At 49.9% G+C, this 282,356-nt stretch overlaps 9 protein-coding genes and 1 long non-coding RNA gene across 31 annotated transcripts in view; 7 read left to right on the top strand and 3 right to left on the bottom strand.

The window, feature by feature from the left end:
- The window catches only part of SERPING1 (serpin family G member 1), a 12,816-nt gene extending 3,190 nt beyond the window's left edge, over positions 1-9,626 (top strand). Inside the window, exons 4-9 of the mRNA XM_048852299.2 lie at positions 2,792-3,316; positions 4,530-4,667; positions 5,396-5,599; positions 5,967-6,109; positions 7,729-7,948; positions 8,645-9,626. Coding sequence (XP_048708256.2) covers positions 2,792-3,316; positions 4,530-4,667; positions 5,396-5,599; positions 5,967-6,109; positions 7,729-7,948; positions 8,645-8,895 — 1,481 coding nt within the window. The 3' untranslated portion in view covers positions 8,896-9,626. The remainder of the gene's footprint in view (positions 1-2,791; positions 3,317-4,529; positions 4,668-5,395; positions 5,600-5,966; positions 6,110-7,728; positions 7,949-8,644) is intronic.
- Positions 9,627-64,302: 54,676 nt separating this feature from the next.
- Positions 64,303-85,339, top strand: LOC125637624 (uncharacterized). Its single transcript, XR_007357008.2, has 3 exons — positions 64,303-64,373; positions 67,264-67,399; positions 79,067-85,339. It is a non-coding gene; the product is annotated as an uncharacterized LOC125637624 (long non-coding RNA).
- Positions 85,340-87,585: 2,246 nt separating this feature from the next.
- Positions 87,586-98,941, bottom strand: YPEL4 (yippee like 4). 3 transcript variants are annotated; one of them, XM_048854746.2, is made up of 5 exons: positions 98,919-98,941; positions 95,851-96,175; positions 95,501-95,544; positions 89,420-89,528; positions 87,586-89,078 (listed from the first exon to the last, which is right to left on the bottom strand). In XM_048854746.2, the coding sequence occupies exons 2-5, from the start codon at positions 95,989-95,991 to the stop codon at positions 88,989-88,991; spliced, it is 384 nt and encodes a 127-aa protein (XP_048710703.1). In that variant the 5' UTR covers positions 95,992-96,175; positions 98,919-98,941; the 3' UTR covers positions 87,586-88,988. The 3 variants fall into 3 exon arrangements, with proteins under 3 accessions (XP_048710703.1, XP_048710702.1, XP_048710701.1); XM_048854745.2 differs by lacking the exon at positions 98,919-98,941 and adding an exon at positions 98,704-98,805; XM_048854744.2 differs by lacking the exon at positions 98,919-98,941 and adding an exon at positions 97,064-97,272.
- A 224-nt stretch (positions 98,942-99,165) lies between these two features.
- On the top strand, positions 99,166-104,107 carry CLP1 (cleavage factor polyribonucleotide kinase subunit 1). Of its 5 annotated transcripts, none has more exons than XM_048852882.1 (3): positions 99,166-99,242; positions 100,293-100,915; positions 103,006-104,107. In XM_048852882.1, exons 2-3 carry the CDS (start codon positions 100,310-100,312, stop codon positions 103,675-103,677), a joined length of 1,278 nt encoding a protein of 425 aa, XP_048708839.1. In that variant the 5' UTR covers positions 99,166-99,242; positions 100,293-100,309; the 3' UTR covers positions 103,678-104,107. The 5 variants fall into 5 exon arrangements, with proteins under 5 accessions (XP_048708839.1, XP_048708840.1, XP_048708841.1 ...); XM_048852883.1 differs by having other exon boundaries at positions 99,169-99,246; XM_048852884.2 differs by lacking the exon at positions 99,166-99,242 and adding an exon at positions 99,265-99,641.
- Positions 104,108-110,347: 6,240 nt separating this feature from the next.
- ZDHHC5 (zDHHC palmitoyltransferase 5) lies at positions 110,348-152,319 on the top strand. 2 transcript variants are annotated; one of them, XM_048852879.2, is made up of 12 exons: positions 110,348-110,514; positions 123,239-124,646; positions 140,295-140,416; positions 141,016-141,173; positions 142,038-142,210; positions 142,465-142,567; positions 142,680-142,771; positions 145,445-145,577; positions 145,983-146,106; positions 147,785-147,897; positions 148,588-149,459; positions 150,433-152,319. In XM_048852879.2, the coding sequence occupies exons 2-12, from the start codon at positions 124,543-124,545 to the stop codon at positions 150,596-150,598; spliced, it is 2,160 nt and encodes a 719-aa protein (XP_048708836.1). In that variant the 5' UTR covers positions 110,348-110,514; positions 123,239-124,542; the 3' UTR covers positions 150,599-152,319. The 2 variants fall into 2 exon arrangements, with proteins under 2 accessions (XP_048708836.1, XP_048708837.1); XM_048852880.2 differs by lacking the exons at positions 110,348-110,514; positions 140,295-140,416 and having other exon boundaries at positions 124,565-124,646.
- Positions 152,320-165,210: 12,891 nt separating this feature from the next.
- On the bottom strand, positions 165,211-168,605 carry MED19 (mediator complex subunit 19). Of its 2 annotated transcripts, none has more exons than XM_048852826.2 (5): positions 168,278-168,605; positions 167,079-167,335; positions 166,764-166,860; positions 166,515-166,609; positions 165,211-165,621 (listed from the first exon to the last, which is right to left on the bottom strand). In XM_048852826.2, the coding sequence occupies exons 1-5, from the start codon at positions 168,510-168,512 to the stop codon at positions 165,514-165,516; spliced, it is 792 nt and encodes a 263-aa protein (XP_048708783.1). In that variant the 5' UTR covers positions 168,513-168,605; the 3' UTR covers positions 165,211-165,513. The 2 variants fall into 2 exon arrangements, with proteins under 2 accessions (XP_048708783.1, XP_048708784.1); XM_048852827.2 differs by having other exon boundaries at positions 165,211-165,596.
- A 214-nt stretch (positions 168,606-168,819) lies between these two features.
- Positions 168,820-178,201, top strand: TMX2 (thioredoxin related transmembrane protein 2). 2 transcript variants are annotated; one of them, XM_048852823.2, is made up of 8 exons: positions 168,820-169,144; positions 169,447-169,507; positions 169,893-170,006; positions 174,975-175,051; positions 175,288-175,394; positions 175,605-175,670; positions 176,199-176,328; positions 176,851-178,201. In XM_048852823.2, the coding sequence occupies exons 1-8, from the start codon at positions 168,956-168,958 to the stop codon at positions 177,007-177,009; spliced, it is 903 nt and encodes a 300-aa protein (XP_048708780.1). In that variant the 5' UTR covers positions 168,820-168,955; the 3' UTR covers positions 177,010-178,201. The 2 variants fall into 2 exon arrangements, with proteins under 2 accessions (XP_048708780.1, XP_048708781.1); XM_048852824.2 differs by lacking the exon at positions 176,851-178,201 and having other exon boundaries at positions 175,605-175,659; positions 176,199-176,327.
- A 1,136-nt stretch (positions 178,202-179,337) lies between these two features.
- On the top strand, positions 179,338-182,811 carry SELENOH (selenoprotein H). The gene is made up of 5 exons (XM_048852828.2): positions 179,338-179,425; positions 180,095-180,258; positions 180,610-180,755; positions 181,327-181,444; positions 182,535-182,811. The coding sequence occupies exons 2-4, from the start codon at positions 180,101-180,103 to the stop codon at positions 181,425-181,427; spliced, it is 405 nt and encodes a 134-aa protein (XP_048708785.2). The 5' UTR covers positions 179,338-179,425; positions 180,095-180,100; the 3' UTR covers positions 181,428-181,444; positions 182,535-182,811.
- Positions 182,812-184,074: 1,263 nt separating this feature from the next.
- BTBD18 (BTB domain containing 18) lies at positions 184,075-193,223 on the bottom strand. Its single transcript, XM_048852829.2, has 3 exons — positions 193,095-193,223; positions 189,352-189,520; positions 184,075-186,675 (listed from the first exon to the last, which is right to left on the bottom strand). The coding sequence occupies exons 2-3, from the start codon at positions 189,476-189,478 to the stop codon at positions 184,607-184,609; spliced, it is 2,196 nt and encodes a 731-aa protein (XP_048708786.2). The 5' UTR covers positions 189,479-189,520; positions 193,095-193,223; the 3' UTR covers positions 184,075-184,606.
- A 27,010-nt stretch (positions 193,224-220,233) lies between these two features.
- CTNND1 (catenin delta 1) lies at positions 220,234-278,737 on the top strand. Of its 13 annotated transcripts, XM_048855062.2 has the most exons (22): positions 220,235-220,386; positions 220,718-220,776; positions 249,757-249,875; positions 250,938-251,248; positions 253,477-253,548; positions 254,598-254,756; positions 255,044-255,576; positions 262,913-263,376; positions 263,461-263,644; positions 264,055-264,172; positions 264,863-265,016; positions 265,359-265,376; positions 265,641-265,709; positions 267,391-267,518; positions 273,328-273,478; positions 273,905-274,097; positions 274,249-274,363; positions 275,181-275,268; positions 275,723-275,770; positions 276,001-276,101; positions 276,427-276,489; positions 276,737-278,737. In XM_048855062.2, exons 4-22 carry the CDS (start codon positions 251,054-251,056, stop codon positions 276,746-276,748), a joined length of 2,865 nt encoding a protein of 954 aa, XP_048711019.2. In that variant the 5' UTR covers positions 220,235-220,386; positions 220,718-220,776; positions 249,757-249,875; positions 250,938-251,053; the 3' UTR covers positions 276,749-278,737. The 13 variants fall into 13 exon arrangements, with proteins under 13 accessions (XP_048711024.2, XP_048711026.2, XP_048711028.2 ...); XM_048855064.2 differs by lacking the exon at positions 249,757-249,875; XM_048855065.2 differs by having other exon boundaries at positions 220,235-220,776; positions 276,740-278,737.
- Positions 278,738-282,356: the final 3,619 nt, after the last annotated feature.

Here is a 282,356-nt window from a genome sequence, read left to right as displayed (position 1 = left end):
AGCCTCACCCCAGAGCCCTCACATTTGTACATTATTTAAAAAAATGTACAGTAACTCCTCACTTAACATTATAGTTATATTCCTGAAAAATGCTACTTGAAGCTAAACAATGTTAAGCGAATCCAATTTCCCCATAAGAATTAATGTAAATACGGGGGTTCGGTTCCAGTGAATTTTTTTTTCCAGACAAAAGACTATATATATATATAGACACACAGCATAAGTTTTAAACAAACAAATATTGTACACAGCAATGATGATTGTGAAACTTGGTTGAGGTGGTGAAGTAAGGGAGTGGGATATTTCCCAGGGGATGCCTTACTGCTAAATGATGAATTAGCACTCAGCTGAGCCCTCAGGGGTTAACACATTGTTGTTAATGTAGCCTCACACTCTACAAGACAGCACGAATGGAGGGAGGGGAGACAGCATGGCAGAGAGAGACAGAGACACACAACCTGTGTGTGTGTGAGAGAGATAGAGACGTGCATTGCCCCTTTAAGTACGCTGACACCACTCTAAGTCCATTGCCATTTTAAGAAAAAAGAAAAGGAGTACTTGTGGCACCTTAGAGACTAACCAATTTATTTGAGCATGAGCTTTCGTGAGCTACAGCTCACTTCATCAGATGCATACCGTGGAAACTGCAGCAGACATTATATACACACAGAGATCATGAAACAATACCTCCTCCCACCCCACTGTCCTGCTGGTAATAGCTTATCTAAAGTGATCACTCTCCTTACAATGTGTATGATAATCAAGTTGGGCCATTTCCAGCACAAATCCAGGTTTTCTCACACACACACCCCACACACACACAAACCCACTGTCCTGCTGGTAATAGCTTAGATCTGCAAGTTGAGACCGCAGCTGCTGCCAGCATCCTGAGCCCTGTCGTGTCTGCCCTGACTCCCCCCCTGCCCGCCGCTCTGTGGATGGGGTAAAGGAACAGGGGGCAGGAGCGGGGGGGACACACCATGACATTAGCACCCCTCTTCCCACCCCATGCACAGCAAGCAGGAGGCTACTGGGAGCAGCTCCAAGGCAGAGGGCAGGAGCAGCACAGGGCAGTGGGGAGAGGGACAGCTGAACTTCCTAGCAATTGCTAGCCTGCTGCCGCACAGGAAACTCAGTGGAGCTGCCGGTCCACCCTGGTTCCAAGCCCCCTCCAGCTAGCACCAACGGGCTGCTCTTCCTGCAAGCAGTGGCTAAAGCAGGCGGCTGCCAAGCAACGTTATAAGGGAGCATTGCGCAACTTTAAATGAGCATGTTCCCGAATTCAGAGGTTCTCAAACTGTGGGCCGCGAGCTCCGTTCAGGTGGTCCGTGGATAGTTCCTTCTAAGGTGCACACCTGGGCGGCCGCACATGAAACAATGAAGGGCACCCACCTAATTAGTGGAGCTGTGCAGGCCTGGCTCCACTAATTAAGTGCCTGGACGCTGGAGAAAATGCACTTGTAAGGTCAGGTGGTGGTCTTGGGGGAACTAAGGGGTAGGTGGGAGAGGGCAGTCGTGTGAGAAAAGGGGGTGGGGGGAATTGGTGTCGTGAGGGGCTGCGGCGGCCAGAGAAAGAGGCGACTTTCCCCAGCTCCAGGGCTGCGTCTGCCGGGGAGAGACAGCCCTCCTTCCCAGCCCCAGCTCAGGGGCTGCTGCGGTAGGGGAGAGAGAGTACATCCATCTCATTAGAAAGGTTAAGACTACTGTGTGACAAAGCGGGACTGTTCTTAATGTTTCCTCTGAATATTGGGGGGGTGCCTCAGTTTCCCCTATGCAGTTCTTAAGTATCTAGGTGGTGGGATAAGTGTGTATGATTGTTGCAGAGCCCTAGAGAGCAGGTGTGTGCAGGGGTCTGGACACAGAGAATGGCCACCACCCTGTTTCCTGGCAACTGATGGCCTGGCCCTTCCCCCCTGCAAGGTGAGAGCTAAAGGTGTTGGAGAACAAAGGAATCAGGTGACCTCCTGGCCCGGGAAAGGGACAAAGCCCAGAGGAGGAGGGGTTGGAGAGAGTTTCAATTTGGGGCTGGCTGGGGACATAGAGTGAAGTGCAGACGGGGTTGTCTGGCTCACTGCCCCCCCAAAATGGACCCAGCTGAGGGGTCCTGTTCTCTGCACCTACAAGCTCTGTTTTAGACCATGTTCCTGTCGTCTAATAAACCTTCTGTTTTACTGGCTGGCTAAGAGTCATGTCTGACTGCAAAGTTGGGGTGCAGGACCCTCTGGCTTCCCCAGGAGCCCGCCTGGGCGGACTCGCTGTGGGAAGCGCATGGAGGGGCAGAGGATGCTGAATGCTCCCAGGTCAGACCCAGGAAGGTGGAAGTTGTGTGAGCTGTGTGTCCTGAAGACAGTCTGTTCACAGAAAGGAGACTTCCTCAGAATCCTGACTGGCTTCGTAGGGAGCAGTTCCAGAGCATCGCCTGGGGGCTCCGTGACATACTGATATTAAAATATGAGTTGGTGCTTTTATGTGTAGAACAAAAAAATGTTAAGGGTTTTTTATCCAAAGCGCTTTACAATAGTCAGCTAACGGTACAAACAACATTTGGAAAGATCATTAAGTGGTCCACCAAGACCCTCAACAATTTTCAAGTGGTCCGCGAAAAAAAAAGTTTGAGAACCACTGCTCTAATTGATGAGCAATGTAACAACAAAACAACGTTAACCAGGACGACTTTAAGTGAGGAGTTACTGTATATTGGCTTACAAGGCAGGTGTTGCGGGCAGTGGGGGGGTGGGACTGTTCTGGGCCCCACCAAAAATTATGCAAACCTGTCTCCCCTGTGTACCAGAGATCCAGAATACCACAGAGCTGGCCAAGGAGCTAGATGAGCCACACAACAAACCAGACAACGAGCCAGTCAAGGAGCTAGCCAAGGGGCTAGACAAGGAATCAGTGGAGAAGCTAGCCAAGGGGCTAGACAAGGAATCAGTGGAGGAGCTAGCCAAGGGGCTAGACAAGGAATCAGTGGAGGAGCTAGCCAAGGGGCTAGATAAGAAGCTGTCCGAGAAGCAGACCAACGGGCTAGACAAGGAGCCAGCCAAGGAGCTAGAAAAGGAGCCAGCCAAGGAGCCCACTGCTGCACCGACCACTGAAACCACTACAGCACCCATCACAACACCTCAGCGGTGCCCACCCAGTGACCCCTGGGGAACCTGTGGGGACGACTCCAAGGAGGAGAGCCCCAGGGTTGCAACGGCGCTGACTGATTTTGCACTTAAGTTCTATTCGAAATTGGCCGAGGTGGAAGGCACTGGTTCCAACGTGGTCTTCTCGCCCTTCAGCGTGGCCCTGGCGCTCTCGCACCTCTTGCTGGGTAAGGGCAGTTGCACACACAGTCAACGCACACGCAGATGCAGCTGTCTCACACACACACACCTGTCACACATACACCCATCACGCATATCCACAGCTGTCACACACACACACCTGTCACACATACACCCATCACATATACTCAGAGTTGTCACACACACACCTGTCACACATACACCTATCATTCATACCCACACCTGTTGCACACACACCAGCCACACATACACATACCACATGTACCCACAGCTGTCACACACACACACCTGTTACACATATACCCAGCCTTCACACACACACACATGTCACACATACACCCATAACACCCACAGCTGTCTCACACAAACACACACACACACACACGCATCATACATATACCTCTCATGCATATCTACAGGTATCTCACACACACCTGTCACACATACACCCATCGTGCATACCCACATCCATCACACACACGCACACACACACACACCCCTGTCACATATACACCCATCACACAGTCACCAGACATGTCCACACAAACATCACAGGACCAAACAGCCATCATGCATGCACACACTACCATCGCATGCACAACCATTGTGCACACAGCCATTGCATGCGCAGACACAACCATTTCACACATGCACAACCACTGTGTACGTGCACACACACACCCATTACACAAATCCAGTCAGCACACACAGAGCCATCTGACACATACACACACAATCATTGCACACACAAAACCACCACACACACAGAGCTGGTCACACAACTATTGTACACACATTCAAACTCACAAACACAGCCATTGCTCACACCCACCTCTCTCTCACAAACACCCATTACACATACCCCTTCACTCACCCCCCACAATCCCCCATACTCACTCCCATCTTGACAGGGCCATGCCCAGCTCTGCCTCCCTCAGGGATGGTGCACTGAGAGCCTTCTCCCATTGGCCATGGGCCAAAGCAACACTGCTGGGTGGCTGGGATGAGATGGTGTTACCAATGGTACTGGGAGCCCCTGCTGAGAAGGGGAGGCCCGGCCAACCAAGGAAACCCTAGAGACCAAGCTATCCCATGGGGATGAATCTCCAGCCCAGCTCCCAGTGCTACCCACACATGGAATTGTCTGAGGCCAGTCCCCCTGCAGGAGTGGTTTTTGCCCCTTTCCCCAGCCCTGTCAATCTTCATCCTCCCATCTGAGAACTTGTTCTTCTCATGCAGGGGCCCGGGGCGAAACCAAAGAACGGCTGGAGTCCATCCTCTCCTACCCCTCAGATCTCATCTGCGTCCACACTCCACTGCAGCGGCTCCTCAAATCCCAGGCCTTGATCTCGGCCTCAAAGTTCTTCCTCCGCCAAGGTGAGTGTGTGTGAGGGCTTCACATCGGCACTCAGGTCAGCAGAGAAATGCCAGTGCTTTGCTTTTCCCTCTGAGGATCTCAAAGCACTTTCCAACTCCCCCTCTCCAGCATGCCTTCAGGGAAGGAGGTATTGTCATGGCAGGGGTCCCAAGGCAGTACTGTTGCAGAGAGCCTCACAAGTTCTTTTTTTTTTTTTTTAGCATGCGAGCAAGTGTTCAGGCTTTGGAGACATGCTGTGTTGCTGTTAGTTTTGTGATGCAGTTTCTTTTTGGGAGGAGCTGTTACAAACAGCAGAAGGCTTTGCTCTCTGCCTTCATGTCTGTAACTAGAGTCAATTCTGGTGACAGACTTGCTTCCTGGGAAGTGGGCATTGGAGTCTGGACTGGGATCTATGAAAGAGGGGATTAGCCTGAATGCTCTTTGTGACCACCCCATTCCAGGACAGGTGGAGATGGTGTAAATAAACAAGTTATCCCCTTGCGATTTCCCCTACAGGGCCCCGACATCTAATGCTGCTCAGCAGAGAGGTGATCTTACAGATGGGGAAACTGAGGCACTGGAAGGGGCAAGGGGTTGTATAACTTCCTATGGTCAGGAAGAGGGTTTGCAATGTTGTTAGGGGAGTGAGGGGAGGTTGGTGTTGCCCAGGTGGCAGAGGGGAGTTTGAGGGCTTCACAGGGCAGCAATGGCATTCGGTTCCTCATCCCCTTGCCTTCCCGGCTTGCAGGCCTGCCCCTGAACGAAGCCTTCCTCAACCAGTCACTGCGCTTCTACAACAGCCGGCCCCAGGAGCTCAGTGGCAACAAGACCCAGGACTTGCAACTCATCAACAAGTGGGTGAGAGACGTGACCAAGAACAAGATCAAGAGGCTGCTGAAGGAGCTGGAGCCTGACGTCCAGCTGGTGCTGCTCAACGCTGTCTATTTCCAATGTAAGGGAGGGGGGCATTGCACCGTGCCATGCCCAGGACCTGCTCCCCTGCCCCCCTACATCCCCTCCAGAAACCCAGGTCCCTTGGACGCTTCCCCCCTCCCCCCTCAATATCCGAATCTCCAGGGACACGCTCCCTCTGCCACTCCTGATAGACCCACCCCTGCGATACTTGCACCCACTGAGACCTGTCCCCTGAGATATCCGAGCCCCCAGGGAGCCCACCTGGAGCTCCCTGCCACAAGGGACTCCTCCAGGCTGCTCATCCCCTCAAGCCCCCTGCCCTCGAGGGACTCCTCTGGGATACCCCTTGTGGCATGCACTGAGGGTGCTCCCCGGCTACATCTCCCTGTCCTTTTGCCCTCAAGCCAAATGGAAGACGACCTTTAAAGTGAAGAACACAGTGAATGAGACATTCTACCGCCCGGGCCAGGCCCCAATCAGGGTGCCCATGATGACCAGCAAGAAGTACCCACTGGCATTCTTCAATGACCCCAGCTTGCAGGCCAAGGTGAGCCCCCGCAGGTGATCTGTGCCACACCCCTCTCCTCTTGGCCCCTGCCTTGCCTACCTTCCAATGGCAACTCCATTTTCCCCTCCTTCTCCTCTCCACTTTCTCCTTCTTGTTTTCCACCCCATCACACCTCCTCCATAATGTCACTTAGTGATGTCCCCTGTGCCCCCTTCTCCACACTCCTCTCCCCTCCCCACCTCCCATCTCATCTGAGTGAAGCCAGCTTCTCAGAATAGCATGCTCAAGGTGCAGGTGGGGTGTGGGGATCTCAAGCTGAGGACTCTCAACTCATGGCATCCAATATCCATGGCTCCACAGAGCGTGGATCCAGTAATTGCCCGGGAAGCTTTTTCTCCAGCACAGCATTGGTTCTACATGAAAGACACCCAGATATTCTGGTGCTGGGTGCTGGGATAAGACCCTAAGAGAGATGGTCAGCATTGACAACTGCAAGTCCTTATTGTCCCACATTTCCAACTGACCCTAGCATTATTTGCTGAGCTGGTCACAAAACACCAAGATTTTTTGTGGGAAAAGTCCAAAAACGTTTGTTTCCTTCATGATTTCCAGGCAACACATATTTCAGAGATATTTTGGGTGGGGGGAGGGGTGGTTGGTTTGTTTGGCCTTGACTTTTTTAAACGAGAAACTAACACAGTTCAATTTGTCAGCAAATCAATTTTTTTGTTAGAAAGCAAATCAGTTGTTAGCAGGGAAAACACTGAGTTTAGTGCTCTAAAACCACTGTGTTTTGTTTCGAAAGAAAATTGATTTCTGGCAAGAATTTTTATTTTTAATTGGTTTTCTTTAAGAATTTTTTTTATCCTTTCTAGTTGTTTTTGGGTAGAAAGTAAACATGGGTTTGGTAAGAGCAACAATCTAATGCTTTTTGGTTAAAAAAAATCAGTTTTCTGTTAAAAAGGAAATCCGTTTTTTATGGGGTGAAAATTTTCAGTAAGAAACCAAATTGGTCTTTTGTTTGAACAAAACAGGATTTGGTTAAAAAAACAGGTTTACATAAAGAAGAAAAGTGTTCTTTGGTTTCAAACACATTTTTTAATTTGATTTTGGCAAAAAATATTTGTTTTCAGTTTTTTTTAAAAAGTCAGTGAGCAACATTTCTGGCTTTTGAAACCTGAAGCCATTTAATGGAAAATATTCATTTTCCACTGTTTTGTCCCAAAATATGTTTGGTGGGAAGTTTTGGAGGAAATGTGGTTGAAAAAAAATGGTTTGATGAAAAAGTGTCACTCAGCCCTAATTGCCCAGGCGTGGGAGTGGACAGGATGAAGAACGGGAAGGGGGCGGGACTTGGGGACACAAAAGCACGTGGGAGAAATGGATGCTGTCCCAGGGATGGGGAGTGGGGCAGCAGGGTAGGTGTAGGCCCAAATGGCCTGATCCCCAGCTGACCAAGACTGCAATCAGTGACATGCTGCTTGTTCACGCCCGCAGGTGTCTTGGAGGTCCCATTGAAAGGACTCCAGGAATAGGGGGATGGGGTGATGGGGGCCCAGCTGTGGCACAGGAAGGGATGGACGGGAGAAGGGGACGTTTGATCGGGGCTGAGGACAGGCCCTCAGCACAGAGAGGCCTTTGTGTCATCTTCCCCCAAGGTTGGCCGGCTGCAGCTGTCCCACAACATGAGCCTCATAGTCATCGTGCCCCAGCATGTGTCCCAGATGCTCGCTGAGGTGGAGCGGAAGCTGACCAAAGAGACCTTCACTGCGGTGATGAAGAAGCTGATGGACTCCCCCTTCAAGTCCACTGTGGTGAGCCTGCCCAAGTTGAAGCTGGACAGCTCCCACAACCTCATGGACATCTTGGGGGAGATGGGTAAGGATGGTGCTGAATGGGTGGTGGATGGCGGCAGCGGGGGCTGGGCTGGGGGGTACTAGGGGTGGGAGGGGAAGAGGCAAGAGAGCCCACTCCCCCGCTGGGCAGGAAGGGACATCAGAGCAGGGGTGTTGTGACATCACTTCCTGGAGGGGAATGGATGAGCAATTATGTCATTTCCTGAGGGGTGGAGTCAGACCACTGCTTCTGAGGGACCCATTCCCATGGCTAATCCACCACACCAGTGTCTACTGGGTCTGTGAGACCAGTGGACAGACCATGGACCGACCCTACAGCTCCCTGGTTCTGAGTGACCCATTTCCTTGATTGATCTATCCCATGTCTGATGGATATGTGACACTGCTGGATGGATCATGGACGCCTGGTTTCGAGTGATCCATCTCCATGGCCAATCCAACACACCAAAGTCTATTGGCTCCATTTGACTTTTGGACACATCACAGGCTCCCTTGGTTTTGAATGACCCATTCCCATAGCTGATCAGTCCCATGTCTCTTGGTCCCATGAGGCCACTGGATGTATCATGGGCTCCCCTGGTTCAGAGTGGTCCATCTCCATGGCTGATCTCTGGCACTGGTCTCTACCCGGGGTGAGGGTGGGGTCTCCAGGACTGGGACAGACTCCTGGGGACTGAGGTGTGGCTTCTACATCCTCCCATCTCTGCCTGTTCTCCAGACTACGGCATTTTCTATGACTCCAACCTGTGCGGCATCTCAGAGGCAGAGGATCTGTTGGTGACAAGCGCCCAGCAGCGGGCCATGCTGGAACTGAATGAGGAAGGGGTGGAGGCCGTGGCTGCCACGGCCTTTTCGGTGGCCCGCACCGCCTGGGTTTTCGATGTGCAGCAGCCCTTCTTCTTCGTGCTGTGGAATGACAACCACAGCTTCCCCATGTTCATGGGCCACGTCAACGACCCCAGAGTCTGACCCAGCCCCCTCCATGCCCAGTTCCACTTGCATGGTATGCCCTGGTGCCACAGGCACTGAACAGTGTTGCTTGGCTGTGACGCTTTGGTGTGGGGGGTATCTGTCTGTCTGTCTCTCTCTCTTTCTCCCTCCGTACATAACCATCCATGCATCCTCATGCACTCCGTTCTACCTCGCTATCAATCTCACACACAGCATCTATCAAGGGACTGACCTGGGAGACAGTGTAGCCTAGTGGTTAGCACAGTGGACTGGGACTCACAGAGACCTATGTTCTACTGCTGGGCGACCTTGGTCAAGGGACGGTCTAGCTCTATGCCTCAGTTTCCCCATCCACAAAATGGGGATAATGATCCTGACCTGCTTTGTAAAACACTTTGAGATCTGCTGATGGAAAGGACTGTAGATAAGCTAGGGATTATTATTATCTATCCATGCATCCCCAATACGTAGCCTCTATCTAGCTATCTCCCAATACACCCCATTCATCACCACAGTCTGTTCTCTCTGGATTTTCCTTCCATCTCCCTCTCTCTTCTCCCCTCATCCCCTTTGTTCCTCCCTCTCCCCACTTGACTGTCTGTAGCCTGTGACCATCCCAGGCTCGGACCTTCTGAAATGTACAGGGAAGAGCTGATCTGTGGGGGGTCCCTTTTCCCCACTCCCTTGACTCTGTCCCCCTCACAGCAGCCGCTGCCTCTTTCAGCAGTAAATAAAGTCTGAAAACTTTGGCTTCCTGGCGTCTCCTTCCCACCTCCCAGAGAGCCTGCAGCCAGAAGGGCTGCGTGAGGGCAAACGCTATGGAGTGGAGGGGGTGAGGCTAATTTCACTGGTCCGGTTAACTCCCTGGGTGGTAAATGTAGGGGCACAAGGGTAAATAACGCCTTGAGGGGTCATTATCCAGATCTACTTACTCCCCACGCAAGTTGTTGTCACATTGAATTCCCCTGGAAGGACCTGGCTCAAGGATTTCCTAGGCCAAGATCCTAATATGATCTACATACATGTACATGAGAGATCCCATAACACCAGCAGATGCCTCCCTCTGCCCCTCACTGCCCCCCACTCCATCTCTTTTCTTGCCCTAAGGAATCCCCATATTTAGCACCATATCCAATGGGGCAGCCCCACTCCACTCTCCAGGTGGTATAGTCCACTCAACAATAGCTTGACGGCTGGGGGCGGCACCCATTGGAGGCAAGCGGAAATTAGCATGCAGCGCTTGGATTGGCCGAGTTGAGGACTGAGCATATTCTGCTGCGGTATAGCCAGCCAGCCAGCATGTTGTATACAAATGAGCCAAAGAGCTGAGATGCGGTATACAGTGGTCACAGGACTAGAAAAGTTGTGTGTTTTATTTAAAAATATACTCGCCACCAAAGCCTCTGAGGGGGGCCACACCCCGGTGGGAAGGTGAGAGAGGCAATAGATATGAAATATAATTATTAGTAGCATGGATGAAGAGATGCACAGTCATGCGCCAAGGGGCGCAGGAAAGGGTATTCCTCTTGTTCTCGTGAGCTACATTCCTCACTACAAAGGTGCTTTTGGTTTCCAGCTGGGCTTGGAGCGCTGGGTGCATTTTCCAAAGCATCCAAGTGACCCAGGCTCCTAAATCCTATCTTCAAAAGTGATTCAGGCCCTCGGGAGCCAGAGTCTCAGTGGGACTGCGCGCCTGTGTCTGTCTCTTTCGGAGACGGGACTTAGGCCCAGAGCCACAAAGGGGGCGTCTCACTTCTGTTGAAATCAATGGAAGTCTGGAGCCAAAATGCTTTCGTCCCATAGGCATGTTGGAAAATTCGACCCACGGTCTTAACTGTTCCACCACACACATGCACACACATACACAGAGCAATGCACAAACACACCACCCTCTACACACTCACCCCTACGCCCACCTTTTGCATACACTCACACACACCAGCTGCACACAAGTGTGTCTTCAGCCACAGGGGAACTGCAGTTGCTTCAAATACTCAAGAAGCTCCTTAGAGAGCTGAGGCCCGGTGATGATCTCCCTCCACCCGGTGCCAGCAAAGGGCCAGGCCACTTCGCAGAAGGATGGGTACGGTGCTGCTGATGGCTGCTGGGCAGAACAAAGAGAGAGAGAGGGAGAATGAAATGTCAGAAAGTCGCCCCTCCAAAAGCTGCCAAACTACAGAACACCTGGATTTTGCTGCAGGTCACCCCCTATGCCTGAGAGATCACAACATTCCCCAGCCATCAAACCGCTTGGAAAGTCTGTGTCATGCAAATGAAATAAGCCAGGCTTATAAAGCAGGGAAAGAGCTAAACAGAAAAGCCTATGAAGGCTCCCAGCATGGAGGTTTGAACCTTTGGTCCTTAGGTCTTCACCACAGATCCCTTTCTCAGGTGTTAAAGCAATAACATTAAATCAGTGACTCTGGAGGCTTGACTAGAACTAGGTGATATTTTTCAGCCAAAACCTTCGTCTGGAGCAAGTTCAGTGAGCTGGAAATATTTCATGAATTTGTGTTGATTTCACCAAATTGTTCATTTAGGGAAAAAAAACTCAAAAAAGGCTCAAAAACTCAAAACATTTTGATTTTTTCAGTTTTAAAAGACTTTTAATTAAAAAATGCCCTTTCATTTTATTTTGTAAATATTCAAAAATGGTCAAAATCAAAACTGTTTCAACATTGTCATAACAAAACGTATGATTTGACCGAAAAGAAACCTTTTCTTTTTTATTTTTTCAGGCCACCACAAATTTTGGAAATGTTTAGCTTGGGGCCGACCTGACACGGATTTTTTCCCCAACTTTTCCGAGTGACCAATGAACCAAAAAAATCTATCATCTTCCCAGCTCTCGTCACAGCATAGCCTTCATGGTGGGTCACAGCAGAAGAATGTTAGGTGATCTCAACTCCTGGCTTCTGTTCTTGACTCTAGCAGAGGCGTGTGGTCTAGTGGTTAGAGCAGCACTTGCAAGGGGGCTGGACTTTGTGCCTGTGAAAATCCACCTAAATTTGACCTACTTATACATCTCGCATATGCTCAGTAGAGACTAAGAGTTAGGCAGCTAAAAGTTTCAGTGATTCTGTCTGCACTGAGCATGCTCCAACCAGCCCTGGGAAGCAGGTGCTCAGCAGCACTTTCCCTACAATTTCTGCTCTTGGCTGCCAGGAGCCACTGCCTTGCTGGAACTGAGAGCAGGGAACCCATTTCTCCTGCACTCCCTGTGCTCCCCTGTTGGTCCCCAGGCATCATGGAGGGGAAGATAGAAGCCATCTGAGAGTGGATAGGGTGAAGGAGTTGCAGTAGGCAGAGGGTGCAAAGCGGGGACAGGGCAGTAGGGTCTATAACCACTAGGGTCTATCCCCTCCAGAGCCTGCAATGGAACCCAGGCATCCTGAGTCTCACTATTCCTCTGCTGCCATCCAATAGCTGTAAAACCCACTGGCCAAATGTCCCAACCCCCTCTTCACACAACACACAGTCAAGCTGTGGAACTTGTTGCCAGGGGAGGTTGTGAAGGCCAGAAGTATAACGGGGTTCAGAAAATAATTATATAAGTTCATGGAGGTTAGGTCCATTGATGACTATTAGCCAAGGTGGTCAGATATACAACCCCATGCCCTGGGTGTCCCTAACCCTCTGATTGCCAGAAGCTGGGACTGGGCGACCGGGATGGATCAGTTGACAAGCGCCCTATTCTGTTCATTCCCTTTGAAGCATACTAGGCTAGATGGACCATTGGTCTGGCCAAGTATGGCTGTTCTTATGTTCTTAGTGTCTGATTCTCTTGGAAGATAACAGCCTATCACTGCGCCCACCTATTCCACTAGCTCCAGAGGCAGAGCTCTGTGTGGTGGATCTAAACGTTCCAACCCTGCTGATGACTGAGGCTAGAGTCGAAATGGTTCCACTGGGGGAGACCTGGTTTTCCCCCCAGTAATCTTTAAAGTTCCTAGGAAATTACATCTATAAAAGTTACATTAAAAGAATGTGAAGGTCACAAAGTCAATCATTCAACAGTTAGGACGTAGCAGAATTAAAGCTGCCCCTGCTACCTTAATTCATCTTCCTTAGCCATGTGCATCATGATACAGGCTTGGATGACACGATTACAGACTATTTTTACCCATGTTCCACATTTCCCAAGGAGAGTGACCCCACTGGCTAGGGGGGACTCCACCACCTCTCAAGAGAGGCTCTTATCACCACCACATCACAGGGAGGGGTGGCAGGGATAGCTCAGTGGTTTGAGCCCTGGCCTGCTAAACCCAGGGTTGTGAGTTCAGTCTTTGAGGGGGCCATTTAGGGATGTGGGGCAAAAATTGCGGATTGGTCCTGCTTTGAGCAGGGGGTTGGACTAGATGACCTCCTGAGGTCCCTTCCAATCCTGATATTCTAGGATTCAGGGCTGCATTAATCCAGCTCTGAGATCAAGGTCACACAGGGAGTCTGTGGTAGAGCCAAAAATTGAACCCCTGTCTCCTGGATCCCAGACTAGGGCTTTATCCACAAAGCATCAGTGCTCTGCATACCAATGCGCAGTAATAATTACATGCAGAATAAACTATCTGCAGAGACATGTCAGCTCTGCTTCCCCCCACAGCTAAAGGCAGCAATGGTTTCTCCCATGGTTTATCTGCAGGCTACAGCACTGTCCCAGGAAAGGGATATGGGCTCCTTTACCTTCATCTTGCTGATGGTGTTTCTGAGGTGGGAGAGCTGGCGCTGGCAGAGGCTCATTCTGCTGGTGATGCTGAGCGGCAGCTGGTTGGTTCCCCAGAAGCTGTTCTCCAGGTGCATCAAGCAGGCATTGTACTGGCACAGCTGGGTGCTGATCATGTCCTGTGACATGGGAGAGGAGCTGGGTCAGCACTCGCAGAGCTATCTCCCACCCTCGTACAGGAAGCTCCAGAAAGGACCTGATCCACAGTCCTGCTCTTTATTCTGTGTCTGTACAACCCCTGGAAAAGCAGAGCCCGGACTGGCCACCTTGGGGAGTCTTGCTCCTGCTTTGTGGTTAGTTATTGGCTGTCTAGTTATTGGGCCTATGAGCCAGGAATCCTGGGTTCCATTCCAAGCTCACCACATGGCCTGAGGAAAGTCCCTAGCCCTGTCCGTGCCTCAGTTTCCCCCTCCGCTAACCAGGGGTGATGATCCCACAAAGAGGCTTTGTTAGCTGTAATGAGGCTTGAGCCCTCCAGCACCTCCTCAGTTCCCACCTCGGGCCTCCCTGACCTCCCAGTGAAACAGGCGCTGAGGCAATCCGCCTTTCAAAACAGGAGGATGGCGAGGGCCAGGGCTCTGACGAATTCCCCCATGGCAGGAGCTGATATGAGGCAGCAGCAGCAGGAGAACCAAGCCCCAGGGTGTTTCGCCCCCGCTCCCTTTGGAGGGAGACGTGGGCTCGGAGGGCAGGAGTCCATCAGCCAACCAGACCCAGGGGAAAGAAAGTGTAACCCACCCCCACGCAGTGCAGGGCTCTGTCCCCTCTCATGAGGGCTGGGTTGCCAGTAGAGATTGGCTGCAGTTTCAGACAATGCAGCAGGGCCCCTTAGCTCAGGCAGGAGAAGTGCACGCTTGCAGGTCCCAAGTGTGACCCCTGAGATGCCAATGACTTGTCATTAGGCTGGAAGATCTCAATCCAGCCTTGCCCCCTCCAAGTCACCGGGCACCTGCTGCCCGCACTGGGAAGGTCCATGGGTGTCCTTACCAGCTGCGTGGCCCCGTCACCAGCCTTGCTCGTCGGGAGGCAGACACGGCTCCTCTTTTCTCCATCTTTGTAACCCTCTTCCTGCAAGCATGGAGATGCATGATGAGGGGCTGGGTGGGTGGGGGCCCTGGGAGGGTCTGAGCGAGGTGTGTGGGCCTGTGAGGGAGGACCTGAGCAGGGTGACCCCATGGGAATGAAGATGGTCAGGGCGAGCATCCCAAAGGGAAGATGAGCAGAGTGGGGGTCCCATGGGGGGGAATGGCCAGGATAGGGTTCCCATGAAGCAGGGGAGGGCCTGACCAGTGGGAGAGATGGCCAGGATGGGTGGTTCCCATAGGGGGCAGGTGTGGGGGGGCATGTGGGGCAGAGGGCCTGAGCAGGGTGGTTCCTGGTATTGCGATGGTCAAGGCAGGGATCACATGGAGGGGATCTGTGCAGGGTGGGTGGCCCATGGGGGGAAGATGGCCAGGGTAGGGGGTCCCATGGGGAGGGCCCAAGCGAGGATGGGTCCCATGGGGGAATGGCAAACCCCTCTCGTACCAGGAACAGCTTATGCAGGTGCTCCAGGCAGTTCTTCAGGTGCCCTGTGATGTCCTGAGCATTGGGCCACTCGACATTGCACGCGGGGCCAGGGCGTCCCTGGGCCAGGGACCAGAGCACAGCTAGCACAGAGGTCAGGGACAAGATGTCGCTCCATCCTGCCACGGGGGGGCAACACACTGGAGTCACCACCCTGTCCCACCAGAGGGGAACACACATGGTCCAAAGTCACATGCTGATTGGCTGACTGGACCTGATGGCATCACTCCCAAAGGGGCCCTGGGGACCTCTCCCCACTGAGCATACACATATTAAATCAGGCAGGGAGGGGGACGAAGAATAGTGGCTGGCAGGGGGATGATGGGAGGAGTCATTAACTGGCCCTTTAAGGGAGGCTAGCCTGTTCCCATGGAATTCTGGGAAGCGAAGCTGTAGGCTAGGCCATAATGAATGCTGGGAAAGCGGGCAGGGCTATAAAAGAGCTCCCTTCTATTTCCCCCCCCCCCACATTCAACCCTCCAGTCATCGAAGCACCCCCCCAGTCACCATGGTCCTGGCCCTGGCCCCAAAAGATCCCTCCAGCCACCTCCCACCCCAAGACCTCAGACACATGCTCCCTCCTCCCACTGCACACAGCTCCCTTCCATCAATATGTCCAAGGCTGTTTTAGAGAGGCTAGTGATCACTTGTTCCCCATATCCCAGAGAGTAGGGCAGGAAGCACTTGGCTTAGTTTGCAGCACAGGAAATTCAGGTTAGATACTAGGAATATCTCTGAGGCTAGTGAAGCTCTGGAACGGGTCATCAGGAGGGCCTGTGGTATCCCCGTAATGGTGGTTTTTGAGAACAGTTTAGACTGACATCTGTCAGGGATCTCTCTCAAGTCCCTTCCAGCCCTCCATTTGCCCCAGAGACCTCCCGCCCAAGACCTCGATAAAGCCCAGGAATACATGCTGACAGTGCAAGGGTGCACAGATTGAATAAGGGACCCGCAACTGCTTCCAGCTACAGACAGAGGCCTGTAATTTTGGGGCAGAAGGATGCAAATTCTAGCCCCAGCTCGCCACCTGTCATAAGCATCCATATTGATTTCCGTTGTAATAACTGGTGTCTATCTGCAGGGGTGGGTTTCTTCCACCTCCTTCCCTCTGATCCCTGATTAACATTCTGTTACCCCGGGCAGATGTGGATTCCTTCCGTCCCGAAGCCAGGCAATTTCCTTGTCTTCAGCCAGAGGAATCATAGAATATCAGGGTTGGAAGGGCCCTCAGGAGGTCATCTAGTCCAACCCCCTGCTCAAAGCAGGACCAATCCCCAACTAAATCATCCCAGCCAGGGCTTTGTCAAGCCTGACCTTAAAAACTTCTAAGGAAGGAGATTCCACCACCTCCCTAGGTAACACATTCCAGTGTTTCACCACCCTCCTAGTGAAAAAGTTTTTCCTAATATCCAACCTAAACCTCCCCCACTGTAACTTGAGACCAATACTCCTTGTTCTGTCATCTGCTACCACTGAGAACAGTCTAGATCCATCCTCTCTGGAACCCCCTTTCAGGTAGTTGAAAGCAGCTATCAAATCCCCCCTCATTCTTCTCTTCCGCACACTAAACAATCCCAGTTCCCTCTCCTCATAAGTCATGTGTTCCAGTCCCCTAATAATTTTTGTTGCTCTCCGCTGGACTCTTTCCAATTTTTCCACATCCTTCTTGTAGTGTGGGGCCCAAAACTGGACACAGTACTCCAGATAAGGCCTCACCAATGTTGAATAGAGGGGAACGGTCACGTCCCTCGATCTGCTGGCAATGCCCCTACTTATACATCCCAAAATGCCATTGGCCTTCTTGGCAACAAGGGCACACTGTTGACTCATATCCAGCTTCTCGTCCACTGTAACCCCTAGGTCATAGATTCATAGATATTTAGGCCAGAAGGGACCATTATGATCATCTAGTCTGACCTCCTGCACAATGCAGGCCACAGAATTTCACCCACCACTCCTAAAAAAGACCTCACATCTATATCTGTGCTATTGAAGTCCTCAAATTGTAGTTTGAAGACCTCAAGGAGCAGAGAATCCTCCAGCAAGTGACCCGTGCCCCATGCTACAGAGGAAGGCGAAAAACCTCCAGGGCCTTCCAATCTGCCCTGGAGGAAAATTCCTTCCCGACCCCAAATATGGCGATCAGCTAAACCCTGAGCATATGGGCAAGATTCATCAGCCAGATACTACAGAAAATTCTTTCCCGGGTAACTTGGATCTTACCCCATCTAAAAACCCATCACAGGCCATTGGGCCTATTTACCATGAATATTTAATTACCAAAACCATGTTATCCCATCATACCATCTCCTCCATAAACTTATCGAGTTTAATCTTAAAGCAAGATAGATCTTTTGCCCCCACTACTTCCCTCGGAAGGCTATTCCAAAACTTCACTCCTCTGATGGTTAGAAACCTTCGTCTAATTTCTAATCTAAATTTCCTAGTGGCCAGTTTATATCCATTTGTTCTTGTGTCCACATTGGTACTGAGTTTAAATAATTCCTCTCCCTCTCTGGTATTTATCCCTCTGATATATTTATAGAGAGCAATCATATCTCCCCTCAACCTTCTTTTAGTTAGGCTAAACAAGCCAAGCTCCCTGAGTCTCCTTTCATAAGACAAGTTTTCCGTTCCTCGGATCATCCTAGTAGCCCTTCTCTGTACCTGTTCCAGTTTGAATTCATCCTTCTTAAACATGGGAGACCAGAACTGCACACAGTATTCCAGGTGAGGTCTCACCAGTGCCTTATATAATGGTACTAAAACCTCCTTATCCCTACTGGAAATACCTCTCCTGATGCATCCCAAGATGACATTAGCTTTTTTCACAGCCATATCACATTGGCAGCTCATAGTCATCCTATGATCAACCAATACTCCAAGGTCCTTTTCCTCCTCCGTTACTTCTAGTTAATGCGTCCCTAGCTTATAACTAAAATTCTTGTTATTAATCCCTAAATGCATGACCTTACACTTCTCACTATTAAATTTCATCCTATTCCTATTACTCCAGTTTACAAGGTCATCCAGATCCTCCTGTAGGGTATCCCTGTCCTTCTCTAAATTAGCAATACCTCCCAGCTTTGTATCATCTGCAAACTTTATTAGCACATTCCCACTTTTTGTGCCCAGGTCAGTAATAAAAAGATTAAATAAGATTGGTCCCAAAACTGATCCTTGAGGAACTCCACTGGTAACCTCCCTCCAACTTGACAGTTCACCTTTCAGTAGGACCCGTTGTAGTCTCCCCTTTAACCAATTCCCTATCCACCTTTCAATTTTCCTATTGATGCCCATCTTATCCAATTTAACTAATAATTCCCCATGTGGCACAGTATCAAACGCCTTACTAAAATCTAAGTAAATTAGATCCACTGCGTTTCCTTTATCTAAAAAATCTGTTACTCTCTCAAAGAAGGAGATCAGGTTGGTTTGGCACGATTGAACCTCATCAGATTTCTTTTGGCCCAATCCTCCAATTTGTCTAGGGCCCTCTGTATCCTAACCCTACCCTCCAGCGTATCTACCTCTCCTCCCAGTTTAGTGTCATCTGCAAACTTGCTGAGGGTGCAATCCACACCATCCTCCAGATCATTTATGAAGATATTGAACAAAACCGGCCCCAGGACCGACCCCTGGGGCACTCCACTTGATACCGGCTGCCAACTAGACATGGAGCCATTGATCACTACCCGTTGAGCCCGACAATCTAGCCAACTTTCTACCCATCTTGTATTGCATCCATCCAGCCCATACTTCTTTAACTTGCTGACAAGAATACTGTGGGAGACCGTGTCAAAAGCTTTGCTAAAGTCAAGGAACAACACATCCACTGCTTTCCCCTCATCCACAGAGCCAGTTATCTCATCATAGAAGGCAATTAGATTAGTCAGGCATGACTTGCCCTTGGTGAATCCATGCTGACTGTTCCTCGTCACTTTTCTCTCCTCTCAGTGCTTCAGAATTGATTCCTTGAGGACCTGCTCCATGATTTTTCCAGGGACTGAGGTGAGGCTGACTGGCCTGTAGTTCCCAGGATCCTCCTTCTTCCCTTTTTTAAAGATGGGCACTACATTAGCCTTTTTCCAACAACAAATGCAAGTGAGGTTTCTACTGTGCAGTCTCTGGGGGAGGTTCTCTGGACTTGATGATCTTGCAGTCCTGTCTGGCCTTACAATCCATGAAAACATTTTTACTCAGGATATTTCATCTCGTTGATTTTAAGTGACATCTTGCTCACCCACCCACCCGCCCCCAAGAAAGCTCAGAGTGGCCATTGTGGAAAATTCACCAGTGAAGGGATTTCACGGAAGAGGATCATAAATATTCACAGCCAACCAAACACGGAAGCAGCTCTTCTATCTCCCCTAACTGCAAGAAGTGAAATTGACTCACAATGCAGGAGTGAAACTGAGTAGCATACATAAAGCCCCAAAAAATAGAAAGAAAAGAAGCGAGAAATCCCTTTTCCATTTCTTCCATCTCATTGAGTTTTAGCAATCTCAGGTGTTGCTATAACTTAGGTAATGATTCAACATCTAGCACATGGCTGGGAGTTGTCAGAATAAGAGTAGTGATCAATGATATTAACAGAGCCACATTTACTGACAAATGGGATGGAGCCATAGTTCGATAAGACAGATAAAGTAGATGAGATATTCATGCAGACAATTATCTTGGCTTTCTAAATGGCAAAAAGGGGAAAGATTTGGGTTTAAACCCTGTCTTTAACCTCATTAAAGTCAACATGAATGAGTTGAGAAAGATTTTAGCAGACTAAATCTAACCTACATTCTGGGATAACTTTTCTGAGCCATTTGGAATCACAGTGCTGCCATCTCTCCTGATCTGATATTAATTATCTGTATTGTGGTAGGGCCTGAAAGGCCCCAGTCTGGGACCAGGATCCCTTTGTGCCAGGCGTTCCACAGACACAGAACAAAAGAGAGCAGCGCCACCTTGGTTTGCTTGGCCTCTCCTCTCCCCTCTGAGGCTTCTAGATCTCCCTTGTATGTATTACACCAGCTCTTGCCATCTGACTACTGTGCTTCATTTCTGGATGGGTCACAGCCCTGACTTTCACACCACCCCCATCATAGTCTCATGCGAATCCAGCATCTTGGATTGTTAACGGTTATTCACAGCAGAGAGACAGACCCATGAAGCAGAGGTTTCAGAGAGAGAAGGAAGGAATCTCTCCGCATCTTAACTCCCTGGCCTGGGTAATTTTTATGTGCACGTCCCTCTAGATACTTTTACAACCTGCCTAGCTGTAGCATCAGAGCACGTCACAATCAGAAATAGATTTAGTCACTTGTGAGACAGATTCTCTCCGCTCTACAGCTTGAGGAGAAGGAAGATTCAGATCTTACCCAAGGTTGAAGCTGGGATCAGAACCCAGGTCTTCAGAGGCCCATAGCTCCATTGGAGTCAATGGGGCCAGATCCCCAGCTGGTGGGAATGGGCCATAGCTCCATTTGCACCAGCTATGAGGAATTCATCTGCCAGCCTTGCCCCCACTATCACAGAGCACCTCTCCCCCGCCCCCCCAGGAAGTCTGACCATGGGCCAAATGGGGAGGGAGCATTTCTGGGAGAGCCCCACAACATGGCATTTCATTAATTGGCCCAGGCAAATCCATAGACTTTCGGGGGCGAAGGAGGGGCTGAGAAAAGAATCTGGCCCTTATGGGACCGATACTGAGCTGCTGACACAGGATCAGGCCCTTCATCTATAAGATGGGGGGTGCAAGGAGGTACCTCTTGGTTATTCCATGACTCATTTATTGTCCTGGGCCGAGCCCCCACCACATCTGCCCTACCCCTCCCCACTGAGGGATGGCATGGGCTCACCACAGAAGGGATCTCTTGAGAGAGCAGATCCCAGCCCAATGGAATCCTGCAGGATCATAGCCCCTCGCCCCAGCCAAGGTGAGATCACAGCACCCACCCAGAGCGGGGCAACTGCTTTGCCTATGGATGCCTACAGAAGTGCCAGTCCTGGTTCCCCTGCACAGGACACTGCCTGCCCGTTGCATCGGGAAGGAAGGAAGGACAGAACACAGCCCTGGCATGATCCCAGAGCAGGGTCATGATGCCCCTCAGTCCCAACCCACAGTCCCCTGCTAACCCAGCCCTGGGATTCCCCCTTCACAGCTCTGCAGCCCTATGCCCTGTTCTATTGGTGGGTCAAATGCACTAAAGTCTAGGGGGAGAAACTTGCGTCCTGAAGGAAAAGCTGAGTCAGGTGCTTCTACGGTAGCTGAGCTCCTTCGACCACCCAGCCCAGAGTGAAAGCCCTGGAGCGACAGCCCCTTTCCTTAACGCCTGCTTCACTGGTGTGCCCAGCCTCTGTGTAATGCTGGGGTGAACCCTTCCCCTCCAGCTGAGCACAGACAAACTCCTCACACCAGCAGCCTGTGCAGCTGATGCTGGGAAGCAGCACAGCCACTGGCACAGTGGAACACGACCCTTCTTCCCCTGCAGCAGCCCCTACTCACGCAGCCTCATCCTGTGTCCTTCAGGGCAATTCTAGGAGGTGCCGCGATCCTCTATCTGGAGCTTGGCTAGGGCCTTTATATCCCACCTGTTGGCTCAGATCACACCCCCAGGCCTTGTGACTCACCAGCTTCCTAGGAAGACTGAGAAATCCCAGTTCCTCAGCATGGCAAGGAAAGTCCTGGGGAAGCTGAAGTGGAGGCAGAGAAGCTGGCTGCAGAAGCCGTTGGGGTATCGCCATTGAGGGATGCGGGGCATGGCGAGGATGAGCCAGGGGGCAGTGGAAGGGATGAGCTTGGACATCGGTTCAGAGCTGTACCCACCCGCAGACACACTGCTACTGTGTGTGAGCCCTGGTGCAGACAGCACTCAACAGAACAAGCCACCCAATCAGCAAAGCTAAAAACTGGGGGACCAGACAGGGGTACCTTGAGAGCCAAGGGGTGCAGACGGGGGCATCCCAAGGACCGGGGGGTGCAGGTGGAGGCATCCTGAGGACCAGGGGTGCAGACAGGGCATCCTGGGCACTGGGGAGGAAGCAGATGGGGGGTTATCCTGGGTGTTGGCAGCAGCAGACAGGGGTATCCTGAGCACTGAGAGGGTGCATATGGGGGGGTTCAGATGGGTCTCCTGGGCACCTGGGGGCACAAAAAGGGCATCTCAGGTGCTGAGGGGAGCAGACGGGAGTTGTCCCAAGGACCAGCAGGGGAGCAGAGGGGGGCATCCCAAGTGCTAGGGGGAGCAGACAGGGCATCCTGAGGACCTGGGGGAGCAGACATAGGCATCCTGAGGACTGGGTGGGGAGCAGACGGGGGTGTCCTAGGCATTGGGGGGGGGGAGATAGGCGCTAGTGAGGGAACAAATAAGAAGAATAAAGGGGATTCTGCAGCCTGTGCAGAGCTGGTGGGGGGCAGTACAGTTGTAGCCAGAGAGTTTCCATTGGCACTGCTGAAGTTCCTGCTGGTTACGTGGTCGGGAAATGACCCACCCCACAGCCCATCTCCTGGGGGCAAGAAAATCAGACAGGGTCAGGCTCCCAATCAGTCCTCCGTGATTGGCTCTCTGCTGGCAGGCAAGAGGAATGGGTGAATAGCATCCACTTTAGAGACATCAGGGAACGTAGCTGCTGGGCCATGGCAGGAGCTTTTAACGTCTAGGGGGCATCAGCTCCAATCCAGCCCCAGAGCAGAGCGCTAGCTGGTTCATGGGGGTGAAGAATGGGACATGCGGCCTTTCCCCTCTAGGGGGCACTGGCTCTGATCTGGGCCCAGGGCGGGGCACTGACTGGCTCAGGGGGGTGAAGAATGGGATGCTAGCCCTTTCCCCTCTAGGGGGTGCAGGCTCCAACCCAGCACCAAGGTGGGGGACTGCTTGCCTCAGGGGCCAGGAATGGGACATGGGGCCTTTCCCATTTAGGGAGCACTGACTCATCTGGGCCCAGGGCAGGGCACTAGCTGGCTCGGGGGGCAGGGTACGGGACTTGCTTCTCACTGGCCCTGGTGTGTCAGCTGCAGGAAAAAAAATGAGGACTTGTGGCACCTTAGAGACTAACACATTTATTTGGGCATAAGCTTTCGTGGGCATCATCGGATGCATGGAGTGGAAAATACAGTCGGAAGATCTAGACACACAGAGAACATGAAAAAACGGGAGTTGCCGTACCCACTGTAACAAGACCTATCAGTTAAGGTGAGCTATTGTCAGCAGGAGAAAAAAAACCATTTGTCCTGATAATCAGGATGGCCCATACTCACACCTTCTTGTCAACTGTTTGAAATGGGCCATCCTGATTATCAGGACAAATGGTTTTTTTTCTCCTGCTGACAATAGCTCACCTTAACTGATAGGTCTTGTTACAGTGGGTACGGCAACTCCCGTTTTTTCATGTTCTCTGTGTGTCTAGATCTTCCGACTGTATTTTCCACTCCATGCATCCGATGATGCCCACGAAAGCTTATGCCCAAATAAATGTGTTAGTCTCTAAGGTGCCACAAGTCCTCCTCATTTGTTTGTTTTTTGCTGATACAGACTAACACGGCTACCACTCTGAAACCAGTCTGAGCAGAAAGGCCAAGGGGTGTCTGGAGCAGTCGGGGGGAGCCCCAGAGCCATGCGTGCAGGGCTTGCAGTCAAGTGGGATCTCCAGGAGGATCCAGCCCTAGAGCACGATTCTCCCTTCTCCTCATTGAGCAACACTCCTCCTTCCTACCCCAGGTCCTTGGGTGCATGCCCCCAGCCAGCTGCCAACACATCCCTAATACGTAACTGAGAGTCAATGCTCGGAGCTCAGCACCAGCCCCGCCTATCCGGGAGCTGCCAGGGCCTGTTGCCTGCGTCACAGCAACAGGGGGCTCAGTAGGCCTGAAGGGATCGGCCTTCCCCTTCTCGGACCTGCTGTTCCAGGAGGGAAGGGAGGAGCTGAACTGCAAGGATCTACCTCACCCTGCACAGATCTGCCAGTGCTCCTCAATCCCAACCCACAGCCCCCTGCTATTCCAGCCCTGGGCTCCCCCTGCAGTTCTGCTGGTGCCCCTCTGTCCTGACCCACAGCTTCATATCATAGGCATAGTTTGACTTCTTTATTTGGGGGCGGGGGGAGGGGGAGCAAGGAGCTTAATACTATTAATAATAAGTAGAGGTCTAAATTCCAGGTTTACCGCTGGTTAGTGGTACTAAATTACAGTGTACTTAATGAGTACTCGGGGGCTGGAGATGGCGCTCCCCCCCCGAACCCCGCCGCATGGGGCTGGCTAGCTGGCCTGAGCAGCCTAGCATCACTGCTCACCCCAGCAAATGTTCCTCTGTGCCCCACTAGGGGGGCGCACCCCACAGTTTGAAATCTCTGGTATACAGTTTGTGGGGGCAACACACCTAAATGTGCCCCCTCAATCTCTGCCTATGCTCCCTGCTAAGACAGCTCTGGGCTCTCCCACCCCACAACTCTGCTAGTGCCCCATAATCCTGATCCACTGCCCCCCGCGATGCAGCCCTGAACTCCTCCCCCAGCCCCAGCTCTGCCAGTGCCCCATAATCTTTACCTGCAGCCTCCTGCTCTCCTAGTTCAGAATCAGGCCCTTTGCTGAGCCCGGGCTCGGGCTCTGAAACACTCCCGTGACCTCTCCCTTCCTTGCTAAGGGAAGTGGAGGTAGAGTCGTACCCCGGGGCTGGGGGTTGCTCATACATGCTCTCGCTGACGGTAAGTGTGGGGCAGGATCTGGAGCTGCCCTTCCGCTTTTGGCCCACTGGCAGGCCTGGGGAGGATGGGCTGTTCTGCCGCCTCCTTTTCCCAACTGATGTAATCAGGAAACTGGCACCTGCCACCCTGGCCCAAGTCCCCATAGGGTGGGGGAAGGGAGAAAGGGCCCTTCCCCCATACAGTTTCCCTTCCCTTTCCCCTCAGTCTGTCTCTACCTATGCCTCAAGTCGCACCCCAGCCTCCCCACGGCTCACACACTTGCTCTCCCTTGAAGGATTATGTGAGTGTTTGAGAGCGAGGCTGCAGTGAGCTGGGATAGCAGCAGGCTGGGGGTCAGAAGTCAGGGGCACCAGCAGATTTGGGTGTGGGGGAGCCCAGGTCTGGGATATCAGGGGACTGATGATTCGGGGCTTGGCTTGTTTTTATCGGGCAGAGCTAGGCAGCTCTGTCTGCTGCACCCCTCCCCCTCCTGGCCGGCCTGGCAGGCTCAGGGGTAAGAGCTCTGACTGGGATCCCTGGCCGGAGGAGCCTGCCTCTGGGAAGCTGGTATAGGGCACAGCGTCTGCATGTTGTGGCCCTAGCTGATTGCTGCCCTGTGCCCCCTTGGTGTTGGCTACCCTCCCCGAGCATTAGCCCCCCACCTGGTGAATGATCCAGAGCAGGGGGATGGTAGGGGGCTTATTCCTTCACCTGCTTACTTCCCTAGTCCTTCTCGCATGAACAGAGAGCAACAATGTCCAAAGGTGCAAACAATTCAATGTTTATTGGGGTGAACTTTCAGCAAGCATGAATCCAGTTTCCTTCCTTAGTGTCCCCCTTCCCAGCTCTGACACCATACAGCTTTATCTGTGTCCCTGTTCCCATTCCCCCCCCCCTTACTTCCTAATTGACTACAGACTATATAGTAAAACTTAAGTTCTGCTTAGCTATACCTTAACCAATCATTTTCCTGAAATTTAACTAACCAATCCTAAAATATTTTAACATGATTATTTAATCAATTATATCCCACCACCTTAATTAGTTTACACCCAGCAAAATTAATTATACAGCAGACAAAAAAAAATCACAGAACCAGACAGAGATTATGCAAATAAACAATAGCAAAGTGGGAACTATAATGACAAAACAATACAGAAGTGAGGATTTCACATCCCAGCTACTGATAAGTGAGTTCTTGCCAGAGAGGATGCTATCAAACTAAGTTTCCTTTTACATCTTCTAGGCACTACCCTTTCTCTGGAGGTGATAGGCATGATCAGGACAGGATTGTATTCCTAACAACCCAATAGCACCTTAGAATCATAGAATATCAGGGTTGGAAGAGACCTCAGGAGGACATCTAGTCCAACTCCCTGTTCAAAGCAGGACCAATCCCCAAATAAATCATCCCAGCCAGGGCTTTGTCAAGCCTGACCTTAAAAATATCTAAGGAAGGAGATTCCACCACCTCCCTAGGTAAAGCATTCCAGTGTTTCACCACCCTCCTAGTGAAAAAGTTTTTCCTAATATCCAACCTAAACCTCCCCCACTGCAACTTGAGACCATTACTCCTTGTTCTGTCATCAGCTACCACTGAGAACTGTCTAGATCCATCCTCTTTGGAACCCCCTTTCAGGTAGTTGAAAGCAGCTATCAAATCCCCCCTCACTCTTCTCTTCTGCAGACTAAACAATCCCAGTTCCCTCAGCCTCTCCTCCTAAATCATCCTATCCAGTCCCCTAATCATTTTGTTGCCCTCTGCTGGACGCTTTCCAATTTTTCCACATCCTTCTTGTAGTGTGGGGCCCAAAACTGGACACAGTACTCCAGATGAGGCCTCACCAATGTTGAATAGAGGGGAACGATCACGTCCCTCGATCTGCTGGCAATCCCCCTACATATACATCCCAAAATGCCATTGGCCTTCTTGGCAACAAGGACACACTGTTGACTCATATCCAGCTTCTCGTCCACCGTAACCCCTAGGTCCTTTTCTGCAGAACTGCTGCCTAGCCATTCAGTCCCTAGTCTGTAGCTGTGCATGGGATTCTTCCGTCCTAAGTGCAGGACTCTGCACTTGTCCTTGTTGAACCTCATCAGATTTCTTTTGGCCCAATCCTCCAATTTTTCTAGGGTCCTCTGTATCCTACCCCTACCCTCCAGCGTATCTACCTCTCCTCCCAGTTTAGTGTCATCTGCAAACTTGCTGAGGGTGCAATCCACACCATCCTCCAGATCATTTATGAAGATATTGAACAAAACCGGCCCCAGGACTGACCCTTGGGCCACTCCACTTGATACCAGCTGCCAACTAGACACGGAGCCATTGATCACCACCCATTGAGCCCGACAATCTAGCCAACTTTCTATCCACCTTATAGTCCATTCATCCTTATTTCAGTGTGAATAGTTTGGAATGTAAGGATGTGACCGTTGGCTTCCCAGTTTATGGCTGCCTCTGCTGCTCAGCCAAAGGCCTTAGCCCAAGAACAGGGCCTCAGACTGTCACCAGTGAGAGAAGGCCCTTACACCAGCAGACAGCGATTTTGATTCTTTTATACCTCTATAACTAGCTAAGTGATAAGAATACACCTAAATTCTTAGAGTATAGGCCTTTACAGACAGGTCTGAATATCGATATCCTAACACTTCACCCCCTTTTTTTCTTTTGGGATCCTCCTGCCCAGGTACCCCTGGAAAAGCATAGGACATATAGTGACAGATTTCCTGATAGGGCCGGGCATCAAGGTGGAAGGTGTCGACATTCCATTTGTCCCACTGCCCCTTGTGCAGTATAGAGCCCTGCACCTTCTCTCCTACGGGCATACCACACCTATTCCAATTACAGTGGGCCGGAGAAGGTTGGGTCCAGGTTGCCTAGTACACTGCATTGTGGGGAGGGCTTACTACATTACATAGGGAGATAACCTATAACACACATACAAAAAGAAAAAGGAGTACTTGTGGCACCTTAGAGACTAACAAATTTATTTGAGCATAAGCTTTCGTGAGCTACAGCTCACTTCATCGGACGCATTCATCGGATACATGCAGTGGGGGAGGTTTAGATTGGATATTAGGAAAAACTTTTTCACTAAGAGGGTGGTGAAACACTGGAATGCGTTACCTAGGGAGGTGGAAGAATCTCCTTCCTTAGAGGTTTTTAAGGTCAGGCTTGACAAAGCCCTGGCTGGGATGATTTAACTGGGAATTGGTCCTGCTTCGAGCAGGGGGTTGGACTAGATGACCTTCAGGGGTCCCTTCCAACCCTGATATTCTATGATTCAGGCAGTATGCCCTGGTTTGATTATTCACAGCAATAAGATTTACATATCCATTTGTGCACCAAAGTCCAGATAGCAGCGTATAGAGGGATGTAGTTTGGTTATAGGCTGGTGTAATTGTGCCCCCAGTAATATGTACATTCCCAGCAAAACACCTTATACACAGTACACCTAATTGTCCACCCCTTGCATAGGCCATTGATCCTGCTCCTCCATATAGTCATAGGAGAGGGGCACATCCAAACATCTTCTGTTGATTTACACTATTTTACACACCCCTCCATTGATTCCTAGTGAGCTCCTCCCCTTCTCATTATTTCTATAGGGCTTGTGGGGACCACCTTAGTTGCCATTCCATTTCCAGGTACACTATTACTGTAGCTATTACACAGGTGCTGGCCTCCTAACTGAGGATTTTGCATTCCCATGCTCATCTCCCCACCAAGGTCAGCCTTTTGAAGCCATCCCGCACCCACGTCATGAGGTCTTTTGTTTATTGAAACACAACAATGCTAGCAACAAGACAAACACCACAGACAAACAACATAAAACACAGATCCACTGTATTCTGGGTTATTCTTCTGCTGGCACCAGCTTGCTTGTAGAGTGTCTGAGAAACAAAAGAAAAAATTTCCACCACCCTGGTAGGGACAGATTATTGCTTAATAATTAATAAATAATAATAATAATACCACCACTTTCTTTTACAAATGTCCTTGCTAATTGCAGGAAAAACCAGAAGAATTACCTTTGTTCTATAGTCAGGCTAGTGAATTACCCCACTCACTGATCATTTATGAAATTCATGAGGTGGTGTACCTCAGTTTCCCCTCTTGTACAACAGGCCAAGTTTGCAATAGTTTCTCTGTCTCTCTCACACACACACACACACCCCTTATGGTTAACCTGTCCCCTTTATTTTCAGGCTTGACTTGTTTTTTCACCTCCTTTTCCTGGAGGTCAATAATCTGAGTCTTCTAGTAGCTTGTTTGCTGACCAGATGTATTCATTATTTGCAGCTCCTTTGTGCCCATCAGCTAGGTAATTTGCATTTACACAGAGGCTTTCTAGCTTTCTTTTGGATCCAAAGCTATTAGCAGCTCAGGGACCATCTTAAAAAGGGACACATTCCACTTCCACTAGAGTTCTGATTGCTTTCCACTTTCCTCTCCTGCTCCAAATCACACAAAGATCTGAAAAAGAAAGCACAACCTATTGTGGCTCCTTTTGGAGCCCTAATAGGATTTTAATTAAGTACCATGTTTTGTTTGCATTTCTTTTACCCCTCCTCCAATATACACTGCACACGTCTTGGGAAAATGCACATTCCTTCCATAGTTTAACAGCCATAACATTAGCTATATTAATTTTACACAAGGTGTAACTGCCTCCCCTGTGCTCACAGAGTTTTTATGCACACCCACCAAAGCGACAGTCCGATCCCCCAGAGCCACCCCAAGGCTTAGTGTTCCCATCATTGCTCCCCTTTTCCTTTTCTTTTACCTGTGCATACACACAAAATTCTCTTTTGCCTAACATCCCTTGCACTGTGATTACTCTTTTACATAACTGTACCCGATTACACTCCCATCTTATACAACTTGACACAACCAGGGGCAGCCAAGTTAAGCTCCAAGAGAAACCCCTTACATTCCTTTAGTGATTTTGATTACATTACCCAATAGTCAAATAATTTTGATCAGATTCTCTCTCTGCCTGCAGCAGTCCCTTATAGACAATTTCTGTGGGGAAAAGGGCCGATTTTCCCCTCAAATAGCTGTAAAGTCTTCTGGGGACTTTAGTGGTGGTAGAAGCGTAGTGGTGGTAGTAGCCACTCTACCTGACCCCCTTGGATAATTTAATCACCAAGCTTCCATCCAATGTGAGTGCACAAACAGTTACATTTATATAACTGGGTTTTATCATTAAACAAAAACCTTCCTTCTTGTAACACAACTGTTACTCTTTAACATCTTTACAACAGTTACCTTTTACCATTTCCACAACTTCCAAATGTTTATATTTTCCTCCAAACCCTGTATTATTAATTTCTGCAAAAGATATTTGTAACTTTTCACTCACTTCTTTAAATCACTTACTCCTACAGTTAGTTCTTTAAGGCGGTGCATTGGTCTGTAACAACTTAGCCACCAAGTACAATTATTGCCACACAGCTGCCTTCACCTGTGCTGTCTTTACCTTGAGACTGTTCAAAGAGGCAGTAAAACATTTGTCTCCATGGCTGCCGATGGATCTTTTCCTCCAAAAATTCCAGTGGAATACAGCAGACCTCCCTCATACTTTGTCCAAAATAACCAAAACCATTTCACATCGGTTTCCAAAGTACCCTCCATTAAAACTTCAGAAAAACAAAAGTGTGGAAAGGCCAGGGGAGAGGAGGGGGAAGAGGTGGAAAGAAACCAATTAAACCTGTTAGGTCAGTTTAAAGTATAGGCTACCAGCAGCAAATTAAGTAAATGGAGAAAAAGAAGAGGAGGATATAGTTAGCTCTGAACCAAGAGTAGGCTCCCTGGGTTGAAAGAGTTGGGAACCCTTATCCCCAGGTTCTCATTCTGGCTCTGGGAGAAGAGTAGGGGTTGTTACCTGCTCCTGCAAACCCTGCCATTTTGCACTTTGAAACTCCCCCTCCCCCCTTTCCTTTCTTTCTCTCCACTCCCCCAGGACCAAGTCCCAGCTCTAGTCTCCAAAGGTAGTCTGTTAATTCTGCTTTTGACTTTAAACCCTGCTGTGCCAAATCATCTTTAACCACCCCTAACTAATTTACAACCCTTCAGCAGCCCTTGCTGAAGCAGCACCAAACTTGAAAGATTCCTGGCAGTTTCCCATAATGCTGCCCTTACTTCAAACCTCTCACAAACGGACTGAAGTGCCTCCTTTCCCTAGGAGGCATTCAGTCCCCATGGGCAGGGACCTTCTTCCACTGCCCATATACCAAAGGAGGGTGGGCTCCTCAGCCACCCCCCATCCCTCTCGATTCCCCCTCCATTTCCTTTTTAATCTCATCCCAGGTTGACCCCTGTACCTGGTATGGGCCCTGGTTCTTCCTTAGTCATTGATCCAAAAAATCCTTTACCCTGGCTTGCCAGAACCCTCAACTACCATCACAAGAGTTCACCATACCCCCTCCAAGCAGCTGCGCAGACTGTTGGGGAGGGGGACTTACAGGCTACCACTCACCTATCCAATACAATGCATCCAAGTCACAGCACCAAGATGTTAGGGGGCTTATTCCTTCACCCACTTACTTCCCTGGTCCTTCTCGCATGAACAGAGAGCAAAAATACCCAAAGTCCAAAGGTGCAGACAATTCAATGTTTATCGGGGTGAACTTCCAGCAAGCATAAATCCAGTTTCCTTCCTTAGTGTCCCCCTTCCCAACTCAGACACCACAGAGCTTTACCTGTGTCCCTGTTCCCCTTAGCAAAACATGATTCCAATTTCCCCACCCCCATTCCCTGTTCCTATTCACTCCCCTTACTTCCTGATTGACTGAAGACTATATAGTAAAACTTGATTTCTGCTTAGCTATACCTTAACCAATCATTTTCCTGAAATTTAACTAACCAATCCTAACATATTGTAACATGATTATTTAACCAATTATATCCCACCACCTTAATTAGTTTACACCCAGCAAAATTAATTATGCAATAGACAGGAACAATCACAGAACCAGACAGAGATTATACAGACAAACAATAGCAAAGAGAAAAGGAGTACTTGTGGCACCTTAGAGACTAACCAATTTATTTGAGCATAAGCTTTCGTGAGCTACAGCTCACTTCGTCGGATGCATACTGCGGAAAATACAGAAGATGTTTGTTTTTATACACACAAATCATGAAAAAATGGGTGTTTATCACTACAAAAGGTTTTCTCTCCCTGTCATTATGCAAGGCACTGCATTTAGCTGTATGGAGTGGAAATCTATCAACTGCATGGTGGGGTGGGGGGAGAGAAAACCTTTTGTAGTGATAAACACCCATTTTTTCATGATTTGTGTGTATAAAAACAGAACATCTTCTGTATTTTCCGCAGTATGCATCAGATGAAGTGAGCTGTAGCTCACGAAAGCTTATGCTCAAATAAATTGGTTAGTCTCTAAGGTGCCTCAAGTACTCCTTTTCTTTTTGCAAATACAGACTAACATGGCTGCTACTCTGAAAATAGCAAAGAGGGAACTATAATGACAAAACAATACAGAAGTGAGGATTTCACATCCCAGTATTGATAAGTGAGTTCTTGCCAGAGAGGATGCTATCATACTAAGTTTCCTTTTACATCTTCTAGGCACTACCCTTTCTCTGGAGGTGATAGGCATGATCAGGACAGGATTGTATTCGTAACAGCCCAATAGCACCTTATTTCAATGTGACTGGTTTGGAATGTGAGGATGTGACCGGTTGCTTCCCAGCTCTGCTGCTTAGCCAATGGCCTTAGGCTAAGAACAGGGCCTCAGACTGTCACAGTGAGAGAAGGCTCTTACACCGGTAGACAGTCATTTTGATTCTTTCTTTTATACCTCTATAACTAGCTAAGTGATAAGAATACACCTAAATTCTTATAGGCCTTTACAGACAGGTCTGAATATCTATATCCTATCAGGACATGCCAGGCTGGGCTGGGGGTAGGCCAGGCCTGAGGACACCCCCATCCCCTGCCTGCTGCTGCAGTGCCAAGCAGGGTGATGGCACCAGGGGGCACAAGCCAGGGCTGCTCTAGGGTCAGTGGACCACTCTGCATATGTCTACGCTGCAAAAGATCCCCTGCAGCTGGCCTGGATCAGCAGACCTGGGCTAGAGCTGCTGGGCTATGAAATTGCAGTGGATACATTCACCCTCAGGCTGGACCCCGGGCTCTGGGGCCCAACAAAGGGGGAATGTTGCAGAACCCAGGCTCCAGCCCGAACATCTACACTGCAGCCCCAGCCCGAGTCAGCTGTCAGGGCCAGCCAGGGTGTTCTAGTGCAGTGTAGACTCATACTTTGTGGCTTAGGGACTCGCTGCACCTTAGAGTCCTAACTAGCCCCCGTTCTTGGAGCACCCTCTGCTTCTCAAAGCCTCCTTTGGCCGTCCCATCTCCAGGATGCAGCTGAGACTCTCTGAGGAGCTCCCCTGACTTGGGTTGCCAACCCTTCAGGATTGTCCTGGAGTCTCCAGGAATTAAAGATTAATCTTTAATTAAAGATTATGCCATATGACAAAACCTCCGGGAATACGGCCAACCAAAACTGGCAACCCTACCCCTTGCCGTGTCTCACAAGGGGGGAAAGTGGGTTTGGGTTAGCTACTGCTTGTTGAAGCCTCAGTCTTGCCATGTGATTGCAGTGTGAACAGGTGTTAGTGTAAACTGGGGAGCCAGTAAAAATAAAGAGGAGTCCTTGAGGCACCTTTGAGACTAACAGTGTTTACCTCAACCAGCGACCACCGGTTAAAACTCCTGTTGATCATGTCCACACCACGGTTTGAACATGGGTTGGATTTAGATTGTCAGCTCTCTGGGGCAGGAACCTTCTTTTTGCTCTTTGTCCATACAGCATCGAGCAAAATGGGGTCCTGGACCATCACTGAGGCCCCTAGGCACTACCGTAATACACCTAATAGGTACAGCACAGCACAGTGTCCTGGGCCATGACTGAGGTGCCTAGGTGCTACCATAATACACCTAATAAATAATATACAGTGCCCAGCACAATGGAAACCTGGGCCATCACTGGGGCTCCTAAACACTACTATAATACACCTAATACATAATGTACAACACCTAGCACAGTGTCCTGGGCCATGACTGGGGCACCTAGGCACTACCATAATACACCTGATAATAATGTCCAGCACCAAGCATAATGGGGTCCTGGGCCATGACTGGGACTCTTAGACACTACTGTAATATGCCTAATACATAATGTACAGTACCTATCACAGTGTCCTGGGCCATGACTGACACTCCTAGGTGTTATTGAAATATACCTATTAAATAATGTACAGCGCCCAGCACAATGGGGTCGTGGCCATAATACAAACAGCCAAGGATAATAACAGGCTAGCTAACACATCGCCAACACACCTTTTCTCCGAGCATAGATGTGGCCAATGAGCATTTGCCTAGACAGGAGTTTGTGGTTATGTTTTAACTAGGGCTGTCAAGCAATTAAAAAATTAATCACAATTAATCACACAATAAAAAAATTAATCACGATTAATCGCACTGTTCAACAATAATAGAATACCATTTATTTAAATATATTTGGATATTTTCTACATTTTCAAATATATTGATTTCAATTACAATACAGAATACAAAGGTTTCAGAGGAACAGCCGTGTTAGTCTGTATTCGCAAAAAGAAAAGGAGTACTTGTGGCACCTTAGAGACTAACCAATTTATTTGAGCATGAGCTTTCGTGAGCCACAGCTCACTTCATCAGATGTGTACCGTGGAAACTGCAGCAGACTTTATATACACACAGAAATCATGAAACAATACCTCCTCCCACCCCACTGTCCTGCTGGTAATAGCTTATCTAAAGTGATCAACAGGTGGGCCATTTCCAGCACAAATCCAGGTTTTCTCACCCTCCACCCCCCCACACAAATTCACTCTCCTGCTGGTGCTAGCCCATCCAAAGTGACAACTCTTTACATAATCAAGTCGGGCTATTTCCTGCATAGATCAAGGTTTTCTCACATCCCCCCCACCCCCATACACACACAAACTCACTCTCCTGCTGGTAATAGCTCATCTAAACTGACCACTCTCCAGGTTTAAATCCAAGTTAAACCAGAACATCTGGGGGGGGGGGGGGGTAGGAAAAAACAAGAGGAAACAGGCTACCTTGCATAATGACTTAGCCACTCCCAGTCTCTATTTAAGCCTAAATTAATAGTATCCAATTTGCAAATGAATTCCAATTCAGCAGTTTCTCGCTGGAGTCTGGATTTGAAGTTTTTTTGTTTTAAGATAGCGACCTTCATGTCTGTGATTGCGTGACCAGAGAGATTGAAGTGTTCTCCGACTGGTTTATGAATGTTATAATTCTTGACATCTGATTTGTGTCCATTTATTCTTTTACGTAGAGACTGTCCAGTTTGACCAATGTACATGGCAGAGGGGCATTGCTGGCACATGATGGCATATATCACATTGGTGGATGTGCAGGTGAACGAGCCTCTGATAGTGTGGCTGATGTTATTAGGCCCTGTGATGGTGTCCCCTGAATAGATATGTGGGCACAATTGGCAACGGGCTTTGTTGCAAGGATAAGTTCCTGGGTTAGTGGTTCTGTTGTGTGGTATGTGGTTGTTGGTGAGTATTTGCTTCAGGTTGCGGGGCTGTCTGTAGGCAAGGACTGGCCTGTCTCCCAAGACTGTTTGGGAGACAGGCCAGTCCTTGCCTACAGACAGCCCCGCAACCTGAAGCAAATACTCACCAACAACCACATACCACACAACAGAACCACTAACCCAGGAACTTATCCTTGCAACAAAGCCCGTTGCCAATTGTGCCCACATATCTATTCAGGGGACACCATCACAGGGCCTAATAACATCAGCCACACTATCAGAGGCTCGTTCACCTGCACATCCACCAATGTGATATATGCCATCATGTGCCAGCAATGCCCCTCTGCCATGTACATTGGTCAAACTGGACAGTCTCTACGTAAAAGAATAAATGGACACAAATCAGATGTCAAGAATTATAACATTCATAAACCAGTCGGAGAACACTTCAATCTCTCTGGTCACGCAATCACAGACATGAAGGTCGCTATCTTAAAACAAAAAAACTTCAAATCCAGACTCCAGCGAGAAACTGCTGAATTGGAATTCATTTGCAAATTGGATACTATTAATTTAGGCTTAAATAGAGACTGGGAGTGGCTAAGTCATTATGCAAGGTAGCCTGTTTCCTCTTGTTTTTTCCTACCCCCCCCCCCCCCCCAGATGTTCTGGTTTAACTTGGATTTAAACCTGGAGAGTGGTCAGTTTAGATGAGCTATTACCAGCAGGAGAGTGAGTTTGTGTGTGTATGGGGGTGGGGGGGATGTGAGAAAACCTTGATCTATGCAGGAAATAGCCCGACTTGATTATGTAAAGAGTTGTCACTTTGGATGGGCTAGCACCAGCAGGAGAGTGAATTTGTGTGGGGGGGTGGAGGGTGAGAAAACCTGGATTTGTGCTGGAAATGGCCCACCTGTTGATCACTTTAGATAAGCTATTACCAGCAGGACAGTGGGGTGGGAGGAGGTATTGTTTCATGATTTCTGTGTGTATATAAAGTCTGCTGCAGTTTCCACGGTAAACATCTGATGAAGTGAGCTGTGGCTCACGAAAGCTCATGCTCAAATAAATTGGTTAGTCTCTAAGGTGCCACAAGTACTCCTTTTCTTTTTGCGAATACAGAATACAAAGTGTACAGTGCTCACTTTATATTTATTTTTGATTACAAGTATTTGCACTGTAAAAAACAGAAATAGTATTTTTCAATTCACCTAATACAAGTACTGTAGTGCAATCTCTTTATCATGAAAGTTGAACTTACAAATGTAGAATTATGTGCAAAAAAACTGCATTGAAAAATAAAACAATGTAAAATTTTAGAGCCTGCAAGTCCACTCAGTCCTACTTCTTGTTCAGCCAATCACTCAGACAAACAAATTAGTTTATGTTTGAAGGAGATAATACTGCCCAGTTCTTGTTTACAATTTCATCTGACAGTGAGAACAGGCGTTCTCTTGGCACTGTTGTAGCTGGAATCACAAGATATTTATGTGCCAGATGCACTAAAGATTCGTATGTCCCTTCATGCTTCAACCACCATTCCAGGGAACATGCATCCATGCTGATGACTGGTTCTGCTCAATAAGAATCCAAAGCACTGCAGACCAACACATTCATTTTCGTTATCTGAGTCAGATGCCACCAGCACAATGTTGATTTTCGTTTTTAGTGATTCGGGTTCTATAGTTTCCACATTGGTGTGTTGCTCTTTTAAGACTTCTGAAAACATGGTCCACACCTCTTCCCTCCCAGATTTTGGAAGGCACTTCAGATTCTTAAACCTTGGGTTGAGTGATGTAGCTATCCTTAGAAATCTCACATTGGTACCTGTGACATTCCCCTCTGTTGTTATCCGGACTGGTGATCTGCTAGGTCACTCCAATTATTGACTCTGGGAGCCAGCCTTACCCTGCTCTGCTGTGAGAACCCCCACTCCTGAGCTGTTCATGCATAGCCTCTGGCATGTAAGCTGCTCCTTGGATTGTGCAACCGAATGACACTAGCCAATATTTCCAGTCCCAGACACAACCATAGAATAGAATCACAGAATCATAGAATATCAGGGTTGGAAGGGACCTCAGGAGGTCATCTAGTCCAACCCCCTGCTCAAAAGCAGGACCTATACCCAATTAAATCATCCCAGCCGGGGCTCTGTCAAGCCTGACCTTAAAAACATCTAAGGAAGGAGATTCTACCACCTCCCTAGGCAACACATTCCAGTGTTTCACCACCCTCCTAGTGAAAAAGTTTTTCCTAATATCCAACCTAAACCTCCCCCACTGCAACTTGAGACCATTACTCCTTGTCCTGTCCTCTTCCACCACTGAGAATAGTCTAGAACCATCCTCTCTGGAACTACCTCTCAGGTAGTTGAAAGCAGCTATCAAATCCCCCTCATTCTTCTTTTCTGCAGACTAAACAATCCCAGTTCCCTCAGCCTCTCCTCATAACTCATGTGTTCCAGACCTCTAATCATTTTTGTTGCCCTTTGCTGGACTCTCTCCAATTTATCCACATCCTTCTTGTAGTGTGGGGCCCAAAACTGGACACAGTACTCCAGATGAGGCCTCACCAATGTCAAATAGAGGGGGACGATCACGTCCCTCGATCTGCTCACTATGCCCCTACTTATACATCCCAAAATGCCATTGGCCTTCTTGGCAACAAGGGCACACTGCTGGCTCATATCCAGCTTCTCGTCCACTGTCACCCCTAGGTCCTTTTCCGCAGAACTGCTGCCTAGCCATTCGGTCCCTAGTCTGTAGCTGTGCATTGGGTTCTTCCGTCCTAAGTGCAGGACCCTGCACTTATCCTTATTGAACCTCATCAGATTTCTTTTGGCCCAATCCTCCAATTTGTCTAGGTTCCTCTGTATCCTATCCCTGCCCTCCAGTGTATCTACTACTCCTCCCAGTTTAGTATCATCCGCAAATTTGCCGAGAGTGCAATCCACACCACCCTCCAGATCATTTATGAAGATATTGAACAAAACCGGCCCCAGGACCAACCCCTGGGGCACTCCACTTGACACCGGCTGCCAACTAGACATGGAGCCATTGATCACTACCCGTTGAGCCCGACAATCTAGCCAACTTTCTACCCACCTTATGGTGCATTCATCCAGCCCATACTTCCTTAACTTGCTGACAAGAATACTGTGGGAGACCGTGTCAAAAGCTTTGTTAAAGTCAAGATACAATACATCCACTGCTTTCCCTTCATCCACAGAACCAGTAATCTCATCATAGAAGGCGATTAGATTAGTCAGGCATGACCTTCCCTTGGTGAATCCATGCTGACTGTTCCTGATCACTTTCCTCTCATGTAAGTGCTTCAGGATTGATTCTTTGAGGACCTGCTCCATGATTTTTCCAGGGACTGAGGGGAGGCTGACTGGCCTGTAGTTCCCAGGATCCTCCTTCTTCCCTTTTTTTAAAGATTGGCACTACATTAGCCTTTTTCCAGTCATCTGGGACTTCCCCCGTTCGCCACGAGTTTTCAAAGATAATGGCCAATGGCTCTGCAATCACAGCCGCCAGTTCCTTTAGCACTCTCGGATGCAACTCATCTGGCCCCATGGACTTGTGCACGTCCAGTTTTTCTAAATAGTCCCTAACCACCTCTTTCTCCACAGAGGGCTGGCCATCTATTCCCCATGTTTTGATACCCAGCACAGCAGTCTGGGAGCTGACCTTGTTCGTGAAGACAGAGGCAAAAAAAGCATTGAGTACATTAGCTTTTTCTACATCCTCCGTCACTAGGTTGCCTCCCTCATTCAGTAAGGGGCCCACACTTTCCTTGGCTTTCTTCTTGTTGCCAACATACCTGAAGAAACCCTTCTTGTTACTCTTAACATCTCTCGCTAGCTGCAGCTCCAGGTGCGATTTGGCCCTCCTAATTTCATTCCTACATGCCCGAGCAATATTTTTAAACTCTTCCCTGGTCATATGTCCAACCTTCCACTTTTTGTAAGCTTCTTTTTTATTCTTAAGATCCGCTAGGATTTCACCGTTAAGCCAAGCTGGTCGCCTGCCATATTTACTATTCTTTCGACACATCGGGATGGTTTGTCCCTGTAACCTCAACAGGGATTCCTTGAAATACAGCCAGCTCTCCCAGACTCCTTTCCCTTCATGTTAGTCCCCCAGGGGATCCTACCCATCCGTTCCCTGAGGGAGTCGAAGTCTGCTTTCCTGAAGTCCAGGGTCCGTATCCTGCTGCTTACCTTTCTTCCCTGTGTCAGGATCCTGAACTCAACCAACTCATGGTCACTGCCTCCCAGATTCCCATCCACTTTTGCTTCCCCTACTAATTCTTCCCGGTTTGTGAGCAGCAGGTCAAGAAAAGCTCCCCCCCTAGTTGGCTCCTCTAGCACTTGCACCAGGAAATTGTCCCCTACGCTTTCCAAAAACTTCCTGGATTGTCTATGCACCGCTGTACTGCTCTCCCAGCAGATATCAGGAAAATTAAAGTCACCCATGAGAACCAGGGCATGCGATCTAGTAGCTTCTGCGAGCTGCTGGACGAAAGCCTCATCCACCTCATCCCCCTGGTCCGGTGGTCTATAGCAGACTCCCACCACTACATCACTCCTGTTGCTCACACTTCTAAACTTAATCCAGAGACACTCAGGTTTTTCTGCAGTATCGTACCGGAGCTCTGAGCAGTCTTACTGCTCCCTTACATACAGTGCTACTCCCCCACCTTTTCTGCCCTGCCTGTCCTTCCTGAACACTTTATAACAATCCATGACAGTACTCCAGTCATGTGAGTTATCCCACCAAGTCTCTGTTATTCCAATCACGTCATAATTCCTTGGAATTATGACCCTAGGAACCTCCGTCTTGCAGCGTCCAGTAATGCCCGCTGGACGCTGCAAACTTATATGAGTTTGTCAATTTAACAAAGAAATTGATATGTACCAGGCTTGTTATCCCAAGGGGAGTCTCTGACATGCTTCAAACCAAATGCACTGCTTCAGATAGAATAAACAAACAGATTTATTAACCACAAAGATAGATTTTAAGTGATTATAAGTCAAAGCATAACAAGTCAGATTTGGTCAAATGAAACAAAAGTAAAACGCATTCTAAGCTGATATTAACCCTTCCAGTGCCTTTAAAAACTTAGATGCTTCTCAACACAGGCTGGCTGGTTCCCCTTCAGCCAGGCTCTCCACTTTGATCAGCGCTTCAGTGGCTTGTTGGTGATGTCTGTAGATGGAGGTGGAAGAGAGAGAGAGAGAGAACATGACAAATGTCTCTCCCTTTTCTCATGTCCTTTCTTCCCTCTTGGCTTTGCCCAGCCACCGCTTCAGAGTCAGGTAAGCATTACCTCATCGCAGTCCCAAACTGACCAAAGGAAGGAGGGTGACTCACATGAGAGTCCAACAGATCCTTCATTGTTGCCTGTGAGACTGGGCTGGGTTTGTCCCATCCATGCCCTGATGAGGTGAGTTTTTGCTCTGCTTCTGGAGAGTTTTTGCCTGGGCTTGCTTTAAGCCATGAGGACACAATTGTCAAAGCTTGACTCAGACTCACAATTTATCAGACCAACTCTGTTTTATTAGCAAAGCTGCTCTGCTAATACATTTAGAAGTGAGCCCCCCGAGTGGGGCTTGTGTCTCTTAATTTATACAGTTTTTTGGAGAACAAGCTACAGAGAAGTTACAGACAAAAGAAGAAAAAGATTTTAGTCACCACCCTTCGAGATCCCTGAGACCAGTCACGTATCTTCAATTACCTGCCACCCTTAACAATCTCCTTTAACAGCTTCCAGTTAACTTAACTAATTGCCCTTCACACCTTCCATTCTGATGCCTGCTTCTTAGACGTGCTGGCTCTATCGTAATTGCTTCTCCATTCAAAAGCTAACTGTCCCTACGTGTGCTCCCTCAAATACTTTGTAACATGTTTTGGCATGCCCTCTCATATACAATGTATCCAGCATGTCCCCTTATACAATGTTATACTTATACAATGTTATACTTCCACACATTTTTAGCCTCATAACTATATATATGACATTACAACCTATAACATTACTATAACATCACCATAACAACAATGCTCAGTACACCATGAGCCTTCCAAAGACACCCGACATGACAAACTTTGCATTAGATACCACACAATCATATTATAAGGATGAACATGGGGGAGCCGGGTGTTTCCCCTAGGTGCAGAATGTCACACCTCCCCCCTTAGTTTACTGAAAGAGGGTTAGTCACTGACTATCTTAAAGGCACTTTGTGTTATAGTTCTTTTGGCATCCAGCCATTAAGGCCATGAGGCTGTGTGCCTCAGTTTCCCCATTTACACAGAGCAAAATAGGTTTTTGATGGTTTCTCTGCTGTGATAAGCTTTAAACCTGTTTACAGATATTAACTGAAAAGTATCATTATAATAAGGTTTAACATCAGTAACAAAATTCTTATCCCAAAACTTGACATTAATACAAACATTTTTATCACAGATGGGTGTTTACAAGTATTTTTATGATACCATGCCCTCTATTCAGATAGTGTAGTTTAAGGATAGTTTGTTCATTACCCTTGGGGTATGTCTACACTACGGAATAAGGTCGAATTTATAGAAGTCGGTTTTTTAGAAATCGGTTTTATAAATTCGAGTGTGTGTGTCCCCACAGAAAATGCTCTAAGTGCATTAAGTGCATTAACTCGGCGGAGCGCTTCCACAGTACCGAGGCAAGCGTCGACTTCCGGAGCGTTGCACTGTGGGTAGCTATCCCACAGTTCCCGCAGTCTCCGCTGCCCATTGGAATTCTGGGTTGAGATCCCAATGCCTGATGGGGCTAAAACATTGTCGCGGGTGGTTCTGGGTACATATCGTCAGCCTCCCGTTCCCTCCCTCCCCCCGTGAAAGCAAGGGCAGACAATCATTTCGCGCCTTTTTTCCTGAGTTACCTGTGCAGACGCCATACCATGGCAAGCATGGAGCCCGCTCAGGTAACCGTCACCCTATGTCTCCTGGGTGCTGGCAGACGCGGTACGGCATTGCTACACAGTAGCAGCAACCCCTTGCCTTGTGGCAGCAGACGGTACAGTACGACTGGTAGCCGTCATCGTCATGTCTGAGGTGCTCCTGGTCGCCTCTGTGAGGTCGATCAGGAGCGCCTGGGCAGACATGGGCACAGGGACTAAATTTGGAGTGACTTGACCAGGTCATTCTCTTTAGTCCTGCAGTCAGTCCTATTGAACCGTCTTATGGTGAGCGGGCAGGCGATACGGACTGCTAGCAGTTGTGCTGTACCATCTTCTGCCGAGCAGTCATGAGATGTGGATGGCATGCAGTCCGTCTGCTGCCAGCCAAAGATGTAAAAGATAGATGGAGTGGGTCAAAACAAGAAATAGACCAGATTTGTTTTGTACTCATTTGCTTCCCCCCCCTCCCCTGTCTAGGGGACTCATTCTTCTAGATCACACTGCAGTCAAGGTGCAGCGAGGTAAATCTAGCCATGTATCAATCAGAGGCCAGGCTAACCTTCTTGCTCCAATAAGGACAATAACTTAGGTGCACCATTTCTTATTGGAACCCTCTGTGAAGTCCTGCCTGAAATACTCCTTGATGTAAAGCCACCCCCTTTGTTGATTTTAGCTCCCTGAAGCCAACCCTGTAAGCGCCCCTCCCAGCGTCAGAGCAATGGCAAACAATCGGGCATCTGAGAGTGCTGTCCAGAGCAGTCACAATGGAGCGCTCTGATGGGGCTAAAACATTGTCGCGGGTGGTTCTCGGTACGTGTCGTCAGGCCCTCGTTCCCTCCCTCCCTCCGTGAAAGCAAGGGCAGACAATCATTTCGCGCCTTTTTTCCTGAGTTACCTGTGCAGACGCCATACCACAGCAAGCATGGAGCCCGCTCAGGTAACCGTCACCCTATGTCTCCTGGGTGCTGGCAGACGCGGTACGGCTTTGCTGCACAGTAGCAGCAACCCCTTGCCTTCTGGCAGCAGACGGTGCAATACGATTGGTAGTCGTCCTCATCGTGTCCGAGGTGCTCCTGGCCGCGTCGGCTGGGAGCGCCTGGGCAGACATGGGCGCAGGGACTAAATTTGGAGTGACTTGACCAGGTCATTCTCTTTAGTCCTGCAGTCAGTCCTATTGAACCGTCTTATGGTGAGCAGGCAGGCGATACGGACTGCTAGCAGTTGTACTGTACCATCTTCTGCCAGGCAGGCAAGAGATGAGGATTGCTAGCAGTCGTATTGCACCATCTTCTGCCAGGCAGGCAAGAGATGGGGATGGCTAGCAGGCGTACTGTACCATCTTCTGCCGAGCAGCCATGAGATGTGGATGGCATGCAGTCCTTCTGCACCGTCTGCTGCCAGCCAAAGATGTAAAAGATAGATGGAGTGGGTCAAAACAAGAAATAGACCAGATTTGTTTTGTACTCATTTGCCTCCTCCCCTGTCTAGGGGACTCATTCCTCTAGGTCACACTGCAGTCACTCACAGAGAAGGTGCAGCGAGGTAAATCTAGCCATGTATCAATCAGAGGCCAGGCTAACCTCCTTGTTCCAATAACAATGATAACTTAGGTGCACCATTTCTTATTGGAACCCTCCGTGCAGTCCTGCCTGAAATACTCCTTGATGTACAGGCACCCCCTTTGTTGATTTTAGCTTCCTGAAGCCAACCCTGTAAGCCGTGTCGTCAGTCGCCCCTCCCTCCGTCAGAGCAACGGCAGACAATCGTTCCGCGCCTTTTTTCTGTGCGGACGCCATACCACGGCAAGCATGGAGCCCGCTCAGCTCACTTTGGCAATTAGGAGCACATTAACCACCACACGCATTATTCAGCAGTATATGCAGCACCAGAACATGGCAACGCGATACCGGGCGAGGAGGCGACGTCAGCGCGGTCCCGTGAGTGATCAGGACATGGACACAGATTTCTCTGAAAGCATGGGCCCTGACAATGCATGCATCATGGTGCTAATGGGGCAGGTTCATGCTGTGGAACGCCGATTCTGGGCTCGGGAAACAAGCACAGACTGGTGGGACCGCATAGTGTTGCAGGTCTGGGACGATTCCCAGTGGCTACGAAACTTTCGCATGCGTAAGGGCACTTTCATGGAACTTTGTGACTTGCTTTCCCCTGTCCTGAAGCGCATGAATACCAAGATGAGAGCAGCCCTCACAGTTGAGAAGCGAGTGGCGATAGCCCTGTGGAAGCTTGCAACGCCAGACAGCTACCGGTCAGTTGGGAATCAATTTGGAGTGGGCAAATCTACTGTGGGGGCTGCTGTGATGCAAGTAGCCCACGCAATCAAAGATCTGCTGATATCAAGGGTAGTGACCCTGGGAAATGTGCAGGTCATAGTGGATGGCTTTGCTGCAATGGGATTCCCTAACTGTGGTGGGGCTATAGATGGAACCCATATCCCTATCTTGGCACCGGAGCACCAAGCCGCCGAGTACATAAACCGCAAGGGGTACTTTTCGATAGTGCTGCAAGCTCTGGTGGATCACAAGGGACGTTTCACCAACATCAACGTGGGATGGCCGGGAAAGGTGCATGATGCTCGCATCTTCAGGAACTCTGGTCTGTTTCAAAAGCTGCAGGAAGGGACTTTATTCCCAGACCAGAAAATAACTGTTGGGGATGTTGAAATGCCTATATATATCCTTGGGGACCCAGCCTACCCCTTAATGCCATGGCTCATGAAGCCGTACACAGGCAGCCTGGACAGTAGTCAGGAGCTGTTCAACTACAGGCTGAGCAAGTGCAGAATGGTGGTAGAATGTGCATTTGGACGTTTAAAGGCGCGCTGGCGCAGTTTATTGACTCGCTTAGACCTCAGCGAAACCAATATTCCCACTGTTATTACTGCTTGCTGTGTGCTCCACAATATCTGTGAGAGTAAGGGGGAGACGTTTATGGCGGGGTGGGAGGTTGAGGCAAATCGCCTGGCTGCTGGTTACGCGCAGCCAGACACCAGGGCGGTTAGAAGAGCACAGGAGGGCGCGGTACGCATCAGAGAAGCTTTGAAAAACAGTTTTATGACTGGCCAGGCTACGGTGTGAAAGTTCTGTTTGTTTCTCCTTGATGAACCCCCCCACCCCTTGGTTCACTCTACTTCCCTGTAAGCTAACCACCCTCCCCTCCTCCCTTTAATCATTGCTTGCAGAGCCAATAAAGTCATTGCTGCTTCACAGTCATGCATTCGTTATTCATTCATCACACAAATAGGGGGATGACTACCAAGGTATCCCAGGAGGGGTGGTGGAGGAGGGAAGGAAAATGCCACACAGCACTTTAAGCACAGCACTTTAAAAGTTTACAACTTTAAAATTTATTGAATGACAGCCTTCTTTTTTTTGGGCAATCCTCTGTGGGGGAGTGGCTGGTTGGCCGGAGGCCTCCCCACCGCGTTCTTGGGCGTCTGGGTGTGGAGGCTATGGAACTTGGGGAGGAGGGCGGTTCGTTACAGAGGGGCTGCAGTGGCAGTCTGTGCTCCAGCTGCCTTTGCTGCAGCTCAACCATACACTGGAGCATACTGGTTTGGTCCTGCAGCAGCCTCAGCATTGAATCCTGCCTCCTCTCATCACGCTGCCGCCACCTTTGAGCTTCAGCCCTGTCTTCAGCCCGCCACTTACTCTCTTCAGCCCGCCACTTACTCTCTTCAGCCCTCCACCTCTCCTCCCGGTCATTTTGTGCTTTCCTGCACTCTGACATTATTTGCCTCCACGCATTCGTCTGTGCTCTGTCAGTGTGGGAGGACAGCATGAGCTCGGAGAACATTTCATCGCGAGTGCGTTTTTTTTCTTTCTAAGCTTCACTAGCCTCTGGGAAGGAGAAGATCCTGTGATCATTGAAACACATGCAGCTGGTGGAGAAAAAAAAAGGGACAGCGGTATTTAAAAAGACACATTTTATAAAACAGTGGCTACACTCTTTCAGGGTAAACCTTGAAAGTTAACATTACATACATAGCACATGTGCTTTCGTTACAAGGTCGCATTTTGCCTCCTCCCACCGCGTGAACGGATTTTGGTTGAATGCCAGCAAACATACACTGCAATGCTTTGTTCTACAGTGATTCCCCAGTACGTGTTGCTGGCCTGGAGTGGTAAAGTGTCCTACCATGAAGGACGAAATAAGGCTGCCCTCCCCAGAAACCTTTTGCAAAGGCAGAACCGCAAATGCCAGGGCAAAGTAATCCTTTCACATGCTTGCTTTTAAACCATGTATAGCATTTTAAAAGGTACACTCACCAGAGGTCCCTTCTCCGCCTGCTGAGTCCAGGAGGCAGCCTTGGGTGGGTTCGGGGGGTACTGGCTCCAGGTCTAGGGTGAGAAACAGTTCCTGGCTGTCGGGAAAACCGGTTTCTCCGCTTGCTTGCTGTGAGCTATCTACAACCTCCTCATCATCATCTTCTTCGTCCCCAAAACCTACTTCTGTATTGCCTCCATCTCCATTGAAGGAGTCAAACAACACGGCTGGGGTAGTGGTGGCTGAACCCCCTAAAATGGCATGCAGCTCATCATAGAAGCGGCATGTTTGGGGCTCTGACCCAGAGCGGCCGTTCGCCTCTCTGGTTTTCTGGTAGGCTTGCCTCAGCTCCTTCAGTTTCACGCGGCACTGCTTCGGGTCCCTGTTATGGCCTCTGTCCTTCATGCCCTGGGAGATTTTCAGAAAGGTTTTGGCATTTCGAAAACTGGAACGGAGTTCTGATAGCACGGATTCCTCTCCCCAAACAGCGATCAGATCCCGTACCTCCCGTTCAGTCCATGCTGGAGCTCTTTTGCGATTCTGGGACTCCATCATGGTCACCTCTGCTGATGAGCTCTGCATGGTCACCTGCAGCTTGCCACGCTGGCCAAACAGGAAATGAGATTCAAAAGTTCGCGGTTCTTTTCCTGTCTACCTGGCCAGTGCATCTGAGTTGAGAGCGCTGTCCAGAGCGGTCAGAATGGAGCACTCTGGGATAGCTCCCGGAGGCCAATACCATCGAATTGTGTCCACAGTACCCCAAATTCGAGCCGGCAACGTCGATTTAAGCGCTAATCCACTTGTCAGGGGTGGAGTAAGGAAATCGATTTTAAGAGCCCTTTAAGTCGAAATAAAGGGCTTCATTGTGTGGACGGGTGCAGGTTTAAATCGATTTAACGCTGCTAAATTCGACCTAAAGTCCTAGTGTAGACCAGGGCTTGGTGTCTTTTGACTCTCTCCCATGTAATCAGTTACTGGCTTTTCTTTCCCTCCAGTGTTCCCCTCTGTGTGGGCACTTAATTTAATCATGTTTCTGGAACTTTGGTGCCTCAGGGTCTGGCAAGATAAGGGCCCAGGGGGATCCTGCACATTGGCTGGCCCTTTGCGGAGCGGTCTCCCAACCTCAGGACTGTACATATGTAGAAAATCCAGCTCCCCTCTTGGGGTTATCCTGGGTTTCCCCCTCCCAGCACTGAGTCCTTCCCTGCCCCCTTTTCCTAGAGGACTATTGTCATAAATATAAAGGGAAGGGTAAACCCCTTTAAAATCCCTCCTGGCCAGAGGAAAACTCCTCTCACCTGTAAAGGGTTAAGAAGCTAAAGGTAACCTCGCTGGCACCTGACCAAAATGACCAATGAGGAGACAAGATACTTTCAAAAGCTGGGAGGAGGGAGAGAAACAAAGGGTCTGTGGGTCTGTCTTTATGCTGCCTTTGCCGGGGATAGACCAGGAATGGAGTCTTAGAACTTTTAGTAAGTAATCTAGCTAGGTACGTGTTAGACTATGATTTCTTTAAATGGCTGAGAAAAGAATTGTGCTGAATAGAATAACTATTTCTGTCTGTGTATCTTTTTTGTAACTTAAGTTTTTGCCTAGAGGGATTCTCTATGTTTTGAATCTAATTACCCTGTAAGGTATCTACTATCCTGATTTTACAGAGGGGATTTCTTTACTTCTATTTACTCCTATTTCTATTAAAAGTCTTCTTGTAAGAAAACTGAATGCTTTTTCATTGTTCTCAGATCCAAGGGTTTGGGTCTGTGGTCACCTATGCAAATTGGTGAGGCTTTTTATCCAACATTTCCCAGGAAAGGGGGGGGGGGTGCAAGTGTTGGGAGGATTGTTCATTGTTCTTAAGATCCAAGGGTCTAGGTCTGTAGTCACCTAGGCAAATTGGTGAGGCTTTTTACCAAACCTTGTCCAGGAAGTGGGGTGCAAGGTTTTGGGAAGTATTTGGGGGGAAAGACGTTTCCAAACAGCTCTTCCCCAGTAACCAGTATTTGTTTGGTGGTGGTAGCGGCCAATCCAAGGACAAAGGGTGGAATATTTTGTACCTTGGGGAACTTTTTGACCTAAGCTGGTAAAGATAAGCTTAGGAGGTTTTCATGCAGGTCCCCACATCTGTACCCTAGCGTTCAGAGTGGGGGAGGAACCTTGACAACTATGATCTGTGCTCTGTGGGCGAGGTGTGTTTACTCTTCCATCAGATTCACCTTTTCCCAGCAGCTTTCCCATAACTGCGCTCTGTGTCTCACCAGCCTGGGGGAAAACACCCCTTCTCTGTCAGTTGGGACAACCTATAACATTACTATAACAACGATGACTATAAGATTATCATAACAACAATGCTCAGTATGTCATGAGTCTTCCAAAGACACCTGACATGACAAACTTTGCATTAGATACCACACAATCATAGAAGATTAGGGTTGGAAGAGACCTCAGGAGGTCATCCAGTGCAACCCCCTGCTCAAAGCAGGACCAAAATCAACTAAATCATCCCAGCCAGGTCTTTGTCAAGCCGGACCTTAAAAACCTCTAAAGATGGAGATTCCACCACCTCCCTAGGTAACACATTCCAGTGCTTCACCACCCTCCTAGTGAAATAGTGTCTCCTAATATCCAACCTAAATCTCCCCCACTGCAACTTGAGACCATTACTCCTTGTTCTGTCATCTGCCACCACTGAGAACAGCTGAACTCCAGCCTCTTTGGAACCCCCTTCAGGTAGTTGAAGGCTGCTATCAAATCCCCCATGACACTTCTCTTCTGCAGACTAAACAAGCCCAATTCCCACAGCCTCTCCTCATAAGTCATGTGCCCCAGCCCCCTAATCATTTTGGTTGCCCTCTGCTGGACTCTCTCCAATTTGTCCACTTCCCTTCTGTAGTGGGGGGGACCAAAACTGGACGCAATACTCCAGATGTGGCCTCACCAGTGCCAAATAGAGGGGAATAATCACTTCCCTAGATCTGCTGGCAATGCTCCGACTAATGCAGCCCTATATGCTGTTAGCCTTCTTGCAATAAGATCACACTGCTGACTCATATCCAGCTTTTCATCCACTGTAACCCCTAGGTCCTTTCGTCATATTATAAGCAGGGCCAGATTAACTTTTTGTGGGCCTGTCACCAAACATATTTGTGGGCCCTCATGGGGCCAGGTGTAGGGGGAGCAGGATGGTCAGTCTCATAGATATTAAGGTCAGAAGGGACCATTATGATAATCTAGTCTGACCTCCTGCATAGTGCAGGCCACCGAATCTCACCCACCCACTCCTGCAATAAACCTCTCTCTATCTCTGAGCCATCGAAGTCCTCAAATCATGGTTTAAAGACTTCAAGGTGCAGAGAATCCTCCAGCAAGTGACCCATGCCCCATGCTCTAGAGGAAGGCGAAAAAACCCCAGGGCCTCTTCCAATCTGCCCTGGAGGAAAATTCCTTCCTGACCCCAAATATGGCAATCAGCTGAACCCTGAGCATGTGGGCAAGATTCACCAGCCAGATACCCAGGAAAGAATTCTCTGTAGTAACTCAGATCACACCCCATCTAACATCCCATCACAGGCCGTTGGGCCTATTTACCATGAATAGTTAAAGATCAATTAATTGCCAAAATCATGTTATCCCATCATACCATCTCCTCCATAAATTTATCGAGTTTAATCTTGAAGCCAGATAGGTCTTTTGCCCCCACTGTCCCCAGAGTGAAGGGCGGGCTGCGGACAATGAGGCACAGTGCAACAGGAGTAGCCCTGCTTTGCGCAGCCCAGCAGAAGGGCACTGTTTACAAACCTGCAGCTGCCAGACACACAGGCCTGTCCAGCCCTGTGCTGCCAGCATGCCCTTTCCCCTTGAGGGTGGGCCCACACCACACCGCCCCCTGCCCAGTGCCCCACCCTTATGCCCAGCACCCCCTCTCCCAGAGACCTCCCCTGCTGGCCTCCCACAACAACTGCACAGCAGCCTGCACACCACACCGCTTGCCCAGCAACCTTCACCCATAGACCTGCCCACCACCTTCCTCACAGTCCCACCATCACAGCTCCACAGCACCCCATATTCCTGAGGGGATTCTGCACCAAAAAATTAAAAATTCTGTGCACAATATTTTAAAATTCTGCAAATTTTATTTGTCAATAAATAAATGTGGAGGCTCCAACATGGCAGTGGGGAGCACAGGCCACTGGTTGCTTGGAGGTGGGATGGGGAGGTTTCCAGTACTCACCGGCTGGGAGCTGGTGGAGCGGAGCAGGCTGGAGCCTGGTCGCTCCACTTCCCGCCGTCTGCTGAGTGGGGAGAGTCCCCCAGGATGCGTAGCTCAGGGGAGGAGACTTGGGGGGAAGGAGCGGAGTGGGGGCAGGGTTGGGGCAGAGCAGGGGTGGGAAGAGGCGGGGTGGGGGCAGAGGTAGAGCAGAGGCAGGGGAAGCTTTCCTGGCTGGCTCAGCAGGCCGGGAGATTGGGCTGGCTGGGGCCCCTTCTGACTCTGGGCCCAGTGGCGCCATGGTAATCCCTGTACTGATTATAAGGATGAACATGGGGGTGCTGGGTGTTCCCCCAAGGTACAGAGTGTCACAGGTACCTTCTTTGTGTTTTGTGAAATCTGCAGTGAAAGTGTCCTTGACATGAACAGCATGTGCTGGGTCATCATCCAAGACTGCTATAACATGCAATATATGGCAAAATGCAGGTAAAACAGAGCAGAGGACATAAAATTCTCCCTCAATGAGTTCAGTCACAAATTTAATTAACACCTTATTTTTTTAATGAGCAACATCAGCATGGAAGCATGTCCTCTGGAATGATGGCGAAGCATGAAGGGGCATGCGAAAGTTTAGCACATCTGGCACGTAAATACCTTGCAATGCTGGCTACAAAAGTGCCATGTAAATGCCAGTTCTCACTTTCTGGTGACATTGTAAATGTAAACAAACTTGTTAGTGATTGGCTGAACAAGAAGTAGGACTGAGTGGACTTGTAGGCTCTCTCTGGGAGAGACGAGTTGTTGCTGGTTAGGAAATCTCACTCTGCCTCTGCTCTGTGGTTGGTTTAGTTGGGGCTAAAGCAGCCACATTTCCCTGAAGCCCGGTGATGCTAGCTGTTAGTAACCAAATGATGCTTTATGTCTCAGGCACTCTCCTTTGCTTGCCCTCAGAGAGCACCTGAAAGCTAAGGCCCAGGAGCAGGAACTGGCTGTGCCCACGGGCTCACTAGTCCCGTGACTTCGGCTTCAGGGCTTTAGAGTGGGCCCAGGAGATCTGGGTTTAATTCCCAGTTCTTTGCTGACTCCCTCTGCGACCCTTCCAGTATCCCAGCTCTGAGCAGAGTGAGGGTGAAAGCCCAGGGGGTTCCCACCTGCACCCTCCTCCATCACACAGCTCAGATCCAAAGGTTACGGGTGGGACCGGTTGCTCCGAAAGCCTCCGTGCTCTGAAGAGGGACCGGCTCCCTCCTGCTAAGCAGGCCAGGAACGCTCATCAGGAGAAGCTGTCACTGACCAGTGAGCTGGAACTCACCCTGTCTGCACTAACCCCTGAACCGCTTCAAAGGAGACTCATGGGTGATGGGTGTCATCCACATCTGAGGAGTTCCCTGCTGTGGAGGAGGCTGTAGTTCAGGGCCACTCTCCTGTATTTCCATTATCTCTGATCCTTCACTGGGCCCTAGCTGTGCCCTCTCATCTGTGGGTCCCATCCTGCTGTGCTCAGCACGCGGGTGGATGGAGGCTAAAAGGTTAATATCCTGTTGGATTGTATGTGCTATCTCTGTAGGTGAGGTTGTGAACTATTGCTGTATATGTTACTGAACTATGTCGTGAAGTTGAGAACACCCACAAAAAGCCTTTCACATACAACAGTGGAGTAGCCAGACAGCAGTTAATGGCCCATCAACACCCATCAAGAAAAGAATCCACTATCCCAGGAACTGTATACAGTGAAAACTTCTCAGAGAGAACATGTAGACAATGAAGATGGCTTGACCAGTGGGGACAGACCCCCCACATCACAGCAAAGGACTTTCCAGCACCCTGGAAGAAAATATAAAAGAGGGAAAGTGACATTATCACTTCACCTCTGTGTCCCCCACAACTCATCCCTGGAATAAACATCTGGAGAACAAAGACTCTGAACTGTGGGAGGGTGATCCCAGGCCAGGAAAGAGTCCCAGCCTGTGTATTGAGGATCTGTAACCTGCTTGTGCCATTTGTAAGACCTTTCATTTTTCCGTTTAAACCAATTTTTACCCCCCAAAATTCCCAGATTTTACAAAAAGTATTATTTGTTTTTTTCCACTTTTCACCCTACTTTTGAATCATTCAGATATGTATTACGATAATCTATTAGTCTGTGTGTACATGCAAAGCTGCCTGTTGAAGTAAAGCTATGTAGTAGTCTAGAAGATACAATAAACGAGCACGCATGCAAGCTCTGAAGTGTGTGCGCATCTGCATGTACTGATGAATCTCACGCCCACCATGTACATGTTTCAAGCTGTTAGCAGATAACGGTTTAAAGATCTGACACAATAAGATGGGAAGAAAATGAAAATCTGTATCAGATATGTTTCAGAACACAAAGAAGTATTCGAAAGTTTTTAAAAAAACCAAAACAGGAGAAAAGGATGAAGATGAGTGTATGCGCTGCCAATTGTCTGGGCCAATTATTAAATGTAAATATTATTTATAGGCTACTAATTCTAAGTCTACAACAGTAAACTGTTTATTCAAATGAAAAGTTTTATTTGGGGATTAGAAATCTACTGTTTTCTTAAACTCAGAGGTGGCATTGTGTTTTGAGTTCTGTTTCAGTTCTGACGTAAACCACATTGAATTCCATTCATCAAAGCATTAATCTACTGAATACTTTCCCCCCGGTCCCTCCGTCCACCAAAATAAGCTCCAATATTTACCCAGAAAAAATATTAATCATTTTTTTTTCCACTGATTTTGACCTGTTTTTGTTGTAGTAATAAACATTGATAAATTCCCAGGGGAAATTAAATAAAATTAAAACTGAAAACGAAGAGCCCTAACAATCGGTCAGGGTGAGACACTGCTTGATTCAAATCCTGTTTAGTTTGTAGAACTCAGACTGTGAATTTATTTTTGTTTCTTAAATAACCAACTTTGATCTGTATGCCTGCTACTTTTAATCACTTAAAATTGATCTTTCTGTCATTAATAAATCTGTTTTATATTTTACCTAAAACAGTGTGCTTTGGTTGTGAAGTCTCAGCTCAGGGTACAAAGGTTAGTGTGTGTCCACTCACAACGAAGAAGGGGCAGACTGGGTAATGAACCTACACTGGTCATGCTTCTGACCAGGGAAAGAAGAAAGTACAGCTCTTGGGGGCAAGGCTGGGGGGAACTGGCTAGAACCGCTCTATTGATGGTTCATGAGTGGTGGGAGATCATACATGTAACTCAGCTGGGCGTGTCTCTGTCTGTGGATGTCTGTGTAAGTGCAGTGCCTCTCTGAGGTTAGTAGCTTGACATCCGCATTACAGTGTGAGACAGATACCCCAAATTGGTGGTACAGAGGGCTCGGCAGTCCCATCATCTGTTCCAGGAACTCCATCACACATGCTTGCCAAGCTCACTCGCAAACATCCACATTACATTGGTATGCACACCTCCCAGACCCAGGTAGGTGCATCCCTCCCAGTGGTGCCCTGACAGGTGTCTGACACTGGGGTTTCTGTGGGTGTTTCCCAGGGTTCTCAGCACCTTGCTAGCTGGAGCCACTTGAGGGCTTGGTTTGTGGTGTCTTGTCTGTCCATCCCCCGATGCTATGTGATCTTAGCCCACCAGTGCAGCCATGGCCCTAATGTGTTTATGAGTTAAATTGACAAAGGAAACACAGGCATAGAGTGGAGAAAAGAGAGGCTGCAGATCAGCTGGTGTGCCAGGAATAGAACCCAGGTCTTCTGAATCCCAATCCACAGCTCTACCCACTACACTACTTCACTTCTCTGTTAGCTTTGGGGAAGAAACACACTCTTTTGTTTCAGTGATCTTGTATTGGCCTCCCCTCTCTTCTCACTCACAGTCCTGTTATATTTTACAGGATTATTTCCTGTACCTAGTTTTATTATCAAACCAGACACCCTTTTAAAAGTGGTGTCTCCCTTTTGTCTAAGGCAGGGGTGGCCAACCTGTGGGTCTGGAGAGGTTAATATGAGGCTCCTTGTAGAAGCACCAGCTCTGGGGCTGGAGCTACAGGTGCCAACTTTCCAATGTAACAGGGGGTGCTCACTGCTCAACCCCTGGCTCTGGCACAGGCCGTGCCCCCATTCCACCCCTTCCAGCCCCTCTCCTGAGCCTGCCATGCCCTAGCTCCTCCCCCCTCCCCACTAGAGCCTCCTGCATGCCTCGAAACAGCTTATCTGGAGGTGCGGGGAAGGAGGGGGAAGTGCTGATCGGCTGGGCTGCCAGTGGATGGGAGGTGCTGGGATGGGGAAGTGGATGTGGGAGCTGCTGATGTATTACTGTGGCTCTTTGACAATGTACATTGATAAATTCCGGCTCCTTCTCCAACTCAGGCTGGCTACCCCTGGTCTGAGGGGATATCATTCTGTGACCATGTCTACACTTGCAGTGAGGTGTAGGGTATGTGTAGCTACATGCCGCAGTGAAAGGCAGGCTGTGTTCACACTCAATGTGGCTTGTAGCCACATGGCATTCAGAGTACACTTATAAAGTCATAGAATCATAGAATATCAGGGTTGGAAGGGACCTCAGGAGGTCATCTAGTCCAACCCCCTGCTCAAAGCAGGACCAATCCCCAATTAAAGCATCCCAGCCAGGGCTTTGTCAAGCCTGACCTTAAAAACTTCTAAGGAAGGAGATTCCACCACCTCCCTAGGCAACGCATTCCAGTGTTTCACCACCCTCCTAGTGAAAAAGTTTTTCCTAATATCCAACCTAAACCTCCCCCACTGCAACTTAAGACCATTACTCCTTGTCCTGTCCTCTTCCACCACTGAGAATAGTCTAGAACCATCCTCTCTGGAACCACCTCTCAGGTAGGTGAAAGCAGCTATTAAATCCCCCCTCATTCTTCTCTTCCGCATACTAAACAATCCCAGTTCCCTCAGCCTCTCCTCATAAGTCATGTGTTCCAGACCCCTAATCATTTTTGTTGCCCTTCGCTGGACTCTTTCCAATTTATCCACATCCTTCTTGTAGTGTGGGGCCCAAAACTGGACACAGCACTCCAGATGAGGCCTCACCAATGTCGAATAGAGGGGGACGATCACGTCCCTCGATCTGCTCGCTATGCCCCTACTTATACATCCCAAAATGCCATTGGCCTTCTTGGCAACAAGGGCACACTGCTGACTCATATCCAGCTTCTCGTCCACTGTCACCCCTAGGTCCTTTTCCGCAGAACTGCTGCCTAGCTATTCGGGCTCTAGTCTGTAGCTGTGCATTGGGTTCTTCCGTCCTAAGTGCAGGACCCTGCACTTATCCTAATTGAACCTCATCAGATTTCTTTTGGCCCAATCCTCCAATTTGTCTAGGTCCCTCTGTATCCTATCCCTGCCCTCCAGCGTGTCTACCACTCCTCCCAGTTTAGTATCATCCGCAAATTTGCTGAGAGTGCAATCCACACCATCCTCCAGATCATTTATGAAGATATTGAACAAAACCGGCCCCAGGACCAACCCCTGGGGCACTCCACTTGACACCGGCTGCCAACTAGGCATGGAGCCATTGATCACTACCCGTTGAGCCCGACAATCTAGCCAACTTTCTACCCACCTTATAGTGCATTCATCCAGCCCATACTTCTTTAACTTGCTGACAAGAATACTGTGGGAGACAGTGTCAAAAGCTTTGCTAAAGTCAAGATACAATACATCCACTGCTTTCCCTTCATCCACAGAACCAGTAATCTCATCATAGAAGGTGATTAGATTAGTCAGGCATGACCTTCCCTTGGTGAATCCATGCTGACTGTTCCTGATCACTTTCCTCTCATGTAAGTGCTTCAGGATTGATTCTTTGAGGACCTGCTCAATGATTTTTCCAGGGACTGAGGGGAGGCTGACTGGCCTGTAGTTCCCAGGATCCTCCTTCTTCTCTTTTTTTTAAAGATTGGCACTACATTAGCCTTTTTCCAGTCATCTGGGACTTCCCCCGTTCGCCACGAGTTTTCAAAGATAATGGCCAATGGCTCTGCAATCACAGCCGCCAATTCCTTTAACACTCTCGGATGCAACTCGTCCGGCCCCATGGACTTGTTCATGTCCAGCTTTTCTAAATAGTCCCTAACCACCTCTTTCTCCACAGAGGGCTGGCCATCTACTCCCCATGTTGTGATGCCCAGCGTAGCAGTCTGGGAGCTGACCTTGTTCGTGAAGACAGAGGCAAAAAAAGCATTGAGTACATTTGCTTTTTCCACATCCTCTGTCACTAGGTTGCCTCCCTCATTCAGTAAGGGGCCCACACTTTCCTTGGCTTTCTTCTTGTTGCCAACATACCTGAAGAAACCCTTCTTGTTACTCTTGACATCTCTTGCTAGCTGCAGCTCCAGGTGCTATTTGGCCCTCCTGATTTCATTCCTACATGCCCGAGCAATATTTTTATATTCTTCCCTGGTCATATGTCCAACCTTCCACTTCTTGTAAGCTTCTTTTTTATGTTTAAGATCCGCTAGGATTTCACCGTTAAGCCAAGCTGGTCGCCTGCCATATTTACTATTCTTTTGACACATCGGGATGGTTTGTCCCTGTAACCTCAACAGGGATTCCTTGAAATACAGCCAGCTCTCCTGGACTCCTTTCCCTTCATGTTAGTCCCCCAGGGGATCCTACCCATCCGTTCCCTGAGGGAGTCGAAGTCTGCTTTCCTGAAGTCCAGGATCCGTATCCTGCTGCTTACCTTTTTTCCCTGTGTCAGGATCCTGAACTCAACCAAGTCATGGTCACTGCCTCCCAGATTCCCATCCACTTTTGCTTCCCCCACTAATTCTTCCCAGTTTGTGAGCAGCAGGTCAAGAAAAGCTCCCCCCCTAGTTGGCTCCTCTAGCACTTGCACCAGGAAATTGTCCCCTATTGTTTATGAAGATATTGTTCAATATCTTCATAAATGATCTGGAGGATGGTGTGGATTGCACTCTCAGCAAATTTGCGGATGATACTAAACTGGGAGGAGTGGTAGACACGCTGGAGGGCAGGCATAGGATACAGAGGGACCTAGACAAATTGGAGGATTGGGCCAAAAGAAATCTGATGAGGTTCAATTAGGATAAGTGCAGGGTCCTGCACTTAGGATGGAAGAACCCAATGCACAGCTACAGACTATGGACCGAATGGCTAGGCAGCAGTTCTGTGGAAAAGGACCTGGGGTGACAGTGGACGAGAAGCTGGATATGAGTCAGCAGTGTGCCCTTGTTGCCAAGAAGGCCAATGGCATTTTGGGATGTATAAGTAGGGGCATAGCGAGCAGATCGAGGGACGTGATCGTCCCCCTCTATTCGACATTGGTGAGGCCTCATCTGGAGTACTGTGTCCAGTTTTGGGTCCCACACTACAAGAAGGATGTGGATAAATTGGAAAGAGTTCAGCGAAGGGCAACAAAAATGATTAGGGGTCTGGAACACATGACTTATGAGGAGAGGCTGAGGGAACTGGGATTGTTTAGTCTGCGGAGGAGAAGAATGAGGGGGGATTTGATAGCTGCTTTCAACTACCTGAGTGGTGGTTCCAGAGAGGATGGTTCTAGACTATTCTCAGTGGTGGAAGAGGACAGGACAAGGAGTAATGGTCTTAAGTTGCAGTGGGGGAGGTTTAGGTTGGATATTAGGAAAAACTTTTTCACTAGGAGGGTGGTGAAACACTGGAATGCGTTGCCTAGGGAGGTGGTGGAATCTCCTTCCTTAGAAGTTTTTAAGGTCAGGCTTGACAAAGCCCTGGCTGGGATGATTTAATTGGGGATGGGCCCTGCTTTTGAGCAGGGGGTTGGACTAGATGACCTCCTGAGGTCCCTTCCAACCCTGATATTCTATGATTCTAAGGAGTACCGCAGAAAGGGATCTGGGGGTCATAGTGGATCACAAGCTAAATATGAGTCAACAGTGTAACACTGTTGAAAAAAAAGCAAACATCATTCTGGGACGTATTTGCAGGAGTGTTGTAAGCAAGACACGAGAAGTAATTCTTCTGCCCTACTCCGCGCTGATTAGGCCTCAGCTGGAGTATTGTGTACAGTTCTGGGTGCCACATTTTAGGAAAGATGTGGACAAATTGGAGAAAGTCCAGAGAAGAGCAACAAAAATGATTAAAGGTCTAGAAAACATGACTTATGAGGGAAGATTGAAAAAATGGGGTTTGTTTAGTCTAGAGAAGAGAAGATGGAGAGGGGACATGATAACAGTTTTCAAGTACATAAAAGTTTGTTACGAGGAGGAGGGGGAAAAATTATTCTCTGAAGATAGGACAAGAAGCAATGGGCTTAAATTGCACCAAGAGTGGTTTAGGTTGGGTGATAGGAAAAACTTCTTAACTGTCAGGGTGGTTAAGCACTGGAATAAATTGCCTAGGGAGGTGGTGGAATCTCCATCATTGGAGATATTTAAGAGCAGGTTAGACAAACACCTGTCAGGAATGGTCTAGATAATACTTAGTTCTGCCATGAGTGCAGGGGACTGGACTAGATGACCTCTGGAGGTCCCTTCCAGATCTATTATTCTATGAGCCGCAATGAACTTTTAGCTCAGATCTTACAGTTAGCTCAATGGTGTTCCTCTGTTTGTGCATCTCTCTGTAATACAAGAACTTTTGAACACTGCATCCAATCCATTCCAAAATTTCTGTGAATGTTCTAGGCATCAATGGACAGATGCTTACTGATTTTAGTGAAAATCAGAAAACTGGAAAAGCCTGATTTCCACTTGGGAATGAGAGGAAAATCAGGCCCATGGGGCACCCATTTGATGCAGCAGGCAGAGGAATAGCTCTGATGCCCCCTGCTGCTGTCCATTGGGTGTACAGCTCAGTGCACATAAGCATGAAGTGTGCAATCTTCTAGTGCAGAGGTTCTTAAACTTGGGGGTGGAATGTATTCTGGGGGGTATGAGATGCTTTCGGGGGTGGGGGGAAATCTTACTGCACACATTTTACCCACAGCAATGAATAACTAGCAAAGCTGATTCCTCCAGACATATCAGGTCCTCAGATGGCGCTGTGCCTTTGACTCCAGATGGCGCTGTGCCTTTTGATGGATTTCTGTTAAGCTTGCCTAGCATTATACAAAGTCGTTGCCATCTATACATTAATCGCCATGACATGGTGTGCACATTTAATTGTAAGCATGGACCAAAATTGCAGTTTTACTTTTGCTCTTATTACAATATCGTTGGCTCCTTTGGGCAAGAGAAAAAACCCCAAACTTAAGTGAAAAACAAAGAAGCCAAAACTGATTCCAGTGAAGCACTGCCACCCCATATATCGGCATATGTGCTTGTGTGGCGGAGGGTGGAAGGGGCACACAGATACAAAGAAGGGGGGACGCAATCAAATAAGTTTGAGAACCACTATTTGAATAAACATTGTCTTCTTCTTCTATGGAGTACCCAGCTCCACAGCAGGGCGCCACCTGCTGGCCGCAGCTTTCACTGCACTATTATGCAGCTGGGATAGAGATGGCAGGAGGCAGTTGGTACCTTTCACTTCAGGAGGCCTTTTTAGAGCATAGGTGTCAAGGTTCCTCCCCCACTCTGAACTCTAGGGTACAGACGTGGGGACCTGCATGAAAACCTCCTAAGCTTACTTTTACCAGCTTAGGTTAAAACTTCCCCAAGGTACAAATTAATTTTATCTTTTGTCCTTGGAATATCCATTGCCACCACCAAACTCTAACTGGGTTTACTGGGAAACGTAGTTTGGACAAGTCTTTCCCCCCAAAATCCTCCCAACCCTTGCACTCAACTTCCTGGGAAAGGTTTGGTAAAAATCCTCACCAATTTGCATAGGTGACCACAGACCCAAACCCCTGGATCTGAGAACAATGAAAAAAGCATTCAGTTTTCTTACAAGAAGACTTTTAATAGAAATAGAAGTAAAGAAATCACCTCTTTAAAATCAGGATGGTAGATACCTTACAGGGTAATTAGATTCAAAACATAGAGAATCCCTCTAGGCAAAACCTTAAGTTACAAAAAAGACACACAGACAGAAATAGTCATTCTATTCAGCACAGTTCTTTTCTCAGCCATTTAAAGAAATCATAATCTAACGCATACCTAGCTAGATTACTTACTAAAAAGACTCCATTCCTGTTCTATCCCCAGCAAAAGCAGCATACCGACAGACACAGACCCTTTGGTTCTCTCCCTCCTCCCAGCTTTTGAAAGTATCCTGTCTCCTCATTGGTCATTTTGGTCAGGTGCCAGCGAGGTTACCTTTAGCTTCTTAACCCTTTACAGGTGAGAGGATTTTTCCTCTGGCCAGGAGGGATTTTAAAGGGGTTTACCCTTCCCTTTATATTTATGACAATAGGATTGGACCAAACTCACAAGGCCCCCTCAGCCTGCTTCCCCCCAGCCTCTTGCTTCTCAGGGGGCATCACTGAGAAGCAAATCATGGGGGCCGGGATAGCAAATGCCCCCATATTCTTTGGGTTCCCCAGAGCCAATGTCTCTTCTGTCAGCTGCTCCCCAAAACTCCACCTGGGCAGGAGCTGACATACCAGGTGGAATGGGCCCTGGTTGGGGGAACTAGGGAGGCTCTTAGTAGGAGCTATGAAAATGAAGCCAAGATCTAGCTTTGAGGAAACCTTGAACCTTAACCTCTGATTATTCATCCTAATCCCCCCATAAATCTTCACCCCAAATTCAGAAACCCCACATCTTCACCTCCCCTCAAATAAAGAATCCCCTGAATATCATTTGCAGGAAGGGGGGAAGAAGGGAGGTTTAGATTGGATATTAGGAAAAACTTTTTCACTAAGAGGGTGGTGAAACACTGGAATGCGTGGTAGAATCTAGGGAGGTGGTAGAATCTCCTTCCTTAGAGGTTTTTAAGGTCAGGCTTGATAAAGCCCTGGCTGGGATGATTTAACTGGGAATTGGTCCTGCTTTGAGCAGGGGGTTGGACTAGATGACCTTCTGGGGTCCCTTCCAACCCTGATATTCTATGATTCTATGATTCTAAGGGGGGGCAGTTTTTAGAGTGTGCATTTGTGTGTTTGTGCATCTGTCATAAATATAAAGCGAAGGGTAACCACTTTTCTGGATACAGAACTATAAAATCCCAATAAGGCCAGAGGCAAAACCCTTTCACCTGTAAAGGGTTAAGAAGCTAAGATAACCTTGCTGGCACCTGACCAAAATGACCAAAGAAGAGATCAGATACTTTCAAAGCTGGAAGTGGGGAAACAAAGGGTCTGTCTGTGGGATGCTTTTGCTGGGAACAGATCAGGAATGCAGATTCAGAACTTCTGTAAAGTTAGTAAGTAATCTAGCTAGAAATGCCTTAGATTTCCTTTTGTTTAATGGCTGGTAAAATACGCTGTGCTGAATGGAATGTATATTCCTGTTTTTATGTCTTTTTGTAACTTAAGGTTTTGCCTAGAGGGATTCTCTGTGGTTTGAATCTGATTACCCCATAAGGTATTTACCATCCTGATTATACAGAGGTGATTCTTTTACTTTTTCTTTAATTAAAATTCTTCTTTTAAGAACCTGATTGCTTTTTCATTGTTCTTAAGATCCAAGGGTTTAGGTCTGTGTTCACCTATGTAAATTGGTGAGGATTTTTATCAAGCCTTCCCCAGGAAAGGGGGTGTAGGGCTTCGGGGGGATATTTTCGGGGGAAGACATCTCCAAGTGGGCTCTTTCCCTCTTCTTTGTTTAACACGCTTGGTGGTGGCAGCATAGGGTTCAAGGACAAGGCAAAGTTTGTACCTTGAGGAAGTTTTTAACCTAAGCTGGTAAGAATAAGCTCAGGGGGTCTTTCATGCAGGTCCCCACATCTGTGCCCTAGAGTTCAGAGCGGGGAAGGAACCTTGACAGCATCCTTTGCTCAATTCCCTACCAAGCGTCTTTCCTATTTCCCTGCCACTGGATCTTTATCATTCATTATTGATACTTGTCCAACTTCTTCTGCCAATCAAATGTCATTGAATCAAACTAGGTGGCTGAGTGTGACTGGAATGGCTGGTCTATCCAGGAACATCATTCCAGAAGAATGTTGGGTGTGAATTTACAGTGAAACCTCGTTTCCAGAATAGGTTTCAGAGGGGTAGCCGTGTTAGTCTGTATCAGCAAAAACAACGAGGAGTCCTTGTGGCACCTTAAAGACTAACAAATTTATTTGGGCATAAGCTTTCGTGGGCTAAAACCCACTTCATTGGATGCATGGAATGGAAAATACAGTAGGAAGATATATATACACCGTACATGAAAAGATGGGAGTTGCCTTACCAAGTGTGGGGTCAGTTCTAATGAGACTATTCAATTAAAGTGGGCTATTATCAACAGGAGGAAAAATCACTTTTGTAGTGGTCATCAGGGTGGCCCATTTCAAAATGTTGACAAGAAGGTATAAGTAACAGTAGGGGGAAATTAGCATGGTTTTTCCCCATGCATCCAATGAAGTGAGCTGTAACTCACGAAAGCTTATGCTCAAATTTGTTAGTCTCTAAGGTGCCACAAGTCCTCCTTTTCTTTTTGCGGATACAGACTAACATGGCTGCTACTCTGAAACCTGTAAAAGTTTATGCTCCATGTGTGAATGAGCCTTGACTACAGCTGGGAGAAATTTTACAGATTACACTTTTTTTTTTCTTCTGGCAATAAATGTAGATTCAGCGACACTGGAATGCATCAGATTTGTGTGGAGTTTGCTGAATTGCTCATGGGAAGGGGGGACTGAAAGAATTAGAATATTTCATTTTAAACATTTCTGGAAATTAACTGGGTTTTGAAACAAGGTTTGGTTCCAAGGCATTGTTTCACTTGAATTTAGTTCCATGATTCTACTTCTTTTAAAAATCAAAAATGTTTTAAAGCTGCTGAAATTGAAATTAAACTTTTTGATTTTGTGGAAACAAAACCTCTTGTTTGGCCCAAAACTTTTCCCCTTTTTATTGGCCAAAATTTCCGGATCTGCTTGGAGCTGATGGGGAAATTTCTCTCACAACTTTTCTAAACTGCCAACGAACCCCAGAACCCACCTGGGTCCCGCCTTGGGCTGGATTCCTGGCCTCCCCAAACCAGAGCAGGGCAGGTTACCAACCCGCCGTGGGCAAAGGCCTTTTGCCAGGGGCAAGATTTCCCCTGATGCAAGGCAGGGAGAATCGGACCTGGGACATGGGTCAGGGGGACGGGAGGCCTCTGAGCCGAACACCGCAGCTTCTGCGCTGGGGGGGCTGAGCTGTGCGTAGCCCCGATTCCCACCGTGGACGCGGGTGGGAATCTCTTTGGCAGGGCAGATAGGCTCGGGGTTGGGGGCCCCAGCTATGGGGCAGGGGGATGGGGGGGGCAATGGGGAGGTGGCTGCTGTTCCCGGAGGGACCGGGGCGGCCAATGGGAGCGGAATCCCGCAGGCTCCATTCAGGAATCCCAAGTATTCAAGATGGACGGCAGAGGAAGGAGGGGGAGGGGCAGTGCAGCGGCGCGGGGGAGGGGGCGCTGCCTTCCTGGGGGGCTCGGGGAGAAAGTTTCACCTCGGCTGGGGAAGGAGCGCGGAGCCCGGGACGGAGAGAGCGAGGTAGGGGCCGGCGAGCCGGCATCGTTGTGCTGCAGGGGGACCCCTGCCTTTGCCCCTGCAGCCCTGCCCCCATCCCCCTGCCTGCAACTCTCCTCGCCCCTCAGCCCCATCTCCTAGCCCCTTCCCTGAAACCTTGCTGCCCTCTCTTCCCTACCCCCCACATCCCTGCCCGCCTCCTCCCCTGGCCCCAGCTTTCTGCAATCCTACCTCTCCCTCCCTCCCTATCCTGGCCCCTTCTTTCTCCCTCCTCCTCCATAACCCCTCTTTGCCTTCCTGACCTCATCCCTCCTCTTCATTTGGGGCGGGGGGGGGGGTGTCATGCAGGGGTTGAGGGTTCTGTTTGCATGGGGACAGGGTGAGGTTTTTTTAATGGGCCAGGGGCTCTTTATGTGTTGGGAGGAGAGTCATGGGGCTCGCCATCCCGTCCCTTGGAGTGGGGTGTGTGTGTGTGAGAGAGAGAGAGCACTGGGCAGGAGGGGTGTTGGGATCCCTCTGCCCTCTCTTGTTCCCCACAAAGTCTCCCTTCCCTACCTACCCCTGCCACCCCACTCAGCACTCTACCCCTACAGTTGCCCCTCCCCAGCCTCCACCTCTACACCTGTCTCCCCACACTGCACCCTACTCCCCTATCGCTACATCTGCCCTTCCCATCCCCTCACCTCCACACCCGTCCCTCCTCTCCAGTCACGAGCAATCCCCCAGCCAGGTCAGTTCAGTAACACTGTACTGGTGCCTCCTACCGCTGGCTGTGCCAAGCGTAATCCCCCTCCCGTGCCCCACACACACATAAGCCCACCCTAACTTCCCCACAGCCCAGTCGGCTGGCTGCCAAAGGGTGCGCAGGAAAGGGAGACTATGGGGTGGGACAGCAGGGGAAATCGGAGCTGGGGCTCACTACTACAGGAGGCTTGTGAGGACTCGAACATGAGCCCCACTGACGGATAGGCCCTTTTGCTCTGCTCTGGCAGCATAAAGGGTTTTACACTGGGTAGAAACTGCTCCTGAGAAGCCCTCCTTCCTGGGAGGTGTCCCTGGCTGGTGTGGAGCTGGCCCAAGGGCCCTTCTCCTAGCCCTTGGCATAGGGGATTGCTCTAGCTGACATCAGAGACAGGCTGGTTTCTGCCCCACCTCAACCTGCCCCTGTCCCTAAAGTACCTGGCTGGCTGGCTGGGTGAGCTCTTCCTGGAGCTTCTAGACAGGACAGCTCCATGGCCAGGTTCAGGGCTTGTAAACTCTGCAGGAGTGAAGAGATACCTCTCCTAGCCTGTGACACCCCTGCAGAGCTTATTAACTCCTCTGCCCCCCTCGTCCCAGCAGCTCCCTCTGGGGGTTTGTAAACTGCTGAGAACTGCACAGGACTGGGGCTGGGAGCTCACTGCAAGGGGGAATCCTTTGACCCAGCTGCCATGTGCTCCCCAGCCTGCGTAGCTCATCGCTGCCTGTAGTCCCTGGAATGGGACTGGCACTCTCCTAGCGGCCCTGACCATGATCAGATCCCCCTCAACCCCTGCATGATCCCCCTCCTCCCTTCCCTAGAGAGCCCCCTAGGATAGAGGTCTGTCAGTAGCAAACACTTCTGAGCCTTGTTATGAGAGAGCTCTGTGTCTGTATATATGTACATAGTGAATAGGTAAATTGCCTGTAGGTTGCACTCAAACACATGTAGCATAGTTCCTGGCTTCTGTGGGACCAATATGAATAGCCTTGTGCTAACAGTAGCTTCCTCTGTGCAGCTCCTAACGAATCATAGACTATCAGGGTTGGAAGGGACCTCAGGAGGTCATCTAGTCCAACCCCCTGCTCAAAGCAGGACCAATCCCCAATTTTTGCCCCAGATCCCAAATGGCCCCCTCAAGGATTGAACTCACAACCCTGGGTTTAGCAGGCCAATGCTCAAACCACCGAGCTCCATTGCATCCTGGTCACACGGCCACTGCTTCTTCCTTTGCTGCTGAGCTGGATCTGGCACCTAGAGCCTCTGCTCACTGCTCCTGCTGTTTCTTATCAACGGTGTCAGTAGTTCTGAGTGTCTGCTGAGCCAGCATGCTCCTCAGTTCTACCTAGGTGTATCTGCTCCTTGTGTAGGCGTCACCAAGGGGTCATTCTGTGTGACCTGATGGTCCCTTTCTCTTTGGGATCTCCCAATTTCACTGTAGCTGTGCACTGAGACAACGACTGTAATCTAATCTCATGTTTCAGACCTTCAACTGATCACCTGTAGGGGTCAAGAGGGAATTTTCTCCCCAATGCACAATTGTCCTCATGTGCGATATCATAACACAGTGCTCTCAATAGGGAGCCCCATCCCATGCAGCTCTTTCATCTGTGTGGTCCTACTGAGTTCTGAGGCATGGAGGTGGCTGGGTGGTTTTGCTTGGCTGCTCATCTAGAATTGCTCTTGCCACCTCTGTAAGTGTGGATCATTTTCTCCACTTAAGCTTGATTGATTTGGGAAACGAGTGGCATCTGGGGCACATTGACTTGATTTGCCTCTTCCATCAGAACTCTTGCATTCTTGCAAACATCTCTGCTAAAGGAAGCTTCCCTTACCACGCCTGACGGGTACTCTGCAATTTTCCAATCCCTTTCTGAAGTTGCAGTGCTGCCTTGCACAGCCCGCCAGTCTCTCTCTGTTTTATCCTGCTGCCCATCACTGTTGTATCTGGGCGCCTTCCACATAAAATCAAAAACAGTAGCACAGCCCCTAATGATTTTCATGGAATTTCTGATACTTTACAGTGTCACAACTCTGTTTGAGGCGGGGGTTGATTTTCTGATGGTTGGAGTTCGAGTTTTTTAAAAGATTATTTATTAATTTCCACTTTGGTTGGTAGGTGTAGAAGGGGGTGTCTGTGCTGTGAATGTCATTCTTACAGTTCATATATTACAGAGCCAGAAGGGACCATTGGGATCACCTAGTCTGGTCTACTATAGGCCAGTGAACTTTCCTGAATTAATTCCTGTTTGAACTAGAGGTGATCTTGATTGAAAAATTGCCAGGGGTGGAGAATCCCCCACAACCCTTGGTAAGTTGTTCCAATGATTAATTTCCCCTCTACTAAAAATGAACGCATTATTTCGAGTCGGAATTTGTCTGGCTTCATCTTCCGGCCATGATGTTCTCCCAGGAGCATGAGTTGCAGGCGCTGCTGTGGGGACTTTGGAGTGTGTCTGTTGTGGGGGGACAGGGAGGGGAGTAGACCCAGGAGCTGATGACCCGGTAGATCCTTTTCATCCCTGGTCTGTTTCTGTAACCCAGGATAAATCTGATTGTTAAACAAATGTGGTTGTCCTTTCCCCCTCCCCCGCATGCAGTGGGTTTTCATTCCATTTCCCAAACGCCACTTACTCCAGATCTGAGCACAAAGTCTAGCCCCACCAGCAGGTCTCTGACCTCAGGGTCGGGAGGGCATCCCAATCACTGCGGACAGGAAGCCTCGCTCTCTGGAGGTGACTGGTGGCTGACACCCCCCCCCTTCCCCCACAGGTTTGCAATGGTGCATGTGGGTCTGTGTTTGCCAAAGACTTTAAACAAATACAGCAGGGGGGTTGAGGCCTGGAGTGCGCACACAGGAAATTCACAGCCAAGGAAACTCACAGCCAGGCCATGAGGTCTGATCCTGTCCCAGGAGAGGCGGAGGGGGTTGGCCTGGTTATGGGTGCAGGGCTAGCCCCCATCTGGTTTCTCTGAGTGCCCCCTCTCTTGACCCAAGCCTCATGTAATTACCTCTCTGGGGTGGAATCCAGTGAGTCTCCCAGTCTTAGACCCACCTCTGGGCTACAATTGCCTGTGGATCAACCGTGCTTCCCCAGCAGGTCCGACTGGGTTCAGCACCCATGCTTCTTCCCCTCAGAAGTCTGTACTCAGTGGTGTATAGGGACCAGGAAGCCTTCTCTGACCAAAGGATTGTTTACTTTAACAGTAGGAGCAAAACAGAGAAAAGGACACAGAGGTTGCTTTAAGATCCTATCTCATATAACAGCTTCCCATCCCCTGAGATTGGCATGCGCAGGCCTAACCTCTTCAGACCCCCCCCCCCCCCCCCCCCCCAGCCCCAGCAACTCGGCAGCTCAGCTGGCTGGCGGTTCCGGGAGCTCTGTCCAGTCCCCAGTATGGCAGGGGTGTTCTGCAGGCTCCAGCAGTAGGCAGGATGCATCTGTCTCCCTTGGTGACTCCCACCCAACTGAGCTGTGGGGCCTGCCTTTTATACTTTTTTCCTGTCCCACTCCACTTCCGGCAGGGCTGGCTGGGCTCACTTGGCTCTGCCCACCAGAGGGCAGGCAGCGGCCGTCCCTCGCCATCAATCTTCAAGGGAGGCCATGCTGTCTTGCTACAGTGCTTAAATACCTTTGGAAATCTGGCCCCAGGAGACCAAAGATAAAGCTGGATACTGTGTCCCACCAATCCCATTGGTCTTGCCCTTTCGTCAGTTCCAGGGGATGCTGGTCAATTTCATTGTGGGAAACACCATTTCCTGCTGCCTACTCAACCTATTCCAGGGTGTGAAATCCCAACCCATTGGGCCCCTGGGGCAAGGGATGGTGAGATGGCTCTGAGCTTGCCTGGAAAGGTGCTTGTTAAGGTTTTGTGGTGGCATTCTCCTGTTTCCCCTCCCAAATCCAGCAGATCTGAATGGGAACAGTCAGAGGGAGGTGGGTGTTAGAAAATATCCAGGAGAGAGTCTTGGGGGAAGAAAGGATGGTTAAAGTACAGGCTGAGGCATGGGTTCTTGTCTTGCTCCAACTCCCAGTTTGAGCTCAGGCAAGGCCTTTCTGTGCCTCAGTTTTCCCAGTTTTAAAATGATGCCCCCTCCATAGGGGATTGTGAATCTAAATTCACTCAAGCATGTTAAGTTCTTTGGCTGGAAAGTGCTATTGGTGGCAGTGCTATCTCCAAAGGTCTGACCCCACCGGGTGGGAGTTGAAACCACTGGCATCTCTCATGGAAGAGGCACTCAGTCAGTTGATATAAAATATCATTTTCTTTATTACCTGGCTGATGCAGGTACCTGTACCCACAAACAGAGCCCAGAGAGTGAGTCAGATCCGCAGCCAGTGTAAATCAGCAAGGCACTATTGACTTCAACAAAGCTGTGCTGATTTACATCAGCTGGGGATCTGGCCCATTGAGTCCAGTAGAGCTATTGATACCAGCTGGGGATCCGGCCCAGAAGGGGAATTCAGTGAAACACAGTGTGTAGGCAGGACATCACAGCTCCCTTTCCTTGAAACAGCAGATTTGGCAACAAATCTCACCTTTGGGAAGGAGCAAATTGGTGACTTCAAGTTTTTTCTGTTTCTGATCAGGGCTCCCTCAACAATGTGTGAGACTTTTGAGGATGTGGGTGGATGGGAGGAATCAGGGCTGAAAGGGCCTGTCTGCATGGGGAAAGGTACTGGAATTACTGTACCGGTATAATTATAGCGATACAGATAATAGAGTCTAAGGCTGACGGGATCTCTGTGATCATCTACTCTGTCCCCTTCTACAACACAGGCCATAGGGCTCTCTGAAATAATTCCTATTTGAACTAGAGCTGGTCTTTTAGAAAAACATCCCATCTTGATTTTAAAAATTGCCAGTGATGGAGAATCTACCACGAGCCTTGGTAGATTGGTTCAATGGTTAATTATACTGGTATAACTCCCTGTGGGGATGCTCTTAGGTCCCTTCCAAAGGGATATGAGCTAAACTGGAAAAAGACCACTCTTGTTCCAAATGAGTGTGTCCACCTGGGGGCTATAGTGGTATAACTATAGTGGGGTAATTATACAGGTGTCCCTAAACTTCTGAATGCCAGAAGCTGGGACTGGACAACAGAGGATGGATCACTCAAAATTGCCCTGTTCTGTTCATTCCCTCTGAAGCATCTGACAGTGGTTTCTGTCAGAAGACAGGATACTGCGCTACATAGACCACTGGTCTGACCCCGTATGGCCGTTCTTGTGGTGTTCTTATAGTAATGCTGGTAAACTTCCCCATGTAGAAAAGCCATAAATAGACCACTAAGTCCCCTTGTTTATCCCTCCAGGTGAGGCAGGACTGTTTGCCGCTAGGGATGTATCTGGATGTTAATTACAGTTAGAAAATGGATAATCAGGTTCTGTCTCCAGGGGGAACGTTGGCATTGCCTGTGCTTAGAAGGGAAAGAGTCTGGCTGAAATGAATGTGGTTTAAAGTGTGTGTGCACGTGCCTGTGTATGGAGGGGAGGGGTTGTTCTTTGCTCTTCTTTTTTTCAGATCCCTTTGTGATTTTTGAGCACTCTTGTTTATCTGAGAGAAATTCCTGGGTTTTGTTGAGCAGCGAATGAAAAGAACGATATAAAAACGGGTCCAAACAAATTGCTCAAAAGGTTCTTCATAAACTGGAGGTGAAAATGATTGTAGAAGGTCAGGAAAAGAAAATGAGGGGAAATTCCTTGTTTTTAAACTGCTATCAGAGAAACTGAAGTGGGTCAAAGATTAGGGAATTTGAAGCTTTACTCCCTCCCCCACATCAAACAGATCCAAACAAATAAACCAAAATACTAAGAAATGAACACAGCCAACTTTTATGCAATCAGGAGGCATTTTGTAGCTTGCAAATTTTAATGTGTAGACAGATTTTTAGTGTTTTTAATCTAAACAAGATTTGATCATTGCCACGAAGCCTTGCTCCATTGTAATGTTCAGCATGCAGTGTCAGGGAAGGGGCACTAGAGGGAGTAGGAGGCAAGAAATACACAAGGCCGGTAACTCAGGGCTGCTGCTCCATAGATCTAAGCCCTGGTCTACACTAGGACTTTAGGTCGAATTTAGCAGCGTTAAATCGATGTAAACCTGCACCCGTCCACACAATGAAGCCCTTTATTTCGACTTAAAGGGCTCTTAAAATCGATTTCCTTACTCCACCCCTGACAAGTGGATTAGCGCTTAAATCGACGTTGCCGGCTCGAATTTGGGGTACTGTGGACACAATTCGATGGTATTGGCCTCCGGGAGCTATCCCAGAGTGCTCCATTATGACCGCTCTGGACAGCACTCTCAACTCAGATGCACTGGCCAGGTAGACAGGAAAAGAACCGCGAACTTTTGAATCTCATTTCCTGTTTGGCCAGCGTGGCAAGCTGCATGTGACCATGCAGAGCTCATCAGCACAGGTGACCATGATGGAGTCCCAGAATCGCAAAAGAGCTCCAGCATGGACCGAACGGGAGGTACGGGATCTGATCGCTGTTTGGGGAGAGGAATCCGTGCTATCAGAACTCCGTTCCAGTTTTCGAAATGCCAAAACCTTTGTGAAAATCTCCCAGGGCATGAAGGACAGAGGCCATAACAGGGACCCGAAGCAGTGCCGCGTGAAACTGAAGGAGCTGAGGCAAGCCTACCAGAAAACCAGAGGCGCGAACAGCCGCTCTGGGTCAGAGCCCCAAACATGCCGCTTCTATGATGAGCTGCATGCCATTTTAGGGGGTTCAGCCACCACTACCCCAGCCGTGTTGTTTGACTCCTTCAATGGAGATGGAGGCAATACGGAAGCAGGTTTTGGGGACGAAGAAGATGATAGCTCACAGCAAGCAAGCGGAGAAACCGGTTTTCCCGACAGCCAGGAACTGTTTCCCACCCTAGACCTGGAGCCAGTACCCCCCGAACCCACCCAAGGCTGCCTCCTGGACCCAGCAGGCGGAGAAGGGACCTCTGGTGAGTGTACCTTTTAAAATACTATACATGGTTTAAAAGCAAGCATGTGAAAGGATTACTTTGCCCTGGCATTTGCGGTTCTCCTAGATGTAGTCCTAAAGCCTTTGCAAAAGGTTTCTGGGGAGGGCAGCCTTATTGCGTCCTTCATGGTAGGACACTTTACCACTCCAGGCCAGTAACACGTACTCGGGAATCATTGTAGAACAAAGCATTGCAGTGTATGTTTGCTGGCATTCAAACAACATCCGTTCTTTATCTCTCTGTGTTATCCTCAGGAGAGTGAGATATAATTCATGGTCACCTGGTTGAAATAAAGTGCTTTTCTTCAGGGGACACTCAGAGGAGCCCATTCCTGCTGGGCTGTTTGCCTGTGGCTAAAAAGAAATGTTCCCCGCTGTTAGCCACAGGGAGGGGGGAAGGTTGAGGGAGTAGTCACGCGGTGGGAGGAGGCAAAATGCGACCTTGTAACGAAAGCACATGTGCTATGTATGTAATGTTAACAGCAAGGTTTACCCTGAAAGAGTGTAGCCACTGTTTTATAAAATGTGTCTTTTTAAATACCGCTGTCCCTTTTTTTTTCTCCACCAGCTGCATGTGTTTCAATGATCACAGGATCTTCTCCTTCCCAGAGGCTAGTGAAGCTTAGAAAGAAAAAAAAAACGCACTCGCGATGAAATGTTCTCCGAGCTCATGCTGTCCTCCCACAGTGACAGAGCACAGACGAATGCGTGGAGGCAAATAATGTCAGAGTGCAGGAAAGCACAAAATGACCGGGAGGAGAGGTGGCGGGCTGAAGAGAGTAAGTGGCGGGCTGAAGACAGGGCTGAAGCTCAAATGTGGCAGCAGCGTGATGAGAGGAGGCAGGATTCAATGCTGAGGCTGCTGCAGGACCAAACCAGTATGCTCCAGTGTATGGTTGAGCTGCAGCAAAGGCAGCTGGAGCACAGACTGCCACTGCAGCCCCTCTGTAACCAACCGCCCTCCTCCCCAAGTTCCATAGCCTCCACACCCAGACACCCAAGAACACAGTGGGGGCCCTCCGGCCAACCAGCCACTCCACCACAGAGGATTGCCCAAAAAAAAGAAGGCTGTCATTCAATAAATTTTAAAGTTGTAAACTTTTAAAGTGCTGTGTGGCATTTTCCTTCCCTCCTCCACCACCCCTCCTGGGCTACCTTGGTAGTCATCCCCCTATTTGTGTGATGAATGAATAAAGAATGCATGAATGTGAAGCAACAATGACTTTATTGCCTCTGCAAGCGGTGATTGAAGGGGGGAGGGGCGGGTGGTTAGCTTACAGGGAAGTAGAGTGAACCAAGGGGCGGGGGGTTTCATCAAGGAGAAACAAACAGAACTTTCACACCGTAGCCTGGACAGTCATGAAACTGGTTTTCAAAGCTTCTCTGATGTGTTCCGCGCCCTCCTGTGCTCTTCTAACCGCCCTGGTGTCTGGCTGCGCGTAACCAGCAGCCAGGCGATTTGCCTCAACCTCCCACCCCGCCATAAACATCTCCCCCTTACTCTCACAGATATTGTGGAGCACACAGCAAGCAGTAATAACAGTGGGAATATTGGTTTCGCTGAGGTCTAAGCGAGTCAGTAAACTGCGCCAGCGCGCCTTTAAACGTCCAAATGCACATTCTACCACCATTCTGCACTTGCTCAGCCTGTAGTTGAACAGCTCCTGACTACTGTCTAGGCTGCCTGTGTACGGCTTCATGAGCCATGGCATTAAGGGGTAGGCTGGGTCCCCAAGGATACATATAGGCATTTCAACATCCCCAACAGTTATTTTCTGGTCTGGGAATAAAGTCCCTTCCTGCAGCTTTTGAAACAGACCAGAGTTCCTGAAGATGCGAGCATCATGCACCTTTCCCGGCCATCCCACGTTGATGTTGGTGAAACGTCCCTTGTGATCCACCAGAGCTTGCAGCACTATCGAAAAGTACCCCTTGCGGTTTATGTACTCGGCGGCTTGGTGCTCCGGTGCCAAGATAGGGATATGGGTTCCGTCTATAGCCCCACCACAGTTAGGGAATCCCATTGCAGCAAAGCCATCCACTATGACCTGCACATTTCCCAGGGTCACTACCCTTGATATCAGCAGATCTTTGATTGCGTGGGCTCTTGTATCACAGCAGCCCCCACAGTAGATTTGCCCACTCCAAATTGATTCCCAACTGACCGGTAGCTGTCTGGCGTTGCAAGCTTCCACAGGGCTATCGCCACTCGCTTCTCAACTGTGAGGGCTGCTCTCATCTTGGTATTCATGCGCCTCAGGGCAGGGGAAAGCAAGTCACAAAGTTCCATGAAAGTGCCCTTACGCATGCGAAAGTTTCGCAGCCACTGGGAATCGTCCCAGACCTGCAACACTATGCGGTCCCACCAGTCTGTGCTTGTTTCCCGAGCCCAGAATCGGCGTTCCACAGCATGAACCTGCCCCATTAGCACCATGATGCATGCATTGGCAGGGCCCATGCTTTCAGAGAAATCTGTGTCCATGTCCTGATCACTCACGTGACCGCGCTGACGTCGCCTCCTCGCCCGGTATCGCTTTGCCAGGTTCTGGTGCTGCATATACTGCTGGATAACGCGTGTGGTGTTTAATGTGCTCCTAATTGCCAAAGTGAGCTGAGCGGCCTCCATGCTTGCCTTGGTATGGCGTCCGCACAGAAAAAAGGCGCGGAATGATTGTCTGCCGTTGCTCTGATGGAGGGAGGGGCGACTGACGACACGGCTTACAGGGTTGGCTTCAGGGAGCTAAAATCAACAAAGGGGGTGCCTGTACATCAAGGAGTATTTCAGGCAGGACTTCACGGAGGGTTCCAATAAGAAATGGTGCACCTAAGTTATCGTTCTTATTGGAACAAGGAGGTTGGCCTGGCCTCTGATTGATACATGGCTAGATTTACCTCGCTGCACCTTCTCTGTGAGTGACTGCAGTGTGACCTAGAGGAATGAGTCCCCTAGACAGGGGAGGAGGCAAATGAGTACAAAACAAATCTGGTCTATTTCTTGTTTTGATCCACTCCATCTATCTTTTACATCTTTGGCTGGCAGCAGACGGTGCAGAAGGACTGCATGCCATCCACATCTCATGGCTGCTCGGCAGAAGATGGTACAGTACGACTGCTAGCCATCCTCATCTCTTGCCTGCCTGGCAGAAGATGGTACAATACGACTACTAGCAATCCTCATCTCTTGCCTGCCTGGCAGAAGATGGTACAGTACGACTGCTAGCAGTCCGTATCGCCTGCCCGCTCACCATAAGATGGTTCAATAGGACTGACTGTAGGACTAAAGAGAATGACCTGATCAAGTCACTCCAAATTTAGTCCCTGCGCCCATGTCTGCCCAGGCGCTCCCAGCCGACGTGGCCAGGAGCACCTCGGACACGACGAGGACGACTACCAATCGTATTGCACTGTCTGCTGCCAGAAGGCAATGGGTTGCTGCTACTGTGCAGCAAAGCCGTACCGCGTCTGCCAGCACCCAGGAGACATAGGGTGACAGTTACCTGTGCGGGCTCCATGCTTGCCGTGGTATGGCGTCTGCACAGGTAACTCAGGAAAAAAGGCGCGAAACGATTGTCTGCCCTTGCTTTCACGGAGGGAGGGAGGGAACGGGGGCCTGACGATACGTACCCAGAACCACCCGCGACAATGTTTTAGCCCCATCAGAGTGCTCCATTGTGACTGCTCTGGACAGCACTCTCAGATGCCCGATTGTTTGCCGTTGCTCTGACTCCGGGAGGGGCGACTGAGGACACGGCTTACAGGGTTGGCTTCAGGGAGCTAAAATCAACAAAGGGGGTGGCTTTACATCTAGGAGTATTTCAGGCAGGACTTCATGGAGGGTTCCAATAAGAAATGGTGCACCTAAGTTATCGTTCTTATTGGAACAAGAAGGTTAGCCTGGCCTCTGATTGATACATGGCTAGATTTACCTCGCTGCACCTTCTCTGTGAGTGACTGCAGTGTGACCTAGAAGAATGACAGGGGATGGGGGGAAGCAAATGAGTACAAAACAAATCTGGTCTATTTCTTGTTTTGATCCACTCCATCTATCTTTTACATCTTTGGCTGGCAGCAGACGGTGCAGAAGGACTGCATGCCATCCACATCTCATGGCTGCTCGGCAGAAGATGGTACAGTACGACTGCTAGCAGTCTGTATCGCCTGCCCGCTCACCATAAGACGGTTCAATAGGACTGACTGCAGGACTAAAGAGAATGACCTGGTCAAGTCACTCCAAATTTAGTCCCTGCGCCCATGTCTGCCCAGGCGCTCCCAGCCGACGTGGCCAGGAGCACCTCGGACATGACGATGACGGCTACCAGTCGTACTGTACCGTCTGCTGCCACAAGGCAAGGGGTTGCTGCTACTGTGTAGCAATGCCGTACCGCGTCTGCCAGCACCCAGGAGACATAGGGTGACGGTTACCTGAGCGGGCTCCATGCTTGCCGTGGTATGGCGTCTGCACAGGTAACTCAGGAAAAAAGGCGCGAAACGATTGTCTGCCCTTGCTTTCACGGAGGGAGGGAGGGAACGGGGGGCCTGACGATATGTACCCAGAACCACCCGCGACAATGTTTTAGCCCCATCAGGCATTGGGATCTCAACCCAGAATTCCAATGGGCAGCGGAGACTGCGGGAACTGTGGGATAGCTACCCACAGTGCAACGCTCCGGAAGTCGACTCTAGCCTCGGTACTGTGGAAGCGCTCCGCCGAGTTAATGCACTTAATGCACTTAGAGCATTTTCTGTGGGGACACACACACTCGAATATATAAAACCGATTTCTAAAAAACCGACTTCTATAAATTCAACCTTATTCCGTAGTGTAGACATACCCATAGAATATCAGGGTTGGAAGGGACCTCAGGAGGTCATCTAGTCCAACCCCCTGCTCAAAGCAGGACCAATCCCCAATTTTTGCCCCACATCCCTAAATGGCCCCCTCAAGGATTGAACTCACAACCCTGGGTTTAGCAGGCCAATGCTCAAACCACTGAGCTATCCCTCCCCTAGATTTGCTGTAATTATGATGCTGCTGTGCAGATATTCTTTGTTTCCAGTCTTGTTGAGGGCTGGGATGGATTTGTGCTATTTTCCCTCTCGGAGCAGCGACCTCCTTGAAGAGGAGATGCCGCTCAGTGTATTTAGATTGGTAACAAATGTTTCTATTCGTGGTCACCACCGAATAGCATCAATTTCGAGGATTAGATTATTTGGGGAGGAGGAATGGGACACGGGGCCTTTCCTTTCTAGGGGCAGCGCTTCCAATCCAGCCCCAGGGAGTGAATGGCTGCTCATGGGTGGGGAATGGGCTATGGATCCTTTCCCCTCTAGGTGGCGCTGGCTGTGATCCAGCCTCAAGGCTCGGGGACTGGCTGACTCTGGGGAATAGGGAGTGGGATTCAGATCTCAGCAGAGTGGTCTAGGACTGAACAGGCCCTGGGACTGAGCACCTCTTCCCCACAGACTGGGGAACACAGGGGTGTGGGTGTATGTTGGGGGAGGATTTCTGGCTCTGGGGCACACAGAGATGGAGAAGGGGTTCCTAGCTGTGGAGCACACAGGAGCAGAGGAGGATTTCTGGTTTTGGGGTACCTGGGGTGGCTGGCTCTTGGATGCACAGAAGGGCCAGCAGGAGGATAGGAGGTTCTGGCTCTGGGACACACAGAGGGGCCGGTGGGGGTATAGGATTCTGGCACTTGAGCACACAGAGGGGCCGGTGGGAGTAGAATGATAGAATATTAGGGTTGGAAGGGACCTCAGGAGGTCATTTAGTCCAACCCCCTGCTCAAAGCAGGACCAACATCAACTAAATCATCCCAGCCAGGGCTTTTTCAAGCCTGACCTTAAAAATATCTGAGGAAGGAGATTCCACCACCTCCCTAGGTAACACATTCCAGTGCTTCACCACCCTCCTAGTGAAAAAGTTTTTCCTAATATCCAACCTAAACCTCCCCCACTGCAACTTGAGACCAACACTCCTTATTCTGTCATCTGCTACCACTGAGAACAGTCTAGATCCATCCTCTCTGGAACCCCCTTTCAGGTAGTTGAAAGCAGCTATCAAATCCCCCCTCATTCTTCTCCTCCGCAGACTAAACAATCCCAGTTCCCTCAGCCTCTCCTCATAAGTCATGTATTCCAGACCCCTAATCATTTTTGTTGCCCTCCGCTGGACTCTTTCCAATTTTTCCACATCCTTCTTGTAGTGTGGGACCCAAAACTGGACACAGTACTCCAGATGAGGCCTCACCAATGTTGAATAGAGGGGAATGATCACATCCCTCGATCTGCTGGCAATGCCCCTGCTTATACATCCCAAAATGCCATTGGCCTTCTTGGCAACAAGGTCACACTGTTGACTCATATCCAGCTTCTCGTCCACTGTAACCACTAGGTCCTCCTCCGCAGAACTGCTGCCGAGCCATTCGGTCCCTCATCTGTAGCGGTGCATGGGATTCTTCCGTCCTAAGTGCAGGACTCTGCACTTGTCCTTGTTGAACCTCATCAGATTTCTTTTGGCCCAATCCTCTAATCTGTCTAGGTCCCTCTGTATCCTATCCCTACCCTCTAGCGTATCTACCACCTCTCCCAGTTTAGTGTCATCTGCAAACTTGCTGAGGGTGCAATCCATGCCATCCTCCAGATATTAATGAAGATATTGAACAAAACTGGTCCCAGGACCGACCCTTGGGGCATTCTGCTTGATACCGGCTGCAAACTAGGCATGGAGCCATTGATCACTACCCGTTGAGCCGGGTTACAGCTCTAGGGTACATAGAGGTTCCGGTGGAGTTAGAGGGTTCCAGCGCTGGGGCACGCAGAGGTGCCGGTGGGGGTGGAGGGTTACGGCTCTGGGGTACATGGGGGGTGTTCTGGCTCTGGGGCACATGGGAAGTGTTCGAGATTCCGACTCTGGGGCACACAAAGGGGCTGGCCAGGGTGCGGGGTTCTGATGCTGGGACCAATGACCCAGGCTCCCTTCTCTTTTCCAGCTCTGGTTCCTGAGGCGTTACTCCCGAAAAGCCCCAGCAAAAGAATGTACGAAGAGCTGTGAAAATGGAGACTTGCTCCTTCCTGCAGCTGTGACCCCTCCATGGCCTGGGGCACCTCAATACTTCATCCTGCTCCTGTGAGGGGCCCTACCTAGCCCAGGCCCCCTCAGCCCTGGGCCCCCCAGCCCTGTGGGGGTGGGTGAGAAGGGGCAATTTCCTAGCTGCTGAGGAGGAGGTGAGAGGGGATGAGGGGTACGGCAGATCCCCACCGCCACCACGCCGCCATCCTGGGCTCTTTTCACATTGTGCTACTGTCTGAGCCCCTGCCAAGCAGTGCAATGTCAAAAGGGCATCGGGCGGGCGGTGCCAGCAGCGCCTTGCCCAGTGCCTCCACCACTCTGCCTCTGGGGGTCTGGGAGAAGGAGGGCAGAGTGGGATCTGCAGGGGGACACAGACCTCCTCTCCCAGAGTGGGGCAGAGGAGGGGAGGAAGAGGGGCTTTGATGCAGGGGAGGGGTGCTGTGCTGGGGGCAAGGGTGTCAGGAACTCAGCGGCCTAGCAACCTAATGAGCTCATTTGGTTCAATGAACCTAGGTGACTGTGCTCCCTGACTGGACCGAAGGGCCATCAGGTCACCAGTTAACCGCGTAGCAACAGCAGCACCGTGGCTGCTCAATGCATTCTATGCTCCCAGCTGCGCCAGACCTGCTTCCTGCTGGCCCTTGCCCCACTCTTTGCAAGCTCCACTCCAGCTCTTCCCTCTGGACTCCTGCCCTCTGGTTCTGATTAATGGCTTGTCCCCGGGCCACGACTCCAGTTCTGCTCTCTGAGTCTGCTCCAACCACTAGGCCAGACTCCTGCTCTGACCACTTGGTCTCACCGCCTACCCCTTGGCATGCGACAGTTTGTCCAGCCTGTTAGAAGGTAGCCAGGGCTTTGCCGCACAGCATGGAGCTTCCATCCAGAATGGCCCCAGCAGGAGCTCACCCCACCTTTGCAGACATTGTTGGAGTCCTGCAGGAACTGCAGGCTCAAGTTGACACGCTACGTGACAAGAATGCAGCCTTCCAGGCCCAGGTACAAGCCCAGGCAGCGTCTTCTGTCCCCACAACCTTGCATCCATTTTCTGTGAGCCCGAGTTGCCCCTACCCAGTAAGTTTTATGGGGATTGTGCCAAATGACATGGGTTCCTTAACCATTGTCATCTCCAGTTCGTGTTGTGGCCAGTCGGACCCTACAGCTCAGTTCCAAGTGGAATTAGTTCTCAGTCTGTTCTGAGGAGAGGCCCTGACGTGGGTGTCCCCTTTCGTGGAAGGGGACAGTCCTCTCCTTGAACACTGTGAGAGCTTTGTACAGGCAGGGTGGGCATCTCTGTGAACCCTAATGGAGAATGTTTCAGAGTAGCAACCGCATTAGTCTGTATTCACAAAAAGAACAGGAGTACTTGTGGCATCTTAGAGACTAACAAATTTATTTGACCATAAGCTTTCGTGAGCTACAGCTCACTTCATCGGATGCACATTAGAAGCTGCTCTCCATACCCTTTGGCAGGGGGTCGGGGCCGTTGCCAAATATGCAGCAGAATTCCATTGTCCGGCCGCAGACACTCATTGGAATGAGTCTGGGCTGTGACACCCCTTTAGGCAGGGGCTCAGCAATTCTATCAAAGATGAATTAGCATGGGTGGAACCTCCGCCTAGTCTAGCAGCTTTAATTGATATTTGCATCCAGACTGATGGTTGACCAATGGAGCAATCTCAAGAAAAGCGACACGCCACCTGAACCCTGCTGGCCAGAATGCTTCTGTCTCCCACAGTCCCAGTTGACCTACCAGATCCCGAACCAATGCAAGTCAACCAAATCCTGGCCCACCTTTCCACTGATGAAAAGAATTGTCCTCAGGCATTGGGGTTGTGCTTGTATTGGGGCGGGTGATGGGTTGGACCCCTTGGGAAGCCACCTCATGTTCTGAGATATCACTGAGTCTACCTGTTCTGCTACCATAGGCCCCTTTAACCTGTCTTGCTGAGCCAGGCTCTTAAAACCTCCTCTAACACACACACAAGCAGGGCCACACCCAGCTGCAGATCAGCTCTGGGAAGACTAAGGGCATGGCTACACTTGCAGATATAGAGCGCTTTGAATTAAACCAGCCTTTGGAGAGTGCAGTAGGGAAAGTGCTGCAGTCTGTCCACACGGACAGCTTCAAGCACATTTGCGGCACTTGCAGCAGCATTGGGCAGTTATCCCAGCTTGCAAGTGACTGCAACGTGGTTTTCAAATGGGGGAGGGTGTGACAGGGAGTGTGTTGTGTGTATGTGGGGGGAGAGAGAGTGGGGTTTTGGGGGGGCTGAGAGCATGTCAGCATGCTGTCTTGTAAGTTCAGACTGCAGCAGACCCCTCCCCCCCCCCCGCCTCTCTCTCACACACACACAGCATTCCACACTAATGGTTGCTTTTTCTCGGAGCAGATAAGCAGCCAGCTGTCAGAAACGGAGCTTTCAAAGGGCACATCTGTACTCCTGCAGTGATTCAAAAACAATGACCAGAGTGGCCACTTGACTTAAGGGGATTATGGGACGTTTCCGAAGGCTGATCAGAGTGCAGTAATGCAACACCTCTTCCATACTGGCGCCGCGGCGCTCCAGCGGGGGCGCAGCAAACATTATTCCACTCGCTGAGGTGGAGCACCAGCAGCACTGTAGCTGCGAAGTCAGAGCGCTGTACATGCCTTGCCAGTGTGGAAGGGGAGTGAGCTAGTGTGCCCGGGGCTCCTTTATTGTGCTGTAACTCACAAGTGTAGCCAAGCCCTCAGCTTCAGGGACATGCTTCAGCACTCAGATGTCCACCTCTCTTGGAGTGCAGACCCAAAGATATATTATGAAATTCGCCCTCCCCCACCATGTGGAGAGAAGTGTACACACTTCTTACCCCCCAGTTAGAAATTACAGAAACTGGGTTTAATAATAAAACAAATTTTATTAACTGTAAAAGGCAGCTTTTAAGTGGTAAAAGGGGTAACAAATAGAACAAAGGAGATTACTAAGCAAATGAAATCAAACACACAAACTAAGCTAGTTTCACTAAAGGAATTGGTTGCAAATAGTATTTCTCACCCTAGATATTGTTGCAGGCAGTTTGCAAAGTTTCTGTGGTTCATAGTTCCAGTTATATTCCATTTCAGACTGGACCCCTTTCTCATTCTGGATTCCCCCCTTGCCTTCCCTTTGCAGTCTTTCTTGGGCAGACAGGCCATGGAGGGGAAGAGTCCTGTTTGCCTTCATCCCCACTCATTTACATAAGGTGGGAATCCTTTGTTTCCCAAACTTGACCCCCCTTCCCTTACAGTGGAAAGTTATCAGAAGTCCCAGGTAATGTTTTAGTATCAGGTGACAAGACCACCTGACTCTGTAATATCTGAATGCATCCGATGAAGTGAGCTGTAGCTCATGAAAGCTTATGCGCAAATAAATTTGTTAGTCTCTAAGGTGCCACAAGTCCTCCTTTTCTTTTTGTAGTATCACTGCGTCCATAGAGTCGGGGCAGTATGGAGCATCCACAGGAAGACCAAGCTTTTCACAGTCCATTGTCCTTGCTGATAGGCCATCCGCCCTGTCTGGCTTTTCCATTGTTGTAACTGAAGTGTTAGCAGTGGGCGTCACCCAAAGTAGATTTGTTGAAATACAGATATATAGTCAATATTCCAAACTTCAGATACAGAAATGGTACAGGCATACAAATTGGATAATCGATTCAGTAAATCATAACCTTTCCAATGATATCTCACATGAGCCATCTTGCATAAAGTATATCTCAGTTATGTCATATTCATGTCATAAGCATATTTTCATAAATAATATGGAATAACACGTCACACTGGGTGCCTGGGCACATTGTATCAGAGTGCCTGGCCAAGGTCTGGGCCACCCTGTCAGGAAATGCCAGAACCCAGCCCCAGTAGGGGAGCTAGGGTTGAGTCAGTGCTCCACTGCTCCCCACAGTGAATCGTGCTGCTGCCTATCTGCCTGAATCTTGGCATCCTTTAACCAGCATGCCACCCCACTGCATCTGCCTCTTCAGCTTCAGCATTCTGCCATGCCAGATGTCCACCTAGGAGCCTTGGTCGGCTTGGGCTCTTCTGGCAATTTTATGGACCAGAACTTGAAGGAGCCTCAAATTCCCATCCTCTGCAAGGACTTCCCCGAGCTTGTTGAGCTTATAGACAGGTCATTCCTATCTTCAGGCCCCATCATGCATCAGACAACCCATCTAGAGGGCATCAGCATTTTGGCAATCACCCGAGAGATCTGGCAGTTCAGGGTCATCTGCGCTTCGCCTTCCCAATCTAGTCAATGGCTGGTCGCATTCTGTGGCATGCTCCAGCCCCTGAAGGATCCAGAATTGCCAACCAAAGTTTCATTGGCAGTGCCTGGAATTCCTGCCGAATACGTAGAATATGTCACAGTATTTGACAAACAGAAGGCAGACACTCTACTTCCTCAGCACAGTGACGACTGCACAATTGACCTTCAACCAGGAACACCGAGTTCCTTTTGGGTGCATTTACACCTTATCTGTACCTGAGCTGCAGGCCCTTAAGGAAAATCTGCAGAAGAGGTTCATTGTCCCTTGACTTCCCGAGTGGCAGCACCTATCTTCTTCATGGCCAGGAAGGATGGCTCCCTCTCTTGTAGTGATTATTAAACTTTTAGCAAGATCACAGTCTGCAACTGATGCCCCCTTTCATAAATGAACTCCTGTAAAGACTCCGGGTCGGATCTTCACAAAGAAAGACTGGCATGGGGCATACAACTTGTCAGAATCCAGCAAGGGAATGTGTGATTCTGATGGACCAGGGGCCAGCTCATGCCAAGGCCCTTAGGTCTCAACTGAACACTGGTAAATATGTAGCTGGAACCAGTCTGGCTCATCCATGTGTTAGTATTGTTAAAGTAGGTATTAGAGTTATTAAAATGTGTTGCTGATCCAATATAATATCTGTATCCTATGTTCCAAGGTAACAAGTGTTCGCTCTGTAACTTTAACGCACCAGACAGACAAGAAGCATTACCAAGTGTGAAATACTAGCTTGTCACAGGCGGTGTTCTCTCTTGCCCAACAAAAGAAGTCCCATCAACACCAGAGGAACTGTTGTGGAACATCAGAGGACAATTACTTTGTTGATTGCCGCCCTTTTGCCCCCCACCCCCACCCCCCGCCTTGAAGAAGAGACCAGCAGCTGGGTAGAAGGGGAGAAGGAATAAAAAGCCCTAACAAGGAGGAACTGTATCTGCTGCTTGGAGTCTGAGGAGTGGGAAATACTAAGCATAAGCAAAAGATCCCCACTGGTTGGCCTGGATTAGCCCTAAGGGCATAGAGCTTGCTTATTATAGAAGCTTCTATTACCTTTTGAAACTTAAGACAGGAACACATTTGTGTGTATGTTTACCTGCTTTAACCTTGTAAATACTCTATTTCCTTTGCCTAGTTAATAAATCTTTAGATAGTTTATTTTAGGATTGGTAAGACCCTTTGTTTTCAGTTTAAACCGATTTTTATTGAAAAATTCCCAGGTTTTAAAAATAGGATTATTCAGTTTTTTCTGATTTTCATTCTGCTTTTGTATCATTCAAATATATAAAAAAATAACTAGTTTTATTACGAAAATACTATACATTCCATAAGCTATATGTATTACAATAATACATTAGTCTGTGTGTATATGCAAAGCTGTCTGTTGAAGTAAGGCTATGTATTGGTCTAGAAGATACAAGCAAAGAGGCACACACATAAGCTCCGAAGTGTGTGTGCATCTGAACATACTGGTGAATCTCACACCCACCACCAGGTACATGTGTCAAGCTGTTAGCAGATAACGGTTTAAAGATCTGACACACTAAAATAGAAAGAAAACAAAAATCTATCAGAATATGTTTCAGAACACAAGGAAGTATTCGAAAGTTTTAAAAAAAGAAACAGGAGAAAAGGATGAAGGTGAGTGTATGTGCTGCCAATTGTGAAGCCCAATTATTAAATGTAAATATTTAAAGACTAAGTCTACAGTAGTAAACTGTTTGTTCAAATAAAAAGCTTTATTTGGGGATTAGAGAGATATTGTTTTCTTAAACTCAGAGGTGGCCTTGGGTTTTGAGTTCTGTTTTAGTTCTGCAGTAAATCACATTGATTAACAGAATTCAAAGCATTAATCCTCAGAATACTTTTTCCCCCTGTCTTTCTGTCCATCAAAATAAACCCTGATATTTACCCAGAAAAATTAATTGGTTTTTTTTGCACTGATTTTCACCTGTTTTTGTTGTTGTGGTAATAAATATTGATAAATCCTTGAGAAAAATTAAATAAAATAAAAACTGAAAACGAAAGGCCCCAAGGATTGGCTACAAGCATTGTCTTTGGTGTGAGATCTAAAGTGCTGTTGAGCTGCGGTAAGAGACTGGTCCTTTGGGACTGGGAGTAACCAGAACACTTGTGCTTTTTTTGTGTAGAGGACCATCTATCACAAAGGCAATCTTACCTAGCGGCAAGGTAGAGCAGAGGACCCATGTTAAGGCTGTTATAGTGCTTGAGACGTTCACACTTGATATTTGGTTGGTAAAATCTAAGTCTAGAATTCACAGACAGTTTGGGGTTTGTGCCCTGCCTCTTAGCAATCTGCCTTAGGTTGGTATTCACGCTCCTCAGGCACTGCTGGATGACAGGATGAATGGCATTTTGAACCAGATATGGCCATTTTGACTATGTGGTCGTGTCATTTGGTCTATGGCACACCCCCGCTAACCTTCCAGCATTTCACAAATGATGTTTTCAGAGACATCCTCAACCAATTCATGATCATCTACTTATATGAAAGACTCATTTTTTCAGAGACTCAACAATTCCATGACCACCCAGCGCACATTGTTTTTGAGTGGCTTTGCCAAAGTCAACTTTATGCAAAACCTGAGAAATGCAAATCCCTGCGCCTTTTTCTCTCTGAAACTGATCTCACTGAGAGAAACTATGATGTGGGACAAAGAACGGCTGGTTGTCTGAGCTGCCTTTGAGGAATGGAGGCACCTCCTCAAGGAGGCCTAAGGCTCTGTCCAAGTCTGAGCCGATCAAAAGGAATTGGAGAAATGCAACAACTCAACCAATGTCAGATTTGCTGGGCTCTTTTTCTCTCCCAATTTGACTTCATGGTTACGTACTGTCCAGGGACTAAGAACGGGATGGCAATGCCTTGTCACACAAGGATGAGTAGCATGAAGTGGAGCAGGAAGCTTTCACCACTGTCATTAAACCCTCCCACTTTTGTTTGCGGGAGCCTCACAGTCACTTCATGACCACTTGCCACCCCTTGCTTACAAGTGACCTGTTTGCGGCCTCAATCTGCTGGAATCCCCAGATTCAAAGTTTCATCTACAACACAACCTGATTTATTGTGGAGCTCGTCTCTACATGCCCGAGGGCAGCTCCTGGCTTCAGGTGCTAGAGTTATGCCATGACTCGCCCATGGCTGGACATTTTAGCCCATTTAAAATCTGGACCCTAGGTACTTCTGATGGCTGATCTTATGAATGGATGTTAAAAACAACGCTAAGTCATGCAACTTGTGTGCCCATAGGGAGATCTATGAGCCAAGTCAAGCCCATGGGCTTCCCTCAGCCCTTCCCCACACCTCTGTGTCCTTGCTCTACCCTCTCAATAGACTTTATTGGGGAGTTACCGTGCTTCCAAGGGCACTCAGTTATACTGACCATTGTGGACCTCCTGACCAAGCTGCCTCATTTTATTCCCTGCCGTGCTGTGCCATCTTTGATTTGCTCTGCCCACTGGCTTGTCTCCTGATCACTTCTGCCTTCTGATTCTGCTCTGCCCACTAGGCCAGACTCCTGCTCTGCCCAATAGGTTGCACTGCCTAGACCCTAGTGTGTGATGGAGGGGGCTCTGATGCCAGCAGGGTGTGCTGCGCTTGGGGGGGGGGGCTCTGATGCTGGTGGGGGCTACTCTGACACCAGTGGGGTGCTATTATGCTCGGGGTGGAGGGTTTTCTGATGCCATAAGGGGGTGCTGTGCTCAGGTTGGGGGTGCTTCTCATGCCAGTGGGGTGGGGGTGGGAGATGGGAGGTCAGGATGCTATTGATGCCAGTAAGGTCTGCTCTGACACCGGCGGGGGGCTACTGTGCTTGGGTAGGGGTGAGGGCTCTGATGCCAGAAGGGGGTGCTGTGATGAGGTTGGTTGGGGGTCTCTGATGTCAGTGGGACATCTCTGATCCATCTCCCATTGTGATTCTCTCAGACCCAGTGCCCTTGGAGGTGAGTGGGGGGTCCATGCTGCTCAGACACCACAGCACCCTCCACCTGTGCCAGCCCCTCCCCCAAAAGGCCCCGGGCTGACAGGGCCAGGCATGAGCCTCATCCACTAATGGGTGCCCCTGCTGGATGGCAGGGTGGCAGAGCCCAGAAGGACAGACGGAATGGACAGGCCTTGACCAGCTCCCTCCCCCAATAACAGACTCTATCTTCTATAAAAACACCTTTATTTATAATACAAAACCCGCGTGCGCTGATGCTGGTGCCACAGTGTTGGGGCGCCCGGGGCCAGGCCCCATGGCAGCAATGAGGGGGCAGGGATGGGCAGTGCCCAGGGATCACCAAGGCATGGCGACCTACAGAACCAAATGGCCCAGAGCAGATATGGAGGAGTGCGGAAGAAGGCCCAAGGGAGGGACGTGGGAGCAGGGAAATGAACAGCAGAGTCCCAGGCCCAGCTCTGGACCCTCTCACCCCAGGCCTGGGGGCTGGGGAGGAGCAGCTCCAACCTTCCCAGGCCAGAGGCCCAACTCCCACCCTCTCGCCCCCCGAATCCAAGTCCTAGACTGCAGAGGCTGGCTTGGACCATCTCATCCCCTCACTCCAAGCCTAGGGCCAGGAGCGGCCAGCTACCACCCTCGCTCCAAGCCTCAGGCTGCTCCAACCTTCTCACCTCCCACTCATAGTTCTAGGCCAGGGGTCCAGTTCTGACCCCAACTCCCCACTCCAAGCCCCAGGCCAGGAGCTGGACTCTGAGCCTTCTCCCACCACACACTCTGGGGCCAGGGGGCCTGGCTCTGACCCTGTCTTCCCCCACCCCACACTGAGCCCCAGTCCAGTGGTGACAGCGGTGACCCTCTCGCCACAGGTCAGGGGACCAGCTCCTACCTTCTCTCCCCCAACTCCACCCTGAGCCCCAGGCTGGGGTGGCTTCCCTGATCCCATTGACCTCCCACCCAGAGCCCCATGTGGGGAGGGGGCCAGTTTTGAATCTGTTCCTGTGCCCACTGTGGAGTGGCAACTCTGACCTTCCCCCCTCCGCCCCAGAGCCCCCTGCCAAGGGGGTCTGGCTTTGATCCTCATCACCAAGAGTGCGAGTGAAGCTCTCTGATGCTAATGGCCCCCATCCCACACCAGGGGGCCAGCTTTGATCCTCTTGGCCTCTCCCCTCACAACCCCACACCAGGGGCGGGGGTGGGTGGACACTCAGCTCCCTCACCCCACCAGTTCCCCTCAGCACCATTCCCAAGGAACTGTCTCCTTGCTCCCCATCTCACAGGGCAGGCTCTAACTAAACTCCCACTCCCCCTGATTGGGGAAGACACTAGCCGCAGGAGTCATGCTCCCAGGTGTCTGTGCCCCACAGTGCTAGCAGTGTGACCACCCTGGGGCTGGCCTCACAGTCCATGCCTGGTGCTGGCTCCAAGGGGGAACAGGCGTCCCCATGCTCAGTGCACACTCAGGCTGGGGGTGGTGCGAGGGCCCTGGATCCCCTGCTCCCGAAAGGTGACCTTTGTGCAGGGGCGTTCTCGTGCTGGGATGGGCAATGTAGCAACGTGATCAGGGAGGGGGAGGCCATGCTGCTGGGGGTGTGGCTGCAAGCCCCCCCCTCCTCAGTCCCAGCCGTTGTCCTTCACCATGTGTGACATCTCAATGATGAACTTCCCCTCCTTGTACTTCTGGCTGGTCTCGAAGGCCTGTTCCTGGGGGAGGGGCGAGAAAGCGGAGTGTCTGAGCCTGGCCCGTCCTCTAGGGCATGCTCTTCTCCCCAGCAGAGGGCACTGTGATCCCAGGGAGGGGGAGGAGCCTGCACTGCCAAGACCCCTCAACAGGAGGTGCTATTACCCCAGGGAGGGGGAAGCCTGTACTGCCCTCCTCAGCCGGGGACACTGTGACTCCAGGGACAGGGAGGACCCCGCACTGCTCAGCCCTGCCCTGCGCAGCAGGGGGCATTGTGACACCAGGGAGGGGGCATAGTCTGTACTTTCCCAGCTGGGGGTGCTATGATATGGGGGGATTCCTGCAGGGCTGGAGCAGTACTCACATATTTCCACCCCAGGGTGGTCTTGCAGCTCTCACAGAAAATGTCGGCCACAGAGTGGAGCCCAGTGAGCAGGAGGCGCTGTTCAGCTGGCCCGCAGCCCACGTTAACCCTGGCACCAGAAAGAGGAGCAGCAGGGGACAAGGTCACATACTGCCTTCCACCCCCAGATCCCCACAGCCCTGCCCCTGCGGGGTAAGTTCCCTCTAAGCCGCGCAGCCGCCCAGCAGTCCATCAAGTGTCACACACTTCAGGTGCCCCTCACCCCACTGCCGTGCTGCTCCTGCCCTCTGCCTTGGGTTGGACCCCCTGGCCAACTGCTCTTGGGAGCCTCCTGCTTGCTGTGTAGAGCGGAGAAGGGGAAGTGGGGACACTTATGTCAGGGTGTCCCCCTCCCCCTGTACCCCATTTCCACAGAGCAGGGGGTGGGGACACAACAGAGCTCAGGAGTGGGACATGGGACGGAGCTTCCTGGCAGCTGTTGCTATGTCTGAACAAGCAGGCTGGTGACTGCAGATCTATTTAAAGGGGCAACATGTCTCTCTCTCACACACCACACTGTGTATGTGTCTCTCTCTCTCTCACACACACACCCCACCCTGTGTGGCTCACATACACACCACACTGTCTCTCTCTCTCTTTCACTCACACACACATACCACTGTGTCTCTCACACTCACCTCCCAACACATATTTGTATTGTTGTTGTTGTTCTTGATACTTCCTACAATGCCCATATATTCTCTGTAATTTTATTCTTTCAAAGTGCTGTTTTTTTAGTTTCTGGACTGGTCTATGCATTTCATAATTTTTATTTCTCTCTTAGGCTTAAATTTAATTTTTGAGTAGTGAGTTCTAAAATGCCTAACCTGTCTTGGCTGGAGTAATTATCCCTATGGTAACTTTTAAAATATATATAGCTGTTTTTTGTTTCTACTGGTGGCAATGCACATGCACATTACCTCAATACTGGTGCACATAAAATTCATTTCACACATGGATGGAAAAAATTAAGGGGAACATTGCTGGGGGGAATGGGGGTTGAATTCAGCTGCCAGGTCCCCTAGCAGCTGTGGGAGAGTGTCATGGTGCCCTAGCAAACATACAGCCCATACAAAACCAGGCCGTTCAGGCTTAACCCCCAGGCACTGCTGTGATCAAAGCACAGGAGCCTAGCCCTTCCCGTGTGCTGGGCCGAGCTCCATACACAGCCACACTCCCATGCTACATACCCACAGCCAGAGCAGCTTCAGGCATTCAGAACACCAGGCACTGGATGCCAAAGCAAATCAAGAGCGTGTCTTTTAAATATTGTCTGGTTTTGAGCCAATATTGGGTTCTATTTACTACCCAGCTGGCGCCCTTAGGGACCACTTGCCCCAGCTTTTCTCCCTCACAGGAGAATGTGGAATGCCCATTAAAAAAAAAGGGGGGGGAAGCTGAGCTCCTCCCAGCACTCCAGAAGCTGGGGCTTTAAGAGAAACTACTGTGCAACTTGACACCTCTGAGGTGAAGCGGGACGGGGGCTGAGCTGGTGTCTGCGCTCAGGACTTACTCAGGTGGGGAAAGAGAGACCCATGAGTCTTGCAGGGGGACAGGAGTTCAAGGGGGCAGAGGCTGTGTGGGTTTGGGATGGGATGGGCTCAAGGGGGAATCAGAAGGGGCTGACTGGGGGGGCAGAGGCTGTGAAGGATTGAGGGAGAACAAGGTCCCATTCCTCCCTCATTCTCTCCCCACATGAGCTACTGCCAATGCCTGCCTTTCTCCCCTTCCCCACACACCTGTGCACCTGCAGGGAGAGCACAGATAACTGGGGAAGAGCCACAGAAGCTCCTGAGTCCCTGCAGGGCAGCTGGGGCTGGCTCTGGCCAGCTTGCAGGGGGACCCCAAGGAGATCGCTGTGGCCCTATTGCTGCCCTCCTGAGACACTGTCCCTGCCCCAAGCAGGCTCCCATGCCCCCCGCTGCAATCTGGCAACCTGCCCCATAACCACAGCTGGGATGAGCAATTAACCACAAGCCTGACCCACTATGCATGGTGCCCTAGAGACCCTCAGAGCTCACAAATGGCAGCCAGCATTGGCATGCCCCAGGGCCAAGAGAGCTCAGCTGCCCCCATCGTAGCCTGCCCATCCGAGCCACCTGCCATCTGGCCCATCTTAGCCCCTATGCTGGGGTCTCGAGCACTGTTCCCTCTAAGCTGTGTGCGTGCACACAGATCCTAAACCCCACGCACACAGTGAAACACCGCACGCACAATAATTTGCACAGAAGAATTTTTTTGCACACACAGCCTGTCAAAACTTAGAGGGAACATTGGTCTCTGGCAAGAGGCGTCTCTCGGAGAGCCAAGCTGCAGTGCCATGTGCTCCCTGGGCAGCCTGGCGCTATGCCTGCCTGCTCATTCATGAAGGGAGCAGGCCAGTGTCCAGCCTGGACAGCTGCAATGGGGGCCCCATTGCTGAAGGCTGGGCTGTCAGCACCAGTGTCCAGGGGATTAAGGAGGATGATCTAACAGGACCTCAAGACTGTCACCGTGACAAAAGGCAGCCATACACCCACTTGCTGGATGGGGCAGGTGCTGCTTCTTTGGCCAAGGCCTCCCTCTCCCTACCCCACATCCAAGGTTTCCTCTAATCTAGGCTGAGCAGTGACTATTCCCCTTCCCTGCCTCACTGGGTCAGATCCTATCATGGGTGTGCAGCTGTGAGAGCCTGGCTCAGGGATTTGGGGCAGAGTTGAGTCTCATTGATGCACTGGAGACGCTGCAGATCCCTAGTGGCTTCATATAGAGCCTGAATGGGAAGGGGGGACTAGCTGGGCCTTGGTGTCGAAAGCTCTGGGGAGGAGCAGGCTCCCAGCAGGGCCCCGTGGAACTCTGTCTGGGACAAATCAAACTCACCCAAGGATCCCTCCAGCCATCAGCCCACACCAGCGTGTGAGACAGTGTCACCATGTAGTCAATGGTAAGAGCTGCTCCTAGATCAGGAGTGGGCAAACTTTTTGGTCTGAGGGCCACATCTCGGTATGGAAATTGCATGGAGAGCTGGCTAGGGCAGGGGATTGGGGCACAAGGAGGGGGGATGAGAGCTCCAGTTGGGGGTACAGACTTTGGGGTGGGGCTGGGGATGAGGAATTTGGGGTGCAGGAGGGTGCTCTGGGCTTGGATGGGGGGGGTTCAGAGGGCAAGAGCGGGCTCTCAGCTGGGTCAGGGGATTGGGGCACTCGGGGGGGCTGAGGTTTCGGCTGGACGTGCAGACTCTGGGGTGGGGCTGGGGAGGAGGGGTTTGAGGTGCAGGAGGGTGCTCCGGGCTAGGATCAAAGGGTTGGGATGGCAATCAGGGCTGGGGCAGGGGGTGGGGGCATGGAGTGAGGGCTCAGAGGTGCAGGATCTGGGTGGCACTTACCTGAAGCAGCTCCTGGAAACAGCAGCCCATCCCGCCTCTGGCTCCCATGCAGAGGCAGGGCCACTTCACTTTGCGCACTGCCCTGTCCGCAGGCACCACCGCCGCAGCTCACATTGGCCACGGTTCCCAGCCAATGTGAGCTGCAGAGCTGGCGCTTGGGACGGGGGCAGTGTGCGGAGCCCCCTGGCTGACCCTGCTTCCGGGAGCCATGCGGAGCTGCTGCACGCGCAGAGCGGAGCAAGGCAAGCCCCTGATCCTGCTCCCCAGTGGGACCTCGTGGGCTGGATTAAAAGGTCTGATGGGCTGGATACAGCCCGTGGGCCATGGTTTGCCCACCCCTGTCCTAGATCTGATGGCATCACTAGGAGTGTCTGCTCCTGGGGGAATTCTGCACCACTGCGGACGTATAGAATTCATGTGTCCCACAGTCTTTTTTTTTCCCCGCAGAAAATACATTTCTGCCCAATATATGCTACAGTTCTTCCTTTAGCCCACCAGAGGCCACTGTGGGGCCAGAACAATCAGCAGCAGGAATGCAGCCAGCTGTTCTGGCACCACAGCAGCCTCTGGTGGGCAAAAGGCAGAACTGCAGCACTTCTGGGGCAGAATGTATTTTCTGTGGGAAAAAAAAAACTGTGCGTGCCCAGTGGTGCAGAATTCCCGCAGGAGTAGAGCGAGGAAGGTCTGGGAGTGGCCTGCTAAGAGCAGGGAACAGAGATTACTTTATTTTGGGACTTTGTGAGTTTTGTTTTGCACACTGATGTTAATAAATCCAGCCCCTAAGGAGGGGTGGCTGAACAGAGAGCAGCCTGTTTGTAGCATTTATTGAGGAGCCCTGAAGAGGGGAAAGTGAGGCACGCTGCTACAGAACCTCCCCTGGCCACAAAGGGGCACTTGGGAGGTTGCTGACCCTTGCTGACCCTCTAACACCCTCCCAAAGGGTGGCATTAACAACCTTGCCCATCATTAAGCAAAACTGTGAGAACCAGCCAGCAAAGAGGGCATTTCTGTTGTTCCCACAGAACAAACTGGTCCTAGCCTGATCAGTCTCTGATGCAAAGCAGATAAACTCATTGCAGTGAGAACCACGCAGCTGCACTACTGAGCCAAGGCAGCAAGGAGCCACCATGCCACCCACAGCCTCAGACAGCAGCCAAACCACGGCCCTGGAAACCCTAAATCCTTAGGGCACGGTCTGTCCAGCTCTGCCTTCTCTCTGCCATGTCATTCATAGATTCCAAGGCCAGAAGGCACTGTTGTAAGCATCTGTTCCGACCTCCTGTATAACCTAGACTAGAGAACTTCCCTGAATTAATTCCTATTCAACACAGAGCAGATTTCTTCGAAAAACATCCAATCCTGATTTTAAAATGGCCAGGGATGGCGAATTCACCAGGACCCTTGGTAAGTTGTTCCTCTGGTTAATTACCCTCACTGTTAAATATTATTTCCTTATTTCCAGTCTGAATTTGTTTATCTTCAGCTTCTAGCCATTGGACATTATACCTTTGTCTGCTAGCCCAAAGAGCCCTCTATTCTCACATTTTTGGACCAGAGGTAGGTACTTCTCGAGTGTGATCAAGTCACCCCTTAACCCTCTCTTTACTAAGCTAAATAGATTAAACTCCTGGAGTCTATTACTAAAAGGCAGGTTTTCCAATCCCTTAATCATTCTTGTGGCTCTTCTCAGACCCCTTTCCAATGTATCAACATCCTTCTTGAAGTGTGGGCACCAGAACTAGACACAGGATTCCAGCACCGGTCACACCAGAGCCACATACAAAGGTACAATAGCCTCTCTACTCCTTCTCGTGATTGCTCAGTCATGTTTGGTCATTGGCCATGGCCACCTGTAAGCCAGGGACCAGACAAGGGAGAAGGTTCCTAGATACTTCTATGTCAATAGCCATTGCTGTTGGCAATGGGATGGCCCATTGGCTGAGTGGTAGAGGTTGTGATCCCCTGCCAGAGTTGACAGTGGTGTGGCTGTGGTGGATTTTCATCACCTCCCCATTACAATCCCAGCCCCTTGCTGGGATCACCCTGGAGTGGACTGACAGGGAGGACCCTGGGCTTGGAGATGAGCCAACCAATATGAGACATCTTTGGGGAGAAAGACCCCCGTGCAAGAAGTTTTGGAGGTGGGGCCTGACAAGTTACTGCCAGCTTGAGCAGGGAATTTTCTGCTGGGGAACAGTGCCGAGACATGGGGTGTGGTATGCTCTAGTGGAGCTCAGAGAGTGAGGCATATTGGGGCAGGGTTATACATCACCATGAGAACTGCTGTTATTCTACCCCAGGACTCACCACCAAGGAGACCCCATTCCAGAGACTCCACCTTTGGAATGGGGGGCCCCTCCTGCCTCTGAGTTCAGATGCCAAAAGTCATCCTCTCTTGGGTCATGTAGAACAGTGATGGCCTAAATTATCAGCTCTTTGGGGCAGGGACCGTCTCTGGTCTGGGTCTGTACAGCGCCTAGCACAACAGGGTCCTGCTCCACAGCTGGGTGACCAAGGCACTACCGTAATACACCTAATCAATGATAACGACTGCTAATATAGCTCTAGCTGTTGCCTGCTCCCTTCTGACTGGCTGCAAACTCCCCACCCTCCCACCCCCACCCGTACTCTCCCCCTCTTGTAACTGATGGAGTGATGGATCACGGAGGGGCACTCACACAGAATTGAACAGGTAGGCTCGGCCATGGCTCCCCTGGAAAGACTGCAGAGACAAAGGACAGGAATTATACCCTGCCCCCCCCCGGTCAAAAAACCCCAACCCTGGCCCCCACCATCCACCTTCATTCACTGCCGTGGGGAAGTTACAGCACCCAGGGCCTTGCTGGGCACCGATAGGGCATTGCCATGGGCAAGATTGGCAGTGGCAAGGCATGGCTGTGAGGAAGCTCACAGTGGTGGGGTCCTCAGCTGGGCACCAGCAGGGCACAGCCCTGCAGAACCTCACAGTGCCGGGGTACATGGCCTTGGGGAAGCCTGGTGGCTGGTGCAGGTCCCTGGCAGGCTGTACCTTGGAGATGAGCTCATCATGCTTGGCCAGGTGGGCCTGGCAGTGCACACAGCTGTAGGTGCGGTGGCAGTGTGGCAGGTAGCTGCGGAAGGTCTTGGTGGGCAGGCAGGCAGCAGGCGGCCCTGGCTCACAGCTGGGCATGACAGGCTGGAGGGCGATACCCTGGCGGGGTGGGGGGGTGGGCGCTGTGCACCCCCCACACAGTCGGTCGCAGGTGAAGCAGCGAAGCAGGTTGGCTAGAGCCGTGTTTCAGGGTGGGAAGAGTTTGGGGGGGCTGCACAGCCAGGGCCCCCCCAGATGAGAACCAGGCCGAAAGGGGAGTCACCTGCAGAGAACGAGAGAGAGGCAATGAATAAGGGGGGTCGCCCCTATGGCCTGCGTTCCCTCCGCCTGGGAGACTGGGAAGAGTGCCCTCTTATGGGGAAGGGCCGCCCCAGCACTCAGTGCCAGCTCTCTTCTCCCTCCTGCGCTGCCCCCCAACCCAGGAAGCACCCCCCACTGGAGCTAGAAAGGAAATGTACAGTCCTGGGGAGCCAATTCTCCGGCTCGCCAACCTACGCCCCTGTGCTGGGGACAGCACCCCCTTCTGGGACAAAGGGTTGGTTCTTGTCATGTGGTCTCTTCTCCCCATGCTGCTGTCACTGCCGGATGAGAGCGCCCCATGCTGGGACAGACCCATTCCCACCACTGAGCCCCAAGTCTCCCCAGCTCCCAACCCCAGCCCAGAGACAGTGCCCCATGCTGGTCAGGGCCCGGAACTGCCTTTTAAAAAACCCATGCCTGAGTTTGGCACCAGCCTGAGACAGCCCCCAACTCACTGCACAAGTGTCACGCTCCCTCCTCGCTAGTGGACAATGGGCTCACACACTGGGGTGGCCCAGTGCCAGAACCCCACAAGGTCGGTCCCCTCTTTCCCACCCAGAAAATAACGTAAGGGACCAGAGGGGGGTGTGAGGCGGAACGTGACACCTGGGGGAGGGTTCTCAGGGATCCGCTCCCCGCAGACAAGGGAAATGGAGGAGGATCTGGCTTGGGAAAGTTGCAAGTGGGATGGGGGGAGGGGGGCTGGGCTCTCGTCAGGGGCTGGATTGATGAGTGATGATGCACAGGAGGGGAGAGACCCAGGCTCCGTTTGCGGGGCCAGCCGCTGCGGGAGGGCAAAGTTTCTCCGCGAAGCCCTTTGCGCTCAGCCCCCCCGTCCGCCGCCCCTCACCTTGAAATCTCGTCCCAAGAGCCCCGTCCGTCCGTCCCGCGGCCGCTCCTCCGGCGGAGGGGGAGCACCCTGGGGCTGTGCGGGGCGCAGGGAGCCGGCTCAGGGGGCCGGGGGACCGCGGCTGGGGGGCGAATGGGGCGCTGGGGCTCGGGCTGGAGCCGAATGTGGCTGTGTGTTGTGGCACCGCATCATAACATTGAGTCATTCCTCCCCCCCCCCCCCCACCGCTACGTCAGAAAGGGGCTGGGAGGCGCGGGGAGGGAGGGAGGGGGCCGGGGCCACTGGGGCTGGGCTGCGGGGGTGGGGGGCGCAGTGGTTGGAGGGGGGTGAACATGGGGCAGGGGTGGAGCGGCGGGGGGGGAAGGCTCAGGGCCAACAGTACCCCGGGATGCGCGGGGGGCGCACAGGTAATAAATCATGTATTGCGCCTCTGACGCAGGGAGAGGGGAGCGAGAGACAGCTCGGGATCACGGGCTGCAAATCTGCATGCTTCTCAGGCCAGCGTGCGCCCCCCAGCACCCAGGCCAGGGATCCCCGTTGCACAGAAACTGCGACCTACCTGGCTGGAGATACCCAGCGCACTAAGAGCCCCAAACCCTGACACCCCAAATCTGTGACAGCCCCAAGCCCTGTCCCCCTGATCTCAATGCCCCAAAGCCTGGCAGGCACATGGCATGTCGCTCCCACAAACACTGGCATCCCCAATCTCACTCCCCCAAACTCTGGCACCCCTTGATCTCACTGCCCTAAACATTAGCACCCACATGGTATGCTGCTCCCCCAAACATGGGTACACCCTGATCTCATTGCCCCAAACACTGGCACCCAGATGGTATGCCACTCCCCAAAACACTGACACCCTCTGATCTCACTGCCCTAAACACTGGCACTCACATGGTCTGCTGCTCCCCCAAACACTAGCACCCCCAATCGCGCTCCCCCAAACACTGGCACATGGCAAGCCACTCCCCCAAACACTGACAGCCCCTGTTCTATGACAGCTCCAACACTGATAGCTGAATCTGCAACATCCCCAAACATGGACGCAGTTTTTGCTCCCCCAAACAGTGACTGGATTTGTGGCCAATCACAAGTCACGGGAGCCCTGATCTATGACACTCCAAGTGGTGGCCTTCCCAATCGCTACCAAATACAGTAGCAACATTGGCTAATGGTTGCCAGGTATCCGGCATCTCATGTGACACTCCAGCATCAGGCACCCCCGCTGCCAGCCCACCCTGAATGTCATGCACCTTCTGAGAGGCTCCAGTAGCAAAAGGCTTCAGGCAGCTGACCCAGGTGGCAGGGAGAGAAGATGGGTCGGGGGAGACTCAGCAGGCTGCCTAAGCCAGAACCCTGCCCCACAGAGACCCCCCTGTCCTCCACAAAGCCTACCCTCCAAGAGAGACACCCCAGCCAGACTCTGGCCAGAAAGGCCCAAGCCAGAGCCCAGTCCCTGCGAGAGAGCCCCTCCCGCACCAGCATCTGCCCAGCTACCTCAGCACTCCCAGATCTCTCAGCACCCACCCAATTTAGGCTATACCCATCCCCTCAGCCACCCACCAGCACCTACTGACTTAGACGCACCCAGAACCCCCGAGCAATCCAGCCACCCACCAGCACCCTCTCCCCATACACACCCTCATACACCGCTCCAACCTCGCTGCTGCTAAGTTTTGTGTGGCTCCATGTCCCAGCCCTATTATTGCTCGGGAAGGGGGTGTGGACCATGGGCTGAAGTTTACAGCCACGTGCGCATATTTGCATATATGCAAATCAACCCTTATATGATTTGCATAATATGTCACTCTTGCGGCTGTGTAAAGCTGGGCAGCCGTGTGGCCCTGACACAGACCTGCCCACTGGGCTGCAGCCGGACCCTGACACTCCAGGTCCCAGATCAGAACCGTTCTCCGCATCGTAGTTTGGCCTACATTTGGGAACTTCATCTCCCGGCAGGACCTGCGCTCATCCGCCGTTCCAACGCCCTTCTTCCGGATTCGGCCTACACAGGAGAACTACATCCCCCAGTAGGCAACGCGCCCTGTCCCTGCACTTCCGGGGCTGGCCATTTCTCCCGTCAGGCACTATGCCTTCCTTTACTTCCGGCCACAGGGCCGGAAGTGCGCGTGGTTTGGGGTCTGCCGGTTGGTTGGTTTAGCGCCAGGCATCGGCGGCGGTAGGTGGGTGAGGGACTCTTCTGGGGCCCGGCTGGGTTTGGCCCCTCCTCGGCCCGCTCCCTAGCGCCTTGCTGTTGCCATGGCGACACCCAGTAACCCCCTTTGCTGCCTGTAAGCCTGTGGTGGGCAACACGTGGCCCCTCAGGGTAACTCGGTGGCGAGCCGCCCGCAGCTGCCGATGGCCGCGGATCCCGCTCCCGGCCAATGTGGCCTGCGGGAAGCGGCGCGGGTTGCAGGGACGTGCTGGCCGCCGCTTCCCACAGCTCCCATTGGCCACGAACAGCGGCCACTGGCAGCTGCGGGCGGCGGTGCCCGCCGACGGTCCGTGTAAACAAACTGCCTGGCGTTCGCCAGCGGATTACCCTGAGGGGCCGCCCGTTGCCCACCACTGCTTTACGGTGAGGGGCGGCGCCGCCATGCCTGGTGGGAGCCCTGGGCACACCGCAGGCAGGTCGCGGGGGGTTCTGGGCACGAGAGGGGTGTTGCCGCCATTCTCCGGGAGGTGGAGGGGGATAGCGTCATCATTCCTTCCCGGGGAGGAGCCTGGCCACAGCGCGGGGTACACTGCTGCTATAGGAGGGTGGGGGTGCTGTCATTTGTATGAGTGACGCTGTAGTGACTCCCGTTCACACAGTGGTTTGTTTTCCCATATGAAGCTGCAGTGACCAAAGCTGTCTTGCCTGGGGCAGTGTCTAGAGGGTGAAGCAATAACATCCCGGCTCTGGTCTGATGTTTCCATGGCCATCGTCTCCGTGGCCCAGTGCCATGGCCTGACAGCCTTGGTGCTTTTTGGTGTGTGGTTCCTGGGGGCATGGTAAGCAATATCGTTTAATTAGCAGAGCTCCAGAATAACCAATCATATCAGAGTGTGGGGAGTGGGAACCCTCCTCTCATCCGTATATAATAATGCCTGGGTCTGTGTGACAGTGAAGAGCACCGTAGGGAACAGAGCCCTCTACCAGCTCCAGGTAGGGATTGAGTAGAGTAGAACTGGGGAGGCTGATGGGAGAGCACCTGTGAAGTGACCTCTTTCCTTGTGTCTGTTTCAGGCTTATACAAGATAGAGATGGCAGAGGAGGCTGGGGATGAGAAGAAGCAGGTGGCAAAGTTTGAGCTGGAGCGGGAGACGGAGCTTCGCTTTGAGGTGGAGGCCTCGCAGACTGTCCAGCTGGAGCTGCTGGCAGGCATGGCGGAGATCTTCGGCACTGAGCTGACCCGTAACAAGAAGTTCACTTTCGATGCTGGTGCCAAGGTGGCCGTGTTCACGTGGCATGGCTGCACAGTGCAGCTGAGCGGCCGCACTGAAGTGGCTTACATATCAAAGGACACGCCCATGCTGCTCTATCTCAACACCCACACAGCCCTGGAGCAGATGCGGCGGCAGGCAGAGCGTGAGGATGAGCGGGGGCCCCGAGTCATGGTGGTGGGACCTACGGATGTGGGTAAGTCGACAGTGTGCCGACTGCTGCTGAACTACGCTGTGCGGCTGGGGCGCCGACCCACCTTCGTGGAGCTGGACGTGGGCCAAGGCTCGGTCTCCATCCCTGGCACCATGGGGGCACTGTACATCGAGCGGCCTGCTGACGTAGAGGAGGGCTTCTCTGTCCAGGCCCCCCTGGTCTATCACTTTGGCTCCACCACTCCTGGCACCAACATCAAACTCTATAACAAGGTGAGCAGTGGCAGATCTGGGGGGTGAAATTCAAGGCAGCCAGGGCTCTTTCCCACACACACAGAAGTTTCTGGAGACACAGCAATCTTTAATGACCAAAGCATCTGGTTCTCAGTGAGGGAGGAGTAAAGTAGGCTGTACATGGAGCAGTGCCCTTTGGAGATGGGATGCTGATTTGTAAATGTATTCTGGTCCCACTGGAGAAAAGGGTAGGCGGGCACCTTCTCCACAATCCAGAGTATTTTGGAAGCAGAATGCCAATGTGCACACCCCCCTCACACCAGGGGATGGCACAGGCATCTCCATCCTCCCTGGGCTAGACCAATCCAGCAAGATGAATTCACATATGCACACTTGTCGGTGGGGAAGGGCAGAGACTGCCCCATGCTGAGACTTTTTCTTAGGTCTGAACTCGCATGAATAGGGAGTTGGGGGACTGATCCAAAGAAAAAGGAATTACTGGGAGTAAAGAGCTGACATTCCCTTGTCTCCCCACCCCACAATCACCTCTGGCCCTGCTCAGCTGCATTTTCATCATCTAGTCTGGAGGAAAGGAGGAAAGTGTTGCTTCCCCTTTTATCTTCTCCTACCATCAGTACTCTTTAATCTGTTTTGCGCTACCTTGGAAGGAAACAGGCTTGCATCATGGACTGGAAGTCACGGCTCTCGGGCCAACTCTGCCACTGACTTCCTGTGTGACCTTGGCAAGTTAATACACTTTCACATACCACAAGAACCCAGGGTCACCAAATGAAATTGATAAACAGCAGGTTTAAAACAAAATAAGGAAGTAATTCTTCAAACAGTGCCCAGTTAACCTGTGGAACTCTTTGACAGAAGACATTGTGAAAGCCAAAAATATACCTGGGTATGAAAAAGAATTAGATAAGTTCATGGAGGTTAGGTCCATCAATGGCTTTTAACCAAGATGTTCAGGGCCACAATCCTATGCTCAAGGTGTCCCTAAGCCTCTGATTGCCAGAATCTGGGACTGGACAATGAGATGGATCGCTTGGGATAATTGCCCTGTTCTTTTAATTCCTTCTGAAACATCTGGCACTGGCCACTGTAAGACAGGATACTGGGCTAGATGGACCATTGGTCTGACCCAGGATGGTAGTTCTTAAGTCACTTCCATAACTGTAGAATAGGGACAGCAATGAAACATTTGCATGGTTTGAGATGAACATTGACATTTATTAATCCAAGATATAAATATTGTCCAAATACAGAGAATCTTCTTAATTACACGTCCTTGCAGGTAGCATATTATCTTGACTGAGATAAACCTTTATTAAAAAATAGAGCTTGAAAAGACTTAAGATGGAAAAAAAACAGTGAATAAAAAGGATATTTTGTTTAATTAATTATTTGGCAACTTCTGTGTTAAAAGAGCAGAGTTTAGCATTTCACACCTTCCTGTTCATTAGGGGTGATGCTAATACTGTCTCTCTAAAGCAGCAATAACTATCACTTGCTATATTTCATTGTAGACACAAACCTACATTGTTTTTCTGAATCTCTGTGTTGTTACATACCTTCTGACTGTCTCCTGCATGACAATCAGCAAATCTCTCCTCTGTGACCTCAGATGTAGAGGTCTAGAAGAAATGATCAGTTACCTTAATGACCGTTCAGTAAGCAGGGTGTTAAATGTCCAATCTGATTACCCTTCTAGAAGCAAATAAATGCACTGGTGCTTAATAGTTGTCCAAGTAACCAAACAAAATACAGTTATTTGTATCCCTTGCCTCATTGGTTAAGGACAAGACACAGTTTCTTGATGGAGAATGTCTCTCTTATTAAGCTGGGCTCTGCCATGCATAATTTGCCATGCCAAGGTATCTAAAGCAAGATGCTTGGACAGAAAGAGATTTGCATTTCCATTTCTCCTCCACTGAGTAAAATGTCAGTGTCAGGGCTGCTCAAGGGCAATTTATATGTGATCAGGCCACCATCTAGTCGCAGCCTGCAAAGGATATAAGCCCCACCTTGAGAAAGGGAAAGACCATGGGTGGAGCCACTTCAGATACTGCAATTGCCATGCACCTTCCTTGGGTTCCAATTAGCCATGCTGCTTCTCTCTGCAGATCACATCTCGCTTGGCTGACGTCTTTAACCAGCGCTGTGAAGTGAACCGCCGGGCTTCAGTCAGTGGCTGCATCATCAACACGTGCGGCTGGGTGAAGGGCTCGGGGTACCATGCCCTGGTGCATGCCGCCTCAGCCTTTGAGGTGGATGTGGTGGTAGTGCTGGACCAGGAGCGCCTCTACAATGAGCTGAAGCGGGACCTACCCCATTTTGTGCGCACAGTGCTGCTCCCCAAGTCCGGTGGGGTGGTGGAGCGCTCCAAGGACTTCCGGCGGGAGTGCCGGGATGACCGCATCCGTGAGTACTTCTACGGCTTCCGGGGCTGCTTCTACCCCCACGCCTTCGACGTCAAATTCTGTGATGTCAAGATCTACAAGGTGGGGGCTCCCACCATCCCTGACTCATGTCTGCCCCTGGGCATGTCGCAGGAGGACAACCAGCTCAAGCTTGTGCCAGTGACGCCGGGCCGTGACATGGTGCACCACCTGCTGAGCGTCAGCACTGCTGATGGCAGTGAGGAGAACATCTCCGAGACCAGCGTGGCTGGCTTCATCGTCGTCACTGGGGTGGATGTAGATCGCCAGGTCTTCACAGTGCTGTCACCGGCACCTCGCCCACTGCCCAAGAACTTCCTGCTGATCATGGACATCCGCTTCATGGACCTTAAGTAGGGGCTCCACCGGAGCAGAAGAGGTGGAGTCCACCAGGCCTATAGTGTCTCCTTTGTGGACAGAACTTTTGCCAATTGAAGGGGGTGGAGACTGCCACACAGACTGAATCATTTGAAACCAGTGTGGGAAAGGGTAGAGGCTGCTGTCCAGATCAAACCATTGGGAGAAACCAAAGTGGGTCAGGTGAGGTTTGCAGATTAATTTGTAGACAGAAGCAGGGAGGGAATGTGGAATTAAATGTAACTGTAGATGGTTCACTGCCTACATCCTTCTCTAGGTTCTCTTCTCCTCCTTAGATTTCAGTCCCTGAAATCTGGACCCATTGTCCCTTTTACACAGCCAGTGCTTCATGGTCCTCTTCTTGTAGGAGAGGATCAATATTGTTTTATATTTTTGTAATTTTAATAAATTTCCTGGTATTTTGCTGGTCTCTAGTGACAGTGGATGAATTTTGTGTAACCTCCTGCAGTGTGAGAGAGGGATCTGCAGGGCACGCACACAGGAGGCACTGCTGGGGCTTGGAAAGGGGAATTTCAGTGTGATGCCCACAGACAAAACTGGACAGATTGGAACAGGGCCACACAAAGTACCCTGGGGCACTTCAGTACAGTGTGGATCATCCCAGGAGCCACGCTAAGAAGAACCAACAATTTCATTTTCTAGGCCCTTCATCTCTCCTGTGCTATGGAGATGTCTGCTGCACATTGTTGCCAGCTTGGATCACCAATTTCTCTAATATTCCAACAAATAACTTCACACTTCCCGTTATCCATTGAATGAGCTCCCTATAAACATCTTCAGCATTTCTCCTTCAACTCCCTCCTTAAAGCTCACCTGTGCTGTAATGTGTATAGCACCCATAGCTGGGCAGCTGGCATCCCGTGACTGCTCTTTGTGATCATTTTGTTGTCTCCCCACCCTTCCTGTTAGTTGTACTCAGCTGTTGTCTCATCTTATATTTAGAGTGGTAGAGTTGTTCTGTGTTTATACCACACCTTGACCCTCATCTATGACTGGCTGCTACTGCAATAAAAGTGGACAGTGGTTTTCACTGGGTATGAAGCCAGGAATTTTCCACCAGAAGGGGAAACCATGGCAAGGAACTGCTGCTAGTTGGTGGAACTTCAGGGTAAGAGAGGGGAGAAACAGGTTTGCAAATGAAGAAAGCAGGGAGGAAGAATGTAATCAAGCCCTCGGATTGCTACCCCTTCCTGCTTCTCCACGTGGGCACCAATGATACTGCCAAGAATGACCTTGAGCAGATCACTGCGGACTACGTGGCTCTGGGAAGAAGGATAAAGGAGTTGGAGGCGCAAGTGGTGTTCTCGTCCATCCTTCCCGTGGAAGGAAAAGGCCTGGGTAGGGACCGTCGAATCGTCGAAGTCAACGAATGGCTACGCAGGTGGTGTCGGAGAGAAGGCTTTGGATTCTTTGGCCATGGGATGGTGCTCCCTGAAGGAGGAGTGCTGGGCAGAGACGGGCTCCATCTTATGAAGAGAGGGAAGAGCATCTTTGCCAGCAGGCTGGCTAACCTAGTGAGGAGGGCTTTAAACTAGGATCACCGGGGGAAGGAGACCAAAGCCCTGAGGTAAGTGGGAAAGCGGGATACCGGGAGGAAGCACAGGCAGCAATGTCTGTGAGAGGAGGGCTCCTGCCTCAGACTGGGAATGAGGGGCGATCAACAGGTTATCTCAAGTGCTTATATACGAATGCACAAAGCCTTGGAAACAAGCAGGGAGAACTGGAGGTCCTGGTGATGTCAAGGAACTCTGACGTGATTGGAATAACAGAGACTTGGTGGGATAACTCACATGACTGGAGTACTGTCATGGATGGTTATAAACTGTTCAGGAAGGACAGGCAGGGCAGAAAAGGTGGGGGAGTAGCACTGTATGTAAGGGAGCAGTATGACTGCTCAGAGCTCCGGTACGAAACTGTAGAAAAACCTGAGTGTCTCTGGATTAAGTTTAGAAGTGTGTGCAACAAGAGTGATGTAGTGGTGGGAGTCTGCTATAGACCACCAGACCAGGGGGATGAGGTAGATGAGGCTTTCTACCGGCAGCTCACAGAAGCTACTAGATCGCATGCCCTGATTCTCATGGGTGACTTTAATTTTCCTGATATCTGCTGGGAGAGCAATACAGCAGTGCATAGACAATCAAGGAAGTTTTTGGAAAGCGTAGGGGACAATTTCCTGGTGCAAGTGCTAGAGGAGCCAACTAGGGGGGGCGCTTTTCTTGACCTGCTGCTCACAAACCGGGTAGAATTAGTGGGGGAAGCAAAAGTGGATGGGAATCTGGGAGGCAGTGACCATGAGTTGGTTGAGTTCAGGATCCTGACGCAGGGAAGAAAGGTAAGCAGCAGGATACGGACCCTGGACTTCAGGAAAGCAGACTTCGACTCCCTGAGGGAACAGATGGCCAGGATCCCCTGGGGGACTAACATGAAGGGGAAAGGAGTCCAGGAGAGCTGGCTGTATTTCAAGGAATCCCTGTTGAGGTTACAGGGACAAACCATCCCGATGAGTCGAAAGAATAGTAAATATGGCAGGCGACCAGCTTGGCTTAACGGTGAAATCCTAGCGGATCTTAAACATAAAAAAGAAGCTTACAAGAAGTGGAAGGTTGGACATATGACCAGGGAAGAGTATAAAAATATTGCTCGGGCATGTAGGAATGATATCAGGAGGGCCAAATCGCACCTGGAGCTGCAGCTAGCAAGAGATGTCAAGAGTAACAAGAAGGGTTTCTTCAGGTATGTTGGCAACAAGAAGAAAGCCAAGGAAAGTGTTGGCCCCTTATTGAATGAGGGAGGCAACCTCGTGACAGAGGATGTGGAAAAAGCTAATGTACTCAATGCTTTGTTTTGCCTCTGTCTTCACTAACAAGGTCAGCTCCCAGACTGCTGCGCTGGGCATCGCAAAATGGGGAAGAGATGGCCAGCCCTCTGTGGAGATAGAGGTGGTTAGGGACTATTTAGAAAAGCTGGACGTGCACAAGTCCATGGGGCCGGACGAGTTGCATCCGAGAGTGCTGAAGGAATTGGCGGCTGTGATTGCAGAGCCATTGGCCATTATCTTTGAAAACTCGTGGCGAACGGGGGAAGTCCCGGATGACTGGAAAAAGGCTAATGTAGTGCCAATCTTTAAAAAAGGGAAGAAGGAGGATCCTGGGAACTACAGGCCAGTCAGCCTCACCTCAGTCCCTGGAAAAATCATGGAGCAGATCCTCAAAGAATCAATCCTGAAGCACTTGCATGAGAGGAAAGTGATCAGGAACAGCCAGCATGGATTCACCAAGGGAAGGTCATGCCTGACTAATCTAATCGCCTTTTATGATGAGATTACTGGTTCTGTGGATGAAGGGAAAGCAGTGGATGTATTGTTTCTTGACTTTAGCAAAGCTTTTGACACGGTCTCCCACAGTATGCTTGTCAGCAAGTTAAGGAAGTATGGGCTGGATGAATGCACTACAAGGTGGGTAGAAAGCTGGCTAGATTGTCGGGCTCAACGGGTAGTGATCAATGGCTCCATGTCTAGTTGGCAGCCGGTGTCAAGTGGAGTGCCCCAGGGGTCGGTCCTGGGGCTGGTTTTGTTCAATATCTTCATAAATGATCTGGAGGATGGTGTAGATTGCACTCTCAGCAAATTTGCGGATGATACTAAACTGGGAGGAGTGGTAGATACGCTGGAGGGGAGGGATAGGATACAGAAGGACCTAGACAAATTGGAGGATTGGGCCAAAAGAAATCTGATGAGGTTCAATAAGGATAAGTGCAGGGTCCTGCACTTAGGACGGAAGAATCCAATGTACCGCTACAGACTAGGGACCGAATGGCTAGGCAGCAGTTCTGCGGAAAAGGACCTAGCGGTGACAGTGGATGAGAAGCTGGATATGAGTCAGCAGTGTGCCCTTGTTGCCAAGAAGGCCAATGGCATTTTGGGATGTATAAGTAGGGGCATAGCGAGCAGATCGAGGGACGTGATCGTTCCCCTCTATTCGACATTGGTGAGGCCTCATCTGGAGTACTGTGTCCAGTTTTGGGCCCCACACTACAAGAAGGATGTGGATAAATTGGAGAGAGTCCAGCGAAGGGTAACAAAAATGATTAGGGGTCTGGAACACATGACTTATGAGGAGAGGCTGAGGGAGCTGGGATTGTTTAGTCTGCAGAAGAGAAGAATGAGGGGGGATTTGATAGCTGCTTTCAACTACCTGAGAGGTGGTTCCAGAGAGGATGGTTCTAGACTATTCTCAGTGGTGGAAGAGGACAGGACAAGGAGTAATGGTCTCAAGTTGCAGTGGGGGAGGTTTAGGTTGGATATTAGGAAAAACTTTTTTCACTAGGAGGGTGGTGAAACACTGGAATGCGTTGCCTAGGGAGGTGGTGGAATCTCCTTCCTTAGAGGTTTTTAAGGTCAGGCTTGACAAAGCCCTGGCTGGGATGATTTAACTGGGAATTGGTCCTGCTTCGAGCAGGGGGTTGGACTAGATGACCTTCTGGGGTCCCTTCCAACCCTGATATTCTATGATTCTATGTAATGCTGGAGGCTGCATAGCAGGAGAGAGGGGTCCTACTGGAAAGGATTGTGGGAAGAAAAGATTGTGAATTTTGGGTTGAGGTATTTGGGTTGTCCTGACATCTCTAGCCAGGAGGTGGCATTGTTGATTAAACCCATATAGTGACTTCCTGTCAAAGCAATAATGCTCCACTGATTATATGATTCAGTTATCAAAGAGGGTGAATTAGTGGGGAAGGGACAGACCTAAATTTCCCAGTTTAATTAGCACGCTGTGGTCTGAGTTAATGGCACACACACACTCAAGCTTTCACTTGTTCTATGGATCAAAAATTTCTTCACAAGTCACAGGTCAGGACCAGTTGCTTAGACAGATGCACATCCCAGTTGCCAGAGATGTGAAAACCTCCTATGTCCTGGGATTGCATCAGAACTACTGCCTCAGAGGTTCAAATTCTGCATCTCCCCTCCCCGATCACCAGCCTCTTTAACTTTCTGAAAGTGCTTTGGGCCTGGGGGTCAGCAGGGGGAGAAGTAAAACAGGACATGCTATGCAAGTGTTACAAGAGGACCTCGTGGCTGGGATATGCATGATGCTGTGAAGACAAACCAAAGCTAAGAAGTGCATTTTGTGTCCCATAAGCCTGTGGGGTGGAACATCAGTCAATCAGGTGTTTTCCTTGTTCCTGCCCCTTGCATGATGATTGAAGCTCACCCAGCTCAGGTGGTAGAACACCAGCATTAGAAAGGGAGGCCGGCCTTACCTGTGCTATGACTCAGGACATGTTCAATTCCTGGCTCTCCTGCAGACTACCTTTGTCACCTCAGACAAATCACTTATCATCTCTGGGCCTCAGTTACCCTCTGTAAAAAAGGGGATAATGATCCTCCCTTTGTCTCCTGTCCATTTAAACTGTGACTGCTTTAGTGCAGGGACTGTCTCTGCTATATGCATGGCTGTCTTACCTAACAGTTTCCCATCCCCTGATCATTACCTCATCTAACTTCAAATGCCCCAACAGGGGCCCTGCAGATTAGTCTACATAAGAACGGCTATGCTGGAGCACACCAAAGGTACATCTAGCCCAATATCCTGTCTTCCGACAGAGGCCAATGCCAGATGCCCCAGGGGGAATGAACAGAACAGGTAAGCACCAATGATCCATCCCCTGTCACCCATTCCCAGCTTCTGGCAAACAGAGTCTGATTGCCTGGAACAACTTCCCCTCTTGAGAGAGAGTTCCTTTTTAAACTGCTGTAGTCCTTTTGATCTCTGGGGTATGCTGGTCTTGTCTTGTCATGCCATTGTCTCTTAACAACACTCAGGTGTTTGCAGAGAATAGTGAACTATTCCTTCCTCCTCGTTTTTCTTTACAGCCCAGCCAAGCTGTTTGGCATCCTGCTGGGAATATAAGGTGGGAGCAAGGTGATAGCCCAGCCCAGCCCAGCATCTAGGTTATGGGGGTTCACACCCACTAGAGACTGGGCTGGTGGTGGGCTCTTATCATGGTGTCACTGGGATGGGGGTTCACACTCACTGACAGTGGGATGGGGGTGGGGCTGTACCATGGAATCATTGGGATGGGAGGTGTTACACAGGCTGGGGTGGCTTATACTATGGGGTCACAGAAAGGACAGGTCTCACAGGCTGGGGGTGAACTGTACCATGGAGTCACTGGGATGGGCTATCCCATGGTTTCACTGGGATGGGGGGATTAATCCCCTCTGCTGTTTTTTTTAATTGCTTTAAATAAAGCCCCACCCCAATAATCAATTTAACCAGAGGGGTGAGTTCTTTAAGGCGATCTTCCGGCTCAGCCACTGGCAGTACGCATTTGATCATACTAGGCGGGGATAAGCACTGATTGAACAGGGAGTTTGTCAATCAGCATGGCCGGGTACGAATGTGGCCTCTGCAACCGAGCGAGTCCTGAGCACGCGCCGAACATCCCATCGCTCAATGGTCTACTCCTCGGCCCCCTACCCTTCCTCCCTGATTGCGCGATGCTGTGGCGCACGCGCAGAGCGATGACGTGGGTGTCCACCTCCTGGGCATGTGCAACGGCTCTTCTTTCTCTCGCTCCCGCCCTCGCTCACGCTTCCGCCAATCAGCTACTGGCAGTATTCGGACGGGCGCGCGACCCAGCGACGGCCGCTCTGGGGGGAGAGGGCGGAGCGCGCGCATTGGGACCAACCGGCGAGCGGAGCGCGCGCCCGAATGGGCTCGGGAGCGCGCGCTTCCTCCCTGCTGCCTGGACGCGCCTCTCACACGGGGAGCCGGGCCGGGCGCAGGCGGAGGGAGCGACTGTGCGGTGCGGGTGAGTGTAGGCCGGGCCGGGGCCCTCTCTATGGGCAGGGCGGGGAGCCGGGGCCCTCACCCACGGCGGGGAGCCGGGGAAAAGCGCCTGAGGGTGGCCGGGCCTCGCTCCGGGCCTAGCCGCCCCCCGGCATCGGACACTCTGGCCCAGAGAGAGAGACCCCCCCCCCACAGCTCTCCCCTCTCTCAGCGCCCCCCACTGCCCCCTCACCGGCCCTCCCCCGTATCCGCCACACACAACCCCCGACCCCTTCCTTCTTCAGTACCCCCGGACCGCCGCCCCTCCTCCTCCGTCAGCGCCCCCACCCCCAGACCCCTTCCTCCTTCAGTGCCCGTGTCCCCACGCTACCCCTCCCCCACGCTGCTTCTCCCCCGCCCCCCTCCGATCCCTCAACCCCTCCCGCCCCTCCCAATACAGCCACCCTCTCGGCACTGCCCAGCACCCCTGCCCCCAGCCTGTTCCTCACCCCACCTCACCGTTTCTCCTTCCCCAGGGACCCCTATCTTCACACTGCTTCTCCCCCCTAGACCTCCCCAACACAGAGACCCCTTCCCCCACCAACCTGGCCCCACACTGCCCCTCCAGGGAGACCTCCCTCAGCACCCACAGTCCCTTCCTGCATACTGACCCTCCCCCTGCAGAGACACTCCACAGCACCCTCTCCTTTCAGCACCCCATCCCCCACAGTGCTCCTCCCCCTACAGACAACCCCTGTATCCACAGATGCGTCTTCCCTAGCACCCACACCCTGCCCTCCCCACACAGAGAGAGACCTCTTCAGCACCCACAGACCCCGAAAGAGACCCCCACAGCACCCACAGACCCTTGCTTCTACGGATTCCTCCACCACAGAGACTCCTCTCAGCACCCCCTAACCCTGCCCCCCACCACCACCACCCCGAAATCTGGTCTCCCGCATAACTCTTTTCTTTGTGTGTGATCTAGTGACCCCTGGTTCCCTCCCCTTATGCATGACTCCCTTCCTCCACAGAGACTCTTTTCCCCATATGTGACCGCTCCCCACTTATCACATCTTGTATGTGACTGTCCCCTAGCATGACCCCCTATTCAGTATGACTCTCCTGCTGATTCCCTGTTTGATCTCTTCCTCTGCTGTGACACCCAGACACCTCCATGTACTCATATACATTAAGCGGCCACCTTTCTCTTCATCCCACAGCCCTCCTCCCTTGTAGTTAATTCCATCACCCATGTGCAACCCTCCCTTTCCCCCTTAATTCTGGTGTGGACCCTTACAATCTTTTAAGTCTGCTTTTGCCACTATAACCCCACTTGTGATCCCTTATTAATTTAACTGGCTTTACATCCCTATTCTCTAGCCAGCGCACCAAGTTATGTTCCCACCCTATCTATATTTCCACTCCTGTTGCCTCCATCCCTGGATTGTATGCCATGTTCCCTTGGTGTACGACCCCTCTTCACCACCCCTTCTCCCCTCTTGGATTACATGTTCACTTGTGCAAGTCCTGTTTTCTGGTCTTGGAATCCCCATTTCCCTGAAATAAATTCTTCCCTCCACTGGATTACAATACCTCCCCTGCATGAAACCTGTTTTCTCCCTCTTGGAGTCCCCCTACCCTTTGCATGAAAAGAAAGGGTGTTATTTTAGTATTTGGAGACCCAAGTTCAGTTCCCAGCTCCATCACAGACTCCCTGGGTGACCATGGGTGAGTCACTTAGCCTCTCTGTGCTTCAATTCTCATCTGTAAAATGAGGGTAATAGCACTTCCCTAGCTCCCGGTATTGTGAGGTGTTCAGATACTATGGTGATGGGGGCCAGATAAGTACCTAAAATAGACTTCTCAGATAGTTGCCCTGTATTATATGCCCCTAGATCAGAAAAGTTACCATTCATCCACCTGAATAAATGTCAGTTGCATCCAATTTCTTTACCCCAATATAGATTACAATTACAGCCCCAAGAGGAGCCTACAATTCACCGCATTCTAATAAACTCAGGCTAATGACCCCTTCCTGTGTAAACCTGGGCTAGTGGGAGGGGGGGATTTTTTTAGTGTTACTTGTCCAAGGACAGCTTGTGTCTCAGATGACTGAGGCAGTTTTTGCTATTGCCTGTGGGATATTTTTGTATAATAAAGTGTATATTTTGTCACAGATTAATATCTGAGCTGAGATGTAGTGACTGTTATGTTCCACTGTGACTGAAAATCTAGTATCCCAACTTTGTTTCCCGGCCACCTCTGTCTTACGCTGCACTTTGGGGAGAGTGCAGCATGGATCAATCACACACACAAGCATTTTCCAGCAAGCACTATGGATGCCATCAAATGGGGCCATGAACTAACTGGCAGGCAGGTTAGTTTTGTGTTGCTGTTTGGTGGCATTTACAAAATAACTGAAAAATTACCCCCCAAGGGAACTATGTGTAAAATCCAAATTATTCCTCGCTCTGAATATTGCCCCCTATATCTGTAAATATAAATTATGCCCTGCTCTGTGTCACCACTTCCCTATGTAAATCCAAATTACACCCTGCGCTGTATATTACTGCCCTGTCTAAATCCAAATTGCCTTCCCTTATGAGATCTTGGAAGTCATTGTGGATAGTTCTCTGAAAACATCCACTCAATGTGCAGCGGCAGTCAAAAAAGTGAACAGAATGTTGGGAATCATTAAGAAAGGGATAGAGAATAAGACAGAAAATATCGTATTGCCTCTATATAAATCCATGGTGTGCTCATATCTTGAATACTGCATGCAGATGTGGTTGCTCCATCTCAAAAAAGATACCTTAGAATTGGAAAAGGTTCAGAAAAGGGCAACAAAAATTATTAGGGGTATTGAACGGCTGCCATATGAGGAGAAATTAATAAGACTGGGACTTTTCAGCTTGGAAGAGAGACGACTAAGGGGGGATATGATAGAGGTCTATAAAATTATGACTGGTGTGGAGAAAGTAAATAAGGAAGGGTTATTTACTCCTCATAACACAAGAACTAGGAGTCACCAAATGAAATTAATAGGCAGCAAGTTTAAAACAAAAGGAAGTATTTCTTCACACAACGCACAGTCAACCTGTGGAACTCTTTGGCAGAGGATGTTGTGAAGGCCAAAACTATTACAGGGTTCAAAAAAGAACTAGATAAGTTCATGGAGGGTAGTTCCATCAATGGCTATTAGCCGGGATGGAGTCCCTAGGCTCTGTTTGCCAGAAGCTGGGAATGGGTGACAGGGGATGGATCACTTGATGGTTACCTGTTCTGTTCATTCCCTCTGGGGCACCTAGCATTGGCCACTGTCAGAAGACAGGATACTGGGCTAGTTGGATCTTTGGCCTGACCTAGTATGGCTGTTCTTATGCTGGAATGGGAGATTTACATGGTGGTTTTTAAATAGGCCAATCCAGTGGCCAGTAAAAGACAGCCAATCCAGACCAGGGCTCTCTCACTTCGCCAAAAGAAGTACATCACTTCTGTCTACAAAAACCTTTGGTTTCCAGCTGGGAGATATGCTAATGGATCTGAAAGGAGTTCCAGACAGCACCTCTGCAGGGAAGGTCATCCATGAAACATAAGGCCCTTTGTTTTCAGTTTTTACCAAAAATTCCCAGATTTTACAAAAGCTATTTGTTGTTTTTTTTACCAATATTCACCTGAAATTTGGACCACTTAAACACATGAAATTCCTGATTATTTTAAGGAAATCCAGTGCATTAGATGTAGGTGTATTTATGTTAATAATAAATTAGTCTAAGTATAAATGTAAAGCAAAGTAGTGGAAGAGCCACAAAAACCCGCATGTGTGCATATGTGTACTTACTGTTAATGGGCAGTTCCTAAAATACACCACAGCATTAAACTGCTTTTACTTTCAATACCTTTACTTTTCTCTATTTGTTGCTTTTTCTGTCCTCCCATTCCGTAATATTCATCTCAGTATTACCCCAAAAAGTCAAGTTAATTTCTTTGCACTGATTTTCAGACACTTTAAAATTTTTATAATAAACATTGAGAAATTCCTGAGAAATCCTGAACAAAATAAAAACTGAAAGTGAAGGGCCTTGACATTACAGTACCTGGGTAAGTGAAAGGCATCTTTTCATTAATGACAAATATATAGATAGATTCAGATGTAACCTACAGATTAAAATGAACAAAGTTAAATGCAAAATTAATCCTGTATTAATGCAACTGTAGGGCCATACAGCTCAAAATCAGTCAGGAAATATATTAAGATTCCTGTAGCAACATTAACTTGGGCACACTGTTCATATGAAATATCTTGTTTGTACTGAGTTAGCCTCCAGTTAGCCCAATGAGGACTCAGCGCCCTGTTGGGCTAGTCACTGTAATTAAATAACAAACCAAAAAAAAGTCCCAGTATCAAAGAGCTTATCATTTAATCAGTTCTCTTCTCCTGTTTTTCTTCTTAAAGAGAATATGTTAAAAAAACACTGAATAGAAAATATTACACACAAGCTGTTAATGTTGCTTTGGGTTGGGAGGAACAACTTTAATTTTTGCATTTCTTTATGTGCAGTGCCTACTATAAGACCTAAACTTTGCACGGAAGGTAGTGTTATGCATTTCATTTTCTATATTTTTTTTAAAGAAGAGAAAAAGGAAAAGGAGGGGCAAAAGTCTTACTCCAGAGGTAACAAGCACCAAATTGGTGCCTGCTTAATGCCAACATGCTGGCCTAGCTGCTGCTGCTACTACTAGTAAACCCATATAGCCCTGCTTTCCAGCCACAGATCTCAAAGTGCTTTACAAAGGAGAGCAAGTATTATCCCCACTTTATAGATAAGGCATAGAGGTGAAATGTCTTGCCCAAGATGTCACAGTGACTCCAGTTGCAGAGTCAGGAATAAAACCCACATCTCCTGCCTCAGTCCTATCCACACAGTCAGACTGCCTATCAGAAGCACCAATCAGTGGCTGCAACAATGAACATATGGACTATGCTTCCCTAGAGGTGTGAACTCCCAAAAAACAGACCTTGTCCAGCCGAGGATTTAAAGGTGTGAGGTTACACCTTCTAAAACTTTAATTAGATCCAGCTACCTAACTCAATCTAACATCACACCGCTTTAAATCCTAGTCTAGACCTAGTTACGTTTTTTACTCTAGAAAAAATAATTTTAGACCAAGATCAAGCATATAAAATTTCAGTCTAAAATAATACTGTTCAGTGACATTCACATGTGAGTGAAAACAGGAAGTTCTAGATGAAACCATTTATTACAAACAATCACCTGTAAGCAAACCTTGTAAATACGAAAAAGGCCTTTTTCCCTGAATCCACAAGTGATAGGGTGGGCTGGGTGAAGTTTAATGTATTAAAGTTTTATTTTGGGGTGTTTCTTCAAAGCAGGTATCAGAATACACAAAATATCAGACACACACATATATAAAGAGCTTCACAACTCATTGGTAACACTCATCTTAAACTCATGCCAATAAAACCTTTTCCTTACAAAAGAACAGCCAAACTTGGTCAGACCAATGGTCCATCTAGCCCACTCTACTGTCCTCTGACTGTGGCCAATGCCAGGCGCTTCAGAGGGATTAAAAAGAACAGGTTTCAGAGGAACAGCCGTGTTAGTCTGTATTCGCAAAAAGAAAATATTCTCTGTGTATATAAAGTCTGCTGCAGTTTCCACGGTATGCATCTGATGAAGTGAGCTGTAGCTCACGAAAGCTCATGCTCAAATAAATTGGTTAGTCTCTAAGGTGCCACAAGTACTCCTTTTCTTTTTAAAAAGAACAGGGCATTCCTGTGAAGTGAAGAAAGTGAGCCATTCCCTGACACCCAGTCCCAGCATCTGGCAGTCAGAGGCTTAACCACCTTGGTTAATAGAGATTGATGGACCTATCCTCTATTAACTTATCTAATTGTTTTTTGAACACGGTTATAGTTTTGGCCTTCATGGCATTCCTTGGCAATCAGTTCCACAGGTTGACAGTGTGTTCCTTTTGTTTGTTTTAAACATGCTGCCTATTAATTTCATCAGGTGACCCCTGATTCTTGTGTCATATGAAGGGGTAAATAACACTTCCCTATTCACTTTCTCCATACCATTCGTGATTTTATAGATCTCTTTCCTATTCCTCCCTTAGTCATCTCTTTTCCAAGCTGAACAGTGTCCCAGTCTTTTTAATCTCTCTCATATGGAAGCTGCTCCATACCCCTAATAATTTTTGTTGCCCTTCTCTGTACCTTTTACAATTCATATATATATAGATAGGCAACCAGAACTGCATGCAGTATTCAAGGTATGGGCATACCATGACTTTATATAGTGGCATTATGATATTTTATGTCTTATTAACTATCCCTTTCCTAATGGTTCCTCACATTGTTAGCTTTTTTTGACTACCGCTGCACATTGAGCGGATGTTTTCAGAGAACTATCCATGACTCCAAGATCTCTTTCTTGTGGGGTAACAACTAATTTAGACCCCATCATTTTATATGTATAGTTGGGATTATATTTTCTAATGTGCATTATTTTGCATTTATCAACATTGAATTTCATCTGCCATTTTGTTGCCCAGTCACTCAGTTTTGAGAGATCCTTTTGTAGCTCTTCACAGTTTGCCTGGTAATTTTGTATCATCTGCAAATTTTGCCACTTCACTGTTTACCCCTTTTTCCAGATCATTTATGAATATATTGAATAGGACTGGGCCCAGTACACACCCCTAGGGAACACCACTATTTACCTCTCTCCATTCTGAAAAATGACCATTTATTCCCTATCTTTTAACCAGTTTTACCAAACCATGAGAGGACCTTCCCTCTTATCCCATGACAGCTTACTTTGCTTAAGAGCCTTTGCTGAGGGACTTGGTCAAAGGCTTTCTGAAAATCTAAGTACAGTATATCCACTGGATCCCCCTTGTTGATCCCCTCAGAGAATTCTAGTAGATTGGTGAGGCATGATTTCCCTTTACAAAAACCATGTTGACTCTTCCCCAACAAATTATGTTCATCTATGTGTCTCACAATATTGTTTTTATTATAGTTTCAACCAGTTTGCCCGGTACTGAAGTCAGGCTTACTGGCCTGTAATTGCTGGGATCACGTCTGGAGCCCTTTTTAAAAATTGGCATCACATTAACTATCCTCCAATCATTTGGTACAGAAGCTGATTTAAATGACAGGTTATAGACTACAGTTAGTAGTTCTGCAATTTTACATTTGAGTTCCTTCAGAACTCTTGAGTGAATGCCATCTGGTCCTGGTGACTTATTATTACTAAGGCTGCAAGTTTGTCACGAAGGTTACAGAAGTCACGGATTCCGTGACTTTCCGTGGCTTCTGCAGTGGCCAGTGCGCCTGGCATCCCCCTTGCTCAGCTCCTAGGCGGAGGCGTGGCCAGGCAGCTCTGGGCGCTGCCTCTGCTTGCAGGCACCGCCCCCGCAGCTCCCATTGGGCATGGTTCCCGGCCAGTGGGAGCTGCAAAGCTGGCACTCTGGGCTGGGGCAGTGCGCAGAACTGCCTGGCAATGCCTCCACCTCGGAGGTGGGCAAGGGAGATATCGCCGCTTCCAGGGAAGCACGGAGCCAGGTAGGGAATCTGCTGGCCCCGCCAATCCCTCCCCGCAGCACCAGCATGGATAGGGTGACCAGATAGCAAGTGTGAAAAAATGGGACGGGGTGGGGGGTAATAGGAGGCATATTAAAAAAAAGCCCCAAATATTGGGACTGTCCCTAAAAAATCGGGACATCTGGTCACTCTAAGCACGGATCTCGGCTAGGCTGTGTGCTGCTTCTTGCCTGCCCTCCCCCACCCAGCACCAGCAGGTGTCCAGGGCTGCGCCCCCCTCCCCCCCCGCCATCATCCGTGGCACCCTCCCCCAGCATCCGTGGGCCCACTCAGGCTGCTCTCCCCTCAGATTTAGTCAGGAAGTCATGGACAGGTCGCGGGCTGTGAATTTTTGTTTACTTCCCCTGACCTGTCCATGACTTTTACTAAAAATACCCATGACTAAAATGTAGCCTTACTTATTACTGTTTAGTTTATCATTTTATTCCAAAACCACCTCTAACGACACCTCAATCTGGGACAGTTCCTCAGATTTGTCACCTAAAAAGATTGGCTCAGGTTTGGGAATCTCCCTCACATCCTCAGCCGTGAAGACGGATGCAAATAATTCATTTAGTTTCTCTGTAATGGCCTTATTGTCCTTGAGTGCTCTTTTAGCATCTTGATCATCCAGTGGCCCACTGGTTGTTTAGCAGGCTTCCTGCTTCTGATATACTTAAAAATTTGTTTGCTACTACTTTTTGAGTCTTTGGCTAGCTGTTCTTCTTTTTTGGCCTTCCTGATTATATTGTTACATTTAACTTGCCTTTCTATTTTCCTCACCAGAATTTAACTTCCACTTTTTAAAGGATGCCTTTTTACCTCTCACTGCTTTTTTTTACTTTGTTGTTTAGCCACTGGTGACACTTTTTGGTTATCTTATTATGTTTTTTAATTTGGGGTATACATTTAAGTTGAGCCTCTATTATGGTGTCTTTAAAAAGTTTCCATGCGGCTTGCAGGGATTTCACTTTTAGCTCTGTACCTTTTAATTTCTGTTTAACCTCCTCATTTTGTGTAATTTCTGAAATTAAATGCTACAGTGTTGGGTTGTTGTGATTTTTTTCCCCACCACCTGGATGTTAAATTTAATTATATTATGGTCACTATTACCAAGCGGTCCAGCTATATTCACCTCTTGGACCAGATCCTGTTGATTTAGGACTAAATCAAGAATTACCACTCCTCTTGTGGGTTCCAGGACTAGCTACTCCAAGAAGCAGTCATTTAAGGTGACAAGAAACTTTATCTGTGTATCCCATCCTGAGGTGACATGTACCCAATCAATATGGGGATAGTTGAAATTCTTAAGTTTGTATGATGAATTTAAAAATGGAATAGGGTCAATATGTGACTATCTTCTTTATTTTAATAAAATTATCAATTCAGATTCCAGTGGAAGGGAGAGGCTGATCTCCTGGGCTGGCCAGTGCATCTCTAGTCAGAAATGAAATAACTTTAGCAGGCATTTCATGGGGTACAAAGGTAGAGGACAATGAAAAAAGTGCATTTTAGGGGTTTAACTTCTCCAAATGAGTTGTAGGTTTACACTGAACAAGGGTAGACTGGATGGCTGAGGGGGTCGGGAACTGTGTACAGGGCCTTTCCTCTGTAAGTTGCTGTTTTGGATGTGCTCTTGGGATAGTAGTTACAAAAAGCTCTAGCCCTATTATTTATTATTTGTTTTAATGTAGCACCTAGGAGCCCTTATCATGGACCAGAACCCCATTGTTCAAAGTGCTGTACAAACACAGAACAAAAAGGTGGTCCCTATCCCAGAGAACTTATAGTCTAAGTGTGCTGGTTATTTGGTGGCCTATCGCAAGTATACTGAGTTGAGATTTTTGTTTTAATTTGCACTGGGATAGATAACCACATCACGCAAACCACCACTGTATTTGGCAAAACAATGCAGTCTGTGGAATTGGTCATGGAGACACAACTCCCCTCTCCTCCCCAGTAAGCTAATCTCCCCAGGGCAAAGATGAAGCATGGGGAAACTTGTAATGTTTGTACCATTGTGTTACAGGGACTTAAACAGAAACTGCAGTGATTAGCAGTGGCAATGTAAATAAGTAGTGAAATGTTGTGAAATCATTACAAATTGTTTCTCTAGCATGGTGAATGTGCACTGTTCTTTACAAAGAATAGAGTAAGTTGCATTCCTTGCCCTGTTGGTCTGCTAGTCTAGGAGTGATGAGATACAGGGCAGCAGTTCAGACAAGGGGTAGAGACACTTGTGGGGAGGAAAGCACAATGGGAAAGATTTTCTCAGAGAAATGGATTATAAGGAGAGACGGGGCTCCTGACAAACAGCAAGAGTGAAACTGTTCGGGCATCTAAGAGGAAGTATAGTGGAAGTCCCAAAGCTGAGGAGGAAGAGGGGATAAAAAGGAGGAGTAATGAGAGAACATTGGGAGGAGCTATAAGGAATAAGTGGGTGTGAGAAGAGGACGAAATTAGAATAGGTGAGTAGGGATCTTGCAGATGAGAAGAGAGAGCTTGAATTTGATGAGGCGGAGAGAAGAATGAGAAATAATGGAGGCATTTGGGGTGGCCTAAAGGGGGAAAGGTGAGAGGTGTGAGAGAAGAAGGTCCCAGAAATGGAGGTGAGAGATGAACAAGATGTGGCAAAAGGTGCGGGTAGTGGGGTTAGCGAGGAAAGGGCAGATCCTAGTGATATCAGAGAGGAAGAAACAGGATGTGGAGGGAAGAGCTGAAGATGCTGCTGTGGTAGTGAGCTGGGGAAACTGACAGTGGAGTTGCCAGTTAGGATAGAAGAGAGAGGCAGTGGAGAAGGATTGGAAGGGAAGATGAAATGCTCAGTGCTGAGTGATTGGGTTGGATGAGAAAGTAGGAGCAGCTGGAGATGAGAGATTGGACAAAGCAGAACAGTGATTACTCTGTGCAGGGGAAAGGGGGACATAGGCCTATGTGGAAGACCTTAAAAACAAAATCAACTCCCAAAGTCTGATAGAACACTTATTTGTATGCAGCTTTAAAATTTGCAACCTTATTTCAGTGGAACGTCCTTTCAAATGAGAGTCATAGACTATCAGGGTTGGAAGGGACCTCAGGAGGTCATCTAGTCCAACCCCCTGCTCAAAGCAGGACCAATCCCAATTTTTGCCCCAGATCCCTAAATGGCCTCTTCAAGGATTGAACTCTCAACCCTGGGTTTAGCAGGCCAGTGCTCAAACCACTGAAGTATCGCTCCCCAGATGTGTTGGCTGTCCTGTTACAGTAGATAAGCATGTTAGCTCATTGATTGTTAGTTAAGGCACTCAGTTAGTGACATAGTTTGCAGTGTTGTCATTGTTGTCCTAAATAAACTTCAGAGTTAACACACCACTAAGATGATTGTGAGTTAATTCATACTAGATCTAATGTCTCTCTACATGCTCTGTGATAACAGCAGCACAGTGATCACCTTTGTAAAGCTTTCTCCGTTCTTCTGTGTTTTAGGTTCTCCTTGCTTGTGGCGAAACTGAGTGCCTGCCTCTGTTACAGTTCAGTATTTCTCTCAGAAACATCAGAATGAAATTGATAAGATGCTTCTGCCAAGAAGTTCTGCATAGTAGCTGTGAAAATGACCAATCTTGTCAGTTTCACTCTGCTGCTGGTTGGGACAGGCAAGAGCAACAGTAGAGTGAAATTGGAGTTGTCTGCAGACTCAGAAACCACAGTTTTGCAGAGTCACATTTGGAAAGGTTTTCTTTCAATCGTGCAGGCTGGAAACTTTGATTTTAAAAATTTAAGATTAGATTCTGCAGAAACCAAAAGCCTAAAGCCCTCATCACTTGGAAAGATTTCTTACTCTGCTCTGGCAATTGAATGAGTGGATACTTCAACTCTTGTGTTAACTCTTAACTGGTTTAGTCTGTGTTGTAATTAACTTTAGTAATTAGAATACATCTTTTTTGTTGTACTGTAGTTCTTTCAAGCTCCAGGAATATCAATCTGTCATATTTAGTCACCACTAAAATTCACCTAAAAAAGAGAGATTGAGAGAAATGAAAGACATGGCTTATTTAAAGTAGAAAAATGAGAACAGTTATTACAGCTCTGTATTTTGCTACCTAATGTAATAATAAAGGCATCATGATAAAACAGTGAACTAGTGGAGTAGAGAAGGCATTACAAATAAAGTTGGAACTGAGCAGAGTTGCTATAACCATAATAATCAATTAAATATAACCTGTGCCCAGGTTGTTCCTGAGCTGTGATGGGTTCACTGGCTCTTGACTTCTTGTGCAGGTTGCTACCTCTTGATTTTATTTCCAGAGAGAAGCTTGTTCCCCGCCCCCCCCCTCCATTTTGTACTTTGGAGAAGGAATTTGACTCCCTCACTAACTAGGGCTTTCTTGTGAGAACTGCACTCTTCTTCATGCAAAGCAGCCAAGTGTAAATGTGTTCAACACTCAACAGGGCTGGGTTTTTCTGTGGGCATCTCTTGCCCTGCTTTGAGGGATGGCGATAAGATCCTGTGGGGTTGTTTCCCATTTCCTTCCTGCCTTCCCAGCAAAGAATTAAAACTTCTGATTATCTATCCCCTTCACTCCATCTGAGCACAACTCTAGCTGGGGCTAGGGGTCCTTTAATTGTAATAGTCTAGAAAAAACTTGAGCATAGGACAAGAAGCCAGAATGTCCTGAGTTCTCATTTCTGCTCTGTCATTGACTCCTGTGGTCTGGGACAAGTTGCTCAACTTTTGAGCCTCAGTTTTCTTAACAATAAAATGAGGATAATACTTACCTGAAACTGCTTAGTTAGTGAATGACTGTGAAGCTCCTTGAGCATGGAAAGTGATGTTGAAGACCAAAAGTGTGAGTATTTATTAACTAAAAATAACAGTTTATCTCTCAGTGAGAGTTATGTATCCTTATCCCAATTATGCAGATGTAGAAACTGAGTCTCAGAGATATTAAGTGACATGCCTAAGCCCGTAGAGTGAGTCTGTGTCAGAGTTGGCTGAGAACTCAACATCTCTTGATCCCCAGCCTAGTTCTAAGACCTCTAGTCCATGTCTTCCTCTTCACACTAATGCTTATACAGTACCTTGAAGGTGCAGAGTGCATTATTAATATTAAATATATGTTAAATGATTATTTTTCCTGAATTCCCATGTTAATTTGATTTTTTTTTCTTCTAGATAAAGTGTGGAGTTCCAGATGTCAAGTTTTAATTATTTTATATGTTTTTTTTAAACAAATATGGATTGAGGAATGGTTTTCTATGCGAGAGGGAGGTGAAAATGGAGCAGCTTGGAACAGACTTAGATACCCAGGCCATGGGTGAGAAGGGCCCAGTCATCATTGTTTTAATTATCAGTTGCATTCTGCAGTTTTAACAGAATTGTCTGAAAACCTTCAAGTCTTACCTCATCTGCCCAGGATTTTGTGGACACCATCACTACAGAAAGGATTTGAAATTCAATTTTGTTCATAAAAACCAAGTGGAAGCTAGAGTTCTGAGTGTCATACAAAAGGGAACAAATAGGAAGAAGACGAAAACACACATGCCAACTGACTTCACCCTCCAACCCCCCCCTTTCAAAGAAAAGGATTTACAGCTCAACCTCGCACCAGCTGTTACCCGGCTTTAGCCGTCAAGAGAGAAATAAATAAAATTAAACAACCACCGCTAGCCAGCCTCAGATCCTGGTGAAATCAGGGAGTGTGTTTCTGCAACTGCCTCGGGTGAGGGGGAGGAGAGGGCCAAGCAGTGTGAGGAAGACAAGCACATTGTTTCAGGATAACCCCATCCACCTGAGCGGTGACTGAAGGGGACTGCTGGACACCAGGAAGAGATTAAAAAGGAAAAGGAGAGGAGGCTTCTTTGGGATTTTGGTGTGGGTTTTTTCAAAGAAATCTAATGGCGGCCTGTTTCTGAGTTGGCCACCTTTCCTGGAGCACTCACCAGAGTGGAAAAGACTTCCTCAGTTTGGCTTCCCTCCATTTGCTGCAGAGTCTGCAACTTCCATTTGCCACTTTCCCCACCCTAACTTATAAAATCTCTTTGAAGCCAGCCTTTGCCACAAGCTGCTTGGGGAGGTGCTTCTTGCACCTGGAGTTTGGCTGCTCCCAGCTGTCGTGTTCCAGCAGTAGTTTAAATTGGAATTCAGTTTCCCATTTTATTTTTTAAATCTCCTTCCATACATCCCCAAACTCTCAGGGGGCAGTGTGGAATCCCTTGGCTGTGTTCTTGGGCCTCTCCCTTCAAGGATCTGTGTGGATCCTTCTTCTGGATTGTTTCCTTCTGCTCCATTTGGAACACGCTCTAAGTATATTTCAGGAAGTTGGGTAACTGCTTACCCCCACGACTTCTCCCTCCCATCTTCTCCCTCTGCCCCCCTCCTTCTCCCTTCTAAAGGTCCCCTCCCCCTTTTCGTGTCCATTCTGACTCCAGTTGGGCCTGGGCTATGCTGCAGGGCAGATCACCCACCAGAGCTCCAACATGCCAGCAGCATCTGGAAAGAGATTCAAACCCAGCAAATACGTCCCAGTCTCAGCTGCTGCCATCTTCCTAGTGGGAGCCACCACCCTCTTCTTTGCCTTCACGTGAGTTACAAATAGTTTGCCAGGTATGGGGAGCTGGGCCTGCTGACAAAGTGACTCGGGGCTACCTAAGACATCAAATTGGCGCCATACTCTACTGTGACTGAGTGTGGAGGTCAAATCTGGGCAGGGGGAGAGGTGAGGTGACTTGATACAGGAGTTAATCTCTTGTCAGGAGCCTGCTGAAGAGATGAGAGGGGATGCTGCCTTTTCGAATCTAAAGTCTGGGCTCTGCAATTGTGCTTTTAAGTGTCAGAGTGGCCCCCAAGCAGCCCCACCACCTAAACTGGGTTCAGATATATTTTACTTGGCTTTTCCAGTCAAGATGAGGAAATGGCATACACTGAATCCTATCCAGTTGCCAGAGCAAGGTGCCTTGTAGCTGTTGAGCCACAATTCTCAGCTTCTTGCTGTCTTTGTACATTTGGAATAACACACAAGCCTTAGCCCAGGAGCCTTAGCCCTGTGTGTGAATAGTGGCCCCATGTGACCTCTGTATCTGTGATGAATCTGGAAGAGTTTTCAGTATTGGGGATAACCAAAGCCACAAGCAGTTTGTTGGATCCGGGAAAGATGGTAGGAGTGTATGTATAATAATTATTTAGAGAGTTAACAGAATTGACTTGGAAGATACAAGGGAAAGTCCAAGGAGTAATGCCCTTTGACTCCCACACAGCCCCTCCCCATCTGGTTCACTCACTGCAGTTAATCTCAGATTTTACCCAAGAGTGGTCTGAGGGGTTCAGTATCTCTGGAATGGGACTTGATTTACCTGTGGGATTGGGGAATAATCATGCCAGGGGTTGATGAGTAAGGGTGGTGGTAAATAATCATGCTGGATACTGTTAGGCATGGGAGAGCATTGAGATATAATAGTGTGGTTGGTGTGACAGGGCTAGGGGGATGACTGTGCCAGTCAGTGATGTTACAGGAGACTCATGCCCCATATTCACCCCTCAGCTGTGAGGGGCTTTATATTGTGGTGGGCATCGACCTCTTTTTCTGGTGGGGTAAGTTTTTCTGGGGTAGGATTCTTTTTCATCCTCATTTGGGGGCAGAGTTCTGGATTCAGTGGCAAGCAGACAGAATAAGACCTCAAGGCCTGGGAAGGACCCAACTTATGTGAGTTGTTGCTGTTCCCATCTCATCCTCCCATTCTTGGAAAAGTATCTTGATTCCAAGCTGTGAGAGTTAGAACCGGCTCTGCACTGAATAGCTCAGGTGCCCTTGATCTTTAAGACTCTGCATATTATACACTGCATATAGGGTGTGGCTGTGGCTCTTCTAAATTCTAGGGTATGCAGGAACTCCAGACCTCAGTGAATGAGAGAGTCTCTCTAATTCCATTCAGTAAAATAGCAGTACACATGTGACTTCTGAGGAATTAAAGCTAGCACAGTGAGTGGGGAAGAGGGAATGATTTATGTGCTGGAGAGGCTCATTGTCAAAGCAATGAGATGTTGCCTCTTTGCTGAAACCCCTATACTATTGAAGCTTGGAGTTTTCTCTCCAGCGCCTGCTGGTAACATGTGAGGGGTTCTGGGAGTGTTAGAATTATCCCAGTACTGTATTAGAAATATCCTGATTTTTGATGTGAAGTGAAATTTTGCCAGCGTTAGGGTTTGGTCTTATTGTAGAGGGGAGGAGGAAAGTGCATTGCGTGCTCAGATGCCCACTTATTTTAGGGTGGACTTCTTAGTTCAGCTCCCTCTGGTTGGCCAGCTGGCTCCATCTCTGGCTTTAATCTTGCTGAGACTTGAGAATGGCTCCTTCTCTCTTTCAACCTCTATGGAGTGGGGGAAGTGGTTGTGAAGCTTCAGCCACTGAGCAAAGATTAATCAGGTACTCAGGATAGACAGGGCTCGAACGTACCAAATATAGACTAGTCAAGACTGATGCAAAAGAGACGTGACCCTTTAGAACCTACCCAACTCCAGTGGAGTCAACTGTCAATCAAGCTCTTCTTCCCCTCCCTGCCTGGGTGGATGCTGCCCTTCCTCTTTAGGGATCTCTCCTCTTCCTAGTGCCTCTCAAACACTAGCTGCTCTGATGTCTGGTCTTTGTGGAGCACATCTACCAGATGGAATGAGTGAGGAGCAGCAGGATGCTCTTGCCTCTGAGAACGGAGGGGCAGCTGAGAAATTCAGTTCGCTCAGTTCATGAGTTGACTTGCCATTGCTGAGAGTCTTTTATTAAGCCTTGGGCAAGAATTTTTCCTGCTGGGTGTTATTGCCTGAACCCTAGCTTTGAACTGGAGGAGCCACTAATATTGGCTGGCAAAGGGATTGATTAGTATTGGGCGGTGGGTGGAGCTCCACTTTGGGGAGACTAGCCCCCGGCTCCACCCCTTCCACCTCCCAGAGGCCAGAGCCCTGGGCCCCCCAGCAGCTGGAGTCCTGAGACTCCGCCCCCCCATGGCCCCAAGACCCCCTGCCCTGCCCCCTGCAGCTTGAGTCCTGAGGCCCCCTCTGCAGTCAGAGCCCCCCGCACACACACACACTGCCAGAGGAGGCCCAGACCAGCCAGAGCCCTGAACCCCCCAACCTGCTCAGAGGAGCCCCAGGCTGGCCAGAGCCCCCATAGCTGTGCCTCCCCTCCGGAGACCCCAAGCCGCCCTGCAAAAATTGAAAACCTCTTCTCTCTTCTGGAAGAAGAACCTGAGGTTTTGCTATGCACCATGGAGGTTCTGGGGCGGTTGAGGATGCAGTATGTTACTCAGCATCCTGGGTTCATCAGTAATCTCCCTGGAGATTACTGATGAACCCAGGAAGCTGAATAGCGCACAGTGTCTCCACAGCCGTCCCGGAACCTGCACAGGGCATAATAAAAAGCAAAAATTTCTCTCACCAAACCCGCAACCTGGGTCCCACAGCGGCGGCTGCACTAGGGGAGGCAGAGCCTGCCCTGGCCTATTATACCCGCCGCCCATGGTGCTGTGGGGGTGGGGGGGGGACACTTTATCTAAAGTGTTGATTGTTCAGTAGGAGAGTGAAAAGAGAAGGGCAGGGCATGTTTTTTTTTCCTCGCTTACTATTTCATCATAAAGCTGTTGAGTTGAAAGGGCGTTTGGAGAGTATCGAAGGATGATGTATCTAGATAGGAAGGGTAGTGCTGGTTTGATTGCTCCCAAGTGTGATTTGGGGTGACTGACATTTTGTCCGGTAGCCCTCAGAATTCCCAGCACAGGAACTCAAGGCATCTATTTAATCAGACATGCTTTAGTATATCCACTTTGACTCCAGTGCTGAGGAGTGAAAGGAGGACAACACTCTTGCCATTTTGGGATGTAAAATATCATTCCCCTGACAAGTAAATTGATTGATGGTGCCAGCCTGGTCATGTAGCAGTGTGTACAAAATGGGGAAAGAATTGGGGGTTGCACCCCAGATTTATACACTTTCCGTGAGCTGTCATTCATGGCATTTCCATACTGGAGTAAGATGCACAGTCCGTTTTCCTCATCATTGTGATGTGCAGCATCTCACAGTGGTGAAGAAGAGTGTAAATGTATGAGAAAAGGGGGTAGTTCCCACCAATCTGTGAGCCAGCAGCTGGACGGTTGTGAAAAATCACTGAGTATGAGGGTGAGCTCCCCTCTCCCACTAGATCTTCTTATCACAGGGCTGCAAGCTGCAAAGCCTTGTTGCAATTACTTAAAAACCTGCACTGTTGAGCAGGTTTGTTCAGGATGGAAATACCTGGGCAGAGTCATTTAATTGTAGGTCAGCTGAAGTTGTTTAAGTTACTTTACAGCATCAGATTAAAACTCAAAGCACTGCCAGGCAGGAGCACAGCCCAGAGAGGCCAAAACATTGCCAGTCAGATTATTGAGGGCTATGTTATATTGTTTCCTTCAGCTTGGAAACTGAGTCCCTTCTTGAGCCTTTTTTCTACAGACAGGTCCCCTCCCCTTGCAGCTGCGCTGTGGAGCTCGCAGCCCCGTTGCCCAGAGTGGGAGTGGGGTAGAAAGGAACATAAGGCTGCAAATCTGATTTTACTTTCACTTGATAACAGTTCTTGAGATTGAATCATTGTCCTTGTATTTTCCCTCCTCTGTCACTTGTGAGCCACCTGTTTGTGGCTACAGACAGGTCCCCTCCCCTTCATGGTTTCCCTGGAAAGTGACAGCAGCAATCAGGAGACACTGGTGCAAGCCTGGTATGTTTCAGTCTGCTCTCTCCACAGCCTGTGGTCGGATATGGGAGCAGCCCAGTCCCAAACTGCCTCCAGTAGGATTGCTCACTAGGGCTGTCTTGTTTTTTTGCAGGGTTGCTTACAAGGGCTGTGCTGCTGGCACTGGTCCTAAAGCATTTGATTTGGAAAACAAAACACACATAGTTACATGGAGTTAAACTGAAGAGAGATGAAGAGAAAGAAGTAGGTTCCATGTAAAGACTTGCAGGCCCCTCGTTGGCCTGTGATAACATTCCTCAGCAATGGGGTGTGAGAATCGGACTGGTGCTTGGGTTTCTATTTACTCTGCCTGGATGGCTATCTTTGAAGACTTCATAATTTTGTGGCCCATGTGGATCCTTCCCTGCATCTTTCCAACATGTAATCTGTGCTGCCCATTAGTCCATCTGAGACCTGACATAGGATTTACGTGCCTAAGTCAAGAAGTCCATTTTAATGTATGGACTTAGTTAGCAGAGGTATCAAGTCACATAATATGGTTTAAACTAATTAGGGCCGTCGGCCACTGTTGGGACAAAGCTGAGAAAACAGCATTGGCTTGAATGAGAATAAAGAACGAAGTGGGCTATGTCCCCCATTCAAGGAGGAAGAAGCTGTGAATTTGTATTGCGGTTTTCTCCTGAACATTTCATATCATTTAGGACAGAGAAAGCCCTTTGGGTCCATTTCTCTCCCCACTGCCTTCACACCCTTCCAGGCCTGCTCCCCTGAGTTTCAGTAAATCTAGTTTTCGCTGTCTTTCCCCTTTGAAGACAATTTGGCCATCTATATAATCTCACCTTTCACAGAGGTTTCTTAATGTACAGCTGCTATTTGTCCCTTTGCTCAAATTCCTCCCCAAATTCCTAGCTGCCCTCTTTCCAGCTCCCTGATTAAGCCAGTTAAGTTGCAGCACAATTTCCCACTTCCCCAAACAAGCTGCCATCTCTTATGTTTTAGTCCAGGGGTGAGCAAACTTTTTGGCCTGAGGGCCACATCGGGGTTCTGAAACTGTGTGGAGGGCCGGGTAGGGAAGGCTGTGCCTCCCAAAACAGCATAACCCCCCCATCTGCCCCCTCCCACTTCCTGCCCCCTGACTGCCCCCCTCAGAACCTCCGACCCATCCAACCCCACCTGCTCCTTGTCCCCTGACCATCCCTTCCCGGGACCCCCCGCCCCTAACCAACCCCCCCATCCAACCCCCCCTGTCCCCTGACTGCCCCCACCCCTGTCCACACCTCTGCCCCCTGACAGGCCCCCCGGGACTCCCACGCCTATCCAACCCCGTCTGTTCTCCTCTCCAACCCCCCCCCCATCCTCTGCCCCATCCCTGTCCCCTGACTGCCCCCCCCCCACCTGGAACCCCCTGCCCCTTATCCAACCTCCCCACCCCTTACCAGGCTGCTCAGAACAGCAGGACTTGCAGCAGCGCTGCCCAGACAGAGCCTGCCACACTGCCCGGCAGGAGCTCACAGCCCCATTGCTCAGAGCTGAGGCTGCAGAGGAGGGGGGAGGGGAGGGGCTGGGGGCTAACCTCCCTGGCTGGGAGCTCAAGGGCCAGGCAGGATGGTCCTGCGGGCCGAATGTGGCTCACGGGCTGTAGTTTGGCCACCTCTGTTTTAGTCTGTACCAAAAAAAGCAGCCAGTGGCTGCTAACCCCTCATTCCCCGTCCTCCTTCAGTCACCCCAATCCTTTTCCTTATGGGCATTCTGCAGCCAGAAAGGCACCATCCAAATGCAAGGATGGGTTTGAATTTTCAGCTTGCTGTATAGTACTTGTAGTTTGAAAGCATTGGAAAGTCAGGTACCTTGAAAAGCACTATCTCAGGAGATATGAAATGGAATATAGTCTTTTGCACTGATGGCTGCAGCTCCATTTCAGTCAGGGGGATGGTGACTAGGGTATGGATTCTCTCTCCTGCCTTTGGGGCCCCAGCCAAACCTGTACCAGATCAGTAGTGATGGAAATTCATCTGCTCACAGCCATTTGGTTCCTATTTGAAATGAGTTGAAGAGTGTGTGGGTTGCAGGGGTGGCTATCAGCCCGTGTTCTTGTTGTCTCTTTCTTTACAATGAACCTATTCCTATGATACTTGAGTTCCTTACATGTTTGTTAAAGTGAACATGCACATCTCTTCTTTTCACTTGGTTTATTGGAGGCATTTTGGTGGCATTATTCTGGGTTGTTTTATAGTGGATCTTTTATTTTGTTTTGAAGGTGCTGAGATTTATGGTCACACTGATCTCTCTTGATTTCTTTGAGCTTTCCTGATTACAGAGAAGGCTCAGTCTCTGACAGTCACATGAGTCCATATCACAAAAACTGCTGACATTGATTTTTCCATTTGTCAATCTCAGCTGAGAATCCAAGGAATGAATGGGCCATGGAAACCTAACTTCCCTTTTCAGAGGAGGAAATGGGAGCTTACTCCTGCCCCATGGGGGTGGGTGGGCAATAGTGAAAGTAAAGCAGGAAGTGTGGAGTAGGGACACAGTGATCAGATTTGCCTGGACTTGGGTTGGAATTGGGGTGGGCTGTGGTATCAGGCCTTCCAGTGGGCCTGTCACAGGGAATCTGAGCAGAGAGTCCTAGCTGGATTGCACCCCTTGCAGTCATGACAAAATGCAACCAATCACATGGAGCTGGAGGGTTATTTGCAATGAGAGTATAGAGAGAAACTGGAAAGGCCAGGATATCACAGTTCAGCGCCATCACAGTTCAGCCTGGTGAATGTGATAATGCCAGCCGCATCTGCTCTTAACCATACAGAGGGAAAGGTCAGAATGCAGCACCGGAGTCAAACGTGGGGGGTTGTTTCCTGTGGAGTAATTGTCTCCCAGGAGGAAGTGAAATAGCCACTAGAAGAGGAAGAGGAGGGGGTTTTGGGGGTGGGATTGAGCCTGTGCTGTAACTGCTGTCTCTGGGGAGAGAGGAAGATCAGGCTGCATTAAAAAGCACGGTCTATTGAGTAACTGGCTTCTCCCAGTGTGACTAGCAGAGAAACCATCTATGCCTTAGCTCCCAAGGTATGACTCAGTTTGCCTGGTGGGCTGGAACTATTGAGTTTTCAAGCACTCTGTTGTTATCTACAGTAGAAAGACAAGCCTCAACAGCTCCTCTGGAAATCAGTTGATTTCTCTCTAAACATAAGAGCAAACCTCAGTTCCCTGGGATTCCGATGGTCACTGAGGCCGCTATGTGGAGAGCCCCACCTCCCGTGGTTTGGTGTAGGCTAAAGGAGCATGGAAACATTCACTGTCCTTGCTGCCTCTCCCTTGGCATGTTGTGATTCAGTGTGGGAAGTCCAGTCTACCTAGGAGCATGAAAGGCAGGAATGCATTGCCCTGTCTGTCTTCAAATAATGAGGCTTCCTTCCAGCATCAGCCTGGGCCTCTGCTCTGCGAGGAGCAAATGGTACCTGCCTAGAACTTCCTTATCTCTGGTGCTTGGAGGGTGGATCCTGGCACTGTTGCCCTTGAGGAAATCTCACTGTGCTGGGAAGCTGAGTGTGGGAATCCTGGCACTAGTACCTGGTATGCGAATCTTTCTTTGCTTGGAGAGTGAAGGCTGAAACAATTAGCTGGTAGGAACTACACATCAAAGTGCACTAGTGTCAGGCTTCACATTTCCTGGAAGAGTGGATTCCACACACCCAGAGCACTTAGAGGCTGGTAATGTGAATCCTGGTACTAGCACACTGGTGTGTAGGTTCCACAACATAAAGGCTGAGCATGTGAATGCTGCCATTAGTGCCCTGAGCATGGCTTCCACTGCCCGTGGGTGACCTGGAGGTGTGACTTGTGTCACTAGTGTGCTGTGGCTGCTGTTGTGCTTGGGAGCTGGAATTACAGGTCTTGCTGTGGCTGGAGTCAGGAACACTAGTCCCCTGGAGTGTGGATACTACAGATCTGGAAGAGGATTTTTTTTTTCCTTGTGGAATCTGGGTATCTCTGAGCTTTGGCTCAGATCCTAAACTCCTGCTCTGAAATCCCAGACTGCAATGGCTTTGAATCCCTGGCCTGCCGTTCTGGGTATAAAGTTCACTGTGTACCAAATGGTCTTGGTTTGGCAGCTTGCCTTCCTGGTGGGCTATAACTAGACCTGATATGGGTGCGTTTCCCCAGGACAGATAGGGGAGACTGGGGAGCTGGTGCTATGCAATCACTTTAGTTTTCTATGAACTACATGGAGAAGAATGTGTTATGGAGGCTCTGAACACCTAAAACTATTTTGGAATAGAATAAAAAGATTCCCCACTAAAGTGCTTGTTATGGGCACTCCAGACCCCAATCAGAGTAACTGCTGGAGTTAATCCCTCTGCTCCCTTTGCAGTTGGAGACTTGTTCCGTCAGAACTGTCATTGATTCTGATGCACTGGGATCGCTACTGGGGCTGAAGTCAGGCTGCTTTTGTTTTCTCACCCAGCTCGTTCTTGAGTGTTCATCACTGTCTCTTAGAAACTTGACTCTTTCCTCCTGAAATGTCCAGGGGAGGGAGTCCACTTTCCTCCTTGCTTGGGTTCGAATTTCCCCTCTGTACTGGAATGCTCAGTGTGGGGTTCTGCCATTCATTCCACTCAGGAACAGTACATCTGCCTGCTGGAAGACTGGTTACTTGCTTTGTTGGCATTGCAAGGGAGAGAGGAGACGGTTCTAGGTATAGCATAGGAGAGGAGGAAGAATGGCCAGATGCCCAGGGTGCCAATGAGATGAAGGTCGCTTTTGAGAGTGGATTGACACTGAAAGATGCAAGGTTTAAGGAGGAATTTGTCCAAACAAAAGGGGTGGTGATTAGGTGCCCAGGAAATAGCTCCAAGCATAAGGGGCAGCTTGGAAGCAGTGAGGAAGGAAGGTGGCTTGGGCAGGGGCTGAGCAGTGCAGAGCTTTGAAGGGAAAGACAGTGAGGGGGGAGTTAGGGAGGATTTGAGGGTTGATGTGATCTGAGCTGTGGCAGAAGAGGATTTTTAGCCACCCCAGGAAGGGTGTCCTTCAAAAGCGTGGTTGTGTTGCTCCTTGTCTACCTGCTCCTTGCAAGGCTTTTCCCATGCAGGGTGCCGCCTGGCTGGCTTCTGGAGTGCAGCTTCGTGTGCCATTCTGAATCACTGTGTAGGGAATCCCCCTGCCAGGAATGGAAAGGATTGAAAGCCACCCCTTCTACCCCACACACTTTTGGTTCCTTTCTGGTACTAGTATAATATTACTAAAACCTGGAGTCAGTGATGGTGTAAGGCTGCTTGGGCGCTCGCGGCACAGTCACACGCAAACCAAGCCTGATGCTGCTAGTCAGGCATGGAATGAACCTGCTAGGGGCGGGGTCGTGACACTCCAGGCTGCCTCAGTTTCACTTCACACAGCCTGCGTAGTACATCGTTCCCAGTCTCTGACTTGTGCATGATGGGCAGTACTTAGCTTTCTGTGGCTAACGGCTGTTCAGGTAGAAAGGAACCTAGGTTATGGCTCATTGCAAGAGGGGCTTGTTGGAGCAGAAAATGCCATCTGTAGCACCTCTGCCACCAAGAACTTTGAGAGTATTAGTGGATTTAGCCTTCTCCCTGCCCCCACCTCCCTGTGTGTGAGACTGACGGGGAAACCCAGAAGGAAGGTGATTTGCCGAAGATCACTTAGCAGGTCTGTGGCAGAGTGTGGGACAGCACCCAGGAGCAGGGCTCAAGCCATGCCAGAATGCTCCAGTACACTGTTTCAGCACCTTTTTTAGGAGCTGGAATGGCGTTCCAGTACTTCTGCTAATCCTGGTCCAGGCGGCTCCTTTCTCTCCTGGGTCGCAGAGCATCCTTTGAGCCAGCAGGTGCTGTGCCTGGATGGGGGTTGCTTGGTGGTGGGTCAGCAGTGAGGGAGCCAGGGATGCTGGAGCTAGGACCAGGCAAGGGAGCGCAAGGGACTGGAGCTGCTGGGAGCTCAGCAATGTTGGGAGCCAGGTAGCAGGGCCACCCAGATAGCGCATACCCTTGTGAGGAGAAGGAGCTGAGCACAGGTTATGGGGTAGGATGGGACATGCTCTTGGGGGAGTCTCCCCATGCTTCCCCCAAGTCCTCCTCTGCCCCATCTTACTTCTGGCTCCCCCCCCGCACCTCCCATTGTTGTGTGTTCTGTTCCAGCACTTCCTTTTGTTTACAACTCCAGCTGCCCAGGAGTCCTGACCAGTGTTCCCTCTAATTTTTTTTGTCCATGTGCAGAATTAATTTTGTTATGTGCACCAATATGGAGCTGATGTGTGACCCATCACCTTCATATTGGTGCACATAACAAAATTCATGTGGTGGGGCCGGGGATGTGGAGTTCACGGTGTGGGAGGGGGCTCAGAGCTGGGGCAGCATGTTGGGGTGGGGGGGATGAGGGCTCTGGTGGGGGAGGGGGTTCAGGGGGGGGCTCTGGCCTGGGGCAGAGGGTTGGGGTAGAGGAGGCATGGGCTCTGGGATGGGGCCGGGGATGAGGGGTTTGGGGCGTGGGCTCTGAGGTTGGGCTGGGGATGAGGGGTTTGGGGTGTGGACTCTGGGGTGGGGCTGTGGATGAGCAGTTTGGGGGTGCAGGCTGCCCTGGGGCTGTGGTGGGGAGAGAGAGGACTCCCCCCAGCCCTCTCTTGCTGCAGCAGCTCAGGGCGGGGGGAGAGGCACCTCTCCTTAGCTGCAGCAGCTTTGGCAGGCCTGGGCCAAGAGAGGGGCTCCTCTCCCCCAGCTGCGGGAAGTCTGGGGCATGTCCGTGTTGGGGCTGGGGGAGGGGCGCCTCTTGCAGCCCCGGCAGGTCTGCGCTGCTTTGAGGGAACGTAGGTCCTGACCCACAGTCCTGTGCACTCAACCCCTAGTCCCTCCCCATGCATTGCAGTTGCACTAGCCAAAGTTGCTGTCTGGTTCTCCTTCTCAGTGGGTGTCCCACTTCAGCTATAGCAGCTTTGGAGCCTCTCACCTTTTCAGAGGCAAAGGGCTGGAAGGCTTCTGCCTGTTCAGTCAGTGGTAGTCGCCATTTTCCCCACCCAGGCCAACCTGGGGGTGTGTGAAAGTGAGAGCCTGTTTGGTGGCAGAGTATATGGGGAGGGACACTGACCTGGATGCAGGCTCCCTTCCCATGGCCTGCCAGGAGAGAGTGAGGGGAATTAATTGGGTTAATTATCAGATGGGAAATGAGCAAGCCTGTCCCAACGCCTCCTCCAGCTGGGTGGGGCCACAAGCGCCTGCCTGCTCTCTAGCCATCTCTCCTTTCTCCCCACACCCTTATCTTCCTCTGCCTCCCTGCCCTTCTTTCATCTCTCTCCCACTGCTTAAAGCTGCATGCCAGGGCAGGTGTGTGCAGCAGCTCCTCCCTTGGCTTCCAGGACAGGGACATACTGTTTACCTCTCCCTTGCCTCTCTGCACATGGCTCTTCTTCCTTCCAGTCCATCCAGGCCACACTCTACCTGCTGGCAGCTCCCTGCCCTGCCAGGTACTCCCAGAACAGGCACCACTAACAGAGTGGGTGTGCAGGGACAGCATAGGCAGCAGCAGGGCCTGCTTCCCCCAGCAGTGTCTAACTCTAGCCCTGGGGTGATGAGAGACTCTTCAGTCTGTGGCCAGTCCAGCCATAGTCTCTCTGCTGAGACTACTAATGAGGAGGATTAAGTAAATGCTGGTGACTTTGGGATGGGAACATATGTCCATTGAGAAATGTACCAAGGCCCTCCCCAGTTCCCTTTGCACAAGCAGTACAAATGGCCGTGATGGTTCTGACTGCATCACTGCTTCAGCAGCATGATGGGAAACAAAAGTGGGATATGAACCTGAGGTGGGATTGAAACTGCTGCTCTGGAGGAGACAAGCTCCACAGCCCAATATCCCCTTCACTCCCCCTGTTGGTCTGGGGCTGGATTGGAATCGCTCCTCCACAACCCCATCTGTGACGATTTTGTGCCAGAGAGTCCCCTGAAGCTTAGACTGGATTGGAACTGATGCCCTAGAGCAGACAGACTGTGTCCAGTTCCCTGAGTCCCCCCCTCTTTCCCCCAGCCTGCCATCTAGTCTTTTCCCCCCGGCATCACTGGACTGCTTGCCTCTTGCTAGGCCTAGTCTGTTGATGTTGGCATTTGAACATACTCTTTCCCCTGTGCCATCTCATACTTTGGTTTTGGTTAACAGGCCCAGAGCCAGGGTTTGTATAGCATGTGCGGCGGCTGCTGCTGCTGCCGCCCCACTCCTGCCCTCCACTGGAGATTGTCTGTGCTCCCACCAACCTGCATGTGAGAGGATGGTTTAAAGTGGGCTTTTCTGTCCTAGCTGTCCCTTAAAGGGAATGTTAAATGACAGTGTTTGGCAGTGGAGGAGGGGCTGGAAGTGGAACAATGAGCAGTGGGGCAGGCCATCACTGCCCAATCTAGTGTGTGCCCCACAACTGCTGCCCCAGACTCTGAGGCTGCCATGGATTACCCCAGTCATGCCATATGTCATCCTGTACAGCCGGCCATGCGCTCTCATCTGTCTCTGTGCTCCTGCTGCCTAAATCACTCTGTATGTATTGCAGACTGCTCTGAGTTGGGGGGGAGAGGGACAGATGCTGCCCTAGATCTGTGGGATTAAACTCCCAGCCGCAAAGCAGATTAGGGTATTACACCGGCGCCTTCAAGGGGGAAGCCCACTGTCTCCTGAGCCCAAGCTCCTCCAAGGGAGGAGGAACGGTGATTCCCCTACCAGTGTGTACCATTTCTGACACACTCTCAGCATCCCTCCAAACCGTCCTGTGATTCTGGAGGAGCTGTTAGCCAGCCAGCCAAACACCCAGCAGTGTGTGGGGGTGAATCATAGAATCATAAAATATCAGGCTTGGAAGGGACCTCAGGAGGTCATCTAGTCCAACCCCCTGCTCAAAGCAGGACCAATCCCCAATTTTTGCCCCACATCCCTAAATGGCCCCCTCAAGGATTGAACTCACAACCCTGGGTTTAGCAGGCCAATGCTCAAACCACTGAGCTATCCCTGGGGGAGCTCTATATAGAATGAGGGGCACCTGAGCCCTGTCTCCCCCGTGGCACATCTCGCCCTCCCACACCATATGAGTTTTCCGGAGCTGGAGGGTGGGTGGTGGCATGTTTCTAAGGGATGTCACACCGGTAACATCACTTGCTCCGCAGTATGCAATCCTACTCTGTAGTGACTCCTGCTTTTCCAGTCATGCCTCTGCTTTGCCAGTGCACCTCAGGCTGGCTCCTGCTCTTTCAGTCCTGCCCCACCCTCATCAGCTCTGCCAGTCCACCTACATCCTGGCCTGCAGCACTGAGATGCACCTCAAGGTTTGTAGGAGCCCTTTGCTGTATGGGGTTTGGTTTATTCCAGTGGGTCTGGGTATCGTGGTGGGGATTCTGTAAATAAGGTTGGAACTCCCTTATCACTATCTGCCCTATTTTGACCTCCAACCAACCAGACTTAGCAATATCAGAGTATTAGTCATTGTGGATCTCAGACCCACCATCCATGACCGAGCTAGATTTTATTATTTGTATTACAGTAGCACATAAGGGCCCTGGACAGGGACAAGAGCACGAATGAACTAAGCACTGTACATTATTTATTAGGAGTATTTTGGTAGCACCTAGTAGCCCCAGCCATGGACCAGAGCACCATTGTGCTGGGTGCTGTATAATCACAGAAGAAAAAGGTGGGCCCTTCCCAGATGTCCACTCTGATTCCATTCTCCTTGCTACAGCTAGAGACCTTTTTCCTCCTGTACAGCCTAGATGTTCGTGACTTTCCTTTGTCCCCCTGAGGACTCTGGGGAGCAGACAATTAACTTCTTTGATCCCCCACATCCCAGTACAATAGGCACAAGGCAGAGTTAGGGCTGTTTGGGAGCTTTAACTGACTGTCCCAGTATTCAGACATACGGCTGTCTTTTTCACTTGGACATTCTCCTTGGGTTCTTTCTGCTAAGTAGCTGCTTTCCCCCCTGTAACCTGGTCTCCCTGCACATGTGGTGGCGGGGACATGTTTTTTTCTTGCAAGCTCTCTGTGTGTGGAGCTGTTGGTCACACTGGCTTGTCCTGTTTCTTTCCCTCGCTGTCTAGTTTGCCTTAATAAGTTGAGTCAGTCCTGCTTTTGGTTTGTCCAGGGCTCCATCTGTCTTAGGTACTTTTGTGGGCCCTATTCTTGTAGTGTCTCAGGCAGGGCAGTGCTATTATCCCCATTGTACAGATGGGGAACTAAGGTACAGAGAGGCCATATAACTTTCACAAGGTTACACAGGGAGTCTGTAGCAGAGCAGGGAATTGAACCCACCTCTCCTAAGTCTTAGGCTGGAGCCCAAACCGCTGGGCCATCCTTCCCTGAGTACAGACTCAGGGCATGGTGAGGTCCCACACAGCAAGATGGAACCATCATTTGCATGCTGGGGGATGACCATCTCATCCTCCAACATGGCTGAATTTGGAGGGGACATTTGTGATGGGGTGGAAGGGGAGGACTGTTTTTCACTCTCCCCTTCCAGTGGATTTTCCAAGCTGGTCAGAGGGGCCCAGCAGAATGTTTCCCTTATGTGCCCACTGCTAATCACTTCCCTTCCTGGACTCTCTGGGTTCCCCATGCCCAGCAACTGCTGTTCAGAGTGTGGAGAGTATGTGCTGCATTTCAAAGCCAGCTACTCTCAGGAGAGTAGGGAGAGGTTATGGGCATGAGTTTCTATACCAGCCAACTCAAGCAAGAGCTGGTGCCCAGTGGAACAAGGTTAGGATCTAGCCAGGGGACCTGTGGCCCAGAAGACTGGCCAGTCCTGTTGGGCATTGTTTCTGCTGGAGGGCCCAAGTGCCCCTTCTGTCCCAGAAGAGGGACCCAATCAGTTCTGTGTACACTAGTCTCCTAGTGCTGCTTATCTATTTGGCATACCCCAGCCCTGCTGAGAAGGCTGCAGGCAAGTTTCCAAGTGCACTGTTGTCCTCGCTGGCTCTTCTGGAGAGAACCAAGGGGAGTGGCCTGTTGTGGGAGAGAAGGGTTAATGGCTGTGTGTTGGGAATTCTTTGACTCCTGTGCAATATGGTTCCTAAGCTCCCCTGGGGAGTGTGAATCCCCTGCTCCAGTGTTTGCCCAGTGGGAAATATGACCCACCTATCGGGGGTAGAATGTGGACTTCCATTTTGGGACACTGCAAAGCACAGCAGGGACGGTTTGTCCAGTGCCCAGCACGTCCATCCCCTCACTCTGTCCTCTGCCCAACTGCTGCCGTACGGGGAAAGGATATTAAACACTACTCTTGCTGCCTTCAGACACAGGGTTGAGGGCAGGACTCTATCCTCACCCCTTTCCAGTTCTCAGCTCCAAACAGCATTGCCCGGAGTCCCTCCTTGGATAGATGAGTCTGAAGGGCTTCTCTTGGGGTTGCAGAATGCAGTTATTAGACTAAATTGGGGAGGTGCTGGTGGGAAGGGCTGGGGACGTCCTATCTAGAGTCCAATTAAGTCATGAGTCGAGGTGGTTTTGCATTGTCTCATCTCTTGTGTCTGTGTGCAGGTGCCCGGGGCTCAGCCTGTACATCTCCCCGATCATCCCCATCTACAATGCTGTTGTCTTCCTCTTTGTGCTGGCCAACTTCAGCATGGCCACCTTCATGGACCCGGGTATATTCCCACGAGGTGAGAGCTGTTCCCGCCTCAGTGCAGCCCAGGAAGTGTCTTGTCAGGAGCCAACTCTTTCCATGCTCTCCTGATGACGGGACCGGGCTGATACCCCAGATCTCCAGCTTCAGGGCATAAGGCTGACCACAGGGCTGAGGAAAGAACCTCTTTGCCCTGGTCATGTGGTATTGTGCTGGGACATGCATTGTGAGAGTTTTCCTTTTTCTGTCATCACTGGTATTGGTCGCTGTAGGAGCCAGCATTCTGGATCAGATGGACCAATGACCAAAACAGATAGAAATCCTGTATTCCTGGATCAGGTCCCTGAACCTCCCATGGGCAGCAGACATCTGAGAGACCCAGGCCTAGGAGAACCTCCCGATAGATGGTTCAATATTTGGGGCCCTCTAGACGGCCCCCATGCCTGCTCAGAATGCAGATTTGGGGATTTTCCTGTTAGGGGGTGGCTTAGGTGTCCAGCGCAACAGCATCAGGACAGCAAAGACTGGGGTTCTCAGAAGCTCTCCCAACTTTTGGGGGCAGGTAGCAGCCGGGTTTGCTCTGTGACTTCCCAGTGCTCTGACTTATTGCTCTGCTGGGTATTTCCTCTCCCTTAGCCGAGGAAGATGAGGACAAGGAGGATGACTTCAGAGCCCCACTCTACAAGACAGTGGAGATCAAGGGCATCCAGGTGCGCATGAAATGGTGTGCGACATGCCGCTTCTACCGGCCCCCGCGCTGCTCCCACTGCAGCGTCTGTGACAACTGTGTGGAGGTAAGGAACCACCGGCAGGGCAGGGTACAGGCTGGACTGCAGTGATCTGAGCTACTGCACCCGCAGCACCCTGTGTATTGCACAGCTCTTCATGCCAGTGGTCGTCCTGTGCTGTGCTTGGCTGCAGGACATGGAGGGTGCATCTGTCTGTGTTGTACTCTATTTGCCCTATGGCTTATGGGGTGAAGACCCCTAGAGGACAAGGGCATATTGTGCTCTGCTTCCCTGTGGCAGGTGGGTGGGAGAGTCTTGTGCTCTGATCACCACGAGGGTGAGAAGCTCAGACAGTGAGGGTCCTACGCTCTGATCCCAGGTAGATGGTCCTGCTCTGTGCTCTTCCTGGAGGGTGAGGAGCCATGGAAAGGGGTGGGGTGGAATAGCAATCCTGTGCTCCGCTCTCCCTGTGGGGGGAGGAGCTGTGCGGTGGGGTGGCAGGGCAGTCCTGTGCTCCGCTCTCCCTGTGGGGGGAGGAGCTGTGCGGTGGGGTGGCAGGGCAGTCCTGTGCTCCGCTGTCCCTGTGGGGGGAGGAGCTGTGTGGTGGGGTGGCAGGGCAGTCCTGTGCTCCGCTGTCCCTGTGGGGGGAGGAGCTGTGCGGTGGGGTGGCAGGGCAGTCCTGTGCTCCGCTGTCCCTGTGGGGGGAGGAGCTGTGAGGTGGGGTAGCAGGGCAGTCCTGTGCTCCACTCTCCCTGTGGGGGGAGGAGCTGTGCAGTGGGGTGGCAGGGCAGTCCTGTGCTCCGCTCTCCCTGCAGGGCAGGGAAGCCTGTGTTCTGCTTGCCCCATGGTACAGCTTAGCTAGTGCCTGTAGCCCTGTGCTGTTGAATGGAAGCCTCTGACTGTTTTCTCACCTTCCCTTGTAACTGGCAGGAGTTTGACCATCACTGCCCCTGGGTGAACAACTGCATTGGGCGGCGCAACTACCGTTACTTCTTCCTCTTCCTGCTCTCGCTTACCGTGCACATCATGGGCGTCTTCGGCTTTGGCCTGCTCTATGTCCTCTACCAGGTGGAAGAGCTCTCTGGGATCCGCATGGCCGTCACGTATCCTCCTCCCATCCCCACGGTGCAGTGAAATCCTGCCTAAAACAGCAGCCCAGACCAGGCGAGGGGGTGTCTCCCATGGGCATGGGGGTGCCGGGAGATGAGCATTGCAGGCTGGGGAAGGGATGTCTCCCAGTTGCATGGGGGTGCCAGGAGAAAAGCATTCCCAGTCGGGGCAGGAGGAGCAGTGGGGCTTGGAGCAGGGAGTGTATATGAGAACAGCACTGTGGTTGGTCCCTTGACTCTGCTGGCAGCATGGCTGTGATGTGCGTGGCTGGTTTGTTCTTCATTCCTGTAGCTGGCCTTACGGGATTCCATGTGGTGCTGGTAGCCAGGGGACGCACTACCAATGAACAGGTATGCACTCTGCAGGCTACAGGTGTTTGGAGGGTGGTGGGAGAGCAGTGGCTGGCCTCCCCTCCCTGCATCTCTATACTGGCTCCCCTGAATGGTTCTCTGTGTCTCACAGGTTACGGGTAAATTCCGGGGTGGCGTGAACCCCTTCACCAATGGCTGCTGTAAGAACGTCAGCCGTGTTCTCTGCAGTTCCCCAGCCCCCAGGTAAGTCTGTCCCATCTGCACAGGGAGATCTGAGCCAGCTCCTTGGTCCCGGGCCTGCTTAGCTGTTCTGGGAAGTAGATGTCCTCATGTGAGTGTCTGCTTCGCTACGGCAGGTCCCTGGTCCTCTGCTTTAAATCCAGACCTGCCCTCGGTGTTCAGCGTGGCCACCAGCATCCTGCTTATTGAGGCACTCACCTGGGGGAGCTGCATTCAGGGGAGCCTGCTGGCTTTGTGAGAGACTTAGATGTCCGCTGTAGAATTGTTTAGTGATTGGGGAACTGCATAGCTAAAAGCACCATCATTCAGGGCTTAGCATCATAGAGCGCATGGCTCTTCTCAACCCCCCCACCCCCCGTAGAGTTCCCTCTGGGGCATGCAGCTCCTTCCTGTAGGGTGCCAGGCAGGCAGGAGCAGTCTGCATGCATAGAATCATAGAATATCAGGGTTGGAAGGGACCTTAGGAGGTCATCTAGTCCAACCTCCTGCTCAAAGCAGGACCGATCCCCAACTAAATCATCCCAGCCAGGGCTTTGTCAAGCCTGACCTTAAAAACTTCTAAGGAAGGAGATCCCACCACCTCCCGAGGTAACACATTCCAGTGTTTCACCACCCTTGTAGTGAAAAAGTTTTTCCTAATATCCAACCTAAACCTTCCCCGCTGCAACTTGAGACCATTACTCCTTGTTCTGTCATCGGCTACCACTGAAAACAGTCTAGATCCATCTTCTTTGGAACCCCCTTTCAGGTAGTTGAAAGCAGCTATCAAATCCCCCCTCATTCTTCTCTTCTGCAGACTAAACAATCCCAGTTCCCTCAGCCTCTCCTCATAAGTCATGTGTTCCAGTCCTCTAATGATTTTTGTTGCCCTCCGCTGGACTCTTTCCAATTTTTCTTGTAGTGTGGGGCCCAAAACTGGACACAGTACTCCAGATGAGGCCTCACCAATGTCGAATAGAGGGGAACAATCACGTCCCTTGATCTGTTGGCAATGCCCCTACTTATACATCCTAAAATGCCATTGGCCTTCTTGTCAACAAGGGCACACTGTTGACTCATATCCAGCTTCTCGTCCACTGTAACCCCTAGGTCCTTTTCTGCAGAACTGCTGCCTAGCCATTCGGTCCCTGGTCTGTAGCGGTGCATGGGATTCTTCCATCCTAGGAGCAGGACTCTGCACTTGGCCTTGTTGAACCTCATCAGATTTCTTTTGGCCCAATCCTCTAATTTGTCTAGGGCCCTCTGTATCCTATCTCTACCGTCCAGCATATCTACCTCTCCTCCCAGTTTAGTGTCATCTGCAAACTTGCTGAGAGTGCAATCCACGCCATCCTCCAGATCATTTATGAAGATATTGAACAAAACCGGCCCGAGGACTGACCCTTGGGGCACTCCACTTGATACCGGCTGCCAACTAGACATGGAGCCATTGATCACTACCCGTTGAGCCCGACAATCTAGCCAACTTTCTATCCACCTTATAGTCCATTCATCCAATCCATACTTCTTGAACTTGCTGGCAAGAATACTGTGGGAGACCGTGTCAAAAGCTTTGCTCAAGTCAAGGAACAACACGTCCATCGCTTTTCCCTCATCCCCAGAGCCAGTTATCTCGTCATAGAAGGCAATTAGATTAGTCAGGCATGACTTGCCCTTGGTGAATCCATGCTGACTGTTCCTTATCACTTTCCTCTCCTCTCAGTGCTTCAGAATTGATTCCTTAAGGACCTGCTCCATGATTTTTCTAGGGACTGAGGTGAGGCTGACTGGCCTATAGTTCCCAGGATCCTCCTCCTTCCCCTTTTTTAAAGATGGGCACTACATTAGCCTTTTTCCAGTCGTCCGGGACTTCCCCCGATTGCCATGAGTTTTCAAAGATAATGGCCAATGGCTCTGCAGTCACAGCCGCCAACTCCTTTAGCACTCTTGGATGCAGAACATCCGGCCCCATGGACTTGTGCTCGTCCAGCTTTTCTAAATAGTCCCGAACCGTTTCTTTCTCCACAGAGGGCTGGTCACCTTCTCCCCATGCTGTGCTGCCCAGTGCAGTAATCTGGGAGCTGACCTTGTTCGTGAAGACAGAGGCAAAAAAGCATTGAGTACATTAGCTTTTTCCACATCCTCTGTCACTAGGTTGCCTCCCTCATTCAGTAAGGGACCCACACTTTCCTTGACTTTCTTCTTGTTGCTAACATACCTGAAGAAATCCTTCTTGTTACTCTTAACATCTCTTGCTAGCTGCAACTCCAGGTGTGATTTGGCCTTCCTGATTTCACTCCTGCATGCCCGAGCAATATCTTTATACTCTTCCCTGGTCACTTGTCCAATCTTCCACTTCTTGTAAGCTTCTTTTTTGTGTTTAAGATCAGCAAGGATTTCACTGTTAAGCCAAGCTGGTCACCTGCCATATTTACTATTCTTTCTACACATCGGGATGGTTTGTCCCTGTAACTCAATAAGGATTCTTTAAAATACAGCTAGCTCTCCTGGACTCCTTTCCCCCTCATGTTATTCTCCCAGGGGATCCTGCCCATCAGTTCCCTGAGGGAGTCAAAGTCTGCTTTTCTGAAGTCCAGGGTCTGTATTCTGCTGCTCTCCTTTCTTCCCTGGGCACTGGCCCAGCTCAACCACTCTCGTGTTGAGTCCAGTGCTTACCTCTCCCCTATGCTTCACTAGATACCTTGGACGACCAAAGGCAGAGCAGACTGTGTTGGTGAAGCCACCCTTCCTGCGGCCTGAGGTGTCGGATGGACAGGTCACTGTCAAGATAATGGACAATGGTATCCAGGCTGAACTGAAGAGAACAAAGGTGAGGAAGGAAGCATCTTAAGCAGAGAGAGCCCAGGGCGTGCAGTGTGCAGCCATGAGTAGGAACTGAGTGAGCCTTTCACGTGCTCCCATTTTTCCCCTCTGTGTGGTTTCACTGTGTGCATCCAGCCTGCCCCGCAACTGAAGTCTTGTTCCTTCCTTGTGGCGGCAACTGCTGCATGAGGCTCACACCCTCCATCTCTCTCTCCTCCCGGATAGCTCTGAGGCACCTCTTCCCTTCCCACCCAGCATCCGAGCCACACGTGGCCATGTTTCTGGGATGCCTTGTCAGTGCCAGGAGGCAGCAAGGCCCCTTTAACACCACCTCACTCTGCTGAGCCCAGCGAGGAGGACCTTGCGTCCTGCCCCACCCTTCTGATTGCTCCTCTGTCCTTTGTCTCTGCAGTCCAAAGGAAGCCTGGAGGTGATGGAGAGCCAGTCTGCCGACGCTGAGCCACCACCGCCCCCCAAGCCAGACCTCAGCCGCTACACAGGTCTGAGGACGCACTTAACCCTGGCCACCAATGAGGGTAAGGAAGGCATGCCAGGCTGACGAGCAGTTGTGCCCCACCCATCGCAGGGAAGGGAGCCCATGGGTGCAGACCAGGATCGAGGTGCATCGGCAGATCCCAGAGCTGGGATAGCAACAGGGGCTGCTGAGCAGAAGCAAAGTGCATCAGCAGAGCTGTGCATAGGAGCAGCTGGGCAGTTTTAGGAATGTCTCTTGGACCATTTGCAGGGCTTAGTTTGTGTGGCAGACAGCCTAGTGAAGGGCAAAGCAGAGCTAGTGACTGCGTTGCCTAGATTGCACTGATCCCTGGTTGGGAAGGTTGCTGCAGTGGCTCTCTGGACCAGTGAGTTAGAATGGTTTGTGCTGCTACCCTCGTGTGTGGGAAGCAGGGATCTAGAGGGGGCCTGAATCTTGTCTGTAGCCTATGTCACAATGGTGTTGCCTGTCCTGTTGTGTAGGTGGGAGTGCAGATGTTAGTGCTAATTTCCCTCGTGTAGGTTTTATTGCTGGCTCCTGACCTGCCATCTCTGTCCCTACTGGGAGAGGGAATCCAAGGGAATGTGTATGGAGAGGAGGCATGGTCTGGTGACTAGACTACCTTCCTGGGAGTCCAGAGCTCTGGGCTCTGACTGACTCACTTAGTGACACCTTGAGTGAATGGGTTCCCCTCTCTGTGCTGCAGTTTCTCCAAGTGTTTGCCTGCCTCTGAGAGATGGTTTTGAGCTCTTATCTGTGGGGAGAGGAAGCGTGAGCTACCGGTTAGAACACACAATGGATCATTGCAGATGAAGACACTGTCCTCATCCCAAGCTGTTTCCCAGCTGCCTGGACTCAACTGTTCATACTCCCCCCACAGGATGGGTCCATACTGCAATGTAGCGAGGCTCCATAGGCAGAACTACAGGGCGTGGTGGAAGAGGCAGCATTTGGACAGAATGGGGCTAGAGTGGAGGCAGTTCCAGGGTTAGTGGGGGAGGAGCTGGATCGGCAGGAGACGAGGCTTTGGGAGAGGTGGATAAGATCTGGGCGGGGCAGAGCCTGGAAGGTGACAGCAAGATGCTTGGCCTTGAGGCAGGAGGTGAGGGCAAGCTGTGACATCTGTAATGCCAGTTGGACAGAGCTCCCAAAATACCCAGCATGCCTCCCCATCCTCCCTCATCAGGAAGAGGAGAGCTGCAGGCTTCTGCCTGCGCTCAGAACAGGAAAGGCTCTTGTGTTGGAGCAGTGTTGAGACGATCCACAAAGCCCGTCCCCTGGGCACCAGGGCAGGACTGTCTCCCCGCAGCGTATCTCCAGCATGGTTAGAAATCCCCCAAGCAGTGGAGTCCCTTGAGTATTGCAAAGCCCAGTGTGGGGTTTCTCCAACAGTCACAGGACCCCTTGCTCAGCAGAATGGAGCCGAGAACCCATAACTCAGTGCTGGCCAGGCTGCACTCAGGGCTGGAAGCTGCCTGCCTGATCTCAGTGTTGGGAAATGGCCCTCTTGTTCCATTTCATCCGATTCCCAGTGCTGCCCTTTAGCCCATCTAACCCAGCTCCTCCCCCTCCTTGGCATCCCAACCCCCTCTCCCAGGCTCGGAGACGGTTCTCTCAGATCAGCATGATGACTGTGGTGTCTCTCAACTGCGGGGCGAGGACACTGCGGCGAGGCAGCGAATGCTGTATGTGAGTGTGTGTGTGTCTCTCTCCCCCCACAGACAGCAGCTTGCTAGGCAGGGACAGTCCTCCAACTCCGACCATGTACAAGTACCGCCCTGGCTACAGCAGCAGCAGCACCTCAGCCGCCATGCCGCACTCCACCAGTGCCAAGGTAATACTGCTCATGGAAGGCCCTGGGGGCTGGCCCAGACTGCAGGTGGGGAGTGACCCTTCTTAGGAGCTGCCTGTGGGCAGCTGGAGGCAGTGGAAGGGGGATATGCAAGGACTGAGTGTCTCAAAACTTGTCAGTTGGGTCCTGCCCCAGGCCACCCACCCAATCATTGCTATTGGGATGTAGTGTTATAAGGGGACAGGTTCCTGCCTCCCACAGGACTCAGGGTTGTCCTCAGAGAGCAGTGCTGGGACAGGGGACAGGGCCCTTCTGAAGGGGATGTTACCCCAGCTCCTGAAGCTGATGTCGCAGGGCAGTGCAGGGTGGGGTGCTGAGTTCTCCCGCCTTATCTCTTGGGGTGCGTCCCCTGCCCTGCCTCCAGGGATGCCCTATGCAAACCCTACAGGGCAGAGCTGGGGGGAACATGGGGGCTGGGCTGTAAGGGAGCTCCGGACCCTTTTAGAGGAGACCATACTTTGAGTTCCTCTGCCCTGTCTCTGGGGATGCCAGAGTGGAGTCTGCAGGGTGGAACCCTAGGAAATGGGGTAGGGGTTGGGCTGTCTCTAGAGGTGCCTTGTTCCAGCCCCCAGGACAGTATGGGGGTCAGGACGGGCTGGAGTGGGTCTCTAGTTTTGTGGGCATTAGGTATGGGGGTCTCTGACTATACCGTGCATCCCCTGTGCCCTGCAGCTGAGCCGAGGGGACAGCCTGAAGGAGCCCGCCTCCATCGTCGAGAGCAGCCGGAACCCCAGCTACCGGTCGGAGCCGAGCCTGGAGCCTGAGATCTTCCGCTCTCCCACCTTCGGCAAGAGCTTCCACTTTGACCCGCTGTCGAGCGGCTCGCGCTCCTCTAGCCTCAAGTCGGCCCAGGGCACAGGCTTTGAGCTGGGCCAGCTTCAGTCGATCCGCTCAGAGGGCACCACCTCCACCTCCTACAAGAGTCTGGTGAATCAGACGCGCAATGGCAGCTTATCCTATGACAGCCTGCTCACCCCTTCTGAAAGCCCTGATTTTGAGTCAGTGCAGGCTGGGCCAGAGCCGGAGGCCCCCATGGGCTACACCTCGCCCTTCCTTTCGGCCCGCATCACCCAGCAGCGTGAGGCCGACCTGCACAGCCGCTTCCCTGGTGCTGGCTCGCCCAAGCACCCACCCCCCTGCGAGGCCTCACCCATGCGCTATGACAATCTCTCTCGCCACATTGTGGCCTCCATGCAGGAGCGGGAGAAGCTGCTGCAGCAGTCACCTACCCCACCGCCCCTGGCTAGGGAGGAGGACACGGGGCTGGTAGACTCAGGCATCCAGTCAACACCAGGCTCCAGCAATGCCCCACGCACCAGCTCCTCCTCGGACGATTCGAAGCGCTCACCGCTGGGCAAGAACCCGCTGACCCGCCCGGTGCCACCCCGCTTCGGCAAACCGGAGCCACTCCGGGTACGCTCACCTGACCCACCCACTGCCCCACAGCTGGGCAAAGTCGTGTCTTACAGCAGCCAAAAACAGTCGCCTCAGGCCAGCATCCCGGAGACAGAGGAGGTGGCTTTGCAGCCATTGCTGGCGCCAAAGTAAGTACCAACTCTGCCTGCTGCGTGCTTCAAATGTTCTTTGACTCGGCGGGGGACAAGCTGCTTGAACGAGCACCCCACCGCCATGCCCACGGAGGCGCTCGGAGCCAACAGCATGCAGGAGGGAGAGGCTGGGGGTGATCCACAAGGAGTCCTGCCTGCCCTCCTCTGGCCCTTCCCCCTCTTCCCTTCAACACATGCACCAGAGAGCATGGTGTGAGACAAACCCTCTCCCCACCCCAGAGCCATTCCCCTTCCATGCCCTGCTCTGCCTCTCCCCCTCTCTAGGAAGTGCCCTGTGCCTGTGAGTTACCTCTCCCACCTCAGTGCAGTGTAGGGGTGTGAGACCTTCTGAGGAGTGTGGGGCGAGTTCTCCCTCTCCTTCCTGTGCCCAAAGAGAAAGTGAGGGTGTAGGTGTGTCTGCCCAACCCCTCCCTGGGGAGTGCACAGGCTGTGTGTGTGTCCGTGCCTACGTGTCCTACCCCTCCCTGGGGAGTGCACAGGCTGTGTGTGTGCGTGCCTACGTGTGCGACCCTGCCCTGGGGAGTGCACAGGCTGTGTGGGTATCTCCCATCCTTTGATCGGGGGGACAATGTGGATTCTAGCCCTCTTTCCTGGGGGAATTCAGGGCTTCCTCCCAGTATGCGATACTTCCTCCTAGTATCTTTCATCTTAGTGCAGTGGGGAATCTCTTTCCCAGAAGGGTGGGCTGGGCTCTGTCCACCTTCCTGGTTTGGTGTACTCCTGGCTTCTTGCCCCTTCCCTAGTACATACCCACTCTCCCCTTCCCACAGTCTGTCCTTGGGTGTTGGACACACCTCAAATCCTCCTTTTGTTCCCAATCTGTATGTGTGGATCCCCTCTCCATTCCCCTGCCATTGAGCGTGGCGTGCTGTGTGGTTGAAAGTTCCACCAATCCCAGCCCTGTGGTGTGTGGTCACTTCCTGACGCCCTTGTGTCCTTCCTTCCCCAGAGACGAGGTGCAGATGAGAACCGCCTACAGCAAGTCCAATGGGCAGCCCAAGAGTCTGGGCCCGGCCTCCCCCTCTCCTGGCCAGCCACCTCTCAGCAGCCCAACTCGAGGAGGAGTCAAGAAGGTCTCTGGAGTGGGCGGGACCACTTATGAGATCTCTGTATGAGGGGCGAAGCTCTCTCCCCACTGTCGCCTACTCCCTGGCTGATACCAGAACGCCTGGGCCCTGGTGGGCAGGGGGCATACTCAGGAGCAAGGCACCCCTGCTCTGTCACATGCATGGACATTTTCTAGAATCCTCCAGCTGCAGGGGGAAATAGCTGAGAGGACAGTGACCTTTTAAAATATGACCCCTGGGATTTGGGATGAAGCCTTGGGCACCCCCTAAATCATCACAGCTGCAATGCAGCCTGGATCCCCCTCCTCCTCCCAACCAGCTGAGAGACTGCAAATGTAGCACACGCTGCTGAAAGAAAGGGAGGAGGACTATCCCGGCAGCACCCCCAGCTGGTGGGGGGAGGCGCAGCCTGCAGTTGCGCCACCACCGATGGGCCAGACACTCGTGGACCTTGTGCAATCACTCGCCTCGTGCGGTAGGAACGGATCGTTTTTAAAACAAGGATAATTTTTTTTATGATTGTTACGGATTCTATTTTTTCCCCTCTTCTGAGTTACCAGGTGTGTGTATATATAAATATCTATATATAAATATAAATATAAAAGAAATTATATATCTACCAGAGAGGGAAGAATCGCCCCACAAGGGCCCAGGCCCCACGTGCCCTCTTAGGACACCCAGCCCCAGGAAGGACGACATGGGGATGTGTGCGTGTGTGTATAGAGTATATATGGCCAGGGGGTGGGGGACGGGGGGTTTCTACCACTGGTGCCTGGTTAATTCGAAAGGAGGCACCTGTGGAATTGCCAGTGTGGGAGGGATGGGAAAGTATTTTATAGTTAGGGACAAACACCAGGTCCTTGCTCATGTGATCCCAGGCTTGACCATTGCTCAGTGCTTCTGGGCCTGTCCTTCCTCTAGCAACCATGCTAGGGTCCTGGGCCCGGGCTGCCTTTTGTGTCTCATCTCCCCCTCTCTGGCTTCTCTGGTTCCTGGGCAGATTTCCTATCCTGGGGAAGCAAAGCAAGGGGGGAGAGCTGGAAGGCAGCCCTCCCACCCCCATCGTGCAGTGGTTAGGCGTGACCTCCCCTTTAGCTGGGTGGGGTGAGCAAATCCATGTCTCCCTTGTATGGGTGGGTTTAATTAAGGACTCAGTTTCCCATTTTTACAGCCTCCAGTATTCAGATGGGATGGGATGTGTCATGAAACTGACTCCCAGGAAAGTGGGGAGAATGGACTGTTGGGTTTCTTCTGTTTCCTGACTCTACCCCTTCCACAACAAACAGATGAGCTTGCACAGTGCTAGAGACATATCATTGGGGCTCAGAAGAGCACTGGGGGGGCTTGAGGGCTGTGTTCCCCTGTATAGAGATTTGACCTGTACCTAATCCCTCGCCTACAGACAATTTTAGCCATTCTTCTCTCTGATGTTTTTACATTTCTTATTTTTGATGGTTCCGTTACGGTTTCTCACTGTCACATGATTGTTTTTTATTTCCAAACTGGGGAAGAATAAAAAAAGAGGAAACCAAACCAAACCCCAAAAAGCAATATTTTCATGTCATATGCCAAAAAATTTTTAGACATCCACACCAAAACCCCATGAAAATCTAAAGCAAACCAAGCAGAAATCCAACCTAATCTCCAGGCACTACTTGACTCTTTCTCTATGGCAATATCTCTCTTGTGGCCTCCACAGAGCCGCACTTTTATTTTTTATTATGATTAGCCATTTTAAAATGAGGAATTAAAAAAAATCTAATAAGCCACCCCTCCAGGCTTGTGTGGTTTTTGTTTCATTTTCCTAGGGGGAGGTGTTGTCTCCTTTGGTATCTTCCTTTCCCATTATTCCATCCAAAAGAAAGATTTGCAGCAGAATCGCCTACGTCTTGAAGAGCCAGAAAATCAAAGAATTAACCTGAGGGCTGAGTTGCCAAGAGAGGTCTCCAGAAGGTACATGAGTGGGTCCTCGCTCTGTTCTAAGCTGTGGTAGCAAAGGGGAAGGCCTGCTTGCTAATGAGGCGTAACTGCTAGCAGTGGTCAGTTCCTTGTTACCTGGTGGTGTGTGAGGAGCGACAAGACAAATTGACTTTGGAAACTATCCGTGAAGGGCAACTATTGATGAGTCTGTCAGAGCTTGCAAGTAGGGCATCTACATAACCTCAAGGGGGCAAGGGCCTGGCTGTGAAACAGGCAGAGCTTGCACTTTGGGGAAGATGGAGGCTGATGGTAATGAAAGAGATGGAAAATAAGGGCGCCGCCCAGCCCTCCCCACTTGATCTATTCCATCAAATGGTAAAGGAAAGTTTTCTGGGTATGAAACCTGCCTAAGCAGCAACTAGAGCTTCAAGCATGCCCAGCACACCCAGCAGGCCCACTGTGTAACCAGGTGTAGGAGCATGCTAGGCTCTATCCAATCAGCAAAACACTTCAAGATAGCAAAAGGTTCCTGCATGAATAGCCAGGTTCTTTGATAGTATCTGGAAACCTCTGCCTATCCGATGAAGATTAAAGGCCTTCTCCCTCCCTAATCTCAAATCTGTGGGTCCCTGATCATTTCCACAGAGTCCCCAAATGGCATTCCTCAATTGAGCTGTTGGGCTTAACTGTATCAGGAAGAACTACTGCTGGAAATCCACTCCTGACAAATAAAGCCATTGAGCCTGAGCTACCATCGTAGGGAGCGTGTCCAAATAACTCCTGAAACTGTAAAGTTTCAGGGCCTTGGCTCATCCTGGATTTCTGAGATCTCAAATGCTAGGTAAGTTCAAACCAGTGCCTGGTACTGATAGAGGAAGGTTGCTAGTTGTGGACCTTGTGGTAAAATGGGTTCTAGCGATGGATCTCCAATTCCTGGTGGGGACCAGCACTGTCAATATAAGATGTGGTCGCTGTGTGCCAGTGTCGGCACCACATGCATTCAGGTCCACATACATGGTTTCAAAAGCCACTGTCAAGTTGTTACAGCAAGTGATGCAAATATACAAATACGTCCTAATCAGCCATGGTTTTCAAGGAGACCAACTAGAGGCACCTTTAAAAGGGCCTAAATTTCAGAAAATGATGAGCACCCACCCTCCAAAAATCAGGCCCCATTAAGATGTCTCCATTGGGGCTCCCTAAAATCTCTAGACACTTCTGAAAATGTTGGTCAAGTGTGTATATATAAAAAATGGATATTTCAGCCTGAACTCGAATGAGCCCTGGCTTGCTTTTTGGGTAATGTACATGCCTTACCTTGATTTTGGTATCAAAACATTTTCTTTTAAGAGATATTATGGGAAATATCAATATATACTGGCAGGTTTCAGAGCAACAGCCGTGTTAGTCCGTATTCGCAAAAAGAAAAGGAGTACTTGTGGCACCTTAGAGACTATGGTTAGTCTCTAAGGTGCCACAAGTACTCCTTTTCTTTTTGCTAATATATACTGGATTCTTCTTCTAGTGATTACACATGTCCATTCCAATATAGGGGAGTGCATGCCCCGAGCACGGTCACTGGAAATTTTTCCTTCGGTGGTATCTGTCAAGGTGGCTCTTGTGCCCAGTGGTGCCATGCGCTCATAGCGCTGGTATGAAGGGCACAACCGACCCCATGTCCTCTCAGTTTCTTCTTACCGTCCATGACTGTTGCTGGGACTGTTCCCCTTGCTGTGGCGAGCGTCTCTCCGAGGGAAGGGCACATTCATCCCATCAGGCTGTACCCAATCCAGCCTCTGGTACCGAGGCCAGTGCTGAGCTTCAGAAGCCAGTTCTGTGGGATCTCGTTGGTGCAGAAGGAGAGGAATACCCTCAGCTGCTGCAAGCTTTCTCTCTGGACGAGGCTGTGTCGGGCCAGGAATGTCACCTCCCCAAGACAACTATAAGGCCCACCAGGAGCTACTGAAGAGGGTGACCTCAAACTTGGGCTTGCAGGTGGAGGTAGTGAAAGAATCCTCCCATAGCCTGATTGACATTCTGGCCACAGCACGGTTGTCAAAAGTAGCCCTGCCCCTCAATGAGACCATTATGGACCCAGTGAAAGCCCTGTGGCAAATCCCAACTTCCTTTAACTCTCACCTCAAGAAGAGCTGAGAGGAAGTACTTGATTGGGGTCTGGAACAGCTGCATTATGAGGAGAGATTAATAAAACTGGGACTTTTCTGTTTGGAAAAGAGACTACTGGGGGGATATGATTGAGGTCTATAAAGTTATGACTGGTGTGGAGAAAGTAAATAAGGAAGTATTATTTACTCATAACACAAGAACTAGGGGTCACCAAATGAAATTAATAGGCAGCAGGTTTAAAACAAATGTATTTTTTCACATAACGCACAGTCAACCTTTGGAACTCCTTGCCAGAGGATGTTGTGAAGGCCAAGACTATAACAGGATTCAAAAAAGAACTAGATAAATTCATGGAGGATAGATCCATCAATGGCTATTAGCCAGGATGGGCAGAGATGGTGTCCCTAGCCTCTGTTTGCCAGAAGCCCATCATCCATTCCCAGCTTCTGGCAAACAGAAGCTAGGGACACCATCTCTGCCCATCCTGGCTAATAGCCATTGATGGACCTATCCTCCATGAATTTATCTACTTCTTCTTTGAAGCCTGTTATAGTCTTGGTCTTCACAACGTCCTCTGGCAAGGAGTTCCATAGGTTGACTGTGGTGGATCACTTGATGATTTTATCTGTTCTGTTCATTCCCTCTGGGGTACCTTTGGCTGCTGTCGGCAGACAGGATACTGGGCTGGATGGATCTTTGGTCTGACCCAATATGGCTGTTCTTATGTTCTCATGTGCCTGCCCAGGTTTATGAATTCCTCTATACTCATCCCCTCCTTCTTCCCGGATACTTAGTGGTGTCTGCAGCCAACGAAAGAGAGAGCAAGGTCTGCAGGGGGTGGTGACTCAGGCAAAGGACTCCCAAGAAGCTGGAGCTTTTCAGTAAAAAAGTTTACCGGGGGGCTGCACTCCATGTTGAAGCTCAAGGAGTCGCTTCCCCAAGAGTCCAGGCAGGAGTTGTCAGTGATGGAAGAAGGGAAGTCGATAGCCAGGGCTTCATTGCACGCTGCCCTGGATGCGGTGGATTCAATGGCCAGGTCCATAGCCACCACAGTAGTAGTCTCCAGCATGAGGTCCAGCAAACCCTTCAAGGCTCCCCTGCGAGGGAGCTTTGCTCTTTTCAGAGCAGACTGATGCTAAGCTCCATGGGCTCAAAGAATCCAGAGCGACCCTCAAGTCCCTGAGTTTGTATACCCTTTTTGCTCATATCAGAATGTGGTCAATATATTATTGGATGTTGTGAGTTTATACATCCAGTTGAGAGAGTCTTCATGTGTTTGTCATCATGCCTCAGGACATTCTGGATTCACTGAGGTGGTGGACAAACAAATGTTCTTCCAGGTGTGCTATTCATCCCCCTTCCCCATCAGTGATAACATGGGATGCATCCAACATGGAATGGAGAGCCCATGTGTCTCAATTTACAATCAGGGGCTTTCCAAGAAAAGACCATACACATTAGTGTGTTAGAATTAAGAGCCATCCGTCTGGTACTCAGATCATTCCTCATATATAATGGAGCATGGTGCAGGTATCGACAGACAATACAACTGCTGTGTATTATCTGAACAAACCAGGGGGAGTTTGCTTGTTCCAGTTATGTGCTGATTGGTGTATTCTGCATGAGATCTATCTGGTGGTCCTGTATTTAGCATGGGAAAGCAACCTGCTAGCAGATCATCTCAGCAGGGACAGTTCTCAAATTTCAAGAGCTCCAAGTAACCTTAGAGTGGTCCCTGAAGGACTGAGTAATTCAAGATATCTTTTCCTACTGGGGTCAATTCAAGGCACACCTGTTTTGTGATTGAAAAATGCCCCATCTTCTGTTCAATAGCTGGGAGGAACCGTCAGTCCCTTTCAGATGCCTTCCTTCTACACTGGCGAAAGGGGGCTTTGTCCCCGGCATTCAGAAAAAGGGGAAGGAGATTTGGCAGGACAGGGCAAGCATGATTTGGATTGCTCCAGCTTGGCCAACAGCAGTAGTACATCTGCGTCAACTGTCAGACGGATGGTATGTGTGTCTTCCACTGTCTTTGGATATTTTGTCACAGCAACGAGGCAGGATGCTCCATCCAGACCCACAGTCTCTTCATCTAACTGCGTGGGCCATCGGACTTTGCCTAAGTTGTGAGCAGTCATGTTCTTCCTTGGTACAGAATGTACTGCTCATTTTTATTGACAAGACTATGTTACCAATGTAACTGACTAGATTTGTTGCTTGGATGGAGAGAAAATCTGATTCTCCAGCTTCTGTACCCCGTGTTCTGGAGTATTTAATGTGTGTCAAGTCTGAAGGATTGTCTTATCCTTCTTTTAAGAGTTCACTTGGCTGCTATTTCAGCTTACGGTGATTTGATTGAGGGTAGATTGTTGTTTGTCCATGATTCCGTCAAAAGGTTTATGAAGGGGATGTCCAACATATGTCCTGCTTCAAGGGAATCTTGTCCCATCTTGGGTCCTTAATTTGGTATTATCTATATAAGGTCACCCCTTTGAACCCAAATTAGAGTGTTCATTATTTTATTTAATGGTTAAAGGAGGGCTTAATCACTATTACATCAGCCAGAAGAGTGAATGAACTACATGCTCTGGTGGCTGACCTGCCATTTACTAGTCTTCACAGAGACAAAGTGGTTCTTAGACCTGATCCTAGTTTTTTTATTAAAAGTAGTGTTTGAATTTCACATCAGTCAGATAACTAATTTGCCAGTTTTCTTTCCCAACCTTCATGCTAGTAAAGTGGAGCCTACGTTGTAAGACAACCTGTTAGGTTGTAAGACCACTCTTGTTTACTACTTAGGTAGAACTAAGAGTTTAAGGATGTCATCCAGACTGTTTCTTATGCTAAGATTCATATGGGTCATAGCTTGTCTGCTCAGTCTGTTTCCAGATGGGGTGAGCAATGAATTGTGCGATGTTATGAGTTAGCACAAGTTCCTGAGCTGCCTGTCATATTCGTGCACCTTCCCCTCTTTCTCAGAGACCTATCCTGGTCTTCTGGGTTGGCGGTGAAAGGAACTGAGGCGCCCTTGGAATTTTCAGAGACATTGAGGAGAGGAGTAGGAGGTGGTGCACGTGGCTTGGAGAAGGTTCTACCATAAAGCACCACCAGGCAGGTCAGTATCCGTAACTGTGGATATGCAGAGTCATCGAAAAGAGCTCCAGTTCCAAGTAACCTTCATTTTTTCATTAGTAGATCAAAGGATTAGCATTCCCAGTACTTTGGGGCCCTGATCTTGGTTGGAGCCTCCTGCAATATAAAGAAGACAAGATTGTGGATGCAGTGCTGTCTCTTATTAGCCCAACTTCTGTGGGTGACACAAGCGTTTGAGGTCCACAGAGCTCTTCTTCAGCTGTGTGTAAGCTTGAAAGCTCTTTCTCACCAGCAGAAGCTGGTCCAATCCAAGATGTTACTTCACCCAACATGTCTCTGATATCCTGGGTCCAACACAGCTACGACAACACTGCATAAGATAATATTGTGAGAGTTTCTAGGGTTGAGTGGATAAGTCTTGGGTCTAACAGCAAAGATCAGGGCTCTACCACAAACCTCCTCAGTGATCTTTTAAGTCATTTATATTTTGTTTACCCCATCTAGAAAGTGGACTCGTGCACATTCCCCTTTGGCCAACAGGGAATGTAGGAGGCCAGTATCTCAGCCTGGGTTGGAGGCTGCTAAGAATATTCTCTCACCTGGTTTTCTCCCTGCTTTCATTGACAGAATTGTGTCTGAGTTTTCAAATAGGTGGCAGTTTCTTAAACTCTTGACTATTCTGCCCTTGAAAACTTGCCTCTTTCATAAGCCAGCATCAGTCCACCTCTGTTTCAAATTGTGTGGTGTAATGTGACAGTTGGTCTGAAAGAGGGATGTGAACATGCAGTACTGCTAAAATCTCAAATGAAGAGGGAGCCATTTTGGAGTTGTCTTCTCTGAAAACCAATTAACTGATCAAGTATGCAGGGCATTTGCTAGTTGTCAGACTTGGTACTAAAACTTTGAAAGCATGAGGCTATTTGTGTTTGGAATTACAAGATCAGCTTTATAAATGGACTGGCATCCATGGCACCTTACCAGTCATCTTTCCATAAGAAACCACCTCCCTCTGTAGAGAACTCTGCCTAGAACTCTGGTGCTGCAGCATCGCAAATGCTGTCCTGTCCTGTTGAGCGAGAGGAAGATCTGCTAGCCGTTGGCTATAGTGGGACCCTTATTTTCTTTCTAAACTTCAGTCAGCTGATGATCTCTCATACAATGAATGATTCTACTTCCACTGAAATTAGTGACCAAAAAATGACATTGAAATTAGTGGGAGTAAAATTGGGTCCAAGAGTCTCCCCAACAAAAATGAATAGCGTTAATTTATTTCCTTCAAATACAGCTGGGTCACAAGTTTCAAAGTATAGTGACAAGATGGTCAGTTTGAAGAGTGGTGAAGTCACTTTTGAGCTACAGCGGGACACAGAAATGTTACAGCAAAAGTCTGAAATCAGGGTAATTTTTGTAACAACCTGTTTGAATAAACCTCAGACTTTGCAGAAACCGTCTCCTGTGCATTCCAAGCAAATCTGGACTTTTTTAGGACAAACACATTTTCCGAACTAGTGTTTCAAACAGTGTTAGTGTACAGATTTGTGTAAGGAGGACGTGGGCTGGAATGAGCCTTAGGAGAGCTGGGTTCAATTCCAACGCTCATAGACTTCCTATGCCGTTGGACAAGTTGCTTGGACCTTACTGTCTCTGGGCTTCAGGTCCCTATTGGTAAAAGAGGAATAACACTCCCCTGCCTCCACAGGGGTCATTGTTTGTGAGGCCCTCAGATACGGCAGTAATGGGAGCCATCTAAACACCTAGAGAGAGCTAGGTAGTAGCTGTCTGCATGGAAAGGTGGTTTCTCCATCAGACTAACAACACTTTGGAAGGATTTAAAAATTCTGTTCTACCAGTGGGCTGCTGAGTCATGAGAATTCCCCTTCTATTACCCAAAGCCTCATCCCTGTGGGACAGCTGGAATACATAGCTGCTTGCCAAGGGTCAGTTTCAAAAGCCTCTAACACTCTGGGGTGTTGTAGGCATAGCAGAATCAGCAGCAGAGACTACCCCAGGAAGGTTGCAGCCCATGGTTGTAACTTTTTATGGGAGCTATGGCATATCTGTACAAGAGGCCATCCTCAAGGGCTCCAGACCACACAGCTCCCCATACCTCTAACAGTCCCTTGGACATGCACTGACTTGGGAGCACTTGAGATACAGAATTACTGCCTAAATTCCACCAGTCCAAACTGTAGTGACCACAGATGCACCTGCCCTGGGAATTAGGAGCCTACTCTTGGGGTGCAGGATCTCTGCAGGAATCCAAACATCCTGGAGCAGAGGTGGCTCCTGTCTGTGCTTTGGGCATAGGTGTTCTAGAAGATAACTCTGATTCAGTCGGGTCACAGTTTCACGTAGACAACAGTGAGGGATAGGTTCTCTTCTGTGTTGAGTAGCTATGGAGGTGGGGCAGTGGAACCTGGCTCACCTAATATGTCCTAAGTGTCAACCTGAGGGAGAAGGAAGAACATGAACCCAGCCAAGCCCAGCCCAGTGGTGATACCCCCCCCCCCCCAGGTGTGGCATCTAGGTCAAGCAAATCACTTTTTGTGGATCACCCCAAGAGGACTCTGGCTGCCATGCCTCTGAACATAGCTGCTCTTTCTGCAACCCTCTGCTGATGGAGGTCTTTCTTATCCTCTGGGAAAGGACTATCATGTATATCTCCTATGGTAGGGCCTTGACAAACCTTTGGAGAGAGACCGATTCCAGGGTCTTCATGTCTCCACATGGATCAGGACAATGCTGAATGCACTCACGTTAGAGACAGCCAGGGCCCATTCCATCAGGTGGACTCTTCTGTGCATTCTGACCCTGGCTCACTATCTGTGGGGGACTGGTCCTCACATAAGTTACCTGGTATGAGGCCATCAGTCCTGGCTGTACTGTAACTGGACTCATGTTGCTAGCGCAGTCCTAGCAGAGATTCCTGGAGGAGCACAGAGTTTTCTTCTTAGTCTATGAACCAATTTCCAATGCTCTGCTTGTGCACTATTCATATCTAGGATGTTTAGCAACAGCCAGTCTTGTTCTCAGGCTTGGAGCTGGGGCTTGGTTTAGAGTCAATGTGCATCAAAACCTCTTGTCTGCTCAGAAATGGTCAAAGGTGGGGAATAAAGCTTGTGACCTGGCGTGAAGCAGCTGTAATGCATCCCTCCCATGTGATTGAGTTGCCCTTTGGCTGTGAGGGCTAACAGGGCTGCCCTTAGTGAAGTCAACTGTAAAACCCCCACTGTGATGTCTGGCTACTATTTCAACTTTCCATACTGTAGCCAGCCAGCCCTGATTGTCCAGCTACTTGTCATTGGAGTTGTAAGGTGCTTATTGAAGATCCCAATGTGATGGGGATATGGATGCAGCCCATGCAAAGTGGCCAAAAGCTCAGCCTGTGCTTCTTGATACTTCACAAGTCAAATGTCTAATGGGGTAAGTTTTCTTCAGTGTCAATCTCCTTGGCTCATAGGGACCTTCCTCCCCTACACTGGACTCCATGGAGATACTGCTATGCTGGCCTCCTGCAACATTCCTCCCTGCAGTAGTGACCACTTCACCTCTGTGGATTGTCCTGCAGTGTTGTTCCCATCTCTGTGAGGTCCTTCTCCACAAATTAATAGCAAAGGGCCCCTCACTTGTGATGTGGTGCTGTCTATGCTAAACCTTTTAGCAGGGCCAGTGCTTGTAGAGGCCCATAGGGGAGGATCTTTCCATACTATGAGTGGACTCATCTGTGTGCGGGTGGCATCTGAAATCAAGGCACAGGCTCAAACTGGCTGGGAGAAACCACTGCACTTTGCTGGCCACTGTTCAGAAAGGAGCAGCAGCTCTGAGAATGAGGTTGAAGCAAGATCCCAAAAGGGAGTAAGGGATTGAGATGCAAGTGGAAGATAAGACAAGCAGAAAACACTTCACACACCCTTTGTTCACCCTCTCCAGAACAGTGACTTTATTCCCTATGAATTGCTGCTCTGCGGTAGGAGTGCCTGTTTGCAGTAAACATATAAGTGTTCTAGGCTCAGATCTGTGCCTCCCTTTTGATCCCTATGGCTCAAACCCTCATTTCTGCTGTGAAAAGCTGGCAGGCTTGATGCCGGAGAACAACGTCCTCATTCATTCACTGTTTGCAGTAGGAACTGACTAGAACCACCCTTGTGCTTTCCGACCTGCTCCTTAGTGTGGGGAGAGGGAGGGTGTTAGGATTTTTGGCTGTCACGTTACAAGGGTGTTAGAACTTCCAGGCAGTCTGGAAACCTGTGTGTCAGGGTCAAATCTGCCCCCAAATCTGTGCGCGGAACCCAGTAAAGGAAACCTCTCTGTGATTCACTAAAGCAAACAAGCCTTTCCCAGCAATTGTTGCAACCTAACTATGCCCACCATGTGCTGTCGGGAATCTGAGAGTGAAACTGGCAACGAGTGAGGGACAGCAAAGCAGCCATGGCCAAGCTAAGCACAAGAGAAACACAACACAATAATTATTGGGGTGGGCATTACTGCCAGAGCAAAGGAAACCTGGTTACTGCACCTATGGTCACCCCTTCAATTAACCCTCCCAATACCCCTTGGCAGAAGGGGAGACAACCCTAGTCCAGGTCTACAGGCAGAGTGGGATGTGGCCGAACTGGGCTCCACCTGCATCTCCCCCCCCCCCAATCTGTGTGCATGCCGGGTGGCTGAAGCTGGGTCAGAAATGGGTCGGGGGGATGGTTGCTATGAAACTGCACCCCTCCCCCTTGGCAGAACTGGAATGACAGGTGGGTAAGCCAGCCCTAAGAAGCAGAGACAGGTAAGTGCTAGAGGGGCCTCCCAGGGAAGGGAAAGGCAGTCAACTCTATCTGGGGGGACTGCAGGGGAATGGTGCAAGCTGGCTCCAGAGCCAGTTCTCCCCAAAGCTGCTGCCATGCCAGAGGGGTGAGGGGGATAGCCAGGATCCAGTGAGGGTCAGGCAGAGCATCTATAGCAAGAGGGCCCCAATCCAGTGCGTGAGACAGAAGGATGTCATGGCTGCTACAGGGAGAGCTTCAAGATTGGCCAGTGCTCCAACCAGCTCATTAACTCTGCCCTGACTGTCCTGGTGGGTGGGGGCCAGCTAGGTCTGTTTATTGGTCTGTCTGTAACCACAGCATAGCTCGCCTGTGCCCGTGGATATTTCAGCCATGGAGATGCAGTAACAGCTGGGAACAGCTTCCTGGAACTAGGGCTGTAGGGGGAGAGAAAAGAAGGGGGCTGCAACATAGGGAAGGAAATGGGGTACTTCAGTGGGTGCTGGGGAAGGGAGCAGGAATAGGCAGAGACCATGTCTAGCCTCAGCAGGATAGAAGGGATGCCCCACTGGAGGGGATTGGGCAGGGGCAGACACAGCAGGGGGCAGCAACTGGCCCCTTTGCACCTGGGCCCCAGGCTGTACCCCCTCTTCCCCTGTAAAAGCAGGAGAGGAACCCAGCTGTGTCCCACCCCCAATCTACTTCCACCTTGTGGTAGGAGGCTGGAATCACCTGAGCAGCTCTGCTCCCTGCTGGAATGGGGCTGGGGCAAGGCAAGGGTGCCCCTATGGGATGGTAGCTACAGCCAGGGAGTAGGAGTCAGGACTCCTGGATTCTATGCTGGCCTATTCCACAGCTGGCCTGTGTGCCTTGGGAAACTGAGACACAATGATAACGTGGCCAAAGCAAGCACACTTTAATACTTGGGGGCAGAAGGCCAGGGCTGCATTGGCCTTACAGGTCTCATGGGGGAAGGGTTGTTAAGTGCTCCAGGGCACTGCCCATCCTTCTGCTTCCTGCACAGTAACCGGAGCTTGCTGCCTCTTTGGGCCTCTCACATCTATGCAGTTACCTAGGCCCTTCCCCCACAGAGGCCCTGCTGCTGGGGCAAAATTCCCCAGCTACCGTCTCCTGCCAGGGGAAGTCATTTGCCATCTCCTAGATCCTGCAGTAGGGCAGGATGGCAAAGGCCTGAGTCTCCTCCAAGACAACAGCAGTCAGTTCAGCCAGGCCCTGGAGCGGGGAGGCTTGGGTCTGCGTGAAGGAATTGGATCCAGGCTGCATAGTGGTATTTTGCAGGGGGCCTGGTGAACACAGACAGCATCTGATTCAAGGGAGTGGATGAAGGGGGAAAGGCCCCCCCACAGCTGTCGGGGAGGGGCTGAGCTGGGGTAGATTTCTGGCCACTGCTGCCTTCTGAGGTTGCAGCACCTGACCCCCGTTGCCTCCTGGTGGGAGTGGCTCACAGCTGGCCCCAGTCTGTCATCACCACCCCAGCAGGCATCCAGCTTAGCCCCGCAGGCTGTGCAGGGACAGGGTGGGTGGAGCCACCGCTGCAGGAGAGGACCACTAGGAAGAGTTGAAGCTCCTCTTGCTTGAATGCCCCATGCACGGCAAGGCACATGGTTCCTGCAGGAAGGCAGCAGCTGCTGCTGCTCCATGGAGATGGACTGTGCTTGGCTCACACCTACAGGGCAGAAGGCACATTCTCCCTCCCGGGGGAAAAACCCAAGAGCAGCAGTTGTGACACCCCCCCTGCCCTGCAGCTGGCACGGAAGAGGGGCACAGGCAGCTTTGAGGAGCAGCCACGAAGCCCGGTCCAGAGAGAAGGGGCCAAAACCTGCTGGGACAGGGGATCCCCACCCTAGGAGAGCTCCTCCTGACCCCTGGTCCAGGCAAGATGCTCCATGCAGAGGGTGCTGTGAGCTTGTTCTGCTTCGGGCTTGTGCAGGGGATTCCACCTCCCAGTGATGTAAAACACATGGCCCGCTGAGAACTGCTGGGAGTCAAGCCCTGAGGAGCAGCCTAGAGCTGCCAGGCCTCCATTATGAAGCAGTTCCCCCCAGGAGGAGGAAGGGAAGTAGAACCACTGGTTAAGGCACCAGCCACATTACCCCCTTAACAGGAAGAGAGGCAGCTCAGAGCCTGGCTTGGGCGGGAGGGTTCCTACGGGAAGCACATGGACTCAAACCGACTTGGGCAGCTGGGCATTCACTACCTTCAGCAGCAGAGCAGGAACAGCATCCTTCTGCCCTGGGCACTGCAGCACCGTGTGGTTTATTTAGTGAGGGTAGTGGCGCCTGTTAGGCCAGCGATCCCAGCTGGCCTGGGCAGCAGAAAAACAACAGGCTGTCCCTCACCCCCATGAGGCTTGAGCAGTTAGCTCCTGGCAGCCATGATCGAGACAGAGCCCTGCAGCAGAGCTGCCTGGCTGAACCCAGGAGTCTGCTCCCCATTCCCCTGTCAGGATTGGGCCTAATTAATGCCCTGGAGAATTGTGAGCCAGACACCTGCCCCCTTAGGAAATAGACTCAGCCCCTTCCTCCCGCTCTGCTCCACACAGCCAGGAGGCTGAGCTCTGCCCATCCAGCCTGTTATCTGCTTCCCGCAGCCCAGTCCCTGCTGGAATCTGTATCCTCAAGGCTCACTCTGCTGGTGGCTGGACCAGCACCCACTCTGCCCTGCTGCCCTGGCCCAGGGGCGGGGAGCAAAGGCCTACCCAGGCACAGGCAGTGAGCAGGGCACTTTCAAACAGAACCATCGGCGTCTCCTCCAAGCAGAGATTTAATTAAAACGTGAATAAAAAAAGAGCCTCTGCTACTGAGAGGATTATTTGGTATAAAAGGGATGAGCAAGCCTTAAAGGCAGCAGCCAGTGCCCCCTCTCCAGCTGAGTCTGTGCTCCCACCAGGCTGATGCCCTGGGATATCTGTACACACGGGGGCCCCTGGTGGGGCAACCCAGTTCCCCCCGCGAGCTGCTCTGGGGTAGTTCCTAATGTTGCCTCCAGCGCCGCTCTCCCCAGCACGTCGATGATGGGCGTCTCCCTGGAATGATCCCAGTGCCACGGTCAGAGTCGGTGCCTCACCGGAGGCTGCTGCTGCTGCTGGCTTGGGAGCTGCCCACGCCTGGGTGCTCTGGGCTGTGCCGATTCTAAGTTAGACAGACAGACCAACCCCTATGAGGATTCACAGTGGGGCTATGGGGGTTATGAGTCAGGACAGGAGTCCTCAGGCCAGGGACCAATCAGAGCCAAGGGGGAATGAAGACTCAGAATTTTTGGCCTCAGTGTTTTCCAGCCCCCAAAATGGGATTTCTAGGTGTACCCACTTGCCCCCCAACAGCATGCGATTTCCACAGGAAATTTCAGTTTCCTATTGAAAACCAAAACACCCCCAATATTCCCATCTGCAAATGCAGCTTGGGTGCCTCATGGGAGCTGTAGTGCAGGTGCTCCATGTCTCCATTCTTTTCTTGGGGCCAGGCTCCCGCGCCAGACTAAATCTCCCATGGTGCCCCATGGCCAGGGACGCTCACGGGTGGGGAAAGTGGTGCCTCATGGGAGCTGCAGACTAACCAAGGAGCCTGCCCGATAGAAGAGGCGGCATGAGGCACCTGAACTACAGTTCCCAGGAGTCACCACAGCAGCATTTCTTAATCAAAAATCTTGGAGTCTTGAGTTTCCAAAAAACTACCCCCCGCCCCTCCACGGAGGGGTCACACCCACACAGTCCCCACCCCAACATCCAACCCCCTGCCCCACTCTCCCCAGGGCGGGGTCACACCCACACACAGTGCCCACCCACCTCTGAGGTGGTCTCTCTCTCTTTCACACTTTTTCAGAGGGCAAAAGCCTATTTTTCTGCCCGCTTGAGGTGGGACCACATGGATCACCAGCGGCATCCGAACTTCATCTCTCCAGGGCTGTTACGTTAGAACAGAGGCTCCAGAGCAGGGGGTAACAAAGAGGCAGTTGGATATATTCAAAGTCCCGTCCCTACCCAGTAAGGTGAGCATAGCCAGGCTGATGGGAAAGTGAACCAGGAGTTCTTCCCCCTTGCTGCCACATACCTTCTTTTTCTTCTTCTCTTTCTTCTTCCTCTTCCTCTCTGGATCCTCCTCCTTTTTCTTTTTCTTCTTCTTGTGGTCGGAGTCTGAGGGGGTTTCTGCAAAGAGAGCCACAGATCTGCATTCAAGTGAGTCCTGAGATGGGAGATGGTTGCCCTAGCTATGATGTTACTGGGGCCTGGTGAAGATTTGGGGGGTGCTGCTCTATGTCTGGGAGAGGGGATTGCTGGATTTGTGGAGTGCAGCCTTTACCTGGGGGAACAGGATCCTGGGTGCGGCTCTGCTTGTGCTTGTGTTTATTTTTCTTTTTGGGTGGCTGGATATGCATCAAGCGACATTGTTCTGGCAACTGGAAGAGACAAAGATTAGGGTAGGTGGGGGTGGTGGAGTTTCTCCAATCACCACCTCCCTTCCCACTACATATCACCTATTAACCAGCAAGGGTGTTTTGTTTTCTCAGCAGACCTCTCTGCCTCATCTCCCCCAACTCAAACCTCAGAGCCCCCCTTCCCTGACCCCCACCCCAAAGCTGCCCTCCCACTCCCAGCAGCTCAGGGAGAAGCTCACCGGCCCAGCATGCAGGCGGAAGCCAGTCAACATGGTGCCAGTGATGGGGTTGAAGGAACTGCTGCAGATGGGTGGCTTCTCAATAAGGGAGCGCAGGCTGCTGTTGTCATGCGAGCCCGGCAAGTCGATCATCCCTGGCAGGTCGGGCAGGAAGTTGCTCAGCTTCTCCTTCACCTTCTTGCCGCAGAATTTGTTATAAGAGTGTTCCAGGTTGTAGTGTGTGATCAGGTTGGTGCTGCCCGTCAGTTCCATGTTGCCTGGGAAGGAATCAGGAGAGCAGCGCTTTACACTGACACCCAGCCTTGCTGAAGGCAGCGTGATGGAGCAGTCTGCACACAGGACTGGGAGCCAGGACTCCTGGCTTCCCTTTCCAGCTCTGCCACTGACTTCCCCTCTGGCCTTGAGCAAATTCACTCCAGCTCTCTTCAGCTGCAAGCTGGGGCTGGCACTTGCCTAGCCCAGCAAGGCTGTGAGGCTTCGTTAAGGTCTGTGGAGCACTGGCTATAGCAGAGCACACCTGAGCCTGGACTGCTCAACACCGAGTGGAGATCCCCTCCGCTACGGCCAGCCCGGGGCCTGGGCGACGGAGACTCGCGTGTCCGGCCGGCAACGGCGGAGCGGAGACGGGATTTAACCCCACAAAACGGCACCTGGGCTGCATGCCACAGACCATGGACCAGCCCCGAGGGAGCCTGAATGAGCAGCCAGGGCCTTGGGTCTGTGCCGGTGAGAGTGCAGCGCGCCCCGCTCGGCCCCCGGCCCGCCACCAGCACTGGCCCGGGGGGGCAGAGGCTTCTGGGCTATGGCTAATGCTGGGGGAGCCTGCTCCCAACTGGGTCCGCACTACCCGCCCCCCCCCCCAACTTTATCCTCCCCATTGGCTACAAGTCTCCATCTCCCCAACCCTTCACCAACCTCTTATTCCATCCTCATTGGCTCTCAGAGCTGCCAATCCACGCCTTCCGACCCTCTTGTGTCCCGCCCCGCAGGTTTCTGCATTCCCCACTGGCAGAAGGGGCTGACAATCCACACAGGCCCCCCAAATCCCGCCTCCACTGGCCCGTCTGCTCTGCCTATTGGGCTGGAGAAAGCAGCCCCAGCCATCGATAGGTGGCGAGAGAGGCCAATCAGACGCGTCTAAGCAATGCGATTGGCCAGCCCCTTCGCGGCCGCCCCCAGGAGCTCCATTGGCCAGGTACCTGGTAGCTCCCGCATCAGGTAGAAGGGGCCGCTGGCAGCCGCGGCCTTCCGGGCGGCGTCCTCCGCGGTCTGGGGCGTGGCGACTGCGGGGGGTGGCCCGGCGCCGGCACCCCCCGGCTTCCCCGGCCCGAAGCCCAGCGCGGTAGCCGCGGCGGGAGGCGGCGGCTCAGCCCCTCCGAAGAGAGCCGAGAAATTCTCCATCATCCCAGCATGCCCCGCGCGTTCTTCTCCCATTGGCCTGGGGCCTCGGGGACGGGGCCGTCCGCCACGTTCTCATTGGAGGGTGGGCCATCGTCTACGTGTCTTTGATTGGTTAATTTCCTTTTTTACTCCGCCCAATAGGATAACGTCCCTGTGTGTCTCTGATTGGATAAGAAGGCACTTTGACTCAGCCCTGACGTGACTGGTTTTCTCCCTTGCGCTCTATGATGATCACCAGGTCTGGAAATCACGTGTTTCCAACGCTCGGCATCTGATTGCTCCCTCGCTCGAGCGAGCCAGTCCTCGTTGCGATCCTTACCTCCGGTCAGACGTCATTCATAATGAGTGGCAGTGGCAGCGACCATTGAAGAAGGAGGTCTCCCAGCAGTCCCCGCCCTCTTCATGATTGCCCAATAGGAAGCGGGGGTGCGTGCGTGCTCGTCCCCGCCGCGCCGGGCCGGTCAGCGTAGGTGAAGATGGCGGTCCTGGCCCCGCTGCTGGCGCTGTTCTACGCGGTGCCCGGGCTCTGCCGCTGGCTGGCGCGGCCCTATTACCCGCTCTCGGCGCTGCTCTCGGCTGCCTTCCTGCTGGTGCGCAAGCTACCGCCGCTCTGCCAGGGGCTGCCCACGCAGCGCGAGGACGGGAACCCCTGCGACTTCGACTGGGTGAGTCCCGAGCCCCGGTACCGACACCCCCCCCATGCTGTTGGTATGCCCCGGCTCAGCTTCTGGCTGACTCACCCCACCTTAGCCAACTCCTATGGGTGGGCTCAGGTCCTTCATGCAAGGTTTTCAGCCCACCTACTCCCAGTGTTCCAGTCTGGACCTGGCAGTTCCCCTTTCGGGGTGGGGTGGGGTGGGGTTGGGGGCAAGGGAGGAGAGTGCAGGCAATGGGGACTGGGGGGGTGGGGGAGGGAGGCAGTGTAGACAATGGGTTAGCATCATGCTCACTCCATCCTTTCTTTCAGCGGGAGGTGGAGATCCTCATGTTCCTCAGCGCCATTGTGATGATGAAGAACCGCAGATCCAGTGAGTACCCCCCTACCCCTCGCTGGAGCTATTCTGTGAGCAAGAGATGAGAAGGAGGCATTCTAAGGACTGTTTTTAGGCTGCCATGGAGGGCTGGGCAGGCTTGGTCTCCATGTCAGACCCCAGGAAGGACTCTGGCTTGGGAAGCATGTGGGGAAGGTCTGGACGGGGTCTGGCTGAGGAGATCACGTGGCAGGATTGGGGAGATTCTAGGGCAGCTCTGCCCCAAAGCCAGTGTGATGAGGTTATGGGGCCAATGTATGTTGGTGTCAATCCAGGGGGCAGGAGTGGGACAGTCTGTGTTGGACATTCCACATGCACCTCAGCATCTCCCTAGACTGGGGCATTTGTCTGGGGCTGACCTTCACTCCCATCTCTCCTCCAGTCACTGTGGATCAGCACCTGGGGAACATCTTCATGTTCAGTAAAGTGGCCAACGCGATCCTCTTCTTCCGGCTGGATGTGCGGATGGGGCTGCTCTACCTGACGCTGTGCATAGGTGAGATGCCACCTTGGGGACACACACTGGCTCTGAACAGAATCAAGTCTGTACAGTACCCTCTCCGTGCACCGAGCCAAGTCGGTGCTCCAGGGTGCCCATGCAGAGTGACAAGCAGCTCCTCAGGGCAGGGACTATCTAACTAGACCAGCCAGACACGATGGGAGAGAGAATTGTTACTGAAACACCATTGTGTCTACCCAGCTTCTGCATCCACATCTTTGATCCCATACGCCCTATGGTGCTGAGCAGTCAGAGCCAAACAACCTCATCTCTGATAAGGGGTACGGGCTCTGAGCCCCATTATGTATTTCAGGGGTGGGGGTTAAGTGTAGCCTTGACTCTGAATGTACTGGCTCTCCGCTATCAGTTGGCTTTTTAAATGCAGCACCCTTTTAGGCTGGTACGGGAAAGGTCTCGGGCTCCCTGTTGCTGCACTGTTTGGGTGGAAGCTGTTCATGCTCCCCTGTCCCAGAGGGGAGTAACTGCCAAGGCTGGGGTCCCACCTCTGCAATAGGGGCTGTGCAGATCGCTGCTGTTGCTAAGACCATATTCCTGGCTTGTCACTCTGGCTGCTTCACCCCTCTCCTTGCATGTTGTCTTGGCTCCCCTTTCCCCAGACACACGGACCTGGTCTTCCCTTTCAGGGTCCTTTACAACCTGTCCCCACCCAGCTATCTTCTCACAGGCGATCATGGTGTCCCCCACCCCACCCCCAGTCGGCCGAGGTCCCAACCTTCATCACTTAGCTGTTCCATTTTCAAACAGTCTCCTTCGTGCTTTCTCCCCTGCTGCCCCTCCCACTTGGGAGGAGCCCGCCATCAACATTCACAAAGCTCCCTCCTCTTCTTCCGGATCCCTCTCAGGCCTCTCCTTTGCTCTGAAACTCACACAAAACTTGCTGTGGACTAAGTGGCTGGTGGGCAGAGACCACTGCCGACCATGCTGGCGGGTTCTGTCTCCTTGCTCCTTGCCTCTACCCAGGTCTTTTCTTAGATTGCAAGCCCTGTGGGACAGGGATTGTCTGGTTCTGTGTTTGTACAGCACCTAGCACAATGTCCTGGGCACGTTAATGTACTAGCGCACATTATACAGTCGGTGTCCCTGTGCGCCTTAGAGTGAAACAAAGCTGTCATCCCTTGGCTGAGTCCTCTGTTCTGAAATGCACCATCCCTTTCTGTGAGTGCATTCAGCCTCTTTCCGTCTGGCCTCCTGACTCCGGAACAGCTCGGAGAAATCCCTGGTAATGCCCCCAGGGGAGATGTAATGTCCAGGTCCTCTGTGGGGGATGGGGGTGAACAATACCCACTTTCTAATGGAGACTTGCTTCAACCTTCACTACGATTAGCTCCCTTTCCCTCCAGCATTCTTCTGGGTGAGAACCAGCCCCCTAGTCCCTTTCTCTGCTGTGACATGGGACCTTTTAGAGATGGATGGTGATTGGGAGACAGGCTGGCTCGGTGGGTTCAGAGCTAGGCTGGGAGCTCTGCCCCTGCCCACTGTGACCCCGGACAAGTCACTGCCCTTTTCAGTATTTTGAGCTCTCTGTGTGTTCTCGGTAGGCCCAGCTCTTTCCCATGCTGTGTGTGACGTGCACTCAGACAGCCGTGCATCCACGCAAAATCATTGCTTCCTACCTCAACGTACCACACGTTCCACCATTACCCAGTAAAACAGCCACCTCCCCCTTGCATCTCAGCCACCCTCCCTGCTTAGCTTGTGTCTGCCACTGTGTGAGCCTGGAAAAAGGCTAATGTAGTGCCCATCTTTAAAAAAAGGGAAGGAGGAAGATCCTGGGAACTACAGGCCAGTCAGCCTCACCTCAGTCCCTAGAAAAATCATGGAGCAGGTCCTCAAGGAATCCATTCTGAAGCACTTAGAGGAGAGGAAAGTGATCAGGAACAGTCAGCATGGATTCACCAAGGGCAAGTCATGCCTGACTAATCTAATTGCCTTCTATGACGAGATAACTGGCTCTGTGGATGAAGGGAAAGCAGTGGACGTGTTGTTCCTTGACTTGAGCAAAGCTTTTGACACGGTCTCCCACAGTATTCCTGCCAGCAAGTTAAAGAAGTATGGATTGGATGAATGGACTATAAGGTGGATAGAAAGTTGGCTAGATTGTCGGGCTCAACGGGTAGTGATCAATGGCTCCATGTCTAGTTGGCAGCCGGTATCAAGTGGAATGCCCCAGGGGTTGGTCCTGGGGCCGGTTTTGTTCAATATCTTCATAAATGATCTGGAGGATGGTGTGGATTGCACCCTCTGCAAGTTTGCAGATGACACTAAACTGGGAGGAGAGGTAGATACGCTGGAGGGTAAGGATAGGATACGGAGGGCCCTAGACAAATTAGAGGATTGGGCCAAAAGAAATCTGATGAGGTTCAGTAAGGACGAGTGCAGAGTCCTGCACTTAGGACGGAAGAATCCCATGCACAGCTACTAGGGACCGAATGGCTCGGCAGCAGTTCTGCAGAAAAGGACCTAGGGGTTACAGTGGACAAGAAGCTGGATATGAGTCAACAGTTTGCCCTTGTTGCCAAGAAGGCCAATGGGATTTTGGGCTGTATAAGTAGGGGAATTGCCAGCAGATTGAGGGACGTGATCGTTCCCCTCTATTCGACATTGATGAGGCCTCATCTGGAGTACTGTGTCCAGTTGTGGGCCCCACACTACAAGAAAAATTGGAGAGAGTCCAGCGGAGGGCAACAAAAATGATGAGGGGACTGGAACACATGACTTATGAGGAGAGGCTGAGGGAACTGGGATTGTTTAGTCTGCGGAAGAGAAGAATGAGGAGGGATTTGATAGCTGCTTTCAACTACCTGAAAGGGGGTTCCACAGAGGATGGATCTAGACTGTTTTCAGTGGTAGCAGATGACAGAACAAGGAGTTGCAGTGGGGGAGGTTTAGGTTGGATATTAGGAAAAACTTTTTTCACTAGGAGGGTCGTGAAACACTGGAATGCGTTACCTAGGGAGGTGGTGAAATCTCCTTCCTTAAAAGTTTTTAAGGTCCGTCTTGACAAAGCCCTGGCTGGGATGATTTAGTTGTGGATTGGTCCTGCTTTGAGCAGGGGGTTGGACTAGATGACCTCCTGAGGTCCCTTCCAACCCTGATATTCTATGTTAAGCTTTGCCTCAATCATGAGTATTGGAGCCACTGGCAGCCTTGTGCATTTCCACTGCTCCCTAGCTTCTAGTCCTTCAGTGCCATCCCCTTGTTCCCTGCCTGCTAACACATGCATCCCCTGGCTGGCTTAACCACCCCACATTTGGAGAGCTCACACTGTAAGGAGGCAGTGTTGCCTAGCGGATAGAGCACTGGAGCAGACCTCAGTTCTGTTCCCAGCTCCCCTACTTGGTGGCTTGCCTGATGCAAGGCCTTGAACAAGTCACTTCCTTGGTTTCCCCATCTGCACAATGGAGAGACTGCTACTGAACTCCATTTTAAAGTGCTTTGAGATCCACTGATGCAAAGCACTATAGGAAAACTAGGTTGTATTATAGAAATGTAGGCCTGTAAAGGACCTTGAGAAGTCGTCAGATCCAGTCCCAGTGCTGAGGCAGGACCATGTAAACCTAGACCATCCTTGACAAGTGTTTGCCCAATCTGTTCTTAAACACCAGTGATGGCAATTCCACAACCTCCCCTGGAAGCCTATTGCAGAGCTTACCTACCCTTAGAGTTAGTTTTTTTTGTGCCAGCTAATCTAAATCTCCCTTGCCGCAGGTTAAGACCATTGCGTCTTGTCCTACCTTCAGTGGACGTGAAGAACAACTGATCCCCATATAACAGTCCTTAATGTATTTGAAGACTGCTGTTAGGTCCCCCATCTCCTCTAGTCCTCTTTTCTCAACACTAAACATGCCCAGTTTTTGAAACCTGCCACAGGTCAGGTTTTCTAAAGCTTTTATCCGTTTTGTTGCTCTCCTCTGGACTCTCTCCAATTTGTCCTTATCATTCTGAAAATGTGGCATCCAGAACTGGATACAGGACTCCAGCTGAGGCCTCACCAGTGCCAAGCAGAGCAGGACAATTGCCTGCAGTGTCTTGTATCGAATACCCTATTAATACATCTCAGAATGAGATTAGCCTTTTTTGCACTGCATCACTAATTGTTGGCTCATGTTCCATTTGCAATCCACTCTAACCCCTAGATCCTTTTCAGCAGTACTACCTCCTAGCCAGTTATTCCCCACTGTGTAGTTTTGCATCTTATTTTTTCCTTCCTGTGTGTAGTACTTTATTGAATTTCACCTTGTTGAATTCAGACCAATTCTCCAATTTGCCAAGGTCATTCTGAATTCTAATCCTGTCCTCTGACGTGCTTGCAGCCCCTCCCAGCTAGGCGTTGACTGCAGATTTTAGAAGCATACTCTCCACTCCATTTCCAAGGCATTAGTGAAAGTATTGTATACTACTGTACCCGGGACTGACCCCTGCGGGACCCCACTAGGTACACTCTCTCGGTTTGACAGCAAACCACTGATGACTGTTCTTTAAGTACACACTTTCCACCAGCTGGCCGCCCACCTTATAATAATTTAATCTCAACCACATTTCCCTAGTTTGCTTAGGAGAACATCACATGAGACTGTCGAAAGCCTGATTAAAATTCAGGTATATCACATCTACAGCTTCCCCCCGTCCACTAGGGCAGAAACCCAGCATGAGATGCTTTATCTGACCTTCCTGTAAGGCCACAGAGCAAGCAACCTAGTCCTGGAAACCAAAGGTTTGATTTCTGTGCCTGCCTGGGCTCCCTGCCTCCTCTCCTCAAATCTGTGTCCAAGCCCACAAAGTGCAGCCAGTCACAGCAGTCCCAACTCCTCACCTGTGTGTGTGTGCTGGGGGGTGAGTCTGTTTTAAGCCCGATTATACGGTTGATGAGTAAATAGCTGTTGGTGTGGGGGTTTGTACAGTGTGAAGTGACTCATGCTGTGATGTGTGTGTGTGTACTTTCAGTGTTCCTGATGACCTGTAAGCCGCCTCTGTACCTGGGCCCGGAGTATATCAAATACTTCAGCGATAAAACCATCCACGTGAGTATCGGCGGCCCCATAGCCCCCAGGCCACCATTCGCACGTGGGCTGCTGTGGCTTGGGGACCAGCTTGAGCCTGCAGTTGCTGATCTCTGCAGCCCATGCTGTGACCCCAGAGAGGGGGCACTGGGCTGGTGGTGTGGGGCTGTGGCCCTCGTGGTACCAGTTGTAGCAGGTGGGGGCAGTGTCCAGGTGGGGTGTGGTTCCTCCAGCTGACCCTTCTGCCTGTGCTGCAGGAGGAACTGGAGCAGGACAAGCGGGTGACCTGGATTGTGGAGTTCTTTGCCAACTGGTCCAACGAGTGCCAGTCGTTCGCGCCCATCTACGCCGACCTCTCTCTCAAGTGAGTGGCGCCCGGTTGGTAATTCGGTGAGTGGGGGAGGGGGAACCCCTGCCACCCTCTTGACTGAGACTGCCCCGGGGCAGGGAATGGAGCTGACCCCGCTGGGGTTTGTGGTAGAGGATTCAGCCCAGCCATGTGCTCTTGCCCCCACGCTCCCCTCCCATGCATTGGGATCTCCCTGCACTAACTGCTTCTCCCCTCCCAACCCAGGTACAACTGCATGGGGCTCAACTTCGGCAAGGTGGACGTGGGCCGCTACCCTGATGTCAGCACCAGGTGAGCGGGTCCAGGCTGCCATGAGTAACTAGATCAGTTTCATGCCTCCACAATGTGGGCAAAAGTGGGCTAGTTCCACTCCCCCACACCAACCGACTCAGCAACAGCCCAGCCATGAGGATGCTGAGGGTCACTCCTTCACACCAGGGGTCTCTTCTCTGTTGGGATTTTCCCTGGAGGGATATGGCTGTGTTGGGAACCAGACCTCCTTCCCTGGATGGAGTAGCCCTGGGTAGTCTACTCCCCGCTCAGCCCTGCTTCAGAGAGGTCATGAAATTAATGAGCTCTGGGAGTCTGCATCCCTCCTTGCTGATCCCGAGCCCTTTGGATGTTGCTGACTTCCACGTGCAACCACAGAGACTGTCCTTTTAGCTTGGATTGAGGTGGAGGTTGTTGCCTGGGAAGTGGGATGTGGATGTGTTCAGGGGCAAGGAAAGAGCAATGCAGAGCCTGAGGAGTGGGTGGGGAGGGGGTTGAGATCGTGTGGTGCTCCAAGGGGTCACTCTATCCGTCCATCCATCCCCACAGGTACAAAGTGAGTACCTCACCCCTCACCAAGCAGCTGCCCACCCTGATCCTCTTCCAGGGCGGGAAGGAGGTGATGCGCCGGCCGCAGATTGACAAGAAGGGCCGGGCCGTCTCCTGGACCTTCTCCGAGGTGGGATGCACGCTGTAGGGCGAGGGGCATGTCTAATCCGCGACCCTTCCTGGGCTGCTGCAGGAGTTGTCTAGCTTCAGCTCTGCCTGTTCAATCGGTGGGCTCTTTCCTGAGCATTGGGGCATTGGCTCTGTTGCGCCAGCCATGGGCTGGATAGGGCCATCCTCTCTGTTCGGCCCTTCCCCTGCTGAACTCCTGCCCTGGGCCAGCGTTACTGGCTTCAGGGCAGAATTTTCCTCTTAACTCATTTCTTGTGAGCAGGTGAGCTTCCCACACACCATCAGGACATACCCCCCTCCCCATCCCCCCCAGAGCTCCCTGCTCCCCACTGCGACATGACTCTGGGCAATCTGCACCCAGCCTGCAGGGCATTGAGGGATCCCCTTACCCCAAGCTGCCAGCGGCTGGCCAGACCTATGGTGCTGCCCCCTTCCTCCTCTGTTGTTCCTGGAAAGAGGCTGTTGCCTGCAGCAGGTTGAGGCGGTGGCAGGGCAGGCACTGAGGTCTGTTTCTGTGCCGCAGGAGAACGTGATCCGAGAGTTCAGCCTGAACGAGCTGTACCAGAAGGCCAAGAAGCTGTCGAAGCAGCGAGACGAGGGGCAGAAGGAGCCACTGGAGCAGCAGGATCCCCTGGCGGCCAGCACAGAGCTCCCCAACGGCGAGAGCAAGAAGGACAAATAGATCTGCCTCGCTCCCTGTAGTTGTCCCCCCTCATCCTCTCCTGGCTGCTGTGCCATGGTGCCCAGCACAACCTGTCTTGAAGATGGCACCATGATGACGATGGGAGCTGCATGAGGAAGTCGCCACCCTCCCTCTGGGGCTCAGCTGTGCCCTGGCTCCTCAGTGGGCCATGCTGGACTGCTCATGTCTCTGCAGCATCTTATTTATTCCTGATCCTCTTTGGCATCACCTCAAGAACTGGCTGCAGGCTGCTGATTGGCTGCAAGGAGTGGGCCGTGATTGGTCCAGCAGGGGCTGGGGATAGAATTCCCCTAGGGCTCTAGAGCATCTGGGTTTGAGGGTGCAGCCTCTCCAGGTTGAATGGAACCAAGGGGGGCTGGGGGGGGGGGGGGGGGGGAGTGTTGACTTGGGCTGAACCAGCTTGGGATGGGGGTGTATTGTGGATGGGCCCAACCACTTCTTGCTGGAAGATATTCTCTCCTCCCCCCCTTTTCTGTTTGGGGGTAAGGAGGTGCATGGGACTCCTCCCAGCTGTATAGTGCATGTGTTGGGTGTAGGTCAGGTCCCCACTGGACCTGTTCTCCCCCACGCCTCGCTTGGGAGGGCTGTAGGCTTCCCCTGTTGGCTAACCCAGTGGCTGGGGGAATCTGGCCTGTGCCTAACAGTGTGGGGAGAGGAGCTGGAGCATATGTGCTGCTCTGGGGGTAGGGAGCAGAGCAGCCTGAGCATGTGACTCTCTCTCATCCCAGCCAGAAGCTGGTGGGAACTGAACTCTGCTGCTCTGGAGGACTCTTAGCCAGTGCCTGACTTCTGCCCCTTGCCCACTGAAGGGCCAGGCCACTACTAGTTCCCTTTCCCTTTCAACTGGACTTGGTTTAACCCTTCAAGTGCCAAAAGTCAGCTCATGGGGCAAGGAGGGCAGGTGGTGCCAGGCTGAGTGCAGCACCTGAACTCTGCGAGCTGGAGGGGGGACTGACTGGATGGCCCTAGAGGGGCTCCCCTGTTCTGTGCCTGCAGCTGCCTGGGGCACTGCCCCTCCTGAATCATAGCAAGGGCCTCTTCATCCCTGCCATGAAGGGGAGAGGAAGTTGTGGTGGCTCAGCAGCTGTGGCTCCTGAAAGCATGGAGTATTTTGTCCTATTAATCATCTCTTCCCTTGTCAGTGTCGGTAATAAACCAGTCTAAGAATGAACCTTCCCCTCCCAGCTCGCTGTCTCCTGGGGTGGGGTGGATGTTCACTGAGCCATTGCTTATCTCAGCAGGCCAGTCCTAGGTCCAGGGAGCTGCCTCCAGCTGCAGGTGAGCTCTGTGTCGTGGCTCTGTAGCGGTGGCTGCAGTCCAGTTTAAGAAGAGCTGTTGAAGGGTTCCTACCCTGTGGGACTGGCCTTGCTCTGATCTCACTACCTGTGGGTGGGAGGAAGAGGCTCCAGAGGGGGTGTTGGGCTAGGCTGCAAACCGTAGTCTGAAAAGCCTGCATCAGGATTCCCTGGCACAATGGGAGGGCTGTACTGGCAATGGCTCAGTGCTGAGAACCACCAGCAGGGGCAACAGGCCAATGCTGCCTGTTTGTACAGTGCCCTTCTGTACCAAATCGGGTCCAATACACCTGAAAGGCCCAAGTGCCCCCTGCTGCTCACAGGTGCTTTTCTGGGAGTAAGCTCACATGGTCACAGCATTCGGGTGCATGTTACGGTGAAGAAACTTGTACTCCTGGAGATGGCACTGCTTGGAAGCTTGCAGCACTGATGTCTCTGCTGGACACTGCTGTAGGGAAACTCATGTTCCATGGGTCCGGGCTGGGCACTGCTGTGGAGAAGCTCACAGTGCTGAGGTCCCTGATGGGCACTGCTGTAAGGAAGCTCTCGGGAGTTGGGACAGGTCCCTGCTGGCACTGCTGTAGGAAAGCTCACGGCACCGAGGTCCCCGCGGGACACTTGCAGCCCTGCACGGTCATGTTGCGGGAGTCTCAGAGGAGACTTTGGGAACTGCGCGGGGAGGGGAGGGGCAGCTGAGCTAGGCCCAGGCCTGCCGCAGACACCGAGTCTCAACAGCCCAGGTTGAGCTCTGATTGGCTGTAAAGAAGCCTCATTAATATTTAGAACGTTGTGTAACAAATTCGGGCAGGAACCATCCTGCAGAAAGATGTGGGGGGGAGGCTGTGCAGTACAAACCGCTCTATGTGTCTTCATTACAAAACTGTCCTGGCTGGATCCTGAAGCGGCTCCGATCACGCTCAGCTGTACGGGGGACAAAGGCAGGGCTGGTTCAGCTGCTGCTCCTTTATTTTCCCCACCTTTATTTTCCTCTGTTCCCCCTCTCTGTGGCTTCAAATGGTTGGGAGCAGGGCCATTTCTTCTGGCTGGCGGGCCCGCGTGGCTGCGCTGTGGTTCATTGCTGTGCCCTTGCTGGGGAGGAGGTAGGTTGTGTGGCTGTCTCTAGGGAGGTCTCATTTGCCCACGTCTGTGCTGTCCTTCGGGGGGGGGGGGGGGGGGCTGGTGCATTGGTGTCTGGGCTCCACTGCTTGGGGCGGGGGAGCTGCTCCGCCTAGACCCCCAACGCTGGGGTGCTCAGGAAAGACGCTACTGGTACCAATTGCAGGAAGTAGGTGCTGGGGGGTGCTTTACCAACGCCCTGCTGATAACGCGCCTCGAGTCTGCCCTGTCTCCTGGTCCATCTAGTCCTAGCCATCGCCTCTTTCGCTTTGTTGGTGTCCCTCAGTCCTGCCCTGCAAACACATGCTGGTGCCCCTTGACCCTGCCCTATCTCCCCCACCCCTTGCTGTTCTAGTCCTCTTGCCGCCCGCCTCTTGGTTTTCATTGTCCCTTGAAAGTCTCTACACTTTGTGCCACTCCCCAATCCCCCCGGTTATTTCTGTGGCTGCGTGGATGGGGCCTGCGGTCCTGCCTCTAAGGGTAGAAGGCACCGCTGTGATCATGTATCCTGATCCCCCTCTGAATAACACAGGCCAGAGAACTTCCCTGGATTAACTCCTGTTTGAGCCAGAGCAGATCTGTTCCAAAAACATTCCATCTGGATTGAAAAATACCGGAGATGCATGGTAAGGGACTCTTGTTTATTCTCCCAGAGCACGATGGCCCCCAAAGGGAGGAAGAGGAAGGCAAAGGAGCCTGAGGCAAAGGCTGTGAACTCTGAGGATGTGAAGCCAAATGGTGGTGCCAATACACTGCCAAAGAGGTTAAGGGGCGAAGGAAGTCAGGGGCCTGGACCCCGGGTGGTTATTGAGCATTGGTGAGTCCTGGTCGGTGCAAGAGGGTGGGTGTTTTTAAGCCCCAGCAGGCTTATGTTCTTGTGGAAGGCACCAGGGATGCTCAGGTGGTGGATGGGTGCCAATAGCTGGCAGGAGGGGACCTGTCTGTGGGGAGGATTATCTGCGGGGGAATCAGTCAGACACAATTCCAGAGGGGGAGCAGGTTTGGGGGGCAGGGGCACAGGTACTGAGTTGGGGGATGTGGCCATGGCTGAGGCTGGGCTGTGCTGAGAGTGTGGCATTGCTGGTTTGCTCAGCTAACTCCTCTGCAAGAGGCCCGCTAGTGGAATCGCCAGCCCTGCTGACCCCCATCACTCCCTCCTCCCCCGCAGTAAGAGCTGACAAGTCTACAGGCGCAATGCCGACGCCGTGAGCCAGGCGCTGCGCCGCACCATTGCCAACGTGGTGGTGGAGATCAACCCCAAGACACCACGCAGGAACAGCTTTGAGGTGTCCCTGGTGAAAGAGGATGGAAGAAGTAAGTGCTGGAGTTTCTGTACAGCAGTGCTCAGTCAGGGTGCAATGATTGAGGCGGCACGGGAGAGCCAGGACAGGGCAGTGCCAGGGAAAAGTGCCTGGGTGACTGTACCCTGGGGTAGGGATGCCCACATGTTGCTTTGTGAGATTGCCCAATTTGGCACAGGCTGATGTGGTGAGCTCCTCATGCGGTGAGCTACTTCATGATTAGGTTCCTAAAGGCATATATTATCCCTTTCTCACACTCTTTGTCTGACTGTTCAGAGTTCTGTGGGGCAGAGATAGTGCCTCAGTAGGGGCCTGTGCAGTGCAGGCCCCTGATTTTAATTGCGGTGGGGGCTGTCTGTGCAGTGCCTGGTACATTGGCGGGACCCTGAACTCGGTCAGTGGGAGTCTGTACCAGGCGCTGCACATTGGGGCCCCTGAATTCGCTTGGGGGCAGGTCTGTGCAGCACGTGGTACAATACAGGCCCCATATCTTGCTCAGTGGGGGTCTCCAGGGTCTACTGCAATAGAAACCAATAGGTAGCATCCCACACGTAACCACCCCTACCTTGTTGTTGGGGTTTCAGCGGTGGAGCTATGGAGCGGCATTAAGAAAGGGCCACCTCGCAAGCTCAAGTTCCCTGAGCCAGAGAAGGTGGCTGACATGCTTAAGAGCAGCTTGGTCTAAAGCAGAGCTACACCGAGGTGAGTTATTCCTACTCCCAGACTGGACTAGCAGAAGGGATGGCCACTGTAAATCGGAGGGAGGAGGGGAGAAGTGACTAACAATTAGTACGGTTGAGATCCGTGTCTGACTCCAGCACAAACCCCCTCAGCTTGCGCTTTTTTTAATTGCCGGCACCACCTGGGGTCCCCAAGTCAAGCTGGGCTCTTTCCTTCTCCTGTATCATGGCCAGTCATAAAGGTCTTGCAGAGCAAACTACACTGTGAACGACCCCTGAGTCACCTCCTTGCCCTCCATAGCCAAGCCCTAGCATCAGGGCCAGCAGATAATGCACAAGGAAGAATAGAGTCCAGCTTGCACTCTCTAAGCGGTGGTGTCTCTGCAGGGCTAATGGGAGCCAAAACACATGGTTGTCACTAAAAGATCCGACTCCATGCAGCTGTGGTCATTTCTGTACCTGTGTCTAATCAAATATCTGCTATAGGGCACATTGCTGACAAGTTCAGCGTGTCCAGTTAAGGCAGGCTAGCGCTAGGGATGCGAGAATGCCACTGTTGTTGGAGCCTTGGTCTGTTCCAAGCCCAGAACGCCTAGAGAGTAAAACCTAGTCCAGGCTGTGTTGGCTATTCCTATGAGGGTGGAGTGTCTCCTTTCCTGGAGTTGGAAGCGGGGCTGGATCCATCAAAAATGGCTTGTGATGGGGAGGAGGTAGCAGGCATGGCATGGCAGGTACTTCAGTGTCATGCTCTGTATTCCAACTGCTCAGCAGAAACCCCATCCACATGCTGCGTGGTCTCTCCCCCATGGTGGGAGCACTTAGCTCCCCAGATAAAGGTAATATGAGGGAATCACAACATACCTGAAAATCCAAGTGCTGGGCTAGTACACTGACCTGTGGACCATCCTTCTTCTCAAGGAGCTGTCACCCCTTAAGTTTGCAGGCTTGTCACTGGCTTAAGGGTGACCTCAATGTGGCTGCCTCTAGCAAACAAGGCTAATGTAGGTCAGTGTTTTGGGTCCAAATGACTGGATGCTTAGTGCAGGAGTGAGGTGGCTATATTTTCCTGTGTGAACAGCCAGGGCTGACACCTTTCTCTCTCATCCTGGCAGCTGGGTCTAGGACCCATCCATTCCTTGCATGGACCGGAGCATCCATGATGAGGCATGGTGCAGTGGGGGGGAGCCGATGGCCAAACCTCAATCATGTCTCTGATGCTGCAGCTCTTCCCACGGGGAGTGGTGGGCCAGATGCCGCCACTCTGTCCTTCGCTTCTGTTTTGCTCTTCGCTTTGCTCCCACAAGCAACCTCTGGCCTTCCTTAGCAGATCATCTTTCACTGTTTTGTGGTTAGACTTTTTTGTAATAAAGCTTCTAAAAAAACCTCTTTGTAAGTGGCAGCAAGGTGGGGTGATAGCTCAGAGGTCACCATGCAGGCTGGTCAGCTGGACTGCACCTTCTCCTCCTCCCCCTATGTTGAACATCTTGCAGGCAGCAGTGGAGAGCCCCACTCAAGGACATGCTCATGTGTTCTGTTAGGAGTCTTGCCAGGTGTTCTGCTCCTGCAGGAGGGAGGAAATGGCTCCTGGCAGCTTGCACTGCCTGGCTAGGAAAGCAGGTGCAGTCCACGTAACAGAGGGCCAATCCAGCAGAACAAACAAGAGGCAAATCCAACAAACTCTTTATTTCAAACAAGCCCCACCCTCTCACACTCCAGGCTGTCCTTGCTTTCACCTGTATTTTTCCATTGCCAAAGGGGCTGCTGGAGCAGGGGCCAATCCCTGCAGCAAGAGAAGTGGAGGGAGCATGGCACAAAGTTCACATAGTTCCCAAGAGAGGGAGGGGGGTGAAAATACATGTGGATGTTAAGGGTAACAGATGTTCTCATTAGGACAGTGATACATGAAGATGAGGACTAAGTAACTATGGAGCTGGTGTTCTTTGTCAGTGGAGGGATACATGTGCTGTGGAGGGCAGCTGGACCATAACAGGAGACCATCAACTCTGGATGAGATGCACAACAGGTTAATGGGGCAGCAGTGCGATAATGGGAAATGAGGGATGGTGGCTTGTGCTATTGCATTGCCAGGCAGGAGTGGAGTTTGCTCCTGAGATAGCCATGACTCCACAGCTGAGGCAGGTAGGCTGGTACCACTGCTGGCCAGATATTTTGCAAAACTAGAGTCCTGGCTGCAGCTTTAGGAGCTCCTAATGGTGCTCCACCAGCATCTGTGGCCTGTGTCCCCAGGGCCAGGTTTAGGAAGGTTAAGATGTTTATGTACATAAACGTAGAGGAAAAAGCTTAAGCTAAATGCACAACGGGGGCAGGAAAGAAACTTAAGACAATTAGGCAAGGCCTATCCTGGGTCCCAGCACTGGGAGGTGGGAGTGTGATCTGACAGCACCTGTGAGAGAGTACTGTTAGCATCACCTTTAAAGAGACTCTACAACATACAGGGGTGCTGGCTACCACCCCCAGTTGATATTTCCACCATTTCATCCATGCTGGGCCCATTCATTCCCTTCTTTCTCTGCACCCACACATCTCTACCTTGTACATCAGCAAAATATCAGTGGGTCTGACAGGGGCTGTGACAGCAGGAAAGGCTTCTTCAACATGTGCACCCCTCTGTCCTAGCACAGGCAGAGGGGAAGCTCCAGATGACTGGGAAGGGCTGTTCTCTTTCCAGCCTCCTGTCCTCTAAACACAGGCTGCTCAGCAGAACTGAAGCAGCGTTAAGATTATTCAACCACAGAGGTCAGCAGAGCTCCAACAACAAAGTAGGTAACACTGGGGCCACCCCGTTCTCAGTCCTACTGCGTCATCGAGTGACCAGCACATTGGTTTAAATCTCAGTGACCTCCCTGTGTATGACTCAGCCCCATCCGAGAATTAATGGGAGGGTAGGGGAAAGGATGCTGCACCTCCATCCTGGCTTCACCCCAGCTGTGCCCTCCAACTGATCCCTGTCCCCCACTTGCAGAGCCCTTTAGCAGTGGGACAGCTCTTCCCACTGTCAAGGTCTGCAGAGCTCCCCACTCCAACAACCTGATTCATTTTGTTACTAGCAGCTTCCCACAGTCAGTCTCAGCTATGGCAGCTACACCTCAGTGGCCAGCTGGCTGTGATGGCTCCCATAGGCTAGACGCCCTTCCCCTCCGCTATAGACCAGGCCTGGTGGCCACTAGTTCAGAATGTCCACCTCTTCATCAGACTCCGAGGAGGGGTCAGGCCTGACGCAGGTGATGCCAGCAGGTACCAGTGCCTCCTCAGCGCCGGCCATGATGTCAATCTCGTCGCCCTCCGGACTGTCAGGGGGCTGATGGTCCAAAGGGCCATGCTTTGGGCTGCTTCGGGGCAGCCCCCAGGGTGCCTGAAGCTGAAGTTTTGTCTCCATCCCAGCAGCCTGGGTGGTGCAGGGTCCCTGCCCTTTCCCCATGCCATCTTCCGCAGGGACACTGGGGAGTGGGCCCAACTGAGCCTCCCTGCTGCCAGCTGTCAGTGAAGGGTGCTGAGGAGTCTGGGGGCTGGCAGGAGCCAGAGGCACTGGGCTGAATGAGGTGGGGTGGTGACCGCTAGAGAGAACCCTCCTGGATACAAGATGGCCACTCACAGACTGCCCCAGGGGATCCCCATCTGCAGTGCTAAGGGCAGAATGACCACCCCCCACCTCCCACCCTGGCAGGGGCCCCTTTCCTGGGTCGTCCCACTCTGGCCACAGCTGCATCTCTGGGGGATGCCACTCCTCGCCTGCTGCAGCAGCACCCATGGGTGTCATGTTTGGCCCATGTGATGGGCCCGTGGAAGGGGCACAGCCTGCCGTTCCTCCTGGCCCAGCAGCGCCCAAGCCCTCAACACCACTGCCTGATAGCAGCAGGTCCAGCATCTGCTCCAGCGGCGCTGAGTCCCCAAACTCCTCATTCTCACTCAAGGGCTCCAATGCCGCCATGTCCAGCTCATAAGGGTCCCTGCAGCCATCTCTCCCATCTGAAGGTCCCTGTTCTACTGTCACCTGCTCAGGAAGCAGCACAGCCTCCAACCTTCCAGCCAGCAGCTCAGTGGAGCTGGCTGCCCACGTCCCTGGCAGCTCTGGCCAGTGCGTAAACTTGTGCGGTCTGGAGCTGGGTGGGGAAGCCACAAGGGAGGTGCCTGTCTCTCCCATTGTCACTGGGGCTCCCTTGGGCTCCCTGGCTGATGTCTCTTGTACCACCTCCCAGCAACTCCCATTGACGACCTTCCTGAGCTTCACACTACCCACATGCCCCTCCTCTGGGGCAGTGTCTGAGCCAGAAGCCGATGCACTGGAGCTGTGCTTCCTGTTGCTGGTCTTTGGAGGCACAGGGAGGCTCCCGCCATGGCAAGAGGGGCTGGCCTGCTCTGGCCCATCTGCTTCATCCCAGCCTGGGGTCTTCTGCCGCCAGAGGCGCCGGATGGATGTGGGGGTCTTGCCAGGTGCTACAGTGGGGGGTGCCTTCGTGGCACAGGCACTGGGGGGAGGCGGCAGTTTCAGGCGGCTGAGCTTGATCTTTCTTGGCAGTGGTGAGCAGTCTGTGGTGCAGTCCTCGCTGGGAAAGGCCTGCTCAGCGCTCCTCTCACCCTGTGACCCTTCAGCCTTGCCCAGTGTGCTCCCCACACCGAGGCTCCTGTCTAAGCCCAAGTAGTGGCTCTTGGTTCTCACGTTCCCAGTCTCCACTGGTTGCACGGGAGCCACCGCACCCTGCATCCCCGACTGGGCTCCCCCGTTCTGAGGTACTACAGCCGCCCAATACTTGGCGCTCTCCGCTTGACTAGTGGTGCTGCTGGCATGTACCCCACCATCAGCTGGGGGCTTTGCTGTACATTGCTTGCCTGCCACCAGGGGGTGGAATGTCTGTGGGATAGTGGGAGCAGGAGGGCAGGCTTGCGGCACAACCCTAGCAGAGATAGGAACCAGGCAGGGCGGCTGCAGGCACTTCCGGTTCAAGCGCCGACCCAGCACCTGTTTCACCAGCTTCCCACCCTCCAGCTGCAGCGACTCCAGTTCTGCTACTTGGAACTGCCGGGCAGCAGCCAGGACATCCCGGGCCTCCTCCCGGGACACTTCCATCTCCGAGGTGTATAGGAAATCCACCAGCTTCCGCAGTGTCCCGATCTTCAGACCCCGCAGCTCCAGCACCACTTTGCACTCCTTGGAGGGCATTTGCCTCTCCAGGCACTCCATGAAGAAGGGGCTGCAGGCAGAGAGAATGCAGCAGTGAGCTGGTACAGCCTCTCCTGCAAACAAAGGAGTGGACCATCAGCGTCATAGGTTAGCTGGGCTCTGCTACTGCATTAACTATTACTACCCTGTTCCAATCCCTTTAACAATGGGTGCTTTCCTAGGTTTGGGTTGGCCTGCTCTGTGCTGCTCCTGTCTCCAAATATGCATCCTTTCAAGAACCCTGCTCTGTGTCGGGCTCGGCTTCTTTCTATTCAGTAGTAATAAACCTCACTTATGCAGAAGGGCAGTTCACATTTTAACTACCCCAAAGCCGTGGTATTACCAACCCCCAAAAATTCAAAAATCAGGAGTTGGACCCCACCCAAAAAGTCCTGAGATTGGCTTAAAATCGTTATTTTTATTTGCCTTCTGATTTCAGAAACTTTCAGAAGTCCTTGCTTCACTTTTTCAAGCTTTCCTCCACAAGCACAAGGAAGGCTAGAAACACACTTTAAAAAAAAAAATTAAAGCAAAGATTCTCTTACTGTCTTCCAATTCCTGCAGCCGGGGTGATAAGAAAAGCACCAAATATTGCAAGACATGATAAAAATCACACAAGTTGGCAACACTACGTTATGGTTCCTGAGGCAGCTCTAACTCGGCATCCTTATGCTGGGATGTGGTTTCATTTTTGTCTGTGGAGAGATCAGATCTCCATGGCCCCCTCTCCAGCCTTCCCTCCCCTCCCCTAGCAAAGGATGCCACTCCCCAAGACACTTCTTAGTAGCAAAGACAGTGCTTCCATTTAATACTAGGGGGAGGGTAATTCAAGGGGATGCTTTTATTTCTGAGGTTCCTTCCACTGCTCCAGTTAATTGCATCGACAGCCAAATAAAACTAACAAACCCCACTCTAAATAAAATTAAGCTGTCTGCTTCATTTAAAAATAACAAGCCACCCACGCTTTTCTCCATATTCCTCTTCTATCCCATGGCACATGGTCCCTGAAGAGAAACTATGCAAGGGAGCCACCGTGAGGGTGGGGCTCTGGGGAGAGCATGCATAAGCTTCTAGGGAGGCCTGGGTGGTTCAACACTGGTCCTGGGGGCTGGGCTGCAGGGTCCCACATCCCAGGGAGGGATACCGGATGAGATCTGTGCCCCAGGATTGTGCTTAAGAGGCCAGACCTAGAGTGTCTGGACTCTGCCCAGACCCAGTGGGCTGGAAAGCATGTGGGGTCCAAAGATTTGGGTCCAATCCAGCAGTCTAGTGACTATCCACAAAGGGGAGACTCAGACAGACCTGTGGCCCTCCATTACCCTGGAGGAGCGGGGATTTTATTGAGAATGTATTCACTTTTCTGGGGGCCTCTCCTGCTGCCTTGAACCCAGCCAGCACCTACAACCTGGCCTCTCCCTAGCACTGCTACTCAGAGCAGCTTGGAATACTCTAAGGGTGGCCACTTTGGCTGCACCTTCTTTGATTCTTTAAGAGACAGCTAGCAGCAGTGATGTGCAGCCAGGAAGTTTCTCCAAACCCTCCCCTCCAGAAGGGGGGGGAGAACTATAGAGGAAGGTACAATGCTGCCAGAGTTTTCAGTATTTCAGATTTCAACCAGAATGTTATCTTAAAGGAAGGATTTTATTTTTCATTTAATTTCCTCTTTCAAAAAACACCCAAGAAAGAGGACACTGAGCACTGGCACATCGAGGCAAATGTTATTTCAGTGAGAGACTGACAGACATGTCTCTAGCTACAGAACAGCTGGTTTGTGTCTCTCTGGAGTTCCACCCTGACACAGCCAAAGCTACCAGCCAGCAAGGAATAAAAGCTTCCTTACATACAGAAACAAACAAGATACAGTATGAGCAAGACAGTGAGATGCATGGCCATGTTCCCCAAACACACACACTCTCTCATGTCCTGGGTCTTGGTTCACACTCTATGTGCACCATCTGCAAAAGTCAGATTCTGAAACAAAGGGCCAGGGAAGCATACGGAAGCCTCACTAATTCGAAGGATGCCACTCCCAAGACACTTCTTCTTAGCAGCAGACAAAGACAGTACTTCCAGTTAATATTAAAAGAATTAAACTTTGTAGAGCAGTGGGGACCTTGCTTATAGATGCAATGAGATAGGAGGCTGTTGCTTGAAACTTCCCGTCACCCAATAAAAGTTTCAACAGAATAACAAGACACTTAAAAAATATTAGTGAGACAATCGCCCCCACACTTAACAAATCAGGAAGCTTCAAGATTAGTTTGATTAATGAGTCAGAGACTTTCACAGACCAAAATATGCTCAAATTGTCAGCTGAACATGAAGCAGCTGAGGGCGAAGTTCATATAAAATGGTCTCACAATGTTCCAAGCAAGGATGTACACTTAGTATGTCTGCTGACAGATATCTGGCACCATGTAGGAAGGCTGTTATTTGCAAAACCTCTTTGGAAGTACTTCCACTTTTGTGCAGACCTTTTTCTACTTATGATTTCCAAACAAATCAAGCCCATCACTGCCGCCTATCACACAAGGCCGCATCAGTATCACAGTCCCCACTGATACAACAGCCACTGCAAACAGCAAAGCTAAGGGCTGAGCGTACATACAGTGCCCTATATGTTAAAATGTAACTACATACTTATGTGTAATTAATATTCTATGGAAATGTACACAAGCACAGGAGAGGTGACAATTCAGTCCCAGGTACAAGAAAGGTGGGTACCAATCCACTGCCCTCTTTCAGGTTACCTTCTGCCTGCAGGATGACATCACAGAATACATCTGCCCTCTGCTGGCGATGGAGCTGCAGGAACGCCATGCGCAAGAGGCGGGAGTTCCGATAGAGAATCTTAGAACCGGCCACAGGGGAGCACATATCAGCAGAGCCTCCCTCTTGTTACCAAAGACACCAGATTCCCTGCAAACGGAACACAGTCCTGGGAACGCAGTAGGCTCTATCTAGCAGAGCACCCTTGGTGGATTTAGTACTCCTAAAAGTGAAAGACTGGAGACAGGAAGTGAGCTTCTGCAAGCTTCTGCCAAGCCATCTCCCCCTGGAAGGACTGTGACTGTTATAAACTATTTTATTCCTGGCTCAATGATAAATTGGGAAGGAGTCAGTGAAGAGCCACAAGGATGATTAAGTTTCAGAGTAACAGCCGTGTTAGTCTGTATTCGCAAAAAGAAAAGGAGTACTTGTGGCACCTTAAAGACTAACCAATTTATTTGAGCATGAGCTTTCGTGAGCTACAGTGAAGTGAGCTGTAGCTCACAAAAGCTTATGCTCAAATAAAGGTGCCACAAGTACTCCTTTTCTTTTTAAGGATGATTAAGGGATTGGAAAAATACACCATAGAGTGAGTGACTCAAGGAGCAAAATCTATTTATCTTAACAAAGAGAAGCTTAAAGGGTGACTTGATCACAGGTTATGAGATTACCTGGGGACCAAAAATCTGATAATTGAGGGCTCTTCAATCTAGCAGACAAAGATCTAGTAAGTTCCAATGGCTGGGAGTTGACGCTAGACAAATTCAGACTGGAAATAAGGTGGACAATTTTAACAGTGAGGGTAATTAACCATTGGTACCACTTATTATGCCTTGTGACGGATTCTCTATCCCTGGCAATTTTTCATTCAAGATGGGATGTTTTTCTAAAAGATCTTGTTTGGTTCAAACAGGAATTAATTCAGGGAAATTCTCTGGCCTGTGTTATACAGGAGTTTAGACCAGATTATCACAATGGTCCCTGCTGGCCTTGGAATCTATGTATTATCCATGTGCTACTTTTCCTGAGGCAGTGTTACTGATATATTTAACTAGCAGGGGGCACGGAGCACAGACTCTCACAGAAAAGTGTATTGAATGGTAGTGAAATATGGTATTTTTTCCATAATTCAGTACACAGCCTGTCACCTTAGGGTCACTAGCACCCACCCAGCCCGCTCAGTGGATTGGGGAAATGGATCGGGAGTCAGTCACCAATGGGCACTGATTCCAATCCAGCTCAGGGTTGGGGGGACTGGATAGCTCACAGACTGCCACATGGAGTCTCTCACCCCACCTCAGGTCAGGAAGCGGATGACTTGGCTTGGGAAATTAGCGAATGGCATAGAGAACTTCCTCTCTAGAGCAGATTCCAAACCAGCCCCAGGTTGGGGCAGGGAACAACTGGATTCAGGGCATCAGGGACTGGGAGAATGGCTCCATCATTGCAATGCTCAATTGTCTCAGTGAGACTGGCAAGTAGGATATGGACCTTTCCCTATATGGCCTCATCTACACTCTGAACTGAAGGCAATTCTCCCACCATTTGTCTACCACCACAGCTCAGCCGGCCCTAGCAATGGTGGGAGCACTAAGGTCAGCCACCATCATGACTCTGTTCTGAAGTAAGTCTGATGACTCAGGGGTAAAAATGCAAGCAGGTCTACAATAATACTCCTGCTGCTGCCACCACGGCTTGACCAACAGTGCAGAATCAGCCTAGGTCACGAGTTCCAGGACAGGCGCTGTGGGAAGCCTGCACTGGGGCTGACCCTGGACTTCAGTTTTCAGGGCTACTGAAATTTCCACCAGTACTGCAGTCACAGTAAGGCTTTGGTTACCATGTGCCCTATTAACAGCCATGGATGTAGCTGCACCAGTTCAAAAACTTTTCTCTAGCATGAGGGTGGTCCAGCAGTTTAGGTTTTCATCATCTGGGACAGAGGAGACCCAGTTCAATTCCCTGCTTTACCACAGACACCTGGCGTGAGCTTGGGTAAATCACTTAGTCTTTCTGTGCATCAGTTCCCCACCAATACAATAGGGACAACTGCACTGCCCTGCTTCACATAGGTGTTGTGAGAACAAATACATTAAAGGTGCTCAGATCCTAGAGTGATGGAGGCTGTGTAATTAACTAAGGCCTTGACTACAAGGAAAAGTTTTCTTCTGTAACGTAAGGTGTGGATTTAAACCAGCATAGTTATACCAATTATATAATTACAACTGGTGCACACATGGACACTTTAAGGGCTCCTCTACAGTTTTTGTACATGGCAAGGTGTGATTTTTTTTTTGACTGACATAGTTATACCAAGACAATACCTAGCATGGATGCAGTTCTCCCTGTATAGTTTATTCCCTTTCCCATATAGGAATAGCTATAAGCACTTTTATCCTGGTATACTAATAGGCAGTCTTATACAGTGCTTTTCATCAGTAGATCTCAAAGGAGGTCAGTATCATTAGCCACATTTTACAGATTGGAAAACTGAGACACAGAGGAGTGCCAAGGTCACCCAGCAGGCTAGTGGCAGAACCAGGAATAGAACCCAGATTTCTCAAAGTTTCAGGCCAGTGCCCTATCCATTATGCATAAATGAATCCACACAATCCACCAGTATTGTTAAACTGATACTTTTGTGTGTAGACAATGGCTTATTCTGGTGCAAGGGTGGCCTTTGTTCAGTTTAGCTTGTGTTGCTTAGGAAGGTGTTTATGCTTAAACAAAAAAACACCCAAAAAAGCCACTTTTATACAGGAATAAGAGTTTACATAGGACATATCAAAAGAACTCTATCAGTATAACTGGCAAGACTTTCCCATGTACACAAGCCCTGGATAGATAGATAGTGTAGATATTGTAGGCAGGGTGAACCACTATAAGCATCCATTTTTGCTGGTTCAGCTTTCCCTGGTCTCAAAACAGGGAGAAGCTCTACCCGCACAAACTATCTATCCCTGGTACTCACATGGTTGCCATCACAGCAATATTTTATTGCTTCACAGTCTTTATTGTGTTTAGCCTCCCAATATACCTGTGAGGTTATCCCATTGCACAGATGGGAAACTGAGGCAAAATGAGGCTGAGGCTACACCTAAAACTTAGGTCAACCTAGCTATGTCGCTCAGAGGTATAAAAAATTTACACCCCCGAGATATAGTTAAGCCAATCTAAGAATTTTTCCATCAATCTACCTACCACCTCTTGAGGAGGTGGATTTACTACAGCGATGGAAAAAACCCGTCTGTTGCTGTAGTAAGCATCTACACTACAGCAGTGCAGCTCTGCTGCATTAGCGCTTGTAGTGCAGACAAAGCCTAAGTCACTTACCCAAGGTCACACGGGGGCGGGTTGTGGCTGAGCAGGGAATTCAACCTGGGTCTCCCGAGCATCCTAACTACTAGAGCATCCTTCCTCTCATGGCTTTACCAGTGCAGCTACCTCCATGTCTGTAATTGGAGCAAATCTTTAACACAGACAAGTCCAAAGCTCCCCTCGCATTTTACTGTCAGACACCTTCAGTGCTGAGATGTAATTAGACACTGGTTTGTTACCACCAACCCCTGCTTGTTTCCTTTTGGGAATAAATTGCCCCACCCAGATCTCCACTCCCTTTCCCCTAGCGAGGAAGGGAGCAACAAGTAATGGGGTACCTGTTATTTAGGTTAATGGAGCGTGCACAGGGATGTTGGAAAGCTTGGGGCTGCCAAACACTACGAACCTTAAGAGCCACCCAGGTGAGGTGGCAGCATTGAGGATGGGAGCCAGCCAGAGACAGGACAGATGCTGCCAAGACACAGATAAGAAACATGGATGTTTCAGCATAAGCGGCAAAAGGATCCCAACCTTCTTTTGGTCACAGACCCCTCCCCCCACTCTCCAAATACAACACATTGCTTGGAGAGTTGCAACCCATGCAAGGGGCTTCCCCTCACAACCATTCCCTGCTATTCCAAAAAATCCATATCCTTCTCCATTCCAGTACACCACCCAGATCCTGCATTGAAGGGGGTCCATTCCCTCCTCATTATTGACCCCCATACACTAGGGGAGCTCAATTCCCCCAACAACTGCCTCTCATACACAAGGGGGGACTCCATTCCCCCATAATCACCCCTTCACACACATACTAAAGAGAGCTCCATTTCCCCTCACAGCTTCCCACACTCAAAGGGGGTCCTCCATTCCCTCCCACACACACTAACGGGGAACCCATTTCCCTCCCACGACTGAGGTATGCTCTATTCCCTGCACCCCAATCATTCACCCCCTGAACAGTGCCCGGGGTGCGCACCGTCCCCTCTCTGCAGCACCTCTCTACTGCTGCTGCTGCAAACTCCAGCTCTGCAACACTCAGCACGAGCCCCACCCTAGCGCCCGCACGCGCGCCACGCCTCCAACAGAACCTTCTTCGAGAAGGGACGTGGCTCCTCCTCCCCACCGAGCCCAGTAACAGCCCTTTGATTGGCCAGACCCTCCGGCCAATCACAGCGGAGGAGGTGTTTTGGCGGGAGGAGTTCGAAGAGAGCCGTTGCTCCTGAGGAGAATGGCGGGTGGGAGAGCGGGAGTTTGCTGGATCTCAACCCCGTGAGCCAAGGAGCCCCAGGTCCCACCCAGATCCCAACCCCCAGCCAGTCAGTGCCCACCCTGGCCACCAGAACCACATGAAGCCTGAAGCCAAATGGGGGCTCCCTGCTCCAGGCCACCGCCAACCAGCCAGAGCTTGAGGTGTTTCAATTAATAGACCCAGCTCCTGGAGTCCTGTGATTTTTTTCAAGACTCTCCCTTTGCCTTACCATTATGCACAAATGCTCCAAAATGTGACACCCCCTTGCAAGGGCTCAGACACCTGAAAGCAGAGAAAACGAATCCAAACTGGGTGGATTTAAAATCAACAGCTCAGGATTTTTTGGCCAGTCTTATGATTTTGGAGACCCTGACTCATGGCGTCTCAATGCTTGGGGCTTATGATGCTGCAGACCCAGAGCCCAGACACGGTCCTGGTCAGTCAGTACCCACCTTGGCCATCACCGCCATGTCAATAGCACCAGGGGGATCCCTGACCCATCCCAGTCACTTGGCCTGTCTGGCAGCGCCCACCCTGGCCATCACCACCATGTCAATAGCACAGTTAAGCACATGGGGAATTCCTTGCCCCTGTCCCAAAATTTAATCTCTGGACCTGGTCCATCATAGAATCATAGAATATCAGGGTTGGAAGGGACCCCAGAAGGTCATCTAGTCCAACCCCCTGCTCGAAGCAGGACCAATTCCCAGTTAAATCATCCCAGCCAGGGCTTTGTCAAGCCTGACCTTAAAAACTTCTAAGGAAGGAGATTCTACCACCTCCCTAGGTAACGCATTCCAGTGTTTCACCACCCTCATAGTGAAAAAGTTTTTCCTAATATCCAATCTAAACCTCCCCCCCTGCAACTTGAGACCATTACTCCTTGTTCTGTCATCTGCTACCATTGAGAACAGTCTAGAGCCATCCTCTTTGGAACCCCCTTTCAGGTAGTTGAAAGCAGCTATCAAATCCCCCCTCATTCTTCTCTTCTGCAGACTAAACAATCCCAGCTCCCTCAGCCTCTCCTCATAAGTCATGTGTTCCAGACCCCTAATCATTTTTGTTGCCCTTCGCTGGACTCTCTCCAATTTATCCACATCCTTCTTGTAGTGTGGGGCCCAAAACTGGACACAGTACTCCAGATGAGGCCTCACCAATGTCGAATAGAGGGGAACGGTCACGTCCCTCGATCTGCTCGCTATGCCCCTGCTTAAACATCCCAAAATGCCATTGGCCTTCTTGGCAACAAGGGCACACTGCTGACTCATATCCAGCTTCTCATCCACTGTCACCCCTAGGTCCTTTTCCGCAGAACTGCTGCCTAGCCATTCGACCCCTAGTCTGTAGCGGTGCATTGGGTTCTTCCGTCCTAAGTGCAGGACCCTGCACTTATCCTTATTGAACCTCATCAGATTTCTTTTGACCCAATCCTCTAATTTGTCTAGGTCCTTCTGTATCCTATCCCTCCCCTCCAGCATATCTACCACTCCTCCCAGTTTAGTATCATCCGCAAATTTGCTGAGAGTGCAATCCACACCATCCTCCAGATCATTTATGAAGATATTGAACAAAACCGGCCCCAGGACAGACCCCTGGGGCACTCCACTTGACACCGGCTGCCAACTAGACATGGAGCCACTGATCACTACCCATTGAGCCCGACAATCTAGCCAACTTTCTACCCACCTTATAGTGCATTCATCCAGCCCATACTTGCTGACAAGAATACTGTGGGAGACCGTGTCAAAAGCTTTGCTAAAGTCAAGAAACAATACATCCACTGCTTTCCCTTCATCCACAGAACCAGTAATCTCATCATAAAAGGCGATTAGATTAGTCAGGCATGACCTTCCCTTGGTGAATCCATGCTGGCTGTTCCTGATCACTTTCCTCTCATGCAAGTGCTTCAGGATTGATTCTTTGAGGACCTGCTCCATGATTTTTCCAGGGACTGAGGTGAGGCTGACTGGCCTGTAGTTCCCAGGATCCTCCTTCTTCCCTTTTTTAAAGATTGGCACTACATTAGCCTTTTTCCAGTCATCCGGGACTCCCCCCGTTCGCCACGAGTTTTCAAAGATAAAACATCAGTGCCCATACACAAGGAGCACAACATTCCCCCTTACAGACCCGCAGCCGCCACCACTAGCTGAGCATGGCTCTATTTGTGACTCTGACAGGATGGGTCAGTGAGTTGCCAGGCATCTGATTTTTGACTGGAACACCCAGTTGAAAAGGGACCCTGGCAGCTCTGGTCAGCACTGCTGACTGGGCTGTTAAAAGTCCGGTCAGTAGTGCAGCAGGGCTAAGGCAGGATCCCTGCCTACCCTGACTCCAGCGCAGCTCCTGGAAGCGGCCAGCATGTCTGGCCCCTCGGCACAGGGGTGGCCAGGGAAGCTCCGTGCACTGCTCCCATCTGGAGCATCAGCTCCACAGCTCCCATTGGCCAGGAACTACAGCCAATGGGAGCTGTGAGGGTGGCACCTGTAGACACATGAAGCGTGCACCACGCTGAGCCCTCTGGCCCCTCCGCTAGCCGCTTCCGGGAGCAGTGCTGAGCCAGGGCAGGTAGGAAGCCTGCCTTGGCCCAATTGCACCACTGACTGGGAGTTGCCTGAGGTAAGCGCCACCCAGCTGGAGCCTGTACCCTGAGCCTCCTCCTGCACCCAAACTCCCTCCCAGAGCCTGCACCTCTTCCTGCACCCCAACCCTCTGCCCCAGCCCAGAGCCCCCTCCTGCACCCTCATTTCTGGCCTCATCCCAGAGCCCATACCCCCAGCTGGAGCCCTCACCGCCTCCCACTCTCCAAACCTCTGCCCCAGCCCAGTGAAAGTGAGTGAGGGTGGGGAGAGCAAGCACCGGGAGGAGGGGGGGCTGGAGTGAGTGGGGGCAGGGCCTCAGAGAAGGGGCGGGTTGGGGCGTTCGGGCAGGGCAGGGCAAGGGTGTTTGGTTTTGTGCAATTAGAAAGTTGGCAACCCTATGGGTCAGGAATCTCGACTTGGGTCCTCCCACTCCCTGACTCTGGGTCCATTTCTCACTCCAGGTGGGGGGGAGAGGAGAGGAAACTTGGCTTTAAGATTTAAACCACATTTGCACCTTCCAGTATTCTGGGCCTCTCCAGCACCCCAATATAAATTAGAGTCGCCTCAGGGCTGCTGTGATTCACAGTCAACCTGCCCATGGTATCCTAGGGACTGTGAACAGCTGAGAATAATGAGACATGAACCAGTACATAGCCTGTATTTTCTGGAATAAAGCCATTCCACAAGCTATATACCAATCCCTTACACTGGTGTTATTTTCACCTATAAGGTAACAATTATAATGTAGCCCCAAATTAAGTGAGATTGGTTAGTTTTGAGGGAGGGGAGGTCAGAGTAGTGTTAAAGGTGACCTAGTGGTTATAGCACCAGACTAAGACTCTGAAGACCTTGGCCCTATTTCTGGCTCTGGCATTGCCCTGCTGGGTAACTATGGGCAAATCACTTCCCCTCTATGTGCCTCAGTTTCCCCATCTGCAAAATGGGAATAAAAATATTGCCCTTCTTTGTAAACCACTTTGAGATCTACTCATGACAAGCACTACAGAAGAGCTAGGTATTAATTATTATTATTTCACTTCTAGTTCCAGTCTGTCCAAGATTGACTTTCATCCGGATTTAGCCTCCTGTGTGACTTCAAGAGCTTTTGATAGTAGGAAGTAGGAATTAGGCTCCTAAGTCACTTAGGCACCTTAGAAGATGTTACCCTAAGGCCTTGTCTAAACTCCCAAAGTCCTGTCCCCAGATGCTCTGTGTGTATATAATATCTGCTGCAGTTTCCACGGTATGCATCCGATGAAGTGAGCTGTAGCTCACGAAAGCTCATGCTCAAATAAATTGGTTAGTCTCTAAGGTGCCACAAGTACTCCTTTTCTTTTTGCGAATACAGACTAACACGGCTGTTACTCTGAAATCTGTCACAAAAGAGTAGTGACTGCATGGGACAGGGTAAAAATATGGTAACACACTGGGACTGTGAAAGGGGATACAAAGGAGTCAGAATGGAACAGAGAGGAAAAGGGCACAGGGGTAACCTGGTTTGTTATTCTAAACACATGGTCCCCCTTTTTTCAGATAATGGGATCCAGAGTGTTTCTAGCCAAGGCCCCTGTCTAGACCTGGAACGGACTTTGGAAAAAGGTGCTTTTTAAAACTGAGTTAGCTAAGGACCTGTTTACACAATGAACTTTCACAGGTTTAGTTATGTCTATTCATTAGGGCTGTCAAGCTATTAAAAAAATTAATCACAATCGTGCAATTAAAAAATTAAATCGTGATTAATCACACGATTAATCGCACTGTTCAACACTAATAGAATACCATTTATTTAAATATTTTATTTCTACATTTTTCAAATATATTGATTTCAATTACAACACAGAATACAAAGTGTACAATGCTCACTTTATATTTATTTTTTGTTAAAAGTATTTGCACTGTAAAAACCCCCAAAAGAAATAGTATTTTTCAATTCACCTAATACAAGTACTCTAGTGTGATCTGTTTATCATGAAAGTTGAACTTACAAATGTAGAATTACGTACAAAAAAACTGCATTCAAAAATAAAACAATATAACATTTTAGAGCCTGCAAGTCCACTCAGTCCTACTTCTTGTTCAGCCAATCGCTCAGAGAAAAAAGTTTGTTTACATTTGCATGAGATAATACTGACCACTTCTTGTTTACAATATCACCTGAAAGTGAGAATAGGCGTTCTCATGGCACTGTTGTAGCCGGCGTTGCAAAATAGTTATGTGCCAGATGCGCTAAAGATTCCTATGTCCCTTCATACTTCAACTACAATTCCAGGGGCTATGCGTTCATGCTGATGACAGGTTCTGCTTGATAACAATCCAAAGCAGTGCAGACCGATGCATGTTCATTTTCATTATCTGAGTCAGATGCCACCAGCAGAAAGTTGATTTTATTTTTTGGTCGTTCGCTTTCTGTAGTTTCCGCATTGGAATGTTGCTCTTTTAAGGCTTCTGAAAGCATGCTCCACACTTCATCCCTCTCAGATTCTTAAACCTTGGGTCAAGTGCTGCATCTATCTTTAGAAATCTCACACTGGTACCTTCTTTGGGTTTTGTGAAATCTGCAGTGAAAGCGTTCTTAAAATGAACAACATGTGCTGGGTTATCATCCAAGACTTCTATAACATGCAATATATGGCAGTATGTGAGTAAAACTAAGCAGGAGACATACAATTCTCCCCCAAGGAGTTCAGTCACAAATTTAATTAACACATTTTTTTTTAACGAGCGTCATCAGCATGGAAGCATGTCCTCTGGAATGGTGGCTAAAGCATGAAGGGGCATACAAATGTTTAGCATATCTGGCACACAAATACCTTGCAATGTCAGCTACAAAAGAGCGATGTAAATGCCTGTTCTCACTTTCTGGTGACATTGTAAATAAGAAGAGGGCAGCATTATCTCCTGTAAATGTAAACAAACTTGTTTGTCTTAGCGATTGGCTGAACAAGAAGTAGGACTGAGTGGACTTGTGGATTTGTGTTTTTGAGTGCAGTTATGTAACAAAAAAAGTCTACATTTGTAAATTGCACTTTCATGGCAAAGAGATTGCACTACAGTACTTGTATGAGGTGAATTGAAAAATAGTATTTCTTTTATTTATCATTTTTATAGTGCAAATATTTGTCATAAAATATACTCTTTGATTTCAATTACAGCACAGAATACAATATATATGAAAATGTAGAAAAAATCCAAAATATTTAATAAATTTCAATTGGTATTCTATTGTTTAACAGCGTGATTAATTTTTTTAATCACAATTAATTTTTTTGAGTTAATCGTGTGAGTTAACTGTGATTAATCGACAGCCGTACTATTTATCTTAAATCAATAACTTACCGATTTAAGCTAAATTGATACAAATCATTTCTAAACAAAACTACTACAAACCTATGCAATTCTGTGTCTGGACAAGCCCTAATTCACATTAGTTATCTTGATTTGAAATACCATTCATGCTGTAAACTGGGGGAAGCCTAAGGCCTGGTCTAAATTAAAACTTAGGTTGACAAAACTACTGCACTCGGGTGTGAAAAATCCATACCTGTGAGCATCATGGCTATACTGATCTAACCCCTGGTGTAGATGAATCTAGATCGAGGGAAGAATGCTTCTGTTGACCTAGCTACCATCACTCAGGAAGTTGGTGTTGCTACAGCAATGGAAAAACACCACCCATCATTGTAGGCTGCATTTACATACACTACAGTAGCTACTCGCTGTAGTCCCAGTAGTATAGACATGGCATAGATTACAAATGAACCAGATGACACAATTTTAAAGGTGTTAACTTGTTTCTTCACCTTTCTGATTGTTTTAAGCTAACTTGATTGACCTAGTTTGACTGAAAAAAGCACTTTTTGTAGACTTAACCCTACATGCCAAGAGGTGTTTCCAATCATGTTAGCTAATTCAAACTCAATTTATAAGCACCTTTTTTCCTAGACTATTCCCTGTCTAGATAGACCCTAGGTAGGGGCCATGCAGCAAATGAATTGTGGGGTCTCAGTCCCTCCTCGAAAGAACGTGCTTGCTTCTGACACACACCTAAGAGATCTGTCTCTTTTACACATTGGTAAACCTTGTATCAGGCCAAAAAACTATGATTTAATTTGTATTTGTCTAATTCTTAGCAGAGATGTGATCACGTCACAAACACCACAATCATATAATTAATTGTACCCCTGGCTGACACTCTAAAGAGGACAAAGATTGAATGGGCCATGGAAACTCAGAGAAGGGTTGAAGCACATTGCCTGAGAAGTAATAATGTGTGCTCTTGTGTATAAATATATGTATAGGTGAAACCTGAACTGCTATTTCCTTTACAATATCTATTCTGGGAACAAATAAACAACTTTAGATTTCAGGGCTGCTGGTCTAGGAACAATCACCAGCACTAAAGGATTTTTTTTATTATTAAATGCATAGAGTAAAAAGAAAAATAATTGGGAAAAGGCCAGACTTTTCAGGGATAGATGTAAATTTGTATATTCCAAAAGTCATTGGTGTTCTTAAGCATGACAACAGCATGATGCAATGTTGTGTTCTTCACCACACAGTCTTGCTTGGTGTTTGTTGCTAGACCTTAAATCCATTTGGGTCTTGGGAGTGAAAACTGGGAGTTTCATGGTTAACTGATGCCACTATGAAAAAAATAGAGGAAGGAGGAAGAAGAAGAAAACCAATAGTCAGAGGCAAGTGAAGGTGGTGTTTTTCATTACAGCCTTGGTGCAGCCTGCAGCCTACTCATGCACTTTAACATTTATTTCACCATTTTATAAAACTTCCATTGTAAAAATATCTGCATCAGTCACTCTGTGCATGCGATCAACAATTATAATAATCCCAGCCCAATTGTCTGAAGATAGTAGCTGTTCTTACAAACAACCAAAGTGTGGGAATAATTAAAGAGTTAATGAAGAATGGAAGTTCAAGTGACACTGTAAATTTGAAATCTATTAAGTTTCCAAAAAATAGTTGAAAGTAATTTCATGCCCTTCAGCTTCCCTCCCATTTTTTGTGGCATTTTCATGTTTTTACACATTTTACACTTTTTGCTGTGTGAGAAACACCTATAATCAAAAGGGGAAACTGACTGACTTCTTTGTCTTAGCATATGCGCAATGTGCCTCAGGTGGCATGTGACCAGGATTCATCACCAAATTTGGTTCACTGGTTGGATCATTAGCTTCCCTAGCCTGGGCCAAGTACTGATGGGGAGTGGATGTGAATGTTAATCCATGCCCCTCACTGACTGACTGTGGGGTTGAAGCAAAGGCCAGAGAGAGACTTTCTGTTGTCCTCAACGGGTTTTGGATCAGGCCCTAACTAACTACATAGGGGAAGCTGTGAAACTCAGGGCTTGTTTACACTTAAAATGCTGCAATTGCGACACTGCAGTGTAGACAATAACTACACTGATGCTAACGGGAGGGATTTTCCCTGTGGCCTACATGTACCACCGGTCTGTTGGCAGGCGGGATTGAACCTGGGACATCTGAAACTTAGTGCATGAGCCGCTACTGCATGAGCTAAAAACTGGCTGGCTGTTAAGCAGACTCATTAACTCTCTCTCTAAGTGGTCTCGGTGCCCCTAGATGGGACACAACACCACACCCATGAGGTGTGTGGGTTACATAGGTAACCCACCTCCCTGGGGGGCAGTAGCTAGGTCAACAGAAGAATTCTTAATTAGCTCTGTCTAAACAGGGAAGTATGTGAGCTTAACTGTGCCCTTCAGGGGTGTAGACTTTTCACACTTCTGACAGATGTCGTTAAACCAACCTAATGTTCTAGTGCAGACCAGACCTCACTATACACAAAGTGCTGCCATATGCACAAAATAAGCAGTCTGGGAAAAAAAGAGGGAAAACAATATTTTCACCCCGTAATCTCTTTCAGTTATAGTAATCCTAGGCATTACTTCTAACACTGGACTTCACTGGGAGCTGTTGGGTACTTCTGAAAAACAGGCTACTTATTTAGGTGACTAAATGTGGATTTAGGAAACTATCTGCAGGTTACTATTTTTAAAAATCCCAGCCCAAGTCTCCTTACTCACAGTCCCCTGCTCTAACCACAGAATACACTCCTTATGAAACCACCCACTTCCTTTCTATAAAACTCTCCATATAAAATTCTGGATTGTGTCACTGGATGCAGTCTGGGAAGATTTCCCAGAGCTCTGGTAACTTAGAACAATTCCACTAAACAACTCCTCACTATCCTTTTGAGGAGGTCAAATAAAGGTTGTTGGCCTCTTCATGACTCTCGACAGATAATATGATTGAGCTTGCGGTGACTGATCCTTCATTGGCGCTCCAGTCTTCTTCCTAGCTACTCATAGTCCATTAGGCTTATCCACAAACTAAGGTGAGTCTCCAGACCAATTTGCAGGCAGAGGGGGTACTTATATAATGGGGGACAGAAGAGAAGCTGAAAGGAAATCCCAGTCCTGCCTTGCCAATTAATGTTTAGTAAGGAACTTGGAATCATGGGGGTAGTGACCGTGGAAATAATTGTTGAAATGGTACAGCTGAGCTGGAAGGAAAAGTCAAAAGAGAAATTGAACAAGTTAGTTGTATGTTAAGGTAAATGGTTGCAAAGCCCTGATATCACAAGGCAGCCCCCTGAGACCAGGTGACTGATTGGCAGGTGCGGTGATATCACTCACTGGAAAAGTATGAACCCTAGTTATGTTTCCCTTGCTGGGAGGACAATTGATTTGCCTTCCTTGCTTTAAGACTGAACCACATGTAATAGAATTGTCCCTATGAGTAAACACCTGTGCAGAACATATTCATGTATTTCCAGCAGGGGCTGCTGTAGGGAAATATTATTAACTCAACTTTCCACACCTCCATTTGTCTGGTTTGTCCATCTATTGCAGTGATTCTCAAACTTTTGTACTGGTGACCCCTTTCATATAGCAAGCCTCTGAGTGCGACCCCCCCCCCAATAAATTAAAAACACTTTTTTATATATTTAACACCATTATAAATGATAGAGGCAAAGCAGGGTTTGGGGTGGAGGTTGACAGCTCACAACCCCCCAGGTAATAACCTCGCGACCCCCTGAGGGGTCCCAACCACCAGTTTGAGAACCCCAGATCTATTGCATTCTGTCTGACAGGTAAAATGAGAACTCTTTGGAAGAGGGGTTCTTTTCTTTGTTATTTGTCTGTGCAGGGTCTAGCACAATGAGGCACTACTGCAATAATAATAATTTTTTATTATTGTTTTTATTATTATTATACAGTGGCTGTAATTAAGATTCCCCTGAATATTTTCTCACCACTCTATGAAATAAGAATTTTCTCCTTTTTCATGTGTCTAGCTTTAAGAAGTTCTGTTCCAGTGTAACTGCTGAGGGCTGCTAGATACTCTATGCCACCTAGCCCAGTGCCACGCTTGGAAACTATTTTGTCAATGGTGATGGACAGCAAACCAGTTATATCGCTGCATTCACCCATCTTGGGAGTGGTCCCAGGGTGAGGCATGGCTCATTTTTCTGCTTTGTTTTATATAGCACAGAGCTGCACGCTGTTGCCACTCAAGCAGTAGTACTAGAAGTCGTAATAATAGTAATGAATAATATGGTTAGTCAGGAAAGGGATGGCTAAAAGCCCAATGGAATTGATCTGACACCATCTATTTGCTAGGGCACACCCTTACAATTTGTCCTTCACCTCCAAGCAGCTGGAGTTCTCTGATTTTTGTCTGCATAATGTAGTGATCAGATCATAATCAGACAGATCATCACAATCATCAGGAGGGTTTAATTCTCAATCAAAATAGAGATTAAAAGCATACATGCATCTTTCTGTGTGCTCCCTGTAGCCACTTGGCACAAATGTTTTGGAGGCCAGAGGCTCTGTAGACTCATGTGATGACAAAGATGTGCTGTTGTCCACATATGGAGGTTGAAGTCTCTCAGAGCCAAAAATGTAGAGGACATAATTACCAAAGCAGATACCATGCTCTGCATTTCCTCTCATTCATGCTATTGCTCATCTTCATGGTCCTGTAGGCCAGTGAACCCGAAGGCCAGGGTTAAAGAGTGGAACCTAGAGTTAGCAGACTGTTCTCATTGCATTAGTTCCTCATAGCCTACAGGGCCACATCTTGGGAAATGCACCTCCTATGTGGCACAGTTCATAAACATTCCTTTTCCTCTGCTTAGATATTCTGTGGCCGTGTAAAGATGAAAGGCAATGAGTGTATTCTTAGCAGAGGTTTTGAGTTATATTGTCCAGACATTGTGTTGGACATGGCATCATGAAGATAACTGTATTGCATGAAATGTTCTACATATCTTATGATGGTTACTAAAACAGGAAGTCCATCAGCTGCTGTGGAGAAACAGGCTCAAAGAGAGAGTAGGAGTACATCTCATGTGACTCTGTTTGTGAAGTGGTCAGGGCTCTGAAGTAGGGTGACCGCTCATCCCTAATTGGGCAGGACAGTCCCAAAATGTACATTTCAAGTCCTGGTCCTGGGCTGAATGACTCTGGTATGGCATTTGTCCTGGATTCTCTGTGGCGCCACTCCACATCTGCCTAAGGCTCAGGGGAGGTGCCAGCCTCTTCCCAGTAGGGGGTGAGGAGCTCTGAGGTGGGCCTTAGCCCCCCTCACCACCAGGCCTCACCCCCTGCTCCTCTTCTTTCTCCCAAGGCCTTGCCCCTGGCCAGGCCAGAAGCCGGAGTCGGGCACTTAGGGAGCCCGGGACACATGGGGAGCCCCAGACCCTCCACCTGCCATGGATGGCATGCCACGGGGGGCAGGGCCAGGGGCTGCTCTTGGGCACCCCGCCCAGGGCAGGTGAAGGGTCCAGGGCTCTCCACAGTGGACTGGTCTCCCTGGGTTGCTCTCACTTCCGGCCTGGTGAGGGTGTGGAGCCACAGAGTGGGGCGAGGCTCCTGTATGTGTCCCGTTTTTGAATTTTGAAAAGGTGGTCACTCTATTCCCAAGTCAAAAATCCTCCCTGGAATCCCTTCTGGGAAGGCTGGCAGAGTGGGCCTCTTTGGAATCAGTTTCATTATGATCTTTGTCCCCTGCTGGAAAATGACTTAGAGCAGCCTCTTAACATGTCAGTTTCACATGTCCCCTTCTAGGTGACAACAGCCTCCACTGAAAATCCTGGGTGCAAAACAAATGGTGGACCCTTTGGTTGAAGGGGTCTTTGATATTTCCAACAATATGCAGTTCTAATTCTCCTTACCCCAAAGCCCTGGGGATAATGTCTGCTGAACAACAGAAGCAATAGTCAAGGTGTGAACTACAGCTCCCCTCTCCCTCTTCTATTGTGCTAGCTTGCAGGCCTAGAGGGGTTATTAACATTATTATGCAGCCTGAAAGACAATGGCTTGTCTGGAGACAAGACACTTCCTGTTCTTTTGTTATTGTTTAAACCGTTGTCTTTGCTCTCTCTTAGAACCTTGATTTTTCCAGCAATGGTCTCTTTGTTCTTTATCACTAGACTCCCCCATCCTGCTGCTGGAGAAGGAAGGAGATTGCAGAAGGAGGGGGTTCCTCAGCCTCTCCATTCTTGGAATATTTCAGTTTTTTATTTTGCAGCCTCCCTTCCTCTGTTGCAAAGGGAAGATTGAGGGTTGGGGAGAAGGAGGGGGATGGGAATCAGACCCATGGGTAGGAGGACCTGAAAAGGGGGAGAAGAGTTGAATGAAAAAGGGGATGCATTATAGTAGAGTGGAACAGAAAGGGGAAGAGATTTCTGTCAGTCCTGCAGTCAGTTAGGCATTTGAGCTAAAGGTGTGTGAAAGTTTAATAGAAACTTGAGGCCCCATATAAATGGCTACTGCAAGCTGATTGTCAGATTTCAAAGGGTTAGTACAGACAAGTCTGTGTACGAAGAAAACCGAGGTACAGCAGGAGGTGGCACTGGTAGTTCTGTAGGTGGCACTCTTCCCTCTGAGACTGAGTTGATATTGGCCCCTATGCCTCAGTAAAGGGATTGGGGCTGCTGAGCTGCAGGAAGTGTGGTCTTTCAGGTAAGACATCAAGGTAGTGGTTTTTGTTTTTGTGGATACAGAACACGGCTACCCCTCTGGTACTTGACAAGGTAGTGGTGTTGACTTTGGTGTCCTAGCAAAATTCCAGCTCAGAGTGGCAATGTTGGTCTAGAGTTTAGCAAAGAGGACTGGAAGTCAGGTAACCTGGATTCTATTCCTTAGTCTAGCATTGACTTTTGTGATGCTGCTGGACAGGTCTTTTAACCTCTCTGTGCAACAGTTTCTCTATCTGCAAAATGAAAATAATATTACATACCGTACATCACCTTGAAAGGTGCTACAGAAGTGCAAAGTTATTATTATTATTATTATTTATTATTTATTAGTACTTTCATCTTCCTAAATCCCCCCTGCCCTCTTGAGGGGATACAGTATTCTTCTTCACTTCCTAACCTAAACTGTTATACAGTATTGCTCTGTTCTATAAACAGTTGCCTCGCTCCCTTCTAGAGGTGGCTGCATTTCAGTGGTGATGAATAATGCTATGTAAATGTAAATTTTTATAAATTGTTATTAAATAGTATTACTACAAAAAGTTGTAAAATCTCCCCATGATACTAACTACATTTCTTCCAACATTTCCAGACTGCAGTGGGATGGTATTTGTCTGCCATGCTGATAGTTCTCTGAAAACATATGCTCAATGTGTTGTGACAGCCAAAAAAGCTAACAGAATATTAGGAACCACTAGATAATAAGACAGAAAATATCATAATGCCACTATATAAATTCATGGTACACCCACACCTTGAATACTGCATGCAGTTTTGGTCACCTCATCCCAAAAATAAAGACATATTAGAATTGAAAATGGTATAGAGAAAGGCAATGAAAATGGTTAGGGATATGGAACAGCTTCCCCGTGAAAACAGATTAAAAGACTGGGACTGTTCAGCCTAGAAAAGAGAAAACTAAGGGGGGGATATGTTAGAGGGCTGTATAATTATGAAAGGTATGGAAAAAGTGGATAGGGAAGTGTTAGTTTCCCCTTCACGTAACATAAGAACTAGGGGCTATCCCAGGGCTGGGCAAACTATAGCCCATGGGCCGGATCTGGCCCATCAGGACTTTGGATCCGGCCTGCGGGATTGCCACCCCCGTGGCGCCATGGGCCCCGTGCCGTTCCTGGAAGCAGGCGGCACCATGTCCCTGCGGCCCCCCGCACGCTGCCCTTGCCTGGAGGCACCACCCCCCGCAGCTCCCATTGGCTGGGAACAGGGAACCATGGCCAGTGGGAGCTTCGAGGGAGGTACCCACAGGAGAGGGCAGCAGGCGGAGCCCTCTGCCCCCTCTCCCTCAGGGGCTGCAGGGATGTGGTGCCGGCCGCTTCCGGGAGCGGCGCGGGGCCAGGGCAGCCAGGGAGCCTGTTTTAGCCCCACTGTGCGCCGCTGCCACCCAGGAGCTGCTCCAGGAGCCACCTGCACCCCGAACCCCTCCTGCACCCCGCACCCCAACCCCCTGCCCTGAGCCCCCTACCTGCACCCCAAACCCCTGCCACACCCCGCACCCCTCCTGCACCCCCTCCCACACTCCACACCCCCTCCTGCACCCCAACCCCTTTCCCTGAGCACCCTTGTACACCCTGCACCCCTCCTCTGTCCCAACCCCTTGCCCTGAGCCCCTTCCCGCTCACCACACCCGCTCCCACACCCGCACTCCTTCCCACACCCCAGCCCCCTCCCCCAGCTCTACATTCATGGCCTTGCATGCAATTTCCCCACCCAGATATGGCCCTCGAGTCAAAAAGTTTGCCCACCCCTTGGTTACCCAATAGCAGGCAGCAAGTTTAAAACAGTCATAGAATCATAGAATCATAGAATATAAGGGTTGGAAGGGACCCCAGAAGGTCATCTAGTCCAACCCCCTGCTCGAAGCAGGACCAATTCCCAGTTAAATCATCCCAGCCAGGGCTTTGTCAAGCCTGACCTTAAAAACCTCTAAGGAAGGAGATTCTACCACCTCCCTAGGTAACGCATTCCAGTGTTTCACCACCCTCTTAGTGAAAAAGTTTTTCCTAATATCCAATCTAAACCTCCCCCACTGCAGCTTGAGACCATTACTCCTCGTTCTGTCATCTGCTACCATTGAGAACAGTCTAGAGCCATCCTCTTTGGAACCCCCTTTCAGGTAGTTGAAAGCAGCTATCAAATCCCCCCTCATTCTTCTCTTCTGCAGGCTAAACAATCCCAGCTCCCTCAGCCTCTCCTCATAACTCATGTGTTCCAGACCCCTAATCATTTTTGTTGCCCTTCGCTGGACTCTCTCCAATTTATCCACATCCTTCTTGAAGTGTGGGGCCCAAAACTGGACACAGTACTCCAGATGAGGCCTCACCAATGTTGAATAGAGGGGAACGATCACGTCCCTCGATCTGCTCGCTATGCCCCTACTTATACATCCCAAAATGCCATTGGCCTTCTTGGCAACAAGGGCACACTGCTGACTCATATCCAGCTTCTCGTCCACTGTCACCCCTAGGTCCTTTTCCGCAGAACTGCTGCCTAGCCATTCGGTCCCTAGTCTGTAGCTGTGCATTGGGTTCTTCCGTCCTAAGTGCAGGACCCTGCACTTATCCTTATTGAACCTCATCAGATTTCTTTTGGCCCAATCCTCCAATTTGTCTAGGTCCTTCTGTATCCTATCCCTCCCCTCCAGCGTATCTACCACTCCTCCCAGTTTAGTATCATCCGCAAATTTGCTGAGAGTGCAATCCACACCATCCTCCAGATCATTTATGAAGATATTGAACAAAACCGGCCCCAGGACCGACCCTTGGGGCACTCCACTTGATACCGGCTGCCAACTAGACATGGAGCCATTGATCACTACCCGTTGAGCCCGACAATCTAGCCAGCTTTCTACCCACCTTGTAGTGCATTCATCCAGCCCATACTTCCTTAACTTGCTGACAAGAATACTGTGGGAGACCGTGTCAAAAGCTTTGCTAAAGTCAAGAAACAATACATCCACTGCTTTCCCTTCATCCACAGAACCAGTAATCTCATCATAGAAGACGATTAGATTAGTCAGGCATGACCTTCCCTTGGTGAATCCATGCTGGCTGTTCCTGATCACTTTCCTCTCATGCAAGTGCTTCAGGATTGATTCTTTGAGGACCTGCTCCATGATTTTTCCAGGGACTGAAGTGAGGCTGACTGACCTGTAGTTCCCAGGATCCTCCTTCTTCCCTTTTTTAAAGATTGGCACTACATTAGCCTTTTTCCAGTCATCCGGGACTTCCCCGGTTCGCCACGAGTTTTCAAAGATAATGGCCAATGGCTCTGCAATCACAGCCGCCAGTTCCTTCAGCACTCTCGGATGCAACTCGTCCGGCCCCATGGACTTGTGCACGTCCAGCTTTTCTAAATAGTCCCTAACCACCTCTATCTCCACAGAGGGCTGTCCATCTCTTCCCCATTTTGTGATGCCCAGCGTAGCAGTCTGGGAGCTGACCTTGTTAGTGAAAACAGAGGCAAAAAAAGCATTGAGTACATTAGCTTTTTCCACATCCTCTGTCACTAGTTTGCCTCCCTCATTAAGTAAGGGGCCCACACATTCCTTGGCTTTCTTCTTGTTGCCAACATACCTGAAGAAACCCTTCTTGTTACTCTTGACATCTCTGGCTAGCTGCAGCTCCAGGTGCGATTTGGCCCTCCTGATAACATTCCTACATGCCCGAGCAATATTTTTATACTCTTCCCTGGTCATATGTCCAACCTTCCACTTCTTGTAAGCTTCTTTTTTATGTTTAAGATCCGCTAAGATTTCACCATTAAGCCAAGCTGGTCGCCTGCCATATTTACTATTCTTTCGACTCATTGGGATGGTTTGTCCCTGTAACCTCAACAGGGATTCCTTGAAATACAGCCAGCTCTCCTGGACTCCTTTCCCCTTCAAGTTAGTCCCCCAGGGGATCCTGGCCATCCGTTCCCTGAGGGAGTCGAAGTCTGCTTTCCTGAAGTCCAGGGTCCGTATCGTGCTGCTTACCTTTCTTCCCTGTGTCAGGATCCTGAACTCAACCAACTCATGGTCACTGCCTCCCAGATTCCCATCCACTTTTGCTTCCCCCACTAATTCTACCCGGTTTGTGAGCAGCAGGTCAAGAAAAGTGCCCCCCCTAGTTGGCTCCTCTAGCACTTGCGCCAGGAAATTGTCCCCTACGCTTTCCAAAAACTTCCTGGATTGTCTATGCACCGCTGTATTGCTCTCCCAGCAGATATCAGGAAAATTAAAGTCACCCATGAGAATCAGGGCATGCGATCCAGTAGCTTCCTTGAGCTGCCGGAAGAAAGCCTCATCTACCTCATCCCCCTGGTCCGGTGGTCTATAGCAGACTCCCACCACTACATCACTCTTGTTGCACACACTTCTAAACTTAATCCAGAGACACTCAGGTTTTTCTACAGTTTCGTACCGGAGCTCTGAGCAGTCATACTGCTCCCTTACATACAGTGCTACTCCCCCACCTTTTCTGCCCTGCCTGTCCTTCCTGAACAGTTTATAACCATCCATGACAGTACTCCAGTCATGTGAGTTATCCCACCAAGTCTCTGTTATTCCGATCACGTCATAGTTCTTTGACATCACCAGGACCTCCAGTTCTCCCTGCTTGTTTCCAAGGCTTTGTGCATTTGTATATAAGCACTTGAGATAACCTGTTGATCGCCCCTCATTCCCAGTATGAGGCAGGAGCCCTCCCCTCACAGACATTCCTGCCTGTGCTTCCTCCCGGTATCCCGCTTTCCCACTTATCTCAGGGCTTTGGTCTCCTTCCCCCGGTGAACCTAGTTTAAAGCCCTCCTCACTAGGTTAGCTAGCCTGCTCGCGAAGATGCTCTTCCCTCTCTTCGTTAAGTGGAGCCCGTCTCTGCCTTGCACTCCTTCTTGGAACACCATCCCATGGTCGAAGAATCCAAAGCCTGTCATAAGGAAGAATCCAAATCCAGTCATAAGGAAGTACTTCACACAACACACAGTCAACCTGTGGAACTCGTTACCAGGGGATGTTGTGAAGGCCAAAAGTATAACTGGATTCAAAAAAGAATTAGATAAGTTAATGGAGGACAGATCCCCACCAACGGCTATTAACAAAGATGATTAGGAATGCGAGCCCATGCTCTGGGTGTCCCTAAATCTTTGACTACTGGAAATTGAGACCAGATGGGGATAGATCAATTGAAATTGTCCCGTTCTGTTCATTCTCTCTGAAGCATCTGGTATGGGCCACTGTCGGAAGACAGGATAGTAGGCTAAATAGACCCTTTGTCTGACCCAGTGTGGCCATTCTTATGCTCTTAATATGCTTTAAATGGAGGCATGATCTACAGCTGTAAGAACCGGGGACAGAAAGGGTTACAGTGCTATGATCTATCTGACTCTTGAAAGTAAGCTTGAACTGCTCAGAATCCCATTTGGGCAGTGACAGAACACTATGAAATTATAGAAGGTAGAAATGGAAAAACCTAGTAGGTCCTGTCCAATCCATGGGCCTGATTAAAGGCCATCATTGAATTTATTCCTACTGAAGTAAATTACTTTTAGATCAGGCTCCATCTCACAGCCAGTACAGGATTGTTCTCTATAGTACATTTTGTAGGGTTTCATTCTGTCCACTGTTGCTTTAAAGGATAAATAAATTAAGATTGTGCCATCTTTTGCTAATGTTCTATAAAGAAGGCATTTAAAAAAAAAAAAGAGGGATCTGCTTTTTCTTTACCTTAGAAATTCTTAAAACACCAAGACTTCTCTTCCCTATTTTTGCTGGAGGACTCCTTGCAAGAGAATTGGAGTGCAAGCTTCCTCAGCTTGGTAGAAATGGATGGGGTAGAGGTATGCCAAAACTGTCAGAAGGAAATATGTTCTCCCAACTGTTTGTTTGGTGTTTGAATTACATGTGTCAACAACAACAAACAAACACCAAAGGGCCAGAATCACAGCTGGTGCAAACCAATGTGGATCTAACGTAAATTAAGTTGATTTAGACACACTGAGGAGCTGGCCCAAAGACTTTTAAAATAGTAGGATTGCAAATTATTCTAATTAGTTATATATTCCTGTATTTATTTATACAGCACCTCCAAAGTGTGTTAAGTGCTCAAAGGGTAGGTCTCAACACTGATGTCACTTTTCTTAAAAATGACCATCAGGGTGAGTAAATGGCCTGTTTTTTTTAAACTTCAGTGATGTAGATGTCAGGGTCCTGAAGGTTGGCTTCCTGTGAAGGAGAAATCAGTAATGCAGAATCTGGATATGTATCTTAGTGTAGCTTGTTTATTTACGCTATATAACAAGTCCTGAATCAGATGTAGCCACAAATGGCATGTAGGCAAACTCCTCTTTCAGAGATCTTAGCAGAAACACCAATGCCCATATCTTAGGCAGCCACTCTGCTCCCAGGATTGACTCTAGTTATAAGGCAGAGAGGAAACACTGTGTTTAGAATCATAGAATCATAGAATATCAGGGTTGGAAGGGACCCCAGAAGGTCATCTAGTCCAACCCCCTGCTCAAAGCAGGACCAATTCCCAGTTAAATCATCCCAGCCAGGGCTTTGTCAAGCCTGACCTTAAAAACCTCTAAGGAAGGAGATTCTACCACCTCCCTAGGTAACGCATTCCAGTGTTTCACCACCCTCTTAGTGAAAAAGTTTTTCCTAATATCCAATCTAAACCTCCCCCACTGCAGCTTGAGACCATTACTCCTCGTTCTGTCATCTGCTACCATTGAGAACAGTCTAGAGCCATCCTCTTTGGAACCCCCTTTCAGGTAGTTGAAAGCAGCTATCAAATCCCCCCTCATTCTTCTCTTCTGCAGGCTAAACAATCCCAGCTCCCTCAGCCTCTCCTCATAACTCATGTGTTCCAGTCCCCTAATCATTTTTGTTGCCCTTCGCTGGACTCTCTCCAATTTATCCACATCCTTCTTGAAGTGTGGGGCCCAAAACTGGACACAGTACTCCAGATGAGGCCTCACCAATGTCGAATAGAGGGGAACGATCACGTCCCTTGATCTGCTTGCTATGCCCCTACTTATACATCCCAAAATGCCATTGGCCTTCTTGGCAACAAGGGCACACTGCTGACTCATATCCAGCTTCTCGTCCACTGTCACCCCTAGGTCCTTTTCCGCAGAACTGCTGCCTAGCCATTCGGTCCCTAGTCTGTAGCTGTGCATTGGGTTCTTCTGTCCTAAGTGCAGGACCCTGCACTTATCCTTATTGAACCTCATCAGATTTCTTTTGGCCCAATCCTCCAATTTGTCTAGGTCTTTCTGTATCCTATCCCTCCCCTCCAGCGTATCTACCACTCCTCCCAGTTTAGTATCATCCGCAAATTTGCTGAGAGTGCAATCCACACCATCCTCCAGATCATTTATGAAGATATTGAACAAAACCGGCCCCAGGACCGACCCTTGGGGTACTCCACTTGATACCGGCTGCCAACTAGATATGGAACCATTGATCACTACCCATTGAGCCCGACAATCTAGCCAGCTTTCTACCCACCTTGTAGTGCATTCATCCAGCCCATACTTCCTTAACTTGCTGACAAGAATACTGTGGGAGACCGTGTCAAAAGCTTTGCTAAAGTCAAGAAACAATACATCCACTGCTTTCCCTTCATCCACAGAACCAGTAATCTCATCATAGAAGACGATTAGATTAGTCAGGCATGACCTTCCCTTGGTGAATCCATGCTGGCTGTTCCTGATCACTTTCCTCTCATGCAAGTGCTTCAGGATTGATTCTTTGAGGACCTGCTCCATGATTTTTCCAGGGACTGAAGTGAGGCTGACTGGCCTGTAGTTCCCAGGATCCTCCTTCTTCCCTTTTTTAAAGATTGGCACTGTTTGCAACAGTTCACCTGAAAAGAAAAGAGCATCACAAAATGAACAAAATTACAGCATTTCTTCAGACTGTACACTGCTCCCACACAAAGAAATGAACTTGTAAGGTTCTGGGTAACAGTGCCATCTGGTGATGCCCGCCATAATAGGAGCTTACTTTTATGTTAATTTTGCATGTTACGGACCCCTGACTGACCCTCTCGTTTCTCTACCTCAGAGATTCTCAACCAGGGGCCCAAAGCCCCCTGGGGGGCCACAAGCAGGATTTAGGGGGTCCTCCAAAATAAACCAGAGAGCAATGCTGGCGTTAGACTTGCTGGGACTCAGGGCAGAAAGCCAAAGCCCAAGCCCTGCCATGCAGGGCTGAAGCCCAAGCAACTTAGCTTTGCAGGCACCTTGTGGGTTGGGGCCTTGGGCAATTGCTCTGCTTTGCTACCCCCAATGTTGCCCCTGGCTTTTAATCTACTGGATATGCAGAAAAACAGTTGTGGCACAGGTGGGCCATGGCGTTTGTGTAGAATGTTGGGGTGGCCTCAGAAGGAAAAGGGTTGAGAACCCCTGCTCTATCTTGTTCAGGCAGAAACTCCACCCAGATAGAATCTTACATCATCACAGGTTGCTGGGGCCAATTAGAGGAGGAACCACTCCTGTGCAGCAGTCCTAATACACTGGAGGTGGGGAGAAATGAGGGCACACCTCCCTCTTCTAAGGAAAGACATGGGGGCAGAGGTGTGAGTGGCCAGGAGCACCTATCCTCCCCCACCACCAAGGGATGTAGAGTAAACTGGGGGAGCACGGGGAGAAATATCCCTCCCTTCTGAATGGGACCCACAAATTGAGGTGCGGGGACGGAGGAGCATTTGTTATCCCCCACATAAGAAATTGGAAGTGAGGTGGAGAAGCCTCCTGCCAAGAAAAATGGACCGGGTGGACAGCACTGCATGGGAGGGCTGTACTAAACCAATCCCTGATGTGTTGTTCCCTGCACTCTCCCTCTTGGCTTTTTTTCTGTGAGAGGAGTAATGATGAAACAAAAGCCAGCCAGTGTTTACAGACCACAACCCCAGCGAACACCCTTTCTGCGAGTACTGTCAGAGGGGATGGGGGTGACATCCGCAATGCACCCAATCTTCATTCCAGAATGAGCTAGAGCTCTGAGGGCTGAGTGGGCACCAGGTCCAGGAGTCTTGGTTCTATTTCCACCTGTAGCTTGCAGCTTGATGTGAAGGGCAGTGATGCCCAGCTCCTTGCTGCTGCAGAGCTAACAATGGCCTGCTGCACTCCCCTCTTGGTAGCCCTTTGATTTGGTGCTGGAAGAAAAGGAGGAGGAGAAGGGTGTTCTTAGTTCTCCTCCATAGTGGGATGGGGAGGAATTCACAGGCTCAAAGACCCAGATCCTCATGGAAGTTTGTGAATCTGCAGCAGATTGGAGTGTTGATTTCAAAATCTCAGGGATCTGTAGGGAAGTTTTTCCAGATAATTATCCTAAATGCTTCCCTTTTTAATGTCATCCCATTCCCCATTGCTATCCCCCTGTGTACCACTCTCTTTCTTACCCTCATTGGGAATTACTCTCTTCAAATGTTTGCAAGCTGTTATTGTTATCACTTGCTCCTTGCTTAACCAAGCTATACATATTCATCTCTTTTAATCTTTCCCCATAAATCAGTCTCCTCTTCATTCCTCATCTCCTCCAGCTTGTCAATATCTTTCTAGTAACATGGTGCCCAGAACAGAATACATTCACCCCTGATTCTTGGAATCTGGCAGACTTGGAACCAGAGGGTGGGGGGTCAAAGTAGCTTTATGTCACCTTTATGTCTAGATTCTGAGGCCAGTCAGGCAGGGTGTAACATTGACCTATGTAGGCTTGGGATTCCCCCTAGGCTTGGGGAATTCCTAGGCAGTTTTTTAATCTGGTATTACAACCCCTTTGTGCTGTGGACCCAAGAATCAACTCCAATATTCCAGATGTGGTTACACCCACATCCACAGATAAGGCTGTCACCTTCCTGTCTTGTGAGGTAATGTACTCAGCCCCAAATCACTACAGCTTCTTTTGCTTCCAGCTCATGTCTACCTTCAGTGATAGCTATTGCTCCTAAGTCTCTGGAAGCCATAATGCTTCCTCAGTTTCTCCCCTTCATGGAGTATTAGACTTCTTCAAGTGCTTGTTCATGTCTATTCCAATCAGGTGTGTGCGCGCCACGTGCAAGGTCATTGGAAACTTTTTCCTTTAGCAGCCCATGTCGGGTCAGCTAGGGAGCCCCCAGGAGCGGAGCCCTCATGGCGCTCAATATATGACCCTGCCGACCCAACCCCTCTTTAGTTCCTTTTTACCGTCCGTGGCGGTGTTGGAACTGCGTTTTGCTTGCTTGCAAGTGTTCCTTTAGCCTATTACCTAGTCCTACCCAGTTTTTGTTTTAGTAGTCAGTTTATTGTTATCTGTAGTTAGTATAGACTTGGTGGGTGGGATTGTTTCTCCCCTCACCCTGCCTTGGGCTTCGGGGCACGCCTGCATTCTACAGTGAGCGCAAGAAGCCTTTCAGGAAGTTGAACCAACTGTTTGTAGCTGTGGCAGACCTGATGAAGGGGCTTCCGGTCTCCTCACAACGCATTTCTTCCTGGATCACAGACAGCATCCATACCTGCTATGACCTGGCCAAGGTCCCAGCCCCCGCTATTACAGCCCACTCGACACGAGCTCAAGCCTCGTCCTCCGCTTTCCTGGCCTAGGTGCCCATCCAGGAGATCTGCAGAGTGGCAACCTGGTCCTCAGTGCACACGATTACCACGCACTATGCCATCACCCAACATGCGAGAGAGGACACAGCTTTCGGCAGAGCGGTTCTCCAATCAGTGATTCCTTAACTCCGACCCCACCCCTGTGGGAGAGCCTGGGAATCACCTGATTGGAATTGATGTGAACATGCACTCGAAGAAGAAAAGACGGTTACTCACCTTCTTGTAACTGTTGTTCTTCTAGATGTGTTGTTCACGTCCATTGCATTACCCACCCTCCTTCCCCTCTGTTGGAGTAGCCAGCAAGAAGGAACTGAAGGGGGGTCGGATTGGCAGGGTCATGTATTGAACGCCACGAGAGTGCCACTCCAGAGGGCTCCCTAGCCGAACCAACGGGGGCTGCTGAGGGAAAAAGTTTCCGACAACCGTGCATGCGGCGCTCGCACACCAGATTGGAATGGAGGTGAACAACACATCTCGAAGAACAACAGTTACAAGAAGGTGAGTAATTGTCTTTTTGGAAATAGGTGTCTTCAGATGGATTAGCTGTAGTTTTCCAAACCAACCTGTTGTTTTTTCCTGCCAATGTCTCTTGTCTCTCTAGATCCCTTTGTAGTATTTCTCTACACTCAGTGCTGTTTTAAACATTCTCCAGTTAGTGCCTCGTCCTACTTCCCTTGAAGCCAATGGGAGCAGGATTAGACCCCTTTGTGTCATCTGTTGATTTAATTGGCATACTATTTACATCTGACCCCTTCCAGATCTTCATGAAAGATATAATTCGCACAGGGCATAACAGAGATCCCTGCAGCATCCCATTAGATGCCTCCCCAGAAACTGATATTCAATTGTTTATCATTTTCTTTGCTTACAGTTATTCAGTGTACATGGTCTTGTCATAGTGGGGATTTTCTGAAATCCTTCCACCATTGTGCCTAGTACTGGTGACCTCTACTAGGCAGGGTGGGCGTGCCAGTGTAGGTCAACCACTAGTGATTTTACCACTGTGTCTTCTAGACCTGCTCTGAGCAACGTTAGACAGAACAGTGATGAAAATGTAGCAGATGGCCAGTCTACACTGGTGCTTTGATATTACATAAGCAATATAAGTCAGGTTCTCAACCTTTTTCTCTCTGAGGCCCCCCCAACATATTATAAAAACTCCATGGCCCACCTCTGCCACAACACCTGTTTTTCTGCATATAAAACCCAAGGCTGGCATTAGGGGGTAGCAAGCAGGGCAACTGCCCGGGCCCCATGCCACTGGGGAACCCACAAAGCTAAGTTGCTCAGGCTTCAGGTTCAGCTCTGAGTGGCGGGGCTCAGGGCCCTTGGCTTCAGCCTCATGTGGTGGGGTTTCGTCTTTCTGCCCTGGGCCCCAGAAAATCTAATGCTGGCCCCACTTGGCACCCCCCTGAAACCTGCTTACGGCCCCCCAGGGGCCCCTGGACTCCTGGTTGAGAACCACTGATATATGTTGCAGCAGGCATCCAGAGCTTGTAGGAAAGAGATCTTTATTGAGCATGCACAGTGGCCAGGGTTAGGTGCTAAAAGGCCTATGTTTGTCTGGTAGCAGATTGGCCCAGCTTGCATGCCTGAGCCCCTGGTGTCATACCAAATAAATTTGTTAGTCTCTAAGGTGCCACAAGGACTTCTCGTTGTGTTTACACCAAACTAAAAGTTACTCCTGAAACCTGACCCTCTTTTTTCACTTCCATTCATTGTTCTGCACCCACTGTTGCTAGCCTTGGTGGGAGAATTTCAGGAAATCCTCAGTGTAAAGGCAGTCCATGAGATTGGTGTTCCTTAGCCAGGCTAACAGGAAAAAGATCACATGGTAGGAGTGGTAGCTGGTACGGACAGGTCACTGCTATGAGGAAGCTCACATTGCTGGGACCTGAGTCTCCTCTCACTAATACCAATTGTATACAACTACTGCAGTGAAGATGAGGTAAAATGAGAGGAGTATCAGGTCCCTGGGTGTTGATATGGTACTGCTACAAGGAAGTCCTTGCTTCTGGAATCCCAGTTGGCACTGATGGGGGATTTCTGGCAGAAAGCAGTGCTCAGAAGGGAATGTGGAGAACTCCCTTGGTTTAAAAAACAGAATAAAAGAATTTGCTTTAAAATGACAAATGTGTACGATCTGCCCATTGATTCAGATATATGGCCTGATCTTTCTCAAAAGTATTTAGGCACCTAACTTTCCTGGTGCATTAGATAGCATTAGATATCTTCCAGGTTAACACTCTTTTGCAAATGTAATCAGAGTAAACATCCTTTAGGACCCTGATGAAGGAAAACTTGTTGAAGCTTTTGTCTCTCTCCTGATTGGTGGTTTGGAATTTACAAACTGTAAATTGGATTAAATTAGTAATACAAAGCAAAAGAGCTATTTTCTTCAGTGATTTGAGAAGGAGGAAAGTAAATTCCTTACCCACTCTAGACTTTTAAATCAGTTGCTTAATTGCTAGCAAAAGCCACTGACTGAAAGAAAACAAGAGCTGATTGCAAATCCCCCAATCTGGGCTCATATAATTAAAACAAAAACAGCAGAATCAAGGTTGAATTTCAAATCCCAAATTCTCCCTAGATCCAAACATTTCCCCACACATCTTTTGTACCATCGTCTTTCCTCCTTTTCACATGATTCTTGCAAAGATGGAAAACATATAAATAAAAAGCACAGGAGACAAATAAAAATGAAGATATTTATTCTCATTTGCAAACAAGCAGAGGAGGTGAGTGGGAGAAAGAAACATACCGATCAAAAGAAATTGGACTGTGAATTGCATATCACATCAATACATTTATCATTCTGCCAAGCCTGTTTTAATCTTCTTTCTTGCAATTGATATTTGTAATATATTTTTATTTATTTTGTTCCCTTCCCCCCCCCCAAAAGTTATTTTCTGCCCTCTTCCTTTTGTTGGTTTTTCCCCCTTTTTTCTTTTTTTTCGTTCTTTCTTTTTTTAATATTCTACAATAAAGTTTTCTATTGGATAGTGCCGGTTCCCGCATTGATGTCTGCTTCCCATTGGAGCTTCGCAGAAGCTGACATCACTTAGGGAAAGAGGGGTTGGGCGTTGGGCTTGGTTGGAAAGCTTAGTTTATTACCATCAACCCCGCCAGCTTGTCTTTGGCTGGGTCGGGTGCAACTTCCATTTTAGGTGTTGGATCTGAAAGAGGAGGCGAGGGGGAAAAAAAAGCCAGAAAGGAAGAAATAGCAGCAGATCCCAGAGGAGAAAGAGGTGGAGGAAAAAAATCACTACGTTGGCTGCTTTGCTTTTTTTTTTTTTTTTAAACCAACACCACATTTTGGCAGGGTTTTGCCACATGTTTTGCCTCTTACATTTCCTTTAGAGATTTGTTGGAAAAGTCCACGTTAGAGTTTTGGGCGTGTGTGTTTGCAAAGAGACCGTAAAAAAGAGTCTCACGTAGGGAAATTTTTGCTGGAGACTGACATTGTCATCCTGAGAGATTAGAAGGGAAGTTATAGGGCAGAGGAACAGCCGCACTGACAACTTTTATTTATTTTTGCTTTTATTTCTTCCCCCGGTACTTAAAAAAAAATCCCACAAGGAGGAGAAGCAAACTTATAGATCTCGCCACTGCAGCTCCTGAGAAGGGAGAAAGCCAGGGTAAGAATCGTGTGGTTTTTGGTTTTTTGTTTTTTTTGTAAATTCATCTCGTCTCTTGTTTTAACGCTTGTTGTTCACTTTGGTTTTTTGTTCCTTTTGTACTACAAACTAACAACTTCTCCTGGGCTGAGTTGCTGGGAAGCTGTTGTTTTTTGTGGTGTCTTCTGTGCAGGCTGGGGGAGGAATGTGATTGGGGTTGGAAAGTGGGTTTTTGGTTTTATTTGCTCCCTTTAAGATATTAATTTTAAAACTTTGGGAAACTGAGTTGTAGGGAGGTTTTGCAGTTGATAAAGTATTTGTATTAAGCTGTATTCTGGTTGGGAGTGTTGCGGTCTATTCTCTATGTCTCAGATCCACACTTTCTGCTTGGGTGGATCCCATTTTTTCCCCCAGGTGCAGTTGGGTGGGGACCTTTCACCTTTTAGTCTTCTAAAAAGAATCCACGTTGAGCTAGAACCTCTTTTTAATGCTGAATATGGGGGGGGGGAGTGGGTTAAAAGATTTGGAAAAAGGGGATATTTTTCACAGATTCTAAGTTCTAATCAACAAGTTGAGGCGGGTGAGGAATGACTTCGTCTTAAAGCCTCTATTAAGTGTGGAAATCTAAACCCGGTTCACATTCTACGCCCGAGACTTTGCTTATGTTAAAACTTACTGGAAGAAAGCAAAATTAAAAAAAGCTTTAAGCAAACTTATTTTGAAGCAGTACTTTAGGAACTCCGAGTCTAATAGACTTTTTTGTAGTCTAATGTACTTTTTTTTTTTTTAAAAAAAAAAGTTGTTTCCCTGTAACTTTTCTTAGACTCCTATGTTTAGTCTCTTGGAAGCCTGTTGAGGATTGGGGTTTCTAGATGCTACTAAGAAAGTGCCTATGTAGCCAGCTCACTGGGAACTAGGACGTTGGGCTAGTTTCTAGTCCCGAGAGTCGTCATCTGTAAGCTTAACTCCTCCATTCAAAACAAAACAAAAGCCTGGAATTCGATATGGCACTAATTGCAACAAACTGGGGCGGAGAAACAGTCTGTGCTACTGTTAAAAATTATTATAGGAAGTTTAATTTGTCTCCTAAGCATATTTTTAAAAACATACTTTCTCTTCTCTTTCCCTCACTTTGCTGTGCACAGATTGTGATGTCTTGTTATATTTAAGGCTTTTGTGGCCAGAGATCCTGGGGGAATATTCCAGGTGGGGGAAAAAAGCAGCAAGCAGTCTAGTTTCTGGAAACTTGTTAAGACCCATGCCCTGCATCTAAGCACCTGTATCTCTTCTCCCCTCACCTGAGGTTTTGGTCTTGGGTGCATCAGAGCAAGAAAAGAGGGTGTTCTATTTAGAGAGTGGCTAGAGGACAGGTTTGGAAATGGTCTGTGGGTTTCAGTGATGGCTCATGTTCTATTTAGTACCCCTCATAATTCTTCTCTTCCCCACTCCTTCCCTATCTGGATTATAAAGGGTTGGTGTAAGAGGGTAGCTGCTGTGAACAACTCATGGTGTTGGCTGTAGTAGCCTTTCACAGCCAGGGAGCCCAGAGGAAGTGCTCTGACAGCTGGCAAAAGAACACGGGTTCTGAAAGTAGATTCAGAATGACTTGATGTCTCTGCTGGGTGGCTGTGAGTGGTGCGACTCTTTGCTGGTACTTCCCACCCCCAAAACTGGTTGCAATACCCTGTTCCTATGATCAGTCTTGTGGCCTATCTGTAGGGCCTGGAGTGTGGCCTTGGGCTCACTTATTGCCTTACAGCATTGTCTAACCCCCTCATCCTTCTCCTCTCATGCTAGGAGTTATGTTGGCTGGTTTCTGGGGTGTCTGAGATTTGAGTGAAGCATGTAACCTTGACCTCTCGTCCCAACCCCCTCCCCCCCCAAAAAGAAAGAAAAAGAAAAAAAGAAGTAATCTTTCTGTGCCAATCTCCTAATTCTGAGCAGGAGCAGGAGAGAGAATGCATCTCTCTTTGGACAGGCATTTAATGTTGGAGTAAGGGGCGGCTAGCATTGCAAATGGTATCCTGCTCTTTCCCCCTGCAACATAGTTCCCTTTGTTAAAGTAAGGGAAGTTGCTTATGTGTGTTAGAAGCAGGGAGTATTTTGGGTGTGGAGGCCTTTCCTGGGGGGTATCCGGGCCCAAGGTTATATGCTGTGATGCCTCCCTAAGATTTTGGCCTGTGGAAGGGGAGAAAGAGTTGGGAATTGGGATTAGGTGTGTGTGAGGAACCCTATGCAGACTAGACTAAAGCTGGCCAGGGCAGATCTCAAACTGTTACCTCTTCCTAGACTCTCCTGTTATCTAATTTGCCTCCTCCTTTGTTCTTGCAGGGAAGGGACTGTGCCTCTAGGGAGGGTCAAAACTGCGAGGTGGAGCCCATCTAGCATTGCCCCCCCCCCCCCAAAAAAAAACAAAAACAAAAAACCCCACAACGCCACAGACTCCTGGTAATGTGGCAATTTATTTATTATAATCTAATAATAAAAAAAAAACCCTTTTTCTCTGGCTCAGTCTAACCAGTGACATTGAAATGTCTCCAGTAAAGGAAAAATCCCACAGCAGCCCACTCCCAAGCGTGCTGGGTGCAGCTGGCTATTTTTTTCCCTTGTATCAGAGGGGTAGCTGTGTTAGTCTGTATCCACAAAAATAACGAGTCCGGTGGCACCTTAAAGACAGTTAAACTGTTAAACTAACAAACAGTCTTTAAGGTGCCACTGGACTCCTAGTTGTTTTTTTCCTGCTTTCATTGGCAGCTCTCGTCAAATAGCAGTACATCTCTTCCCTCCCCACCCTGCCCCTTCTGTGCCTCTTGTTCTGAGGGACTGTTGCCATTTATTGTACAAAGCCCTCTTATAGAATTGGGGCTGTCATTTTTTTTTTTTTTTTTTGGTGTGTGTGTGTGGGGGGGAAGTAGTCTTGAAGGGATTCTGTTTTAGGTATTTATATGGCCCAGATCACCATATATCTGAGCCTCTTCCAATTTTCAATGTATTTTTTTTTCCTCACTCCCAACCCCCCAGTGAGGTATGGCAGTGCTGTTCTCCCTGTTTTACAGAGTCTCTCTGTGCCTCAGCTTCCTAAGTCTATGGCAGAGCAGTGACTTGAATCCTGGTCTTCAAAATCTCAGGCTTATGCTCTACCCACAGGACCATCCTTCCCCTCCAGGAAGGAGTCTGTCGGTCCCTTGAGGTGCCAGGATTCAGCATTCAGGCTCGATAATGTCTGAATACCTTGAATTCCATGGGTTCCTTAATAGTAGGATAGAGGCCTTGAACGCTTCTTCCATCCCCCTCTCTTGCTTTGCTTGTAGTTTTTGGCTGTTGATAGGATGGAGCATCACTGGGCACCTCACTGAGCCCAACCAGAAGCGGGATTCTTGGATCCTTTCTGTGCTTCCAATTCATCACTTGGAACAGGACTAGATATGGCTGTAATAATACTTAGCCTTTCCCTAGTGTCTTCCATCTGAGGCACTCAAAGCATTTTAGAGACACTAAACTTAGTCTCAGCCCCTCCTCAGTGGCAAGAAAACATGATTGTCCCAAATTTACTGATGGAGAAACTTGAAGTACAGTGATTTCACCAAGGTCACATGGTGAGGTGGTGGCAGAACTGGGAACAGGTTCTGTGAGTCTTGAATTCCAATCCCTTCTAACTATAGGAATATACATTTTCTGTATTGTCCTTTCCTTCAGCTCCCCAAAGAAGTTGCTGCTTTCCTGTTTATGGTGGAGCAGGGGATTAGAACGGATGCAGACTCTAGTTTTCAGGTCCACTTTCAAATTCAGACTGGGCACAAAGATGAACTTGGGGCTCATCCTGTTCATTTCACCCCCTGCTCCCCAATGCACATGGTTGTGTACATAGCCAAACCACAAAACCTGGTGTAACCAGCTTTCTGCTCAGAGGCACAAGTCTGGAATAGCAAAGGGTAATGCAAGGCAGAACTGAGGTGCATTGAAAGAACTGTTGGTGGGTGAGATAGGAGCTGGACTGGAATAACAGGAGTGCTTTAGGGAAGAGTGGGGAAGCCAGCATGCTGTATGCCCTGCATACAGAGCTGGTTCTAAGCAGATAGCAAAGTAGAGGAGACTGTCACAAATACTTTTGCTCACATGCTTAAAAGCAGTTTTGAAGCTTGTCGTCCTCAATGTCTGATTGAACTTGGTTGGGACCCTGTGCATGCAGATGACTGACCTTTCCTTGTGCGGCGCATTCTTGCGGAAATCTTACAAGGAGCCTTTCTGGAAGGGTAGGAAGAGGAAAACAACTGGCTTGGTGTGTGCTGGACAACTTTGCTTGATTCATGCAGGTTTTCTATGATATGACTAGCTGCCTCCCCCTAGGCCTGGATGCTCTTGTGCAGTTGCTGTGGAGCTCAGGAAGCTTGATCTAGAGGACAGGGCTCAGTCATGAGATTCAAGTTTTATTTCTGGCTTTGTGCAGTCTACCCTAAGGGAAATTGAGGCATAATCTGGAAAAGAGGAGTAGCTCCCTACTTTGTGGGGGTTGTGAGGTTTAACTCAATGTTAGTATAGCAGTTTAAGATCCTTGGACAACAAGTACCATTTATGGCTGCATCAGTAGATGTGAAGCTCGATGGCTTCAGTGAGCCTTTATCCTGGAAGAAAATGACATCCTTTCCCATATAATTTCTTTAACAGCCTCAATTGCTAACAGTGATAGATGGAATCAGCCAACAGTTTGGGTTTCTAAATGTACAGGTATGTTAGCTAATGAGATGATAAAACTCAAACCCGTTGGCTAAAATGGGTAGCCTCAGTTGTCCTGTGAAACTGCTCTGTGCCTTTCATAGGGCTTGACTCTCTGAGGTACTCAACTATGGCTTGGAGGACAAGAATGTTTTCTGTAAGCATAATGCTATTGAAAAGGTCGGGATTTATAGCCCCTTATAACCAAAGTCTCCTGGATCCACATGGCAGACACAGGCCTGGCATAGCAGTAAAAGCTACTGCCTTTGTGTCTCAATTCTGGGCTTAGATTGGACAATCCCCCTTCACATGTAGGGGGAACTCTTGGCCCAGCTAGTCCTTGGTTAGAAGACCCACAACAACTGGGGAAATGGTGACCAGTTTGTGTGGACACCTGTCTCACTAGGAAATGGGCTGACTCCCACCTGCTTTCACATAGGCCACCAATATCTACTTTCAGCCACTGCCAGATTGGAACCAGAGCTCCAACAGACTTTTCTGGCCTCTTCCCACAGTGATTCACTTGCCAGTAGTGGTTTAGTGAAGATGGTTGATGTTTCTATTGAATTTTGCTGCCAGGGAGACTTGTCCTGAGTAGAATTGTTGATCTTGTTAACCAAAGCATTTACTAAGTTTCTTGTGTTCCCTTGTGACTGTGTGTCTTGGGTGGGGACAAGGCCTGGGGTTAGATGTGGTTATTGACACCACATGGTCATCAAATCTTGGACAACAGCTTTCGGTTCCTCTTAAAGGAGAAGATGAATTTCCCCATTGGTGATATCACTTCTTATTTAGTGGTCTGTATCAAACCACACAATGAAGAGGGAGGGAACTGAGGGGGTGGCTGTAGAGGAAGAGAATGGTTGCTTGTGCTGCTTAATTATCAGGCAGTGTGCCAGGAGAGAGGAAGAGACACTGAGCTTTTAATGGGGTGCCATCTGTGCTCCCACCCTTGCCCGTGTGCAAGGAATATGGACAGGTGTCTGTACCCTGATGCTCACAGTGGAAATTCTAGGTGTGAACCCTGGAAGCCAAATGTGATCTTGGTCCTTGACCTCTTAGGCCTGGTCTCAACCTAAAACTTAGGCTGACCTAGCTATGTCACGTACGTGTGTGTGTGTAAAAATTCACCCCTCCTGAGAAACCGTAGCTAAGCCAACCTGAACCCCAGTGTAGACACCACTAGGTTGATGGAGGAACAGCCTTTTGAGGTGGTGGATTTACTACAGTGATGGAAGAGGCTTTTCCGCTGGTGTAGCAGGTGTCTGTGCTACAGCAGTACTATAATAAGCACTTCTATGTAGACCTACAAACTAAGGGTATATCTGTCTGAGCAAGAATGATGGGAGGTATCCCTTCCCTGCTCTTACGGTTGTCTTAGTAGTGTAGGCTCCAACACTGCCCCCCTCATGTTGTTAAAAACAACTATTAACCATATCTTCCACCATGATGGCTGGTGTAGAGGGCCCTGTGTTGGCAGACCCTCCTTGGTGCAGAAACTATTGCTGCTCGTGTTGCAAAGACTGGAGTGGTGGTGTAGCACAGCCTTGAAGATGGTGTGGTGGGCATACCAGTGCAGGGAAAGAATAGCCTCTCCTCCAGCAACTAGAGCAGTCTGGCAAAACTTGGGAATTAGAGGGATATCTGGGGTTTCCCTTAGAAGGTAGCGCACTAGGAAACCAAGCAGCATTTGCCAAAGCTGCAGTGAGACTGTCTTTGCACCTCTTTTAAAATGGCTGTTAATGTTCCAGGACAGGTGAAAAACCACTTCTGGATTCATGCTTAACTGTATCCAGTTGACTTAATTTGGAAGTCCACGTGTTGGGATGGGAAATGGGGGATGTTGGTGTTAGTCCATTGGCTAAACACGTTTGGACAAGACTTATCTCCATCTCTTCTTTCCCAGCCCTGGCTGCTCTACCCCAATAGAAGTAATACCCATTGTGGCAAACCCTGCTCAAAGTTCACTGGCTTCCCTCCACCAGCAAATCCTGGCTGTAGGAATCTGGAAGTCTGATTGAAGTCTGCTGGCATATATCATTCCCTAGCATGCTCTTTCAGCGGGCAGCTATTTCATAAAAGTGGGGGTTGGGAAGAAATGGTGTGGACACCACTTCTCTGCCCACTTCCTTCCCTTCAGATTTCTCTTCTTCTTGTGGCTGTTGCAACTGCAGAAGGGTTATTGTGAACAGATACCACATGCTTCAGGAACTGGTGTGTGGATCTCCACCCCCCCCCCCCCCCCCGAGCTTAGGTGGCCTATAGTAGAGGAGCTGTGGGTGGCCCAGGAGTACACTAACAACATGGAGGCTGAATTCCCATCCTGAATAGGAGCAGGAAAGTGCCTCTAACCCCAGAACTTGGGAGGATTCTTCACCAACCTCCATCTCACACTGCTTTCCATCTAATCCTTGGGTCTCTCTAATCAATGCAGGGAGCAAAACAAATCTTGTTGCTCCTTGATGAGACTCTTGTCTCATCTTGAACCCTTAACTGGGGAACCTCTGCACCCTATCCTCTCCTCCACTGCTATCCCTACTCCTTTTCTCTTAACTGAGGGCTCTGTCTAAGAGAAAAGTGGGTTATCTCAGCCAGAACGACAGTGTATGGATAACTTCTGCGGGTGGGTGTGTCACATCAACCTGAGAAAATACATAACTGCAAAGGCCTCTTTCCTTCACTAGATCAGTAGTTCACTGATCTCGTTTGCATGTTTCTGGCATGCCCCTGCCCTGTAGGAGGAGTACATTCCTCAGAGCGTGTTGCTGCATGCAAAGCTGGTGCTACTACCTAGCTATGTGATGTCAGACAGGTTGATTTTTGTCTATGGGGTAAGGGGGAGGGTGAAGCGAGTGACACTTTCCTTTTATGAACTAAAATCCCATATCAGGGGGCCACTCCCTGGAGGGATCCTCTGTGATGTGGAAACAGGCTTGGACTCCAAGCCCCACCTCCTTTGAATGCTCCCTCTTGTGACTTTAATTACCAATGTACTGTTACTGGATGTGGTCCTTGGGAGATTACATCAGACTGACAACAAACAGGAAACCTTCTCTCCCTCCCCTGAAGCCTCACCCTGTTTCTGTATCCAGTAAATGGCCTGGTTGGAAGGCCACTCTGCTGGTCCACAAACACCTGCTCTGTGGCCAGTCTGAGAAGGGCTCACCTCTGTGTGCAAAACAGGAGATGTGGCTACAAGCCAGGTGGGGAGAGGGTAGAAGGAGGAGGGTCTTCATTGTGCCCTTGCTCCCCAAATTTATGCTGTCGGGAACAAGCATAGGCATTCACTTGCAGCTGATCAGCATCCCAGGTTACAACTCCTAGTGCTTCACCGCTAGCATTTCCTACAATGCCTAGTATGGGATTTCTCCTCCCTTCTCTGCCTCCCCCGGGTGCTTGTGAGGTTAAGTGGGAGGTGACACCAAAACTGGGGTCATCCACCAATGATGGTTGGACATGAGGGGCTGCACATCTGACAGATGCTTTTACTTCAATAAAGTGAGAGGTTTAAGGAGGCTAGTAGTAGGTGGAAGTGGGACATACACTCCCCATTTGTGAGTAACTCCAGTGAGACATACCGTGGCACTAAAACCATGTGGGGGCATGGTGCCAGAGAGGATACTCCTGTTTCAGGTGTGAGTGCACTGCTCTAGCAATGCAAGGTGGCTATTTAGTGTGCCCTTTGGAGAGGGGACATTCTCCAGTAAGGGGAGGTGGCCTTGTCTGGCTGCCCATTGTTCTGAGGGCATGGGTGGAGAGTTGGGTAAGTTTAGTGAAGAGATGACCCTCTTTGTTGGCACCTGATGTAGTGGGTGAATTAAACCACTCTCGCTCCTTCTCCCCTTGTGCAGATACCTTGTGGCAGAGATGGTACTGTCTGTGTTGCCTTGGTTTATAGTTCAATGTCTGTCTTCCCATTGGTTCCAGGGAGTCTCCTCTCTGCACTTTGGGGGATGCAGGGAGCAGCGCTTAGCAGGACGTTGTATTTTGTGCCTTTCCTTTCCCGCAAGGTTCTATGTCACTTCCTGTCTGATCAGGAAATATTGGTTTCCTTCCCTTCTACCTCTGCAGAGGGCAGAGAAAGCTGTTGGGGGTGGGGTGGGTGGGGGATGGATGGGGGAGGGGATATACAGATGCAGTTCTGGAGAAAGGTGTTGGAGCAATGGCCCATGGATAATGGAAGTCCTCCAGCTTTGCTGTGTGCCCTGGGGCAGGTAGAGGTAGGGCAGTGCCAATGCTGTTGGAGGGATGGGAAGCTCTCTACCCTGTTTGCACTGTATTTTTGTTCTCTAGCATTCATAATAATGCCATTCAGTCCTTATTTGACTAGGATAGACAGGTCCTGTTCAGGTCTCCTTCCCTCTGCCCTCATCTCAGTTTGCTGATGCACTTTAATCCTGACGTGTGGCATCCTGTTATTCCAGTCCTCGTCCTTGCTCACAGTCAGTTACATGTAATTGTGAGCTCTGGTCTCAAATACTGTGCCAGATGATATATTCGCCAAGATAGTTCTATTTTTCCTCCCCTCTATGGGAGGGGGTGTGTGGGCATAGGAGCAGTTGTGGATCTCAGCAGGACCCCAGGGTGGTGTGATATCTGGTAGTACATCCGTGGTGTGAAGAGCTGTGAGCGCCCACTACAGCTCCACACCCCCAGGGGAAGGTGGCTACTGTTCCAAGTTGGTGAAGTGAATCTTCCCCTTTAGGGGTGATTCAGTCTTTGGCTCTCATATCCTGCTCCTCCAATTGCTTTCCTTACCCAGTCCTTTCTTTCATCAGGATTTCTAAATCTGTCTCTGTGTGTGTACGCATGCTCAGTTGGAACAAGGGGCATCCGATGAGGTCATGCTGAATTGAGCTAGGTTTCTTGTACCATCTCCTTGTGATACCCTTTGTGACTGGAGCTGTGAGTCAGCTTGTGAGTGTACCTGAATGGGGGAGGGTAGGGAGGGAGAGGAGATTTGGCAACCCACAGAACATCCTTGCTTGTATCAAGCACAGCAGCATGGTTTGTGTGGAAGGCAATTACCACCTCACTGTGCAGATTTCCCTTTCCTGGAAATGCTGTATTAGACTGATTTCAGCAACTCCCTGCCCACCACTCCCACACACAACATGACTTCAGCCTCTCTAAACCACCTGCCTGTTTGTTCAGAGTGGTGAAACAGGAGCTCAATGAATTAACTGGTAGGGTTTCATTTGAGGAGATGAGGGCTGGGCTCAGAGGAGGAGGTGCATGTCTGGGTGAGGGAATGGGTAGAAATCAATTTTGAAAATGTCTTATTTTTCCAGCTGTTCAGCAGTGGAGGGTGTCCCTCTGTGACTTTACTTTCCATTTACAAAGTTCAACTGTAGGGCTTTCCGAGAGGATCAGTCATCCTTCAGTCAGGATGGTGGCAGAAACGTGCTCCAATTCCTGCAACTGCTGTTCTTCTGGGATCTCACTTAAGATCCTAAGCTAAATCAAAGAAATTCAAAACCCCTTTTCTGGGTGTCTGATATGGACCTTAAAGGCGGATAGGAGCTATGGAAGCTTTACTGTATAAGGCAGTTTGCCAGTGCATCGCAAGCTGTGCAGTGCCCCCTGCAAATCGACTCCCAGTTCATCCTATTTCCCTATGTGCCTTCATGTGTTCTCTGATCCCTCATCATACCAGATGCAGGGTAGCCCTCTGTATGCAGGGTACAACAGTTGGTCAGATTATCTCTCTTGTGCTGCAGCACCTTATTCTGCTCCATAGCTGTGTGGATTCCCCTATGTCTGCAGCTGTGCTGTCAAAGAGGAAATGGCCTGAGCCCAGTAGGTGGGATGTGGGGAGCACAGAGGGTTGAAGACCAATGGTGGCAAGTGAATGGGGCAGGAGTGAAGTCCATGTAACTTTGGCATCCGCCCACCAGCTGAATCACTTTTCCTTCTGGCTGCTTTGCTCAGACTTCCCATATTGTCCCTATGGCTCAGTGCTAGGCAGCAGTTGTGACTGGCAGAGCTATAGTCTTGGGATGTTGGTGCCATGGGGACATCTTGGTACGTTCTGTCCAGGTGCAGTCCCTCCACCGGCGATGTCCCTTAAACTAGACTGTCCTCATTAACTGGTATTTCCAGTGTGATATGCTACTAGTATTGCAGCATCTGCTGTGGGTCCTCTGCAGAAGAGTCTGCTCTAAATTCCCTCTTAAGTGCTGTGGCTCTGCTAGCCTTTCCCATCTGCTGCACTCTTACTCTCAGTGTGAGAAGGCCATACTCCTGACTGGCACGGTGTTGTGTTGTCACCAGGGATCAGCCCTCCTCGCCCTGAGGGACTTTGCTCCCTTGCAGCTGATAGGAGAGGCCTTATCTGTACGAACTTATGGGGCCTCTGTTTGCTGTAAAGCAGTGCTACAGAGGCTGTGTGGACTTTCCCATTGAGCATCTTTTGAGGGGTGGGGAGAGCAGGGAATGAAGGCAAGGGACATCCTAACCCGTAGGGAGATGGAAATGTTTTTTCAAGGCTGTAGGAGGAAAAGGGCTGAAGAGCCTCAAGGCTCCTCAGGGACAGGGTTCTAACCCAGAGCTGTGCTAGGAGGAGGGGTTTGAGCATGGGATCTGGGGTTTTAACTAGCTTATGTTCTCTGCTGTCTCATAAGGAGTCCCTGTAGGCACAGTGGCAGGAGCTGTTGAGCTGAACTGTAAATCTGTAACCTTCTCCCTGCCCCCAACCCCAGAGTCCCTGATTCTTTACCTGCTATGCCTGTTGTGAAATGGCCTCCTCTCAGGCTGGCCCTAGGGGTGTGCGTGGGGGGGCAGTGCAGTGGGGAGGGAAAGGCTGTTTTCCTTGACAGGGAGCTGCACTGGGCGAAGTGGGAGTTCTGGCTGGTGATTGGCGAATGGGCCACTCTGGAATGCTCTGGCCCATTTCCCAGAATCCAGCGCTTTCTGTTTGTTTGTTTCTGAGCCCTAGGTCTGGTGCTACTGTGACAGGAAGTGGAAAAGCTGGGAGGGAGGGGGAGAGGGGAGACGTTTGCCTGTGTGCCTGTGAAATCCCTTTGTCCCCAGAGAGCAGCTCAGCCTCAGCTGCAAATTCCCACAGAGAAGAGAGCTGCCTTTGTGCTGCTAAAGTGTTTCCAACATGTGTGACTCCTGTGCTGGGGTGGGGGCTGGGAGTGTGAATCTTGACATGGGTGCCCATGGCCTGCTACGTGGATCCTGCTATGCTTGGAAGAGAGGCTGGGGTGAATGGTTGCTGGTGTGGGGAGGGCAGGCAGCTCTGGGGTATCAGTTCAGCACTCTAGTGTGTGGCTCCTGCTGGGACATGGACCCTGGCATTAGTGTCCTGGTACGTGGCTCAGGTTTGAAGGTGTATTCCTCTGCGGTGGTTTAAGTAGAGGAGGAGCTGGCTGGGTGGATCTTGTGCAATGGGATCCACATGCCCTCTAGGGGCTGGGGCTGGATCTGGCTTTACTGCAGGAAGGGGAGAGCTGAGGCTAGTTCCTGTGGCTGTAGTATCTAGAATGCAGTGGTTTGGCTCCTCAGAGCCACTTTTGGTATGGTACTACTCTTTCCTCTCGAAGTGGGGAGCTCTTAAGATACTCTGCTCCAAGCTGCATTGAGCCCTTAGGGAGGAGGGTACAGGGAGAAACAAGAAGCAGTTAGCATGAAACCTGTGACAGTCTGCCCTGCCATGGCCAGTGGGGGCCCCTCCAATTTGCTGCTGCATACCTACTCTCAAATCTGAATGTGGAGAGGAGTTTCCTCTCCGATCTCTGAGGGGAGTCAGGAAGTGCCTGCACAGGGATAATTCACCTCTGTCTAGACAGAAATGGAATAAATAACTTTTTTATTCTGCATTTTTTTTCTCCCACTCTGTATGGGTCCCCAGCTGTGCAGGGAATGGGGGCATCTCAGGCGTTTGCGTAGCTGAGCCCACAGCCTCTTGCCAAGGAGGGCAGCCCTTGAACACACACGCATACAAATCTGCCTTTGACTGCCAGAGAGGACAGCTGCCCTGGAGCCAGATTGCTGACATACCAGTGGAACAATCTTTTCCCTCTGTTCTGCTGCCGACCCGCCCGCCCAGCTTCCTTCCCTTCTGCCATCTACACTTGGTTCTCTCTTCCCCCTGCAAGTCGAGAGGCGGTGTAACCGAGTTACAGCCTGGGCAGATCAGCGCTCATGTTGTGCTCCTGTTGCAATGGTGTTTCTGAGCAGGGTGGCTAAATTGCCTCGGTCTGGAGGGATAGGGAAATGAGGGCAGAGGAGAGGTTTGTAAAAGCTTCATGTGGAATGAATGTAGAGGTTGAATTTCCTGGGTACCCCAATAGTGTGGGGGAATCCCCACTGTTACTCAGTGGGTCTCTTGTGTATCTAAAGCAAAGGTTCTCAGACTGGGGGTCGGGACCCCTACGAAGGTTGTGAGGGTATTACATGGTGGGGGGAGGAAGGGTTGTGAGCAGTCAGTCTCCATCCCAAACCCTGCTTTGCTTCCAGCATTTATAATGGTTTTAAATATATAAAAGGTGCTTTTAATTTATAAGGGGGGGTTGCACTCAGAGGCTTCCTATGTGAAAGGGGTCACCAGTACAAAAGTTTGAGAACTACTGATCGAAAGGGATTTCCCCTCTGCAACAGAGATGGATTTAGGGACCTGCAGCAATCTGGCTCAAACTCTCCCATTCCACTTTCCACAGTCTCCCCTGAGAAGCAGAGCTCTCCGCTGGTCTAGTCATTTGTGATCTCTACTTCCAATTCCTTTCCTGACTGCTCAGTCCCCTGTGTGTAGAAACTTATCCTCCAGACCTACTTAGGAGAGTAAAGTCCCATTCTTGAGTCTCTCTTGCTTGGGGGAGGAGGGGTTGCATCTATTGCCCCCCTTCCCCCCAAATCTGGTTTGTAAGTGCCCTGCCTTTCTTATCTCTACCTCCTTATCAGCCTCTCCTAGTTGCTGATCCTTCCACATATAAGGTTAGGTGAGGCTGTGGTGTTGGTGCAAGCAGGGATGCAGGTAACTCACAGGAAGCCTTCCTAATTTAGGTATGTAATCCTCATTTCTGGGAGGGGACAGGGAGTGGGGGAGAGGGAAGTAGCCAGACCATTTTGATATCAGTGTGACTAGTTAGACCAGTCCTGTGTGTGTGTGTGTGACACATACTAGGGAGCAGCTTTTTCTTTCAGTCCTAGGCCAGTGCTCTGCTCACCATGAGATACACCTTGAATCTAGCCAGAGCCTCCTTGCTGAAGAGTGACTCATTCCAAGGAGGCTGGGCTCTGTGGGGTTTGCATGAGTACATGGTGTCTAAAATGCCTGCATGTGGAGGATCCAGATCTCCCAGTGGGGAAGCAGCTGACTGGGGGGCATCAGGGAGTGCAAAGTCCACATTGTGTTTAAAAACTATGCTTGTGGTTTTTCATAACAGCTTTCCTAGGAAAGTCCCTTTTACTTTCCTAGGGGAGGATGTGAGGTCACAACAGTGAGAAACAAAGAAACAAGTGAATGAAACAAAGCAAAGATGAGCTTCAGAAGCACCAAAGTTCACTTGGAGAATCTGAAGGCTGTCAAAGCAGCAGCCATGAAGACCAAAATCCTTGACATCTCCATGGCCCAGGCTCTCCCTGGCATGTCTCCTGACAGTGCAAACAAGAAGGTGTTGGTGGCAGCATCTGTCCACTGAGAACTGAGCTGGGAGCCCCAGCTCACTTCACTCAGACCACCAAACAGCCATGGTATAATGTGGTAATAGTAATGGCATGTCTGTCAGTACGAAACTATCTACCTCTCTCTTCCTCCAGGCTATACCAGAATCTCCTTTAGGAGAGGAAAAGCTAAAGGCCAGGTAGTGTTCTGAGGTGTGTACTCCCTCATTGGTACTTGGTCTCTGGGTGCTGCGTCATTTCTAGATTGAACAGTCAGACTTCAAGCCAAAAAATGTTCCTCTTCTAGCAACTTGGCTGGTTCCAGACTTTGAGTGTGTCTTGGTGAATCAAAGCTTCTGATTTGGTGGTGCTTGTGGTCTGTTCTGCCTTTTGGGTTGGGGCTATGCTGCTAGTTGGTCCCCCTCCCCTTATGAAATTGACACTTTTCTTAACCTGAAATTTTGTCTGTTAAACATTTTTTGTGAAAATTTGAGTTTTCTCAGCCATTTTGTTGTGCACCCCTCCCCCAATCTTGACCAGATTAATGGGGACTAGAATTGAGGGCCTCTAGATCTTTCAGGAGGGAAGGGGCAAAACACACTGACTTCATGTGCTACTGTGAACTGAGTGTGGAAATAAGGTTAATTTTTTACCCTCCATCTACTATTACTCTGTCAGCTGGAACTGGGTCAGGACTCCTAGGCTCTCTAACTTGCACAAGTTAGTTTGCCTCTTGATACTAGTTTCTCCATGGTATGCTAGGTTTAATACTTCCCTCATAGGGGAGTGATGGTTGATTCATGTCTGTAAAAACCTCTTCAGCGCCTCTGTTTGGAAATGGGTAGAAGTCCCAAGGGGGTGTGTGTGTGTGGGGAGGGGTGTTAAACAAGAAACAACCCCCTCCCCCCCCCCCCCCACATCCAAGTCATACTGATGACTTAAAAGCTCTGCTGGATTAGCAGAGGTGAACCAGTGCAAAGTAAGCAAGAGTAATGTGCCACCATGTACTCAATTTATGGACACATACCGTTTTGTTTTATGCTTAATTTTTACAAAATGTGCCATAGCATATGATTTGAGTCTTGGTAACATGATGCCTCTGCTATTAAAGGGAAGTTCTGGGGTTCATTATTGCGGACCTGAGGGTTATCTCTTTTCTTTTGGGAAGATGGGATGGTAATTGACCTTGTATCAGCTGTTTTAAAAACTATTGCTTGATAACACCCAACCCATAAACACCATGTCTCAAACCACTGGAGGAGGTTATTTGGAAAGAGCTCTTGGAGTAGCTCAGTCCCAAGTTGATGTCATGGGTGTTTCCTGCCTCACCAGCCTGGCTTCAGCTGTTGAGGTGTAACATAAATGTTTCTTGATCTGTGAAGTTCATTGCTGTGTGTGTAAGGTGTCCATTCTTGCTTATGATATTGAAAGCCACTCATAGAATAAGCTCTTCTAACTTGCCTGGGGGTCTTTGAAGGAGAGTTTCTCCAAAGGAAGGAGAAACCCCCGGGGTTGTGACATGAGGTTTTGTAGGGGTGTCTGGTGTCCTGGTATTTGGATGACAAACATCTTGTCCAGGTGTCAGTCTCCTTTAGTTGGAATGGAGCTATTTCTGTGCTCTCAGTACTGAAGTGGGGAAGTTGATGTTCATGGAGGGGAGTTGGTGAGGTCATCTCCCACTGCTGTGTATGACAGACATCTTGCCACTATGGTTCTTGGTCACTGACCCAATTGCTGCATCTCAGTTCTCAGGTAGCAGTTGTGCAGTAGTTCTCTTGCAGCTTTCTGGCCAGCTTTAGACTATTTTCTTCTGAGTCAGACCTTGTCAGAATGATCCCTGCATTTGGGGCTTCAAGGCTTGGAGCCCCTACGCTCAGGGAACCTAGAAGCTTCATCTCTAGAACAGTGAACAGCCCATCTTGAGTTGGATGAACTGGTCTGAACGCACAAGTGGCAGGGGTACTGCAGATCCGCTTTAGAACGCGGGCAGGCTTTCACATGTAGAGCCTTTCGTGTGCTGTGGCACCTAGTTATCTGACAGATCTCTGTAATTCACCCTTTCCCTAACTTGTTGTGTAAGCCACAATCTGCTAGGTTAATCTGTAAATTCTTGGGTTTACATGCTCCACTGTAGCATTCTGTGGAAGGCCTGAGTTCTGGAACCCACTCCTTCCAGCAATGTACACTGGAGTCTGAGTGACTAGGCATATCTCTTTAGTTATTCCTCTAAAACACCAGGTTCTTCCTCGAGTGGTTGTTCATGTCAATTCCAATCAGGTGTGTGCGCACGTGCACAGTACTGGGAAGATTTTTTCCCCCTAGCAACAAACATAGGGTTGGGCTGGGCACCCCCTGGAGTCGTGTCTTCATGATGTCCAATATAGAACCCTACCAACCCTGCACACACACACCGCCCCCACCCCTGGTTTCTTCTTACCACCAGTGATTGTAGCTGGAATTTCCCCTTGCTCTTCTCTTGCTTCAGCAAGTGGATTAGCAGTACTCTGTACGCTGTGCGTAATTAGTTTCCACTAGTTAGTATAGTTTAGTAGCTTCCTTAGAAGTTTTAGTTACGGGGGGTTTCCTCCCCCATTTTGTTGCTGGGGAATACCATGATTCCTGGACTTTAAGACTTGCCAGATCTGTGCTAAGCGCATGCCAAAAAATAATTCCTACACCTCCTGCTTAAGGTGCGTTGGTGAGGGTTACCAGAAAGACCACTGCAAGATCTGTCAGGAGTTCTGACCAAGAGCCATCAAGGAGAGGGAGAGTGCGTTATGGAGGCAGCTCTCCAATCTCATTCGGACCCAGGCACCACGGATCCCAGCATGTAGTCTTCACCGCGGAGCACTCGGGCGCCAAAGAAAGATGCTGGCAGGGAAGCTAGGCGCTATTATGCAACCTCTTCGGGGTCATTTGAGCCTTCAGCACTGGTCCCCAATCGGTGTCACAGAAGAAAGGTCAGAGAGAGGTCGAGCTCCTTCAGCAAAACCGAGGGACCAGCCACCAGTGACACCTCAGTCAGGCCACAACTCAAGGACTCAAAGTGGGGCCACATTGTCTCACTTGGGCAGGAGTCAGTCTAGTCCTGGCCCGTCCTGCTCACCATGCCCATCGGAGCATCTACCGCTCCCATCCACCTCTGAGGCGGCACGGGACCTATTGAGGCTAACAGTGCCGTTCTCTCCCAACAAGACAGGAGAGTGTCCTGGCACTGCAGGTCTCATCTAGACCCCCCCTCATCTCTAAGGGAAAGCCAGAAATGATAGCATGCCAATTCCCATCACCTCGGCCAGCTCCACCATAGAATCATAGAATGTCAGGGTTGGAAGGGACCTCAGGAGGTCCTCTAGTCCAACCCCCTGCTCAAAGCAGGAGCAAGCCCCAATTTTTGCCCCAGATCCCTAAATGGCCCTCTCAGAGATTGGCCTACTAAACCCAGGATTGTGAGTTCAATGCTCAAACCACTGAGCTATCCCTCCCCCCATCCAGAGTGTGTAGTTGGTCCCCTGCTTCTTGATGCTCTACCTCAAGAGGAGCAGCGCCACCCTGGTCTTCAGAGTCGGACTTGTACAGAAGAGCAGAAGATCCTCCTCGCAGCACCGTAGGCGGTCTCTCCCAATCCAGTGGGCCCTTCAGTGGCAAAATCCACAGCAGTGGCCTTTTTGTACTCCGTGAGACTTCCATCAAGCCCAGGGTCGGGTGCAGTGTTAGTGGTCTCCATAACATTCGTCCCAGAACCAGTGCCTCAGGCATTAATGCCGGCACCTGCAGCACTGTTCTTGGCACTGGTGCTGACTGTGGCACCACAACCAACTGCTTCGGCACTGGAGGTATCAGCGGCCCCCATTGCAGCCTCGGTGCAAGACACACCCTCGGAACCAGCACTGATACCACCTCCGTCATTGGTGCCAGCTGCCATGGTGCCCACAGGAACCCCAGCGCTCATGCCGCACCAGACTCTATGCCAGCACAGACACAGCATGTCTCTTGCACCTGCGGGACCAGGCCAGCCTTCCGCTTTTCCCACTGGGTCAAGAGATCCCTCTGGTGGGTCCGATAGGGAACAACCACCTACCCTGGTGGTTTCCTCTTCCTCTTCACCAGTTGAGAGCCTAGTAGGCACATTGGAGCCTTCTAGACCTGGGACTACTAGAGTGTTGCAGGAGCTGCTGCACCGAGTTGCCCAGGGTCTGGGCATTAAGGCAGAGGAAGTTGTGGATGATGCGGACCCTATGGTGGACATCCTGGCTCCCTCTGGCCCCACCCATATCGCTTTACCACTAATAAAAACAATAACGGACATGAACAAGACCCTTTGGCAGACCCCAGCCTCACTGCCACCTACAGCCAAGCGCAATGAGCACTAGTACTTTGTGCCCTTCAAGGGCTATGAACATCTCTCTTATCATAGAATCATAGAATATCAGGGTTGGAAGGGACCTCAGGAGGTCATCTAGTCCAACCCCGCGCTCAAAAGCAGGACCCATCCCCAATTAAATCATCCCAGCCAGGGCTTTGTCAAGCCTGACCTTAAAAACCTCTAAGGAAGGAGATTCCACCACCTCCCTAGGCAACGCATTCCAGTGTTTCACCACCCTCCTAGTGAAAAAAGTTTTTCCTAATATCCAACCTAAACCTCCCCCACTGCAACTTGAGACCATTACTCCTTGTCCTGTCCTCTTCCACCACTGAGAATAGTCTAGAACCATCCTCTCTGGAACCACCTCTCAGGTAGTTGAAAGCAGCTATCAAATCCCCCCTCATTCTTCTCTTCTGCAGACTAAACAATCCCAGTTCCCTCAGCCTCTCCTCATAAGTCATGTGTTCCAGACCCCTGATCATTTTTGTTGCCCTTCGCTGGACTCTTTCCAATTTATCCACATCCTTCTTGTAGTGTGGGGCCCAAAACTGGACACAGTACTCCAGATGAGGCCTCACCAATGTCGAATAGAGGGGGACGATCATGTCCCTCGATCTGCTCGCTATGCCCCTACTTGTACATCCCAAAATGCCATTAGCCTTCTTGGCAACAAGGGCACACTGCTGACTCAACAAGGGCACACTGCTGACTCAGATGCCCACGCCCAGCCTGTTTCCCTGGAGGTGGACTCTGCTAACCAGCAGGAGAGACCTTCAAGACCCTTTGCCCAAGAATAGGGACGCCAAAAAATTAGACCTTTTTGGGCAAAAGGTTTACTGCACAGGGGGACTGCAACTCCGTATATCCAATCAACAGACCATCGTCAGCAGATACTCCTACAATGCCTGCTTGGCGATGGCTAAATTTATGGAGTTGTTCCCCCTCAGACTCCTGCACTGAATTTTCAGCTTTGGTTGAGGAAGGGAGACTGATCTCCAGAGCCTCCTTTCAGGCAGCACTGGACAGGGCAGATGCAGCAACCAGGGTTATGGCTACTGGTGTGGCCATGAGAAGGGGCGCATGGCTCCAGGTTTCTGGCCTCCCCTATGAGGTACAGCAAACTATTCAAGACCTGCCCTTTGAGGGTGAGACTCTCTCTTTTCTCAGAAAAGTCTGACAAGTGTCTGAACAGTCTTAAAGATTCCAGAGCCACCCTCAGGTCCCTGGGCCTCTATACTCGCTCAACACAAAGGAGACATTTCCACCCACAGCCCCAGCAGCAGTTTGGTCACAAAACAGCCAACACAGGTCCAGAAGGAGGAATCTTAACGCCAGGGGAAGGTCATGCCAACCTTCTGGACAGGGCTCAGGACAACTCTAGCCATCTTCAGGGTCCAAGCTGGCCTTTTGAAGGCCTGCTTGAGGACGGTGTAGCACACCTAACAGTGGATACACCCCATCTTACCTTCTCATCCCCAAAACCCCCTTTCTACCGTGCATGGTATAGTATCATCTTGGACTGATGGGTGCTCTGCATGGTAGAGGGGATACTCCATCAAATTCTGTGCCCTTCCTCCCTTTCACCCCCCTTTCCCCGTCCCTCTTCAAGGATGCTTCTCACAAGCAGCTCCTTAGGAGCAACTGCACCTCCTTGATCTCTTTAGGGGTAGTGGAGGAGGTTCCTCAGGAACACTGGGGCAAAGGCTTCTATTTCTGGTATTCCCTAATACCAAAGGCGGCTTCAGACCCATCGTGGATCGCAGGAACGCAACAAGTTTGAAGAAACTCAAGTTCCGTATGGTCTCTTTGGCCTGACATCATTCCCTCATTGGATCCAGCAGACTGGTATGTCACCCTCAACTTGACGGACGCATACTTTCATATCGCGGTCATCCAACCCCACAAGAAGTACCTCACGTTTGTGGTGTGGTAGCAATTTACAGCCCTTCCGTTGGGCCTGTCAGCAGTACCTCTTGTCTTCATCAAATGCATGGCAGTCGTCGCTGCATTTCTGCGCAGGCACCGGGTACAGGTGTATCCTTACCTCGACGACTGGCTGATCAAGGGCCGCTCCAAGACTCAAGTGGAAACAAGTCGGATTCATCAGAGCCACCTTTGCCAACCTGGGTCTTCTAAACGAAGCGAAATCCACTCTGTCCCCAGTCCAGAGGATGGAATTTATAGGGGCAATATTGGACTCGACCCAGGCCAGGGCATACCTACCGCAAGCAAGGTTTCAGGCCCTGATTTGAGACCTCAGATGGTTTCCCACCACCACAGCAAGAAACTGCCTGAGGCATCTTGGTCATATGGCTACATGTACCTGTGTAGTGCAGCATGCTAGGCTCGGGCTTCGACCACTTCAGTTGCGGCTTGTGTCCGTGTACTGCCTGGCCAGAGACAGCCTGGACAGGATAGTGACCCTGCCTCGCCTGGTCCTCAGCTCCCTCCTGTGGTGGCTTGACCCTCGGGAGGTATGCTCAGGCATCTCCTTCACCAGTTCACAGCCATCTCCGTCACTAGTGACGGACACATCAGACTTGGGCTGGGGTGCATATCTGGGAGACCACAGGACTCGAGGCCTCAGGCAGATCTGGCTCTCCACATCAGTGTCAGAGAGCTGAGAGTGGTGCTTCTGGCGTGCCAGACCTTCCGAGCATGCTTAATGGGACAATGTATATTGGTCATGACCGGCAATGTTCTATATCAACAAATGGGGTTGGGGGGAAGGGTGCACGCTCCTCTCCTATGCCAGGAAGCTCTCATGCTGTGGGACGTCTGTGTTGAACGTTCAGTACACCTGCAGGCATTGTACCTCCTCGGAGTACAGAATGAGCTGGCGGACCACCTCAGCCCACTGTGTCCTTATTCCTGTGCTATACCCAGTCATGTTGGGCTTCTCCAAGACTCAGCCAGGCACCCTTCTGACCAAAATTACAATCCCAGTGTTTTCCACATAGTAGCCCACACAAGAGAAAAGGGTCAGACCTGCCATTACATTGAGGGAAAGGGCTATGACACCCTGAAATCTATGATCCCACCTCCCCTCAGGGGGAGAACCAGTACTGTAGAGAGATCAGTGTTCCCCAGTCAGCCAGAGGGCAATTAACAAGATGGTGCCTTTGCTTCCCTCTACCCACAGTGGAACATATCTGTGTGAGCAGCACTCCAGACCATGCAGACGCCCACATGTCAGTCTGGTTCACTTGTTCAGGCTCTGACTCAAGGACCAGACTGCATCAAACACTCAGTCCACCAGATCAGGCCTATCAAGTATCCATGACTAATGGATAAAAACACCCTCACGCTGGCACAAGTACTCCCCAATCAGAAAAAAGGTACAATCTTCCTCCAGAGGAGTGTGTAACATGGAACCCTGGCATAGCTACGAGTGGTTCCTTTGCCTGGATGTTGAGATTTCAATCTTCCAGAGGCGGGGCTTTCCCTAGATAGGTCTATTTGCCACTCAGTACAACAGGAAGTGCCAGCAGTTCTGCTTCTAAAATTGCAGCCCGGGCTCCAGTGCAGATGCGTTCCTCCTCCTCTACGCCTTTCCACCCATACCGTTCGTTTACAGGGTACTCCTCAAGATCTGGAGGGAACGAGCCCAGGTCATATTGATAGGGCCATGCTGGTGCTCTCAGCACTGGTACACCTCTCTCCTAGACATGTCCGTAGAAGCCCTGATCACCCTGCCACTCTGCCCGGACCTTCTGTCGCAAGATCACAGTTGTCTTCAACATCCAAACCTCGAGTTGTTTCACCTCATGGTGTGGAAGCTCCATGGTTAAACCTGATGGAGCTTTCCTGTTCAGGCAAGGTTAGGCAAGTACTCCTTGGCAGCAGAAAACCCTCTACAAGAGCCACATACCTTGCCAAGTGGAAGAGTTTTTCAATCTGGTCAGTGCAGCACCATTCGCCCCTGACGTTAGCCTCAGTGCCACTTATTCAGGACTACCTCCTCCATCTGAAGCAGCAGGGCTTTCATTATCAATAAGGGTGTACTTAGCTGTCATCTCGGCCTTTTACCCGGGTGAGGAGAGCCACTCTGTTTGCTAACCAGATGGTCAGCCAGTTCTTAAAAGGACTCGACAGGCTATACCCTAATGTCTGTCAGCCTATCCCTGCCTGGGACCTCAACTTGGCCCTCTCTAGACTCATGGGGGGGGGGGGTCCACCTTTGAACCGTTAGTGACATACTTCCTGCTCTACCTCTTACAAGGTGGCGTTCCTGGTAGCAATAACCTCAGCCAGGACAGTGTCTGAGCTCAGGTCCCTAACATCAGAGCCTCCTTACACCGTGTTCTGTAAGGACAAGGTTCAGCTCAGGCCCCATCCTGCTTTCTTCCTGAAGGTTATTTTGCAATTTCACATCAACCAGGACATCTTTCTCCTGGTATTCTACCCTAATCCATATTCTAGTGGCAGGGAGCAGAGGCTTCACTCACTAGAAGTTCGCGAAGCGCTACCTTTCTACATCGAAAGAACAAAGCCATTTAGAAAATCAGTCCAGCTTTTTGTGGCAGTGGCAAACAGAATGAAGGGCCTACCTGTGTCCTCACAACGCATCTCCTCCTGTAGCACTCGTGTATGCAGAACGTGATCCAACCTTGCAGGGGTTCCCACACCCCCGATCACCACACTCCACCAGGGCGCAGGCTTCGTCAACAGCCTTCCTGGCCCAGATCCCTACTCAGGAAATCTGCAGAGCAGCGATGTGGTGGTCCTCCATCCACACCTTTACCATGCACTATACCATTACCCAGCAGGCCAGAGACATGTGGCCTTCTGACGAGCAGTGCTCCAATCAGTGGAAGATTCTGTCCCCACCTCCTGAACTTGGGCTTGTGAGTCATCTGGTTGGAATTGACATGGACAAGCACTCGAACAGAAAACTCTTACTCACCTTCTCGTAACTGTGCGGGGTCGGCAGGGCTCTATACTGGATGCCATGAAGACACGACTCCAGGGGGTGCCCAGACCGACCCTACAGTTGTTGCTAGGGAAAAATCTTCTGGCTACTGTACACATGTGCACCTGATTGGAATGGACATGAACAACACCTCTCTAACGACAACAGTTACGAGAAGGTGAATAACTGTTTTTTGTCACAATTTTTTTTGGTGGCCTCAAATTTCAGCCACCAACTCTTGCTGGTGGCTGCTCTGACAATTTTTCGTAAAATACTTAACTCTAGGAAAAACAAATATGCCCACATACATGCTCAAATTGTAACTCATTTATGTAGGGTTTTGGTTTTTTTGCAGACTCAATAAAAATAATGTATACTTGTGTCTATTCTTTACTGGACCAAAACTGAATAGAAACACAATTAAGGTGCTTTGCATGTTGTTCCTGTTGCGCTTTTTTTTTTTTTTTAAAAAAGACTTGCTAGCTACTAAGTCTGTTGTTAAAAGTGATATAAACGTATCAGTTTTCACAGCAGACTTACTCAATTCTGGGAAGATGGGGGACAAATTAAGTTCTGGATGGGGCGGTGGGTAGGGAGGCAGCAGAGGTATGTATAGGAGGCAGCAGGGGGATGGAGCCTGCTGCCCACCACCCCAGGGCTGAAGCCCAAGACTCACTGAACCCGGGAAGGTGGGGAACTTCCACCCAGCTGCCTACTTCTCTGGCATTTATGGCTCCAGGGGAGAGGCTTTGGCCACAATAAAAGCCCCTGGTAGTGGCATTTGAGAAACTCTGCTCTAAAGTACTCAGGCCGTGTCTACACTGGCACTTTACAGTACTGAAACTTGCATCTCTTAGGGGTGTTTTTCACACCCCTGAGCAAGAAAGTTTCAGCGCTGTAAAGTGGCAGTGTAGACAGTGCTGAGAGCTGCTCCCCTCATGGGGGTGGCTTGCTTCACACCCCGCCCCCCCCCCCACACCCACACACTGGGAGAGCTCTCTCCTAGCGCTGGTGCCGCGACTACGCAGCTGCATTAAAGCACTGCACTTCAACATTGGTAGTGAAGATATAGTCTCAGTGTTTAGCTTCTCAGTAGGGATTATATATGGAGCAGAGGGGGTCTTGATGTTAGCCCTGAAAGATGCTAAGCCCTTATCTTACTCAGTTTGCATTTATAAATCCGAAGATTCTTGCTACCTGTGCAAAATAAACCATTGTGGAGATGTACCTTGGGGGCGAGGGGTAGTGTGTCGGGGGGGGGGATGTGCGTGGTTGGTTGTTTTTTGTTTTTTGTTTTAAGGCTGACGTGTTTCCAGGTAAATGTTTTGTTTTGGGTCCAAGTGTGTCATAAGCCATTTTTAGGGGATCACAAGGCTGTGGAAGAGGAAGGTTTTGCTGCATTTCCTAAAAATACTCAGTCTGGGTTTGCCTGGTTTCCTCGGGAAGTTAGTTCGACCCCATAGCTCTTCCATGCTTTGTGATCCACATCCACATCTTTGTGGAAGAGCACAGCTGTCAGTGGTTCATAGATCAAAATTTGGTCCAATGGAGCTGAGGCTTGATTTTGCTACTGCTTTGAAGATTAGGACCAAGTCTTCATACTATCATCAGATGCTGAGGGCTTGTCTACACTGGCAATTTATAGTGTTGCAACTTTCTTGCTCAGGGGTGTGAAAAAACACACCCCTGAGTGCAGCAAGTTTCAGTGCCATAAAGCACCAGTATAGACAGTGCCCCAGCCCTGGGAGCCGCGCCCCTTGTGGAGGTGGGGTGGGTGGTTTGTGTTTGTTTTTGTTTGTTTAAAAAAAAGAAGTGTTGGGAGAGAGTTCCCAGTGTAGACTAGCAGCCATTGGAGAGACTGCATGAGGTGCTGCTTCACTGTATGAATTAAGGGTAATGAGGTACTACTATTCATGGGTGCATCTCAGAAAACTGCTCTCTTCAGATACACTCGAGGGGTATTGGAGAGTGGGTGTGGGGAAGGGTGAGTGGGGTGTTCTTGGTGTTTGAAAAGTGGGAGAGACGTAAGGCTGAAGGAGCTGCTTCAGCCTTGCATGCAAACAAAGTTTAAGGGCATCTGTCTGAAAATTTCAACCTCTGAGTGCTGAATATGGTAGGATGCTGCTATACTGTGGCGTGAATGGTGTCTGGCATTAAGGTGTTCTGCATGTAATCTATTCTAGAACTGCTACTGCTTAGTGCTAATGAAAACCTAGATCTTTGAAGCCTATACAGAAGGAGACATCAAAAGAAGCAATATTCTCTAGTGGCTAAGCCTTAGCATGGGACTCAGGAGGGTCTTTTCCCCAGCTCTCCCACTGACCTGCTGGGAAGCCTTGCACATGTTGCTTTGCCTGTTTCACCTCCCTGCCCTTTGTCTTGCCTTTTTTAGATAGCTCTTGACCTGAAGGGCTTATACAACTCGGCATATATACAGCACCTAGCACAACAGGACTCCAAGGTGCAACTGTGATAAAGGGGTAATAACCACGAACGCTTGGTTTGCCAAGGTTCCATGTTACACACACTCCTCTGGAGGAAGATTGTACCTTTTTTCTGATTGGGGAGTACTTGTGCCAGCGTGGGGCTGTTTGTATCCATTAGTCATGGATACTTGACAGGCCTGATCTGGTGGACTTGAGTATTTGATGCAGTTTGGTCCTCAAGGCAGAGCCTGAACAAGTGAACCAGACTGACATGTGGGTGTCTGCTTGGTCTGGAGTGCTGCTCACACAGACTTGTTCTACCGTGGGTAGAGGGAAGCAAAGGCACCATCTTGTTAAGTGCTCTCTGGCTGACTGGGAACACTGATCTCTCTACAGTGCTGGTCCTTCCCCTGAGGGGAGATGGGAGCATAGATTTCAGGGTGTCATAGCCCTTTCCCTTCATGTAATGGCACGTCTGTCCCTTTTCTCTTGTGTGGAAAACACTGGGATTGTAATTTTGGTCAGAAGGGTGCCTGGCTGAGTCTTGGAGAAGCCCAACATGACTGGGTATAGCACAGGAATAAGGACACAGTGGGCAAGGAACTGAATTCTTGCCCCTTCTCTTTGTGTCTCGCAGCCTCTAATGTGAAGGAGACAGGAAGGAAACTGCATCATTACTGCTACATTCCCATATCTTGTACATCATACTCCTAACCATTCTGTTCATTGCATTAAGTTAGGAACTAAAGAACTGGCTAAATAAATACACCTGTTAAAACCAGATTCCCAAAGGGCATGGGCTTGCTAAGTATTCTCTTGTGCAGATCCGTGCCAGTGACAACAGATGCCCATTCAGTTGGGCCTAAGCTGGCAGCTAGGCAGAAGGTTGCAATATCTTTAGGTACCTCTTACCATAGTATTATGAGCACCTCACAATCTCTTTTAAATACTTATCCTTGCAACATCTCTGTGAGGCAGGATGGAGCTATTAGCTGCTCTCTGCCTCAATTCCCTCCTGTACAATACAGATAAATGACTCACCAGGGTCCGTACAGGAAGTCTGTGGCAGAGTAGGGACTCGAACGCAGGGCTCCCAAGTCCTAGGCTCATCCTCTTCTCTCTGCTTTGAAAACTACCTATTCCACATGGCTAACAGGGCAGCTGATACCAAGGGGGAGAGGATTGGGAGCTGTTACCACAAATGTGCTATGAAGAGACAAGAGTAGCTGTCTAATAAGGACTCTGCTAGGATTGGGAGGCAGACACCATAAAAAAAAAAAAAGTCTTTGGGGAGGGGGTGGCTTTTCTCCAGGGTGGAGCACAGGGCAAAATTCTGCTCTGAAAACTAACATTGGAGAAAAATAGGCCAAAGGTTCTGGCAATGGCTTTCAGAAGCCCCTTTGCTGATGAGACCCAAGGGGTGTGATTTATGCTCAATCCTTGGAGAAGGAGCTGGTTGTCTGTGTTTCACTGGCTAATAGATAGTGAAGGGGGAGGAGGTTTCTGTCTGTCAAGTCAGCAGTGCTGCCCTGTCTCAAAGTTTTGGCTTGCAGTCTCTCTAACTACAAGTCTGTGTCCTCCTCCCCTGTGCCCCAGTACCCCATAAATGCTGGAGCCCATGGGCAGCCTGGGGCCCAGCCCTCACCCTTGCTTAGACTGGCAGTAGAAAGTCACTCTCACCAACCATTTGGGGTTAGCAGGCAGCCTGCAATCACTTCTCTCTGAACAGACTTCCTTCTTTCTCACCCCAGAACCATGGTGCTGGAAGATAAAGCAAATTGATTTGTGCGTTGGGAGAAGAGGCACGTGCTGGTGGGGATAGGTGTGTGCGTGCCTATCACGGTCTCTTCTGCTCATGCTTCGTATGTGCCCAGCAGTAGAACTGGATTTTTTTTATTGGTGAAGGAAGATTACAGGGCGGAGGCCACCAGATGTTAAAATGCAGTTCAGACTGTCTCCAAAGCAAATTGAAAATCTCTTGCTGGGCTCAAAGTCCTCTCTGTGCTGTAGTGCCTGATAAGAACTGAAGCCAAGAAGGCTATTGTATGTCTGAAGAGGTCTTGGACAATGAAGGAATAAGACCTGCTAAAAGGGGCAAGCCTGGTTTGGTTTTACTGTTACAAGTAAAATGACTGGAAGGCCTCTGCTTTAGAGATCCGTGCGTTGGAGTAACTGGGTTTGCTGTATATTAGATTTGAGGGGCATAGGTGGAGCCCAGGGTTGGAATAGCAGGGTGCAGTGGGCTGGGGGACATCAGCAAGAATGGGGCAGGGCATGCTTTGGAGGGGAAGAAATACAGCACAGACTTCCTGTCCCTGCACCCTGTGTCTGTTTTTCAAACAGTGCCTATGTCTTCCTTGTAACTTTGGTGCACAGCCCACTCTCCACACACTGGTGTCTTGCTGGGGAGAGTGGGAAAGTGAGCCAAGGCAGCTGGTGCAGAGGCCAGACTAGCCCTGTCATGGCTGTATCTGTTGCTAAAATATCTTAGCAGACATGCTGGGATGTGGTCTGAGATGGGTGAAGGAGGGGCCCACCCCTCTACATCAGTGTAGGTTTCTCAGGAGAGTGGGTGCTGAGGGTGCCAGTGAAAGGCTACCTTGTCCTGGTAAACTAGTGGGAATGCATCTGGATGACTGTATGAAGTAGTGGGGACCAGCAACCTTTGGAATCGGGTAGGCAGCACTGGGGCAGGTTTGGTTATCACCAGTTTGCAGCAGGAAGTAAAGATCTGCTGTGTTGGATGCTGCACAAGATGTGTACAGCTGACCCCGAGGAGCCCCCACTGATGAGAGGCATTCTCGTCTCCCATGACCATCCCCATCCCTTGCAGAAGGGGTTGGAAATGGTACTTGAGGTCACGTTGAGCAATTCCATGTCCCTCCCATAATCCCCTTCACTACTGTTCAGTTCTAGCCTGCCGTCTGTTGCCTCCCTCCCTGCGTTACGTTCACTCTGGTTTTCCCTGACTGTCTCTACAGCTCTCTTACCTCCTGCTTCCTCACTGGTGGTGGCTGGGCTGCTTCTCCCATGATTTTTTGCATCTAGACCTGGCTGTGCTGTGCCTTAGCCAATCAAATCCGACCTTCCTTCCTTACAGGTGTGTATGGAAAACTATTTAAATATTTAATTAAACTCTTTGATTTCTTCCTTTTTTCACTATATGTAATGTAATTCTCTGCAAATACAGAAGGTGGGTCAGAGGGCAGTGCGACTCCTGCCCCTTTAGGACTTAGGGTCACAGATGTTCCTCACAGGTTGTCTGACTGTCATAGGCCTCACTGGTTTGAGATTCATAAAGTTAATGTGGAAGCTGAATGTTCCTCATGGGGCAGGGACCCATTAGGGGAGCAGTGTCTAATGGGGTTTGAAACTCTGGACTGAATTAGCATGGACTGGGTTGGGTCTCACAGGTCAAGTAGGTAATCCTCTAAACTGCAGCACTCTGCCTCCATCAATGAATGGGGTGGCAAGAAGCCTCTCCCCTTACCAGAACAGATACCCACCAAAACTCTAGTCAAAACACCTCCCTAGAGGGCCTCTTCTCACCTGGAGCTGGTGAAGGAGCCTATGATTCCTCTCTCCCTTCCAGCCAGACTTATCACCACCTGTCCTATGACTGTCTCACTCACCCTTCCTTCCACCAGGTCGTGAGAGGGGAGTGTTAGATGCCCCTCAAATAAAATGGGAGTGTTTTAAGCACTACTGGCTTTCGAGATTTCCCTCTGGGCTACTTACTCATGCTTCTCTCCTGGTCAGGGTTGGCTCCCTTCCTATCCATCAGGGGATCCTTTCAGATGAGAGAAGATTGGCTCTGGCAAGACTGCACTGGGGCAAGGGGGTATAGAACTGCCTTGCCTGTACAGATCCTACCCTGGTGAGGCCTTTGTGAGAAGGGAGACTGAAAAGTCTAATTCCTAGACTTGAAGGCGGGAGCTGCTGAGAGCACAGATCAGGGTTTCCTGTAGTAGAGGTGACACTACTGCCATGTATGGCAGGACAGTTGCCCTGGCCAGCCACTGCTATTGTCCCATGGGAAGGGTGGCAGAATTGACACTTGCTCTTTCTTTGAGTGCTGAGAGAACCTGGCCTTGGGATTGATATTTCATCTGTCTCCTCTGATCTCTTCTCTCCTTCCTTCCCTCAACTGTATGTCGTGAAGTGAGGGGCTCCTTCCCCTCTTTCTTCCCCTCCAACCCGTCTGACGCTGGTTTTCTCACACGCCCCGTGCCCTACACCCTCCCTCCTCCCCACCCCCTGTGTGGGGCCCTCGTCACCATGGACGACTCGGAAGTGGAGTCAACTGCCAGCATCCTGGCCTCCGTCAAGGAGCAGGAGGCACAGTTTGAGAAGCTGACCCGGGCGCTGGAGGAGGAGCGGCGCCACGTCTCGGCGCAGCTGGAGCGCGTCCGGGTCTCCCCGCAGGATGCCAGCCAGACGATGGCCAACGGCACCCTCACCCGCCGGCATCAGGTAAAACCCCCTTGGGGGAGAGGTGGGCTCGGCAGAGCCCTTTTGGCTGCTCCTGCATGAACTGTGGTGGACGCGGGAGGAGTATTTGGCAGTCTGGCTCCTATCAGAGTTGCCCTGCCCCCTCCCAACTGGCTCACAGAGGAGCTGTCTCTGCACCTAATAGATTTGAGTAACTGCTGTAAGAACTTATCAGATGAACTGCAGGTCTGGGGGCGTGAGGTGGCATTGCTTGACCTCTCACTGATGCACAGAGGTCCCTCCATACATCTGAGTGTAGGATTAGTGTGCTGGGGAACAGCTGCATGGGCCAGCCTCCATAGTGCTGTAGACTTGTGGATTGGGACTCCATGACAGATGCAGCCCTGCCCAGAAAACCAGGGGCCTCTGGCTCCCTTGCCCCAGAAGCCCTATAACTAGTTGTGAGGCCAGAGGTACTGGCGTCTCTGCTCTTCTGGGGTGCTTGCCTGGTACCCTCTATAACCTGATGACGTGACGCCTGTTGTACAAAGTGCCCACCCTGGGGACGTGGCAGGCAGAGCCCAGGAACTCTCACAGGTGGCTTTGAGTGGCACTCTGGGCTCTAGCTAAGTGCCACTCCCCCCCCCCCCCCCGGGAAAAAAAGAAATCTGCTGCTGCACCAATCTAGAGGCCATGTTGTATTTGTGGCCCCCACGGTCTCGGTATCTGAGTACCTCATAATCTTCAATGTACTTATTCACCCCCTAGTGTTTGGTGTGGCAGGCAGAGCTGCTGTTATCCCCATAGCTCCAGATTGGGAACTGAGACAAAAAGATCAAATTACTTTCCCAGGCTCCCGCAAGTGTAGTGTGGCAGAGACCTGGGTTCAATACCCTACTCTGAAGTCCCAGGCTAGCACCTTTAAACACTGAGTAGTCAGATGGGACAGGCCAAGTGCCAGGAGGGGATGAGGGAAGAGTCTGCCTGAGTCTCCAGGGCTCTTAACTTACACTGCAGCAGGCAGTTTATCTGGCTTGATCTCCTTTCTCTTCTTGTGGCTATCTTACGCTCTGTACTGTTGGGGTTTTGTTAAGGGGTAGAAGTCAAGACCTTCTGTGCCCTGTTTTAAAGGGCTAGAGGACAGCTGCACTGGCAATGCACAGAGGGTTTGGTTGTCTAGCTGAGGATACTGGTGCTACTGACAGGTTTCAGAGTAACAGCCGTGTTAGTCTGTCTTTGCAAAAAGAAAAGGAGTACTTGTGGCACCTTAGAGACTAACCAATTTATTTGAGCATGAGCTTTCGTGAGCTACAGCTCACTTCATCGGATGCATACCGTGGAAACTGCAGTAGACATTATACTGCCGTTTCCACGGTATGCATCCGATGAAGTGAGCTGTAGCTCACGAAAGCTCATGCTCAAATAAATTGGTTAGTCTCTAAGGTGCCACAACTCCTTTTCTTGGTGCTACTGAGAAACTTCCCAGGCCACATTGGAGTTAGACAAGTGGATTTTTATTCTTCAAAGTGGCGGGGTGGGGGAGGAGAACAGTTCTCTGGGCTGTAAGTGGGAGGAGAAGTGAACGTATATGAATATTATAGGCAGTGAAAAGCCATTACGCTCTGTGGTCTGCTTTTGACTCTCCACGCTGTTCCCTCTAATTTCCCTGAAATGCTGGTATGTCTCATCTGGTGGCCTGTGGCTTCCACATCAAAAGAAGATGTGAAATGTCTTGTGTGTGTGTCTGTCTCTCTCTCTCTCTCTCTGATGGAGTTGGGGTGTGTGTACCCAGAAGGGGGCCTTAGCCCTTCTGGTAGGAGGTACATGGAGTTCTGAAGAGTCTGGCCCACCATGTGGAGCACTGGGATGTCTGGAGGGTGGAGCACTAGAAATAGCTGCTTTTTAACCCCTCCTGGGGACTCCCCAGACTGCACTGGGGAATAGCATCGGTCTCCTGCTTGGCTGTGTAGCACAATCTCTGCAGCACCATGCCCTTCACCTAAGAGATTGAGATCTCAGGGCATGGAATCGCCCTGGCTGCTCTTTACCACCTCTACCTGCTGCTAACCTCTGGGGCACTGGAATTGGATGCTGCTGAGTCTGGAACTGAGACTAGGGTGTGAGGCTGTCAGTACTGTCCTTACAAGGTGGAGTGGGGCACTAATCCCAAGGGCATGAGGCCTGGCCTTTCTTGCTTGGAGGCAACAGGACGATGCATCCTAGGCGATGGACTAGGAAGCATTATAATGAGCTGATGTGGCTTGTTTCAGAACGGCCGTTTCCTGGGCGATGCTGACTTGGAGAGGCAGAAATTTCCAGATCTGAAACTCAACGGACCACCGGTAAAGGACTTCTGGGAGGAGCTGGGATCTCTTGTTGGGGGCAAGGCCTGAGTTCAGGGGCACAGTGGCTGGTTTTTCTTCCTTGTGGAAGGGACCCATCTTCTTAGGTGTTGCTGGCAAGGCTTCCCCACCCTTATCTGTGCCATAGTGCATTCTCTGCAGCCACCAGCAAGCAACAGTGATGCCAGGGAAGCCTCTCTCCTTTGGGTAGATGTTTTCTGGCTTTCGGCAGAAAGCCCTACCACAAATCCCTTCATCTTGGGCACTCCTCCCATTTCACTGCTAGGGCATATGCCCTGTAGTAGAAGCTGGAGGGATGGGGCTTGGCCTGTGTGGTGGAGAACTGGGCTCTGCAGGCAACCTCATAAGTGAGGGGCAGTGTCAGCATAGGGCCAGTCTCCTCTTGTAGCTAGTGGTTTCCATTTAAAGTGTGTGTGGGGGGGAGATCCTCCCCACTGTGGTGTGGGTAGAAAACTCTAATAAAGGGCTCCTGCTACACCCAGGTAGTTTCAGTTATCACTCCTTTAAATGAGAATGGAAGACAGGATCCAACAGGAAACACAGAACAGTCCTCCGGGCTCTGAGATCCTCTTATTTCCTTTATGCACCACCTCCCAAATGACACCGATCTCCCTCCCAACAAGGGGACCATGCAATCTGTCTTCCTCCTGCTTCAAGCTGAAGAGAGCACCCTGCTTGGCTTCCCACCCCCTGGTCTGGCCACCATTGCTGCCAGGCTGCTGCTCCCCAGATGCTACTGCCTACTGTGCCAGCCTAGCACAGTGAGAATTGGGTCGGGGGAGCATCTGGGGCCTGTGAGGGTGGGGGGGGGCAATGACAGGTGACCCACCTAGATCCTTCCCCCAACCCACTGGTGGGTTGGGACCCACTGTTTTGGAAATGCTGCTCTAGCCAGGAGATGGCTCGGTGCATCCTTGCCTAGATGGTACAGATAGAGAGCTAAGGTCGTGGAAATGCTGTCTCCTGTGGGTGGGATCTGGCACTGTTCACAATCTGGGCTGACTTGGTGTGCTCTTCCCTCATCCCAGGACCGCAGCCACCTCCTCTACAGCACGATCCCCAGGATGCAGGACCCAGGCCAGATTGTGGAGGAGACGTATACCATGGAGGAGGACCCAGAGGGTGCCATGTCGGTTGTCTCAGTGGAGACATCTGATGATGGGACCACCCGGCGCACAGAGACCATGGTGAGGGACAGTAAAAGAAAGGGGACTGTCTTGTCTTCAGTAGTGTTGATCTGGCCTGCCCTCCCCCGGGGTTGGTGAGATGGCCTGTACACTAAACTCTCTATCCTACATGTTTCTGTAGCACTGTTAACTGAAGCTGGGGATGAGGGCTACTGGTCAAGATGGAGGGGCACAAGCAGAGCTGGGGGAGTTCAGGCCTGAGACAGCAGGGGGTTTGGATGATTAGGGGACATCAACAGCCCTTGCATTTGTGATCTGAGAGCATATCCTTCTCCCCATCTCTTCAGGTGAAGAAGGTGGTGAAGACTGTGACCACGCGGACAGTACAGCAAGTCCCCGTTGGGCCAGATGGGTTACCTGTGGAGGGTTCTCCTGTCTCCAATAACTACATCCAGACAGTGGACAGAAACTTCCGTAAAAATGGTAATGGGGGGCCTGGCAGCTACATGAGCCAGCCTGGTACTGCCACGCTCCCCCGCAACTATCACTATTCAGATGGCTACGGTCGCCCCTATGAGGACGGCTACCCTGGCAGCGACCACAGCTATGGCAGCCTGTCCCGTGTGACCCGTATCGATGAACGTTATCGTCCCACCATGGATGGCTACCGGGCCCCCAGCCGTCAGGATATCTATGGTCCCCAGCCACAGGTGCGGGTAGGGGGGAGCAACGTGGACCTGAACCGCTTTCACCCAGAACCGTATGGGCTGGAGGACGACCAGCGCAGCATTGGCTACGAAGACCTGGACTATGGGATGATGCCGGACTATGGCACGGCCAGGCGGGCGGGGACTCCCTCAGACCCCAGGCGGCGACTCAGGTAGGAACAGCAGGCTTTACACACTGTAGTTGAACACTTTTCCTCTGAGTATTATTCCCCTCTTCTCTCTCTCCTCCCCCCCCACCCCCCCGTGCCCAGCAGTGGGTGATTCCAACAAAGGTGTGGACCTCCATAAGGCAACTATTAATAGCTTGTGTATGTGTTGGGGCTGTGGTGATTACTCCTGAATGTCTGAGCCTAATTGTCATAGCTGTGGCATCTAGTTGACTCTCAAATTATGCAGCTGCGGCATTTAACCTCCCTGCAGCAATGAGTACTAGAGTTATCGTGCACTGTCTGGAGGCTTTTGTTCTGGACATACTGTCTCTTGATCGCATGCCCCATGGTTTTGATGTTCGGCAAAGTTTAATGAGGGAGACAGGGACCGATTGTGAGTCCTAAGATGCCTTGATCTCTCTCTCCTTCCCCAGCCCCCCTTTGCATTGTGTCAAGATGCGCCCTGCCAGTTTGGCAGGGGTTTCTGTTCCTGTAAGCCTGGCCCTATAGCAGGGGTGGGCAAATTTTTGGCCCGAGAGCCACATCAGAGTGCAAAACTGTATGGAGGGCCAGGTAGGGAAGGCTGTGCCTCCCCAAACAGCTTGGCTACTGCCCCCTGACCGCCTCCACCCCATCCAACCACCCCGTCTCCTGACTGCCCCTTATCCAATGCCCCGGCCCCCTTACCATGCTGCTCAGAGCAGCATATCTGGCCGCTGCGCTGCCTGGCCGGAGCCAGACACACTACTGCGCTGCCCTGTATGAGCAGGCAGCCCTGCCGCCCAGAGTGCTGGCTGTGGGAGAGGGGGGACAGCGGGGGAGGGGCTGGGGGCTAGCCTCCTGGGCCAGGAGATCAGGGGCTGGGCAGGGCAGTCCTGTGGGCCGGATGTGGTTCACGGGCTGTAATTTGCCCACCTGTGCCCTATAGCCTGAGTCTGCTTGGGTTGGACAAAATAAGTTTGCTGTCAAAGGCTGCATTTTGGTTAATGCCATTGCACAGCAGCATCAAATCTGTTGTTGTTGCACATTGATGCAAAGACGTGAACGTCTCCGCAGAGTGTTGACTTAAACTTGCAGCTACTGCTGAACTGGGATTCTAGGGTGTGAGGGGTCAGGCTGGAGGAGGATTGATTCCTGGGCAGGTGGCTGACTTGGGGTGCACAGCGCCTTGAAGGAACACACTGGGGAGGAGAAGTGATCAAATCTAACAATAGCAATTGGATCCTCTGTGCCTTGTGCAAATCAGTCACTTCCCTAGCTGATTAGCCAAGTGCAGCTTTGATGGGATGACTGCACTCTGGGGTCCTATAAAAGTCTGGCATTGCTGCTTCTGTGACACTGTATTGTCCTAGGAGTGCTGCTAATGTACTATTTACACAGAATAAACTGAGGAGCCAATGTGAGGAAGGGAACCAGACAGGAACATCCCCACAGGAAGTTGTTGCCTGCACTTCGATGCTATCTAAGTATTTGATGCTCCAACCTGCTCCAGCATGTGTGGTTTAAAAAAAATAAAATAAAAAATCTGTGGAAAGACTTTGGCTTTGTGCAAGGGACTTGGCTCCTTTTAGCTGAGAAGCTGTAGGTTTACTCACTGCCTTGGTGCTGCTGTGTCTGAGGGGGTCTGAGCCCCGAAGCTGAATGCTCAGTAAAATTCCTAGCATGCATGTTCTGTAGAGCTAGTCTTTGATTGTAGAGAATGAAACTATAAAGGCCTGGTTCAGCATCCAGCTAACCCCACTCGCATCTCTCTGAGTCCTGAAGGTCACTTAGTTCTGGCTCTGGGCTGCCAAGGGGAACAAATTCCAAAGGCTAGAAGCCCTGCCACTCAGTGCCATAGAGAGATCAAATTTGCGAGTCCTGAGTCTGGACTAGGGATGAGAAATCTTTTCTGAGTAACCTGCTCTGCAGCCATTCTGGACTCTGGCATCTTGATGCCTTCTTATCTAGGCTGAGCAACGGCCCCTCTTCCATCCAGGTCCCCCACTCTGTCAGTCTGGGAGGAGTGGAAGGCTGTAAGATCCATACTCAGTGAAAGGAATGATACAGACAAGTGTTCTGGGGTTGCTGCAGCACTTGCAAAGGGCTCTCAAGCTCCCTGGTGGCTTTATGCAGACACCAAACAGGAAGGGGCACTAGATGAACTCTGTGGGGCCTGATCTGGGGAGAAGAAGCAGTGTCCTAGCACAGCCCCATGGGCTCTCATCTGGGAAGAACTGAACTCACTGAAGGGTCACGCCACGTCAGCATCCTTGCACCTGGCAGCTAGCAGTACTCTGTCATCACTGGTGTCACAAACTGCAGAATCTGTGTGGCTGTCATGCCCTTGTCCTCCAGCTCCCCAGCTGTGGAACAGGCTCTGTTTTTTATCCGCAGACTGGCTGATAAAGATCACAGAAATCCATGGAATCCAAGCGTTGTTGGAGTTGGCTCATCACCACTATCTCAATTACCTTTTTGTCTTGAATCTCCTGGTTTTGGGGATGGTACCTGGCAAGATTAACAACCCCAAGATGTTTTTTTGAGCAAGGTCCTAAACATTACTTACTTTGAAGCGTGCTTGGCAAATTGCCGTCCTGAAGGAAGTCATTAACAATCCATCTTTCTCCCACCCCCGGTGTGCCTAGTGTCTCTACTGGCTATAATCAGCCATGACGGACACGGGTCCATCTTGCATGTCTAGTTGCAACTTGTTAAGCATGCACAAAACCTCAGGACATGAAACTGAATGAGATCAAAGCACTGTAGATGAATTCTTTTGTCCTTCGCTTTCCCATGGAAACACTTGGACTGTCCTGAGTCAATAGAAACAAGTTGACCTTTCACTGTAGCAAGAGGCATTCAGAACTGCCAGTGTCCTGATGCAGCCCAGCTTAGTGTGGATGCTTAATACTGAGCTGAACTGGAGTTAGATGTAACAGTTAAGGAATACTCCGTCTTGACCACAGCCATGGCATAGGAACCAACTGTCTTCAGTGTGGCGTGTTACTGAGATCAGGTCTTGTGGAGCTAGAGCTTCAGCCTTTTGTCACAGACTGCAGAGGGTGACATGGCAGTCAGTCTGTACACCCTGTCACCATGGCACATGGCTGTGGGGCACTGGATTGCAGGGTAACCACTGATGGTGGCGAAGCAGCAAAATCTCCATTGCCCCAGAACTTGCCAATCAAAATGGCTTCCGAGGGTGACTCAAACAGAATTGCCACCCCAACAGGAGTAACTGGTCTGACCTGAAGCTGTACCACTGATCAGACCGTTACTCCTTTTGTCTAATACATATCCAGCATGCTCACCAGTGAGTGGAATCAGAAACCCTTCAGATAATCCATGGTTGTAATGTAAGAGTGGGCATGTCCTACGCTTGATCCGATGCAAAGAGACAACTGCACAATCAGTCAAAAACTCCTGTAGGCAAAGCTGATCCAAGGTACAGGACCTAGCTGGGGTCTTGTCCATACTAGAAAAGTTTTTGCAGGCGTAGCTATACTAGCAAGCCCTCCTAGTGTAGATGCAGCTTGTACAGCCTGGCATAAAGTGGTTTCTACTGGCATAATTTACACTAGTTCTCTGACAAAGTATATTGGCATAAAAGTTCTTGTCAGTATAGGTATATCTGTACTAGTGCTTACACTGATATAACTGTGCTGGCATGTTCCAGGCCTGGTCAACACCTGTGTGAACACTGCATTGTATGAGTTTTGCACATGCAAGGCTTTTTAAGCAGCCTCTTACTGCAATGCCTCTTTCTTAAGACTGGCTTTACTTTTAAATTAGGCTGCTTAGATCTGCAATTCAAAGTACAAAAGGGCAAATTTTTTTTTTTTTTTTTTTTTGGACAAATACCTTTTCTGTTCTCCTAATAAGGGCAGGCAAGTAGGAGGATATTTTTGTGCCTGGGATGATAGATTTAATTTCATCATTGTAGGGATTGAAACAAACCAGGGCTGTCGCGCGATTAAACAGAATAGAATACCATTTATTTAAATATTTTTGTGTGTTTTCTACTTTTTCAAATATATTGATTTCAATTACAACACAGAATACAATATGTACAGTGCTCACTTTATATTTTTGATTACAAGTATTTGCACTGTAAAAATTTTCAGTGGCACTATAGTACTTGTATTAGATTTTCTTTATCGTGAAAATTGAACTTACAAATGTAGAATTGTGTGTGAAAAAACAAGACAAAACTGTGTTCGAAAATAAAACAGTCTAAAATTTTAGAGCCGGGCAAGTCCACTCAGTCCTCCTACTTGTTCAGCCAATCGGTCAGACAAATAAGTTTGTTTACATTTGCAGGAGATAATGCTGCCTGCTTCTTGTTGAAAGTGAGAATAGGTGTTCTTATGGCACTGTTGTTGCCGGTGTGGCAAGATATTTACGTGCCAGATGTGCTAAAGATTCATATGTCGCTTCAACCACCATTCCAGGGGCCATGCATCCATTCTGATGATGGGTTCTGCTCGATAGCTATCTAAAGGCATGTGGACTGATGCATGTTCATTTTCATAATGAGTCAGATGCCACTAGCAGAAAGTTGATTTTCTTTTTTGGTGGTTTGGGTTCTGTAGTTTCCACATTGGAGTGTTGCTCTTTTAAGACTTCTGAAAGCATGCTCCACACCTTATCCCTCTCCGATTTTGGAAGGCATGTCAGATTCTTAAATTTTGGGTCATGTGCTGTAGTTATCTTTAGAAGTCTCACATTGGTACCTTCTTTGTGTTTTGTGAAATCTTGTATAACATGAAATATATAGCACAATGTGGGTAAAACATCAGGGGACATACAGTTCTCCCCCAAGGAGTTCAGTCACAAATTTAATTAACGCTTTTTTCATTCATTTTTTTTTTTAAATGAGCGCCATCAGCATGGAAGCATGTCCTCTAGAATGGTGGCTGAAGCATGAAGGGGCATACGAATGTTTAGCACATCTGGCATGTAAATATCTTGTGACACCGGCAACAACAGTGCCATAGAAATACCTGTTATCACTTTCTGGTGACGTAAATAAGAAGAGGACAGCATTATCTCCTGTAAATGTAAACAAACTTGTTTTGTTTTAGTGATTGGCTGAACAAGAAGTAGGACTGTGTGGACTTGTAGGCTCTGAAGTTTTTGCATTGTTTTTTGAGTGCAGTTATGTAACAAATCTCCATTTGTAAGTCACACTTTCACAACAAATTATACTACAGTTCTTGTATGAGGTGAATTGAAAAATACTATTTTTACAGTGCAAATAGTTATAATAAATAAACACTTTGATTTCAATTATAACACAGAATACAATATATAAAAATGTAGAAAAACTGCCAAAATTTTTAATTTCAGTTTTAATTGCACTGTTAATTGCAGTTGATTAATCCAGATTAATTTTTTTCAGTTAATCACGTGAGTTAACTGCGATTAATTGACAGTCCTAAAACAAACCCAACACAGTTGAGAAGGTTAACAGAACGGACTCGTCAGCATGTGTGCTATTTTTTACTCTGTCTGCGTCCAGCAAAAAGTGACATTAGACTTAGTCAGTATTGCTCCTGGTTACCTAGGGCCCCATTGTGCTAGGCACCACATGTACAATGGAGATAGCCCCTGCCTCAAAGAGCATACAGCCCTGAATAGACCAGTCAAAGTATGAGGGAGAAATATTGTTTCTCCACTCTGCAGAAGAGGGGTAGCCAAGATGTAGAGACTTGGCCAGGGTGACAGTGTCTGTGTCAGGACTGGGAACTGATGTGAAATCTCCAGAGTCACACTCCAGTGCTGTAACCACAAGCTGATATTCGTATAGGCTTTTCCCTTGCTAGTCTCCATGTAGGAAGACAGTAATTTTGTTTGTATTGCATTAGCCCCTAGGCCAGGATCAGCACCACATTCTGTTCAGGGAGAAAGTTTTTTTGTTTTGTTTTGTTTTGCTTTTTAAGTGTGTGTGTCTCTCTCTCTCTCTCTCTCGCTCTCTCTTCAAAAAGAAAAGGAGTACTTGTGGCACGTTAGAGGCTAACAATTTTATTTGAGCATAAGCTTTCGTGAGCTACATACAGCTCACTTCATCAGATGTAAGTGAGTTGTAGCTCACAAAAGCTTATGCTCAAATAAATGCGTTAGTCTCTAAGGTGCCACAAGTCTTCCTTTTCTTTTTTGCAGATACAGACTATCATGGCTGCTACTCTGAAACCTTTTCTTTCTTCTCTCCCCCCCATCCCCACCCCCTCCGCCAGGGCGAACCCCTCTGATATTTGACTTCAAAATTAGTTATGTGAAAACAACTCTGTCCATATTTGGCTTCTCAAAGCATTTTGTGAAAAGCAATTTTGCACTTAAACTGTGTGTGTTTTGGTATCTTCAACGTCATTACATGACGACTCCTGGCAAAGGGAGGAATTGACTGTCTTGATGCAGCAGCAGCAGCAGCAGTATTGACATTTTATTGTATCCCATAGGAATTGGGTATTCTTGAAATCTGATCCAGCTACCTAACAGGAGGCTGTACCCACTTGATGACTCTATAATCGTCCTCTTTGCATGAAACATTTGGAACCAGCCTGGCAGAGGCTCTGGAGAACACTAAATAGGAATGATCCTTCGCTAGGGTGGGGAGAGCAGGCTTGATGACCTAATAGGTTGTTTCCGTCTCTGACTTATCTGGATTTACACTGGTGGCATCAGCTTGCCCTCTAGCGGCCAGAAGGTGGAACTGTTTCGCAGACCGTTCTCTGTCTTAAGAAAGTAGAGCTGCTGCTTCTGTGGTTCTAGGGTCTCTGGGGATAATCACGACATGCTGATGTAACACCCAGGTGCCCTGACTTACTGTTGTCAGGTGCTCTAAGCCTAGTAAGATGCTGCCCCAAAGGGCAGACAGGAAAGAGTAGCTGCCATTGCCCTGGGCATGGTCCTGCTATTGTACATTTATCTGTCCAGGCAAAGGAAGCTGCTAACCATTACATGGCTTAGGTTGAAGGGCTGAGGGGAAGAGGGTGTAGACCTGGCTGGCCACAGTCCAGCTCCAATCAGACAGAAACCCACATCTGGCCCCCTTCACCACAATTGCCAATGGCTTCTACAATGAATAGTCTCCAAGAACCATAAAGACAGAATTACCCTTCTGTAGAGGGAAAGAGCTCTCTAGTCCTGGGGGCCTGTATGAAGGGATGCTGATACTACCTGTGCAGAGGCGCATGGTTTCTAGTGTTCTCAGAGTCCCAGTCTCACAATGGAACTTCTGTTAGCCTCTCTGGTTCTGCTGTTTCCCAGCGCTAGGGGATGGAGACTGAAGTCCACTCCCCTTCATGGAGTTCAAGCTCTGTTTCCCTTTCTAACTCCATTCCTCTCTCCTCTGCAGGAGTTATGAGGATATGCTGGTGGATGAGGTGGTCCCTGATCAGTACTACTGGGCCCCACTGGCCCAGCATGAGCGGGGCAGCCTGGCAAGCCTGGACAGCCTGCGGAAGGGAGGGACCCTGCCAGCCAATTGGCGCCAGCCAGAGCTGCCTGAGGTGATTGCCATGCTGAACTTCCGTCTGGACGCGGTTAAATCCAACGCGGCCGCTTACCTGCAGCACCTGTGCTACCGCAACGACAAGGTGAAGACGGAGGTGCGAAAGCTGAAGGGCATCCCAGTGCTGGTGGGGCTGCTGGACCACCCCAAGAAGGAGGTACACTACGGGGCTTGTGGGGCCCTCAAGAATATCTCCTTTGGCCGAGACCAGGACAACAAGATTGCCATCAAGAACTGTGATGGTGTCCCTGCCCTGGTGCGGCTGCTGCGCAAGGCCCGTGACATGGACCTCACTGAGGTCATCACAGGTAATGGGTGGTCTGGGAGTGGTTGCTGGGGAGGGGGACCTGTGTAGTGCCTTGGTCTCACTGGCTGCATGTGCTCTGTCTCAGGGACATTGTGGAATCTCTCCTCTCATGACTCTATAAAGATGGCCATTGTGGACCACGCGCTGCATGCCCTCACTGACGAGGTCATCATCCCACGCTCCGGCTGGGAAAGAGAGCCCAACGAGGACTCCAAGCCACGCCACATAGAGTGGGGGTCGGTGCTCACCAACACCGCTGGCTGCCTTAGGTATATGCTGGAGAAGTGACAGGAGGGTGGCATCTGAGCCTGTGGCACCTCAGGCTGAGCTTGTGCTGTAACTGGAATTCCCCTCCCACCTTCGGGAGGCTGGTGGCTTTTTCTTCATCATAGCTCTTTGGGGATGGGGAGATTTCTAGACTTGGTATCTGGATGGCTAGAGGCACTGCATGGCAGTGGTAGTGCTGGTGATGGGAAGATATTAATTGCCTCTCCAATGCATGATCAGTCCCTGGCGTGCCTTTTATGGCTTGTCTAGCTCAGTCCTTGTCTAGGTCAGGGAGAGACTTGGCTCGTTCAGCTTGGTGGGGAGCAGGAACATGAGAGCAATCTAGTCCTTCATATGCTCCGAGGTGCTGCCACTACGGCCGTCTCACCCTCCAATCTCTATTCCCCTCTAGAAATGTGAGCTCTGAGCGCAGTGAGGCTCGTCGGAAACTGCGTGAGTGCGATGGGTTGGTGGATGCCTTGATATACGTTGTCCAGTCAGAGATTGGCCAGAAAGACTGCAACAGCAAGGTAATGGAGCAACACTTTCCATCCCCAGTAGATGGGAGCATGTTGCGGGGGCCAAACCAGTGACTGTTCTGGCATCTGGCTCTGCTTTTGTTTCCGACAGTGCCTGTAGGAAGAGATGTAGTACTGACCTCTCTTCAGTCACTGCCTTTCCTTCCTGTGACTCTCCTTCCTCCTTTTCAGCATCAGTTCCCTTCTAGGACCAGGAGGGGAAGAGATTCTGGACCCACCTGACGTTTTAAAGGTGGGGACGGGACAGGACTGAGTTTTTCAGAATGGTTTGCAGCCTGGGTGATCTTTCTGTGCTTGGAAGTAGAGGCTGCTCTGAATTAATGGTATCCAAACGTTGGTCCATGGGTTGATCACCAGCAGGTGACCAAGCCTTGGTGCCCACAGAGCAGAGCATGATCTGAGGATCAAGCACCAGGCTGGGGGATCTGAGGCTGGGAAGGAGAGGTAATGATGGAAGTATCATCTTAAGCAGTAGCCTGAAGCATGGAAGTGCTGGAGAGCTACTGCCCTAAGCCAAGTAACAGTTGCCCCTTCCTCCCTGTGACCTCTGAACCTTCACACTATCCCTTATGACTCTGAAGTATCAGGTGACCGGTAAGCCAGCTGTGTCTCATTGTGAATAACACTCCCTCCCTTCTCTCTCCTGCCCTCCCTCTCTTCCCTCCCCCCCCCCCCCTTCAGCTGGTGGAGAATTGTGTCTGCCTGCTGCGGAACCTATCATATCAAGTCCACCGTGAGATCCCGCACGCCGAGCGCTACCAGGAGACTCCCCTTAACCCCGTCAACAATGCTGGGCCCCACGCTGCCAGCTGCTTTGGTGCCAAGAAAGGCAAAGGTAATGCCTGTCTTAGTGGGGAGGAAAATGAGGCTTCTTACCATCATGCGCTAACAATCTCTAGCAAGAAGGCTAAATCACTGTTTTCCCCAAGACCTCTTGTAACAACAGTGAGACTGCCCCTGCCTGCATCTCTAGCCCTTGGTGTTCAGGGCCCTGTGGTGGGTTGATGTGCTGTGTTGTCAGGGAAATGACAGAAGGATCTCCACTAACTTCAGGCCTTTCCCATCTCCTTTTTTCCCCTCTCCCTTCTTGCTTTCCTGCCAAACCACCCTGTGATCCTGTTGGTACCTATCCTCCTGTTTCCTCTCTCTCCTGTCCTCCTCTCCGCTTCACCAATAGACGAGTGGTTCACCAGAGGTGAGTACTCTCTTGTCTTTTTCCCTCATGTTAGTTTGGGTTCTCTCCTCTGCCCACTTCCCAGTGGGTGCATGTGGGGTGGAGGTTCACAACGCTGGCTAAGGAATGCTCTCTGTAGGAGATGCCCACGCTATCCCAACAGCACCTGAAGATTTATTCTGATACACTTGCTCCAATTAGTGAGAGAAATAAGGGATATGGCTGGGAGGTCGTGGAATAAGCTATGCTAATACCTTGTACTCACTACTTTCATTCCTTCTGAAGGCAAAAAGCCTCTAGAAGAGCCTGGTGCCGATACAGTGGACTTTCCCAAAAGAACAAGCCCTGCAAAAGGTATACTCCCCAGTGCATTTGCTCTACCCTTCTCCTCCCCCAGCTCCTGGTGATATTATCTCAAACTCCATTAAATAGAAGCCAGTTAAACAAAGACCGGTTTTAGAAGGGGTGGAGATACAGACAACTAAATTACATGAAAATAAATGCTGCCTAGTGTAATAAATCCATGAAACACAGGAGTTTTGGGAAGAGCCACTCCTGCTTGGCTTATAAGGAGGAGGATGGTGCAGTGGTCAGGGCACTAGCCTAGGACTTGGGGTCAATTTCTTGCTATGCCATACTGTGACCTTGGGAAAATAACTTAGCCTCAGTCCCCAATCTGTACAGGGATAACAACACTACCCTGCCTCCCAAGGGGTGTTGAGTATAAATACATTAAAGATTATGAGGTACTCAGATACTACAGTGATTTGGGGTGTGTGGGGGGAGAGCAGATAAGCATCATGGGTGACTGGAGCTACACATGACCAAGGTAAGGGCAATAACAGGTATACCATTGTCATGGCAAGTGTCTAGTAGCTACTGTTGACTTTAACTTTCCTGCTGTGCAGAACAAGTGCAGCAGTGGTATTGGCAAATGTCCTGGATTCTTTTGAAACCAGGACGAGACTGTGCACATTACACCTTTTGGTAAAACAAAGAGTGAGTGTTAAACTCCAGGAGCTGCAGGCATTCAGAACTAGAACTGGTTGGGAAAGGTACAGGGTTTGAAATTCAAAGGGCTCTCTTCAAACATCTGTGAATGTTTGGCTCTCTCTCTCTCTGTTTCTCCACTGGAAAATGAGGCGTGGAGAAGAAATAAACCTAAAAACTCAATTTTTGACAAAATGAGAAAATTCAGAAAACTCTTGCAGAAACTTGGGTTTTAAAAATGAAAATTTCAAATGAAACTTTACCGGCCCTAGTCCAAACAAAGGAACAGGTGCTCATGAAACTTTGCACCCTAATCAGTATGTAGACTAGTCTTTTTCAGTAAAGCACTTCGCAGGATCGGAGACCAAACCCCTCTGCCTAATGTCACCTGGATGTCACTGCAACCCCAGCACTTCCAGCTGATCTGGTTTGAAGACCTGTTCTGTGCAGTTGTGGCTGTGAACACTGTTGAAGTGTTCCTGCTGTGCTCATGTGTTGGCGGGAAAGGCTTCTGTAAACATTACAGTTGCTTGAACTAGTTCTGTAGGTGCCAAGAGTATCTACTGGTGATGAGGCTTGAGTCCTCCCTCTTCTCCCTGTATCAAGCTTTTGGACACTGCTGTGGTTGGCTGCTGTGACCATTACCTCCCCTAAATCTGGCCTGGTGTAAGAGGAATGGCACAAAGGGGCATGCCGCATCAAATAGCTAAACCTTACCCTTTCTTAGTAACACCTTAGATTTTAAAAATTATTCTAGCACCTGTCTGAGTGCTCTGCTGCTTCATTGACTGAAGTAACTGTCTGGGCTAGTGCAGGAGTGCTGGCCACAGTGCTGTGCTATCCGGGTTTCCAGTGCTATGGGGCAATGTTTTAAAAACTAAATTGTTTTGATCTAGTTCTTATACTTCTAGTCACTTGGGAAGGGGAGAAGCAAAAATGCACCTTGTGTCAATTGTCTAACCTACTGGATAGGCCATTGCTTACTCTGCTACTTAATGAACCTCTCAGATAAGCCCTACCTGTTACTCCCTGTCTCACTTTCTAGGGTATGAACTCCTCTTCCAACCAGAAGTAGTCTGGATATATATCTCCTTGCTGAAGGAGAGCAAGACCCCTGCCATCCTAGAGGCCTCAGCAGGAGCCATCCAGAACCTGTGTGCTGGTCGCTGGACGGTGAGTCACTTCCAAGGAGAGACAGACTGGGAACCTGATCTTAAAAATGAGGAGAGAATGAAGCCTTGGAGCTGGGTGGGGCTGGGGCACATCAGAAAGGAGGGATCACCCATCCAGTACTGGCATAGGGGGTCCAGGCACCCAGAGGCAGATTAAGGTTTCCTGGGCCAGAACAAGTGAGCCCTCCTTTCTGCCCCTTACTGGGGCCAACCCCTGTTCCACCCAGGATCCACCCCTGACTGCAGCCCCAAGAAGCTCTATCCTTGTGTCTTGGCCCTAGGGCTGCAGTGGTGAGAGAGCTCCTCCAGGGCTGCAGGGGGTGTCCAGGTGCTGGGGCTTCCCCCTGCCACCCCTGCGCTTCTGCCAGGGATGGTGTGGGGGTATGTAGGGCGATCAGGCTTCCCCTGCTGCCCCAAGGCTTCTTCCTGGGACAGGGCATGGGTGGGCAGTGCAGGGGGTGGGGAGCACTGGGGTTTCCCTTGGCACCCCAAAGCTTCTGCCCAGGACGAGGCATGGGTGGGGGATGTGGGGGCTTGTCGGGTGGGGGGAGGGGCTCTGGGGGCTGAGGAGAGAGACAGGAGAAATGACAGAGGGTGATGTTGCAGGGAAGACCAATCAGGAGCTCTTATTTCTTCTTCAAGTATGTCCCTGTGGGTGCTCCGCTTTAGGTGTCGGTGCGTCCCTGCGCTGGAAATCAGAGATTTTAGGTAGCAGTGCTCGTTCGGGGCGTGCGCAGCAGCTGTCTCGCGGTGTCATTGGCGCCTCTTGTAGCGTGCATGCAAACTGACCCCCTCCGTTCCTTCTCTATCATCCTCTGCTGCAGACGGAGCTCAATGGCAGTGCTGCCTCTTCAAAAATCTTTAGGAAAAAAATCATTTACATCATAGTTCTAGCTTAGTTTGATTAGACTTGACTTAGGCAGTTATTTGGGGGGAGGGGTGGAATTTTCTTTTTCTCTTTCTTTCCCTTTAGTTTTAGTTTCTTAGATTAGCAGTAGAAATAGTTTTTTGTTTAGCCGATTTCTACATTTTTCTTCACATTTCCTGACCCAGTTGCAGGGAAAAAGCATAGGACACAATATGCCTGGCTCACCTGGTTTTCAGAGATGCAACTCCTGCCCCAAGGCAGTGCCCGTCTCTGACAGCCACGCATCTTCTGTCTGCTGCCCGGGGGAAACTCGTATCCCCCAGAAATGTATTCACTGTACAAGTCTAAAAGCGAGGGCATGGCAAAACAAAGATCTCTGCATTAAAATGATTCCTGAGATGGCTGCAGGGACTTTTCCATCATAGACACCAACAACTCAGTCGCAGACCAGCAAAACTTCTGACAAGGGCAATACTCAGCCTTCCAAAACGTCAAGGAAGTGAGATTTGACCTCCTGAAACAGGACACTTACTTAAAGAGGAGTTCCCCAGTGAGGTCCTTGCCCTCAGTGCCGAGCTCATCCAAAGAAAGCTCCTATGAGACCCCAGGCACCTCCGGCACTGTCCCCTTGCGGACCTCTGCCAAGTCTGATGCACCGGCTCGGAATAGAGGCACCAAGTCTCCTCCATAGCACTGACTACCCTGGTGCAGAAGCTGGTGCCGAAAGCTCCTCTGACTCCCATGCTGCTGCTACCGGCACTGACAGATCGACCTTCAACAGCACCAACTACCTCCACGAAAGCTGACCGCAATACCAACGTGTCACTGGCCACAGCAGAACCGGTGCTATTTTTACACCAGAGGGACATAACTGACTCCTCAGCACCACAATTGCTCCTATTTGACACAGTGCAATCTCTGAGCCAGAGAATGGGACACAGCCCAACTCTCTAGTGGTGGAAGCTGTCAATCACAGCAGCAAGCAACAAGCAACCCCAGTTCCATTCTACACAGAACAAGGAACATAGACTAGACCTCTTTGGTTGTAAAATATATTCCTCAGCCCCACTCCAATTCAGGGTGGTGAACTATTCTGCCCTCTTGGCAAATTATGACTTCTTTAATTATGGCAAACTGCAGGAATTCTTAGAGGATCTTCCTGAAGACAAACATCCCCAGCTCAAGGCCATCATGACCGAAGGACAGATAATAGCCCGCACAGCTCTACAGGCCTCATTGGATGTGGCAGACACAGCCGCATGAACAACTGCCACAGCAGTGGTGATGCACAGAGCATCCTGGTTGCAGGCGTCGGGAATCCCGAAAGAACTACAGCTAAAGGTGAAGACCTTCCTTTTGACCGTGAAAAGCTTTTAGTCTAAAACAGATGAGGTCTTACATACTATGAAGCACTCTCAGGCCACATTACGTACCGTAGGCACATACACCCTGCCTAACAAATGACGTCATTTCACACCATATCAAAGAACAAGACACATCTTTCCACCCCCAACAACAGCGGCATTTTGACCATAATCGGAATAAACAACATCCTCAAAGACGTAGAGCCCTGCAACATCAGACCTAGTCTTCTCAACCATCCACAACCAAGCCTCAATTTTGAAGTCTAGGTCAAGGGTCTGAATGACCTCCCCCAGATTATAGCACTATCAGACACTTATGCACATTTTTCGCCACCGCTTATGCCCATTTTACCACACTTGGGCAGCAAAAACAAAGGACCAGTGGGTACTGGAAATCATAAGATCTGGTTATGCTATCCCCTTCCTCTCCATACCACCCACTCTTCCCCTTTCCCCATCCCTCTTCAAAGACCCCCTCTCACGAGCACCTCCTACAACAGGAGGTGAACCACCTCCTGGATCTGGGTGCTGTGGAACGAGTTCCAAATCAATACGAAGGGAAGGATTTCTACTCAAACTACTTCCTCACCAAAAAGAAAAGCGGTGGATGGAGACCCATCTTAGATCTCCGGAAGGTAAACAAATTTGTCCGCAGCCACAGTTCAAAATGGTTACATTAGCCATAATCATACCAGCACTAGATGGGGAGGAGGAACTGGTTTTCAGCCCTCAACCTTCAAGGTGCATATTTTCATATCGCCATACATCCGGCACACAGACAATTCTTGAGGTTCACAGTAGGATCCAACCAATACTGAGTCCTACCCTTTGGCCTCTCCACTGCCCCTCAAGTTTTTTTTTTTAAAAAAGCTCTCTCGGTAATAGCTGCACACTTACAACCCAGAGGGGTGCTGATCTTCCCGTACTTGGACGACTGCCTATTGAAACGTACGACCCGGGAGGAGGCGACACACATGGTACAAATAACCATAGAGCTGTTCCATAAGCTAGGGTTTCAGATAAATTCAAAGAAACCAACTCTAACCCTGACACAACGCCTGGAGTTCATAGGCGCCTACCTCGACTCCGTACAAACCAAGGCAATACTATCAAACCACAGGTTCATGACAATGAACACACTCATTTCGACTATCACCATGAATCCACAAACCTCTGTGAGGACTTGCCTTCAGCTCCTGGGACATATGGCGGGCATGACCTTCATCGTAAAGTACAGAAGATTCCACATGCGCTGTCTTCAGGGCTGGCTGAGCGCTGTGTATATGCCCAGTGCAAACAGCCTAAGCAAAAGAGTCACATTGCCTCCAAAGGCCCTCACATCTTTACACTGGTGGATGAAACCAGAAAATGTTCGTATGGGCATCCCCTTTCAACAGGACCCTCCATCGCTCACTATCACGACAGACGCGTTCCTGATGGGTTGGGGCGCTCATTTGGACCACCACATCATATAGGGCAAGTGGTTGGTGATGGAAACTCAACTTCACATCAACCTCTTAGAGCTCAGAGCAGTACACAATGCATGTCATCACTTCCTGCCAATAATACAGAACAAATCAATTTGCATACTAACGGACAACATCACATGTATATTCTATATTAATTGACAAGGATGCCTTTATTATATTGTGGAACACATCACTCCTGTATGCATTCCTGCCGATACCTTTAATCTCATGACTGATTCACAAGATATGGACTGACAGAGTGCACACCATTCTGATTGTCCCCACCTGGCTCAGACAGACTTGGTTCCCCTACCTTTCACACCTGGCAGTGTGTGCTCCACACACCCTTTCCTTATGGGCGGATCTTCTGTCACAGAACAAGGGCCAAACACTCCATCCCCATCTGGAGAAGTTCCACCTCAAAGCATGGCTCCTACATGGTTTCAAAATGGAGAACTAGACTGTTCAGAAAGAGTGAAACAGAGATTACTAAACAGCAGACGATCTACCACTAGAAATGTGCTATGGCTACATCAATAGCCTTCCTAAACAATGTCCCTTTAATGGTGTGTGAGAGAGAGAGAGACACAGACGTGCCGAAGCCCCTACCATCCACAGGGGGGCAGTATTCTACAGACAGCTAAAGTGGAGCACCCACAGGGACACTACTCAAAGTAGTCACTCACCTTGTGCAGTAACGATGGTTCTTCAAGATGTGTCCCCTTGTGGGTGCTCCACTACCCGCCCTTCTCCCCTCTGCTTTGGAGTTTTTGCTATCTGACTCCGCGGTGGTGAAGGAACGGAGGGGCTCGGGTTGTGCGCGTGCTACAAGAGGCGCCAGTGACACTGAGACAGCTGCTGTGTGCGCATGCCCCAACTGCGCACTGCTACCTAAAATCTCCAATCTGCAGCGTAGGGACACACAGACTTAGACCTAAAGTGGAGCATCCACAACTACTTCTGTGTCCCACAAAGGGGTGCTTAGTGTCTTGAGTCCCACAACTGTGAGTCAGATGCCGAAGTCCAGCTAAACTAGTTGTCATCTGTGCCTTTGAAGCGGCGTCTTGCATGTGCTGTGCAAGCTGTCTGAATAACATGCTTATTATGGGGCCTAGCTTCTTGGGGAGCCTCTGCTTTCCTTTTTCAGACTGACCCTGCATTAAATGCAACTTCTTTAGTCAATGGTTGAGTTGCCCATAACTGCATAGTGAATTGTATTTTTGGTTCAAACTCTCTGGGAAGGGAACTGTCCCTTGCCACTTCTAGCACAATGGACTCCTGAGTTGGTTGAGACCTCTACCCATGCTCCTGCAAATGTCAGGCAATGGTCTCTCCAGCAGTGTATCCTGTCTCTGATGTGGTCAGGCCAGCTGTCAGATGAAGGTGTGAGACGTGCCATAATGGACAACTGTTAATGACTGGTCCCATATGCAGTTTCTTCCTGACCCTGGGCAGTAAGTCCATGGCTTATGCTCTGATGTATGACCAGTTAACCTTCTGTCTTAGTGGTACTTGCAGCACAGCTCTGGTTCCTGTGTTGTGGCTGAACACGTGGTTAATTTGCGCTATTTAAGTCCATCAAAGCAGAACCTGGTCTCTCCTGTGCTGTTTAATCTAAGGGACTCATGTACTGCTAGTTTCCAGACAAGGTTACCCAAGTCTCTCCACTGTGGTGATTCAGCCATTATTTGAGTACCTCATTCATTCCCTGAATGACCACAGCTTCCTAGTTCAAATACTCCCATGGACTGCCTGAGGTGCACAGACCTGCCAGAAACTGTTCACTAGCTGGGGTCAGGGAAACCTTCCCACTTCTGTTCTGCTATAGTATTGCATTGATTAGGCTGTTAGGGGGCATTGCCCACCTTGGTAGCATGTAGTGTTAGCTGTTCAATACCAGCCTGCTGGAGTGGGATGATTCCTGTAGTCGTCCTGGGCAGGACCCTCCTTGCTTCCACTGAACCACCCCCCCCACCCCCCCAATTCATGTATGGGGCTGGGTGCCAGCCCTAGAGATGGAAGTGGGGGGAAGGCACAATGCTGTCAGTGAGGACCCATTACCTGCCTTCCCTTGTAACCCCATGGCACCCTGCTCTCATCCTCCTGCAGTATGGCCGGTACATCCGTTCAGCGCTGCGCCAGGAGAAGGGGCTTTCTGCTGTCGCCGACCTCCTGACACATGACAGTGAGCGGGTGGTGAAAGCAGCATCTGGAGCCTTGCGTAACCTGGCAGTGGATTCCCGCAACAAAGAACTGATAGGTAAGAGCTGTGGAGCAATGTCTGCTCTGTAGCTGCTTCCCCCGCCCCGTTACACTCCACTCAACCAAGAGGGCATGTCTTTTCTCTGCATCAGCCAGGAGCTGTCTTGGTTCTTGCTTGCTGCCCTTGCCACCTCAAGGGTACTGTGATGCCCCTCATTCCTCTGGGAACTGCTGACTTCTGTTCCATTCGTCTGACTCCAACCATGTCTAACATGGGTGCTGTGCTATCTTCCAGAATGCCTCCAGTAGGCTTTGTGGAGGGAGGGGGAAAGGCATCAGAACTAAGCATGGCCAAACACTTCTGTCCATCCATGATGATCCTCTTGACTCATCTTCCCTTCTGCATGGCTTCCCCCAATTCATCTGGCTGCTTAGTGTTCCTCATGCCTTCTGATCCAGTTGTTAATTCTCCCACCTGCTCCAGGTAAACATGCCATCCCCAACCTAGTGAAGAACCTGCCAGGCGGGCAGCAGACCCCAGCCAAGAACCTGTCTGAGGACACAGTGGTGTCGATCCTCAACACTATCAATGAGGTCATTGTGGACAACCTGGAGGCTGCAAAAAAATTGCGTGAGACTCAGGGCATCGAGAAGCTGGTGCTGATCAACAAATCTGGGTAGGTGTGTCCCAGGGGAAGGGTATGCTGGAATCTTGCCTGAGACTTCCTGCCCCCTTTTTCCCCACCCTCTGTCTTTCCATGCATGACTCATAGGGGGCTGGATATTACCCCGTACTGCATCTTCACATTCATGTCTTGCTCTTTCCAGGAACAGATCAGAGAGGGAAGTCCGAGCTGCTGCCCTAGTCTTGCAGACAATCTGGGGGTATAAGGAACTGCGGAAGCCACTGGAGAAGGAAGGATGGAAGAAATCTGACTTCCAGGTACCTGAGGTGACTGGGAGGTTGTTGGTGTGGGGTCATTGGCTTTCAGAGGAGAGAAAAGGTTTGTATTTGGGGAGGGGAACTCCACTGGACCTTCTAGCATGTTTCTAATAATGTTTCATGTTTAGACTCCTTCCCTGTTGCTGAAGAGCAATGGCCAGCCTTCTGACACAAGCTGGCCAGTAGCCCTGCTGCCTCATGGTGGGCTAAAATCCCAGCTGTGTTTATATGAAATCCTGGGGAGGAAGGCCATCCTGTGGCTAAGGTGCTGGCCTGGGACTCTGGACGTCTGGGTTCAGTTCCCAGCTCCCCCTGTGTGACCTTGGGCAAGTCACGTGGGGCCAGATACTTGGAAGCCAGCAGCTCCCATTCTCAGTGCAGAATTCTCAGCTTGTTTTGAATAGATACTGTTGGGTGCTGAGAACTCCAGACAATCTAGCTACTTCTCTAGGAACAGATCTTAGAATTCTGGCTTGAATCCCTGTCACTAAACTTCCCCCTTGATAGACCGCTATTCTCACAACTCCTTGCAGAAGAGTCAAAATGCAAAGAAGCTTATTCACCAGGCCAAATCGTGTCTTCCACTGCATATTGAACCTCTTGTGTCAGCGGTTCCTAGCCTTCCCTGGAATGGGCTTGACCTCTCTTCAGACACTAGAGGGCAGCATGCTTGGATCAGTCTGGATTCTGCCATTGCTGAGCTCCAGCTGTAGAGGCCTGGGTATCTTGGTGTGGCAGGCTAAGGGACCTATTTCTGTGTGATCTAGAAACTGGGATGTGTGGGTCATGGATGTTACAGGCCCCCCTCCTGTTTCAGGTGAATCTAAACAATGCCTCTCGGAGCCAGGGAGGTAACTCGTTTGATGACAGCACCTTGCCCCTCATTGACAGGAACCAAAAAGCAGGTATGTCACGCCACTCCCTGTAGACAGCCATGCAGCCCTCACAAGTCCAGTCATACCTACTGACCCCCTACGTTCAGATTGCTTCAGTTGCTCTTTCTGCAAAACCCAGACTGTTGTCCAGTGCAGTTAGTGGGCTCCATGTTCTAAGAGCTGCCTTTGCACCTCACTCTTGGTGGTTTCACTAGGAGCTGTTTGTTCAGCACCTCTGACAGTGTCTATGCTCCAAACTTAACAGTCCATGGGTTAGACTGAGAATGTAGCTGGTGTTTATAAAGGCCGTACAGCATCTTGCATTGAGTTTGTGAGCCATCTGACTTCACTGCAGGTTTAGGTAATTCTTGCTTACCTGAGTGAGCCTAAACAATGAACCAGCTTATCTGCTGCCTGAGAGTTTGCCTGGCTGGGTGAGTACCCTTGAGGTCTGGAGTCTGAAACTCCCATCCTCTTTCTCTAGATAAGAAATCCTCCCGAGAGGAGATCCAGATGAGCAACATGGGACCAGGTAGGAAATGGGCAGCTGGCTTACGGCACAGACACGCAGACTAGAGTATGTGGGGATCTGCCTAGAACATGTCCTGCTGCTTAGATCAGAGCCAACACTGGAGAGGGAGGGAATATGTAAAGGGTCACTGTAAATAACTCTTGACTGGCACTACCAGCTTCTTGCGGCCTAAGCTCCCAGTTGCTGGTTGGAGGGGTCTGTCTCACTTGCCATGTGTCCTTCTAATCCAGACAACAACTACTCCACGCTGGACGAGAGAGACCACAACAGGACCCTAGACCGGTCTGGAGACCTGGGCGATGTGGAGCCGCTGAAGGGAGCACCACTGATGGTAAGACCTGCTACCCCTCTCGTCTCTTTAGTCCCCTGCTACTTCTGCTCTACTGAATCCCAGAAACCTGGGGCAGGTGGGGAGGGAAGGGCTCTGGACCCTCCAGGACAGGCAAACTGGAAGAAGGATACTTGTTGGCCTCTGTGTTGGAAGGAGCCAAGGAGAGGATCCAGGCTTTGTCAGGTGACTCTGCTTTTCTGCTCTGCCCTATCTGCTGCCTGGACAGTCCCCGTCTTCCCTCTCAACCCATCAAGCTCAGCCTCTCTCTTCCCTTTCCTTTGTCTTGCATCCTTCCCCACACCCCACTAACAATATGTGTCTGCAGGAGGATGAAGGGCAGGAATCCCTGCATGAGGAGGATGACGACTTGTTGGCTTATCCCCCTATGGTATGTCCCAGACTTTTGAGTCTCCTGCTCATGTACACCAGGAAGCTGGAGGATAACCTTCTTGGGCAATCTGGTGGTGCTTGGCCAGTCAAATCATACTCTATTCCAGATCCCAATCACTTGCTGATCTGTGACCATAATCTACCTTGATTTGTTTTGCTTGGTGTGCATTGTGCTCCTGCTTGATGACAACTCCTCCCCCCTGGTGCTAACCAGTTCTCATTTCTCTCTCTCTCTCTCTCCACAGCAGAAGATCTAGTCTCCTCCCTGCCTCCGCTCAGTTTGGGCTTATAGTATGTTATATACAACTCTTTGTGGTGGAATGGACTGATTTTTACCTTACTTTTGCTGGACTCTTTGTGCCAACTACCCAGCCAAATGATTCTGCCTGGGGGTGGGGGACATCCGGATGGGGCCCTCCACTCCCTTCTGTAGACGGCTGCCCCTCGATCCTTGGACGCCTTTTATCTTTCCTTCCAAGAGCAACTCCTGCAGACCAAATACTTCCAATGGATCTCACTGGAGCGACTAAGGCAGGCTCTTCAAGGAACTCTTCCCCTGACGCCACAATCTCCTGCTGCACTCTCGGCGCAAGGTGGATCTCAGTGGAGCCCTGTTGTACTGGGTCTGCTTTTCCTTTGAGACATCAGCTCTGCTCGTGGAGGCAGGGGTTAAAGCCCACTGCCTCCTCTTAGCCTATAGAATATATTTTTGTGTGTGATCACTTTGCAACAAAGGATGCTGGGAATACGGGAACATTCCAGGCAGTGGTGATGGGAGGGGTAGGGACTGGCAATTGTGGGGAGGGGGAAATCACAATACTCCTGTCTCATGATTGATTGCATTTGGATGCCAGATAATTGTTTGGGAGAAAGTCTGTCCTGAGCTGAGTTCTGTTTAGTTGGCCTATCGCCTCTTATATGGGGGAGGAGAGGTGTGTAAATGGACATGCAAGGGTGGGGATTGGAACACTTCACTTCCCACTCTCTAGTGGGGCCTGGGTGAGCGTTCATCTGGATGGGTTGTTCGGGGCAGGTATTTGAGAGAGGAGCCAGCTTGGAAGAAAGTGGCGAGGGATGTGAGGGAGAAGATCCTGGTATGTAGCAAGGGCAGGGCTGGCTCTCAGATGGGAAGAGGATGTCAAGTTTTTTAAGAGGTGCACTGTTTCATTAACTGTCTTAAGTCTGAGAGTGCCATGGCTTAGGGTATACCGGGAGGAGGGGGTGATGGATTGGGAGGGATGGTGATAGGAAGCAAAAACTGACTTGTAACTACTATCCCCATCCCATACACCTTGGGTGAATGCAGCAGTGTCTGTCGGTCTCTCGACATGTGCCTTTCTTTGCCACTGTGAAACAGTTTCTTCCAACTCGTAGGCTCTCTTGCCTGGTAGAGGAGGAGTGTGTTTTGGATTCAAGGGGTTGGGGATCTCTGGCATAGACTAGCTTCTGCTCTCCTCCCCACTTGGGGCTCTAGTCTTACTGTGTTGATACCTCCCCTTGACACAAGGGGTAGCTGGATTCCTGGAATGTTTGGGTTGTGGGGATAAATAAGGGCTTCTCTGTCCTACCTAAATCCTCATTGGAGTGAGGTGGGGAAGGGAGAGCATTGTCAACCTGTGACTGGGAAGCTTCATGGACTTAGGTGGGAACACCAAGTGGTCTTGGCCTTCTCACACCATTCAGCCAGGTGGAAGAGGAAACCATGGGTGCTCTGATGAAGGGGGTGTCTTTGCCTCCCCATGGAAGACATTCCTAGCCCCTCTTCTGCATACAGTGCAACTGGAAGCCTCCCCTTAAGGCCACAAACTGGACCTGGATTGCTCTAGTCTTGCATGCTCAAATGGGATTCTCATTTTGCCCCCCCCCACTGTGCATGCACTACACAAGGGGGAAGGTCTGGGCTGGGAGATCTCTGTGCCTCTCTAACCCCACCTCTGTCACTTCCAGCCTCTTTCCCTTGGAAGAGACTGAAGTACAAATCCAAGCTGTCTTTCTGGGGTCTAACTCTTATGTATGTAAAACACTAATTCCTTTTTTAATTCCAGATGAACCAAAAACTCCTCCTTTCCCCCACAGGCTGCTTTAGCGCCTGCAGTGGGGAACCAATAACTAACTATTTTGCTCTCTTCTGTACCCCTTGTTCTGGGGTGCCGGGAACCTGTTCTTTGTCTGATTCCTGCGCGCTCTCTTGTAATGCTTTTAAAACAAAATGATTTTTTATATAAATAAAGTTTTTAAAGTGTGAATCTGGGGAAAGTGGAGTTGCTCCTTCAGAACAGGCTGGAGCCATGTGCCAGAGTAAGGCAAACCAGTGTGGGGCTGGTCCTCTGGTAGGACTATGGAAGGGGTTTATCCAGTATTCTGACTCCTAATTACATTTGACTGAGAAGCTCAGATGCTACAGTATTTTATCCTCATGCACCTCTGCGAGGTAGGGCAATACTGTTTATCCCCATTGTACAGGTGAGAGAACTGAGGAATGGACTAAGGGACTTGCCTAAGATCACATGAGGAGGCTGTGGCAGATAAGGGAATTGAACTGGGGTCTCTAAGTCCTAGGGTAGTGCCCTAAGCACTGGGCCTACCCTTTGCTTGTATCTGCTACTGTAGAGGGTGAATTCATGTTGCTTTCTAGGGTATATGAGCCCAGCATAGGTTGGCTTGTGGCCATTACTGGGGTTGTAGGCCACTACATTGAGCACCACTGGCTCATAGTGAGACACTTCATAAGAACACTCCCTCTTGGCTACAGAAGAAGCACTTGTCAGCCCAGCCCAGTAGTATGGGTTGTTTTTTATCCCAGATTCCCATAGCAGCCGACCATTCCACTACATCCCCCTTACACTGCTCCTTGTTTCACCCTAAACCCTGTAATCTAGTTGGCTGGGGTGGCTCCCCTCGCCAATAGCAGCAGTGCCCGTGATCTGAGGCCTTTGGTGCCAGCAGTCTTGACAGTGAGCTGGCCCTTGTAATTCGCCTGCCCGCTTCCTGGATCCCAATAAGGCCAGTCCCAATTCTTGGCTCACCATGCCTCTTCCTCCATCCACAACCCTTCTGCTCTCCAATTTCCACAGGTTGCCCCTAGATGGGGCGAATGCTTCCATGCACAGGAACAATATAGTAACTGGAGTTCTGAACAGCACAACTCAGTTGCTCTTAATCCCCCGAGTCTCTGAAAAGTAGGCAACTGCCCCCAGTGGGTTGTTTAAACAAATATATTACAAAAATGTCATTTGCAGTCACAGTGCTGTTAACATGCAATAGGCTTCTGCGACGGTCTCTGTTGGAAAACCAGCATTATGGAAAACACTATTTTAAATCCAGTTCAGGGGCCCCTGACCTTGCTGCCCTGTAGCAACTGTGCTGGCCTCTACTGTGATGTGAGCTGACAGGGAGCCAGACCTGCAGTCTCTCTTAGCTGGCTCCATTATCAACTTCCATGGTAAAATATTTAACTTAGAGCTGCTTCAGTGGTTAAGCTGTTATTGCACCAATAGGGTTGGGGAGCTAAAAGCAAGGTCTATCTTTGCAGCTGCATTGGAATACCTTGGAGAGCAGTGACATGCTGAGTATGGAAGGTACCACTGCAGAACTCGAGGTTTGGCCTGAGCAGTTACGGTTCCTCCTTGTCTGACTGGTTGTTAGGGAGCACAAAAGGTGGTGGCACACGTCCAGACTCCACGCTCAAACACAGGCCTCGCTCACTGGCCTGAAAGGTGGTGGTTACCTACAGCAGTGGTCTCCAAACTTTTTTGATCGCCCACCCCAGGGCCAGCTCTAGCGAAGCGTGCAAAAAAAAAACCACAACTGCCGAAGACGGAGCAGGGAGAGCCGAGCGGCCGCCGGTGGGCTGCCGAAGACGGAGCAGGGAGAGCCGAGCGGCCGCCGGTGGGCTGCCGAAGACGGAGCTGCCATGGCAGTGGCAGCTCCTTCGGCGGCGGCGCTCCTGCTGTGCACCCCCAGGCATGGTCTTGCTCACCCCCTGGGGTGCGCAAACCCCACTTTGGAGACCACTGGCCTACAGGCGTGATTGTGACCTGATTACATTCACTATCGGTAGACTGCAGACAGTTCCAACCGCTAATGTACTTGGTGCTGCCAAAGAGCCAGCTTCCCAAAGGAGAAGACTATTGGCTTTGTGAACAAAAATTCAGATGGAAAAATGTGAATCAAAATTGGGAGTTAAGAATTTACTAGATGCCCAAAAAGTCACAATAGCCAGAGAACAACCCTGGTTAAAAGCCCATCCACATTGAGAACTGAAGATCACAATTAGAATTTTAATTTCTACATAACAAATGGGATCTGGGAGGAAAGTGATGTGGATGGCAATCACTACAAACTAGAAGTTAAAGTGTAGACAATTGATAATTGGAGGGGGCTAAAATATTGGGGGTGGGGAACAATGGGAATCTTAGTGGTCCTTTTAAATGTCTATTAACAGATGGAGACAGTAAATGGTTGTTTAACACATCTGCATTTTCTGCATCACTATATATTTTGTGTCTGTATGTGGAAAGAAAGTTGTCTTCATCACAAGTAAGGATAATGAACTACTTTCCAGTTCATTTGTAATAAGGCTGAGTGTGAAAAAGTTCCCCCTCCCATCCCATATTAGGACAGTCTTTAAAAAACAAAATACCTCCCCCCCCCCCAATACTTGGTTTTGTATCAACCAAAACATTGTTTGATTTTCTGAAATGATTGACCATGGCTTTTGAAATTTTTACTCTGCTTAATTTTTTAAAGTCATTTTAAATCAGAAAACTTTTTGTTTGCTTTGAAAATATTAAATGGAGGCATTTTGACAATGCTGAAACATCTTCAATTTTTAAGTCTAGATGTTAGAATCATAAGACTGGAAGGGACCTCGAGGCCATTTAGTCCAGTCCCCTGCACTTTTGGCAGGACTAACTATTATCTAGACCGTCCCTGACAGGTTTTTTGTTCAACCTGCTCTTAAAAATCTCCAGTGATGGAGTTTCTTCTTCGAGTGATTGCTCATGTGTATTCCACAATAGGTGTGCGTGCTCGCCATGTGCACTGGTGTCAGAAGTTTTCCCCTAAAAGTACCCATAGGGGAGCACCCGAGTGACCCTTTGAGTGGACCTCTATGGTGCGGTATAAGGGGCACTGTGTGCTCCCCCTACCCTCATAAGAATGGCCATACTGGGTCAGACCAAAGGTTGGTCCAGCCGAGTATCGTGTCTGCTGACAGTGGCCAATGCCAGGTGCCCCAGAGTGAGTGAACCTAACAGGTAATGATCAAGTGATCTCTCTCCTGCCATCCATCTCCACCCTCTGACAATCGGAGGCTAGGGACACCATTCCTTACCCATCCTGGCTAATAGCCATTAATGGACTTAACCTTCATGAATTTATCTAGTTCTCTTTTAAACCCTGTTATAGTCCTAGCCTTCCCAACCTCCTCAGGCAAGGAGTTCCACAGGTTGACTGTGCACTGTGTGAAGAACTTCCTTTTATTTGTGTTAAGCCTGCTGCCCATTAATTTCATTGGGTGGCCTCTAGTTCTTATATTATGGGAACAAGTAAATAACTTTTCCTTATTCACTTTCTCCACACCACTCATGATTTTATATACCTCTGTCATATGCCCCCTTAGTCTCCTTTTTTACGAGCTGAAAAGTCCTAGCTTCTTTAATCTCTCCTCATGGGACCCATTCCAACCCCCTAATCATTTTAGTTGCCCTTCTCTGAACCTTGTCTAACACCCGTGTATCTTTTTTGAGATGAGGAGACCACATCTGTATGCAGTATTCAAGATGTGGGCGTACCATGGATTTATATAAGGGCAATAAGAGATTCTCTATCCCTTTCTAAATTATTCCTAACATCCTGTTTGCT

Source organism: Caretta caretta, chromosome 6, assembly GCF_965140235.1.
Source record: "Caretta caretta isolate rCarCar2 chromosome 6, rCarCar1.hap1, whole genome shotgun sequence".
In the NCBI taxonomy this organism is placed as follows: Eukaryota; Metazoa; Chordata; order Testudines; family Cheloniidae; genus Caretta; species Caretta caretta.
The sequence above is the reverse complement of the archived record's forward strand: the minus strand, read 5'-3'. Positions and strand labels throughout refer to the sequence as shown.

Bases quoted from the DNA above. Each gene is read 5' to 3' on its own strand.
- YPEL4 (XM_048854746.2), bottom strand. From the start codon at position 95,991: ATGCCCAGCTGTGAGCCAGGGCCGCCTGCTGCCTGCCTGCCCACCAAG. The intron at 95,545-95,850 runs GTACAGCCTGCC...TTGTCTCTGCAG, and splicing joins ATGATGAGCTCATCTCCAAG to TCTTTCCAGGGGAGCCATGG. The intron at 89,529-95,500 runs GTGAGTGCCCCT...TTCTGGTGCCAG, and splicing joins GCCTACCTGTTCAATTCTGT to GGTTAACGTGGGCTGCGGGC.
- CLP1 (XM_048852882.1), top strand. From the start codon at position 100,310: ATGGCAGAGGAGGCTGGGGATGAGAAGAAGCAGGTGGCAAAGTTTGAG. The intron at 100,916-103,005 runs GTGAGCAGTGGC...TTCTCTCTGCAG, and splicing joins ACATCAAACTCTATAACAAG to ATCACATCTCGCTTGGCTGA.
- ZDHHC5 (XM_048852879.2), top strand. From the start codon at position 124,543: ATGCCAGCAGCATCTGGAAAGAGATTCAAACCCAGCAAATACGTCCCA. The intron at 141,174-142,037 runs GTAAGGAACCAC...TGTAACTGGCAG, and splicing joins TCTGTGACAACTGTGTGGAG to GAGTTTGACCATCACTGCCC. The intron at 142,211-142,464 runs GTATCCTCCTCC...CTCTGCTGGCAG, and splicing joins GGGATCCGCATGGCCGTCAC to CATGGCTGTGATGTGCGTGG.
- MED19 (XM_048852826.2), bottom strand. From the start codon at position 168,512: ATGGGAGAAGAACGCGCGGGGCATGCTGGGATGATGGAGAATTTCTCG. The intron at 167,336-168,277 runs GTACCTGGCCAA...ATTCCTTCCCAG, and splicing joins CCTGATGCGGGAGCTACCAG to GCAACATGGAACTGACGGGC. The intron at 166,610-166,763 runs GTAAAGGCTGCA...CTCTCTTTGCAG, and splicing joins CCAGGATCCTGTTCCCCCAG to AAACCCCCTCAGACTCCGAC.
- TMX2 (XM_048852823.2), top strand. From the start codon at position 168,956: ATGGCGGTCCTGGCCCCGCTGCTGGCGCTGTTCTACGCGGTGCCCGGG. The intron at 169,508-169,892 runs GTGAGTACCCCC...TCTCTCCTCCAG, and splicing joins GATGAAGAACCGCAGATCCA to TCACTGTGGATCAGCACCTG. The intron at 175,395-175,604 runs GTGAGTGGCGCC...CTCCCAACCCAG, and splicing joins TACGCCGACCTCTCTCTCAA to GTACAACTGCATGGGGCTCA.
- BTBD18 (XM_048852829.2), bottom strand. From the start codon at position 189,478: ATGTGCTCCCCTGTGGCCGGTTCTAAGATTCTCTATCGGAACTCCCGC. The intron at 186,676-189,351 runs GTAACCTGAAAG...CTTTGTTTGCAG, and splicing joins TGTCATCCTGCAGGCAGAAG to GAGAGGCTGTACCAGCTCAC.
- CTNND1 (XM_048855064.2), top strand. From the start codon at position 251,054: ATGGACGACTCGGAAGTGGAGTCAACTGCCAGCATCCTGGCCTCCGTC. The intron at 254,757-255,043 runs GTGAGGGACAGT...CCATCTCTTCAG, and splicing joins CCCGGCGCACAGAGACCATG to GTGAAGAAGGTGGTGAAGAC. The intron at 275,269-275,722 runs GTATGTCACGCC...CTCTTTCTCTAG, and splicing joins TGACAGGAACCAAAAAGCAG to ATAAGAAATCCTCCCGAGAG.